The sequence below is a fragment of the Ceratotherium simum genome, chromosome 6 (genome assembly GCF_057802395.1).
Source record: "Ceratotherium simum simum isolate JZ-2026a chromosome 6, ASM5780239v1, whole genome shotgun sequence".
NCBI lineage: Eukaryota > Metazoa > Chordata > Mammalia > Perissodactyla > Rhinocerotidae > Ceratotherium > Ceratotherium simum.
This window is the reverse complement of record NC_141905.1, coordinates 58,344,703-58,582,105: the sequence shown is the minus strand read 5'-3', so window position 1 is coordinate 58,582,105 and position 237,403 is coordinate 58,344,703. Positions and strand designations below refer to the sequence as shown.

The 237,403-nt window shown below is 48.4% G+C and overlaps 11 protein-coding genes across 27 annotated transcripts in view; 5 read left to right on the top strand and 6 right to left on the bottom strand.

Annotated features, from left to right (window-relative positions):
* The first annotated feature begins 1,537 nt into the window (after positions 1-1,537).
* Positions 1,538-13,006, top strand: MORN4 (MORN repeat containing 4). Of its 4 annotated transcripts, XM_087432380.1 has the most exons (6): positions 1,538-1,678; positions 8,815-8,907; positions 10,532-10,597; positions 10,742-10,856; positions 11,284-11,393; positions 11,647-13,006. In XM_087432380.1, the coding sequence occupies exons 2-6, from the start codon at positions 8,841-8,843 to the stop codon at positions 11,793-11,795; spliced, it is 507 nt and encodes a 168-aa protein (XP_087288506.1). In that variant the 5' UTR covers positions 1,538-1,678; positions 8,815-8,840; the 3' UTR covers positions 11,796-13,006. The 4 variants fall into 4 exon arrangements, with proteins under 4 accessions (XP_087288506.1, XP_004427973.1, XP_087288508.1 ...); XM_004427916.3 differs by lacking the exon at positions 10,532-10,597; XM_087432382.1 differs by lacking the exons at positions 1,538-1,678; positions 10,532-10,597 and adding an exon at positions 9,921-9,969.
* A 2,225-nt stretch (positions 13,007-15,231) lies between these two features.
* On the bottom strand, positions 15,232-42,592 carry HOGA1 (4-hydroxy-2-oxoglutarate aldolase 1). Of its 2 annotated transcripts, XM_004427914.3 has the most exons (7): positions 42,280-42,592; positions 31,847-31,975; positions 31,525-31,652; positions 30,896-31,030; positions 30,557-30,653; positions 28,755-28,888; positions 15,232-15,388 (listed from the first exon to the last, which is right to left on the bottom strand). In XM_004427914.3, exons 1-7 carry the CDS (start codon positions 42,503-42,505, stop codon positions 15,239-15,241), a joined length of 999 nt encoding a protein of 332 aa, XP_004427971.1. In that variant the 5' UTR covers positions 42,506-42,592; the 3' UTR covers positions 15,232-15,238. The 2 variants fall into 2 exon arrangements, with proteins under 2 accessions (XP_004427971.1, XP_087289095.1); XM_087432969.1 differs by lacking the exons at positions 30,557-30,653; positions 30,896-31,030; positions 31,525-31,652; positions 31,847-31,975.
* C6H10orf62 (chromosome 6 C10orf62 homolog) lies at positions 37,960-38,673 on the bottom strand. The gene has a single exon (XM_014785628.2). The coding sequence runs from the start codon at positions 38,671-38,673 to the stop codon at positions 37,960-37,962; it is 714 nt and encodes a 237-aa protein (XP_014641114.1).
* Positions 42,593-43,300: 708 nt separating the features above from the next.
* Positions 43,301-53,082, bottom strand: ANKRD2 (ankyrin repeat domain 2). Of its 2 annotated transcripts, XM_004427913.3 has the most exons (9): positions 52,814-53,082; positions 49,545-49,649; positions 48,308-48,466; positions 48,100-48,207; positions 46,474-46,572; positions 46,003-46,101; positions 44,585-44,683; positions 44,380-44,478; positions 43,301-43,586 (listed from the first exon to the last, which is right to left on the bottom strand). In XM_004427913.3, exons 1-9 carry the CDS (start codon positions 52,886-52,888, stop codon positions 43,437-43,439), a joined length of 993 nt encoding a protein of 330 aa, XP_004427970.3. In that variant the 5' UTR covers positions 52,889-53,082; the 3' UTR covers positions 43,301-43,436. The 2 variants fall into 2 exon arrangements, with proteins under 2 accessions (XP_004427970.3, XP_087288505.1); XM_087432379.1 differs by lacking the exon at positions 44,585-44,683 and having other exon boundaries at positions 52,814-53,048.
* Positions 53,083-54,539: 1,457 nt separating this feature from the next.
* Positions 54,540-107,324, bottom strand: UBTD1 (ubiquitin domain containing 1). 4 transcript variants are annotated; one of them, XM_087432374.1, is made up of 4 exons: positions 105,988-106,643; positions 62,566-62,673; positions 57,034-57,261; positions 54,540-55,655 (listed from the first exon to the last, which is right to left on the bottom strand). In XM_087432374.1, exons 1-4 carry the CDS (start codon positions 106,055-106,057, stop codon positions 55,270-55,272), a joined length of 792 nt encoding a protein of 263 aa, XP_087288500.1. In that variant the 5' UTR covers positions 106,058-106,643; the 3' UTR covers positions 54,540-55,269. The 4 variants fall into 4 exon arrangements, with proteins under 4 accessions (XP_087288500.1, XP_087288501.1, XP_087288502.1 ...); XM_087432375.1 differs by lacking the exon at positions 62,566-62,673 and adding an exon at positions 101,484-101,522 and having other exon boundaries at positions 105,988-106,627; XM_087432376.1 differs by lacking the exons at positions 62,566-62,673; positions 105,988-106,643 and adding an exon at positions 107,253-107,324.
* Positions 106,848-139,800, top strand: MMS19 (MMS19 cytosolic iron-sulfur assembly component). Of its 3 annotated transcripts, none has more exons than XM_087432369.1 (31): positions 106,848-106,998; positions 118,533-118,581; positions 121,153-121,253; positions 122,068-122,153; positions 122,533-122,607; positions 123,030-123,099; positions 123,472-123,600; positions 123,690-123,751; positions 130,027-130,113; positions 130,561-130,635; positions 131,035-131,112; positions 131,658-131,796; positions 132,046-132,200; positions 132,457-132,535; positions 132,817-132,942; positions 133,138-133,219; positions 133,569-133,666; positions 133,770-133,919; positions 134,866-135,021; positions 135,846-135,942; positions 136,433-136,535; positions 136,677-136,745; positions 136,970-137,096; positions 137,574-137,674; positions 137,820-137,876; positions 138,025-138,211; positions 138,528-138,610; positions 138,739-138,903; positions 138,983-139,042; positions 139,212-139,312; positions 139,393-139,800. In XM_087432369.1, the coding sequence occupies exons 1-31, from the start codon at positions 106,887-106,889 to the stop codon at positions 139,418-139,420; spliced, it is 3,087 nt and encodes a 1,028-aa protein (XP_087288495.1). In that variant the 5' UTR covers positions 106,848-106,886; the 3' UTR covers positions 139,421-139,800. The 3 variants fall into 3 exon arrangements, with proteins under 3 accessions (XP_087288495.1, XP_087288494.1, XP_087288496.1); XM_087432368.1 differs by having other exon boundaries at positions 133,566-133,666; XM_087432370.1 differs by lacking the exon at positions 131,035-131,112 and having other exon boundaries at positions 133,566-133,666.
* A 226-nt stretch (positions 139,801-140,026) lies between these two features.
* Positions 140,027-149,533, bottom strand: ZDHHC16 (zDHHC palmitoyltransferase 16). 5 transcript variants are annotated; one of them, XM_087432372.1, is made up of 12 exons: positions 149,356-149,532; positions 145,641-145,888; positions 145,266-145,460; positions 145,022-145,110; positions 144,631-144,659; positions 143,858-143,991; positions 143,672-143,719; positions 142,741-142,826; positions 141,983-142,106; positions 141,700-141,770; positions 140,475-140,611; positions 140,027-140,204 (listed from the first exon to the last, which is right to left on the bottom strand). In XM_087432372.1, the coding sequence occupies exons 2-11, from the start codon at positions 145,881-145,883 to the stop codon at positions 140,497-140,499; spliced, it is 1,134 nt and encodes a 377-aa protein (XP_087288498.1). In that variant the 5' UTR covers positions 145,884-145,888; positions 149,356-149,532; the 3' UTR covers positions 140,027-140,204; positions 140,475-140,496. The 5 variants fall into 5 exon arrangements, with proteins under 5 accessions (XP_087288498.1, XP_014641104.1, XP_087288499.1 ...); XM_014785618.2 differs by adding an exon at positions 146,128-146,170 and having other exon boundaries at positions 140,027-140,611; positions 149,356-149,493; XM_087432373.1 differs by lacking the exon at positions 140,475-140,611 and having other exon boundaries at positions 149,356-149,533.
* Positions 149,534-149,655: 122 nt separating this feature from the next.
* Positions 149,656-156,780, top strand: EXOSC1 (exosome component 1). 2 transcript variants are annotated; one of them, XM_004427904.3, is made up of 8 exons: positions 149,656-149,781; positions 149,889-150,004; positions 152,136-152,210; positions 153,465-153,553; positions 154,329-154,362; positions 154,867-154,917; positions 155,048-155,132; positions 155,465-156,780. In XM_004427904.3, the coding sequence occupies exons 1-8, from the start codon at positions 149,751-149,753 to the stop codon at positions 155,569-155,571; spliced, it is 588 nt and encodes a 195-aa protein (XP_004427961.1). In that variant the 5' UTR covers positions 149,656-149,750; the 3' UTR covers positions 155,572-156,780. The 2 variants fall into 2 exon arrangements, with proteins under 2 accessions (XP_004427961.1, XP_087288503.1); XM_087432377.1 differs by lacking the exon at positions 149,656-149,781 and having other exon boundaries at positions 149,940-150,004; positions 154,329-154,369.
* Positions 156,781-159,914: 3,134 nt separating this feature from the next.
* On the bottom strand, positions 159,915-166,941 carry PGAM1 (phosphoglycerate mutase 1). Its single transcript, XM_004427903.3, has 4 exons — positions 166,708-166,941; positions 162,755-163,029; positions 161,773-161,953; positions 159,915-160,995 (listed from the first exon to the last, which is right to left on the bottom strand). Exons 1-4 carry the CDS (start codon positions 166,844-166,846, stop codon positions 160,826-160,828), a joined length of 765 nt encoding a protein of 254 aa, XP_004427960.1. The 5' UTR covers positions 166,847-166,941; the 3' UTR covers positions 159,915-160,825.
* Positions 166,942-184,795: 17,854 nt separating this feature from the next.
* Positions 184,796-215,005, top strand: RRP12 (ribosomal RNA processing 12 homolog). 2 transcript variants are annotated; one of them, XM_004427901.3, is made up of 34 exons: positions 184,796-185,000; positions 185,544-185,773; positions 187,703-187,786; positions 189,449-189,525; positions 190,093-190,198; positions 190,409-190,525; positions 191,675-191,813; positions 191,921-192,048; positions 192,927-193,025; positions 193,659-193,750; positions 195,474-195,585; positions 195,816-195,913; positions 197,207-197,321; positions 198,382-198,524; positions 198,785-198,906; positions 199,834-199,898; positions 199,989-200,151; positions 200,622-200,776; positions 201,065-201,132; positions 201,689-201,782; positions 202,818-202,976; positions 203,117-203,197; positions 203,419-203,524; positions 203,748-203,855; positions 204,373-204,530; positions 205,958-206,049; positions 206,241-206,402; positions 206,527-206,699; positions 206,920-207,048; positions 210,110-210,159; positions 212,222-212,294; positions 213,675-213,742; positions 214,078-214,160; positions 214,488-215,005. In XM_004427901.3, exons 1-34 carry the CDS (start codon positions 184,862-184,864, stop codon positions 214,588-214,590), a joined length of 3,891 nt encoding a protein of 1,296 aa, XP_004427958.1. In that variant the 5' UTR covers positions 184,796-184,861; the 3' UTR covers positions 214,591-215,005. The 2 variants fall into 2 exon arrangements, with proteins under 2 accessions (XP_004427958.1, XP_087288493.1); XM_087432367.1 differs by lacking the exon at positions 192,927-193,025.
* A 20,610-nt stretch (positions 215,006-235,615) lies between these two features.
* Positions 235,616-237,403, top strand: part of FRAT2 (FRAT regulator of Wnt signaling pathway 2) — a 2,506-nt gene continuing 718 nt past the window's right edge. Inside the window, exon 1 of the mRNA XM_087432366.1 lies at positions 235,616-237,403. This exon is cut by the window's right edge and continues 718 nt beyond it. Within this exon, the coding sequence (XP_087288492.1) occupies positions 236,009-236,713 (705 nt within the window). The 5' untranslated portion in view covers positions 235,616-236,008 and the 3' untranslated portion in view covers positions 236,714-237,403.

The following is a 237,403-nucleotide window of genomic DNA, read 5'->3' as shown; positions in this document are numbered from 1 at the left end:
TTGTGTCACTGCTCTGATCAAGAAACTACATTTTTTATTGTGGTAAAATATACATAATATTTATCATTTTAACCATTCATAAGTGTACAATTCAGTAACATTAAATACATTCACAATCTTGTGTAACCATCACCACTATCTATACCCAAAACTTTTTCATCATCCCAACAAAAACTCTGTACCCATTAAACAGTAACTCCCTCTTCCCCTAGCTCCTGGTAACCTGTATTCTACTTTCTGTCTATTAATTTGCCTATTCAAGAAATTAGATTTTGCAAACCATATCTTCTCCCTAATTTTTCAGGTTTTTCCATAATTTGACCACAATCTATGTAACATTACTTCTTCATATTTTTAAATACACATTCTCCAATCTTATAAGATCTGTTTTCTGGATATTCCATTCTCTCAACTACTGCAATTATATCTATAGTCAATACCACAGAGTTTAGCGTGTTTAACCTTTGAGTGTTAGAGCTAGATTGAATCTTACAGGTCTCCTAGTCCAATCTCATTTTACAAGCTAGAGTGCTTAATAACTTGCTTGAAGCCACACACAGTTGGTGGCAGACACGGGATTTGAACACCGAATCCAAGTCTTTTAAAACAATTTAAAACTACCATTTATTGATAGTTTCAGACACAGTACCGAGCATCTTACGTTGTATTCTCAGACAAGTCCTGAGGAGACTTTATCATCATCATTATTATTATCATCATCATTTCTATCCTACAGATGAGGAAATCCTAATTTAGAGAAGCAATTTGCTTACTCTCTTCACGCACTTGCCTTCTCTTACTAATGAAATATAGTCTTGGATTTTTCCATGTGCATGAATCTTTTCTTCTCCACATTTAGGCAGTAAGTCCCATGAGGGCAGTGATCATGTCTTTTCCAGCCTGGCAGAACCTAGCATCGTACTGCATTCACACTGTTCAGTAAATAAACATATGGATAAACGGATTGGTGTGCATGGTATTTGGGAGGATTTTCTCCAATCTTGGCACTGTATTGTAACTACAAAGGATCTGGGTAATGACAACTACAAGACAAATCCTTACAATGGATGCAAAAGTGTCCTCATATCACAGAGCTGGCACGGGGTGACACTCATTAAACTGCAGTTGCCCCGTCCAGTGTATTACAACGTACAAAGCTGCACCTCAAAAGCCAGGTTCCGGTTCCGTCCTTAAACTCCGCGGTGGTACCGTTTACAGCTGTGGAGACGGGGCAGGATCGGAGCCGCCCGAGGTGGTCACTGTTGCGTCTGACGCAGGTTTGGCTTGGTTTTGTTTGGGGTTGACATTTCGGCTAGCCTGTCTCTGGGTAGGCGACAGCTGAGTTCTCTCTGTCCGGGTGGCGGAGGTGGGGTTCAGCCCCACCCCTCTGTCGGACGTTTGGCCCGGTCTCTCAACACACTCCGCCCCGCACAAAGATGGCGCAGAGCCCGGGCTGGGCCAATGGGGAGTGGCGTTGCTCCCGGTTGCCTAGGTAACAGCCAATAGGCAGCGGGAATTGTGCCCAGTGCGGCTGCCCGGGATGGCGGCGTCAAGCGCAGCAGGCGCTGGTGGAGGTGGCCGAGAGGCAGGTGGCAGGGGCGAGACCGACGGAGCGGAGGTCTGGGCGGCTGGAGCCCCGCGTCGGGGCGTGACGGTCACCCTGAAAGGCCAAGCCCAGGTTGGCTGGCAGCGCGGATGGGAGTGGGCCGGGAGCGTGTGGTCGGATGAAGAAGGGACTGAGGAGCCCAGCCCGAGATGACGGGCTGGGGAGCGCGGCTCCATCCTGGACGCGCTGACCGGAGGGCGGCTGCCCCAGGGCTCGCAAACCCGGGCCTCTCGTCCCCACCGCGGGGGTTGAGGCCCGGGAGAGCCCACGGTACTTGGGTTAGCGAGCGGGGTGGGTGGGGCTGCGTCAGGAGGGGATGGCAGACCTGTGTGAGCAGAAGACCCGGCCCCAGCGAGAGAGAAGACCCGGTAGAGGGGAGGAGCGGTGCTGGAAGGCAAGAACCGGGTGGGAGAAGGAATGGGGAGTCGACAGGGAAGTGTTGCCTTGTTGCGTCTAGGGCTTTGTTTGCTCTGGGCCCGGCTCTCTCACACTGCGGTGGAGAGACGTCCCACACGCACATCGAGGCTTGGGGAATGGAATGCCTCAATTATTGGTGGTGGCATCCCTGCAGTCTAGCATCAGCAAACTGCTTGGGTACCAGCAGGAGTAAGTCAGCTATGTTAGAACCGGCCAAGGCATTTTCCTTTGCCGTGAAATAGAATAGCATCCTGGCAGTTCCCATCACCTCCAAGTCTTTTTTTCTCTTTCTTCCTTCCTTCTCTTTCTTCCTTCTCTTCCTTCCTTCCATCTTTCCTTCCTTCCTCCCTTCCTTCCTTCCTTCCTCCCTTCTTTTTTCTTTCTTCTTTTTTTACAATCTTTCTGGTGTCAGGATTTCCTTCCCACTTTCTTCAATCTAACCATCTCACAGTCTTCCTAAATAAGACGTTTATCTAGTAGCAATACGTTTGTTTACTTTTAGAGTGGAAGGAAGTAGTAAAAGAGACTTATAGACTTATAATACAGTTGTTTCAAGCTCATTTAAAACCCCTGAAAAAGAACATTTGACTTTTTGTTCTAGATTCCTTACAAGCCTAATCTTAGTTCATCAAAGCCTTCACTTTCTTCTCTTTAGGATTGAAAATCATAAGAACTGCTTTCTTTATAACTGAACAACTTTGACAAGACTGTCATACCCTAGGGAGGGTGGCTTTAGGGGGACAATGTGAAGATGTATATGGATAAAGGTGGCTGCCTCTAAACAATATTCTGTTGAAAACCTATTCTCCTTTATGTTAGTTTTTTTCAAAAACCCTCTGAATTTGGACACAGGTTACTGTGAATGCATGAATATTTCTTAACTAGTTTGATTTCTGAAATTAAAAAAAAAGACAAATGGAACAGAAATAAAAGTTCTCATTCCTGTCTCCGAGTTCTACTTGGAAATGTCTGGGGCAGGAAAAAATAAGAAGCAGGGATGTAGTCTATTGTGCAGACTAATAGTATATTGGTTTACAGGGACAAAATCGTCATTTTCTTTTAGATAAACATTTGGATTAATTCTTAGCAACCCGTCTATCAAGAGAGTTGGAAGGGTGGGTATCTGTTTAGAAGCGTGAATCATCTTGGTATTGTAACTAGATTCCATATGTATATCTGAAGCCTAAACTCCTAGGCTATCTCTTCTCTTTAAAACGATTTTTTGAATAACTGATACAAATACTGATTTGCATCCCTTATTAAAGTATTGGGTTTTTCAGTCTTCATCAGTTGTGGCGATACTTTATTGAATTAGATTTGTCTCAGTGACTGTGGTTACTGGTGAAGTTCCTTTTTGGGTCAGTGGCTGTGCAGCTGACTATTAATTAGCGTGGCTAACTACAGAAGTCGATTAGAAGTCATATGAAAATCCTGACACTGTCCCAGGCAGTGACAGTATCAGTTATTTGGACACATGTAGAAGTTTCTAGTCAAATGTGTTAAACCATGGCCTGAGACCCATGGAGTCTATGTATGTTCCCTTTAATTAGCACTTCTGATTGTATTCTTGGGAATGGACAGCATTTTGACAAGCAACTGTTGAATGAAGTTTGCTGCGTCTCCCTGGATCAAAAAGGAATGGAAATTTATAGCATGTACTTTTTAAAACAAATGGGAGAGGATGTTCCAGTTACTATTGCTGTGTGACAAACAGCCCCAAACTTAGTTGCTTAAAACAATCATATGATGCTCACAGATTCTGTGAGTCAGGAATTTGGACAGGGCATCATGGGAATGACCTCTCTCTGCTGTATGATACCGCAGATGGGATGCGGGCTCAATGCCTGGGGGCTGCAATCATCTGAAGGCTCCTTTGCCTGGGCTAGGATGATTCAGTGATGAGGAATGCCAACTGGAGCACCAACAAACATGGCTCAGCTTCCTCGCAGCATGGTAGCCTCAGGGTAGTCTGGTTTCTCATGTGGTGGCTCAGGTCTCCAAGCACAAGCCTACCAGGGAGCAAGAGGGAAGTTGCCTCACTTTTTATAATCCAACCTCACAACCTACCATTGCTTCCATTGTGTTCTATTGGTCAAAGCAATCACAAGCCTGTCCAGATTCAAAGGAGAGGTGTGAGACTCTACCTTTTGAAGGGGCAATTGCAATGTCAGATTCTTTGGAAAATCCTATTTGCCACATTTGGTAATAAGATAATCTTTCAAGTTTCATTGACTTCTTTGAAATATTTAGAGTATATTCCCCAAGAGCTAACATCATACCAAAAGAGTAGCTAGGTTCACAATTTGAGGGCTGGCTAGTACTTTGTCCATAGATAATCCTCAGACTGGACAAACACTCTTCCCTTCCTTCAGGGACCGTCTTTTGGTCCCTCTGAAACAAGGTGGGATGCCACTATTTGGAAGTTTCAAGTAGCCTTGAGAAAAAGTAAACAGATACAAGAGGCTGCTCCCCGTGAGCCTCTGTGTAGTCAGTCTGACTCCTCATATTGCAATAACTCCTTCCAAAGCTTTGAGTGAGGATGTTAGTTAACTGCTGTCACACATTTAAAGGAAATGCCCTTATCTTATCATCCTCCTGTATAAATAATAGTTTTGTGTTTATGTTTTGGAATGGTTGTTTAGTTATAAGATTTAATAGAAGATACAGCCTTTCAGATTCTGACTTGTTTTGGAGGAATGAAATATTTCAGATTTGTACCATAAGCTGACTTTTAGTACTCTGACTTATTTATTTTTTCTGGGAAGAACTGAAGATGGGCTCTAGCTATCAAAATGCCTAGCTGGACTAGAAAGAATTTTCCTCTGCAGTTTTGATGGAAAACTGCTTCTCTTCCTCTCATGAATGTTGTATTTGCAATGGAGTCGTGTTGACCTCTACCCGAGGCACACTCTGATGCTGGGCTGACGATAAGAGGCTTATGAGCCTGAAATTGGATGCCGACCTTGTGGAACATTAATGGGACAGAGGTGACATACAAGGTACCAGCATCACCTCTCTGAGAAAATAGCCCCCAGAGGTCTTGAGGGGCTTTTAGAAAGAAGAAAATGATCTTGGGATGTCTTCTACTATGTGAGAGGCCCTGAACATGGAGTTTCTGAGCAATTAGAAAAGTAAGGAAATTCCTGGTGGACTTATGGGAGTGACTGCAAACATATCCCGAAGAGCTTCCACAAAACTGGCCCAAACAAAATGAATGTTCCTCCATGTTTGAGTGAGAACACAGGGATTCTCAGAACTCATCTGTCCTCATAGCTGGGATGAATCCAGAGCTTGGAGACAGGGCCTGGAATATGTGGCTGAGCCCTGCTCTGTTCAGGCCAGGCTGTTTTCACATCAGACCATTTCTGGGTTTGTGGCATATGTATCAAAAATCATTATGACATAGGCCAAAATTAAAATATCCAGTGGGGTGTTGATAAAGAACAGATGAGTGGCAACTGTAGTTTGTTTTCCCTCTACTTGGTGTTTACCTCATTAGTCAAAATTGCTGAATTTTTTTTTCAACATATTATTTGAATTATGTTGGTAGCATTTTTATATTGAGTCTTTAAAGAAATTTCCATTACAGTAAATAAATGTGTGCGTTTAGGTGTCCCTTTTTGATGGAGGAAAAGAATAACATTTCATGGACAGGGCTAGGCAATGTTCTTGGTACTTTTATGTATGTTATTTAAGTCAATCCATGTGCCAATTCTGTGAAGTAGGTATATTATCTCCACTTTCTAGAGGAGGAGACTGAGGTCTAGAGACGCTTAAGTAACTTGCCCAAGGTTACACAGTGAACCAGGATCTGAACCCAGGTCTTTGTGCTACCAGGGTCCACGGTACCACTACAGTATACTGGGAGGCAGTATAGGATAGAATAAGATAGCGTTTAAGAGCATGGGCCCTAGAGCCAACTGCCGGTGTTCTGATTCTAACTTGCACATGTTAGCTGGGTGACCTTACTTGACTGACTTACCCTCTCTGCACCTCAGTTTCCTCATCTGTAAAGTGGAAATAATACCCACCTCATAAAGTTGTGAAATGAAATTAGATAATATGTTTAAAAAACACTTATGGCACACGATAAGTAGTCAATAAATGTTAGTTGCTGTTATAAAGATATTTCAAATAACTTCTCTAGGGTTAGCTCAGTTGATGATAGAGGGTTGTGTTGGCTGACCTGGAATATAAATAATCCAGCACTGTCCACCACCACAATTTGGAGAAAACAAACTTAATGTATGTCTTGTTTTAGCTGAACATTTAAGGCACTGTTTTTGTAGAGAATATGCCAGATCCGCCCTGTGGTGGAACCTAGTCTTTATATTCCTGTCTTGATTTTCCATAATGGAGACATCAGTACAACCCTTAAGAGTGTGTGTGATTTGGGCTTCTCTGGGACTTGAAGGAAAAGGAAGCTAGCTGTTGGCACCAGGCCCACAGGGATTCCACTCCTGTTTTGTCCTCCAGGGCCAGCCCCAGTACTTTAAAGAAGAGGTGCACTTATCCTGTTGGAACTCAGCAGGTGTCTGAGGGTCAGACTCTAGGTTAATTATTAAAAACAGGGGACCTTTCAATGATGATATATTGGTCAGAGAGCTTTTCACACACAGTATTTCCATTTATTTGAGCAGTAGTCCACAAGTTTTCAAATGTGTAAGAATCTAATGATGTGCTTGTTAAAACTGCAGATTCCTGGGCTCTAAACATACAGAATCTGATTCACTAGATCTGGGTGTGGGCCTGGGACCCTGCATTGTCATAATCACTTGAGAAAACATTGTATTGTTTAGATCTGGAAAAGATGAAGGGGTGAGTAGAAAGACCTAGGGAATTTTAAAAAAGAAATAAGGATTGCATTTTTTTAATATGTCAAATGATTCTATTTGTCTCTATTTATATATATATAATTTTTTTTTTTTTCCTGAGGAAGATTCGCCCTGAGCTAACATCTGTTGCCAATCTTCCTCTATTTTGTATGTGAGTCGCCATCACAGCATGGCCACTCATAGACAAGTGGTATAGGTCCGCACCCGGGACCTGGGCCACCAAAGCAGAGCATGCCAAACATAACAACTAGGCCACGGGGGCTGACCCTCTATTTATATTTAATGATATTTTGGGTAACTTAACTCCTTTCTTAAAGGATGTTCTTGCATATAAACATTCTTTTAGACTCATGTGAAGCCATGCCTAGCCAGTCTCCAAATGCTATCGGGTTGTGGTTTGCTTGTTTTTCTCTGTGATGTATCTGTCACAGTCATTCCTTCTGCTCACATTACCCTGTTAGGCCCCTTATGATCTCATACTTGGGTGTATCAGCTAGCTTTTACTAGGTAATAACACACTACCCCAAATCATAGTGGCTTGAAACAATAGCCATTTCTTTAAGTCTGTGATTCTGTGGGTCAGTAATTTGGGGCTGGGTTCCGAACGGCAGCTCTTCTGGTCTTGGCTGAGCTCACCCATGCATCTGTGGTCAGCTGGGACAGCTGCTCCACATGGTCTCTCATCATCCAGCAGACCAGCCGGGGCTCGTTCACATGGGAGCAGAACAGCTCCAAGTGCAGCAAGAGGGCAAGCCCAGCGTACAAGTGCTTTGCAAACTTCTGCTACCTTACCTTCGCTAATGTTCCGTGAGCCAAAGCATATCATCCACCCAGATCCAATGGGCGGCAGAATAGATAAACCACCCCTTAATGGAGGATCTGCCATGTCACATTGCAAGGGCGTGAACAGAGGGAGAATAATTTGTGCTCGTTTTCACAGTCTACTGAATTATCATGTCTCCTGCCTTGCAAGCTTTTCTGGCTGTAGGCTTTTGCTGCTCCAACCCATCCTGCTTCCTGCTGCCATATTCCTTTTCCTTAAACTCTGCTTTCATATTACATCCCTGTTCACAAACTCCCAGAGGCTTCCTCTTTTCCCCACCTTATCAGCTATTATAAACTCTTCGGCCTAGCTTTCAAAGGTCTCCTTAAGCTAGCCTGACATTACAAGCAGAGGGCATAGTACAGGGGAAGAACTAGCAGCAGTCAGGGGAGCCCTGGGCACTAGTCACAGCACGGTCACCAACTGGCTTTTAACCTCTCTGGGCTTCTGTTTCTCCGTCTATAGAATGAGGGAGTTTGGATTAAATCTGAGAGGTTCTTTTCAGATTTAAAATTTAGGCTGAGTGCACCTAGACAAATTTATTTCCTATTACTCCGTAAATCAACCTTCAGCTCTAGTAAGACCAGGCTGCTTTTCCATGAACATCCATGTTGTGTTGCTCTTTGTGCTTTCATTCCCCATGTTTTCTCCATCTGGAATTGCCCTCTGCTTTCTTCACTGTTTGTTTTAAATTCTGCCCATCCCTTGTCTCTGTTAATCTCTGCCGTCCAATTTGGCACTTAATTATATTCTCTCTCATATTACTCAGTGTTTCAACTGTTAGTCTTATCAATTAGATTATAAACTCACTGAGGGAAGAAACTATATTTTATACATCAACTAAGCACATAGTAGATATCAAGTAAATATTTGTAGATTAATCCTAAATTTCCATCCCAGGTCATAGAAACTTGGAACTTTTAAGAGAAGTAGGAGGATAAGACTACTTGGGCAGAGGTGGTGATGGTGGTGGTGGTGGTGGTGGTTGGAGAAGTAGGTGTTTTTGTTAAATGTACTCAAGGAAGTATATACTTAGCAGACTGGTAGCCTTTAGAATGTCTCTACAAAATTGCTTCACAGGCCTTCCTCCAGCCATGCTGTGACCCTGGTTCTCCTCTGCTTGTTTCCTGCAGTTTTCATCCTTCTGTAAGCTGTCGCCATGACCCTGACGAAAGGTTCCTTCACCTACTCCAGTGGGGAGGAATATCGTGGCGAGTGGAAGGAGGGTGAGAGGAGCCCTGGGGGGCATTCAGTGAGGAACCCTTCATTTGGCCGAAGGACACATATACATGAGGATATATAAGCCAACTTTCTGAGTCTTCATTTTTTTTTTTTTTTGTGAGGAAGATCAGCCCTGAGCTAACATCCATGCCAATCCTCCTCTTTTTTGCTGAGGAAGACCAGCTCTGAGCTAACATCTATTGCCAATCCCCCCCCCCTTTTTTTTTCCCCAAAGCCCCAGTAGATAGTTGTATGTTGTAGTTGCACATCCTTCTAGTTGCTGTATGTGGGACGCCGCCTCAGCATGGCCGCAGAAGCGGTGCCTCGGTGCGTGCCCGGGATCCGATCCCAGCCCTTCAGTAGGGGAGCGTGCGCACTTAACTGCTAAGCCACGGGGCCGGCCCTGAGTCTTCATTTCTAACTCCAAGATTTAATCTGTATAGTGCCTTTCCTTTATTCAATTTTAGGATTATAAATAAAGGAATTAGAAAATGTTATTATTAATCCAACCTCCAGAAATAAGTTAAGTATTTCCACTTCTAAATTTAAAGTGTTTTGACATCCTTTTATCCTTTAGTGGTATTATTTTGAATTGTTTTTATAAATGCTAATGTACTCAGCAGAGTAAAATGAATTATTTTTAGTGCCCATAAATTAGAAAGTACAGAATTCATTGCAGTGACTTGATTCCAGTGAATCTTAAAAAATTAAGGAAGGTCTGGAAATTAGGGCAGACACTCCAGAGCAAATGACATTCATTGCCTTGAATTTCCTGTGACAGCTCATTACGTTTGGAAGTATCTATTCATAGGAATGGTACAATTCTTCAGAGCTTGAGACTATACAGGAAGCAGTTTAATGATGTTCGGTTTGGAAACAGTCTGGCCACTTAAAAGTCTCGAGGGTCCAGTCCTAGCTAGCCAGGAACTGCCCTGTGGGGACTTGACTTTCTACAGTTGTGCCAGCAAAGAGCAGTTCACGCTTTTTTCAGACCTGTGCCTCATTCTTTTGACAGTAGATGCCTGCAGCTGATGAATTCTTGAGCCTTGAGAGGAGAAATTGTGCAGGTGGGATGTGACCTTGCCTCCATACATCCCCAGGCTTTTCTGCTGCCTCCCAAACACTTGCTGTCCCCTTTAAAATGACCCATTAGAGGAGAGACTTCCTGAGGCTCTGCTAGGCAGTCTCTATCCACCAAAAGAACTCCTCCATACTCTGTCTGAAGAGCATTGTTGCTCCTCCAGATCTGGCTCTGTTTTCTGGTCAGTTCAATGGGGATGCTCAGCCCTATTGATGTTCGCCCAATAGCTTCACGGTGCTAAGGGGTACTTTTATTTTTTTCTCCGAGTGGCAGTGTACTTAAGTGTCAGGCTGCCTGCTGTATTTGCATTCTTGCTCTGCCACTTAATGGCTCTGGGATCTTAAGTTATTTAGCTTCTCCTTGCCTTGGTTTCTGCATCTGTTAATGGGAATAATAATAGTACTGTGCCTTCCTCATAAGGTTGTCGTGAAGATTAAGTATGACAGTAAATACCAGGTGCTTAGAAGAGTGCCTGGCACATAGAAAGGTGCTATAAATGTTAGCTATTGTTATTTTTAAGTGATCTCTTATTTTGCATACCTGGAGAGACCTGCTTCAAATCCGATGGTGTGACTTAAGATGGGAAGGTCCCAGGAGCCAGGTTATTATTCTAGGTAATAGTTCTCTGCCTGCTGATGTCACTGCTTCTCTTCTTTCCTTTGTGGGTAGGGTGACAGAAGGCAAGGGAGGTTAGACAGTGAGAGGGGACCCTGAAGCTGCCCCATCCCAGCCTGACACCTGTCCTTCTCTTTGCTCAGGCCGCAGACATGGTTTTGGTCAACTGATGTTTGCAGATGGTGGCACCTACCTGGGTCATTTTGAGAATGGGCTCTTTAATGGCTCCGGGGTACTGACCTTCTCAGATGGCTCAAGGTGGGTACTGGGTCATTCTTTCTCAGCCTTAAACGAGGGAGGGTCTGATCTTAAAATGATTGTGATGAATATCTGACCAAACCTGAGCTTGTCCCAGGCCCTCTGAAAGCACGAAAGGAGTAAGCACTATTTCTTTTATTGGTTACTTTATAAATAGTTCTAAATTTTGAAGTGGCAAGGAGATGATTGACCTTCCACCCCACCGCTGTTCTCTTATGTTTTCTCCTTGAGATTAGGACCTCATGTCATACGGACTCTCTGACCCTTCTCTGCTGGTTGGGAGTGGGGTGGTGGGAGTGGGAGCCCTAAGACGAGTAGAATCAGCTTGACTCCTTGGCTTTAGTAAGTAACACATACTGGTAGCTGCTTGACTCAGTTCACCTGGAAGGCTCACTCTCCCTAAAGCTAACGTCTTGTGTTTCTGCAGGTATGAGGGTGAGTTTGCCCAGGGCAAGTTCAATGGTGTTGGAGTCTTCATTCGACACGACAACATGACCTTTGAGGGGGAATTTAAAAATGGCAGAGTCGATGGTTTTGGTAAGTTGCAGCCCAGCAGGACGAGTGACTTAGGCAAGCATAACATGGGTGGAAGGACACCTTTTTAGCTTTAATCCTTCTGTGTGTCCAGCAGTCCATAGTGATGATGTCCTGACACCTCACCATTGACCCCACGGATGGAGTTCTCCTGAGAAGAGGCCAGGTTCTCTCTTCCTGGGCCTCTACACAGCAAGCTGATCTCTGAGTCATTGATGCCATTGTCACTCCCATATTTCCTCTGTCCCCCTCAAAGGCCTGCTGACCTTCCCTGATGGTTCTCATGGAGTACCCCGCAACGAAGGTCTGTTTGAGAACAACAAGCTGCTGCGGCGTGAGAAGTGTTCAGCGGTCGTCCAGCGGGCCCAGAGTGCCTCCAAGTCAGCCAGAAACCTCACTGCCTGATGTGGCGGTGTGCACAGCTCACGGGTATTGGGTGGAGCAAATGCCCCGTTATTCACTGGTGGTGAGCAAACGCCCCAGACGTGAGAGGAGATGAGAAGGACCACGGAGCAGAAGCCCTGTGATGGGCCCATTGCCTGCCTATCAGGGGTTCAGTCATAGAGAAGTCCTGAGGGTTCTGGCCCAGGCCCTGCAACACTTGCTTCTAGTCTGTCTTCCCTTTCTCTCACTTGTTGGTACAGACTCTCTGTCCCTAACACCTTGGATACCCAGGGCAGACCTGCTGCCGCCTTCTACTTCATTTCCTGCCAAGTGATGCAGAAACTCTTCATTCTGCTTATATTTGGGGCAGATGATCCTAACCCCAAATTAGGGCGAGTGCTTTGTGCTACCCTGGAGAAATAAGGAAACAGATAAGGGTGGCTTACACAGTGTAGCAGTCCGTGAGAGTCAGGGCCAGAGCTTTTCTGTATGTGAGCCCCTCCTTCGCTGCTGGTTGGTATCATGGCTCCAGGCCTGCCACTTTGTCTGACCAGACTGGTATTTGTGTCTGCTTATTCCCCCTGTGAAGGGTTTGGTAAGAGTGCTGTTTCTCCTCTCCCTTGACTTTACAAGCTGTCTTCCTCACCTGAGTTTCAGCAGATAATTTATGCCCCATTTATGCCTCTCTCCGTCCTTAGACGTGGGACAGGATCCCTTTTTGGGATAGTCAAGAAAGAAACTGATGTAACCAGTTGTCTCATAACTTGTATTTATTCCTCACTCCAGGGCAAAATGCAGACATCTCTGGGCCATTTCAGACCCTGTCATGGAGTAAACTGACTCCTTGGGGATGGCTAGGGCTGACACAGCTCCTTCCCCGTGGACCAGTAGGTCAGACCCACCTCAACCCTTGGGGTTTAGATAGAATTGGACCCATCCTAGGACTGCAGTGAACTAAAAGAGCATTTGGGTCTTTGCATTTGGTTCACTGTAACTCTTCCATCAGGCTTAGGTCAGATCTTGACCGATAGGATCCCTGCACAGTTCATCACGGGGGCCTCCATTACCCTGTGACCCAAACACGCCACTCCCCCCAGCCCCTTGTCCTCACACTGAGTGTCTCCTCAACAGCAGATTGTGGTGGAAATCATAGCTGTGTGCCTCTGTTTATTCTCTGAATTGTACTGTAGAAACAAGTCTTTATGAGGAATAAACAAATCACCAGAACTGCCTATACTTCGTTTTCTTGACTTTCTTACTCTGAGTCCTCATGAATATCAACCCATTTCTAAAAGTTAGTCACAGGTAGGGGTTTGGAACTGACACTGCACATTTTACTACATAATATCTAATTCTCAAAACTTCTGCAGGGTAGGAGCTTTTTTTTTTTTTCCTGAGGAAGATTAGCCCTGAGCTAACATCTTTACTAATCTTCCCCTTTTTTTGCTTGAGGAACATTAGCCCTGAGCTAACATCTGTGCCAATCTGCCTCTATTTTGTATGTGGGTCGCCACCACAGCATGGCTGATGAGTGGTGTAGGTCCGCGCCCAGGATCTGAATCTGTGGACCCGGGCTGCCAAAGCGGAGTGCACGCCGTATTTAACCACTACACACAGGCATGGCCCCAGGAGCATTTTTTAAAAAATTCAGACGGGCTCAGGTTGCCCAAACTGGTAAGCAGCAGAACCAAGTGGGATTTGATCCCATCTCTCTGGTTCCAAAGCACTTCCCACTGTACTCCTCTCACCCTGAGCATCCAAGTGCCCAAGTCCTGAGACCAGTCGTCGTCACACCTGCTGGCTTACCTTAGGCATATCCACTCCTGCCAGGGATTCCTCTTCTCTGCACCGAGTAGAGTAACACGTCCTCAGCTGAGTTAATATGCAACCTTTACCTGCCATGCCAACCCCTTCACATGTGTGATCTTACACAGCCCAGAGAGGAAGTTACCGTTATTATCCCCGTATTACAGATGACTCAGGGTGGGTAAGGAGTTTCCAAAGGTCCCTAGACACTAAGAGGCAGATCCAAGAACTTAAAGCCAGGCCTGTCTAAGCCCAGAGGCTGAGCACTTCACCAGTACACTAGCCTGTTCCCGAGCCCTGACTTTCTGTTCTAGCCCTAAACCTGATTCTCCTCTGAGTCCAGATCCTCCAGAAGTTGCCTGTGAGAAGAACCCAGGTGCAAAGCCCCATGCTTCAGTGCCAGCCAGATGCCCAGTTTCAGTTGAAGATTGATATCTTTTGTATTCTCTCCTCTAGCCTTTGCCCTAAATAAGAATCTGTTTACCTTTCTTTTTAACCAGAGTAATTTTTTGAAAGTCCATCTCAGGTTTTCTGCCACTAATCAGATATCACTGAATAATGTGAAACATTTTGGAGAAAGCAACCTTTTGATTAATGCACTGTTCCTAAATATCTCAGTTGAACCTTTCTGCCTCTTACCTTCCCACTAGAAACTTCACTAAGCCTTTCCCTAAGCTGCTGATAATCTAATACCTGTGCTTGCTCAGTATTATTAGGGCCTCTGTCAGAGCTGGGAAAAAGCAGACCCTGAGAGCTAAATTGTCTCTCGGAAGGTTCTTGACATGTGGGCAGGAAACCTAAGATCTGCATAGCAGTGGAGTGTCATTCTGTACATAGCCACACTAGTTTTACTTATTAAACTTTATTGCAATAACAAAGTAGTTATTTTTAATAATAAAAGCAGAGTGCCTATAGGCAAGAAAGTAGTCCTGTCTCAGGCCAAGTCTGCTTCCCTAATGTTTCAGACCTGGGTTGGCTAGAATAGTCTTCTAGAATGTAACATTTATCCACCAGGTGTCGTTATTTACCAATTCTGGCAAGCTACTGGGCTGTCTCCATGCACTTGATGGTTGAGATCAGGTTAGAGACAAGAATATGAGATCAATCAAAATGGATTTAGGAAAGGGCACTGTGGCTGGAATACAGCTTGGGAGCCTTTCAAAGACCAGTGACACTTTTCTGATCAGGTTTCCTAACCTACCACTTCCCCTGAAAGGAGTGAGAACTTGAGTTCTCAGGAATAGCCCTGGCTTCTGCTGCATCACACTAGACTCAGGTTTGTATCCCCAAGTCTAAGCAGTCTTCCCTTCAGTAAAACACCCGGCCTTACTGCGCCCAGCTGCCCCCTGCCCTTCCGCTCTGGCTCACATGTCTTGGGGCAAAGGAAAGCATGGTAGAGAGACAAGCAATTGCTCCTTCCCAGACTAAAGGTCTCTAGAGACCCAGAGTTTAGTATACAAAAATGCGAGAAGTCATGGGACTGTGAGAACAGGAAATGGGTGTGCATGGCAGTGCCTGGTGAAAGGCTACCTGGAGACTGAAGGAGGAAAAGGAGCCTCAAACCCTCGTCCCCCATGTTCCTCTTCAGGCTGCAGGTGCAAGGCAGGAGCTGAGATGGGCTCAGCTCCAACAAGGGCAGGGCATGTCCCTCCTTGCCCTCAGAGCCAGCCATTGCTGGTGAAATCCATGCGCAGGGCCTCTTCCTCAGCAGGGCTCAGCTCCTGCAAGGGGGCACGGCAGGGGCCTCCGTAGTAGCCAAACCAGTCCATGGTTTTCTTCAGCCCCGGGATCCCGAAGCGCCGGGTCACCTGGGAAGCAGGGCCTGTTAGAAGAGACTGGAGACTCCCCTGCACATACATATCTGGGACCCAGACATGTGTCACTTTCGGAAAGTTAGGGATCCTCCACCCTCCTGGACCGTGAAAATAACTACCAAATCTCTGACATGCAGGGTAGATTGGGAATCCAGATTGAGAGACCAGAAGGCAGGTCAGCAGTAAAGAACACAATGCCAAAACCGCAGATTAAGGAAGGAAGGCACCTCCTTTGGTTTTAGGAGAAAAATCCAACCCCTTAGGGAGGAGAGTGGCATTCAGTCTTTAAGCTCGGATGGGAGAAGGAGCAATGCTGCGGGGCTGGGCGCTGGAGCATCACCAGTCTGCAGCCCAGTTCCCCAGAACCTGACCCCGGCACAGCAGGCCTGGGAATATAAGCACAGCTAGAACTCTACAGCCCCTGCAGTGCCCCACCCCCCACCTCGCTCTTCCCTGACCCCAACTCTAAATGCTCCCATGGGAAAAACAATGCCTCCTTGTCCAAAGAAGTTTCACTGTGTAAACTTGTATCATTAACTTATTATCTCTGAGCAAGTTTTCTGCCTGAAAAATGAGGGGCCTGGACAACATGATCTCTAAAGTCTTTTCCATTGTAATGGGGAACCTAGAGCTATTGTCATAATTTAAAATCACGCATGGAGTTTTACAGAAAATGAAACACCAAGTTTCTCTGCTGTTAGCATAGCAACTGGTTATTTCATGCTGATCAGAAGTGTTAGATGAATCTTTGACTACCTAAAAACTAGGAAATTAATTATTACTTAATAAAGTTTTATTTGGAGGGAAGGTAAAAGCTTAGAAGTATGGGCTTCATGAAGGTAAAAATAATAAAAAAGGTTGGGATAAAAATTTGGGAACCACTGATGAATGGTCGACTAATAACTATTCACCACGAGAGGCCTGTAGCCTTCAGCAAGCCTCCTCCCAGGCCTGGCCCAGCTGTGATGTTCTAATAACCTGGGCATTTCAACAAAAACCTGAGTAGGGTGGGAAAGACCTAGGGGTGAGGATGGAAATAAGAAGTAGCTAGAGAAAAGCTTCCTCCCACCACACGTCTCTGAAGATCTCTGATTTGCCCCCCTTCAGACCTGAGAAAGGGTTGAATATTTTGGTGGTAAAGACCATGGAAAGTGCTAAATATAGCCGGGGCAGGAATGGAGGAAGCACATTGTGTTCGCAGGGCAGGGCAATAGGGTGACATCAAGCTGCTCTTGGGGTGGCTGAGCCTGCAGCCCAGGCAGCAAGAGGTGTTCCAGGCATTCTTGAGTGTGTGCCCAGAGCGGGCACAGGAGAGGCACAGAGTGATGGGTAAGGTAGGATGGCATGCAGAGAGCTAGGATGGCAGCAAGAATCCTCTGTCCCCAAGGGGCAGCCTAAGCTGCTTAGTCTGTAAAATGAGGTGATAACACCTACCTCTGTCACAAGAATCAGATGAGAAAGATACCACTCTTAGAACAGTCCCCAAGAGCCCTGGAAGCTCCTGCTTTTCCTGTCCTGGTGGTATGCAGGTTCTGGAACCTTCTCTCTCACAGCTGGATGGGAGTGGGAGAGCAGAGGTCCCACCCCAATGGAATGTCCGCTATGTCCAGTACAGCCTGTGCCCTGGTGGGGCTCAGCTGAAGGACCCTCATTTCTGCAGTTCTTACATCCTATTTATAGAGCATCCTATCCCAGGAGAACCTTCATATCCAGGAAGACTCATGCTGCCTCTTTAGTTGTCCTTTCTCTAAATCTGAGTTAATCTGCCCCTTTGAGGTAAAGATATCCAGAGGCTGACCACCACTTTACTCAAACAAAACATTGCCTAGCTCAGTTGGGACTATCGCCTCGGATGCAAAACTTAAGCAGATGTCAATAATCTCAGTCATCAAGATAAATATTTAATGCAATATTTTTTTAAACATCAAAATCAATGCAAAAAAAAAAAATCCATGATAAAGTATCAAAGTTTTACATAAAGAGAGGCTCCAACAGAGCCATGCCCTACCATATTGTAGCCTGAGGCAAAGCACACGTGTTCCCCTCTATACACGTTTTGTGTATTGTTAATGGTTAATTTTTTTCTAGCAGTAGATTTGGAAAAAAAAATTATTTTGATGAGTTTGCTTCCATTCAAGCCTGGGAAGTAAAACTGCAATAAATTATGTTTTTGGCATAGATAAAATATTTAAGGGGCAATGGGCGTGGGGGGTGGGCACAAGGGGTGAAGGGAGACATATATATGGTGATGGACAAACAAGCATGTACAACCCAAAATTTCACAATGTTATAAACTATTAAAACATCAACAAAAAAAATGTAAGGTAAAAATTTACAACATAAATTCCTTACCATCTCAGTGCTTTCACAGGTTAGCATAGTTTGATCATAACCTGACAATTGTGGCTACAGTCAGAATGACATCACTGCCTTATAAAATCCCAAGTCACGTTACTTATCATTGACTATGTCACAAGTGGCCTTTGATGCATTTATTCCTATTTAGGGTTTACTTACTTACTAGAGGGAACATAATAGTAGCAACTATGTCATTTGAGTCTTTTTTTTTTTTTTTAAAAGGGTTTACCGACTACCTTTTATTTATTTATTTATTTTTGTGAGGAAGATTGGCCCTGAGCTAACATCTGCCAATCCTCCTCTTTTGGCCGAGGAAGACTGGCCCTGGGCTAACATCCGTGCCCATCTTCCTCCACTTTGTATGGGACGCCGCCACAACGTGGCCTGACAAGCAGTGCGTCAGTGCCCGCCCAGGATCTGAACCGGCAGACCCTGGGCCGCCGCAGCACAGCGTGCGCACTTAACTGCTTGCGCCGCTGGGCCGGCCCCACATTTGAGTCTTTTTACCACACCAAATACTAAGATTGCATGGTCTGGCATATAAGCACTTACTAAAAGTTTGATTGTTTTACCCCAAATTCTACTCTTAGGAATTTATATTAATTAAATATCTATAGAAATACAAAAAATGGATGTACAAGGATGTTGAACACATTATTTTTGATAACCACAAATTAGAAACATAAAAATTTAACAGTATATAACAGGTTAATTAATTTGGTTCTGCTCTATGGTGGCATGTATACCATTATTAATCAGGATGATACTGGTCCAGGCTTTAAATAAGTATACATAATGTAGGAATGGTATCCTGTTGAAATTTAAGACATAAAGTATGTTATCAGATATTCTAAACGTGAAACTGTGTTCATAGAGTTCATGACATGTTAGTGCCTTGGTTTTTCATCAATAAAATCAAGAGTATAAAGATCACCTAAAAAATATATATATATATATATATTTAAAACTAAAAGAACACTGTGAGTTTTAATATACCTATTTTTAAATTTTTCAATGTTTTTTCCAACTTTATGTTCTGGGAAAGAAAAATCACCATTTAGAAAACTACTTAGAGCTTCTACTTCCGGGAAGATGGACTAGATGTACTTTTCCCTGTTCCTCCCAAAAAGTACAACTAAAAATCCCTGGACATTATATAAAAACAAACATAAGAGTCTGAAAGGTAGAGAAGGAAGATGGACTAGGGACCTGGGGACCCAAAGGAACAACAAGTGGTGAGTTCCCTGGCCCAGGCCTGGCGCTGAGGGAGCTGGCAGCCCTGGAGTGCCAGTGGGCACGGACAACAAAAGCGTGTTCTCTCTAGCCAAGGACCGGGAGAGTGGCAGCTTAGTGAGATGGAAAACTTTTAGACAATAATCCCTCTACTCCAGCCAAACCACACAGAAAACACTGTGGCCCAGCCCCACCCAGGCCAGCAAAGGCTGAATTGGGAGCCAGAACTTCTACCCCACACTCAGCAGTAAAGAGTGCCCCTCCCCATCCACGAGGGCTGCTCTCAGAAGAGGCCTAGTGAGAAGAGTCAGAACTTTCACCACTGCCCACCCTTAAGGAGGCCATCCCCCCTCCCTGGCCACACACTGTGGTGATATCACTGGAGGCCACATGCGGAGCAGTAAGGAGGCACTTCCACCCCTTCCAGCCAGGCAGGTGTCAGGAGAGGCCGAGTGCAGAGCTGTAATTTTTGTTTAACTCCCAAAAAAGAAATCTCCAGGCCCAGATGGTTTCACTGGAGAAGTCTAAAAAATGTTTAAAAAAGATTTAACACCAATTCTACACAGTCTCATCCAGAAAACAGAAGAGGAGGGAAAATTTCCCAATCAATTTATAAAGCTGTTTTTACCCCGATACCAAAATCAGACAAAGGCAGTACAAAAAAAGAGAAAACTACATACCAATATCCTTCATGAATATAGACAGAAAAATCCTTTACAAAATACTAGCAAATGGAATTCAGCAATATATAAAAAGAATTATACACCACGACCAAGTGGGGTTTAGTCCAGGGAAGTAAGTCTGGCTCAATATTTGAAAAGTAATCAATGTAATCCACCATATTAACAGGCTAAAGAGGAAAAAAAATCACCTAATCATATCAATCGATGCAGAAAAGCGTTTGACAATATTCGACACCCATTCATGATTTTTAAAAAACTCTCTGAAAACTAGGAATAGAGGGGAACCTCCTCAACTTGATAACGAGTATCTGCAGAAACCTACAGCTGACAATATACTTCATGGTGAAAGACTGAATACTTTCCCTTAAGATCAAAAACAAGGCCACTCTTATTCAACATAGTGCAGGAAGTTCTAGGCAGTGCAATAAGGCAAGAAAAGGAAACAAAAGGCATACAGATCAGAAAAGAAGAAATGAAACTTTCCCTGTTTGTAGATTATATGATTGACTATGTAGAAAATTCTTGGGAATCTACAGAACAACTCTTAGAACTAATGAGTGAGTTCAAGAAAGTGATAAGGTACCAAATAAACATGCAAAAATCAATTATGTTTCTTTATACCAGCAATGAACACATGAATGGTGAAATAAAAAATATAATACCATTTATAATCACTCAAAAAATATGAGCCACTTAGGTGTAAACCTCTCAAAACTTTTACAGGACTTGTTTGCCATAAACTACAAAATGCTGCTGACATAAATCAAGGAAGGTCTACATAAATGGAGAGACATACCATATTCAAGGATTTGAAGACCACAGAGTAAAAATGTCAACTGTCTCCAAATTGGTATACAGGTGTAACACAATTCCTATTAAAATCTCAGCAAGAGTATTTATAGATATAGACAAGATTATTCTAAAATTTGTACGGAAAGGCAAAGGAATTAGACAAGCTAAAACAATTTTGAAAAATAAAAGAACCTAGTAGGAAGAATCAGTCTATCTGATTTTCAGATTTATTATATACCCACATTAATCAAGTCTATGTGGTATTGCAAAGGGATAGATCAATGGAAAGAATAGAGAACCCAGAAATAGACCCACACAAATACGCCCAACTGATTTTTGACAAAGGTGCAAAAGCAATTCAATGGAGGAAAGATCATCTTTTCAACAAATGGTGCTGAGGCAAGTGGATGTCTATAGGCAGGAAAAAAAAGAACCTTGATCTAAGTCTCACACTTTATACAAAAATTAACTCAAAATGGGTCACAGACTTGTAAAACACAAAACTATAAAACTTTTAGGAGAAAAATCTTCACAATCTAGTGCTTGGCAAAGAGTTCTTAGACTTGACATCAAAAGCATAAACATAATAGAAAGTATTGATAAATTGGACTTCATCAAAATTAAAAACTTTTGCTCTACAAAAGACAAGCGACAGGCTGGGAGAAAATATTTACAAACCACGTATCTGACAAAGGACAAGCATCTAGAAGATGTAACAAACGTCTAAAGCTCAACAGTAAAAAACCAAACAATCCAATTAGAAAATGGGCCAGAGACATAAACAGACACTTCATCTAAGAAGATATATAAGTGGCAAATAAATACATGATAAGGTGTTCAATAGCATTAGCCATCAGAGAAATGCAAATTAAAACGACAATGAGATGTCACTACACACCTATCAGAATGGCTAAAATAAAAAATAGTCACAACAGCAAATGCGGGTGAGGATGCAGAGAAACTGGATCACTCATACATTTACATGGATGTAAATGTAAAATGGTAGAGCCACTCTGGACAGAGTTTGTCAGTTTCTTAAAAAAACTAAACATGCAACCATCATACTACTCATCGATTGTATATTTATCCCAGAAAAATGAAAACTTATGGTCACACAAAAACCTGAATGTTCATAGCAGCTTTTTCTTTTTCCTTCCTTTGCTGAGGAAGACTGGCCCTGAGCTAACATCTGTTGCCAATCTTCCTCTTCTTTTGCTTGAGGTAGATTGTCCCTGAGCTAACATCGATGCCAATCCTCCTCTACTTTGTATGTGGGTCACTGCCACAGCATGGCTGATGAGTGGTGTAGGTCCTCGCCTGGGATCCAAACCTGAGAACCCAGGCCCCGGAAGAGGAGTGTGCTGAACTCCAATCACTATGCCTTGGGGCCGGCCCTCATAGCAGCTTTTAGTAGCCAAAACCTGGAAACAACCAGCTGTCCTTCAACAGGTAAACAGTTAAACAAGCTGCGGTATGGCCATACCATGAAATACTACTCATTAGACTTGTGCTTCTCAAAGACCCACATAGGGGGTTTGCCCCACCTTCCAAAGCCTGAAACAATTGGGTGCTCCTGTGCCTGAGGCCAGCCCCACCCAGCTGCAATCCTCAGAGAGCTGACAAGAGATCTAATAGGCTAGAAGCTTACAGCAATTGTAAGGCCCTGAGCCTAACAACCTGCCATGCTGGGAGCCTACTCACTTAAAAGAAATACTGCAACACAAATGTGGTATTAGAACTTGCAGCCAACAGTGCTGGGGCTCCCCACACCTGATAAAGAGACTGAAGGGCCCACAACAACTACAAGCAGCTGAGCATTACAACAGCTGGCCAGGAGCATAACTCAGCCTCCCTGGGTGCCTACAGGGAGAGCAAACAGGCCACAACAGAAGGACACACGTAGCCCACATAGGGGTCACCCCTGGAGCATTGAGAACTGAGGGAAGCACACTGGAAGCCTCCTAAGGCATCACTTACATAAGGTCACCTATCCAAGAGCAGGAGACGTAGCTGACCTACCTAATACGTAGACACAAGCACAGGGAAAGAGGCAAAATGAGGAGGCAAAAGAATACATTCCAAGTAAGGGAACAGGACAAAACCCCAGAAAAGGAACTAAGTGAAACAGAAATGAGCAACCTACTGGACAGAGAGTTCAAACTAAGAGTGTTAAGGATGCTCACTGATCTGGGGAGAAGAATAGATGAACTCAGTGAGAATGTCAACAAAGAAATGGAAGATATAAAAAAGAACCAATCAGAAATGAAGAATACAATACTGGAAATGAAAAATTCATTAGAGGGACTCAAAAGCAGAGTAGAGGATACAGAAGAACGGATCTGTGAGCTGGATGAAAGACTAGAAGAAATTACCCAAGCTGAACAGGTAAAAGAGAAAAGAATTAAAAAGAGTGAGGACAGTCTAAGGGACCTCTGGGACAACATCAAGCACACTAACATCCGTGTTATAGGTGTCCCGGAAGGAGAAGAGCGAGACAAGGGGGCAGAGAATCTATTTCAAGAAATAATAGATGAAAACTTCCCTAACCTAAGGAAGGAAACAGACATCCAGGTACAGGAATCACAGAGAGCCCCAAACAAGATAAACCCAAAGAGGCCCACACCAAGACACATCATAATCAAAATGTCCAGAATTAAAGATAAAGAGAGAATCCTAAAAGCCACAAGAGAATGTCAAGTTACATACAAAGGAAACCCCATAAGGCTATCAGCTGACTTCTCAGCAGAAACCTTACAGGCTAGTAGAGAATGGCACGATATATTTAAAGTGCTAAAAGGAAAAAACTTACAGCCAAGAATACTCTACCCAGCAAGGTTATCATTCAAAATGGAAGGAGAGATCAAAAATTTCCCAGACAAGCAAAAATTAAAGGAGTTTGTCACCAAGAAACCAGTGCTACAAGAAATGTTAAAGGGACTGATTTAAGGGGAAAAGAGAAGACCACAAATAGGAAAAATTATCTATTTCCATGATAAGGACGTAATGGATACGATTGCACAAAAAGAGGTTAGATATGATATCAAAAACATAAAAGGAGGGAGGAGGGGAGTTCAAGAGTACAGCTTTCAGACAGAGGTCAAACTAAAGAGACCATCAATTCTGTATAGAAGAAGAAAGGAACAGAGAAGGACTACTAAAACACTGAGGAAAAAAAAAAAGTTAAAAAATGGCAGTAAGTACACACTTATCAATAGCTACTTTAAACGTCAATGGACTAAATGCTCCAATTAAAAGGCATAGGGTGGCTGACTGGATAAAAAAACAGGACCCATATATATGCTGCATACAAGAGACACACTTCAGACCTAAAGACACTCACAAACTGAAAGTGAAGGGATGGAAAAAGATACTCCACGCAAATAGCAATGAAAAGAAAGCTGAGGTAGCAGTACTCATATCAGACAAAATAGACTGTAAAACAAAAACTGTAAAAAGAGACAAAGAAGGGCATTACATAATGATCAAGGGAACAATCCAACAAGAGGATATAACACTTGTAAATATCTACGCACCCAATGTAGGTGCACCTAAATATATAAAGCAATTATTAACAGACATAAAAACAGAAATAGACAGTAACACAGTAATAGTAGGGGACTTTAACACTCCACTTACACCAATGGATAGATCATCCAAACAGAAGATCAATAAGGAAACATTGGCCTTAAACAACACACTAGAACAGATGGACCTAGTAGATATATACAGAGCATTCCATCCAAAAACCGAAGAATACACATTCTTTTCAAATGCATGTGGAACATTCTCCAGGACTGATCACATATTAGGCCACAAAACAAGTCTCCATAAATTTAAGAAGATTGAAATAATACCAAGCATCTTTTCTGACCACAACAGTATGAAACTAGAAATCTTTCCATGATAGAAATCAAAAAATCAGAAAAGCCACAAATACGTGGAGATTAAACAAAATGCTACTGAACAATGACTGGGTTAATGAAGAAATCAAAAAAAAAATCAAAAAATACCTGGAGACAAATGAAAATGAAAATACGACATGCCAGAATTTATGGGATACAGCAAAAGCAGTTCTAAGAGGGAAGTTTATAGCGATACAGGCCTATCTCAACAAACAAGAAAAATCTCAAATAAACAATCTAACAATGCACCTAAAGGAACTGGAAAAAGAAGAACAAACAAAGCCAAGAATCAGTAGAAGAAGGGAAATAATAAAAATTAGAGCAGAAATAAATGAAATAGAGACCAAAAAAACAATAGAAAAAATGAATAAAACCAAGAGCTGGTTCTTTGAAAAGATCAACAAAATTGACAAACCTTTAGCTAGACTCACCAAGAAAAAAAGAGAGAAGGCACAAATAAGTAAAATCAGAAATGAAAGAGGAGAGGTTACAACAGACACCTCAGAAATACAAAAGATTATAAGAGAATACTATGAAAAGCTATATGCCAACCAATTCGACAATCTGGAAGAAATGGATAAATTCTTAGAATCATACAACCTTCCAAAACTGGATCAAGAAGAAGTAGAGAATTTGACTAGACCAATCACCAGTAAGGAGATCGAAACAGTAATCACAAACCTCCCCTAAAATAAAAGTCCAGGACCAGACGGCTTCCCTGGTGAATTCTACCAAACATTCAAAGAAGAATAAATACCTATCCTTCTCAAACTCTTCCAAAAAATTGAGGAGGGGGGGAAGCTCCCTAACTCATTCTACGAAGCTGACATTACCCTGATACCAAAACCAGACAAGGACAACACAAAAAAAGAAAATTACAGGCCAATATCGCTGATGAACATCGATGCAAAAATCCTCAACAAAATACTAGCAAATCGCATACAACAATACGTTAAAAAGATTATACACCATGATCAAGTGGGATTTATTCCACGTATGCAGGGATGGTTTAACATTTGCAAATCAATCAACGTAATACACCACATTAATAAAATGAAGAATAAAAATCACATGATCATCTCAATAGATGCAGAGAAAGCATTTGACAAGATACAGCATCCATTTATGATAAAAACTCTGAATAAAATGGGTATAGAAGGAAAGTACCTCAACATAATGAAGACCATATATGAGAAACCCACAGCTAATATCATCCTCAATGGTGAAAAACTGAAAGCTATCCCTCTAAGAACAGGAACCAGACAAGGATGCCCACTGTCACCACTCCTATTTAACATAGTACTGGAAGTCCTAGCCAGAGCAATCAGGCAAGAGAAAGAAATAAAAGGGATCCAAATTGGAAAGGAAGAAGTGAAACTGTCACTATTTGCAGATGACATGATTTTATATATAGAAAACCCTAAAGAATCCACCAGAAAACTTTTAGAAGTAATAAACGAATATGGTAAAGTTGCAGGATACAAAATCAACATACAAAAATCAGTTGCATTTCTGTACACTAACAACGAAGTAGCAGAAAGAGAAATTAAGAATACCATCCCATTTACAATTGCAACAAAAAGAATAAAATACCTAGGAATAAACTTAACCAAAGAGATGAAAGAGCTGTACACCGAAAACTATAAAACATTTCTGAAAGAAATTGAAGAAGACACAAAGAAATGGAAAGATATTCCATGCTCTTGGATTGGAAGAATTAACATAGTTAAGATGTCCATACTTCCTAAAGCCATCTATAGATTCAATGCAATCCCTATCAAAGTTTCAACAACATTTTTCACAGAAATAGAACAAAGAATCCTAAAATTTATATGGAACAACAAAAGACCCCGAATAGCTAAAGGAATCCTGAGAAAAAAGAACAAAGCTGGAGGTATCACACTCCCTGATTTCAAAATATACTACAAAGCTATAGTAACCAAAACAGCATGGTACTGGCACAAAAACAGACACACAGATCAGTGGAATAGAATCGAAAGCCCAGAAATAAACCCACACATCTATGGACAGCTAATCTTTGACAAAGGAGCCAAGAAAATACAATGGAGAAAAGAAAGTCTCTTCAACAAATGGTGTTGGGAAAACTGGATAGCCGCGTGCAAAAAAATGAAAGTAGACCCTTACCTTACACCATACACAAAAATTAACTCCAAATGGATTAAAGACTTGAATGTAAGACCTGAAACTGTGAAAATTCTAGAAGAAAACATAGGCAGTACACTCTTCGACATCGGTCTTAGCAACATCTTTTCAAACACCATGTCTGACCGGGCAAGAGAAACAATAGAAAAAATAAACAAATGGGACTATATCAAACTAAAAAGCTTCTGCACAGCAAAGGAAACCATCAACAAAACGAAAAGACAACCTAACAATTGGGAGAAGATATTTGCAAACCATACATCTGATAAGGGCTTAATCTCCAAAATATATAAAGATCTCATGCATCTCAACAACAAAAAAACTAACAACACAATTAAAAAATGGGCAAAAGACCTGAACAGACATTTCTCCAAAGAAGATATACAGATGGCCAACAGGCACATGAAAAGATGTTCAAAATCATTAACTATTAGGGAAATGCAAATTAAAACTACAGTGAGATATCACCTCACGCCGGTCAGAATGGCTATAATTAACAAGACAGGAAACAACATGTGTTGGAGAGGATGTAGAGAGAAGGGAACTCTCATACACTGCTGTTGGGAGTGCAAACTGGTGCAGCCACTATGGAAAACAGTATGGAGATTCCTCAAAAAATCAAGGCTAGAACTACCATATGATCCAGCTATTCCACTGTTGGGTATTTATCCAAAGAACTTGAAAACACCAATTTGTAAAGGTACATGCACCCCTGTGTTCATTGCAGCGTTATTCACAATAGCCAAGACTTGGAAGCAACCTAAGTGCCCATCAAGGGACGAATGGATAAAGAAGCTGTGGTATATATACACAATGGAATACTACTCAGCCATAAGAAACGATGAAATCCAGCCATTTGTGACAACGTGGATGGACATTGAGGGTATAATGCAAAGTGAAATAAGTCAGAAGGAGAAGGTCAAATACTGTATGATTTCCTTCATTAAGTAGTAGATAATAACAGCAATAAACAAACACATAGAGACAGAGATTGGATTGGTGGTTATCAGAGGGGAAGGGGGGAGGGAGGAGGGTGAAAGGGATAATTCGGTACATGTGTGTGGCGATGGGTTGTAATTAGTATTTTGGTGGTGAACATAATGTAATCTATGCAGAAATAGAAGTATAATGATAAAAAAAAAAAGAAATACTACTCATTAATGAAAAGGAACCGACTTTTGACACACGCAACAACGTGGATGAATCTCCAGAGAATTATGCTGTGTGAAAAAAGCCAATTTCAAAAGGTCATATACTATATGATTCCATTTATATAAAGTCTTGAACTGACAAAATTATAAATATGGTGAACATATTTGTGGTTACCAGGGGTTAAGGCAGGGGTGGAGGCAGGACGTGAGTAGGTATGGCTAAAAAGTGTACCAAGAGGAATCCTTGTGGTGATGGAAACATTCTGTATCTTGATTATATCAATGTAGAAATCCTGGTTGCATGTTGTACTATAGTTTTGTAAGATGTTATCATTGGGGGAAACTGGTTAATAGGTACATGGGATCTCTCTGTATTGTTTCTTACAATTTCATGTGAATCTACAATTATCTCAAAATAAAAAGTTTAATTTAAAATATAGATCAAAGCATGTCTATAGGGACACACATTTTCCTCTCTGCCTCAGACTCCAGCATGGCTCTGCACAGCACTGCCTGGCACTTGACAGACATTCCATCTTGGCTCTTCTCCTTGACTTGCCCCACACAGAATTGGGGTACATGGTCTGACTGCAGAATAGATCATTTGAAGACAGAAGTCTCCTGGGCAATCTGGGCTCTGACTACCTCCAGCCTTCCAACTCCTCCTTTACTACTCCCAATCATTCTGTTTTTTAGGATCTTGACCCCTATAAAGCTGATATAAAGGCCCATGTCTCCCTCTTTCTAGGTAGTGCGTCTCTAATGAAGGTCCCGGGATTACTCGTGTCACAGTCATCGCTTGTCTCAATGCACAGTCCTGGGCCTAAAGGATTAGAATTTTAACTAGCTCCCTAAATGAATTCTAATGCACACTTAAGTTTGAGAAGCAATGGGGCTCAACTTTGTCTGAAGTCAAGATTTTCTGGGGAGGCACAAGGAGTTCCCACCCTGGGATGTTCTCTAAGGGGACTTTCTGAAAGGGAAGAGCCTGAGTGGGGACCCCTGTGCTCTCCCTGGCTCCTGCTCCAATGAGGACACAGACCCCCCCACTCTTCGGGGCCAGCGGCTGGGAGCTCACCGCAGTGTTTGGCTCAATGAGGCGATGCTGCAGCTTCTGGGCATCTTCCCATTGCCCTGTGAGGCAGAGTCGCTCCAGCTGGCACACCTGAGCCCCCAGGACATTGGCCAGGGCACATATGCCCCCCACAGCTCCTGCCCCAGAGTAAAATGCAGAACATCAGCCAGAGCCTCTTCTCACAGAGAATTCCAGACCCTGGTCCCCAGCACCTCTTTATTCTGGAGAGATAGGATGTGGATTTCTATGCCACTGGTTGGCCACATCAGAGGCATGCTCTGTGAGTCCACAGAGTACAGCTTTCCGGAGAGAAAAGCTGCCAGCATATTTGAAGTAGAGTCCCACAGGCTGAGCGCTGCTTAGAGCTATTCTGTAAGGGGCAGGGAGCAGAGCCTGAAGGCTAACTCAAGGACAGTTCCTTCCCTGCACCCCTAGAGTAAAGTCCCACCTGCCAGTTGACACCTCCACACTCCTCCAATAGCCCCCTGACTCATCAGTCCTGGAAGGGGGTGGAGTGGATGGGAAGCCTCTGCTATTCTGAAATCTTATTCCCCCTAGTGAATTCAGCCTGGGACAGCAGCGGCGGGGTGGGGGTGGGGGGAGTGGAAAGAGTTCTGGACACATTCAGGAGGCTGGGCACCTCCTCCCGTTGGCTGCATGAACTTGGAGAAGCCATAGACTCTCTCTGGTCCTCTTTGTTCTCATCTAGGCAATGAACACGGGCTGGCTGTGATCTCAGAAGGCCCTGCCAGCCTATGAGTGTGATTCTAAGGCTTGTTAGGAGTGACTTTAAACAGAGTGGCCTCAAGACTGGAGAGAGAGTAGGCAACTGGAATGGGCTAATATAGCCGCCAATTATTGAATACCTACTGTGTGCCAAGCACTATGGCAGACGCAGGGCCAATGTTCTCTAATCCTCACAACACCTCCCTGCTTCATAGAGGTGAATAAATGGTACTCAGTACTCAGTGAATAAATGGCAGAGCTGAGATTCCAGCTCAAAACCCCCAGCCTCCGGAGCCTGGCTCTTTCCATCTGCCCCACCCCCAGGAACAAGGCATAAATGGGCCCCCTCTTCCTCCCCCGCACTTTAGAGACCGAGACGTGGCAGAGAGGAGTTGTGGGAAGACCTAGACAACAAGCCAAAGTCTGCAGAGACCAGAGAGAACAGGAGTCAGCATTGCCCCCTGCAGCTCTGGAACAGTAACTCCAATCTGTACTCGCTGAGGCTTCAGCTGAAGGGAGCAGACGTTTCCACCCCTCCCCAGCTCAAATCCAACCTGAACCCAGCGACCTTGATCCAAAACAGACAAGAGCAGATGATCTGAGGGTGACATTCCTAGGATCCTGGACTGGAACAGAATCTGATCAGGCTGCTGAAGATCCCTGGCCCAAGTCTACAGGTCTGACAATTCATTCTGGCCTGGGACCAGGAGAGAGGAAAATGGACTCCTGGACTAGACGGGAGGGCCCTAAGGCCTCTGCTCTCAGAATGATTTACAAGGTGAGATCAGAAGGAGCTATATTTGTCAGCTAGGCAGGGAGCTCGGGACTTAGAGCAAATTGCAAGCGTCCCTACTGCAGCCAGAGATCGTACCCATCTCTTCCACCCAACAAGGTCACTCTTAAGCACCCGGTATTCAGACAAGCAAGCAATGTGCCAGACTTCTGAGGTTTCCGAGCAGGCAGCCTGGCAAAGTTCCTCCGCAGCCCCAGCCCGGCCCTCACGGTCTCTCCCAGCAGACCCCAGCTGCCTGGACCTATCTTGGTCACTCATCACAGTGTGAGAGCAGCGGGAGGCCTACCCACGGCATAGCCAGCCAGCAGGAAGCCAGCCGATCCAGCCAACACATGGAAATCCTGCCTCCTGGTCTTGTGAACAATCAGCCCGATCCTGGTCACCTGCAACAGCAAACCTGATGTGAGAGCTGGGCTCAGAGGCTCTGCTGCCAGCCTGGATGGTGGGAGAATGAGAGCCCAGGTCCCAGAGAGATGCCCCAAAGTTCAGAAGCCCCAGAGAGCCCACACGACAGACAGAACCCAAACAGGAGCCCAGGACTAAAGCGGGTCGCAGAGCTGCCCTGAAGTTGGCAGCAAAAGAGAAGACGAGGCGGGAGCCCCAGGCAGGAGCTGCTGCCACTCACATCACCTCCACTGTCCTTGATGCCCACGATGTTCGGGTGCTGGGAGAGCGTGACCACTGCATCCACAGGCAGGTCCAGCCCTGTGTTGGCTGGGACACTGTACAGCACCACAGGAATTGGAGAGAGGTCAGCAACCTGAGGGGCGTAGAGAAGAGGGGAGAAGGCAGCCGCCCCCGCTGAGGAACCCGAGGCACTGCCCCCCATCAGGTCCGGGCCTGGGTCACTGCAGGGCCACCTGGACAGCCCACCTCCGGGACTAGAAGTCACGTGCTGCGTACCCTGATCGTTAGCAGTAATAATGGGTAATACTTAGTGAGTGCCAGGTGCAGTTCTAAGTCCTTCAAGTTTTGATAGAATTTAGTCCTCACAACAATGCTATGAGGAAGACGTCATTATTCCTCCCATTTGAGAGGAGAGGAAACAGCGATACAACATGGTTAGGTCAGTCATCCAACGTCACACAGCTAGTGCATAGTGGCATCTCTCCCCTTTCCCATTGTTGCCGTGGGAAGTAGGCCCACCGCTCTGCTCCCAGCTCATCTTGTCTCCCCTCCCCAGGCAGGGTCTCTACCTCGTCCAGCCTCCTCTGGGTCCCAGGCCTCAAACCCATGCCCACCCCTCACACCCACCTTGGTGTAGTGGTGAATGAGGGCAGCGCTGCTCATGCGGCCACGATAGTAGCAAGGGGTCACCACCAAGGCGGCGTCAGCCCCGACCTGGGCCATGCTCAAGGTCATCTCCACCGTGGCTTGAGTGGCTGCGAGAGGAAAGAGGGAGTCTTCCCTACAGGCCATAGGGGGCGAAAGCACGAGGAAGAAGGGCTGGGCTAGGACCCTGGAGCAAGCAAGGGTGCAGAAGAGACAGGACAAGCAGACTGGACCCAGCACCAGTGCCAAAGAGCCTGGCCCCCACACCCAGCCACGCCCGGGGCCCAGGGCATTGTGGCCTCACACTCGCAGCCAGAGCCGGCTAGCAGGAGCTTGTCCTTGGACGTGGCCTGGCGCACGCGGCTCACCACCTCCAGGCGCTCGCTGCTGGTCAGGAGGGGGAACTCGCCGTTGGAGCCCTGGACCACGAAGCCTGCAAGAGAGGCCCCATCACAGCCAGCTGACACCTTCCATCCTCTTCTGAACAACCGAGATGTTGGTGTTAAGCTCACCCACCTTCCTACCTCCCCAACACCATAGTTTGTCACACGTTTCCTTCCCATCTTTGTCCTGAGGCAGGCAGAATGTCTCACCCAGCTGTAATGGCAGCATTCACACTATTTTTCTGTGTTTTAACAAAATGTTTTAGCCATAGCAAAAAGAAGAGATAATAATATCATCCACATGGGTGTACCCAGCACACAGGACAACCTTCCTCACCCTCCTCTTCCATTTCTCTGGCCTGTCCCAGGGGTTTATTGTTCCCATTCATGTCTTTATACCCTTAAAACATACACATGGGCCCATAAACATGATATGATATGGTTTTTGCCATTTACAACTTTATAGAAACAGAATCAAACTAATACAACCTTCTGCTCTTGGCCGTTTTTGCTCAACATTGTGTTTTAAGCTTTGTCCATTGCAGGACGTGTAGCTCTGATTCATTCATTTTCATTGCTGTGTAATATTCTATTGTGAGGCTAGACCACAATTTACTTTTGATTCTCCCTTTGAGGACATTTAGAATATTTCCTTATTTTTGCTATTACAAACAATGCTGAAGCAAACCTAAGAGTTCTCGAGAGTTTAGATACACAGGTGTGTAATTACTGAGTCACGTGTATGAGCATCTTCACAGGCCAAGCTTCTCTCCAATTAGCCAGTTCTATTCCATCAGCACATAGAAGAGTCTGTTAGTCCATCCACGCCAACGCTGGGTATTTTCACAACTAATTTTTGCCAATTTTCTTGGTGAAAAGTGACACCTGATTATTTTATTTTGCGTCTTCCAGCTTTATCAATCATTCAAGGGGTTTCTAAGATTACCAGTTAAAGGTGTCAACCCTTTTATCTCCACAAGAGACCAGCAGAATTGATGCTCTTCAGCTGAATCTGAAGGGAATGTGACTAAACCATTTTCCTCTCAGCTTTTTTCGTTTAACTTTCTCTTTCCTCTTCTTTTCTTTCTCCTCTCTACTCCATTCCACTCCACAAAACTTTTTCTTAAATAGTTGACAAATACAGCGTACAATACAAGAAGACTGTTAATAAATAGAACACTGGGAAAAAGGAAAGAAAAGAAAGCCGGGGACAGTACTGGTATACAAAATTCTTGCCATGCAGTTGTGAGAGATGGGCCATAAATTTTATTTGGAGCTTCCCAACAGGCAAAGCTAAAAGGGAAACATGGTCAGCTGACAGATATGTAGAACTCAAGATAAAAGCAAAGCACCTGCCCTGGAGAAACACAGAGTTGCTTGGCTCTGGGACCAAGAGCAATTGTTCCATGAGTCATCCTTAATGGGACACAGTGTGATGTCGAGTCAACTTTATACCACAAACCTTTTTCCATGCTGTTCACTACACATTAGATTCCATTGAGTAGATTGCCAGAATAGCTCACTGGATACTTTGCATTTTTCCCCCAGTTTTTTTGCCTTGGTAACATCGCAGGGAACATATTGAGGCAAATAGCCTTTGGTTTCTGTTGGATTGCCTCCTCAGGATCAATTCCTCAGTGTCAGGCTGGAAGCCGATGGTGGGAGCCTCCTTCTGTCCTGCTGCATTAGGCCCCAGTGTTTTCCCAGTGGGTCATCCCATTCGCAGAGCTGCCAACCCCAGAGAAGGTCTAGGTCACGCTTAGACCAGCAGCCTCTAAGGATCTAGAGAAAAGTTTTGCTCCTCCCTTCCCCACACTGCCTGCCACCCCCACCAAAGGCGGCCGGGGCGGGTTCTTGCTTCACATACTTCTCCAGCCACAGTCACTCACTCCCAAGTCACCCTTCATTCTGGTGGTCAGTTCCAGAAGCCTCTGGGCCCCACGGTGGACCTGGCCTAAACAGCAGGACAGCTGGGTCTTGCATTCCAGGAGGAGAAGCAGGCCCCTGTGCTCAAGACTCCTAGTGGCACAGCCCTCTCCCTTGTCTCATTTAAGGGAGCATCTGACCCAGGCCTGACGCCCAAGAAGGAAGAAATGCCAGGTTGGGGAAGAGGGAGTGGGATAGAGTCGGGGAAGCACTGGACTCAAGTCACCTCTGGCTATTGAGCAAGTCACATCACGTTTCTGAGTCTCCATTTCCTTTTCTATGTGATGACAATAAAATTATTTCAACCTTACCTTATAGGGCTGTCTTAAAGGCTCAAACCAGAAAATGTATGAGAAAGCACTTTGAAATCTGTGAACTGATATGGCCAAGGGCCCCCTCTTTCTTTTTGGCTAGATTCCAGTTTCAGCCCCAATGTGCCTCCCGGTGTAGAGAGGGGCTAGAGGAGAGGAAGAGGCCGGGGTCCCGGTGGGTCGGGAGAGAGGGGAGTGAGTGATGGAGAAGCATGAGCAGTGCAATAGAGTGGTCAGATGTGTAGGCTCTGAAGTCAGGGGACCCGGACTTAACTCTCATGTGGCCCCTCACTAGCTATGAGATCTTGGGCAAGTGGCTTACCCAAACCGCAGCTTCCTCAACTGAAAATGGGGATAATGTTAGTACCCTCCTTAAAGAATTGTTGTGAAGCTTAAATGAGATACTGTTTGTAAAGTGCTTAGAATAGAGCCCAGCACTCAATAAGTGTTAGCTGTAACTGCTATGATGTTAGGAGAAAGTGCTCAGGCCTTAAATCAGGAGGGTGACAGCTTTCAATCTGAGGAGCAGGAGGCTGGCTGGTGTGGGAGGAGAGGCTGCATTCTGGGACTTATCAGGCCCCCCCAAGCTGTAAGAAGAAAGAGGCTCATTTCAGAAGCTTCTCTCTCTTGCCCATGGTTACTCTGGCTGCTCCGGGGAGCCAGAGTGGCCTGGGAAGGGGAGTGGGTGTTTGGGGCTGGCGATGGACAAACAACATGTGACTAACTGTGACCAAAAGGTGTCACAGTCTCTCTTACATAAAGAGTGTCCCCAGTCACTGTTATGCCCCTTGGCCGGTCATCTCTGCCACCTCCTCTGAGAAGTCTTCCTGGAATCCCTCCACTGGACATCTCTCCTCTGAACTTCCATTACCTGTTCCTTGTCCTTCCCTGCTGCCTACTCAAAAATGCACAGAAAAATCCTCAGAACCCTTCAATCTCCCCCACCCCTGCCTGTGGGACTCGGCAAAATTTCTCAAACTGGCCTCTGCTGTAAAACAAGGAAATTGGACTGGAGGGTCTCCTAAGTCCTCCTTGGCTGTAGCCTTCAGAGTCACCTTTCTGGCTTTTCCTCCTACCTTTTCCCCAGCTCTAAATGTTCCCCTTCAGCCAAAATGACTGTCGAGGTTCCCCAGACCACTGCCACCTTCCTGCCTGTATACCTCTGCTTGTGCTATTCCCCTCTGCCTGGAACACCTTCCTAGTTGCAGCCCCTCAAATGCTGCGAGGGCAACAGGGCCTTTCCTCAAGTCTCCACCCCCTTGCACCTTGTTCTCCTCGCATAGCACTTTGTCTTACCTTGCCTAGGCTCATCAAGGTCAGGGATGGTGTCCTCCATGACACCTTAGTACGCTGCCTGTTGAGGTGTCTGTTGGCAATTTGTTGTGTAAAAGAAAAATTGTCCTAATCTGGTCTGGGGCAGAACTTCCTTGCGTGATGTAATTCATAACCTCCCAGTGGGAAGAAATGAGCATTCCTGATAAAATACTTTGGCAATTTCCTGATGAGCTTTAATGGAATGAAGCCTCGATCTGGGAAACCAACCACCCTCCCAGCTGACTCTCAGACAAGAGTCTAGTAGTGTTAACTGCTCTTCTTTGTATCTAGTTGAACAATGATTTGACCATTCTCTTTTTTATAAAAATATCCTTACCAAGAGTATATGTTGGCGCTTAGAAACCATTTTCCCTGAAGCACAGCTGTAATAAAACTTTTACATGCACTCATAACTAAATTGAAGACTTTTTTGATTTTTAATTCTGAACTATTTTTAAATTTATAGAAAAGTTGCAAAAATAGTACAGGGGATTTCCATACGTCCCTCCTCCTGCCCCCACCAATGATAATTGCATATCTAACTACTGTACAATTATCAGAACTAGAGAATTAACATTGGTACAATAGTAACTACAGATCTTATTTGAATTTTGCCAGCTTGAAACTTTTTTAAAGATTCCAAAGTCATAATTAGCTAATCTGAAATTTCATGTAATAAGATTTTAATAAGGGATTTAAGGTCTTCCAGATAAATACATGTGTTTTATGCTTTTTAATAATCACTTTCAGAAGCCCAACCTCACCACGCTTGCTTTTTGTCTAATTTAGCAGCCTCCAACATTTTCCAGTGTGATTCACCCCATTTTTTTCTGAAATTAAGATTTTTATTATGAACTATTTTAAATAGACGTATATAAAGATCGGCGTTTATATAAAGTCACTTATTAGTAATGTCAAAATATTCTAATACTCCCACCTGTGCTCCATAAAATCAATTGACAACATTTAGGGTGTTTATACCTTTATCCATCCTCGGCAATGATTCTGAGCCCCTTTCCCTTGGAGTTTGAGGCCCACAGGTTGGGAACCTTGGTAAATCCATAATAGATGCAAATGGTTAGAAATCTCTCTGTAAAAGAGTCACTGGGGGCTAGACAGTGCCGTGTAGCCAACTTCTTCCAAGTTCCACGGGGGAGACAGCTGTCTCCCTTTTACTGCCTAACTGGGGATCACCCCTTGCCCCAGAAATGGTTGCTTGGGACCCAGGAAGAGGAGACAGGGAGAGTCTTAGGCTTGCAGGAGGCACAAAGTGTCAGGACATGTGGGAAGAGGACAGGGATAAGCATGAGAGAGGTAGACCCATCTGGGGACAGTGGGCATTGGACGGGGGTGCGGCACAGGGCAGGCATTAAGCTATGGGCTGTGGAGTAAGGCAGAGCTGGGCTCCAACTCCAGCAACGTCATTTACTGTCTATGTCATCTCAGGTGAATTGCTTCTCTGAGCCTCAGGCGCCTCATCTGTGAAATGGAGATAACGTACCACCTTCCTCGTGGGGCTGTGCCAGAACACCTAACACAGAGTGTGGCATATACTAAAAACTCAAAAAAAGAAACTCAAAAAGAGGGAGCTGCTGGTGGTCCTAGTGATACTACTAATTAGCGGTGCTAGCAGCAGCCCCAGCCCCAGCTCCGGCAATAGTAATGTAAACATGAAGACAGAGGATAAGGCACGAGAGCTCTGAAGGTAGGTAGTGGGAGGCACGAACACGGATCCCAGCGGCCCCCAGAAGCGGGTGGGGCAGGGAGAGAGAACTGCAGTGTGAGATGCCACATGACTAGAGAAGCAGTGGACGGGGCAAGGATGGGACCAAGAGGACGGGAGGCCTATATCCCACCTCGCTTACTGGCTTCTGAAAGCTTGTCTCCCCCATCCCCCAAATACCTGGCTGCTTCCTCCTTCCCTGGCAACAGCAGGTTGGTGGGTGTTGAGCCCCCTGGAGATATCCCATCCCCCAAACCTGACACCCGGGCTAGCTGTTTTATGGAGTCTCAAATCAGCCCAGCAAAAAGGCCCCAGGCTAAGGACCACATGAAGAGGACTGTGGGAGAAGAAACCTTCTTCCCCATCCCGCCCAGACCTGAGGCTGGCCACAGAGCCCCCAGACTCAGAGGGAGGGGATACAAGGCTTTATTGGCTCAGTTCCAGGCATTTGGCATCAGTGTGGGGCTCTCAGCTGCTCCTGGGATCTGCCTCGTCTGTCTTCTCTCAGTGGGTCTTCCGGGGCCCGTGAGTCTGTCTCAGCTGCTTCGCTTCCTCCCAGCTCTTCCTCCATCAGGAGCCATCCTCTGTGACAGACCCCACTCATGGAGTCAAAGAGGCCCAGGACCCCTGTGGGGGCCCAAAGAAGAAGGGATTTGGGTGGCAGCATCTCCCCCTGGGCCACATAGTTGCCCATAGGAGAGAAAACAGGCCTGTGATTGTATGCCAGCCCTGCTGGGGGAAGGGGTATCTCCATCCATGGTTAGGTGGCTTCAAAGGGGTGGTAGGTCTGGTGGCTGCGGTTGGGCAGGCTGTGACTCTGGTGGCTTGGGTGGCTTGGATGACTCTGGTGGCCATGTTGACCATGGCCATGGAAGGTGTGTGTGTGGTTCGCACCAGCTACAGAGGTTTCCCGCTGGGTGAGGAAATTCCCTTTCAGCTTCATCTCCACCTCCTCGAGGGCCTTCAGCTCCTCCTGGTTGATGTCCTTGGACTCCAGGTGGCCTGAGTTCTGGTAAGCCATGGCACGCTGCAACATGGAGTTAGCCAGTTGCTGCCCCTTGGTGTCAATCTCCTTGGTACAGGCAGCCACGGCAGCCCACGTGGCCTCATCCGTGGATGAGGATTTTCCAGATTCCTTGTGGGTCTCTTTGATCACTGAGGACCCAGACATCCTCTGCTTGCTGGTGAAGGACTCCCGGTGAAGAGCTGTGCCCCCATCTTGACTCGTGGTGAAAGTCTCCACGCGAATCGTGGTGCTGGCCTCTCCACTGCCACTCTTAGGCCGGAGGGCCGTGGCACTGCTGCTGGCAGCAGCAGAGTTGCTGCAGGTGGCTAGCTTCTCTTCAGAAAGGCGGCTAAAGTGAGATTTGATCCAGTCCTCATTCTTTGCTTTATGGCCTTCTGGTGGCTCGTGCTCATCTGGTGCTGACTCAGAGACTGTCTTCCTTCTCCTCTTTCTCTGAATCCACAGCATGAGGCCTCCACCTCCGAGTAAGAGGGCAGCGCCCAGCACCACCCTGCATGATGGTTGCTGGATGAGCTCCAAGAAGGTCTCCAGGACCCCACGCAGGCAGAGCTAAGAGCACACTGGGAGTGAGGGAGCCCAGATGGTATGGAGCATGCTTGAAAGGGCAGGCTCCCCGAGGGTGTCTGGCAGGCAGGCTCCCTGCTGCGCCCTCCCTAGGATGCCCCTCCCACCTCAGCAATGAACTCCATTGTGAGGAAGGTGATTGGGGGGTGGGGTGGGAAGAGGCCACAGCAACCCTCATGTCCACCCCAGCAGGCATTGCCTGAGGCCTAGGACTTGTCTCCCATCCTAATAGCTGTCCCCAAGGTCAGTGGAAGGACAGCTTCCCCAACTTTGTGTCCCTTCTGCCTTCCACTTGTGATCTATTCTGCAACTCAGTCCTTCTTATCTTCCAGTGTTCGGTTTCTCTCCCTCCCCATCTGGTGACCCCAGGGGGCAGAGGCTGCTAGGTCAGGCTGGCCATGGCTGAAGGACCCCCTTGGCTAGGCTGGCATCCATTCCTGGCCACCTGAAGCTGGTGTCTTCCTCCATCTGGGACCCACCCCTGCTGCCAGCTCAGTGCATTCCATCCCCACTTGCAGCCCACTTATGGAGCAGGTTCTAGAAGGAAAAAGGACCCAGGAAGGACTCATTCTAGAATAACATTATGTCACAATTAGGGGGAGACAAGCAGTGGGCTGAGAAGGCAGAGTGGGTGGGACAGGAGACTTCACCATGTCCCAGATGCTTGGGGCCATTCCAGAGTGGGGCTGCTGCCTTTTGCTTAGTGATGTACTTGCAAACCCAGAATTTGGCCCCCTACCCTGGGAAATGGGCACAGTTCAGGTTGTGAGCAGGCGGCCAGCTGGCCAGGCTCTCCATGGGCACTGACAACTCAGAGTCTGGCCCACAATCCCAAGTTATACCCAGGGCCTCTCGGGGTGGAAGGAGGCCTGGGTCACTCTATTTTTTCTCTCAGAGGCATCTGAAACACATTAAAAAAAAATAAAGAAATGCCAAAATAGGGTTGTAAAAATTGTGATATTATAAAATATTTTATTTAACAAAGTAGTGGATTTAGCATACCCCAAAATTATATCTTATGACAAGAAACCGTGGTCGACTCTACATACTAAGGGAATAAGAGACAAACTTCAAGTTTTATGGAGAACATCATCTCCCCAGTCCTGCTGGAGTAGCCTTGTGGTCATCCACTAACCTCATTTGAAAATAACAATTCAAAGTTCACCTTTGAGGTTGTTTGTGGGTGTGAGTTCAGGGCCGAATGGCCCTTCTGCAACAGCCCCACCCTTCAGTCTCTAGTTATCACTTTTATTTAAAAAGAATACTCTTTATTCAAATAATAGTACAAACTAACACCCGCTAAAAAAAATTTAAGAATAAAAAGAGCTACATACTTTCAGGCAATGCCTTCCAGAAGAATCTCTAACTGTTCACTGATTCATCAAGGGCAGGTCCCTGCCTCCTCTTTGGAGAACATTTAACTTGTTCCAAGAGGCCCCTGTGATGTGATACGTGAAGGCTGACTCCCTCTGTCCCTGAGTGTGGGCTGCAAAGGCTATCCCGGGGCCAGGATGGGGCAAGAGAAACATGGATTTTAGAGCTAAAGTTGCTCACTGCTCCCTTCCCAGGCATTCTGGCTGCGTCCTGGGAGCCGTGACAGGACCCCATGGCTCTACGTTCTCTGTGCCCAGTCCTCAGGTTAGAGCTCCTTGGGAGGGCTATGTTGAATACTGTGGCTCAGTTCACATTCTAAAATGAGGAATCCAGATTAGAGAGGGTCAGTGATTTATCCAAGGTCGCCATAACAGGCAGAACCAGGATTCTTACCCAAGTCTTCTAATGCGAGATGCTGGGCTCTTTCTATATGGCCACTGCCCCCCAAGTGTGTAAGAGAGAGATGAGGCGGGTGCAGGCGCCTGTGTGGGTTGCATGGGAGATGGACTAGCAGCTGCCAAGTCCACCACAGCCTGTGTACCCCGGCACCACCAGGCCCTCTGCAGGAATCAGGGCTGGGGGAAGAAGGGTCCAAAGAGAGCCCGAGGGTCTCTGTGGATTCTCTGGATGGCAGGCAGATACCAGATGCAAAGTCCACCCTCCCCACCCCCTGCACTACGGTGTCCTTGAACCTGGAAGGTGAAGCAGAGCTTTCTCTCCTCTTAGAGATTCAGTGAGCTTCTCACTTTGCTTCAAGAGAACCAGGTCTCAGCCCATACCTTCTGGCCTCAATGAGCTGAGCCCCAGCAGAAATTTCCTTAGGGTTTGTGTCATTGCTCCATGTGGGTGTCCCTAGGGCATTCCTTGTCCCCGAGGGAAGGGTCACATCACCTCAGCCCTGAGATATGAATGGGGTCTCAGTCAGGCCAGTGGTCACTGTCCCAAAGCAGCTTTGCCCACAATGCCAATTGTACTGTCATTCTAATAATTGTTATCTTTGGCTCAATACCTTCTAATGTATATCACTTTTTACAATTTACAGCATGCTTTCACTTGCATTGTCTCAGATTTTTCTCCCAACCATCCTATGAGATGGGCATTATTACTCCCATGTGTCAGATGGGGAGACTGAGGTTTAGAGAGATCATCTCACAGTAAGTCAGTGGCAGAGCTGCGATTTGACTCCAGCGCCCATGTTCTTAACTGCTCCACTGCACTGCCCCACTCAGAATCGCTCCGTTCCCAAAGCTGGTGCCGACCAGGCTTTGTTGAAATCATCTGGTTCAGCAACTCAGCAGTCAGTGCAGTGGAGCGAAACAGAGCATGGCCGTGCGGTCAGACCCGGTTCAAATCCCAGCTCAGCCATTTATGAGCTGAGTGACCTTGGGCAAGTGACCGTGTCACTCTGAGCCCCAGCTTCCCATCTGTGAAACGGGACTATTGAGAGTACTGCCTTGGGGAATCACTGTGGGTGATGGATGAGGGTGGGCAGGGCAGGATGGGAGGAATTTACCACTTCTTCTGCCTTCATTTATTGTGCCTGTGGCTGTGTTGTACGTTGAGAGTCACAAATATGATCTGGTTCCTGACCTCAGAGAGGAGAGGCCCACGTGTAAAGGGGGAAATGAGTCGGAGGGTCCACAATAGAAATTAATTCTGCCAAGGGGAATTTGCCCAGAGGAGAGAGTGCAAATACAGCTTTAAGGGAGATGAAACCACTGGCTGGGCTGCTGCCTGACACCCCCCGGCTGCCCTCACATCTGCACACTGCCTGGTTGCCAAGGGCTTTCACACCTGTTATCTAATCAGATCCCCATAATAATGCTCAGCTAAGAAGGGACTGCAGCAGTTAACAGCTGTGGAAACTGAGGCAGGAGAGAGTCAGCCCAAGATCACAGGCCAGCAGGTAGCTTCCCGCCTGTCTCCTGACTCCAGACCAGTGCCCCCTGTTCCTCTGCCATAATAAAATGACGCCTGGGGTACCCAACTGTCCCTGAGCACAGGGTCAACTTCCCTGTCGACACAGAGCGTGCATACCCTCCTCTGGTCTCTGGCTGAGGAAGCTGGGGTCCTTCACGTCTCCCCCGACTCCCACGGTGGACACGCCCCACTTACCTCGGAAGGGGAAGGTGCTCAGTTTGTGCAGATTCTCCTCCAGTTTCTCATAATCCACCTCTGCGGTGGCAGTGAAGGGGGTGGTCACAGGGGGGTAGATGCCTGCGATGTCCACCTTCCTCCCCTCCCCTGAGGCCCAGGCCCCCTTGTTCCTGCACAGGCCCCTGCTTAGCCCCTGCCTCACAGAGGACCAGACTCGGGGGCCCAGCATCTCCACAGGAGGCATGAGGCCCAGCTGGTCTCTGCCCCAGAGGGAGGCTGAGTTTGGACTCCTTCCTACCCTTGTTAATGATCAATGTGTCTAGTTAAATATTTGCTGCCCCCTGACTTGTTGGCGCTGGGGCAGGCCTGGGCTGTGTGGCCCCAGGGTCAGAGGCTAGGCCTACAGGCCCCAGGGCGGGGCCTCCTTCCCTCTGGCGGGTAGCTGAAGAAATGCCACAACCCAGTGTTCCTCTGGCCAGAGAGAGTGCTGGTTCCTGGGGTCTGGACAAAAAAAGGCACCTCCAATGAGGCCTGAGCCCTCCTCCCACAATTCCCAGCCCTAGAGCCAGGAGCTTGCCAGCTTCCACTTGGCAGTTCCGCAGTTGCCAGAGCCGATTGGCTGAGCTCGCCTTGCCCTGTGGGAGGTGCAGCGGGGCTGGATAAGAGGCTGCCTGTGATCACAGTCCCTTGGCTGCCCCACTTCACTGCCAGGCTCCTCCTGCCAAGGCTGCCGTGTGACAAGCCTGTGCTGCCCACACACAGCCCCACAGGACAGCAGTCACCAGGAGGGGGGCCCAGGACAAGTGCATCGCAAAGCTGATTCATGCTGGGACTTGGGAGGAGGTGTGGCAGGGAAGAAGCAAGGAGACGACGAGACCTCGAGACCTCGGGAGGAAAAGCCACAGGGCTGGCTCAGGGGGGCCAAAGCGCTCCAATGCCCCTCTTCCCTGAGCCCATCCTTGCTCCCAGTCTTCCTTCATTCCTAAATATTTCAGACACAAACAGAAACAAACACCACACATAGCAAAAATGACTTTTTTATTGCGGTAGCTTGTGGGTTCTCCCAGGTTGTGCACAGAGGAATGGCTGGGTCATCAGCTCTGGGGGCCATTCTTATGACCCTCCAGCTGCACGCACGGGCCAGGCGGGGTGCCCAGCTGGGCTGGGGCAGGTGTTTACTGGGCTGGCACAGGCTGGGGGGTCTCTCGCCCACTCTCAGCAGGCCCCTCCAGCCCGTTCTGTTCTGACACCGGCTCAGGGTGCTGCAGAGCATGCCGAGTGTCAGCTTGCCACAGCTGCACCAGGTCCGTGGGGGTCTTTCCTGCCTGGGGGAACCAAGAGGAGATCTGGTTTCTGTGCAGAAGTCTGTACCAGGAGGCGCCCTCATCTATGCCAGTTGTTCCCAACCAAGAGCAACTGGCGATGTCTGGAGGCATTTTTGGTTATAACAACTGAGAGGGGAGGAGTACTACTGGCATCTTGAGTAGAGGCCAGGGATGCTGCTTAAACATCCTACAATGCACAGGACAGTCCCCCCATAACAAAGAATTATCCAGCCCAAAATGTCAATAATGCCGCGGTTGAGAAGCCCTCATCTACACCCTAAATCTTCCTGACTTTCATATTATCCCCGTAGCCTTTCCTGAGTCAGGGGGACCCCCATTCTCCTACCCTTTGTGATTGCTCTGGACCCCAAAGAAGAGCTTGGACTAGGGGACACAGGATCCTGAGAACTCAGGGACCACCAGGAACCAACACAGTCTGCTAGGAATGGTCATGCCCACCAAGTGCTGAGCTTCCTTCCAGCTCTGTCCCTCCACGATTTTGGCCTCCCTGAACCTGGACAGTAGGGCCCCCTGTGGTCCATTTGGGGGCCTTGGAGAAGCCCTCTTACTGCCCCTCCTGGCTGCTTCTCTGCACTTGCACTCTGGCCATAGAGAAGCATGAAGAGAGTTGGGAAGCCGGGTGGGCCCCAAATCCCCAGGGGCCCAGAGAGATCCTCCACTGTGAGTGTTCCAGACGAATCCTGCTCAGTTCTGTATTTCCTCCGAGCGCCCAGCACAAGGCCTGGGCAAGCAGCGCACACTGATTACTGAGTCAGGGAAGGAATGAACTCACCAGGTTCTTGGTCATCATATCGGCCCCATGCAGGAGCAGCAGTTTGATGATTTTGTAGCGGTTCAGCCTCACGGCATCGTGCAGGGCGCTGTCCCCTTCCTAGAGCCAGTGTGACACTCAGCATGGCCCACACGGGCATGGGGGAGCCCTCAGGCTGCTTGTACCCCTACAGTGGGGCTGGGCAAGAGGGAACCCGGACACTCACTCTGTCTTTGGCATTGATGTCCAGGCCCAGGGACAGAAAGTGCTCCACGATCTCCACGTGCCCCGTCCGGACTGCCACATGCAGGGGGGTGCTCAGCAGCTGGGTGGGGAGTAGCAGGAACTGCTGGCTGAAGGGGCCTGGACTGTAGTGCCTCTGGGAGGGGGGCTGTCTGAGCTCCAGCCTAACCCCTCCCCCAGTCCTAGTGCCAAGGCCTGAGCCCTGGAGGGGCAGGGATGCTACAGTTCCCCACCATCCTATCCAATGGCCTAACTCTGAAGCATTACATGCCACCTCCCCCGGGATGCCTTCTGTGATTCCCCTCTCACCCAGCTTCGAGCAACTGCTCACTCTTCTGTCCTTCTTTTAATTTTAACAGATGCCATTTATTGAGAGAAGACTATGTGATGGGCATGGCAAAAGCTCACAAAACATTAGTCTTATGTTGAAAAAATAATTAATTTACATACATTTCCTCATCTAATCTATACTGTAAGACATTTTACAGATGAGCAACAGAGGCTCAGAGGCTGTCACTTGTTCAAGGTTACATACAAAGGAATGAATGAATAAAAATTGTGGGTGAATAAATAAATGAACGAATGAATAAATGAATGGATGGATAGATGGAGGGACAGATAAACAGATAGATAGAAGGATGATGGGGCCGGCCCCGTGGCTTAGTGGTTAAGTGCGCGCACTCCGCTGCTGGTGGCCTGGGTTCGGATCCCGGGTGCGCACCTACGCACTGCTTCTCTGGCCATGCTGAGGCCGCGTCCCACATACAGCAACTAGAAGGATGTGCAGCTATGACATACAACTATCTACTGGGGCTTTGGGGGAAAAAAAATAAATAAAATTAAAAAAAAGAAAAATATGGCCGGCCCCGTGGCTTAGCGGTTAAGTGTGTGCGCTCCGCTGCTGGCGGCCCAGGGTTCGGATCCCGGGTGCGCACCTACACACTGCTTCTCCGGCCATGCTGAGGCTGCGTCCCACATACAGCAACTAGAAGGATGTGCAGCTATGACATACAACTGTCTACTGGGGCTTTGGGGGAGAAAATAAATAAATAAAAATTAAAAAAAAGAGTACTATGTATTAAAAAAAAAGGAAAAAAAGAAAAAAGAAGGATGATGAAGGATTGCATGGATGAACAAATCCTGCATCTTTGGGGCAATCCCAAAGCCCCCAAGATAGTGGATGTCTTCTCCTCCCCTCTCCTCTGCTCTTCCTGCTCCCATCTCCAAATCTTGGTCTCCAAGGGCCTGCAGTTGATGGCAAGGATCCACTCCTAGGCTCTACAGCCACTCCAGAAGCCAGACTGGCTCACTATCTTCCTGCCTTCCTGGGCTTTTCTGCCCTCTGTCTCCCACCCCCCTGCCCCACAGGCACCCCAATATCTGTGAGCATTATTGCCTCACCTTATCCCTCACATTGGTGTCTGCCCCTCGGCTTTGCAGAAGTTTCACCACCTCCAAGTGGCCCCCACGGCAGGCCCAGTGCATGGCTGTGCAATCCAGCTAGAGGAGAAGGATGGGGCCTAATCGCAGAGCTTCAGGGAAGAAAGTGCCCTGGGGGAAAGGATTCCAGCCAAGAGGGCAGGGAGATATCCAGGGGAAGGGTCAGGGAAGGGACAGGGGTACTCCAGTGGCTGGGCAATGGATCAAGCAGAGCAGAAGAACCCTTGGGGCCCATCTAGGCCAAGCCAGATTTACAGAAGAGGCTCCAGGAGGAGAGGAGGCCTGCCCAAGGTCTACAACCCACTAAAGGTGGGGCCAGGCCCCCGAGGCAGCCTGTTTGTGTCCCATGTTGGCACAGGTTTGCAGGGAGAGGGAGTCTACTGGTGCTGGACCCACCTCCCACCTCCCACCAATACCTGCCCACTTGCTCACCCGATCTTGGAAGTCCACAGTGGCCCCACTCTCCAGAAGCTTCTCCAGGATCTCCATGTGGCCCTCCAGGGAAGCTCGGTGCAGTGCTGTGCGACGGAACTGTCCGCAGAGAGACTGTCAGGGCCTGACCTCTGGTCCCAGGCCTGAGCTCATCTCCCAGCCAAGCTGAGACCCAGGCCTTACCCCAGCTCGATTCTAACTCCTGTGATGGGTCCCCATATCTTCCACGTCTGCCAGCTCCTTCATGCTCTACCCAGCCCAGCCTTGGAGCTCTCCTCCGCCCTGGAGACTCCAACCTTCTCGCTGCCCCCCAAACACATCAAGCCAGGCCTTTGCACAGGCTGTTCTCTGTGCCAGAATGCCCACTTTGCCCTCACTCCCTGTGAGTGCTTGATGAATTCTTGCAACTCCATCAAGATGCAGCTCAAGTGCCATCATCTTCTTGAAAGCTCTAGGCCAGAGCTATCCCAAGGGCATAGGCAACACTCCACTGTGAGAGAGTGTTCAAGGGTGGGCCGAGTCTCACTTGACTCTATTTCCCCTGAGTGCCTAGGATGGGCAGGTGCACTGGATTACTGATTACTGATTCAAAGAAGGAATGAACTTCACCCCTTCCCAATGCAATCAGCTTTCTGCTTTGGTCTCTTGAAACACTCAGGCCAGGGCATATCTTTCCATATTCTAATGAGCTGGCTCTGCACCAGTCTCCCAGCTACTCTCAACCCTTGTCTTTTTCTTTTTTGTACCCCCAGCACCTAGCACAGTACTCAGAGGTAGGAGATGCTTAGATGGACCAACAGGATTAAGACTCTGGAGTCTAAAGAATGGAAAGGACATGCAGTCAAAGCCTACAATAACGCAGGCTGAAGGGGGTGACCATTAATTTGCTTAATCCCAGTGTGAGAGAGCGCCCTATGAAGTGTGAAAGAGGTAGTTTCAGGGAAAACAAAAAGAAGTTTGATGAGTGATGGGAATCATTTTGAAAACAGTGGTGATGGTCACACAACACTGCAAATGTAATTAATGCCACTGAATTGTACACTTAAAATGGTTAAAAAAGCATATTTCATGTTATATATATTTTACCACAATAAAATAAAAATAATTTTAAAAAGGAAGTATGACATGATACAACGTGACACAAAAATCATATCCTAGCATGTGCTTTATAGTTTTTTCATTCATTCAATAAGTACTTATCGAGGTGCTAATATTCCATTTGATCCTCGTAACATGTGCTAAAGGAAGTAGGCCATTTTACAGAGGACGAAACTGAGGCACGGAGAAGTGATGGGCCTAGCCGCAGGTCACAAAGCAAAGGAGTGGCAGAGATGGGACTCCAGCCCAAATCTCCTGGTCTTGGGCTCTTTTTATTTGATTCCACTCCTCTTTCTTCCCTAAAAAACCCCTTGACATTTGTTACTCTGGAAGTGGTTCAAGTTGAAAAGGATCTAAGGATTTAGATAAATTCCTGTGTGGGGAAGGGGGCATCCCAAATCTTCCCAGCGCCTCCTTCCCAAAGGACATCGGATGCCAGTTCTCAAACAGGCCCACAAGTGGGCGGGGTGGGCGTGGTAACTCTGAAAGGGAGGCAGGCACAGGCGCAGGGGCGGGTGGGAATATCACCTGATCGCAGGTGTCAGGGGAACCCCCATCGGCCAGGAACTTCTCAATGACCTTCATTTTCCCCTCCACCGCTGCTTTCAGGAATGTCTCGCCGTCCACAGGACCGGTCTGGAGGGCGTGAATGCAGCCATGGAGGGCCGCCCCGCAGCGATCCCAGGCCCTCCCGGGCTCCCCCTACCCACACAGGTGTCGTCCTCGGGACCCTTACAATCTCCTCGGGCTCTGGAGGCGGCTCCTGGGGGGCGGCCAGGGCTTCTCGCTTCTTCTGCTTCCGTTTTTTCCGCAGCTTGATGAGGTTCTGGATCCCGCCCACGTCGATGATCTCCCGCCGCAGGTCTAAGGATGTCTTCCGCACACGCTCTTGGCCCTGCGTGGGGATGGCCCATCAACCCCCGTGCTGGGACACAGAGTTCGGGGGCTTAGCTGCGCTCCTCACCCCGAGCTAAGCTTGAGAGGGAGGATGGGGAGACCGTCTCAAGAGAGAAAGAATCCAGGTCTAGCTCTCCTGCCCAGGACAAGGAAAAGCAGATGAGACCAGGACACGGATGTCTCAGATCGGGGGCCAAGGGAGGCTTGAGGCGGCTGCCTCAAAACTGCCCAGCTTCAAGGCCCCACATAGGGTGGGGAGTTGATGAAGGAATCTCAGAGGCAATTCTTAACCCAGGCCGTCACAACAGGATCCGGATCGGCTCTCCGTGCCATTCCATTTGTGTGTGTATGATCATGAAAGTAATACATAATTAACGTTAAAAATAAAAAATAAGTGGCCGGCCCGTGGCGTAGTGATTAAGCGCGTGCCCTCCACTGCGGCAGCCCGGATTCGTAGGTTCGGATCCCGGGAACACACTGACGCACTGCTTGTCAAGCCATGCTGTGGCGGAGTCCCCTATAAAGTGGAGGAAGATGGGGATGGATGTTAGCCCAGGGCCAGTCTTCCTTGGGAAAAAGAGGAGGACTGGCATCGGATGTAAGCTCAGGGCTGATCTTACTAAAGAAAACAAAAATTAAAAAAATTTTTAAAAAGTAATACACAAGCATAAAAGGTATGAAGAGAAAGCCTTCTCTCTCAGAGGTAAGTTCTGTCATGGTCCGCTTGATGCCCTTTCAGACATGCGTCCTATGGGATCATCTTCCACATGGAGGTCTGGAAACTGGCTTTCTCTTATCAGCATGGAGATCTCAGCACACACAGCCTCCCTCAGCCCCTTAACCCCTGCATCATGTCCTGCTGTATGGCTGCCTTATCACTGGGGCTTCCAAAATGAGTCCCCTGGGATCTTGTACTCGTGCAGGTTCCGATTCAGCAGGTGTAGGGTGGGGCCAGATGCTGCTGACATGCTCCCAGGGGCTGCCGAGCTGCTGGTTCATGGACCACACTAGGAAGAGGAAGGCCATGACTGCCCGGCCTGTCCTGAGCGCAGATACTGCATTCTGCTGGCGCTTACCTTAACCTTTTGTAAGGCCGGACTCTGAGCTCTGTGGTTCTTCTCATCCTCCAGCACCAGCATGTCCAGGGGCAGCTTCTTTCCATGGGTGGTTCCTCGGAGTTTCTGGTGAGCCAAGGAGAGGCCGTGCTCCAGGGCTTGCCTGCAGTGCCTGGGGAGGCAGGCAGCCTCTCCCCCAACCACTCCAAGGACACCCCCAAGGATCTCCTGCTGTGTGACCTCAGAGCCCTTCACCTGCCCCACTCCTGGGTGGTCCTGGAGGGCCCCAGGCCAGAGCAGGGCTGTCCACCGCAGCCTCAGCCCCAACCCCAGCTCAGTCACCTGTCCGCTGACTGCTCTGGGTTTCCAGCAAAACAAGATTAAGGACTACTAGAATGAGTTTTCATGGACTTAAATATACTCACGTGTTCAAGCACTGACATTATTACTATTTTTTGGCATTAAAAATTCACTTTGATGAAATAATTGTGATAAGAGATGGTAGTTATTTTTAAATGGGCTTACTTGGCAATACAAAAATTTGGCAACTTGATGTCAGATACCAACGTCTTTCCCTCAGATTTTACTGATCCATGAAATCCTAGAGCTTGGAAACTGTTGCTCTCAGAAAACCTAAGGGATGGGAGCCACAGCCCCCCAGCTTTCAGGCTGAAGTAAACTCTAAGTAATAACCTCACTCTCATTGTAATAATACGGGTGCAACTCCTTCCACGGCCCTCTCCGTTTGTAGCTCTGACTCGCGTGGGCACTCCTCCTGTCTCCTTCTCTCTTCTGAAGGAGAACACTGCTTGTGGAGTGCTGGCGCCCCTGTCTCTGAAGTCCCCGTGCACCGGGGACAGTGAGGTTGGAGGGTGCTGAGGTTGGAGGGTGCTGAGTAAGATGGCAGCTGGGGAGGAAAGGCCACCCTTACAGAGCTCTCAGCTGCCTTTCGCATTTTGCACCGGGCTCCAGTGTTATACTCTTCAAGGGTCGTTTTGAAGGCTGATTTCCCGGGTCTTTACTTCAAATGTCCTGTTGTCCACTGGCTTCTCTCTTCCATGTTGGGCTTACGTGGTTTGAGGTCTCCCCAGTGCTGGCCTTGCCTGAAACACTGCATCTTCTTCCAGGGACAAGGGACAACCTAGGGCTGCAGCTACCACCACATGTTGCACCCTGGCTGGGCTCCTCATGGAGCATCCAGAGGGTGGGCTTGGGTCTTAATCATCTTGGTATCCCCGTGACAGGGCCTAGCACATAGTAGGTGCTCAGCAAATGTTTGGAGAATAAAATGAGTTAATGGATGATGGCAGGAGGGCTTAGCATCTCTGCCCACCACTAAGTCCTCAGTGATGACCTGACCCAGTAAGCTCCCCAAAACAAAGCCCCAGCCCCTGGGCTGGTCTTGGGGCCCTCCTTCTTCTCCCACCCCAGGAAGGGGGTGCAGGCTGGACAGCGGCTCTCCTCTGAGAACCCTGCTGGGCTGGGGCCTGGTGGAAACAACTAGGGACTCTAATGCCCACCCATGCCTTACCCAGACTCTGTAGCCCCTCACTTCAGATTGTCTTTGTGGGCTGCATACAGTAGGTGTTCAATAAGCGTTTACTGAATTGGATGCTAGTTGGTGAAACACAACAAAACAAAACTCCCACCTTACTTCAGAGATGATCGTACAGATTCAATGCGAGGATGCCCGCCCAGTGCTCAGTACAGAGTCCTGCATGCGGGAGACCCTCGGTGGGAAGGCTGGCTCTGTGGGCATAGCTTTGCTGCTCTATTTGTTGGATGAATGAGTGGATGAGGACTGCTCTGTGTCCCCTTGCCGAAGGTCTCTGTGTCCAGTGGCTGCACTCCAGAGATGGCACAGCAGCATGACTCATCTGCCTGGCACTGGCCAGCACATGTGCATATGCCCTCCTGTGGATTCCTGGAGATCCAGGGAGGCCCAGCCAGGGCTCAGCGGGCTCAGGCCAAGCTCTTCCCCCACAAACTGCACTCCCTTCCCTGGTCCTCATTTCCTCTTCCCCTGGAGTCCTGATCCTTCCATCTTCCTCACCCCCATTCAGTCCCTCTGCCTTTTTTGAATGGAGTCTATCTCTAAACCGATTTATCTCCTCCCTTCCATTCCTGTCAGGGCCAGTCTTTCCCCCTCCAACAAGTCCTTCTCAGGGCTGTCAGAGTTGCCGTCCTAAAATAGGTCAGATGGCACCATTTTCCCTCACTCAACAACACTTAGTGGCTCCCCACTGCCCATGGAATAAATATCGCTCACATGGCCCTCTCTAGTTCATGCCCTACCTCCCTTCCTGGCCTTAGCCTCTACCACCAGACTCTCTCATAACAGTCACGCTTCACTCACCCTGTTGTCAGTGCCTGTCATTTCCTTAGCCTGGAATACCCTCCTCACTCCTGATTTTCACTCACCTTCCTTGAGGGTCCAGCTCAAATGCCATACTGTTCAGGGAGAAGTCCTCGAGGGCCCACAGTGGGAATGACTCCCCCACCCTCTGTGCTCCTTCACTTCTGATTTAACACCCCTATTTCACCATTTCTTCACTCTGCCTTGTTTCTTAGTTGACTGTGCACCCGACAAATGGTGGCTAAAATGAGTGAGGGGTTGTACCAGGAGGCCCGGTACTGATCCTCTCATTCCTCAGAGCACCGGGCGCTTGGCATAGCAGACTCTAGGTCAAGTATTAGTTTAAATAAAATGAAGAGTAGGACAAGCCCATACCCTCCACACACACACCCCCCCTCATTTCTTTATCTCAGAGAAAATGCACTTGCCTAGAGCCCCATGCTCCCAAGGCCTCCCCAAGCGTGGCTGGCAGTCCTGGGAAAGTCCATGCCTCCTTTTTCAGCGTCCCTCCCTCGCTCTGCTCCCAGTCTCTAGTCTTCTTCAGGGGCCAAACACTGGAGTTTCTCCTGTCCCAGCCTCCCACTCAGCAGCTAGGGGACCTCAGGGCTCCACATTCCCGCATTCCCAGGCAGTGCCCCAGCTGTCCTGGTCTGTGCAGCCTGGCCCATCTCCTTGAAGCCCAGGTGGGTGGGTAGGGTCTCGGGGAGCCTAGCTTGGCTCGTCCACTTCACAGTCTCTCATTTCTTGGGACTGAAGCCTTAGTCTCCCACTGTCAGCAAACCCCTCTGCCAGGAACACCTGGGGCAGGAATGGAACCAGTTGGAACACCTGTCCCCTCCCCACCCCAAGTGTGGCAGCCAGGCTCCCCTTTCCCTTAACAGCAGAGCTGGATCTCCCTCTAACCCCCTTGGGTCCCCACACCCCTGCCCCATACCTCATTCTCCTCCTCCTCCGCCAGCCGCTGCTCGATAAGCTCCGTGGCCCTCTGCACCGCCTCGGAGTCCGCCATGGTGCCGTCTGTAACCCGCCTCTGCAGGCCACAGGGCCTTGGGGGCTTTATAGGCCAGGGCGCCCCACCCCGCCCCACCAGGCGCCTTTGCCATGAGCTCACTGGCCCATTTCTCCACCTGCCTTCCCCACCTGTCACCTTCACCCCGGGCAGCCCCAAAGGGCAGGGGGAGGCAGGGACAGTTGCCTCTGCAACCCCTGGCCTATTGGATCCGGAGGACACAGCACCGCGAGAGCAGGGGCTGCAGGAAGGAGCCTGCCCAGCTGCTGTCATGAGTGCTTGGGCCCAGCTGGGCCTTAGCCAGGGCAGCTGGACTACACAAAGGACCCGCTGGCTGCCCCTATCCCTGATGGCAGTGCCACCTGCTGGACACCTGGAAACTGTGTCCAGCAAGTGCCAGTGAGGGGGCCTGAAAGCCAAATGTGGGGACCCAAGATGGGCCTGAGTCCCCAGGCAGTCCCGTGAACAGGCCCTGCTGGCTCTGGAAAGGGGCAGATCTGCCTTGTCCGGGCTGGAGTGCCAGGGCAGTGGGTGGGGGTCAGGGCAGCTGCCTCCCTCTTTGCCCACAGCTCACACAGGCCTTTGCCTCTCTGGGGTCCCACAGCGCCCCCTAGTGAAGCATTACTGCATTTGGCTGCATGTCCATTAGTCCCTGACAAACCTCACCCCATCAGGGTAAGTCCTCAGGGAGCCTCTGCTGGACTTACGGGGTCTTGCTTCAAGAGGGGTCTCAGGAAGCCACTGGAAGGGCCAGAGCGCAGTGCCAAGCCCAGCTGACGAGGACACCAGCTACAACTGATCATCCTTTCCTTGCCGGTTTCCCTGTTAGGCCACCCTGACAGGGGTCTGGCCATGCTCACTCAGAAAGAAAAACACTCCCAACTGGAGAAAAAGCAGCTCTGTACTTGCTCAGTTCCACACCTGGAACCGTGGGAGCGAGCCCTGGGTCACCATGACCCAGGTTCCACCTGCCAGTGAACCATAGATGCCACAGCTCTGCGGTTCTGTAATGCTCACGCAGCCTGTCCTGAGCTCCTGAGCTAAACCACCTTATCTGAGATCCCCCTCTCTGCTTATACGCACACTTTACCCGCAGGAAGTGCAGGAACCGGCTCCCGTTTCTCTCCAGTTCCCTTGCTGGTAAGCCAACACATGCTCATCATCTAAATTGGTCAGAGATTTTGCTTTCATATCACCAAAGGTGCAGTGTCCAGGATTTCTGCACACACCGCCATCCTGCGGGCTGGCTCACGGGGCTGGAGCTGGAAGCCCACACCCTCCTGCTGCAGGAGCAGACCAGCAGGTAACGAACACTGCCTTCCTGAGACGCAGCCTTTGTTTTCAAAGCACTTTCACATCTGTGATCCCATTTAATCTTCTGAGCAACTGAGGGAGGAGGCAGGAGAGGTGGCATCATCTCCACTTTAAAGATAAGCAAACTGGGTTCAGAGGTTAAGTGGCTGTTCCTGAGGACCCGTGAAAACACAGGGCCTAGAATGCAAGCAGTTCAAGGCTCGCTCCACCGTCCTCTCTGCTGCGCCCGGAGCAGCTGGGGAAGCCTTGCACCCACCTGCTCCCACACAAGAACTGGCTCCAGGGGGCTCCACAGAGCCACAGGAGAACCCCAAGGCAAAGCCAAGCAAGAGAGAAGGAAGGAGCAAAAGGCTTTATTGATAAATATGCAGATACGTCTGTACACAGGGACCTGCTGTGGGGCCTCCACCAGGCTGCAGATCCCCCACCACTTGGGTGACAGCCAGGAGATGGCCCTGTGCAGACCCCTGCCACAACAGCCCAGCCAGCCGGCCACCCGCCTCATCTCTGCCAATTGTGCTGGGGGCAGGGAGAGGCAGAGGCCGGCCTCAGGTTTCCCGCCCCTGGGGCTCATGGGCGGTCTGGTCCTCTCCCCTCCGGGGGACAGGCACTGTGCCCAGGGCAGAGTCAGGGGGTGGGGGCAGGGGAAGGAGACAGCAGCTGCTTCAGACCCTGAGCAGAAAACTGGAGTGAGCACAGCCGGCAGCACCAGATGACAGATCTGGGCTCCAGGGGCCTCTAAGCTGGCCCTCGTGGCTCGAACCTGCCACAGGAGAGAGGCAGGCTGGAGGGCCCCAGTTTGCCTTTTCTCTGACAAGGTTGGCAAGGCCTGTGTGTGGCAGCACACTGCCTCCTGTGTGCTGGGCACAGGTGGCCCACAGTGCCCCTGGGAGGCAGGGTCCCTTCACGGCTTGCCCAGCAGCCATATAGCAGGGAGGTGCCCCTGAAGAAAAAAAACAGCATTCGAAGGCAGCAGCAGGGTTGGGGGGCCTAGTGCTCCAGCCGGGAGGCCTCTCAGCCCCACAGAGGCCCTCCTTGGCCTCTCTGCCCAGGGGTCCGTGGGTTCATCAGTCCTGGGGTGGTGGGGGCTGGTTGATGATGACCTGGATGACAAAATCTTTCTGGATCTTAGTTTCCTGGAGGCGTGTGCGGTCTGTGAGCAGCTTCCCGGAGAAGAACCATCGCTGCCAGGATGGCTCAATGCCCTCCTGGGTATGCAGCTGCCTCTTGAGCTGCCCGACTGTGTCGGGCAGGCTGGCACTGAGCCTCACGTCCTTGCCCGTAGAGAGGCGCACCTTCAGCGGGAACTCGCGGCGCACGCTGGGTGTGGGCTCGGGGGGCTCCAGGCTCTCCTCCTCAGTGTGCTCCAGCAGCAGGTTCACGGGTGGCGACAAGCAGTAGATGGGCAGCTGGTAGCGATTGCCCAGCTCATCATAGCATTCACAGAGGGTGCCTGTGGGAAAGGCAGAGCGGGCAGAGTCTGCTGGGGGACCCACTGTTATAGACTAAATTGTGTCCCCCTCCAAAATTTGTATGTTGAAGCCCTAACCCCCAAGGTCACTATATTTGGAGACAGGGGCCTATATGGGAGTAATTAAGGTTAAATGAGGTCATAGGAATGAGGCCCTAATCTAACAGGATTAGTGTCCTTATAAGAGACACCAGAGAGCTGTCTCTCTCCACCATGTGAGGACATAGTGAGCAGGTGGCCGTCCATGAGCCAAGAAGAGAGTCGTCATCAAAAACCAAATCAGCCAAACCAAATTTGATCTTGGGCTTCTCAGCCTCCAGAACTGTGAGAAATAAATCTCTGTTGTTTAATAAACCGCCCAATCTGTGATATTTTGTTATGGTAGCCCGAGCAGACTAATATACCTGTCACGGCCACCCCACAGTCCCCAAAGCCACCCAACGGTCAGATCTCCCTGGGACAGCTGGCAGGAGCTCAAGGTAGAGTCAGGAAGACCTGGGCTGGCATTCTGGCTCCACCAGGTACTGGCTCCTTCAACCCTGGCAAATTACTTAACTTTCCATTTGTTCATTTAACAGCTCTTTCCTGAGTATATGTGTTGGGTGCTGGGGTTAGAAGGATGAATGAAACAGCAGAGGCCCTGCTCTTCATGGCTTATACCCTAGATGGCCTCAGTTTCCTTACACGTACAATGTATTGCATGGAGAAACATATTTACTGTGCCTTGAGCACCTACTAAGTGTGGGATTGGACTAAGTGATGTTATGCGTGTCTTGCTGAATCCTAACAACCCTATGAGGTAGGTATCCCCACTTTACAGCTCTAAGTCTCTGAGGCTTTAAATTTGAGAAGCTCCTTGCTCAAGGTCATAGCTAGGAAATAGAGACACTCGTGTTAAACCCAGGTCTATGACTCCAGAGTTCCACTGTTACCCTCTACTTTACACGGCCCCATAGGGCTGTTTTGGACTTAAATGAGATAATGCAGCAGAAGCTTCTAGTTCAGTGCCCAGCACACAATAAGCACCCAATAGAAGGTTAGTACCTCAGATGTTCTGGGATTCCAGAGTGCCCTGAGAAACCTTTACCTTGCTCTCATCACACTGCTTTGAGGTTTGTTGGTGCCTTTCTATCCCCTCATTAGGCAAGCAGAGACTGTGTCTCGTTTTTCTTTGTGTCCCACTCCTGGTCCACGCTCAGTAAGAGTCGCTTGAATGAACAAGTGAATAGCCGCACTTGCCACCCACCAGCCTGGACAGAAACTCCTGATGTGCGGCTGGCCACAGGCTCTCCTCCACCCTAAATGGCACTGACTGCCCCCTCGCTCCAGTGGGGATAAAGCCCCTGCCCTGCCCGCTCACCATGAGGCAGGGTGATGCTGGCTCCATCCAGGATGGCCTGAGCCAGCTCGTGGTCATTGGCCTCAGCCGCGTATGCTGCGGCCTTGAGGGCGTCCCAGATCTCCTTGCGGCCCTCGAAGGCAGGTGCCGTGTCCCAGAACTCGTCCCGTTTGCTCCGCAGCTGCCCATCGGTCATGGGGTAGTCGCTCTTCCACTTGAGCCGCTCCTTCTTCAGGGGCTCATTGCGTCCTGGGCAGGACAGAAGGGAGAGGCTCAGCATCTCCAAAGCCAATTCCACCCTCTCCCCAGCCTCTCCCTGCCCGGTACCCCAAGGCAGTGGCTCCTAAGTATTTAGGTCTATGGGCCCTTCCTTGGAGTCAGGGAAGAGTCTGGAAATTGCACACACCCAACCTGGGGATATAAAATACTTTTGTCAGCAAAGCATATACTGCCTTTGTTGTTGTTGCTGCTGTTAAGTTTCAATTTCACTCTTTCTTTGATTATAAGATAGTACATGTTCAATTTTTAAAAATATGGAAAGAATGTACATGTGTAAATATAATAACTGCCACCACTACGGAGCCAGCTTGGGCCAGATCGCAGGCTAGGCACTTTAGACCCATTATGCATTTGATGCTCAAAACAACCCCATGGGTGGGGAAACTAAGACCCAGAGAGCTTGTCCTTGGTCTCAGGCCATACAGGTACCAATTTAACCCAAGACTTTCTGACTCCCAAGGGCACCCTCTGGCCACTACCTGTACCACGCTGCCATGGGGGAAAAAAATGACTCAAGAATTCTACTACTCAGAAGTAACCACCGCTGATACTTTGAAATACTTCCTTTCAGCTTCCTTTTCCCCATTTTTCTCAATATAGTTGAGTTCACATTATCAAATTTATTTTTTTATATTCCTTGTTACAGAAAGGATTTAAAACATTTTCATGCCCAATCTACAACTTTCTGTTTATTTCAAACTTATATTACTGTCAATGTTTATTCTCAGGATCAAAAATTATGAACAAGTGTAATGTCTTGATATTAGTGTTCCACCATATAGTTACAAAGAATTTTTTTTAAAAAATCATAACCAACCAACCAAAAAATCCCTACAGCATCTGAAGAAGAAAACAATTCTGTGAACTGTCATTTTTCTTGGTACCTAGCCCCAAGGGACCTCTAAGACAACTCGAGACCACGGTCAAGAGTGAGGGCAGGAGCATCTCTCAAATGCTTTAGGAGGCTCAGTCACCTCAAAGTTGAAGGCAGAATGAGCCCCAGGGGTGAGGGCTAAAGCACTCGGCTCCCACTATAACTCGGATCCTACAGGCGAGGCGGGGCTAAGGCTGGGGCTGCCATCAGGCTGCCCCTACCGGCTGAGCAGGAGCGGGGGGCTCCTCAAGGGAGGAGAATGACATTTGCTGGCTACTCATTGTGTAGGGAACCCCATGCAAGCACCTTATACACATTATCCCATTCCATCCCTGCGATAGCCTTAGGTGGAGGTGTTATTATTGCTCTTTCACAGACACGATGGGACAGGCGCAAAGAGATTAAATGACTTTTGCCTGAGGTCATGTGACAAGAGTGAGGGTTTCGGGTCAGAATGGAATCCACAAACAGCCCTCCTGTGGGTTTGCCACTAATACCTGTGCAGGCAGAAAACTCTCAAGCCAGACATTTAATTTAAAGTATTCCTGGGTTAGCAGACGGAAATGCAAATCCTCTTTGTAGGAAAACAACTTCAAACAGAGGCCTCAGAGAATTCCCGAGATAAAGTTGCAAGGAAAATAAATAATAAGGTCATAGGTAGAAAAAAATCACAAAATATAAGGAAACAAGGCAATATGAGCCAGAGCCAGCAAAATCAGCAGAGTCAGACTCACAAAGACTTCAGATATGGGATTTATCAGACACAGATTATGAAATGCCGAGTTTAAGAAATAAGAGAGTCTTAAAAATACGAACAGAGAAAAAGAGATTATAAAGAAAGACCAACCAGAAATTAAAAGAACCACACAAAACTTGTAGAAATGAAAAATATAATAACTGAAGTTCAGATGGTCTAACTTTTGTTTTTTTTTTTTTTTTGGTGAGGAAGAGTGGCCCTGAGCTAACATCTGTTGCCAATCTTAGTCTTTTTGCTTGAAGAAGATTGGTCCTGAGCTACACCTGTGCCAATCTTCCTCTATTTTGTACGTTGGTCGCCGCCACAGCATGGCGTGATGAGTGGTACACGTCTGTGCCCGGGACCTGACCCTGCGAACCCAGACCGCCGAAGTGGAGTGCAACGAACTTAACCACTACGCCACCGGGCTGGCCCCTGGTCTAACATTTTTAATCAGACTTTCCAGAAGGATACAATAGGAAGAATGGGGATGAAGCAATGCTCAACAAGATCATTAAGATGTCCAGTTTCCTCTAACCTGATCTATAAATTTAATGCAATTCCAAAAAAATTCCTAAGTGGGAGGTTTTTTTCAAGGAAAATGGCAAGCTGATTCTAAAGTTTATACAGAAGAACAAAGATACTCCTAGAGAAGAATAAGGTGGGAGAACTTGCACTACCATTAACAACACTAATTATAAAGCTGTAGTCAATGTAGTACTAGAACAAGAGACAAATGGGCCAACGGAGTAGAACAGAGCCCAGAAATAGAACCAGGATGTACAGAAATGTGCTCAAAGTGAGAAGGAGCAACGCAGATGGGGGGTGTGTGGGTGTGTGTGTGCACACGTGTGCGCACACATGTGTAAGATGGTTATGAAGTAATAAGACATATATATATCGGTCTCTGCCCTCGATTCCCGCTCATATTTGGTCTTTGACCTGGTTCCTGACACAGAGCTCAGAAAACCCTGTCATTTCCTGAGTGATAGGAATGTCTGATACAGAATTTCCTGGGTGATACATACCTCTTTTGTTCTAATGAGGTGATCTTTGGTGGGCTCCTGGATGGGGGATGGTCACCGGAAAGACCAAGCCATGATAAGCTTGGAATTTTCAGCCCCACCCCCCATTCTCTGGAGAGGGGAGAGGGGAGAGGAGCTGGAGATTGAGTTAATAATTGATCACGCCTACGTGATGAAGCCTCCATAAAAATCCCAGAGGCATGGCGTTTGGAGAGCTTCCAGGTTGGTGCACACATCCATGTGCTGAGAGAGTGGTGTACCCCAAGCCCGAGGACAGAAGCTCCTGTGCTCAGGATCCTTCCAGACCTTGCCCTATGTATCTCTTCATCTGCCTGTTCATCTGTATCCTTTAAAATAACCTTTGTAATAAATTGGCAATAGTAAGTAAACTGTTTTCCTGGGTTCTGTGAGCTGCTCTAGCAAATTATCTAACCCAAGGAGGGGGTCATGGGAACCTCCGACTTGTAGCCAAGTTGGACAGAAGCTGTGGGTAACCTGGGGACCCACTACTTATGATTGGCATCGGAAGCGAGGGGCAGTCTTGTGGGACTGAGCCCTTAACCTGTGGGGTCTGTGCTAACTCTGGGTAGTGTCAGAATAGAATGGAATTGCAGGACACCAGTCGGTGTCCACAGAAGATTGGAGGATTGCTTGGGGTGGGAAAAACACCCACACAACTGGTGTCAGAAGTATTCTATGCAAGCAGTAGAGGAGAAACATGGGGGCTTCTTCTTTACAATGGACTACTGACAAATGGTGTTGGGACTACAGGTTATCCATATAAGAAAACAGGAAACAGAATCCCTACCTCACACGAGCCACAAAAATCAAAACCGGATCAATCAAAGGCTTAAGCATGAAAGACAGGAAGGAGGCACTGGCGAAACAGACCATGGTTTTGTCCACGTGTTTTTTGTGGACGTCTAGCCTGGACGTGTTTCTGCCTGGATCAAGGAAGTAGCTCTGCTTCATGATTTCTGACTCCTTTTCTCTTTGATCCTCTAACATTGATGGCTCCCTAACAAGAGCTTTGATCCATCGGGATTTACAGTCATTATGCAGTGATACCCTGTGGGGTGTGGGACTTCTGCCCCTCCACTCAATGGCCTGGACGTCATGGCTTTTTAAGTTCTTAAGCTGATTTCTACAGTTTTCCCATCTCCTTCCTCTTTGCCAGATGTCACTTCTTGCTGTTCTCCATCCATCTGCTGCTCCTCTGTAGAGGTCAGGTCCAGCTAATGGGCCACTCCTAATCTGCTGAGGGTTGAGAAAGCTTGTCGGCACGGTTGGAATTGAGAGCATCCGGTTCTAAGAAAGAGGTTTCCTAACGAAGAAAGAGACTAGGCTTCGGGACATCTGTTGTTCCTGCTCAGCTACCTCCCACCCATAAATGGCCAGGTTTTGGTTCTGTTCCTGAATTGAGGTTGCTGGACTGGTGACCCCAGGACACCTGATGTGTAACTGTGTATATATGTATCTCACTCTCTCTTTAAAATAAACATAGCCCAGTGGTGTCATCTTTCAAAGTCGTCATCTCAGGAGGCCACGCGTACCTTGCTGGTGTACCTCGCTTTCAGAGTCCCCTCCCCTCCATACAGACAGCAGCACGCTTTCCTAACTGTCACAGACACACTCTCACCCACAGTGGACACAATGTGAGTGAGCATCTCCCAGTATTAACAGCATCTGCAGTCACCCAGGATACAGGAGTTGAAAATTCCTCACCCTCCACGCTGGGCATTTTTTTTTTTTTTAAAGATTTTATTTATTCATTTTTTTCCCCCCAAAGCCCCAGTAGATAGTTGTATGTCATAGGTTCACATCCTTCTAGTTGCTGTACGTGGGACTCGGCCTCAGGTTGGACGGAGAAGTGGTGCCTTGGGGCGTGCCCGGGATCCGAACCTGGGCCGCCAGCATCAGAGCGCGCGCACTTAACCGCTAAGCCACGGAGCCGGCCCCACGCTGGGCATTTTGGAATGAAAATATTAGAATGGGGTGATGGTGGTGGGAAGGGAAGGGCTAAGGTAAGAAAAGGGCAGCAGGAACCCAGCCATCGCTTTCTCAGCCGTCTCTGCACCTCAGAGCCAGCAGGGGGCAGCCACAGCACCTCTGGGCTGGGTGCTGGCTCCCTTCATGAGTCAAGTAGAGCATAAAAATATCCAGAAAGTTCTCCAGGCCCAAGGCAAGCATGTATAAAAGACAAGCCAAAATGTCTGGATCCCTACCCACTGATGCTTACAATCTTAGGCACAGATAGAGACAAAAACAGAAAAGGAAGCTTTGAATTCAAACATAAAAGCAAACTGATGACGAATATTTTTAATTTCATTTACTTAAAAAAAAATGATATTTTATAGTTAGTTGAGTCAAAAACTACTATGCAGTAGAAAGGGTGTGAACATTCTTATATACTGCACAAATCGGTTCAAACTTTCCGGAAGGCATTTGGTATGGTACCAAAAAACTTAAAAATGTGCATCCCTGTGGCTCAGCCATTTGGTTTCTAAGAATGTATTCTAATAATCACAAGTGTGCGGCGAAGGTTTCTCTACAAAGCTGTTTAACTCAGCATGGTTTTAGACAGAGGAAAGCTAGAAACAAACTAAACACACACCACCAGGAGAAAGGCTAAATAGAACCTGTGCATCCGGGGCAGCCGTTCTGTGATGGGGTGGCAGGATGCTGAGTAACATGGGAAATGTCCAGGATACAGTGAAAACAGGTGCTCTGTGAGCCAGCTTTTGTTTCTAAAAAAGTATGTAAAATTATATAGATTAAAAAGAATGGAAGGATTTATACCAAAATATTAACAGTAGTTATATCTCATTGGCAGTTACCCATTATATACATAAATATATATTTTGCTTATATTTTCCAAGTTTTCTATAACAAGCATTTATTACTTTAGTAATAAGAATAATACAATGAAAGTTGTCAACAAGGGAAAAAAGTACACAAAGTTCCGGGGAGCAGCCACGGAAAAGTAACAGGCGTTTGGGGAGCTGAGTGAGGGGGTTTGAAGGTGGTGGGGAGCTCGAAAGCCCAAGGCCCACAGCCTCTAGGATTTCAGTTGCTGGCAGCTCTGGGTGACTCTGTCCAGGGCCAAGGCAGGCTCTGCTGGTTTCGGCAGCAGGAACATCTAGTGGTTTCTACTTACGTCTCCACCTGTTCTAGATAAGCTCCAGGTTAAAGACAGAGTAACAGAAACGGTCCTTATCCTTAATGAAGTTGACAAAAGAGAGACGTAAAAAACAACAAAAGATCGTTCTGTAGTGAAGGTACACACCTGCATAGGGAGGTACAAGATACCCACGAAAATCATGGGTTTCTGTGATTGTGGTGGGCAGGGCTGGACTAAGCAGAGAAGGTACGTTTCTGAGTACAGAAGCAAAAGCTGGGGTCTCAAAGGGTTTTCCGGAACACCACCTGCATTAGGATCTCCTGGCGTGCTGGTTAAAAGGGCAGATTCCCAGGGTCCACCTCAGCCCCACTGCATCAGAGTCGTAGGGGCTGAGCGGGGGTACAGACGTGATTCTGACTGAAGAACCCCACTTATAAACAGAGCAGAACAGAAGTGGAAATGGCTGCTCATCCACACCTTAAGTTAGTTCAACGGATAGCCTCCAAAGTTGCTGCTGAGAGCAGATTTGGAGAGTAAAGAAAGCAGAGAGCAAGAGGGCACCATGTCTGGGTCGGGGGAGGATAATGATGGTGGACGCTGTGGTTTGGCCACGGTAATGAATGGTGTCTGGTGATACCAGCCCCAAGGGAGGGCCCTGAGAGAACAGTGGGAGAGACAACACCAAAGGCCCTTTCCAACTTGCCTAGAGCTGGTGTGCCTCTATGAGCGTGTGTGCGTGCATGCGTGTGTGTGTACTCCCACCACCTGATTCACACTGCTTAATTCAGAATGACTACACAAAAGAGGGGATTCTCAAGAACCCAAGGAAGGACAACAGGCCCTGGCTCCTTCCCTCTGAGTATCCCAGGGCCTCACAGCATGCCTGGCCCAGTGCAGGTTCTCAGCCAGGGTCCGCCGAGTTGAAAATGAAACTGAGAAACGTAGAGTGAATGAGGGGGGAGGAGGGGGGAGGAATTAGAGCTGAGAGCAGCAGTGGGCAGGCAGTGGAAGCAAGACAAAAGTCTGCATGAGAAAGAAGTCAGTTCTTCACTTCTTGATCTCAGATCTCAAGAGATCCTTATTGTGGCTTCAGGGACTGGCATAACTGAGCCACTGGGATGTGACACCAAGTCTGAGACCAGCCAAGGGAACCAGAGATTTCCCAGGACAGTTGGTCCACCCAAGCCAGGAGACAGCCCTACTTATACCTGCACAATTCCCAGGCTCTATTTCCACACTCCGTTACCAAGCACTATCCCCAGGTCTCTGCTCCAGGGATGAGGCCAATAGTGTTCTCTCCAGAAGTACTGATTAAGTGACAAGTCTGGGCTTGCTCTGGCTGGTGTGAGAGATGAGGCTCCAGGCAGTAGGAGAAGGGACAAGGGCCTCCTTGTCCCAACAGCCTGGGATGCAAGGGCCCTTTGGCCAGGATGCAGACTCAGTCTCTCTCCCCCTCCAACCCCAGAAGTCATAGCTGGGATGCACTGGGCTGGAGAGATGTGGCTGAAGTATGGCACCAGGTGGAGGGGATAAGAGGTCGGAAAGAACAGCAGGCCCCAGAAGAAGGATCAGCCCAGCGGGGGAGGGTGCAGCCAGGGGAGGTGGAGCCCAGGTAATCCCTTCAGGAAGTGAGGTATTTATAGTCCGACTTAGCCCAGGATGACCCTCAGAGCCTGAGAAACCTTCGAAGGGCAAGTGCTGGGCCAGCTCTGCTGAGCTGGGGCCTCCCCATGTGGCCTCCTGACAGCGTGGGCCCTGCTTCCCCATTCATTCCCTCAGGCCCAGCTCCAGCGTGCAGGGGTGAAAAAGGGTGGAGCCAGTTGCTAAGTGACAAGCCAGGCTTCCTAAACTGTATCCCCTCCTGGGGCACCTTGGGTCCCTGGTGGTCCTTGGCAGAATTGAAGGAATTGAGGCTCCTCTGGGAGCCCTGTACTTGGCTCCGTGATGGTGCCCAGCCTGGGCTAACTGTAGTTCTCTGCAATGATCCTGTTTGTCCCCCTGAGGCTGAGGCCACCTCCAGTCCATCTCTGGAATCCGGGTGACAGGCCCAGGGTCTGGCATGCAGCAGGTCTCAATAACTGTTTGCCCAATGAGTGGTGAATGAAGTGAGCAGGCAGTTTAGGAAAAGTGGGAGGAGCTGGAGAAGGGAGAGGCAAGATCAGAGATGGGGGAGCAACGGGGAGCAGATGGAACTGCGCGGAAGAATTCTCTGCAAGGAAGAGAAGGAGGAAGGCAGAGATGGGAGTCCAGGAGGGACAAAACCAGTCCCTGAGGTATACAGTGAAGAAATCAGCTGGAGGATAAGGGGCTGGATGTCAGAAACCATGCCCCACAAGGGCCTGGAACCTTCATGGCCACTGGAGAGACAAAAGTGCAGCCAAGAAAAATAAACCTACACAGAGGCCCCCCTGCTTGGGCAGTCGTGAGTGTGGACAAGGGGGCACACATAACTGCGGAGACAGTGGGCACTTTCACTGCGCTTGCACACAATGGACAAATTTACTGGAGTGCACTCAGGGGGAGCAGGATCTTTATCTGCTCTCTGCCCTGTGCCTCCAGCCCAAGGGCCCCGGCCATGTGCAGCCAGGCAGGACGAACGGTGGCATCCCAGGGCTGGGCACTGACCAACTCTTCCCCTGACCCCGGGTGACTTCCCCCAGCCGGCCCCCTGTTCCATTTCCTGATGGGAAACTGGCCTGTCTGATCTCAACTACAAACAGAACCCCCAAATCCTCAGGGTCTACTCCGGATCCAACCTGCCATACAACCAAGAGCCGCTCTTCTGAGGCTGGCTGGGAGAGAATACTGTACTTCAACAAGCAGAGTTAAAACATCAGGTGCTGGGGAAATTACTGCACTTCTCCTTGTTTTAAGTTCATAAGAATTTTTTTTTTTTTTTTTTGGTGAGGAAGATGGGCCCTGAGCTAACATCTGCTGCCAATCCTCCTCTTTTTGCTGAGGAAGATTGGCTCTGAACTAACATCTGTGCCCATCTTCCGCTATTTTGTATGTGGGATGCTGCCACAGCATGGCTTGATGAGTGGTGTGTTGGTCCGAGCCCGGGATTTGAACCTGCGAACCCCGGGCCCCTGAAGCGGAGCGTGCAAACTTAACCACTACGCCATCGGGCCAGCCCCCATATGAGTTTTTAAAAAATACAGCCTGTTTCTTTCTTGTAGTGAATATATTCCCATCTTCACCATGCACTGATGTGTTTATTCCCAAGGGCAACAGAGTCCTGGCCTGTTCCAGTGCTGCCAGCTCTAGAGGGAACTTTGATTACACGTGTTTTCTGGTAACCAGGATTATGGATAATTAGGAGTAAAGAGACATGTTACTATAGCCTCTTTGTGCAATCTGGCTACTCACTTGCACATGGGCTTCAGAGATGGACAGTGGAGAGTTTGCCCTGGCTACTGACCACCAGTGTGAGTGCGGGCACACACAGGTGGACGACCTCGTTGTTCTAAGCCTTGGTGTTCCCATCTGTAAAGAGGACGTAACACCCACCTCACAGGATTGCTGCGAGGATTACAGAGACCACTCTGCCCAGTGCTTAAAAGATAGTAGCTATTGTAATTAGTAATCAAGCCAAGTTAATAATATTTAATTACACAATTAAAAGCATTAAGGGTTATCATCTTTTTTTTTTTCATAAAGTTGCTATGATTTTGAAAACTCCCGATGCAGAGGACTCTCGGTCTCTACTTCACAGCTCAGGAGGATGCAGGGGTTAAATGAGGTTAAGTTTGACAGGGACAAAGAGCGGGCTTGATGGATGCTTGCTTCCCTGTGCGGCTGCACAGCACAGGGTCAGCACTTTTCCTGGGGCAGAAGAGGGAGGATGGCGGCTAATAAATAAAACAGGAACTCCCCAGAGGTTGCTAGAAAGGTCTCTGGTATCTGGCCCGCTCCCCTGCTACCTCAGGACTCCAGGGAGGAGAGAGAGGACATCTCTGCCACATCTCTGTGCTTTCCACAGCCCTGCTGTCAAGGAGGGTCCCGCAGGGAGGAGCCAGGCCAGCACCGCCCGGCAGCCAGGTGCCTGTAAGCCAAATGGCACAGCCTGACTTCTGACACTCAAGACTCTGTCCCATTGGTTGTCAAATGCCTCAAGCACTTCACACAGACGTGCGCCACTCCATCAGGGCAGAATCCTGAAGGCGGGAGTGACCTTCAAGTCACTCAGCCTAGCCCCTTCACTTTACAGGTGAGAAACCGAGGCACTGAGAGGGGATGTGACCTGTCCCAAACCCCACAGCTCTTGCCCAAGTGCTTTGGGCACTTTGGGGGTGGGGAGGGTGCAAGGTAAATTCTTTCTATCAAACCACTCCATTGCCAGTGAAAGCTGAATTATAACTAGAACATTAAAACGCCAGGAGTTTGGCACAGAGAGGACAAGTATGCCAATGGGACACGCCTCAAGCAGAACATGCATCAGGAGCAAGAGTGGAGGCGTTATGAGGCCGCCTGACCTTCCAGTTCCCGCTAGGGAGGAACAGAATCCACGAGTTGGGTCCTCCCAGGACACCTGCACCTGACCGTGTGCCCAGGTCTCCCGCAGGCTTGACAGAAACACAGACTCGGGGCAGCCACCCCAGACTCTAATTCCGCATGGCCGGTTGGGTCTTAGTGATGAAGACCAACCTCCCACTCCGTACGACATTCCTGCTGGAAGCCATTCAGCTTCTGTGGGCCCTCCTCATTGGGTGGATCAAACGGTTAGAAAGTTAATAGTCTTACAGTCACCCTTCACCGAGCGCTAACTACGTAGTAGAACAGAGCAACATACAGGCTGAAGGCCCAGATTTTGGAGTCAGACAGACCTGGGTTTGAACATCAGCTCCATTATAAATTGGCTAAGTGACCTTGGGTAAAGCCTTAAGCCTTCTAGTCTCCTCTTCTGAGAAACGGGAAGTAGTAACAGCCCACTTCTTAGGGAGGTTGAGCGGACTGAAGCTATATACATACATTAAATTAACTAATAGAATCAAGAAGGCTATATATAATAAATCAACTCACCTAACACCCCAGGTGCAGTCTCCCTAGCATCAAGCCCCTCCAGGCTCTTGATTTCTCAGTCTGAAGAAACACACATACACACCAGCACCATACTTGCTACAGAGTAGGCACTTATTACTGCCATCGAAATTGTTTTTCCCATTGTTATTATTAACATTATTATTTTGACCTGGGATCCATTGGCTCTGCCCTCTGGAGTAACACAAAACAAGTCACAGCCTCTTTCACAGGGTTGACATTTTGCTCTTCTCCAGACTGAAGACCCCTATTCTCTTCTATTCTTTCTCCAGATTCCTTACCATCCCGTTGCCCCTCCTCCCAAGTAACCTAACAGCCCAGGTGAGGTCTGCCCAGCACCAAGCCCCACTGAGCTCTTGGTTCCTTGATCTGAGCACCGACCCCTCTGTCTCCACAGCAAACATGACAGCAAGTTTGCCCAGAACTGTTGGGGCTGGAGCTAGAAAAGACCCCGGGGGCGAGCCCCATGGCTTAGCAGTTAAGTGCGCACACTCTGTTACTGGCGGCCCAGGTTCGGATCCCGGGCCTGCACCAACGCACCACTTCTCCGGCCATGCTGAGGCCACATCCCACATACAGCAACTAGAAGGAAGTGCAACTATGACATATAACTATCTACTGGGGCTTTGGGGGGAAAAAAAGGAGGAGGATTGGCAATAGATGTTAGCTCAGAGCCAGTCTTCCTCAGCAAAAAGAGGAGGATTAGCATGGATGTTAGCTCAGGGCTGATCTTCCTCACACACACACACACACAAAAAAAAAAAAAAAGGAAAAGACCCCGGAATCCCTCCCCTGGTTGTGGCTCTACATTCTTTCAAGCCTACTCTTCATTTACAGTCCACACCCCAGCAACTGGCCCTAAGTTACTGTCTTTGTCTTTCAGGTCTGTGTCTTAACTGGGGTGAACTTGGAGTCAGAAGACCTCGGTCCATTTCTGTTGTGACCCATGCAGTGTGACCCAGTGCACGGCACTTAACCTCTCCAAGCACACCTGCCAAATGTGAAAGCCACTCTTCTTTGCACCTTACAGACACGCTGAAATGCTCCAGGGAGCTTCTGTGAGAAGAGCCTTGGTCAAGTGCGAAGTGCACACAGATGCCTGACATCTCTGAGATATGGAACCTCTTTTTTTTTGAGGAAGATTAGCCCTGAGCTAACATCATTACCAATTCTTTTTTTTGCTGAGGAAGATTGCCCTGGGCCAACATCCGTGCCCATCTTCCTCTACTTTATATGGGACGCCACCACAGCATGGCTTGATAAGCGGTGTGCAGGTCTGTGCCCGGGATCCGAACCTGTGAACCCCCGGCCGTTGAAGCGGAGCGTGCACACTTAACCACTACGCCACCAGGCTGGCCCTTAGAATCCCATCTTTTTTAAGGCTCACTCACTTCCTCACGTGGCACAGCTCAGGACCCACAACATTCGGTTTGTGGATCAACAGAGAATGCCTGGTTTGAGCAAGTTCATTCTCCTCCAAAGCCAGGCTCAGACCTTGCAGGCAGATGTGCCTGACTCATGCTTTCCCTTTCCTCCTCTACAGCCGTGAATCACCAGCCCTGTCAGGCCAGTGTCCTCCCTGGTTCCCTTCCCAAGCATTGTCTGGTCCTGACCTCCATCCATCAGGATGCAGGATGGAAGCCCTCTTCCCACAGGCACCTCTCCCCAGACCCTGCAGGGTGTGAGCATCCCACACCAGCCCTGAGTCACACGCTGCCTTGCGTGCGTGTTCCCTGTGTGTTGTGCTGTCCCTGTAACTTGACTGTCAATGCCTGGAGGGCAGGCTCTCGAGAGACAAGACAGCGAGGCGTATCAAAAACACTGTTGCCTGGGGTCCACTCCCAGGGACTCTGATTTAATTGCTCTGGGGTATGGCCTGAGCATCAGAGGGGTTTAAAAGCTCTCCAGGTGATTCTAGGATGTGGCCAGGGCTGAGCAGCACTGATCTGGAACTAGGCCGCCCAGCCTGGCTGGCTCCTTGGACTGTGTTTAATTAGGCTTCTGAGAGGGCCTGGCAGGGGGCTGCTCAGGGAGAACCCCAGGCCTGCCTGAGGCTGACCATCTGGACAGTTCTTTCAAGGCTCGAAGCCAGACTGGTCATAAGGCAAGAAGCAGATAGCCCAGGGGACCCTGTGCCTGGGGAAACCTGGCTGCACTGTCCAGAGGATAGCGAGCTGAGGCCCTCTGTGCAAAAAGGAGAGGGTCAGCCAAAACCAGAGGCCAAGAGCAGGGGCTCGGAGTCAGACAGCCCTGAACTAGCCTCCTCGCTCTCCTTACTGACAAGGAGGGCCCCTCCCCTCTTGGAGGCCTGATCTCTCCTGTGGCCAGCATCCAGATACCCTCTCTAAAGGGACACGAAGGACTCTTTCTCTAGGGCAGAGCCACAGACCTCTGCAGAGAAAATGCGCAGCTCCAAGGCAAGGGGGCCGGTGGGAAAGCAGAGGGAGGGAGGCCCTATTTCCTAAGAAAACCCCCACCCGCTCCCCAGCTGCTCTGGGCAAGAAGAAGGGAAAAACCTGACTCATCAGTGCTGTGTGACTCATAGGCCGACAAAACTTACTTGCCAGACGAGCAGGGAGAGGAGCCTGCTGCTCCCACTACAACCGGGGGCCGTGGGCAGGTAGAACCCATCCCTCCATCCCTGCCCAACACCAGCTGCCAGGCCTGGGTGGCTGGCCTGGCAGGAGTACCTTGCTCGCTTGGCCCCCGGACAGCCACACCCTCCTGTGGCTGGTTCGTTAACTTACTAGTCAGGGGTAGTGCTGGGACGGGGATAGAACTCAGGAGGTTTGGAGCATAGAGAGGTAGCTTTGGAATCAGAGAGGACCTGGGGCTGACGCTCAACCCCACCCGCTCACAGGTGTGACCCCAGGCAGCCAAGTCTCTGGACCTCCGTTTCCATATCCATCAAATGGGGGCAATAATACCCATCTTGCATGACCATTGTGAGAATTAAACAAGACACTGTACACAATCTCCTAGTACTGTGTGAGGCACAACGTAGGATCTCAAAAATGGTAGTGATTATTACTAGTCGTGTAAGTACTAGATTTAGGATTATAAAGAGATTTTTTTTTTTAAGGTCATTTCACTTAATCCTTACAACAACCCTGTATGGCAAGTATTACTCTCATGTTACAGATGAGGACATTGAGGTTCAGAGACCCTGGGGCAGTGGCAGAAATCCAGTTGAGTGGTTTCAGATCCTCTCACTCCAGCCCAGTGCTGGTCCCAGACCCTATCCTATATGCCACCTCCCCAGGACAGGGAGAAGAACCCCCTGGCTAGGGCTGGGGGGTAGGGGAGGAGGAGACTCCCTCCCCCCCACAAACATAGTTGACAAGCACAGAACCAGCTCTGCCTCCAGCCCAGGAGGTAAGGCCTGGCTGGTGACACTACCGTCCAGTCTCGCATGCAGTATGGCATTGCACTGCTGCCAGTCTTGCCCTGCCTCCACACAGCCTGGCTTGACTCTGACCCACATGGTGCCTCCGGAAATTCACTCGCTGATGCCTGTGTCTGTGTCGGCCTCCACACCAGGCTGTGAGGTCCTCAAGGCAGCACCTGGTCTCGTTAGTGTTGGCATCTGAATGCCCAGCCCCTAGCCTGGAGCCTGATAAGCAGTACAGTCAGGCTGCCAAAAGCCTCAGATTCCAGACCTGAGATGGAACCCTGGCTCTGCCACCTACTTGCATGACTTGGGCATGCTATTTAACCTCCGAGAACCTCAGTTTCCTTATCTGGAAAATGCGGATGATAACAGCCACTACCTTACAGGGTTACGATGAGAACTACGGTATTAATCATGACATTAACGACCATGACTAACGTTTATTAAGTTCGTATCATACGCCAGACACTGTTCTAAGCCCTTTATATGTATTAAATCACCTAATCCAAAGGTCACATGGCTAGGTGGCGCGCTGGTTCTGAAACCCCTGTAAGATACCGCCTCTCCTGAGTGTCAAGAGCCTGGTAGGTCATAAGGGCGAAGTATATGGAGGCTAGTCTAGCGGATGCTCAGGAAGCATTTCTAAGACGAATCGATGAACAAATCTCTTTCATTTCCATCCACAAGCATTTATTACTGAGTCCTATTCTATGTACAAGCCTAGCTGAGTTATTTGAAGTTTCTTTGAAATATAAAGTAAAAAAAAAAACAAATTAAAAAAAAAAAAAAAGCAAGGACTTTTCACTCCACTACAGAAAGGTAACAGGATCCAGACTGCTGGAGCGAGAGGCAGTGATCCCAACCCTGGAAGTTCCAAGTCCCTCCCCCTTCCTCAGAGAAGTTTCCAGATGGGAGGCACCAGCTCCTCAGGAGAAGAGGAGGCGGCGGAAATGGCCAAAGGTGCTGGCTGTGCGTGGCTCTCCAGGGTGCCGCTGGGGGTGGTTGTGTGGAAGGGCCTTGGGGCTGCCCAGGCACCTCATTCAGAGCTGTTTGTTTTGGCAACGCCTGAGGAGGAGCTGGCTCTGGAGGGCAGGGAGCTCACAGGGGCTCAGCAGCCTCTAGGAGTTGGCCCTGAGTCTGTATGGAAGGCAAGGAGAGGCCAGGTCCCCCAGTTCTCCCACACAGCAACATCCCCACCCTCCAGCCAGGCCACAGGGGCAGGCCCCCAAACCAAATAAGGAGAAGGTCTCCTCAGCCAGCTCCAGGCGAGCTCTTTTCTAAGCAGCAAAATCCTTGTTTCAAAGAAAATAGTGAATGGCTTTGCGAGAGGCCCGCTTACCATGTGAGGTAGGTGAAGTGGATCTGTTGTGGTCGGGGAAGGGGCAACACACACACACATGCCCACCCCTCCTGACACCTCCCTGAAACCCCAGGCTCTCACCCACACTGCCCACCTGGGCCTCTCAGGGACAGACGCCCTTCACCTCCAGGGCAGCTCCCAACTCAGCTATAAAGATTGTACACCTCAGCCCCAGGACTGCCTGGGTCCAGCCCCTGGGACCTGGGGCAGGTCATCTCCCTGTGGCCCCTCATCTGGGCCCCCATTTGTAAAATGAGGCAGTTGGACTAAGGAATTCCAGGGTCCCTTCTAACTCTAAGACTCTACTCAAATCCTTCCTGTGGAAAGACCTGCGTGGGGCTCGTGAGGGGCACAAAGACAGCTAATGCAAGATCCTTGCCTCCAAAAACTCATGACTCCTGCACAAAACCGCAAGGCAAACCACACGTGCAATAATGCGCACACACACAGAAGAGCTATGAAATTCTGTGCAAAAAAATGCTGCAAGACCCAGAGGAGAGAGACTCTCAAACACCCACAGAGACCCTGATCAAGTGGAAACTGCTCAGTCTCTCAGAGAGTCATCTACCAGAGCCAGGCACTGGGGACACCCGGATGAGCATGGACAAGTCCCTGACCAGACGAGCTCAGGTCATCGTCTGGGCCGGGGGCTGAATCACACAAATGATGCACCATGATCCTTCTGGGTTTGTGACACATTATGTTCACGCTCACTATTTTGAAAAGACTTGAATGCATAATATAGGAAACCCTTGTAATGTGCTACCCTGTGGCACATTAAAACAAATAAACAAATGCATAATAAATAAATGATACATGCAAATTTTATTCAAAGCAAATACCCCCACACACGCAGGCATACTGCCCCATCCCAAAGCAGAGATATGTGGAAAGTATATTGGTAGTCCACACTCTGAACAACCAGGCCTCGTGCATGCATCTGCCAAAGGGTTAGGCTGGAGCCGGGCTAGATCATCTCTATGCTGCTTCCAGCTTTGACCCTGCAGGACTCTGGAAATAAGCAGGCTCTAGCTGGCTGGGACACTAGGCAGGGGGCGAGCCACACCCTCATTCCTGCATTTCAGATTTCCCACTTCCCCTCCCTCCACACAGTGATCTGCCCCACTTTGGCCTCTGTTGCTGCTAAAGGAAGAGGCAGCTTCCAAGCTCTGGGCCTCAGTTTCCCTCTGGGATAATAGTGGTGACAGGAGAGGTGAAGCAGCCCAATGGAGGATCCAGATGCAAGAGGGCCAGTCACATGGTGAGTCTCCAGGCTGTCTGGAGGTCATCAGCCCCTGTTCTGTGTCTTTCTCTGTCCTGCCCCTGATGTTGATGGGCTTGGCCTGGGAGCAGCCCTGCTGGCCCACACCCAAGTTCACAGGACCCTGCCACCCCACCCCCAAGGTAACCCAATTCTTCACTGTCAAATGACAGCCGGAGGTGGGGCCAGGGAGCCCCAAGGTGGGAGAGAGCCATGAGTACTGGCTCCCAGGGGGCTGAGGCCCAGACAAAGGGGTCACAGCCCAGATTCATGTCACCACAGTTCCTGAGCACCCACTGTGTTCGAGATCCTCCAGACACTCAAGGGGCCTGAGAAAATAAGGATGAGGTTTTAATTACACTAAGTGTGTCTCAAGGTTTAAAGAGCATCTCCTCAGGCCTTCCTCACCGAGCTAACTAAAGTGGGCTCCCCCATTCCCCATCGCACCCCTTTTCTTCCAAGTAGTGTCTGTCCCAATTGTTCGTCTCAAACAAACCCCACGGTTTGTTCACTCATTTTTCTGCCTGTCTCCCCATTAGAATGTCAGCCACTCAAGGCAGGGCCCTGGTCTCTCCTTCACAATGGCATCTGGCACCTTACACACAATAGGTCCTCAGCAGTAGGTGAAGGAATGAATGAATCAATGAATCAATGAATCAATGACTACACCACCAGACAAGCAGGAAGTGGCATAAAAGAAATTCAGAAGGCTGTGGGCAAGCAAAGGCGGGAAGGAGCACATCTGTGAGGCTTCATGGAGGAGGTATAACACCGTGCGCTGGGCCTTGAAGGAGGGTGAGAGAGAAGGTGGTGTTCCAGGTGGAAGGTACAGAAGCAGCCAAGGCCTGGAGTGAGGCTGAGATAGACCGATGAGTCTGCTCAGACCCCGCAAGGCTTGCTGGGTGCCTTGCTCCCTGGCCCACTGGCCTCCTACTAAACAGTGGTCCTCACTCTTCGTTGACAAAGTCAGGACTGCATAAATATTTGAATGCAGTGTGGTGAGCAGGGTTCATTTCTAAATCAGATCTAACCGTGGCACCCACAGGACTGCCCCACTTTCTTCTTTTTTAGTTTCCTCCACCCCTGGCTGATAGGCTCTGGTTCTAAACATCTGTGCCACCATTGGAAGCCCGAAGGGCAACTCCTAACCCTGTCATGACAAAGACCTTTTATTACCTTCCCTCCAGGTATCAAAAGAATTTCTCTCCAAATGTGTTTAGATTATAATTTTTTGAATGGAAATGCTATGGCATATCTGTCAATTAAAGCTTCTGATCAGCATATGGAAACTAGTGGTTCACACTGAGCTAAGAGAATGCCAGCCCAGAAAAGATGTTGTGGTCAACCTGGGAGGTTATGTCTCTGTGACTCAGTTTCTCAAGGCCAGGAGATGGGGCAGGAACAGAGGAGGTGAGAGATATAGGCAGGAGGAGGAAGAACAGGTGAAAAATCCAGAGGTCCCCAATCTCTAAATCCAGGTGAGAATTCCCCACTGCCCAGACAGTCCTCCTCTTCAAGGGAAGAGGAGGCTGGGGCTCAAGGCTGGGGGTGAGGGCAGCCGAAATCCTGGCCAAAGGTTTTCAACACATGGCTTTAGATGCTGACTTGGGCAACTTAGGGGGTGGGGGGGGGCAAGGAAGAATGCGAGCTTGACACTATTTCTGTTCTGGGCAGAGGTCTAGGGCTGGGGTAACTGCCAGGGGTCAGATGGGGGCGCTTGGAGGCTGTGTGCTTCCCAAAAAAACAGGCAGCTCCAAATGAGCCCAAGTTTATAAAGACAGTGTTAGCATCTTCGAGGAAAAAAATCTGGGGGAATACACACCAGTCTTTCCACCAGGGGTGTGGTGACGGGCCTTTTACTTTCTAGGATATATATTTGTATACGTATTGACCTTTTACAAAAATAAGGACTGTGTGCGTGTGTGTGCGCATGTGTGTGTTCCTTAAGCTGTTGTTTAAATGTAGTTTGGGAGAAAACTTTATGAGCCTTAAGGAGAAAGGCAACAAAAGATCCTTGTCATGACAAGGCAGAAACAGCTCAGCCAGGCCTTTGGGTGTCTTCTACCCACAAGGCACCTCTGAGGAAAGACCTTCTAGTTGTCCTGGACCCAGTAGAGCTCCCACTTGAGCAACTCTGCATGAGTTACACTGCAAACAAGGTGTAAGAACAGGACTCAGCCTCACCCATCTCAGGAGCCCCAGGGCTCAGGCCAGTGCCTGGCACACAACAGGCACTCAGTAAAGACAGAGAAGGAAGCAGAGAGAGGATCATACGGGGTGGTGAGAGCTCATGTCTCCTGGGAAGAGGTGAGGGTGAGAATGGGAAAGAGGACAATGGAGAGGACCTGCCAAAAGGCAGAAAACAGCTGACCTCCCGTGGAGCCATCCTTAGGCCTTTGTCTCAGGGGAAGGCAGACAGCTGGGTGGCGAGGAAAGGCTGCAGCTGGCCCTGCCTGCAGGGTTTCCCAGAGCAGAAGGCTGCAGGGCCTGGTCCGCTGGGGGCCCAGCGGGGGCAGCTGGGCTGTGGCCACATTACCTGCCCTCCCTGAGACCAGTCTGATGATAGCTTAAGATCTGTGTCAAGCAAGAGCTGAGTCAGGGGGCAGCGCAGACAGGTCAGGCCTCCTTCTCTCAGGTGTGCTCCATCAGCCTGAGGCCAGGCAAGAGCAGCACCTCAGCCACCGTACCTGCCCCCCCCCCCCCGCCCAGTCCCCAGGGCACAAGAGAAAGGCAGGCTCCGCCCAGACCAAAGCAAGGCCCTGGGAAGGCTCCCTTGCAGACAGCATGCATCTGGTAGTTGTGCGCTAGGAGGAGACCACCTGTTTTGCCCCAAGCCTCCTCCCCACCATGGATCCACACAGACCGGCTCTGGCAGTGGGGTGGGGAGGCGGAGGCGGCAAACCCTGGGCAGCAGGAGGTATCTGTTTTCAGCACAGCCACCAAAGGGACAGGGAGGGAGCCCTGTGGGCTTGGCTGCCGGCTGCTGGAAAAGGCATCCTCTCGGTTTCAACTCAGTTGGAGGTCAAGAACTGCTGAGGCTGGCAGCCCTGCTTGGGGGATGCTATTTGCTTGCGAGAGAGCATCTCGTCACCGTGGCGACCCAAGGAAGCACCAGGCAGGAGCCAGCCACAAGGCTAGGAGCAGAACTCTCCCCGCTCCAGCACTGGCCTTGACCTTTCCTGCTAGGCAAGCGGATGTGAAGCACACTGCCACATTCCCTGGACGCGACCACGGCCCATGTGGACCACAAAGATGCATGAGACTCAGTCCTGCCTTTGGGAGGGCCCAAGACATGCCCAGAAACAAGAATACAAAATCACAAAGTGAGGAAGGCCAAAGAGGCTTGAACAAGGATCACTGGGGCTTTAAAGGAGAGAAAGAGCTCACCTTGACGGCAACGTAAAGGGAAAAAGACTCGTGAAGGCTTTTGGGAGGAAGATGGCATTAAACAACAAACAAGCAAACACATATCCTCCTGTGGACGACTCCCGCTGCTTGCTTCCTCCAGAGCCAAGAGATCACAAACCGAGAGACCTTGGTTCAGGGTGCTATTTTCCCCAACCCAGTCAGTCCCCTGCCACCTGCTCCCCAACTGTCTCACTTTTCTAACCCTCAGTGTCCCACTGGGTGCCCCTTCCCTCCTCATGCCTGCTAGTTGGCTGACTACCCAGCCCCCAGGATCACAAGGCCTCTGCTGGCCGTGGCCCTACCCCAGCTCAGGTTTTCTGTTTTGGACCCATTTGGAGTCTACCTATGGTGGCAAATTCTTACCAAAATCTCATCAACATTCCTCACCTGGGGACCTGGAAACCACAAGGCAGCCTACTCTGGGCCTAGGAATTGTCTACAGCAGTTTCCAAGGACCCCGGTCACCGGGCCATTTCTTGGAACACCAGGATGCTGGTGCTCAGAGAGGGTCAAAGGGTCAGCTTCTAGATCCAATGCTGGAATCAGCCCCAGGAGCGGGCTGAAGGCTGCAGCCCAGAGGCTGGCCTCAGGACCTGCAGTGCTGAGCACAGTCAGGACTCCCTTGGCCAACTGACCTTCTTTTCTTTTTTTTTAATGGTGTTTAAAAGGTGACATGCTAAAGGGAGAAAACGTACATAATAGAAACATAAAAAGAAAAAGACTTAAGTCACCCTAAGCCTATCACTCAGCAAGAACCAGCAACAACACGGTGAGGGATTTTCTTTCAGTTCTCAGTGCATATTGCTGGGATCACATGGCGTGTACAATCGAAACGCCGCCCTTCGTATGTCCTGGATCCTGTAGGTATGTTAATCTGAGGCCAGCTTCCAGACTAGTGATTCGTGACCCTTGCTGCTCATCAGATTCACCTGTGGAAGCTCCATAAAAATCCAGATGCCCAGATTCCACTCCTGGAGATCGACTCAGGAAATAAAGGAAATCCAGAATAAATAAGACACTTTAAAAAATCCCGTTGTTTTTGTTTCACATAGAATCACTCAATACATATTCACTGAGAACTATGTGCTGGATACTGTACAGGATGTATTTCTTCAAAACAGAAAGCTTGCATCACTCTCCATTCATCCATTCATTTATTCAAGAAACATGTATTGAGCTTCTCCTCTATACCAGGCCCCATGCTGGGAACAGGGACACAAGTCAATAAGACAGGCTCTCAAGGTCAGAGCTGGTAAGGGAGGCAGACACGTAAGGAGATAATAGAAACCGAGGTACAAATGCAAGGACTGCAATCTATACAGAGTCACGGGAACACGGAGATGGGGTCTCACGTGGCCAGTGGAAGGAAGGGCCTGAAGCTGGCTCTGAGTCTAAGGGATGAGCAGGGGTGGCCAGGCCCAGGAAACTATGTGAGCAAGGGCTCGGAGGGGAGAGGAGTTTGAGGAACCACAAGCAGTGCTGCCGAGTGTATCGTGCAGGGCAGGAGGAGGCCAGAAACGAAAAAACGAGGAGGCAGGGACAGGTCATAGAGGACCGTTAGGAAGGTGAAACAGTGTGGACACTACCCCTTAGGGATGAGAGAAACCCTGAAGAGATGAAGCAGAAGGACATGCATTTTCTTTTTTTTTTTTTTCTTTGCTGAGGAAGATTCACCCTGAGCTAACATCTGTGCCAATCTTCCTCTAGTTTGTATGTGGGTCGCCGCCACAGCATGGCTGCTGATGAATGGTGTAGGTCTGCGCCCAGGAACCAAACCCAGGCCGCCAAAGCGGAGCACACTAAACCTAACCACTAGGCCAACAGGCTGGCCTCAGGACATGCATTTTTGACAGCTCACTCTGGAATCTGTGTATAGGGTGGATTTAAGGGGCCTACACTGGAGGCAGGAAGACCAGTTAGGAGGCTGCTGCATTAGCACAGGAGAGAAAATAAGGGCCTGGACTCAGATTTTATTGAGCGTCTGTTACATGGCAGGCAGAGTTTTAGTGGGGCCGGATCTGAGAGGTACTTAGAGTCACACACGTAGATTATTTCTAACTTTTCATACTGGGATGAAAGTCTTCATACATAAAGCTTTGCACACGCTTTGGCTTATTTCCCTATGATAAAGCCCTGGTTGTGGAATTTCTAGGTCAAAGGTAGGGATATTTTTAAGGTTCTCAGCACCTTTTGCCAAATTGCTTTCCAGAGAAACTGTATCAATTTTCACTTCCACCAGCAGTGCACAAGAGTGCTTGTTAGCCCCTCTCTGGGCCCCATAAAGAAAGGCAGAGGTCAGCTCACATCCTCCCCATTCTAGGGATGAAGACCTGCCAGAAACTGAATCCTCTGCTCGGCCCCAACAAAATGACCGTGCCCAGGAATAGGTTTCCAGACTGCACAAAGGTATGAAGGGTGTGTTGCCACAGAGCTGGGCTGGGGCCGGGCAAGGGGCACTCTCTCCCTGTTCTAGCCCATCTTCCTGCTGCTGTAACATTCTTAACTGTGAATGTCCCTCCCCTGCCCAAAAACTTTCCACGGCTCCCTACTACCTACAAAATAAAAGCTAAACTCTTTGGCATAGAAATCGAAGTTTTCCAAAAATACGATCTTCAGTACACATTTCTATTCATTCAACAAATATCTGAGTGCCCGCTATTTGCCAGGTACTGTACAAAGCAAAGTCCTTGCTCTCATGGAGCTTACACTCCAGTGGGAGAGATAGACAATGCCCAAGTCAATAGAGCTGTGCCAGGTATTTGTATGCGTTATGCCAAAAATAAAGCAGTAAAATACAATGATGAGAGGGGGCATAATTTTAGAAAGAGAAGGGAAGGCAGGTACAAGGAGACAGGTGCAGAGGCCAGAATGGAGCGAGGAGTGAGCCACACAGACATCTCCCTCCCTCCTTCCCACTATGCTCAGATCACACCTGAGCCACCAACCCTCCATGGACTTCCAAGTCTCCGTGCCTTTGCTGTTGGTCATCTCTCCTGAACGTCCCCCTCCTCCACCTGTGGAAACTGAACCCTTCTGTGTCCAGCTCGAACATCGCCTCTTCTGTGAAGCCCTCCTAATTCCCCAAGCCAGACCTGCTCCCAGCACTTCACTGCCATCTCCAGTTCACATGACTGCAAGCACATCGAGACCTTGGTCGTCTTTTAGCTCTAGAGCTGCAGTGCCTTGGACATAAGAACAAGACAAGCTCTACGTTGGCACTTACAGACTATCTGGTCTCCACACTTGCCCTCTCCAGGCTACAATGAGCTGCTAAAAGGCAGGAATTGCCTTACTCAGCTTCTGGTTCTCTTAGTTTGCGGAGCATTCAGTCTGGTGCACAGATGTTTACCAAGGAGGGAGGTATGTGTGCAAGTTATCAAAGAGAGCGGGCAAATGACTGGCAGGGAAACAGTCTTCTCAGCGTGGCCACGTGATTACGTTCTTGCCAATGGAACGTGAGCCATAGAGGACCTGGGCCCAAGGACAGTGGGCATACCTCCTCCACCTTCTCTTCTCCCTTCCACCGGCCAGAGCCCAAGCCTGGAGGCAAACCCACTTCAACCACGTGGACAACGATGTCCTGTGATGGAGTAACAACTCCAAAGGACCTGGAGCCCAGAACAACCACGAGCAGCAGCGCTCCCCCCTCACGTGCTCTGTTCACCTCAGGGACATCAGGGCCATTAAGTAACAGAAAAATACACTTCTCATTCTTTAAGTAAGCCACGGTGTTGTTAAGCCCCTTTACACAGCAGTATAGCTTCACATGAATGAAGGCACTCGCCGTCACAGGGGAGCTGAGCACCAGCAGGACGTAAGTCTTCACGGTCCTCAAATAGCTTTTTCAGTACCTATGGGGAGGGGTGAGTCCTGACCCCCAGGCAACACACTAAGACCTAGGAGAGTCAAGAGAGGAAGCGAGATGAAGGGGTGGACAAGTCAGGGCAAAAACTCCGTGAGGGGGCCGGCCCTGTGGCTTAGTGGTTAAGTGCGTGCGCTCCGCTGCTGGCGGCCCAGGTTCGGATCCCGGGCGCACACCGACGCACCGCTTCTCCGGCCACGCTGAGGCCACGTCCCACATACAGCAACTAGAAGGATGTGCAGCTATGACATACAACTATCTACTGGGGCTTTGGGGGGAAAAATAAATAAATAAAATTATTAAAAAAAAAAAAAACTCCATGAGGAACTCGCAGGGAGGCACCAACAGGGGTGGATGAGCACTGTGGCGAGAGGGAAAGGCAGCATCCAAGGCAGTGACAGGGACCAGGAAGACAAACCTGGTCCCCGAAAGCTTAAACACCTGACTCCCACTGGTAAGAAAGGTTCAGGGGGGCCAGCCCCGTGGCGCAGCAGTTAAGTGTGCGCGCTCTGCTGCTGGCAGCCCAGATTCGGATCCCGGGCGCACACCGATGCACTGCTTGTCAAGCCATGGTGTGGTGGCGTCCCACATAAAGTGGAGGAAGATGGGCACAGATGTTAGCCCAGGACCAGTCTTCCTCAGCAAAAAGAGGAGGATTGGCATGGATGTTAGCTCAGGGCTGATCTTCCTCACAAAAAAAAAAAAAGAAAGGTTCAGGGATGCAAAACCAAAGGCACACAAACACTTATTCTAGCCCCTCTGTGGGTCCCTCACACTCAGCCTGCTGGCTGTCACGGGGCGGAACGGAAGAATAAGAGAAGCAGGGAGGCAGTGGCGTGGAAGGTGGGGGCAGAACCACTGACACCACCTCCCATGGCGGAACTGGTAACCAGGGAAGCTGTGTCTTTGTCGGCTTCAGGAGCTCACAGAGACCAACAGTCCTGCCAGGACTGTTTGCCACACCCAGTACCACCTCCCCGTCATTCCACTTCTGGATACTCTGAGCTTCGGTGCCCAAGTCACACCCAACTGGAAGTTACGAGGACAGAGGACAGCCACTGCCTTGCCCCAGCCCCAGGAGCCGTAATCATCTGCCCAACCATTCCAGCTCTACCCTGTACCCGCCTGACAGCTCTAACCCATCTTCTAGAACCATCGCCACAGTTCATGCCACGTGCTGGATCGGCGCTGGTGAGGAAACAATGAAGACGACGGAGGCCCTGTAGAGAGGCAGCGCAGACCAGGGCAAGGAGTGTGGGCTCTGGAGCCAAGCAGAAGAGGATTCACATTCTGACCCCACCCATCAACTGGCCTTGTGACCATCAGCTAGCTTGAGTTCTTAAATCTGTAAAACAGATGATGGTGCCACCTCACAGGGCCGCTGTAAGGAGAAACTACGGTATGTTCCTGGCACATGGAAGGTACTCAACGAATTTCTAATTTCCTTCTATTGCCCCCAAATGTCCTCCTTCTTGGCCTGCCATGATACATACAATTCCTACCACTGGACCTGTCCTTCAGGACTAAGGCGCTATCGTGAAAAGTCCCTCTGGAGTACGATGTCACCTGCAAGAACCAATTAAATGTTCTGGGCAGGCTAGCAGGCAGGCGTCCAGATTGCCTGGCTGAGGTTCTGATGTTCAAGCTCCTGGTGCAGACAGGAGTTGCTCTAAAGTGGCAGGTATGGCTGCAGAGCCCTGAAGGAAAAGATGTTATAAAGAAATATGATGTGTCAAGGATGCTAAATCTTAAGATCTGGGACTCTCCAGGTGGGCAGAGGAGAAGATGTTAAAGAGCTGGAAGGCAGAACAGTTCAGGGGTGCCTCACAAGAAGAGAAAAAGGAGAAAAGCAGAAAAAGAAAGACGCAAGGAGGTGAACGGCCTCTAAAGGAGAAACAGGAGGGAGTCACCAGGGTGGCCCCAGCCCCCTGCAGCGGTGGACCTTCTCCAAGGCACCCAGCGGTCACAACCTGGCCCCCCTCCAGATCCCTCCTCCCAGCTGCTATGTCCTGTTCCTGGCACCATATGGCTCCTACGTGTCCCTCCCCACCCTCGCCCCACCAACCAGGTACACTCTAAAGAGGAAGGAAGCCAAAAGTTTTGACCTTGCTGTTCGGAAAAGGCTTTCAGAATCTTGCCCATAAAACATGCCGGAGGTCAAGAAGGAGGGAGAATGTGCCTGAGCAGCCAAGGACAACATTGAGCATCTCCAGGGTTGTGCTTCTTGCCTGGACAAACATTTGGGATAGCCTGGGCAAGGCCCACGCTCTCTCTTTGACCCTCACCACACTGTAAGACAGGTCACCAACGCTCACCCTCAACTCCAATCCCAGGAACAGAAATAGGAAAACTTCACCAAAGGGAAGCAGGTCTGCTCATAAACAACCAGCGAGTGGGAGACACACAAGAGGCCCATCCAGGCTCACTCAAGCTCACTGAGTGCAGATCCCCTCTCACAAGGCCACGGTGAGGGGCAACAAGGCAGCACACAGGAATACGCTCTGCAAAGGGCCGGGCCAATGCGAGGAAGGCCCTTCTCCTCAGAGCCATCAAAAGCTAGCGTCGCTCAAGGAAAGCCAGGACAACTGCCTGGCAGGGGGGCTGAGTGTAGCAACTCCACACTGGGTGGGTAGCTGGGCAGCATCACCTTTAGGGCTTTTCCAACTCTGATTTCTGGCCATAATGCTCTGGAGTTGAAGAGACGACCTCATCTATGTCTTGCAGGGCTCAACTCCAATCAATTGTCACCTGCTCCCGCAGCCTTTCGCGGTTTACAAAAGGGCTCCCGCCTACATCAACTCACTTGACGTTGTGGCAAGGGCTCTAGAACCACACCACACCCCTCTGCACCCTGGAGCCAGCCACATGGCCACAGGAAGTCTGTGAGGCAAAGCAAAAGTCAAAGGGCAATCAATGCAACCGTGCAAACACCTGTAGCCCCAAGGAGCCCAGAAAAGGCGGGCCTACCCCAGTTTGCCTCCCCTGAAGCCCACCCGAGTGCCGCCCTCCACGCCAGGGTCCAGAGACCTGGCCAAGCGGTTGTGTGGCCTATTCCTAAGGGCCAGGCACATGCTACCTAGCTCCTGCTGGCGGAAACCTGGATGCAGCCCTGTAGCTGGGCTTCAGGGAGAACAAGAGAACAGAACAGAGAGACCCGGGCTGGGATGACCCGGGAAGTCTGGTACTGCTGCTCGTGCCTGGCTGAGCAGGATCCGCACAGCTCAATTCAGAAAAGGCCCCTACCAGGCTAGGGCAGGAGAGCTCCAACTTTTGCAGAACCAGATCCTGTTGGAGCCGGGAGGTCCTGGGAGGTCCCACAGTGGAAGCTGGCCTCTCAGAAGGCAGCCCATTCTAATTTCAGACTGCTCTCCTTTAGGAAGAGAAATCGCCCTATGGGGAACAGAAAACTACCTTCCTGGAACTTCTACCCATGAGTGCCAGTTCTACCTTCTGAAACCACATGACAACATCTTTAGGCAGCACTGGGTGGTGGTTAAAATCTCTCAGTAATTACGAGTCTGGGAGTAGGACAGACCCATTCCAAATCCCAGTGGATGATCTTGGGTGGATCGTTTAAGCCCCAGTTCCCTCCTTTACTAAATATAGATAATAATATCCTCCTGTTTGGATGATTGTGTAGATTACACGAGACCGTGGATGGGAAGCCCCTAGCACAGTGCCTGGCACATAGAAAGCGCTCAGTAAACGGTAATAACACCACGACAACAGTTCTTTGAGGATTCAAAGACCACCTTCCTGATCTCCCTGTGCCTTGTGTTTTGCTAAGCAGTCCCAGTTCCTCAAGACATGATTTCAAGTTCCCCAAACATCCCTTAGTTGCTCTGTCACTAGGCAGCTGTGGCGCAATGGCCTTGGTCAAGGGGACAGAAAACCTGGGTTAGAATTCAGACAGCCTTCCTGGAGAGATGCTGGAGGGGACTATTCAATCTCCAAATTGTACCGAGCACCTACGTTGAGCCAGGCATCATGCTGAGCCCTGCAGATTCACTGGTCAACAAGATCTGATCCCTCCCTCCAAGAGCCTAGAGTTTAGTCTACTCCATAAATTAGCGGTCCATGTGCATCTAAGCACCTAGAACCGAACTCAAATGCCACTTCCTCAAGCATGCCCTGCTACCTTTCCCAAGGCAAGCTGAGCTCTCCACCTAGAGCGCTCTCTTTACCAGCCATTATTTGCATTTGAGTCCATTATCCCTACCTGTGCAATGAAATGTTGTGTCCCCCAGGTGAGAAGACAAAGAAAAAGGTTAAAGGTCCGTGATATTCCAAATTAACAAGACTAGCACAGACCTTGACACAAAGTGGGCACTTGTCTTGGGCAGGCTGAACGGAAGCTGGCAGGCCCTGGGCCTCGGTTTCTGTCCCAGCTTCCCCAGAACACCTTCCTAATGGTCCTGCTCTCTTCCTAGGACATGGCGGAAGGGACATCTGCAATGGGAAGAAGGTCAGAGCAGACGTTCAACTACAGCCCCATGGAAGCCAGACTCCAAGTACCTGCTGGCCAGCCTAGTAGCTCCGGACAGTACTCCAGACATGGCCTCCCTCTCCCTTCTCAAAAGGGACAATACCTCCTCACCAGGGGGAGAAAAGCTCAGGTGGCCACTTGCTTCTTTCAACGGCTTCTTTCCCTTCTTGGAAGGCATCAAGCTCTTTGCTGTCCAGGGGTTTTCACTCATGCAGTTGAGGAAGGACTCTCCCCTTGGGTTGTGCCCAGCACATGCACCAGGACCAGCGGCCAGTGGAGGTTGAAACCTAGCTCCTGTTCACTCACCAGCAATGGTCCCTGGCAGGGCTGTCTCCGCCCAGAGCAGGCATCTTTTTCTAATTCACCTAAAGGTGTCACATGGGCCAGCAAGTAGCCCTGGCTAGGGGTGGGGCCACAGGAGACAAACATGGCTACCTCAGTCTCGGCCTTCAGGCGTGAGCTCAGGTATCTTTTTCAGGGAAGTCTTCTTGGTTCTCCACCCCAAAATAATTCATTCCCCCTACCCCATAATCCTCTCCCCAATAACCTCTTCTCTCTTTCATAGCATGTGTTACATTTTGATTATTTAAGCATAATCTGCTTCCCCCTACTCTGTGGGTTCCATGACGGCAGGGCCATATCTGTTTTGTTCAGCTGCATACCTAGGGCCAGGCATGGGGCCTGGCATGTGGAAACTCAATGCATGTCTGAGCTTTATGGAGGTATATGCTTCAGGTTAGCCTTGAACTCTCCAGGACTGGGCCTCTGCACTAGACGTGACCTCCATCTGGCATACCACAGGAAGTGAGTGGCAAAGCCATCGGGCAGGCCACCCCAAGCCCCAAAAGGGTTTGGTTCCGCTGAGCAAGGCAAGCAGGATGCCCCCACATAGAGCGCACCACCCCTAGAGATCTGCAGTAAATACCTGCATGGCCGCAGGACACAGGATGACAGGACACTAGTCTCCTGTCGGAAGACTGTGATTCCCAGCCTTTTTCAGCACACACACCCTTTTGATAAACACAGACTTCACATACAATCCCACCCAAAACTGTGCCATATCCCACTTGAGAATTACTGTAATATCAAGCAAAATTTTTGTCAAACTCTACCTTTAGTTTACATTTTAAAAACTATATATTTTTCCAAACCTAAAATGTAATTATGATACTGAATATGCTTTTCCAAATTTCCTATATGCCCCAATCCCTAGAGATTTTGATTCTTTCTCTCTTTCTCTCATTGACAATCACAACTCATAAACAAGGATAAAACGCAAAGGGTCTACGGCCAACAGTAGAACGGTTCTGTCAATACAGAATGTGTGCAAGAGGCAACCTTGGGGCATATTTCTAGTGCTCTCAGGATAGAATGGCAACATGATCTAAGCAGGAAGAGGATCAGATAGGAAGTCAAGAGATGAGGCTACTACTTCCAGTTCTGAAGCTCCTTTGCCAGGGGAATGTCAAATTAAGTTCTGAAGACTAGGAGGACATTTTCCCAGCTGTAAAATGTGACACTGGGACAGAGCAAAGAGAAACACTCTGACCTCTACCATCCCAAGGTCTTTTCGTTGTTTGGGGTACAAAGAAAAGACAAACAAAGCACAGCTCTGAGAACAACCCCTCAAGGGTTCCTTATCTGGGCTGGTTACCAGTTGCAACAGGCAACTGAGGGAAAGGAGAACTTAAAGTTTAAGCAGGCTGTGGGGATGCCTGGCCCGTGGCAACTCTCCTCCTCTAGTGGGGGGCAGGTACATGGCCACAGTTAGGAGATGGGCATGGGAGTCAGACCGTCATGAGTTCTAGTCTTGTTCTGCCACTTACTCGCCAATAAAGTCAGATAAATTACATAACCTCTCTGAGCCTCAGTTTCCCTGAACTGTGAGAGGATGATAATACAAATTGCTTCACCGGGTTATTACGAAGATTAAATAATACATGTAAAATATTTAGCACAGCATCTGGGAAACAAGTGAACACAGAAAGTATTTATAAGTGTTAGCTTTATTATTTTTATTACTATTGTTGTTTCCCAGTAGGAATGCAGGCAGCTGAAAGGGCCGCCCAGAGGCACCTGGCAACCCTCTCATTCTCATTTCCTATTTATTGTCACAAATGCCATGACCTCTGTGGCCGAGGACAAGAACAGCTGGGCAGGCCAGCAAAATGCACAGCTGCTGCGTTTTAGGAAAAGTAATACTCCAAGGGGCCTGAGTTTGGAAAGGAACTGGCAGTGGAACACAAAGTCTGGCCTGGGGTTGGGGGAGCAGTGACTCCAGCAGAGGCTCTGTGGGAGGGAAACGGATGGAAATAGCCAAAGGGGCTACAGGAGGAGGAAGAGAAAGCTCGGGGGAAAGACCCAAACCAAACACAGGTGGGAACAGGAAGCCGGCCTTCCTGGGAGAGGAAGCTGCAGGTAGGCCAGAAGGAAGCCAGGAAGAGCAGGATGTGGGCGGCAGGGGAAAACTGGGCCCCATCCTGAGGGAGGGGCAGCTGGGGAGAAAAAAACAGGCAACTGGGGGCTACTTGGTGGAGAAAAGTCGGGACAGAAGGGGAAGGAAGGCCACAGCTCTGCCCCTGGTTGACCTTGGGTCCCCTCCTCAAGCCCTCTCTGTTCCCCGACTCCGTAGGCCCCAGGATTTCACCAGTATTCCTGTCACTGCCACCATCTACTGTCCCCATCTGGGTCCTCTTCTAGGCCGGCGACAAGACAGGATGTAGGTTTTATCATTTCCCCTTTTCCTGGGATCTTTGAAACAAGTGTTCCATGGCTTTCTCTGTGGGGAACAGGCCAAGGAGGCCCAAGGGGGAACAAATCACCATCCATTTCCTCTTGGAAATGTACAGGGGGTAAGCCTGCCCACAGCTGCCCTCTCCCGGACTGCTTCTTTCTTTCTCTTGGAGGCACAGCTCAGCCATCTCCCTCCTGCCTCAGGCCTGCCCGCTGCGCTCTGCACACACACAGCACCCATCAGGAGAATGTTGGAAGTCGGTGGGGGATGAACTAATCCTAGACCTAACTAGTCATTCTGATAACCCCAGACTCCAGTTCCAGACAGGCGCTGTTCTCAACATTACCCCAGGAAATACGGAGTCAACAGCAATGTCACGGCCCAGGAGTCTGGGGTGGCTGTGGGGAGTGTCAGGTCACGTCATTGCAGGTCCAGGAAGGAAGGCTTCCTGACCCCACAGAGGGGTCACTGTGCAGGCCGTCACCCAAGCAGCAACAGTAACAAGGCTGCCTGCACCTGCTCGGGCCTTTCCTGTGTACAAAGCACTGTCATGCACCTAACCTTTGACCTGCCCCAGATCTCTACAAGGGGATGGGCAGATACTGTTCCCATTTTGAAGATGAGGAAGCTGAGGCAACTTGGGCAGGATCACAGTTCCTGAGAAGCAGGGCTGGTGGGCCCAGGACCCATTCTCCAGAAGTCTCCTCCTTTACCCTGACATTTCCTCTTCTGCTTTAAATACACTCAGTTCTCCCAGCCTAAAACAACAAGCACTCCAGCAGACCTACTGCTCTGTAAGGCTAACAATCTCTCTCCTTCAAAGAGCTCCCCTTCCCCAAGGCCCCCGAGTTGCCAGACCCTCCCCAACACACCTACCCCCTGCCTGCCACATGTCTGACCCTCCCTCTGCTACGGCCAACCTGTTACCCAATCCTGTAGACTCTTTCTTCAAAGGGACTTCTGCATCCCTTGCACTTCCACTCCTGACATGTCAACGCAGACCCTTTCCCCTCCCCCCTGAGCACCGCTGGCCTCCTACTTGGCCTCCCTGTCTTCTGTCCTGCTCCATCCCTTCCCTAGCCATCCTCTTCATCCTGAGTCCAGAAGTACCCTCCCAAGTCCCCAGCATCCCCCTGATCACACGTTCCCAGTGGCTTCCCATCACCTCCACACTTCTGCCCCATAACTCGGCATTCAAGGTGACTTTCAGGTCTTACCTCTTATTTCCCGCCCCAAGGCACACTCCTGCCCCTGGGCTCTCCCTGCACCCTTGCTTTAGCTCAGGCTGGGCCCCTTCCCAAGCCCCCTCCTCTATTCCATCCTTCGAGGCTCGCTCTCCTGTGTCCACAAGCATCCCCAGACTGCAAGAGACACGAGGAGACTGTTTCTTAATGCTTGCCCTGCCCCAAGCCCTGAAAGGGGGAGCCTGGTATCCTGCGCAATCAGGCCCCCCACCTGCTGCCTGCACCTGAATGGTCCTGTGACCCAGAGAAACCAATCCACTGGACGCCAGAACTCGGCACTGGTGTGCTCAGCCATGGAACAAGCTGATGAGTAAGAGGAAAAGGCTGGGTCTACACGGAGGGAAGCCAAGAGCAGATGCTCAGACGAAAGCAGTGAGGCCACCAGCCCCCAAAAGACAGAGCCGCCTCCATTCCTGACTGCTCTCCAGCCCCAGCTCCCACAAGGCCAGGCTGCCTCGCCGTAATCCTGCCAACAAACCCTCTTTCCCTGAGCTAACCTGGAGGGGCCTCTGCTCTCTTTGTGGAACACTGTCGACACCAGCTCGAGGAGCCCCGTCCCCTCTGTCTTGACAGCCTCAACTGGAGGAGCCGTGCACTCGACAACAAGCAGGTTCTGCCGAGGGTCACTTCTTTTCTTGTCTCCCTGCATGGCTAGTAAGTGTCCCACATACACCGGGTCTCCTCCTGGGGCTAGAGCTCCTCGTTAAAGGCTGGAGGAGCACACAGCTTTGGGGCTGTCCGTGCAGCTCACAAGCTCCCCTCTTCTGGAGCTGCCCCCAATCCACAAGGAGTCAGGAGTGACCCCTGTCAGGACTGTTTTGTTGTATGTGACCCCATTCCCAGGCTGGGGCTGTGTGGACCACAGGTAAAGACATGGGCCAAACGGACTCGCTCCCCTGGGAATCTGGATTTTGGACTGGGCGATCTGAGTCCCTCTGAGTGTGGCTGGAACTGTAGCAGGAACACTTGAGACTGTGTGGACTGAGGAGGGAGGAAGCCAAACTGCAGAGACAAGAGACAGGGATAATCTAACAAAGCTTTTCCAATCTCTGCTTAAAGCCTGGCAGCAATCCTGCCGCGGGGTCCTGAGCACCCCCTGAAACCCTAAAATAAATCACCTTTTTTGCTTAAGCTGATTCAGTTGGTTTCTGTTACTCGCAATCCAGGGGTCATAACGTGGCTGGGATTTCCCTTGCGCCTCTCCAGGCATACAAAGCAGGTGCTCGACAAACAAACTTGCTGAATGAAGGAAAACTGGCCCCAGATCCTGGCTTTCCGATTTCTGCCAAAGGCACCATTGTGCTCTACAAATACTCCACATATAAAATGTGTCACTCAGCCCCAGGCAACTTAAATTAAATGCACTTTCCTTGCCTGAAATGCATTATAATCCTCATTTTCATCTCTTCTTTGGGACAAACCAGCACTAAAAGGAAAGGCAGGTGGGAGCAGGCCAGAAAAAACAGCCCATGGCAGTACAGGACAGCAAGTCAAACTGGATCTGCAAACTCTGTGCTACCCTGTCTCTGCACCCACTACAAAAACTCTGCATCAAGATCTCTGTCCCTAGGCCACATCACCAGTCTACTCGACATGCCATCAAAGTCTCCAAGAGATCACAAAGCTTGAACCCCTGCTGATGGGTCACTTATGTCAGAGACCATCACAAGGCCAGACCCATGAATCCCAAGGCTGGAAGAAACCTCAGAGGGTCGTCTTGCCTAGTGGTTTTCAAACTGTGTGCTCTGCAGGACCACAAGATTTCAGTGGAACTTCCGGGGGCCCCAGTCTCCTTGGCATCAAGCAGTGCCATGGCCATTTGGTTGATACATCAAATGACCTTGTAAACCTGCATCTGAAAGGGTTCCAGTGGCTTAAAAAAATAGTACAAAACTCCCGTTCCAGACCAATTCCTTCTTTCAGATGAGGAACCAGAGATTCACGGGTATAAGGCCACACAGGCACCAAGTGGCAGAGCTGGAAGCGAACTCTCCCTGCTGCCTCTCTCCAGAGGCTGCTCCTCTAAAGGCTCACGGGGCCTAGGCAGGGCCAGAACCCCAGTCCTATGTGGTGAGCGTCTGTTGGGGGGCGCACAGAGTGCACTGAAGACACAACGTAGTGTCCACGGGGGTGGGGGTGGAGTCCGAGGTGACCGTGGCTGCATCAGTGGAAGGGCGATGCTAAATGGCCTGAACAATATGGAGCTGTCCTGATGCTAGTCCTCCGCTATATATAGTTTCTCCCCTGAAATAACCTCACGCAGAGGCAAAGCTTTGTGGTGCGGCAAAACTGGCTACGTGTCCTGAACTCCAGAGGGGGAGAATTCTGCTGAAGAAACCAGGAGGTAACTGGGAAAGAAAGGAGTCTGCGGGTTGGGGGAAGCAGGCTTTTGAGACAACTCAGGGGAAATTCTTTCCCTTGACCCCTGGGCAGCAGCAGAGAGGAGTAAACCTGAGACTCTCGCGCATGGGTGATGAAATCGGAGTCTCAAGTCTGGGGTTCCGGAGCTCCTGCTTGGTCACAGGCTCCAGTCCTGCCTGCTCACAGATGTTGCATGCCTCTTCCCAAACCACTTCATTCATCTGCACCCCATCTGCAAGAACCAGCCGGGACTCCCTTTGACCTAACCGCCCCTGTTTACTATTCGAGACCTTCCTTAACCTTGGTGTACACAGCCGATTTGATTTTATTACCTAAAAGGAAAAAAAAAAAGAAAGTCTAGAAGCATAAACACCAAATGGGAATGGGGACTCTCTGGGTGGTGGGAGTACGAAGGAGATTTTCTGCTTTGGGCTTTCTGGTATTGCTCACACTTTTTACACGAAAATATATTACTTTTACAATAAAGAAAATCGTATTAGTTGCTTCTTTCCAACCTTACCCTCTGACCTCGCCTCATTTATGCTTAATACCAGCCCTATCCCACTCCAACTCTTTCTCAAGTGTCTACATATTGCCTTTGTCTCTACTTGTCTACACTGCATGATTTAGTACTTGTCTACACACTCTCTTGCTTGAAATGGCATCACACTTTTATTTGTCTTTGCTTCCCAGATAGACGGTAAATCGTCATGGATGATGAGACATCCATGTACAATATGTGCACACGTGTTTGCAGGAATGAAGCAGGATGTAGTAGAAAGGGTACAGGAAATGAACTCAGATTTCCCGGGTCAGATACCAGCCCCACCTCTACCACACAGAGCAGACCACAGACCAGTGGTTTCACCTCTCTGAACCAGCTCCAGCTGAATTCCTTCTTAATGCCAATTCCCTTCCTCTAAAAGGTAAGGATGGGTTCTGAGCAAGCCTGCCAACCTCACAGCTTTTGGAAAAGGGATCATTCCACCTCTAAAACTGAGGCCCCAGACTCAGCCTACAATAGGAGTCCCATCCACACCCAAACTAGCACTGGGTGGTGGGCTGGACACATGAAGAATGGGGCCCATAGGCTGAAGTCTCTCCTTGGACGCTTCCTCTGGGCCAGGGCCCCTGGCACAAACAAATGCCCAAGGAATCCTGCTGTCAAAAGTAGCAGGCTGAGCATCTCTGCCCAGGGCTGCAGGAAAAGTCCTTGATGGTCAACAAGGGACCAGACACCTCGATCTTCCATGGGACACATGTCACAGCAGGACAGAGCTAGGCTCAGCCTCAAACAGGAGGGGTCGGCTGCAGGTTAAAGGGCCCAATGTAGCTTTCCTTCTGCCTGTTGACTCCAAAGTCTAGCCCATCCTGTTCCCCAGGGAGAGGGCCCAAATAACCATGCACAGAGCACGTGGAGATTTTTTAAAATTCATTTGGGGCCTTATAAAAAGCCACAGCAGCAGTAAGTTCCCAGCCAATAAGGCCCCCCTTCTCCTCAGCAGCCAGGCTGGACCAGGCCATGAACGGGAGTATTACACTGGGCCAGGCCCAGAAGAGCTCTGGGTTCTGTGAACCCGATGGGAGAGCACAGAGGGAAGAAGGGCAAAGGGCAAACAGAGAAGTTAGCCTGGGCATAAACACTGCGTGCAAAGCATGGCCAGCTCCTTGAGGACTGCCTTCTTAGCTCACCCTGGACCCTGGGCACTGTGTGTCGTGGATCTGCCCAGCAGGGTGTGTCCAGGGGGAAATGGGTTTGGAAGAAGTAAAAACGAACCACAGAAGCTCCAGTATTATTCAGTCCATCACACCGTGAGCTCCTTGAGGAGAGGAGCTGACTCTTTGTGAGGTGGTCTGTGCTTGACACAGTGCCCGGGACAAGGCAGAGGCAGTGATCATTTAGAGGCAGTTTCCCATAGTGGTTAAGTTACAGGCCCCCAGGATACAACCGCCAGGATTCAGACAGCAGTTCCTCCACTTTCATGGGCAAGCGTCTTAACCTCCCTGAGCCTCGGTTTCCTCATCTGTAAAAAGGAGGTAATCATGCCTACCCCACAGGGCTGATGTGAGAATTGAAGACAGTGATGTCAAATACCTAGTAGGGTGCCTAACACACACGTGGGAGAAGATTAATAATGGTACTGATTTCAGAGATGATGATGCCTGGAGCTGCTGTGAGGACTCGGGAAATGAAATGCTCGTGCCATGTGACAGTCTATTTTGGGGGAACTCGCTAAGTAAAAAATCAATGCCATGCGTGATATCCCACATTACAGAGGACAGTGTGGTCTGTTTCCCAGACACAGCATGGGGGGTGGGGAGAGGCGGAGGGAGGGACAAACCCATGAAGGTTGTCACAAAGTGCACTTGCTGGCACATTCAGGATGTGTAGTGCGAGAACTGGCAGAAGTAGACTATTTGCTAGTCATGGATGGCAATGACGTCAGTACACCAGCTATACCTGTTTAGGGCCCAGTGAGCCCTTAGTTGAAATTGACAGTGAGGCAGGTATTGCACGCAAGGAACCCAGTGCTGAGAATCCAAAACAGTGGTCTGGAATCCAAAATCTTCCATTTCTCACTGTGTGACCCTGCACCTGATGGTTAGTATCACTGCGCTTCTCCCCTAAAACGAGGACGATCTCACCCTCAGTGAATTACCAGGAGGATTAGATGAGATGTGTATAAAGTACCTACTGCAGGGCCTGCCACACAGTCAGTGCTCAATAATTAGCAGCACGTAATTATAAAATAACTGTTTTTAAATCCAGTTGCAGGGGGCTGTAGATCAAGTGTGGAAAAGTGGCTCTGCTATGGATGTTTATCATCAGTTTCCTGGACGTTCACAGAGGAGGTGTTTGCAGGTGACAAAGCGTATCAGAGAAATGTGCAAGGCTCCAGGAAGGAAGCCCCAGCGGACCCGGAGGTGTACTGCCACGCTGAAAACAGGCCACGAATACTGAGGGCACTCCCGAGCCTCGACCTACCAGGCAAGAAATGTCTGATCCGTACAGAGACAGCCCAGAAAAGCAGCCACTGGCTGTTGCTGAGATCAGCAAGAGCGTGGGGGTGTTGCAAGAGATTTGTTAGTAACAAGAGTTGAAGTTCTCAAGTTTTTGTGAATGATTCACATTTTTAAAAATGAAGCTGGATTCCAGGCTATCTCTATAATAATATCACTTTTACGCAACTTGCTTCCGATTTACTTTCCTAGATGAACGACTGGAATTACAAGAATGGTAGATAACCAGGGTACACAGAGGAAATTAGGTTTTTTATATAAACTTCATCAGCCATGCATCTCAACTTGGGGGTAGGAGGAAGGTTGGGGACAGCTGGCTTAAATACAGTAACAAGCATGGTGATAACAGTTAAAAATAATAACTACCATTTATTGAGTATTTTATTATGTCCCAAACACCATTCTAAAGACTTTACGTGCATTAACTCACTTAATTGTCATGACAACCCTATGGAGTAGGTTCTGTTACCTCCATCTTACAGATGAGGAAAGTGAGGCCCCTAAATGTAAAACAGCTTGCCCAAGGTTACATAGCTAATGAGCTGGAGGAGCTGGGATAACAAAATGCAAATGGATACTAAATGAATAAAATACTTGTCATAATTGTCACAATTCCTTGCTCCCAAAAGAAAACACAAGTAGAATGCAAACATCGTTGTTTCCTCTTTTTCCCAGAATGAACCTCCACTTTCCAACTCCCCGATGTCAGGGACTAGTGAGGTCTTTGAAAGACCTCAGATTTTGTGAATCAAACGAAATTCATGGCCAGCCCTTTCTACACACTCTGACTCCAGGGAAAGGGCCAGAGGGTGGTCAAAATCAGATTTCCCAGATGGGGGAGAGGACGCTGCACTCTGCTCCTCCCAACACACTGGGCTGAACAAGAGTCAGTGGAATACAAGGCCCCAAAGGAACAATGAACTTGGCCTTGGTTATTGTCATTAACAACCCATTGTCATCATTTGCCACGCATCTGCTGTGTGTAGGCACTGTGCTGATCACTTCACACACATCATCACAGTTAATCCTTTACTACCATAAGTGGAGCCAGCCCTGGTGGTCTAGTGGCTAAGATTCGGCACTCTCACTGCCATGGCCCTGATTCGTTTCCCGGTCAGGGAACCACACCAACCGTCTGCTGGCTGACCTACTCTGGCAGCTGTGTGTTGCTGGAGCGGAGCATTGTCTGATATGGCACTGGAAGGTGAGAGAATGGTGTGAAGAGACGGGCAGGGTTCTGCCCTGGTCACTAGGAGTTGGAATCGACTCAATGGTACTAACAACAAAAACTGTAAGTGGTTGTACTCTTATCCCCATTTTACAGATGTGTAAACTGAGGCTCTGGCCCAAGGCTTTCTCACCAGTGAGAAAGCACTGGAGCTACTGCCTCCCATGGCTTCCGCCTCTCTGCCACTTATTTGTCAATAATCTTGAGCAGCTTAACATCCTCACCAAATCTCAGTTTCTCATCCATAAAATGGGAAAAATGATTCCTACCCTGCCTACCTAACAGGATGGTTGTGGGGATCAAATGATATATAACACTTGAGAAAGCACTTTGAAAACTGCAAAATGCTGAGCAAAGCAAGGGATCGTTAGCCTTGTTAATTACAAAGAGCGACACCTGATCCTGCACGCACTTTGCTAATGTGACTCTCTGGTGCCTCTTTTCCCTTCAGAATTTGGGAATAATTCAAAGCCTGCAGAGCCAGGGCACTCTTTTCTTCAAGTCCCTGGCGTCTGGGAGTTGGAAAGCAGACATTCTTTCTGGGAGAAGAAGGAGGAAATAACAATGTTTGCATTCTACTTGTGTTTCTCTTGAGGAACACAATCTTGGCTGAGCTTCTACTGCTCCCAGCATGCTCAACCTCAAACAACATTCAGAGCCTATTCACTGAGCACCTACTATGGGCCAAGCACATGTGGCTCCTGGGTGTGGAGGTTACAGTCCTTGGAGCTCTGCAGACTTCACAGCTGACCTCCCAGATACTTTTCATGCGGGTTAAGGGAGGCAGCTCACAGCACAATGGAACGAGCTCTGAGCACTGGAATTCGAGTCAAAGTACTTAAGCTGAGCTCCAGCTGTGTCTCTTCTCAGCATCGTGACCACCAGCTATCACTTCACTTTCCCGACCATGGGCTTTCCCATATGTAAAATGGATATGTTCCCATAGGCAAAATAGGGAGAATCAAATGAGATGACTATCTGAAAAGACCTAGCACAGTGCCTGGAGGTACTCAATAATAAACTCTTATTTAAAAAACAAAAAATACATGTTCTCTTCCTCCCATTCCAGCGAAAATAAGCTGTACAGCAGCCAAAAGCTCAGGCTCCGAGACCAGACCACTTGGGTTCCAGTCCTGGCACTGCTGTTCACAAGCTGCGTGGCCTTAGGCAGGAGATGTTACCTTTCTAAGGCTCAATTTCTTTGTCTGTAAAAAGGTGATAATAGTATCCACCCATAGGGAGGTCGTGAGGATTAACCGAGATGGTGTGCATGGTGTGCGTGATGCTCCTGGCAATGGTAAACACCCAGCAAAGGTGAGCTGTTGCTACTGCATCTCTTTGAGCCCTGAAAAACAACAAAACTCTAAGTCCACTGGCTCGCCTCTAAGATGCAGGTTGCTCGGTGACTGGCTGGCTGGCTAGGCTTGGGCTCTGCTGCCAGTCTCCCAGAGGAAAAAGGTACAAATGAGAAGCCACGTCCATCCCCCCACTCCCCCAGCCCATACCCTGCAGAAGGTGCTCCAGTCCTTTTCCTGACAGCTTCCCCTCCCCAAGGGCAATAAGGGAGAGCAGTTGAGCTAAGGATGGTCAGAGGGATGGGTACACACTGAGTCAGCCCCCCTTCCTTGTAGGCTCAGAAAGCAGGGTGATCTTGTCCGCAACAGATCAGAGAGAAGCATACAGCCCTGAGCAGCAGACAAGTGCCGCACTGCCACATCACTGTAATGCTCCCTACCTTTTACTCATCCTTACGTTCTCCTATCTGAACTATAGTCCTGCATCTGTCACACGCAAAAAAAAAGGAGCTAGAAAAATTGGCACTCAACCTGAGTAAGATAACATTAACCTTCTTTGGGAGCCAGATGAATTATAACAATACAGAACTGCTTTGCTTAACTGGAAGCCACCAGTCATCCATCCATCCATCCCAACCACATAGGCAGAAACCCAGAACCAAGCCAAATTCTGACTGACCAGAAAAGACATCACAGAATCTACTCATTCAAAACTCCTGTACTTCTCTGGAGCGCCCTTCCGGCTTCACTTTGAGCTATCCACTCTTTCTCTAGGCACAACTTTAACAATCCCAGCCATCTGTTTCCCCAGGAAATTGGAGGGGCTGCTATTTGAGCCCAGTAGACGAGATCTCAAGAAGTGACCACCATGCCAAGATGCCACTTCACACCCATTAGGATAGCTATTATCAAAACCACAGAAAATAACAAGTATTGGTGAGGATACGGAGAAACTGGACTCCTTGTGCATTGCTGGTGGGAATGTAAAATGCTGTGGCTGCTGAGAAAAACAGTGTTGCGGTTCCTCAAAATATTAACATAGAATTAACATATGATCCAGCAATTCTACTTCTGGATATATACACAGAAAAACTGAAAGCAGGAACTCGAACAGATGTTTGTACATCCATGTTCACAGCAGTATTACTCACAATAGCCAAAAGGTGGAAGGAACCCAAACGTCCACTGACAGATGAAGGGATAAGCAAAATGTGGTACTGACATACAATGGAATATTATTCAGCCTTAAAAAGAAAACTCTGACACATGCTGCAACATGGATGAACCTTGAAGATATTATGCTAAGTAAAATAAGCCTGACACAAAAGGACAAATATTGCATGATTCCGCTTATATGAAGTACCTAGAGTATCAAACTCATGAAGACAGCTGTCAGGGGCTGAGGGGAGGGGAGAGTGGGGAGTTTGTGTTTAATGGACACAGAGTTTCAGTTGGGGAAGATGAAAAAGTTGTAGAAATGGATGGTGGTGATAGTTACACAACAATGTGAATGTACTTAATGCTACAGAACTGTACACTTAAAAAGTGATTAAAATGGTGAATTTTATGTTCTATATATTTAACCACAATTTTTTCAAATGGGGAGGAAAAAAAGAAGTGACCACTGACTACCAGGGAGAAGACAGAGCAACAATTATAGGTGGAAACACGAACCCCAACGGGAACCATTTGGTTTGCCGCCCACTGCTCTATAGTCTCAGAAGCCGAGAGGCCTCACACTGTCATAAGCACAATAACTGGTCAGGCGGGCTTCACTCAGAGCCCCAAATAGGATTCAAGAGCTTCCCCTTGCCAATGCTGCTGCTCAAGACCTTGAGACAGGCCATTTCAGAAAGGGCTCTCTCCTCCAGCAATTCCCATCTGCCCACCACCAGTCCACCCCCGTTCCCTGTTCCTCACTCTCGTCTTTCAGAGATAAAGGCTTTTGAGTGAGAGAAGCTTTTGTGGTGCTTTGTACATACAGGTACAAATTCAACACCCCTGAGTCGCAAAGAGAGATTATTCATGCTCAGTATACTTTGCTTGGAAGCATATCATCCGTTTCAGAAAGATTCCCATCCAAAAATAGTTTTGAAACATTTCTTTTATAGTTTTGCTCTTTAAAAAAGAGTAAGCTTCAATGATCTGGTGGGGAAAATCACTGGCTATGGTTTTGTGTGTAAAAATGCTGTAGCTTTGAATAATAGAAACTTTATAAGTTCACAAAGTCTCTTTTCATCCGGATCTCACTTGATTCTTACAACCTCTCTGGGAGATGGGCAGGGTAGCGTCATCCCATTGTACAAATGGGGAAACTGAGGCTCAGAGAGATCAAGAGGCTTGTCCAACGTCACATGCACACAACTAGAAAGGAACAGAGAACCAAGCCCTTATTTCTCATCAATGCCAGATGCGACTCTGGGTTGGGACCTCGTATTTGAGCAGACCGTGCAGCCATGAAAGTAATTTGAAAAAGAGTGTTAGCTTATTTTATCCTCATAACATCTCTCTGAAGTAAACTGGAAATATTATCATCTTTTTTTTTCATAGAATATCAACCGAGCACAAAACAAATGACCTGCCCAAGATCACCATTCAAGAAAGTGACAAAGAGACTAGACCCCCTCCCTTTTGAAAGCACTTGACCTTGACCACTTCCCTACCATGACTTGACCTCAGCACACTCAAAACTTAAAGGAGCCCACGCAGTTTTTATATAGGTTTCACCATATTTCTGTGAACTCGGCAGGGAATAGATATACCTTTATTCTCTTTTTAATAGCTGGAAAGGAAAAAAGAGGTTAAAGAAATCTTTAAGTTCCTTTTCAGCTCTAAAATTCTATGATTCTAAAAATTCTCCAGCAAGTCAATGGGTAGAGAGGCCTGGAATCCACATCACCTGCCTTCCTGCCTCACAGTCTGTTAGACCCCAACCCTGTGCTGGAGGTAATAACTACAAATATCGTGTGTGCCCGGGAGGGGTCTGCTCATTTATGTACACATAAAATGACAAGAAATGTTTGTGCCTGGTTAGGACCCTAACAGGGGGCTTCACTCTGCTCTCCTGCTTCAGCCTGGTATCTCCTAGCAAGAGGTTCCCAAACCACAGGGAATTATATCTCAGGTATTTGAGACCATGCCCAGGCCTGGGGCGAGAGAGAAGCCAGTCCCAGGAACAGAACATCACTCTGAGGTTGCAGCTTAAGTCACTTCATTAGGATACCCGCCCTAACACCCATCTAAGACGGGAAAGCAATCAGGCCTGCTCATTCCTGCTCTTCTACAGACCTCATTAATCCTGTTAGACATGCTAATTTCATCCAACAAGTACTAGGCACCTACCCTATGCCAGGCACTGCTCTAGGTTTCAGGGAGCAAACAATAAAAATCTCTGACCACATGCAGTAGGGGAGACAGCCAATATCAGATGATGGGAAGTGCCGTGGAGAAAAATAAAATAGGATAGGGTGGTGGATAATGCTGAGAGCAGGTAGTGGAGGGAATGGGATCGAGTTTAAAAAGGATGGCCTGGGAGGGCTTGACTGAGGAGGTGCATTTGAGGGGACCTAGGGGAGGAGAGGGAGGGACCCGTTCAGATATCAGGGGTGGAACAGGGGGTGAAGAACAAGTGACAGCTTCAGAAAGGTAAGCTGGTGAAATATCATCATATCATATCATGTCTTGTAGGCCAACACAAGGATTTTGAATGAGATGGGGAGCCAAGGAGTAACAAAATCTGACTTACAGTTTACAGCATCCCTCTGGCTGCTGTGATGACAACAGTCTGTCGGGAGACAAGGGAGGAAGCAGGAAGGTCAGTTAAGAGGCGGACGGTAATTTAGACCACGGTCAAAGTGGTGAAGATGGTGCGAGTCAGGTTCGGGATATATTTAAGGCAAAGCCAACAGGATCTATTAAGTAAGTAAATATGATATGGAGAGAAAGAGAGGAGTCAGGGATAAAACGCTAGAGTTTGGGGGGCCTGAGCAACTGGAAGGATTAAGTCACCATTAACTGAGATGGGAAAGATGGGGAGGAGCAGGGGTGTGGGTGGGGGCTCATTCTCTTTTGGACACATTAAACTGAGAAGGCTTCTAGACATCAGATCTTTTGAGCAGGCAGCAGAACACACAAGGCTGGAGGTGGGAGTCACCAGCATATATAATAATACATAATTGTATGTATAATCATACTGGATTTCCATGTATGATCATAAGTAATTTGATCTATATGTTTATTGTCTGCCCCTCCCAAACTGTAAGCTCCATGCGGCCAAGGACCATGTCCGCAAGGTGCCTGGCACTCAGTAAATATTTACTGAGCAAATGGAGAAGTTACCCAATTACTCCCTCAAGAATAGCCACAGCAACCCACACAACGAGAAGCAGACTCTCTTGCAACCACGGTGCCAAGCCCAACCAGCCCAACACAGGGCCTTGGGTCTGTCCACCCCAAGCTTGAGATTCCAGAATGTAAGTGGATACGCCTGGCACATAACAGAGTCAGATATTTGGGTTTCAGCCCTGCCACATTCTCAAAGGGTGGAGCTGAGCAAGAGACTTGCCTGTTCTACTACCTCTCTTTCTCCCTCGGGTGGCTGGGGGAGGGGCTACCTCAACCACTTCATGGGCAGAGATATTGATCCACCCAGGGTATATGTATGCGGTGGCGGGAGCGCCCCAAAGAAGTAAACCCCCAAGTATTCTCTGAAGCACGCAAGGACCAATCAGCACCTGAAGGGGAGAACACAGACCTACTGGGGATGCATTAAGAGTAACAGTAAAAAAAAATAAAAAAAGAGTGACAACCACAAAATTTGATGAGATGAGAGGACCACCTAATTCTTCTAGCTAATGCAAGACTCCCTGACCAAGTGGGCACTCTACCTCTGCTTCACCTGTCCAGTGACTAGGAAGACAGAACTAAGGCCAATGGGTGACATAACAAGGCATAAGATTTCAACTCAATAACTTTCCAGTTCTGAACAGCTGCCTTTGTGAAGATGATAAAAACAGCCCTGATTATCTTGTATAATCCCCTCCCTTTCTGAGACATTGAAAGTGTGATCCAGAGAGGTTTGATGACTTGCCCAGGGTCACGCAGCTATAGGCCCAGGACTAGAACTCAGGTTCTAGTTCTCTGTTGAGGGTTTCTTCCCATTACACCAGTGGCAAAGGAAAGGTAAGAGTTACAGTGGGAGCTAGGGGAGTTTTAGGCACTAATGTTACAACATAAAACTACGTCCTTGTCAAAGGGTAAGCTGCAGATGTTACAGGAATGCCAGGTGCACGCTGTGAAGTTAAGAAAGATTCCTTCCCTTAGAGCAACCTTGTCATCCTACAGGGTTCCCCTTGGCTTTGGACTTTATGAATAAAGCTATTCATAGTAGGACCCACAGAACTGAAAAAATGATACACTAGCAGGTAAAAACAAAAATGCAGATACATACCTTAGTAAAATGTTTACATGAAAAATTTGGATGGTAGGATGGAGTCGGATTAGCTTTCTAAAATCAATAAATATTGAGGGCCTCCTTTGTACAAGTCATTGTGCTAAGTGTTGAGTATGGGTGTACATGCATGTGTGTGTGCATGTGTACGGCTATATGAGTAAGTGAGACAGACACACACACACACAAGGATAAGACAGAATCCAGGTCTTCAAGCTTGTAATATAGCTGCTGATATAAGACTGTAAACAGGGGCGGGCACCATGGCGTAGCGGTTAAGTGCACGCGCTCCGCTGCTGGTGGCCTGGGTTCAGATCCCGGGTGCGCATCGAGGCACCACTTGTCAGGCCATGCTGTGGTGGTGTCCCATATAAAGTGGAGGAAGATGGGCACAGATGCTAGCCCAGGGCCAGTCTTCCTCAGCAAAAAGAGGAGGATTGGCACGGATGTTAGCTCAGGGCTGATCTTCCTCGCCAAAAAAAAAAAAAAAAAAAGACTGTAAACATCAAAGAAACGACCAACAATATGGAGTAGATAATTGTTAAGTAAGTGGCATAATGTATCTGCAGTAGTTCTCAGAAGGTGCAATCACCTATACTAGGCGGGGAGGGGGGTGGAATTGTCAGGCAAGGTGCTTCTAGAAAGATATGGGGATTTGAGGTGGACCTTGAAGGGAAGAAAGGCTCTTGGTAAGAAGAGCGAAAAGGCAGGAGCAAACACTGGTGGCCTTAATGTCAGGGAAGAGAAAGAAATCATGCCTTAAAAGGACAGACTGGACCAGACTTGAACAGCCTTGAAAGCTGAAGTCTTCTGGGGGGACCACCATGTGCAAGCACTGGATGAATGACTGAAGATGAACTTGCCTCTGGTGGGGAACTGACATCAACCTGGGAGATATTGAGCTTGAGGTGACAAGGGCATGAAGCAGAGTGGGAACGGGCAGGTTCACATGACCTGCTGAAGGAGGATCCAGCAGGTTCCAGTGACTGGCTGGGAGGCAGAGGACATGGAGGCAGAGAAAGTCAGCAGAGAGAGTTCTTCAAAGTACAAAGCTAGGCAGCTGCAAGAATGGAAGAGAAGAGGGAAGCTGGTTGAGGGGGAGAGATGCAGAGCTGGTTTTAGAAGTGCTGAATCTAAGGATATCTACATTAGGGCATCCAGTGGGCAGTTAGAGATATGAGTCTGGGGTTCAAGAGGCAATAGTTGAAGATACAGATTAGGGGTCTTCCCAACAGACAGAGTTGTGGGACTGAATAAGATTTCCCTGGGAGGGAGTATAATGAGAGAAAAAAATGGAATGTCATATTGAATCACGGGTGTGCCCACACCCAGGAGGTGATGGTGGGCAGGAGTGATCAGAGAAAAAAACCAAGATAGTCTAATGACAAGAAGGGAAGGAGGGATTATTTCAAGTAGGAGTGGGTTGTTAGTGAAAAATGCTACTAAGTCAATTATGTGGACTGAGCACATAAATAATAAATACTTGTTGAATAAATGAATGAATGAAAGGAAGAAAGCCCTTAGGTTTGAGAATCAACTTTCCTCAGTCAGAAGAAAGGTCAGGGTTGCCTTCAGACAAGAGGGTTTCAATGTTAAATTTTACCCTGTCCCCCCTATAAAAACATGTCTCTTCCACAAGTCATCCTGTCCACCACACAGACATCCTTCCCTGCTTCCCCCGTTTCCCCTCATCCTACTTCCCGGTTTCCACAACCCAAGCAACACACCTTCAGTGTCAAACGAGACAGGAAACTCCAACTAGAATTTCCACTTCATTAACAATCCTGCCTGTAGCTCTTCTGACACAAAGGGATATGTGGCAATTGGGTGGAAGAGGAGACTGCGTTCTACCTCTAGCTGTACTACCAACTAGCTGTGTGGCTTTGGGCAAGTTGATCAACCTCTCTGGATTTGGGCTTTGTACATAGACAGGAGGAGGTACGTCTATCTGGACTCTAGACAAGCTTCGAAGGTCCCTTACAGCTCTAAAGTCTACGATTTTATCATTCTCAGAAGGTCCTTGCAACATCCTCAGAGAAGGAAGTGAGTGCAAGACACGGGGAAGCGGCCGCCAGACCTCTCCCGGGGCAAAGCGCCAGGATAGGAGTGTACCAAGAAAGTGAGAAGGCGCTGCTCGGCCCTCGCAGATCAGCAGAGAGTAGATCCCATTCCCAAGGCTAGGAAGTATCCCAACGAACCCGAGGGCGATTCCCACCCCGCACCCCACCTTTCCTAGGCTCCCAGACGGCCAGGAGGCTCTAAAAAGCCTGCGGGAAAAATAAAGATTTCTTTCCCAGAGTCCTGCGCTGCTTTTGCAAGTCGGATTCCAGCAGACACGATCTGCAGCCGGATAATGACACAGTCTTTGGAAGGAGCGACTGTTCTCGCCTCGCTCGCTCAGAGTTCTGGGGACGCCTAGCCGCCCGCGCCGTGTCCCGACGGGCGGACGTCCGACCCCAGCCCTACTGCCAGGCCAGCGGCGCCCCCGCCCGGAGCCCTCCTCCCCTTCATCGGCCCCGCTGCGGTCTGCAAACATTTCCTGCCCCCGCCCCCGCCCCCACCCGGAGCTTCCCAGTTGGAGCAAGTTGGGCTCACAGCCGGGTCAGCGCTCGCAGTTGCCCCAACTCGGCTCCCCCGGTTACCAGGGCTGGGGAGGGGGCCCCAGTCTCGCTCGGGAGCACCCATCGGGGAAACCCAGGCTCCAGGAGCTTTGGGAGGTCACTCCGGGAGCCCAGGGCTCGGGCAAGGAGGGGGACAACTGGCGGGGCGCCCGTGGCCCTGCTCCCTTCCCGGTCGTTACCTGCTCGCTTGCGGGGGTGTCCCGGGGCGTCCGGCCTCTCCCGGCGCTGTCTCCCCACGCAGTTGCCCATGCTGGCTCCTCAGCCGGGCCCCATGCACCGGAGGCGGCGGGCTGGCCGGCTGCTCCGCACCCCTGCCCCGGACGGCGGCGTCCCGGGTCAACGGCTCCTGCCGCCGGGCATCAGGCGCTCCCCGATCTCCCCCCGGGGTCGCGCTCTGCCCAAGCGCCGGCTTCGCCACAAACTTTGCGGGCGAGGGGAGAGAGGGAGGTGGCCGACTCCGCAGCACAGTCCCAGGTGGCCGGGCCAGGGGGGCCCGCGACGGTGCCCGGGCGGAGAGAGGGGGCGGGCACCGCCGCAGCTACTCCCGGCTAGCTCGGGGCTCCCAGCTGGGGCCGGCCCCCTGGAGCCTGTCACTCACCTGCCTAACCCCGCCCCAGCCCGGCCCCGCTCCCTGCCCCTGGCTTGCAGTGCCAGCGCCGCCGCCGCCGCCCGCCCCAGGTGCGCATGTGACCGACGGCACCGCCCCCTCGGGCCGGGCCTGATTTTCTCATTGGCTTCCCTAGGGTGCGTACCGCCCCTAGGCCCCACCCAGCCAGGTGTCCGCCCCGCCGCCCGTCTCCCGGGGAGCCGGGCCCGGAATTATTCGCCCTCAACGGCCCCCGGTTGCGTGCCCAGCAGCCGCCTTCCCTCCCCGCGCCTCCGCCCCGACTCTAGGCCCCGCCCCTCGGGGAGGGACCGTCCCACGCCTCTCCGGAATTGCCTGGCCGGGAGCCTGCAGGCACGTGATCCAGGGAGCGCCCCGCCCCCTCAGCCTCCGCCAGCCCATTGGCTCGGGAGGCGCGTGCGCCGAGAGGCCTGCCCGTACCACCGCCCACTTCTCCCTCCCGCGGTTCGCATCATGGCCGCCGCCGCCGCTCTGGAGGCGGTGGCGCCTACAGGCAGCCTGTGGGGCCTCGTGCACGACTTCGTCATGGGTCAGCAGGAGGGCCCCGCTGACCAAGTGGCTGCAGGTACGGCAGACGGCGCCGCGCGGCTTCCGCGTGGGGGCCGGCAAGAGGGAGCGGCCTCAGCACAGACCCTGGGCGGGAAGGGAGTGAGGGACAGTGGTGACTTTGAGAGATTGGTCTGGGGCTGGTTGTGAGCAGCGCGTGCTTAAGAGCCATAACAAACTGAGAGTCGCTTGCATCTTCCCTAAAGCGCCTTTACGACCCTCGTCTCCGCGCATAGCCACCCTTTGCGCTGGCCGGGTTAGGAAAGTAATTACCATTTCACTTGAGGAAACTGAGGCCCAGCGAGTGCAAGAGACTCGCAAATCAGGCAAGTGGGGGAGCTGGGACTCGGACCCAGGTTCTTCAGTTCAGAATCAGGTGCTCACGCCGCCAGAGCTCTTGTTTCTGGGAGGTTGACGTGAGAAGAAGCATCTACAGCGGCATCAGCTCGAGTCACGTAGGATGTTGGGAGTGGCCGGGCGGCCGGGCCTCTGACTGGCTCTAATTGGAGAGAGGAGGAGGGATGCCAGTCTGGGGAGAGTTTGAGATGTTCTGCGCATCCTCCCTAAGCCTTTCCCTACATTTCTTGGTAAAGTTCTTGATTAATTTGTTCATGACATTTTTATGTGGTATTTGTTTTTATCTTTTCCCCAGATCTTTATAGTTTCCTGCTTTTGACCAGTTCAGGAATCTCTTAGTTCTGACAGCTTATCTAGATTTGAATAAAGCAAATTACAGATTTCCTTGGAGTTCTGAGACCTTACTCTTTTAGGAAAAAACCTAAAAAGTTATTGAATGTTAGGAGGGCTTCAGACCTCGTGTTTAAGTAATAGAATATAAAATAATCTCTTGAGTACAGATGAGTTTTGGCTTTATTTTTGGAATTTTTGCATGCTTGGAGAGAAGTAAAGGACACATTTCTCTTGAAAATTGAACATATTAACTTTTAGAATATCTGAGAAATGAATAAAGTGAATCTACTAGAAGTATATAATACTTTGGTCCTTAGCAGTATTCCACTTTCATACAATGTTTCCACCATTATTGAACACACATTATTCTGCAAACACAATGCAAAGCAATAGGAATATAAATACAAATCAGACTAGATCTGTGCCCGCTAGGAATTTATAGTGTGGTGGGAGAGACAACCATGCAAACAGATAGTACACTACACCATGAAAAGAGCTGTAAAAGATATGTGCAAGGTGGCATGGAAGCATCAAGGAGCAAATGCCTGATGCTGCCATTCCACTGAGCTTAACTTCTTACAGCTTTATGAAGTATAGTGTGTTGAGTGCTTACAATTAACAAGTGCAGTCTGTTATCAATGTCATTTTTCCCAGTGTTTTATTATGAAAATTATAGAGCAAAGTCTAAAGAATTTCATAAGAAACACATACACCCACCACCTAGATTCTACCATTAACATTTTAATATACCTTGCTTTATCGCATATCCATCCACCATTTAAATTGCAGATATCACTACATTTCCCCCTAAATACTTTGGTATGCATATCATTAACTAGAGTTTATTTACAGTTTATTTTGGTGTAAAATTTATATCCAATGAAGTGTACAAACCTTAAATGTACATTCATGGATTTTGACAAATACATACACCTGCACAGTCCAACCCCCTACCAAGATAAAGAACATTACTATATGTGTCGTTTGTAACCCTTCTTTCACATTTATACGTTATGAACACAATAATTTTGGATTTTTCAAATTCATAACACATTTGAGAAGACGCGTGAATAAGGATTGCCAAGTTCTTACTAATACTTTTGTAAAATTTGTATTTTTTATGCCTGAAAAAAATGGCCTAACCTGTTGTCTAGTTTAAATTTAATTCAGCTCAGCTAAGACTGTAACACTAGCCCTGCTGTAATTTAGCCCCTCCTGACTAGAAAAGCAGTTTGGTAGTAGCAGAAAAGTAACAGAGGGGTAGTGACAGATGAAGTTGAAAAGGTTTGTTGGGGTTGGATTATGTATAACCTTGGATTCCTGGCGGAGCGATTTGAATGACCTATTGTAGGTAATAGGAGTCATTGTAGATCCTTGAGCAAGGGAGTCAGTTGTATAATGAAAGCAAATTTGAGAAGGATTAAATTGGTATTCTTGATCTTAGGTCACAGCCCTGGTTAGGGTTGGTAAAGGCTGACAGAGTTTTGAAGCATCCCCACAATAAGATGTGCTTTCTAATCCTCTAGCCTAAATCAAGCTGTGTTAGTGCTAAAGGGACCAGCTTTCTATTCAGCCACTCACAGCAGAAGCCCCTTCTACAAATTGTAAATGAAGAAGAAACACCCTGTGATCCTAAAGGCAGCTACCACCAACTTTGTTTTGCACCTGGGTTCCTGGTGAAAATAGGTGTTAGATATAAAGGTGCAAATGATGGAAGAGAAATGACCCGGCAGCCTAAGGGTTAAAGGCTTCTGAGCCAGGCATTCAAAGGCTGCCAACACCTGGCCCTAGCTTGCTTTTACTCTCACCACTCCCCTCCTAGACCTTTAGTTCCAGGCAGCCACCTTGATTTTCTGTTCCCTGAGTGCTTTCCTTCCCAGTTCCCTCCACTAGCTCCATGTAATCAAAGTTAGACCTAGGATTCAGGGCCCAGCTTGAGTGTTTGCTGCCTGCCTCCAAGCGTTTCCTGATTACTCCAGCCAGACTCATCTCACACTTCAGAATCTTGGTGGTACTTATTTCTCTACCACTCATGTACTTATTAGCAGACTTGTTTAGTAGCTGTTTCTGTACGCATCTCCACATCCCACCCTCCCATTTCTACCACCATAGTCTCCTGGAGACTAGCATAAATAGGTATGCAGTAAAAACTACGGAAGTGAATGGAGCAAGATATGTTGAAGGAAGAATCTGTGGAATTTAAGGCCTAACTAATTATAGGGCTTCAAGGAAAAGGAGGACTTTAAGATGACCCCAAGCTTTTGAGCCTGAGGATGAGCAAAAGATAAATACTTTGTCCAAAAATGGAGGTTGGGAAAGGAGCTGATTTTGAAGAGTGTGATTTTTGGACATGTTGAATTTATAGATGATGGATATAAATTTTCTTCCTCTTAGTTATTTGGATTTTCCTTCATTTTAGTCTTTATTATATTGTATTTTCCCACATTCATGATTCCCTGAGGAGACCACTATTCCTGAAACAGAAAGATTGTTAAAGAACAGTAAGGTTTAGTTCTGAGAAATGTCTGTGGCATCCTCAGCAGAAAGGGCATGTTGAGACCTTGATTGGAACCGAGTCCTGATTGGGATTTTTCTCCTGCTCCTTTACATCCTCCTCACCTCCCCCCTTGGCTGTTACTCCAGATTCTCAAGAGGCTGCAAGTCCATCAAACAGAGGTCTGATTGTGCATTCTATGTCGTGCTCATATAAATACTCTTTTGACAACTCCTCAGTGTCCTACACGGACTGGTGCCCTGCTGAGGAAAGTGTGGGTAGTTAGGAGGTGCTAGTAGATCCATTTTTAGAGAGCAAATCTTGGACACCTTGGAAAAACTTAGACCTACCTGTATAGGGAAAGGAACTTACGCTTATTTTTCCTTGATGCCAGTGAGACTAACCTTAGGAAAATTAACTCTTTATTAGCTTCTTTCATCCCAGGAGTCCACGTGCATAATTAACAGTACTTCCAGATATTCAGGTATTTTTCATTTGGGAGAATTTAGAGTGTTAGGAGAATTAATCACTTGTAGTTAGTGATGGTCCATAAACCCAGGAATTTTACTCCTTTTTTATGTTAACCAAGTCTCTCTGTTTATATCACTATGGTAACACTGAACTTGTTACACTATGGTTGTTTTAAATGTCTTTCTGCCCCAGCAGACTATGGGCTCCTTAAAAACTTCCTATGTTTCTGGGCCAGCCCCGTGGCTTGGTGGTTAAGTGAGCGCGCTCCACTGCTGGCGACCCAGGTTCGGATCCCGGGCTCGCACCATCGCGCTGCTTCTCTGGCCATGCTGAGGCCGCGTCCCACATACAGCAACTAGAAGGATGTGCAGCTATGACATACAACTATCTACTGGGGCTTTGGGGGGAAAAAATAAATAAATAAAATCTTTAAAAAAAAAAAAAAAAAACTTCCTATGTTTCTATCTCCAGCCCTAACACAGTACCTAATTTATAATAGGTGTTCAATAAATTTTGAATGAATAAATGAAAACACACACGACAATTTTTTTAAAGAATTATGGAGGAAACACAAAAGAGGAAGTAATTCTGTTTTGGGAATCAAGAAAGGCTTCACAAAAAAGTTGACATTTGAGCTGCCTTGAAGAGTAGAGTTCCTCAGACTGACAAGGACAGGAAAGAGGCGTTCCAATCCAAGGGAATGTTTGAAGGATTAAGGATACGGAAGAGCTTGACATATTGGGATTTCATGTGACTGAATAATAGGAGTCATGATGAGGCTAGAGTGGATTTGGGGGTTAAATCGTGAAGGACATCAAGCCAAGGACTCAGGCCTTAGGCAATAAGAAACGGAGATTAGTGGGCAGGGAAGCAATTATGCATTTCAGGGAGGTGACTCTAGATAGAGTATGGTTGGATTGGAAGGTTTCTTGTTTTTTAGGAAGGTTAGCCCTGAACTAACATCCAATGCCAATCCTCCTCTTTTTTTTTTTTTTTTTGTGCTGAGGAAGATTGGCCCTGGGCTAACATCCATGCCCATCTTCCTCCACATTATATGGGCCACTGGCACAGCGTGGCTTCACAAGCGATGGGTCGGTGTGCACCCGGGATCCAAACCTGCGCACCCCCTGGCCGCCAAAGCGGAGCGTGTGCACTTAACCACTACGCCACTGGGCCAGCCTGTTTTTTTTTAATTAAGCTAAAATTCACCACTTTAACCATTTTAAGTGTGCAATTAATTAGCTTTTAGTATATTCACAATGTTCCACAACCATCACCACTATCTAAAAATTCCATTTTTATCCCTTTTCACCAAAAAGAGGAGGGCTATGTTGAAGGCTGCCAGTTATAGGGATAAAAAGGAAGAATTATATTTGAAAGACATTTCTGAGGTAGACTCAACAGAACTAGAATAAGGTGTTAGTCACCTTTGTGAAAACATCTTCAAAATACCAATTTTAGTTTTTTGCCACCTTACTCACCATATTCCTTACTCTTACTTACTATTGTGTGGTAGCTATGAAGCTAATATAAATAATATCTCTTGGTTTTTTCTTAATTTTGTATTGCTTTTGTACTTTTCTTTTATGTTTGTGCTGCGTTAATTCAAGATGGGATCCTTGTGAGAGGTATGAAGACTGAAGGGCTCCCCCAGAGGAGTTCACCCATATGCTGGGATTCAGGGAATCACATGCAAATGGATGTTTCTTTGTAATTATAAAGCAGCTAGTTTCATAATGATGTATACTGAATGCTGAAGAAGTCTTTTTCATTTATAAAATTTGAGGCAACCTATAGGAGTGGGAATTGACTGGTGGGGGCATGAGGGAACTTTCTCTGATGATGGAAATATTCTATATCTTGATTGGGATGTTGGTTACTCAGGGTATACTTTTGTTAAAACTTATCAAATTATACAGTTAACATCTGTGCATTTCACTCTATGTCAATTATACCTCAATTTTTATAAAAATGAAAAAATTAGAGGCAACTGAGTGGGGCCTATTGGTATTAGGCAGGTCTTTGTCTTACAGCACTTGAGGTATTTCCAAAGATAGACCCTAGCCCAGCATCCACAGTGGACTTGGTGGTGGTGCTGAATGATTCAGTTCAGTGATGTTCTTTGCTAGTAACAGTTATCAGTCCCCTATAGCTTCCTATGTACAATTACTAACTTCTTCTCTGGCTGCTACTGAAATTAGTTTTTAGATGGGTTTTTCAGCAGTTTCCTGGGCTCTAGCCAAGAGTTTCCAAAAAAGTACTCTTTTCCACCCTCCCAAATGGTGAAATACTCTTTTATGGTTTATAACCCAGAAATGGGTCTCTCTCCTCACTTAAGTGTTGCCATTAAGGAATTGGGTATAGAACCCAACTATCAGTTCCTTGGTTTGTTCTATTAGTCTGGCTGCTGCCCCCTCCCCCACCCCACAGCCTGTGTATTTTTTCCCTCAGGAGCAAGGGCAGCAGCAGCTGGGCCTTCCACTTCCTGGCACGAGTAGGGCTAGGAGTGCCTGATGTCTAAATTGGTGCCATTCACGAGCTATGAATCCTGCCTAGAGCACTATTTTCCTCAGTCGGGTGGATTGGGCTTCTTACTCATGTACCAGAGTGAGCCTCTGTCCAGCTCAGCTCACAGCTGTTGCTCTGAGACCACAGGGCAGTTAAGGGAAACTGAACATTTGGGATTTTTCTCAAGCCTCTTTTTCACTCTAGCCAAAGTCCAGTATTGGTGAGAGCTAACCAAGTAGATCCTGCATTCAGGAGTAGGTGGGTTGGGAACTCAGCAGGCTGCTGGAGGTGATTCCCTGATTGCCACACCTTATTGATCCAGAACTCCCCTTTGTTAGCCAAACCCTTAGGAAGATTGCTAAGCTTTTACTCTTTGTTTCTTTTTTTTTTTTTAAAGATTTTATTTATTTTATTTTTTCCCCCCCAAAGCCCCAGTGGATAGTTGTGTGTCGTAGCTGCACATCCTTCTAGTTGCTGCATGTGGGACTCGGCCTCAGGATGAACGGAGAAGTGGTGCCTCGATGCGCACCCGGGATCCGAACCCAGGCCACCAGCATCGCAGCGCGCGCACTTAACCACCAAGCCACAGGGCCGGCCCTACTCTTTGTTTCTCCCTTGAAAATATATCCTAAGATGCTTCTGTTAGATCTATGTGAATTACTGTTGTGCTGCTAAAATTGCATTTTTAAAAATAAGTAATATGTTCACATGGTACAACATTGAAAAGGTGCAAAAGAATACCCAGTGAGAAGTCTCCCTTCCATCTCAAGATGTAATGCAGACAGACAAACAAATCTAACTGTGTTACTAGTGTATGACATGTCTTCACTAGAAGGAGTAAGGGAAAAAGAGCTGATCTAAGTGACTCTGGAAAACAGTCTTTTGTCTGGAAACTGTAAGGCTAAAGACAAAACTGTACGTAAACACTGCACGCTTCATATAAATTTGTTTCTTACAGAGGTTGACAATTCTGAAAGTAATTTATAGCTATACTAGGGTTGAAAAAATAGTACATGGTAGATAATGGGAACCAGGTTTCTCACTGTCAGAGAAAAAAATTACAAATAAGCAAGAGGGAGAGCTAGAATGAACCCTGTGGTACTGGATTAGAGTTGGAGACTTTAATATGATGTTATGTTTAGTTTAATATATATGGATAGAAACAGAAATAATGATAAATATGTGTGTATACATGGGTTAGAATACCCGCGTGTATTTCCCAGCTCTCTCTACTAAGAAGGGCTAGAACCAGTGACACCCCAAGAGCAAACAGCATATCCACACCCAGATCTTGGTTTCTAATACCATTCTCCGATAAAAGAAACCAGGGCTTCTTGGAGAAAGAGCTTATTCTGGGGCTGGGGCAGGGAAATCACTTGATTAACCTGTAGTATTTTGTAGTGCTAGAAAATAAGAAAGTGCTTGAAAAATAAATGGATGGGGCGTGTCAAAGGGACGCAAGAGCCATCCTAAAAAAGCTTCCAGTGGTCAAAGATAGAACAATTTGAGCAACAAAATAAATAACCTAGTATTGGATTATAACTCAAAGTATAAAATGAATATACACGAGTCTATGCTGATATAAAATAAATGACTAAGGGGCTGGCCAGTGGCTTAGCAGTTAAGTTCCCACACTCCGCTTCCGCGGCCGGGGATCGCAGGTTTGGATCCCAGGCGTGGACCTACGTACTGCTTATCAAAGCCACGCTGTGGAGGCATCCCATATAAAGTAAAGGAAGATGGGCATGGATGTTAGCCCAGGGCCAGTCTTCCTCAGCACAAAGGAGGAGGATTGGCATTGGATGTTAGCTCAGGGCTAATCTTCCTCAAAAAAACCAAAAAAAAACCCCAAAAATAAAATAAATGACTGAATAAATAGGAGAATAGATGAATTTTCCTTACAGAATAATTCCAAATAATATAGGTAGATAGATACTCCTCTCTTTAGGAAATGGATTAATCTCCCCCACCCCCTTGAGTGTGGGCTGGACTTAGTGACTCCCTTCCAAAGATGGGAAAGGGAAAAATAGTAACTGTACAGTGCAGAGAGACCTAGCTGACACTACTGTAACCAAGTGATCAATGTTAAAATCACCAGTGATAGGTAAGTCATGTTGATATCTTGTACCCCTGGTATGATATGATGAGAAAGGCACTTCATCTCTGTGCTGTTCTTCCCAAAATCCGTAACCCCAGTCTAAACATGAGGAAAAGATCAAACCCAAACTGAGGGTCATTCTATAAAGTACTTCTTTAAAATATCAAGGTCATGAAGAACAAAGAAGACTGAGAAACTTTCACAAGTCAAAGGAGACTAAAGATTAATGATGGCTAATTGCAATGTGATATCCTTAATTGGATTCTGGAACAGAAAAATGACATTAGTGGAAAAACTGGTAAAGTCCGAATAAAGTCTAGAGTTTAATTAATGGTACTGTACCAATACTAATCTCCTAGTTTTGACGTATGTACCATGCAAGATGTTAACATTCAGGGAAACTGGGTGAGGGGTATACAGGAATTCTCTACACTATCTTTTTTTTGTGTGTGTGTGAGGAAGATCAGCCCTGAGCTAACATCCGTGTTAATCCTCCTCTTTTTGCTGAGAAAGACCAGCTCTGAGCTAACATCTATTGCCAATCCTCCTCCTTTTTTTCCCCAAAGCCCCAGTAGATAGTTGTATGTCATAGCTGCACATCCTTCTAGTTGCTGTATGTGGGACACGGCCTCAGCATGGCCGGAGAAGCGGTGCGTCCGTGCGCGCCCGGGATCCGAACCCGGGCCACCAGTAGCGGAGCGCGTGCACCTAACCGCTAAGCCACAGGGCCAACCCCTCTCTACACTATCTTTACAACTTTTCTTTAAATCTAAAATTATTCCAAAATAAAACATTAATTTTTTTAAAAAGTCTACCTGTCAACCCCCTAGCTATCCAGTGTCCCTCCCTAGAGTCAACCAATGTTACTAGTTCCTTTTATCTTCCAAGATATAAATCAATACAAATAGAAACAATCCCCCCTCCCTTTAAAAACAATGCTATGGGGGCCGGCCCCGTGGCCCAGTGGTTCAAGTTTCCTGGGCTCCGCTTAGGCGGCCTGGGTTCGCAGGTTCAGATCCCTGGCGCAGACCTACTGCACTCACCAGCCATGCTGTGGAGGCATCCTACATACACAATAGAGGGAGATTGCCACAGATGTTAGCTCAGGGCTGATCTTCCTCAATCAAAAAAAAAAGGAGGAGGGTTGCCAATGGATGTTAGCTCAGGGTGAATCTTCCCCACCAAAAAAAACAATAATAAAAAAATAAATAAAAACAATGCTGTGCACATACTATGTACTATTTATGAACACTGTTCTGCTTTTAGATCTTGTCCCATTATCAGTATATATATATAGCTTTGTCAGGCTTTTTTAATTTTTCTTTTTTTTCCTAAATAGCTACAGAGAATTCCATCATATGGATGTACTGTAATTTAGTTAACTGGTTTCTTATTGGTGGCCATTTGTTGTTTGCAGTCATTTGCTATTAGAAATAATTCTAATAAATAACCTTGTACATGCATTATTTTGCACTTTTACAAGTATATAGGATAAATTTCAAGAAGATCCCCTGGGTTAAAGCATATGTACACTAGTAGTTTGAAAAATAGTGTCAAATTGCCCTCTATAAAGGAATTATACCAATTGATATCCCCACCTACAGTGTGTAAGAGTGCCTGTTGCTGCACACCATCGCCAGATGTGTGGTACAACGTTTTTGATCTTTGCCAATCTAGTAGGTTAAAAAAAAAGTTTTTGTGTAGTTTAATTTGCATTTCTCTTATTGTGAATATGGTTGAGCATCTTCTGTGGAATGCCTGTTCATTTTTTTGTTTTTGCCCATTTTTAACTTGGTTGTTGGTCTTTTTCTCATTGATTTGTAGGAGCTCTTTATATATTGGCAAAATTGCCCTTCGTTATAAGAATTGCAAATATTTTTTCCCAGTTTGTCTAATGATTTTTTTTTTTGCCTCGCAGAAAATCCATTTTTTTTAATGTAGCTGATTTTAACCAATCCTTTCTTTTATGTCTTCTGGATTTTGTTATACTTAGAAATTTTCTCCATTTTTTTTTTTTTTTAAGATTTTATTTATTTATTTTCCCCCCAAAGCCCCAGTAGATTGTTGTATGTCATAGCTGCACATCCTTCTAGTTGCTGTATGTGGGACGCGGCCTCAGCATGGCCGGAGAAGCGGTGCGTCAGTGCACGCCCGGGATCCGAACCCGGGCCGCCAGCAGCGGAGCGTGCGCACTTAACCGCTAAGCCACGGGGCCGGCCCTCCATGTTTTGTTCTTTAATCCATTTGTAATTTACTTGGGTGAAAGATTCACAGCCAATATATATATTTTTTCTGATATTTACCCACTTATCCCAATACCATTTATTGAATAGTCTCTGTTTTTCCCATTAATTGAAATATGACTTTTAAAATCCTATTCTCATATGTATTTGTGTCTCTTTCTGGACTTTCTATTCTATTTCTATACCATTGATTTCTTTGTCTGAATATGAACTCATACTACACTGGTTTTTTGTTTTTTACTTTTATTATGGGAAATTTCAAGTATATTCAAAAGTATACACCATTTTAATTATTGTGACTTTATAATAATCTTTTTAATATCTGGAAGGTCTACCTTCCCTCCCCACTCCATTACTCTTTTTCAGAATTTGCCTGTCTAATTATGTGTTATTTATTGCACATTAACTTTAGAATAAGCTCATCTAGTTCCCCCAAAATTCTACTGGTGCTTTTATAGAGATAGCCTACAATTATAGATTAATTTGGGAAATTTATCATCTTGAGTCTTTCAAGAATATGGCATGCCTTTCTATTTGTGCAGGTTTTCTTTTGTGATCCTCACTGGTGCTTTAAAGTTTTCACCATTCAGATCTTCACATTTTTTGTTAAGTTTATATCCAGGTATTTTCTTTTTTTTTTTTTGTTTCCTATTATAAATAGGATCTTTTTTACCTTATATCATTTTTTACAGGCTTTTGTATGTATACATGTGAAGGCTCTTAATTTCATAATATTACTTTTGTACCCAGCCACTCTAATGAATTATTTTATTTGTAATATTTTTTCAGTTGTTTCTCTTGGATTTTCCATATATACAATCATGTTATCTACAGATGATATATTTACTTCCTTTTCAATTTTTATACTTGAAGCTGCATATTTGAAGTGTTACAGTAATGCCTCTTATGTAGGAGGGGCTCTTGGCAAGCATAGGGGGCCCCATGGTACAACCCTTGGGTTGGCAGGAAACATTGTAATTAGAGCCATTGAACCCTGGGATGGGGTTTTGGTTTTGTTTCTTCATAATTACTTCTTTTGTTTCCTCTAGAAGTGAAATCCGGGAGCTATACAGTGTTACAAGTGGTGGAAGCCCTTGGGTAAGATCCTCTGCTCTAGAATGCCCTTCTCCAGCCTGCCTGTGCACTCAAAAAGTTATTTTGTACACTGCTGCTTTCCTGGAGCTAATTGGTCCTGAATTTCTCCTACTGTAGCCCAACACTCCCCCACTTCCATATCAGTACCTTAGGCTAAGTCTATGTTTCTCCTGAAAAAAATTTCATGCCACCCGCCTGAGACTCCTAAGGAAGTGTTGGGAGCCCACAGCCTGTGGGCCCCATCAGCTCCTGGATCAGCCCACAGGTTTGGGTAGGTGGGTGATTGAAGGCCATCCACTGTTATTTAATTAGAGCTGGGATTCCTCCTGTGCATCTTTAGACCCACCGCCCCCATGGGATTCTAGTCTGCCTGGATCTGACTCAGACCTGCCACTGGGCCCTGCCTGGGGAGTTGCCAGGAGGCTGACCTTGTACCAGATCCCCAGTATAGGAAAAGGCTTAGGGAAATAGCTGAAAGATCAGTGTTATAACCAGATATTCCAAGCACCAGAGGAAGTACATGCTTATAGTCTAATGCCTGCTTTTCTCATATTTCATACTTGGTAGACTGTTTAAATTGACAAGTCTTATTAGCAAAGGTTCTTAACTGTCACTGCCAGCATGTCTTCTGAAACAGAAAAATAGAAAATTGGAGGGAAAAAAAACTAAGTCACTATCATGCATTTCTCCCGAATAGAGACCATTTGGCCTTTCTATTCAGGTTGTGGTGGCCTTGGTCCATTTTTTTAAATAACAGCTTTATTGAGATATAATTCACATATGATAAAGTTCACCATTTTAAAGTGCGTAATTCCATGGCTTCTAGTATATTCACAGATTTGTTTAACTCTTACCACAATCAATTTTAGGACATTTTCATTATCCCCCCTAAAAAACCCCATGCCTATTAGAAGTCACTCCCCATTCCCTCCTTTTCTCAGCTCCTGGCAACCACTAATCTACTTTCTTTTTTGTGTGTGTGTGAGGAAGATCAGCCCCGAGCTAACATCCATGCTAATCCTCCTCTTTTTGCTGAGGAAGACTGGCTCTGAGCTAACATCTATTGCCAATCCTCCTCCTTATTTTTCCCCAAAGCCCCAGTAGATAATTGTATGTCATAGTTGCACATCCTTCTAGTTGCTGTATGTGGGACGCCGCCTAAGCATGGCCGGAGAAGCGGCGTGTCGGTGCGCGCCTCGGATCCGAACCTGGGCCGCCAGTAGCGGAGCGCGTGCACTTAACTGCTATGCCACGGGGCCGGCCCCACTAATCTATTTTCTATCTCTGTGGAATTGCCTATTCTGGAAATTTCATATAAATGGAATCATCCAATATCTGACCTTTGTGACTGGTTTCTTTCACTTAGCATAATGTTTTCAAAGTTCATCCCTACTTTAGCATGTATCAGCAGTTCATTTCTTTTTTTTTTTTTTTAAGATTTTATTTATTTATTTTTTCCCCCCAAAGCCCCAGTAGATAGTTGTATGTCATAGCTGCACATCCTTCTAGTTGCTGTATGTGGGACTCGGCCTCAGGATGGACGGAGAAGTGGTGCCTCGGTGCGCGCCCGGGATCCGAGCCCGGGCCACCAGCATCGGAGCGTGCGCACTTGACCACCAAGCCACGGGGCCGGCCAGCACTTCATTTCTTGCTGACTAATAAACCATTGTATGGATATACCACATTTTGTTAACCATTCATCAGTTGATAGACATCTGGGTTGTTTCCACGTTTTGGCTATTCCAAATAATGCTGCTATGAGCATTTGTATGCCTTGGCCATTTGTAAATGCTCTGAATGCACAGTTTTCTACTTCTGAGTAGAAACCTTTCTACAAGTTCCTATCCTAGGGATTCTGTCAATGTGATCTTATTTTTGCCCCTTTACCCCTAGTTATATATATCCTTATCCTTAAGGTTTCACTCAAATGTCCTGGCCAGCTCTCCCTCAGAAATCTTCTGCTTCCTACTTTAAGTTGCTTAGATTCCTTTTAGTATGTTTAAATGTAATCTCTGTAGAGCTATTTTGAAGATAAATAACCTCCTTGTTGCTTCAGCTCTTCTCATATCAATAATCCTAAATAGTTAAAACCTTTATTCTAGCCATCTTACTTTGTGAACTTCCAGTTATAAAGGTTTTTTTCCCCCTAAGACCTCCGTGGTTCCTCAGCATTTTTTCTTTAGCTGTAAAATATTTATTATCCTCTTGTTTTGGTGGAAGCCACAGCTGCCAATCATCTCTCGGTCCCTGTGGGTACCTGCTAAGCTCTGTTTCAGAGGAATGTCACAGTCGTCCACTGGGGAGAAAGAATAAGCCCAATGCCCACTTGGTGCCTGGAGACAGACACTTCTGTTGGCTTGGTGTCACATGTGTCTCTAATGATGCCAGATCAATCTGGGGATTGGCTCTTTAGGCTCTGGCCTTACTACTATCTGTAATGCTAAATACCTCTGGAACACCTCCCTAGGCTGGCTTCCATGCCCAGGGGGTGAGTGTGACTAATTGCAAAATATTTATTTCTTCAAAAGTTTGAACTGGGTAATGTCAGGCTTTCTCTATCCTACTTTCCCCCAGGTCCTCCCTAGAGAATCCAGAACCCCGAACTCGGGCACGAGGAATCCAGCTTTTGTCACAGGTGCTACTCCAGTGTCACTCCTTGCTCCTGGAGAAGGAAGGTACTGGCATCACTAGTAGGCGTGTCTTCCTGGATTGCTGAGCCAAGGGCTTCCTTGTTGATTCAAGCTAACTTTACAGGGAGAGAGGGAGGAAGGGAGGGCATAAGGTATCTGTGAAATACTAATTCAAGGTCTTCCTTCCTCACTGGTATATGTGGCAGAGGTGATAAGAATTGAGACGCAAGACACATGGATTTCAAATGTAGCCTTAGACAGTTTTTTTTCAGTGTATCATTCCCTCTCTGTAAAATGGACAAAGCAGTGCTTCATAGATGGAGTGGGAGAATAAAGAAATTTTGAAGTGTTTTAAAGTCTAAGGAACAAAGCAAACCACTTATTTATCTTCTGTAGCAGGGTAGACAAAACTACAGCCTTTTTTTATAAATTGTTTTATTAGCATATAGGCACACCCATTTATTTACCTATTGTTTATGCTGCTTTTATGTTACAGCGGCCGAGTTGAGCAGAGTTGAGTAGTTGTGACAGATACTATGTCCTCTAAACCTAAAATATTTGCTATCTGGCCCTTTGAGAAAGTTTGCTAACCTCAGTTCTATAGGAAGGCCGTTCTGGGGTCAAATATCGGTTTGACTTTGGACCTCTATGAGAATGGGTAATAAAAGATGTTCACTTGTTTTCTTGACTGATCAAGGCACCCTCAAATGGGAGGGCATGGGACATATGTCTTGGTGAAGGAGAAAATTTGTAGCGAAGCCCAAGCAGGAACAACCCTTAGAAACTTTGGGAAGGAGCAAAGCTGGTGGGCCCTCGTCCAGCCTGTGTAAACTAATGGCTGAATTTCTGGTTTGTGCAGTTGTACACCTGATCCTATTCTATGAGAACCGGCTGAAGGACCATCATCTTGTGATCCCATCTGTCCTGCAGGGCTTGAGGGCACTAGTGAGTTCTTTTTTTCATTACATACTGTGTTTGCAGGAGCCCTTTTCCAATGAATTCTCTTCTTGCCCTTTGAGGGTGAGACTTCAAGTGCTGAGGATCAATGCTGAAGTGTGGGACTAACTAGTGTCAACCAGCTCCACTTTTGTTTTTAGTCTAGAGAGTAAAGGTGTCCTTTGGGGACTGGAATTCAGAACCAGACTGGAAGGCGCTGCAGAGAACTAATCAGCTTGAGAAAAGGGACCACACTTCTCACCGTTAGCCCTTCTTGAACCTGGATGTTGTCATTCCCACTGTAGCTAATTAGGCCTGTTTTAGCGTTGTGTCTTGAAGGCTATGCTAGAATTCCCTCGGTGCTCACTTATCTCCTCTTCTCCCCTAGAGCCTGTGTGTGTCCCTGCCCCCAGGGCTGGCTGTCTCTGTGCTTAAAGCCATCTTCCAGGAGGTCCACGTCCAGGTGAGTGATAACAGTTACAGAAACAGGTATTTTCCTCTGGCTCCCAGCCCTTGACATAACTAGAATTAGGTGGCAAAAAAATATTGGCTTCTAAGTTCTGAACTCTGTCAGGTCTTTGACCACGTTTACATGCTGTTTCTTGCTACTGTATAAGGAGAGAAAGGCATGCTATTATGTCTGACTTGTGTCCTCTTATACCTAAAGAAAGTAAGGCATACAGCAGACAGGTTTTGGTTATTGGCCCACTGCTGTACTCCTGGGCCAGGAGCCATATCCTTTCTCTGCATTTCCTCTTAGCTTCATCTTATACTGGTGTAAAGAGCACTGTCCACTTAGAGGTTGTGAAGCAGGAAGTAGTTTTGTCAGCTGAGGTATTCTTTGAGCACTTTCTTTACTTACTTCCTATCTCTCCGACCCCTAAGTCCCTGCCACAGGTGGACCGACACACAGTCTACAGTATCATCACCAACTTCATGCGAACGCGGGAAGAAGGTAAGAGGCAGGGCTCTCTGGGAAATCTGAGAAGTGAGCACATCTTTTTTTTCCCCTCTTACCAGGGCTCATCTTAGCCTGAAGGTGATATAGAAGAGCCAATACTCTGAGAGAGAATGATAAAGGGAAACGGAGGGTCCACTTACTCCCCAGTAAAGGAAGGGTCGAGTTTGAGCTGATGTTTTAAATTCTTACCTCTGTAACAATTATATATTGTTGCACATCTCTTCTTCACTGAGTACTCTCTTGGAACAGAAAAACAAAAATGGTCTTCTCTGGGAGACAGTGATAGCAGAGGGAGCACACAGGCCAGAAGAAAGCCCCAGCTTTGTATCTCGTGGGGCAGTAGTGACCTTGTTCTCTCCTCCCCAGAGCTGAAGAGCCTAGGAGCTGACTTCACCTTTGGCTTCATCCAGGTGATGGATGGGGAAAAGGATCCCCGTAATCTTCTGGTGGCCTTCCACATCGTCCATGACCTCATTTCCAGGGACTATAGCCTGGGTATGTCCTTGTAGCCTTGAATTAGCTGGTTGGACTTGTCAGATGAGTAAAGCTTTTAAGTTAACCTCATTCTTTCTTTGTTGCCTTAGGACCCTTTGTGGAGGAGTTGTTTGAAGTGACATCTTGTTACTTCCCTATTGATTTTACCCCTGTAAGTAACACCTTTCATTCATTCATTCGTTCATTCATTTATTCATTGCCTGCTATGTGGCAGGCCCAGTTCTAGGCACTGAGGGTACAGTAATGAACAAAAAAGAGACAATCCCTGCCCTCATGAACTTACATTTTAGTAAACTGGGAAGTAGAGAGAAGCATTTGCCATCAAAGGAAGGATTTAGTTCAGCAGGTATGTGGGGGGGCTTCTTAAGCTCCTTAACAATGTACTTAGTGCTGAGGGCTACAGGATTGTACAACACGGTTCCTGCCCTTGGAGGTTGAAACATTTAGGTAACAATACGAGATTATGGGACAAAACAAGTGGTGTCATAGTTGTCCAGAGAAGACAGAGGTTAGTGTGAGCTAGAGTAGGCAGGAACTGACTTCACAGATAAGATAGGATTTCAGTTGGTTTTTGAAGGATGCGTAGGATGTGATCCTGGATCCCGAGGGGCATCTCAGCCAATAGAAACAAATGGAAAAAACAAAGAAGACACAGTTGAGCACAGTATGTACAGGAGGTGTTTGCTCTGACTCCCTTGGACCTTCCTCCCACTTTCCATCTTGATTTCCCTTCTATTTTCAAATACTCAGGGTCTCATCACTGTATGGATATGCATGGGTATGTGTACTATGAGCATTAGTGGTTTGGAAGAAATGAAAGGAGTTTCATCACAGCACACCAAAGAACATCTGAGTATTGACTCTCACTGCCTTTTATGTTACACAGCTATCCTTTTTTTTGTTTTTTTTTGTGAGGAAGATCAGCCCTGAGCTAACATCCATGCTAATCCTCCTCTTTTTGCTGAGGAAGACCGGCTCTGAGCTAACATCTATTGCCAACCCTCCTCCTTTGTTTTTTTCCCCAAAGCCCCAGTAGATAGTGGTACGTCATAGTTGCACATCCTTGTAGTTGCTGTATGTGGGACGCGGCCTCAGCATGGCTGGACAAGCGGTGTGTCGGTGCGTGCCCAGGATCCGAACCCGGGCCGCCAGTAGCGGAGCGCGTGCACTTAACCGCTAAGCCATGGGGCCGGCCCAACACAGCCATCTTTGCCATATGGAATTTCTTACCAGCTTATTCCAAATGACATGTTGCTTGGGACCACCTCTCCCGAAGTTCTTTTGATCTCTTTTGTAATCAGTATTATCATTTCTAACTCAGAAGAACTTACGCCTTTGAAATCTTGAAAGCTCTTGGTTAGGCTACCAGGTTTCTCTGTTTTTGCTTTGTTTTATTTTGTTTGTTTTGAAAAGATAATACATGTACATGATTCAAAATCCAAAAGGTGCAAAAAGGTGAAAAATCTACCTACTACAAAATTTCTTTGTTTAATGTCAACCAGTTTTATCAATTATGTCTGTATCTTACAGAGCTTTTTCATGTGTAAGCAAATGCTTTACCCCCACCCCAATGGTAGCATTTATATACACCTTTCCTGTACTTTGCCTTTTTCATTTAACAGTATATCTTGGAGAATGTTCCATATCAGTATATAAATTAGTTCTTTATTCTTTATGGCTGTGTAATATTCCTTTGCATGAAAATATCTAATTCATTTCACTAGTCCTCTATGGGATAAAGCTTGTTGTTCAATCTTTTTCTGTTACAAGCAATGCTGCCACTTACATACCCTGTACAGGTATCATTTCACATGTATGTGGGTATAACAATAGGATAAATTCCTAAAAGTGGAATTGTGAGAATATATGCATTTATAATTTTGGGGTGAGGAAGAGTATGTCATTCATCTTTTTGAAAGATGAGTCAATGAGCATGAGTCAACAGTTAAAGGATAGAGAATTAAGCCTCTTTATACCCCTTTACTGCCACCACCCATTTTCCCTTTAAAGATAATCACTGCTCCCAACTGCTTATATATTTTCTCAGATTCTAGGCAAAACAAGGTTATATCTAATGATAGGAGAATTTCTCTTATTTGAGCAGATTTTTGTGTGTTCTTCTGCACTGCGGTCTGTGGAAAGCAGAAAGCTGTTGACGGTTAAGATAGAGACACCTGGCTCTAGTGTAATTATTTGTGTTAGAAATATTCTTATGGGGGCCAGCCCCGTGGCTTAGCAGTTAAGTGCACGCGCTGTGCTACTGGCGGCCCGGGTTCGGATCCCAGGCACGCACCGACGCACCGCTTCTCTGGCCATGCTGAGGCCGCGTCCCACATACAGCAACTAGAAGAATGTGCAACTATGAAATACAACTATCTACTGGGGCTTTGAGGGAAAAAAAGGAGGAGGATTGGCAATAGATGTTAGCTCAGAGCCGGTCTTCCTCAGCAAAAAGAGGAGGATTAGCACGGATGTTAGCTCAGGGCTGATCTTCCTCACCAAAAAAAAAAATATTCTTATGGTCTTATCAACCCACGTTGGCCATATGCCATCATCATAGTGAATCGCGTCAGTATAAGTGATGGTCCTTTGACTTTCACTATGCCTGTATGCTCACTCAAGCCGGGGTAGATGAACGTTTTCTGTAAAGGGCCAATTAGTGACTATTTTAGGCTTTGTGGGCCATATGGTCTGTGTTGCAGCTCCTCAACTCTGTTGTTCTAGTACAAAAATGGCCATAGACACTGGAACATGGTATGTGGCTGTATTGCAATAAAACTTTATTTATGGACACAGAAATTTCATATAATTTTCATGGTCACAAGATAATATTCCTCTTTTGTTTTTTTTCCCCCAACTATTTAAAAATGTAAAATCCATTTTTAACTTGGCCATACAGTGTCAACTGTTTGCTTCCTACTTCTAATGCCGAGTAGATAGTGAATCTTCCTTCACCATCATTCCTGGGAGTCCTTTATCCTTTCTCTTGGTTCAGATCGCCTATTTTCTTTGTTCACATATTCTTCATTTTGTGGTTTACTCTCACATTTTAGTGATGCAAATCCTTTATTAGCTTCCTAAGAGAGTGTGTAAAAAAGTGAAAATTTTTTAGATTTTGTAAACCTAAAATGTCTTCATTCTTTCCTCCCATTTATTGATAGTATGGGTATAAAATTCAAGAATGGAAATTCTTTTCCCCCAAGATTTTGAAGGCATTGTTACATTTACCTCTAGTTTTCAGTTGCTGTAGAGAAGTCTAAATTCCTTCTGATTTGTAAACCTTTGTCTTCACTTTTTTTCCTCCTTTTTGGAAGCTGTTAAGGTTGATTTTGCCCCCAATGTATTGAAATTTCACAGTGATGTGTTTTCATGCATTGTATTGGGTACTTGGTAGGCCCTGTCAGTCTGGAAACTCATGTCCTTCAGTCCTAGGAAATGTTCTTGCATTCTTTCATTGATGATTTCTTCCCCTGTTTTCTCGGTTCCTTCTTTGTGGAACTATTAATCTTTTGTTAGACCTCTGAATCTCTTACCTTTTCTTTCATATTTTCTACATCTATCTTTTTGTTACTTTATAAGAGAATTCCACAGTTTTATCTTTTCTATCCAAGTCCAGTCACGAAAACAGAAACCACTTTGGTATTTAAAACAAAACTTAATGCAGGAAATTGTTTATACAAGTGATGGGAGACCTGAGAAACCAAATAGGGATAGTGAGGCAACCCAGAGATTATCAATAGCAGGGAGCCATTACCACCCCTAGGCTGGAGTGACAAAGGAAGAGTTGATGTTATTGGACCCCAGGGGCTGAAAGTATCTGACAAAAACTGGAACCACAGTGGGCCTGTCAGTGGGAGCTGGAACCATGGAGGAAATGCTGCCAGTGGTGAAGATGCCATCTGAATCAGGAATGGGAAGAAATGCCCTGGGTTTTCCCTTCCTTCTGCCCTGCATTCTTCTAAAAGTGCCTCCCATTGGCTGATCCCAGGCCAGTATGGGAGCCTGGGAAATGCAGCCTGCAGTGGTCAGCCCAAGGAGTGGATCTGAGGGCAGAAATGCCCAGGACCAGCACATCTCCCCGTAACCCCTTCTTTGATTTTTGTTCATTTCTGCACTTATGCTTTGAATTACCAAGGGCCTTTTGTTGTTGTTGATAGTGATTTCTGAATGTTTTTTTTTTCAAATAGCATTCTGGTCTTATTTAATTCATGGATGAATTACTTTCTTAACTTTTTAAAAAACATTAATGATATATAATTTTTTAATATTTCTCCCCCCACATATGTGGTCTTTGTTTCCTCCAAGTTTTTTTCGGTCTCTATTTGCAGGTTAGAGGCTTTCCTCAGATATCTGGTAACCTTGGGAGTTTGCACATATTTCCAAGTGAGGATTATAAAGTTGAGTGGGAGCTCTGGCTACATACAATGGGCTTGTTGAATATGAGCTTCATTGTAGAGTGGCTTACATGGACAGTTTGGGGAACCCCCAATGTATTCTTCCTCTTGGGCTAGTCAGGTTCTTCTAGAAAAAGACCTTAGATCTGCCTAGAGGGAGAGGTCTGGCTACAAGCAGATGGGGCTAGAAGGGCTGGAAAATCTCAGCACTCAGTACCCTATCAGTTAGACTTCCTCTTTTGGTAGCTCCCAAGCCCTCAACTGCATCTGCATCTCCAAGACTAGAGACCTCTGTCTTACCTTCTCCAGAGAATTAAACCTCTAGATTCTGGTGCACTTAGGGAGGAGTTGGGAGGCAATCTACGAGGTCAGATTGCTTCTCTAACCCCACTCCCATTTCCAACTGGTATGCCAGTTGCAAAGCTTTTTGAGGACTATGCAGTGTATACGGGTAGTTATTCAGCTTTCCCCAAGCCTACTGAGGATTCTGTTGTTTTGGCTTTGCTAAGTCATTTTCTTCTTATCCATCTGCTTTTCAGCTTCTAAGATTTTGTTGCTAACATCTCTTATCCTGCTCTCTTCAACCTTTAGCTTTATGTCTTTAAAAAACAGAAAATCCTGGGCCCAGCCCGGTGGCATAATGGTATAGTTTGCACGCTCCGCTTTGGCAGCCTGGGGTTTACAGGTTCAGATCCCCGGCGCGGACCTACACACCGCTTATCAAGCTATGCTGTGGTAGGCATCCCATATATAAAGTAGAGGAAGATGGGCATGGGTGTTAGCCCAGGGCCAATCTTCCTCAGCAAAAAGAGGAGAATTGGCAACAGATGTTAGCTCAGGGCTAATCTTGCTCATCAGAAACAAAAAAAAACAAATGCTGAACACTAAAAATAGAAAATCCCTTTGTTTTTTGTTTGCTTGTCTGTTTTGGTGAGGAACACTGGCCCTGAGCTAACACCTGTTTCCAATCTTCCTCTTTTTGCATGATGAAGAGTGTCCCTGAGCTAAGATTCTGTGCCCATCTTCTTCTATTTTGTATGTGGGTCACCACCACAGCATGGCTTGATAAGTGGTGTAGGTCTGTGCCCAGGATCCAAACCTGCAAACCTGGGCCGCCAAAGCAGAGCGCACTGAACTTAACCACTGTGCCACCAGGCGGGCCCCACCTTTAAGTATATTTTTGATGGGGTTTCTAAAGAGAAGAAGGAGGGGCTGGCCCGTGGCTTAGCGGTTAAGTGCACACGCTCCGCTACTTGTGGCCCGGGTTCGGATCCCAGGCGCGCATTGATGCACTTCTTGTCCGGCCATGCTGAGGCCGCGTCCCACATACAGCAACTAGAAGGATGTGCAACTATGATATACCACTATCTACTGGGGCTTTGGGGAGAAAAAGGGGGAAAAAAAATAGTTAGAAGAAGGAAAATCTGATGCACGTTTTCAGTTTGCCTCCTTGATACAGAAACCATTAATGCTTTTTATATTGCCAGAATTACAACTTTTTATAAGGGTGAAAAAATAGAAATGTCCATCAAAGGGGGATTATTTAAATAAATTATGGCTCAACCACACAATGAAATAGCATCAGCCACTAAAACTAATGTCATGAAAGAATAATTTAATACCACAGAAAAATGTCCCTAATGTATTAAGTGAAAAAATAAATTACAAACCTTTGTACAAAACGATCACATTTTCTAAAAGTAGATATATTAAAGGGAAACAGTATCTACTAACACATAGTCATAATATATGTAGAGAGAAGAAAGTAATGCACCAGAAAGTTGATGGTGCTTATCTCTGAGTGGTGAGATGATAGATCAGAGAGAAACTGTTTGATCAGATAGAAAACAAATGCCCAAGAGACAAAAATTCCCAAGAAACATGTAAGAGCAAGCAAGTCTTCCTGCTGGAGCCTCATATCATACTGTTCTGCCAGATTGGGTGTAAATATGCCCCATTCTGCAGGGTTGTCAGTTTTAAGCCTGTGTCCAAGGGTGGTTATATAAACCCATGGTCTTTCTCCCTTTTCCAGCCACCTAATGATCCCCATGGTATCCAGAGAGAAGATCTCATCCTGAGTCTTCGAGCAGTGCTGGCTTCTACACCACGATTTGCTGAGGTGGGTCTAGCCAAGGTTAAGGTATGTAGCCTCAGCCTGTAGAAGGCTCTGAAGAAAGAACAAAAAAAACGTGGGGAAAAAGAAAGATCCACTATATGTTTTAAGGTATGACATCCTGCAAGTGTCTTCAGGCTTGTGTGGCAAGTATCTTCAAGCCTTCAAACTAGTAAACTTTACCATCTCTTCCTTTAAAATAGTAATCTAGCCCCTATCTGCTGCTATCTTTTGAGATCCTATAGCTTTGCCAACTAGCCCATTTTTCAGGTAACTGGGGATCTGGCCACATCTTGTCAGGAAGGTTGGCTTACAGTCAAAACTCCTAACTCAAGTCTAGCTTCTTGATGTAGCACCTACCCCTGGAGACTGATGGCAGTAAGGATGTGGTTGGCCTTGGTGTAGCTGCAACACTACCCATGTCGGGCTTCAGTTCTTCCTTCTCTCCTACAGTTCCTGCTGCCCCTGCTGATTGAGAAAGTGGATTCTGAGATTCTGAGTGCCAAGCTGGATTCTCTACAGACTCTGGTGAGTGATTTTTCTCCTTCTAGGGTCCAGCTGCCTTTAGACAAACTAGGGATGCTGAAGGATTATAGATTCTTGGAGAGCCAGGGAACAGTTCAGTGGGCCTAAGAGGCCCAGGATTTGGGCCTCTATGTAGATCTAAAGCCCCAGCTGCATACTATTTTATCCTGTAGTAACTGAGTGGTAGCTGAGGAAAGGCTGCCCAGGGCTCCCTCTTGATGCTTGTTTTTCATCAGTCAAGATGAGCTCCTATTTTTTGTGCCCTGGGTAAGGACTGTTATAAAATCCTGCTGGTTTTTCTGCTGAGAGCCAGGCTCCTTCAGGTGCCATTACACTAAGGTCCCCGCATATCCTAGAAAGTCTGAGTGTGTAGACAGCTGATAGCTGCGTTTTCCTTGGCAGAATGCTTGCTGTGCTGTGTATGGACAGAAGGAACTGAAGGACTTCCTCCCCAGCCTTTGGGCTTCTATTCGCAGGGAGGTGAGTGTTACTTAGATAAACTCACTACTGTTAACTCCCAGTTGTCAGGCATGAGGGGAAATAATACACCCTGTCCTTTTCCCTCGGTTGCTGTGCCTAGTTATTCAGCAGGCAAGCAGTGGGGCATACTTCTAGTTGAATGACGAGAGAGAGTCCCTACATGGGGGTCAGCTGCTTGGTGATGTAACTTGATCATCTTTGCACAGTGCCCACTTCCTGTCCTTACATGGTAAGGAGCATAGGTGATGGTGCCTATGGCACCATGCTGAATAGCGGGGTTGAGGAAGAGACTTAAGATAGGGGATCCCAATAGCTGCTGCTCAGAGTTGGCATTCTGTTTCTCAAACTTATGTGTATCAATCCTGGTGGGACTTGGCAAGAATACACCAGGTGAGAAGACACTCATTTGAGGGGTTAATTTCCACTGCTGTGCCCTAAAGTTTCTCCAACCATCCCTACCCCCCCCAAGGGAAATAGGCAGTAGGTGGGTGGGGTGTCTCCTGGTGCAGGCTCACCTCAGTAGCCATGGGATCCCTCCCTGACAGGTTTTCCAGACGGCAAGTGAGCGGGTGGAGGCTGAGGGCCTGGCAGCCCTCCACTCCTTGACTGCATGTTTGTCTCGCTCTGTGCTGAGAGCTGATGCTGAGGACCTCCTGGACTCCTTCCTTAGCAACATTCTACAGGGTAATGGGGCGATGGCAGCCAGAGACGGGAGTGAGCACAATAGAGAGAAATTCCTTAAGGGCTGGTGACCTTTCATGTGTAGCCCCCCATGTTCAGTGATTTGAGGGCTGGAGCCCTACTTTGAATTGAAAACAGTTTGAGTGCTAAGTGCCAGCAAACCACCCAGGTCTCAGGTCTCCCACTTACATAGACTACGGGGATCAGCAGCACTTGGCCTGCACGCAGGTCTGTGATATGCTGCCTCTCTAGACTGCAGGCACCATCTGTGTGAACCGGACATGAAACTGGTGTGGCCTAGTGCCAAACTGCTGCAGGCAGCTGCAGGTGCCTCTGCCCGGGCCTGTGACCACATCACCAGCAACGTGCTGCCTTTACTGCTGGAACAGTTCCACAAGCATAGTCAGGTAAGGGAGCGGAATCTTTTGAGGAAATGATGGTGCCCCTTGCTAGGATCCCTTTCTAACCGAGAGAGAGCCAAGCGTTGAGCGTGAGCCTAGATAGTAGATCTTAGGTTTTGCTCCCGCTAGCTGCTGCTGGTTCCCTTATTCTCTCTTTTCTTGACATATTTACCTAAAAGGATAGTTCTCCCCACTTCCAGAGTTGCAGAACTGAAATCCTTTAAAATATTCTTTGACTCCAGTACCCCTTAAAACATTACAGAGCAACCAGCGGCGGACAATCCTTGAAATGATCCTGGGTTTCTTGAAGCTGCAACAGAAATGGAGCTATGAAGACAAGGGTGAGGTTATTTTCCAGATGTGGTATCCTGGGGGCTGCTGAGCACTGTAACCAATAAAGGATGGCAGGCAAAGAGTGCCATGGAGTAGTAGTCTAGAACAGTGGTCCTGTCGTTCTGAGGTTGTAGCATAAGAAAACACTTAATGGATGAGACCTGTTTATTTTTTCCCAATGTACTTCCTGAACACCCAATGGATTAAGCTCTTTCAGTCTGCCCCAAGTTGTCTTTGCATCACTGCTGAGTCAGGGCTTCCCTCTAACCTGGACTCTGTCTCTCCCTAGATGAAAGGCCTCTGAGTGACTTCAAGGACCAGCTGTGCTCACTGGTATTCATGGCTTTGACAGACCCCAACACCCAGCTTCAGCTTGTTGGCATCCGTACACTCACAGTCTTGGGTGCCCAGCCAGGTACACTTAAGGGAAAGACAAAAGATAGGGGTATTGGTCCCTTCTGTGTGATTTTCTGTCTTAAGTGAAGAGCAGTCTTAATTCCCTACTTCTCACTACAACTCTGGTTGACTTTGGATTTCTAATAGGACTTTTGGAAAGGTTGTGGTGGCTGCAGGGGAAGAAAGATGAGGTTTGTGTTCCCTTTTAACACAGATCTCCTGTCTTCTGGGGACTTAGAGCTGGCAGTGGGTCATCTGTACAGACTGAGCTTCCTGGAGGAGGATTCCCAGAGTTGGTGAGAATCTGAAGCAGTGAGATAGAGCAAGCTGTTCCCTGCCTCTGTGTTGGCAGCAACAGAACCAGCAGGGTCCAGGGCTCTATGCTTCTGACCCTTGGCTCTCCCTAGGGGAGGTGGGCCCTGTGCTTGGCTCTGGGTGGAGCCTATTGGAGATGTGGGACTGATCTCTCTTTTCTTGGGCATTAAGAAGCCCTGTCCAACTTGGTGGTGTCGGAACTTGAGTCCTGCTTTTCAGCAAGGAGGCCTCAGGAGCACACATTTCTGAATCTGCCTAATGGCAGTCCCTAGGCAAGAGAACAGTGGGCCAAGGCTCAGCTAATGCTCATGTGCCCTGTGCCCCCAGCAGGGTGGCAGCACTGGAAGCATCGGGTACCCTGGCCACTCTCTACCCTGTGGCTTTCAGCAGGCACCTCGTGCCCAAGCTTGCTGAGGAGCTGTGCATAGGTATGTGTCTCTGATCTTCTGTGGCCCACCCCTTCCAGGGAGGCTTGGGGACCTTCATGCTTGCCATCACACAGTGAAACCTTGTCTCCTGGGTTGCTTTTAGGGGAGTCGGATTTGGCCAGAGGGGATGGGCCCACCAAATGCTCCCGGCACCTGTGCTGTCTCCAAGCCTTGTCAGCTGTATCAACACATCCCAGCATTGTCAAGGAGACTCTGCCTCTACTGCTGCAGCATCTCTGCCAGATGAACAAAGGTAACTACCAGGAATAATCATCAAGGAGCTGGGCTAAATGGGGAGCTGTAGTCAAGTTTGGAGTTGATGCCTCTAAGGCAATGGTTCCAATGGTGGCTATACATAAGAGTCACATGGGAACTTTTAAAATAAAATACTAATGCCTGGGCTTCACTGAGTCCAACTAAATCAATCTCTGAGGAGGGATGGGACTTGGGCAACAGTAAGAGTGCCCAGATGATTTTAATGTGGACCCAGACTTGAAAAGCACCACTCTAAGGCCATACTACTCAAAATGCCGTTCATCAATCAGCAGCATGGGCATCATCTGGGAGCTTGTTAGAAGTGCAGAATATCAGGCCCCACTGATCAGAATCTGCATTTTAACAGGAACTCCAGGTAACTCATACACACTCTCTAGTTTGAGAAGCACTGCTCCAAGGCTTAAGTGACAGCACCTGTTGCTACTACTAACCTATGCATGCTCACTCACCATGGCCCTCACTGATTTCCTAAGCTCCCTGCTTTGCACTGCCCAGCTCTTGTGGTAGAGCCAGTCGACACTGGGTGATCTACTGTTATGCAGTAGAAAGAACACTGAACTTGGAGTGTGGCCCGGGTTTGATTCCTGGACTTTGCACTTACTGTGACCCTGGAAAAACCACTGGTAGTTTCATTGAGCCCCCACATCCTCCTCTATACAGTGGGGGAAGTGATACTTTTAGGGTTATGAAAAATGAGATGCATGTAAATGCTTCTGTTGCAGAGCCCGGCACAGAGCAGGTCTCCGCTGCGAAGTCTGAATAGATGAAAAAACATCCAAGAGAAAAAAATGACTTGGCTCTTTATTAAGACACTCTTGGTCTCTTTAGTCACTCATCTTTGATTGTTCTTCCCATCTGCTCTAACTGAAATACCTGGAAGTGCTTTTGAGAAAACCTTACAGAGAAACTTTCTCACCACACAGGGAATATGGCTGCAGGACCAAGTGAAATTATTGCTATCTGTCAGAGCCTCCAGCAGGTGGCAGAAAAATGCCAGCTGGACCCTGAGAGCTGCTGGTATTTCCATCAGACAGCTATACCTTGCCTGCTTGCCTTGGCTGTGCAGGCTTCCATGCCAGGTAACTTTTTCCACCTCCCCTCCTACCCCTCCTCTGGATTCTGGCCTTCCATTAGTGTTGAACAGCACTGCCACCCTCAGGGTACCGCTGGTATTGCATTTGGTACCATCAGAGGCTTATTTTGAATCCTTTGTCCCCAAAGTGAGATTTCACTTTAAGCAAAGGGTACCAACCTGACCAGTGGCAGGAACCAAAATCCACTACTGTTAGCAACGCTTAAAAGGATGCACACCTTTTTTCCCTTTAATTTCTATGTAATTAATTTAGTTAGAATTAGGCTCTGGACTCAAGAGCCTAATTCTAGCTGGGTTTCATCTTCAACTCTACCACTTGCTAACTTAGGTGAAGATATTTAGCCTTTCTAAGCCTCTTTCCTCACTTGTAAAGGGGAGATAAAGACAAATATCTATATCACAGGGCTGTTGGTAAGGATTAAATAAGATAATTCATAGTGCGAGGCAACACAGTACGTAATAAGTAGCTCAACATATGGTAGCTGCTATAATAATAAGGACTCATGAAGATAAATCTATGTTATCTTCAGGTTTTTGAAAAGACTAACATAACTATTTCTGATGTTAAGAACATTCATCTTAGCTAGCCTTATTTTCCACTGTTGCCCAGTCTAAGGACTGTACAGAGTTCTCGAGAGCTCTCGGTGGCCCACGTTTGACCACTCCTGCTTCTGGTGCCTTGCTGGTTCTCAAGGCTACAGCACTACTAGGGGACAGGTTAGGAACTGCTACTGTTGTGTCAAGATGACAAGACCTAATCATCTGAACCATAGTGATGGCCTTGTGATTCTGTGTGTTTTGATTTTGCAGAGGAGCACTCAGTTCTAAGAAAAGTGCTGTTGGAGGATGAGGTCTTGGCTGCCATGGTGTCTGTCATTAGCACTGCCACCACCCAGTTGAGCCCTGAGTGAGTATAATCATGGATGTGGCCTGATCGCAGGGAAGATAGCAGTCTTGGGAAGAAGCAGCAGAGAGCTGCCTTCTGAGCTGTCCTTTTACCCAGAATGAAATGTGGAGGCAGTTATTCATTTTGTAAGTTCTGCTGGCAAAATAAGAAGGGAGGAAGGGGCTTTTAGCACCATGGACTGTGGGGGTGGGTGAACCATGGATTAATGTAGCTGCAGATGTGCATAAGAATCACCTGTGGAGCATTTTTAAACTATACATTGAGTTCTCTCTAGATTGTAAGCTCCAGAATAGGGATTTCTTCGGTCTGGTTCACAGCTGTATCACCAGGGCCTAGAATGGGAATGGTTCCTGGCATATAATATGTGCTGAATTAATATTTGTTGAACGTGTGATCATGCTCAGGCCCACTGACTCAGTGACTCTAATGGGAACCCCAGGGCTGCTTTAGAACCCTGGCTCCTTGGTGATACCTAGTGCTCTACCCTCAGCTTAGCTGCCCAGAGTGTCGCCCACATTGTGCCCCTCTTCTTGGATGGCAACATCTCCTTTCTGCCTGAAAACAGCTTCCCTTGCAGATTCCAGCCATTTCAGGTGAGGGTCTGATGGATCAGATGGGGAAGAATCCTGGGACTTCTGTCCTTCAAATTTTTAGGGCTAATCTGGGATGGGTATTGGGGCAGACAAGCCTACTGCTGGCAGGACAGGCTTGATAGGGTTCTTCTTCCTTTATAGGATGGCTCCTCAGGGCAGAGGCGGCTGGTTGCACTGCTTATGGCCTTTGTCTGCTCCCTGCCTCGAAATGTAAGTGGGCACATTTGGGGAGTACCCTAGTTTAACCCTGACAAAGGGAGGTGGATCCCAGGTGACTTCTGGGCTGAAATTTGTCACAGCCTAAGCTGTTCTTCTACTTTCCACACTGGAGAATTTAGTTCTCATCCATTCTGGCCCCTGCTGCCACTTTCTACTAGGTATCTCTCGGAGTTCAAGTGTTCTCTGGGTTCATTACATAGCCAGGTTTTCTGTAGGTGGAAATCCCTCAGCTGAACCAACTCATGCGGGAGCTTTTAGAGCTGAGCTGCTGCCACAGCTGCCCCTTCTCTTCCACCGCCGCTGCCAAGTGCTTTGCAGGACTCCTCAACAAGCACCCTGCAGGTACTGGAATGAGGCTGTGGGTCGGAGCCTCCCTGAATCAACTGCTGATGAAATCTTCAAGTTCAGTCCTCATTCTCTTTAAAAAGGAGCTTGCTGTTAATATAATAGGGCTTCCCAAGGGACAGCTCTTGGGACAAGAGTCAAGACCAGAGCTAGGCAAAGCATTACAGGACATAAGATAAGGGGGTGCAAGCAGAGTGCTCTATCTGGTTCTGTCATCCTACTCCCTACAGGGAGCTAATAGGGATAATTTTTATTAGAAGTAGACAACTCTTTTCGAATGCCAGCACGCCTACATTACCAGAATACCAGGCTCTCACACTGGTGTCTAGAGCTGAGTGGGCAGAGTCCACAGCCAAAATGATACTGTTCTTTTCTAACAGCTTCTCAGGGAGCTCTACATTTAAATGATTTACATCCTTCGTTGTTAAAGGAAAAACGTAGCCTTTGCATCAGCATTTCCTCCCTCCTTTTTAGGGGAACAGCTGGATGAATTCTTACAGTTGGCTTTGGACAAAGTGGAAGCTGGGCTGGGCTCTGGGCGCTGTCGTAGTCAGGCCTTTACACTGCTTCTCTGGGTAAGGAGTTGAAATGGATTCTGGTTAGACAGAGTTATGTCTGGTTAAATAAAATTTCTCCATTTGACCTTAAACTGTAAGCATACTTCTCTGGGCTCTGGAGTTTGACTGTCATGCCCTAACTGTTCTCTTTCTCTGATTACAGGTAACAAAGGCCCTACTGCTCAGATATCACCCTCTCAGCTCCTGCCTTACAGAGCAGGTAAGTCCCTTCTGGAGACAGGAGAACATAGGATCTGAACAGGAATGTCCCTGTTGATCCTATTCCTCCTAGAAACAACTGCCATCCTCTTCTTGGGTATTTAAGATTCTTCTCCTCTGATGTACCTCAAGGGCTCTCTTTTCTCCAGCTCATGGGCCTCCTGAGTGATCCAGAACTAGGCCCAGCAGCAGCTGATGGCTTCTCTCTGCTCATGTCTGACTGCACTGATGTGTTGACTCGTGCCGGCCATGCTGAAGTGAGGATCATGTTCCGCCAGCGGTTCTTCACGGATAATGTGCCTGCTTTGGTCCAGGGCTTCCATGCTGCTCCCCAAGGTAAGGAGAGTCTAAAAGGCCCCAAAACATAGACTTGTCCTTTGCTCAGACCACATTCTCTAAAATCATTCAGGACCTCAGTGCTTCTTTAGAGCTGTAGTGTGGGCTATACCTAAAGGGCTAAGTTTCCAGATTCTTGTCCCACTCTTTTCCTTTGATGGGCATATCTTGTTTATGCTGAGCTTAAGGGGCTTTTTTTTTTTTTTTTTTTTAAACTGCTTTGTAGGCTGATTACCCAGCTTCGTCAGAGATTGGAGTTGAATTCTCAAGCTGTATGTCTGAGCAGTTTCTCCTTGAGCTTTTCCATTTTTTACAGATGTGAAGCCAAATTACCTGAAGGCTCTGTCTCATGTACTTAACAGGCTGCCTAAGCCTGTGCTCTTGCCAGAGCTGCCCACGGTAAGCCTCACGGTCAGAGCCTCTAAGGGACCAAGCCATTGTCCCCAGCTGGGGCTAGAAAGGGGAGGGGGAGGAGGACCAGGCTCATCACCTATGTGGTCATCCCCACCTTTCCTGTGGCCCCTTAGCTGCTTTCCTTGCTGCTGGAGGCCCTGTCCTGCCCCGACTCTGTGGTACAGCTCTCCACCCTCAGCTGCCTTCAGCCTCTTCTACTGGAAGCACCCCAAGTCATGAGTCTTCACGTTGACACCCTCGTCACCAAGTTCCTGAACCTCAGCTCTAGCCCTTCCATGGTGCGTTGAGCCCCAGCAACTCTTTTGCACCTACGTCTCTCCTTCATGGGTCTCCCCTAATCTTATGGTTGTGTTCCAGGCTGTCCGGATTGCTGCCCTGCAGTGTATGCACGCTCTCACTCGCCTGCCCACCCCTGTGGTGAGTACCTCAGATGTTCTTCTCCAGCCTGGAAACTTCTTAGAAGAGCCAGAGAAGTACCTTTTTGCCTTAGTCAAGCGGGACTGGCCACCCTGCTGTGTGACTGAGGTATGAACTGCAAGGTTGCCTTGGTTGAGCAAGGCTAAGATTAACTCTTCTAACTCCACAGCTGCTGCCGTACAAACCACAGGTGATCCGGGCCTTAGCCAAACCCCTGGATGACAAGAAGAGACTGGTGCGCAAGGAAGCAGTGTCAGCCAGGGGAGAATGGTGAGTTTCTAGGTCACGGGGAGGGATGGGATTGAAATGAGCCTCACCACTAATGCTGCCAACATTCTTTTTGCCTACAGGTTTCTGCTGGGGAGCCCTGGCAGCTGAGCCCTCAGTCCTGGCCTAGACTGTTCTGACAGTCTAACCTGGAATTACTAACTATCAAGCCATCTTTGCCTAAGGCAGGGAGACCACTGACCTTTGACTGCTTTTCCCACGGACACGGCACAAGTGCTGGGCCTCTGTTGCATGGCTGTACAAGAAACATAGGAGTCCTATGAATGAACACTCTAATGAATTTGTGAAGTAACGGAGTGTGAGACCGCTTGTGTTTGAAGAAAGATCTTGGTCTTGGGGCTCTTCCATTTCTATATCAGAAAAAGGGAGATATGCTGCTGAGGGGTGAGTGCCAATAAGTGTGGCCCTGAGGACCAGGGATGGTGGATGTGTGTACCTGCTGGAGAATAAAGATTTCTTTTGGTAATGAACTTTTCAGACATTTTCCCCTCCCCACTTATGCCTCAGTAGCACATAACCAGAAGCGCCACTGCATACGCTAGAACGGTAATGCTAGAGATTGGCCAAGAATTCTTCAGGGCATCCAATCCCTTCAAGTAGGGCATAGGTGGCATAACCAGAACACCTACTCGCTGGGCCTTGACCCTGACTTTCCCCTTCCCTGCCCTAAAGGTGAAGAATGAGAAGGTACATATCTTTAAAAATCAAATACCTTTATTTTTGCTCCCTTCAGCAGCATGTGAGAAGTGGCAGTGACCTCAGCAGTAAGCCTGGTATCTTTGCCCTGTTGAGAAGCCAGGATCTCAGCTCTACCATTCAGGTGTTTTCTCAGACAGCAAGTGGAAGAGATGGTGGCCAACCCCAGTGCTGTAACCTGGAGGAGGGTGGGGGTCAGCACCTGGCAAGGTTGCTAGCTGCCTAATCTCCAGGCTGGGGCTGGAGCTTCTGTTTGCCTGAGTCAAGGGACATCAGTCCTAGGATTTTCCCACATGGTGCCTTGCTTCTGCAGTGGCCAGGAGACTGGTCCTTGAGTTGTCCCTGCATGGTACCCTAAGGCAGGCCCACTGGCTCTTTTTGCTCAAGGATTCCAAGAAGCTACCCTTGGAGGCCCTTGAGACAACACAGGAAGCAGGGTGATGCTCACGTTGTGGCTGACATAATCCAGCTCACACGGCCATCACAGAGGTTGAGTGAGCGGTCACCCAGGGAGGGGGGTCCCAGCTCATGCCATTCCCATGGGGCAGGTGACTGGAAGGTAACAGCACCCGAGTAAGCCAATGCCTACAAGAGAAGATAGAAACGTCTCTGAGTTCCAAGAGTTCTTGGTCTTCCTTCCTAACCCTCCTTCCTCAGCAAGGATACATCAAGATATCCTGAAGCTACCTTGGCATTAATCACAAGGGTGACAAAAGTTCTAATTATTTTGTCCAATAAATGTGCCCTCTGGGGCTGGCCCCGTGGCATAGTGGTTAAGTGCGCACGCTCTGCTGCTGGCAGCCCCGGTTCAGGTCCTGGGCGCGTACCGATGCACCGCTTGTCAAGCCATGCTGTGGCGGCATCCCACCTAAAGGGCCAGTCTTCCTCAGCAAAAAGAGGAGGATTGGCAAAAAGAGGAGGATTGGCAAAAAGAGGAGGATTGGCATGGATGTTAGCTCAGGGCTGATCTTATCTTACACACACACACTCACACTCACACTCACTCACTCACTCTGTGCCCTCTGGTGCTGGAAGGCCTGTAGAGGTTTCGAGCTAAATTTCTAAGGGGCCACTGCAAGCACAGTGACAGGCAAGAATGTAATGAGGGTGGGAAAGGGAGGCAGCAGGTACTTAAGGTCACCTACTTAGTACTGCCGCAGTAGTTGCAATTTGAAAAACGATTTACCCTTGTCTCTTGGGCTAAGGGAGCTAGCTTCATTTATTGTCTGAGGACCTCTGTCACAAATAGATTACTTCAATCCCACAAATTACTGGCTTGAACTCCAGACTGCCATACAAATGAGAGGTGACTGGTAGACACCATACCCTACCTGGAGGTCCCTTCTTAAGAACAGCTTTCCCAGGATTCTATTGTAGTCATCTGTAGGCCTCATCTGCTACTTAAACCTCACAGCTTTGGCCTTAAGCCCCTTTGGCTCAAATGAGCAATGATCTCTATTCCTAGAGTCTAGATCTGCGCTGTCCAATATAGTAGCCACTAGCCACATGTGCCCATTTAAATCAGGAAATTTAAATAATTGGTGCATTAGCCACATTTCAAGTGCTCAGTAGCCACATGTGGCTAGTGGCTAATGTCTTAGCATCGGTCTAGAACATTTTTCTCATCACAGAGAGTTCTATTGCACAGCACTGGTTTAGATGTTTTACTTTACCTTCCTGTGTCCACACCCAGGAATACTTTCCAGTTGTCCAAGCAGCCATAGTTGTAATGATTCCTAAAAACCTAGAGCCAAGAAAAACATGTTTCTACAAATGCCTTTTACATAATCCCCTTCTAATTTTCAAGCCTAAATTGGCTAAGCTAAAGCTCAGCTAGGCAAGTTCTGGCCTTTTATGATGCCTGCCCTAGTTGGCTCTGACCATGCCCTCTGCTCACAGGATGGCAGATTCAATTACCCTCCCACCCCTCCACCCCAAGCCCTCAGCCTTACTCACTCTGCCCTTGGCCTGCAGCCGACGTCTCTCCTTCTTGTTGATGTGCCTTTCGATACTAGTCTCACCTCGACTGATGAGAACAGCGTGCCATACAGTTAGGGCACCCAGGGCAAGTGCCACGGAACTAAGAAAAGAGGGGCAAAGATTGGTGGGTAGCTTAAAGGGGGCTGGAGGCTACGAGTGGGTCTGAAATTGAGCTGAGCAATGATGACTGGCTAGGGACCTCTCTGCCTAAATCTTCCTTACTCCTAGCCTACACATCCTAGATGAACTTTTACTTCGCTGTATCTATAAAAAGCATCAACATGGGCTAAAAATAAATTTTTTGGAAAGGAGGGTGCGGAAAGAAGCCTGTACTACTAATCACAGTGAGAGACAGCAGAGGGTAGTAACAGTACCAGGTGTTAGAAGGGATGGCAGGAAACTCAGATCCCAGCTCTACCACTCCTCGCCATGCATCATGCCACATCACTTCACCCTGCTACTGGTCGGTTTTCCTCATCTATAAAATGCAGTCACCTATCCTTTACGTAGGAAATTAACTTACCTTGGCACATAACACACACTCAATGCCTGTATCCTTAGCATTCCCTGCCCTAAAATGCTGAAGAAAATTAAGTGCTGACTCTTTGCCAATGTAAATCAGACTAAGAATAGCAGCAGTTGACACAGGGATGGGTTCCTGTCTGCATGTAGGCACCTAAAAAGGTTTCTCTGAAGCTGCCCCTCCCTTAAAGTCAAAAATGAAAGTTAGATACCTGCACAGGAACCAGAGGTAGACAAGACACTTGTGAGTCACCCTTTCTCGGAAGGAGAAGGTGGGTGGTGGGGTCTGGTGATAAGTCTAGAAAAAGAAAACAGCAAAGTCTAGCTCATTGGCTCTGCTGGTCTCCACCAGAGCCCCCAGCACCTTCAGGCAGGGAAGTGATCCAAGCCCAGGATGAGAAAATAGGGGGTTAAGCCACAGAGGAGTCAGGGCAGCAGCCAGATGGGTGGACCAAGCCTGGTTGCATCATCATGTGGACAAACACTGGGCAGAGTGGGTCTGGACAAGATGGCAAAGCACAGGAGCCGACCCTGGGCCTCTCAATCTGACAACACAAATGGGGCTCCAGGGGAAGCCACTCCACTCCCGAGCTAGAACTCTCTCACTGTGTGGCTGCAATCCCCAGCGAGGACCAGACCCACAACCGAATGGAATGACTAGAGGGGGGAGAACTGTGAGCTCCACTAAGGACCAAAAGGGCAGCAGAGGTATAATTATGAGCCCAAGATCTGCTCAGAATAAAGTTATAAAAGGCCAGAGGAGAAGGGACAATCCTGATGTGGATGAAGACAGACCAGGAGCGAAGGATGATAGACTGGCCCAGCCTGATCTCTGTCCCCTGGAACCCCATTACACAGACTAACATAGACTCCTTGCTGCTCAGGCCATCACCAAGGCAGAGTCCTTGCTCAGCCCAAAGCAGGTGATAATGGGATAGAGAGCCAAAAACCAGGGACTTCAGCTTGCCCCCAGGCCACTTAGTCTGCCCACAGCAGACAGACTCCCACAACACCCCTGGATCCAGTCTCTTGTGGCCCCTCAGCCAGACTCCACAACTCAACTAGCAGGTGGGCCCAGTTGCCTCAGCAATTCTATACCCCCTGGCCTGAGCAGCAGGAGGCAGTGGGGTGGGGACGGCCCACCTGGTTGGCAACCGCCTGTGGTTTGTTCTTGTCGAGCTGTTTCATTTTCTAAGGGGATGGAAAATAGTGCTGGTTACACTCTCAGGCCTCTAGGATGCGGGTGCTACCAGCCCCATTCCTCACGGACAGATGCCACGTCCCAAAGTTCTCTCTACTGAGCTGCCCTGCTCCTCACTATGGGCTCACCTCAATGGCAGCATAAGCCTCCCGGAAGAGGTCCCAACTTCCATAGCTGCAGTAGACACAGCCCAGAGTCATGAAAAAGCAGAAAGAGAAGAAGTACCGATGGTTATAGTGGCCCACGCAGTTGTTTAGCCAGGCTGGTGGAGGAAGGATTAAGGACAAGATCAAACACACAACTTCAGGGGGTGACAAGCCTCTCTGGTTCATCCTTGCTTCATGATGACATCATCCAAGCCCAGGGCTTCTAGTCACCAAGAACTATTTTCCAAAGGCAGGAAAATATGGGACTTTCCAGAGGCTGAGGTGAAAGTGTTAAAGCGTTTCAGAGCCCTCACAAGTCCCACCAGGAAATCATGAAAAACTGAAATCCTTCAGTAAAATGAACCTGCCAGTATTTCAGCCTAGCTGGACTTAACCAGACATCTGGATGGGACAGGAAAAGGGGACCAATGGTTTTATCTGGTACACCCAGCAGACAACCACTGAAGCCCAAATATCTCTTTCCATCCAACATGTGTCAGCATGACAGTCTACAAAAGAAAGAGCTGTTAGAATAGATGCCCTCCTCCAAGAAGATCCGTCCCAAAGAGCCTGTAAGCCTCCTGCTTCCCCCAGGAGATGGTCAGCCCCCACAACTCCTCTTCCACTAACTTCTCGTGAGCCCAGTATTTTCTGTAGGGTGATGCTAAAAGTCTTAGGTTGGTGGCCCTTAACCCTGTGCAGTGCTCTGGAGCTAAAGAAGGAGGCCTCAGGCAAAAGAAACAATAAAAGGATACGGCAGTGATGATCCATCTTCAGCACACACCTGTGAGGGAGGGACACACGCTCTGTTACGGTGGCCAAGGTTCTTGAGATGTCAGTGCCAATCCTTTCCTACAAGGACCAGCATCCTGCTGAGGTGGAAAAGGCACAGACTTTGAAGACAGCCAGGCCTTGCTTCAAACCCTGCTTCACTGGCTATATGATATTGAACAAGGTAACTCATCTCTCTGAACCTCAGTTTCCACAAGTGGTGATAATGCCTAACTCTCAGGACCAGGTGTCACATTGCTTGGCACAAGACAGGGGCTTCATGAATGTCTTATCAAATTCCAGGTCTAGGTTTTGCCTAGGACTACAGCAAAAAGGCCACAGCTGGCGTTCCCAGAGAGCAAAGCCAAGACCCACCTGTTACAGATGCTGCAGTGGTGTGTTCGGGCTGGCTTGGGGTAAATGCACTTTTTACAGATGGAGACTGTTGCGATATCATTCCTGCCCTGTGCAAAGGGAGAAAAGCATCATGACAAGTACCATCATGTGGCAGCACCAGTTCTGTACCTCAAAGGTTACCAAGGCACTCTCCCTCCCCACTCTTGGAACTGGCTCCCACAGCCTGCAGCTCTCTCCCTCCTCCATGCCCCAGGTGACCCACCTGGGGTGGGTATCCAGGTGGAGTAGTGATGGCCTGGTAGTAATGGAAGACGATGAGGATCAGATTCCAGTGACTATAGAAGAAATGCCAGCAGAGTCGGGGCACTGAGTAGGTTCGGAGGATGAGGGGCAAGACACATAGGTAGGCAATGGCCACGATGGAGCTGGTCAGCACGATCACCAGCACCACGAACACCTGCCAACACCAGTGAGGTCAGGTAGATGCAGAGAGAGAGCTTGCCAACACCCAGAGTAGACTCAGGAATTTCCCGGGGTGGGGGGAGGCTGGCCTCCAAAGCCTGGTGTGGGTCCATCACACACATGTTCCTCTGCTACCCCAAAATATCCCTTTTCCTGCTCCTTGGGCATCACTCACCACCCCACACCAGCGGATCACGTTGTCCACCAGCCAGTAGATGGGCTCAAAGGCAGCATCGACAGCAGTGTCAGTGCCCCCAAAGGAGTTGTAGAGCAGGGAGCGCAGGCAGACCTTGCCATAGCGCCAGCGCTGTACCAGGCCCCGGAGCAGAGGTGGGCAGCGGCGCCTGTAGCCCAGGAGCAGAAGCAGGCGCAGGCAGAGGCGGGCAGGGCCCAGCAGCAGGCTCCGCTGGCCCCGCATGGCTCCTAGGAGAGCACATTGTTGTGAGGGGCCAGCCTGGGTCCTGTCCCTCCCTACCCCACCAGTGGGGAGGCCCAGAACACCAGCTTAGAAACAAAGACCTAAGGCTGAGGCCTAGCTGGGCCAGTCACCAGCTGTGGGAAGTAGAAAAGTCACTTCTCTACAGAATGTGTGATGCCAGTGTCCCAATCACGTTACAGGGGGTAGGGTCTGGAGGTTCTGAGCCTGCAGAAATCCTACTTACATTCCACCACGTGGTTGCACAGGAAATCCAAGATGATGCACACCTAGAGTAAAGGGCCACAGTAAAGGGGTGAGGGAGGCAGGCGGCTCCAAGCCAAAGCACAAAGCAGGGTCAGACCATTGGGTGGAGCACAGCCAATGTGCACAAAGCTGCCCACTGCATCTCTATGGGCATGGCCACTGCAGCAGAAGTTTCCCAGGGTCTCTTGTCCGCCCTGCCCCATCAACCTACCTCCTAACAATTGCTCTTCACCATGGAACAGCCAGTAGGGGAGTGAGGGCACAGCATGTGGACTCTGCACCTAGATCTTCCTGGTGCTTTCTGACTCTTGGCAAAAGACACTCAGCCTTCCTACTCCCTCTGAGCTGACGTTACAGGCCACCAGACCCAACCTGGTAGCACGAGAGTCCCTGAATCCTGTCAGGACAGCTCAGCTACCCCTTGCATGATATAAGATGCTTTGCTTCCAATTCCAGGCCCAGCCCCAGCCCAAGGACACAGAAGCCAAGACAACTTCAGGTATTCAGAGCAGAAAAACACCACAGGCAGGCAACCACTGGCAGTGGGAGGGGCATCCATGCTGGTGGCTCCTAAGACCACAGGGCCTGTCCTCTCTGTGATGAGTCTCCCCTGCCTTGTTCTAGTTGGACACTCAAGAGCCTTCTCTGCGGTTGCTGCCCTTGGCCCCAAGCTTCCCAACCAGTCTTCTCGGCTCTTTAGCCCTCTGCACAGCTGCTCTGCAAGCGCCTTCATCTCCTCTATGTGGTCTCTATCTCATCCAACAGCCGTGCAAGGTCACCTGCCCACAAGACACAGATTCCTTCGATGATAGTCTCATCAATTCCGCAGATTAAAGTCCTTACAAGGAAAGAAATTAACCAGTTTTCCCCTAGGGCTACTTTGTCCTCAGCAACTCCCCTGACTTATTTAACAGGCAGCTTGAAACCCAGCAGAAACTGGAGGAGGCTGCTCCACTGTAGGGACAGTTTCAATTCAGTCACTGGAGCAAAGTATTCTCCTTGCACCTGGCTCATCCCCACAAGAGGCCTTTCAAAGAAAACATTTAATCACCTCCTTCCACAAGGTCTGTAACGACTTAACGCAAAATGAAATTCGGCAGACAAGGCCAGCACAGAAACAGAAGAAAGACAATTTAGTAGGGATCTACTCTCTGCACAAGGATAAAGAAACTGGCCATTCCCATCACCTCCTAAGAGCTAAGAGAATTAAGGGGCAGCGTAGAAAAGAGAAAAAGGAAAAGCTCAAACTTCCTACTTCCTTTGAGTTGGACTCCTATTCTTTGGAACCATGGTTTGGCTGGAACCTTGAATTTTCAAAATAGTATACAGCCACAATCAAATATAAGAGTGGGACAAAACATTTTACCCCACAACCATTCCAAGTGACCTGGATTGCCCACACCACTGTTTATTCCCTTACTATGGCTAATGGAGAGTTTCCTATTTGCAATAGCTTGCAAATAAGATGCATTCCTCATCTGTAATAAACATGAATTAAATACCATCTCTCCTTTCTACCAAAAAAATCTTTCTTCTCAGACTCTCCACTTTTCAGAATGTTCTCAACCACCTCCAGAATTCCTAAGCTCTACAGGAAATGCCTGCCTCAAGGACTTGACTTACTAACTCTCATCTGCCCCGTAACTTGACTGCTTAGGGTTCAGTTCTGCCTTTAAGTAGTTCTGTGACCTTGGGCAAATCTCCGAACTCTACTGAGACTCAATTTCTTTGTGTTCCCATTCAATGAAGGGGTAGGATTAAATGCTAAGGTCCCTTCCAGCTCCACCCCTTTACGATTCTAGACACACACTTGGTAAGGTATAAATGAAATGTTTATAAAGTGCTTAGCACAATACCTGGACCATGGAAGTACTCAATAAAGACTTGCTGAAGGAATAACCTGGAGGGATGCTGAAGTGGAAAAGAAAGGCTGGCCAGATGTCTATCTGTCCTACAAATAACAAGGGCATGCCTGCCAATGTGATTACAGTAAACAAGTGTCTGTTGCTATCATGTTTCATGATCAACAGAGAGACAGAGAAACCATTGCTAGAATCATAGACTTAAGGTTAGATAGCATTTTAGAAACAAGTCCAACCAGAAATCAACCCAAATATGTAAACAGAAAGCTTGTAGATGCAGAGCTACATATCAGATTTGAGCGAACAAAGTCTGAAGCCAAGCTCCCCATCATTTTAGCTAGTGGGATTTGGGGGGTATGGGATGCCAGGGAAGAGATATGTAGTCCATGGGGCCACAACCGAACGTAGGGAGTTTTCATCTCAGGAAACTGAGGTAAAGGAGAACTCAAAAAAATTATGTGTGGGAGGTGGTCTTGTCCCATCCGTCTCCCCGTCTCCCCATCTCCCCCGCCGCTGATCTCAGGGGGAAGGGAGGAAACAAAGCAAAGCACATCTTTACCCCAAGCACAAGTCTTGAGCACTATTGATCACAGGCCATAGTAACATCCCCACCAGATTAGAGGGGACTGCAGGCCACAGCACTCCCCTCTTCCCAAGGCTCTAAGTCACCAACTGTTTCCCAAGGGGAATCTGGATGAGGGGGAGCGGGTGTTGCACAGGGAGGGACAGATTCCAAAGCCACTAAAAGAGAAAACTGAGATGAAAGTCGTGGCCAATCGCATCTGGACAAAGAAGCTGCTCTCAGGATGTTCGCAGTCTCAAGCAGCAGAGGTCAATCATCAACAAGAGTAGCAATTTTATTCATGTGCAGACTTCCCTTCTGGACTAATGCTAGGAAGAGAAAAAGTTAAGGATGGGCCCACACTAGACCTCCGCTTGAGAGGATCCGACTGCAAGATCGGCAGCTGCAATTACAAAAACCGGGAAAAGGTTTTCTCAATGAGGGTGGCGTGGTCAAAGTGCGATGGATTGGACGTTAAAAAACTCGGATTCCAGTTGGGGCTCTACTTTGAACTATCTTCGAGACAGTGGACAAGTCAAATCCTAGCCCTGGATCTGAGTTTCCTAATCTGTGAAATGGGCGAGTTGGGTTGCTGACCTCCTCCCAGCTTCGCGCGTTACGGGTGCCCGGAAGGTACGCTCCACCCAGCTGAAACAGGGCACGGCCGTGCAGGGCGGGGCGAGGAGAGAGCAGGAACCCGGGCTCACGAGACGGCCCCGGAACAGGGCCCGACCCTAGAAAAAGGGACAGGACTGGGGAGCAAAAGCCGCGGCTTGGCTCTTACCTGCCGACTCCCCAGTCAGCCAAATCGAACCCCGCAGCCTCCGCCGCCGCTCACGGCCACCCCCTCCAGCTCTGCGCCCTGGCCCGGCTCGGCTCAAAGAGTCCAAGCATGGCCTGCCACCCACAGCGCCAGTCCGCAGACCCGGACCCGCCGCCAGCCCATTCTCGACAACAGGCGCAAGCGCAAGCGCAGGCGCTCCGGAGCTCCGCCCCCGGGCTCGTCCCGGGCCACGTGGGAAATGGAGTCTACCCCCTGAGGGGGGGAGGGCCCCCCCGTCCCGGAGAGCACGTGATGAATCGCACCAATTGGCACGCTTCTTACTGCGGAACTGCAACTGGATTTTGGCCAATGAGAAGCCGCCTTGGTTTGCCTCCGGTGTCGGGGTAGTGGCAATCATGGCGCCACCCGTGAGGTACTGCATCCCCGGTAAGTGAGCGGTGCCCACAGCGAATCCTGGATAGGCACAGAGGTGGGAAGGCTGGACGGCCAGCATCTCCTGGGGCCCCGTGGCTGATGCAGCGCTTTTTCTTCAGGCGAACGTCTGTGTAACTTGGAGGAGGGCAGTCCGGGCAGCGGCACTTACACCCGGCACGGCTACATCTTTTCGTCGCTTGCTGGCTGCCTGACGAAGAGCAGCGAGAACGGCGCGGTAAAGGGGGCGGCATCCCATCTCCGTCCCTGCCTTTCTTTTAGGCCGCCTTGGATTTCGCGGCCCTAGCCAGGGGCGCCGCGGGCGCGTCTTTAGTGCTCAGCGGCAGAACGAGCTGGTTTCTGAGTGTCTTCCGCTGTAGTCCCCGCTGCCGGGCGCCTAGCCACCTGACACTTGTGTTAGTCTCACTTGGTTGTGTCGCTGACACTCAGGGAAGGAAGTAGGGGAAGAGCAGAGGCGAGCTCAGCCCTGCAGTGAGCTGAATTCTGTCCGAATGTCGCCTACTCTCCGGCCTCATCTCGCTTCACTGTCCCCGCCTCGCTCTCTGCGATCTAGTCATAACGGGCTTCTGTCAGTGTCGCTAATGCGCCAGGCTTTCTCCTGCCACAGAGCCTCTGTACACACACCGTCTGTCTGGAACGTGCTCCTTTCCTCCTTAGCCTACTTAAGTCCTGCCTATCCTTCACGTAGCCCCTCTGGTATCACTTTCTTAGAGAAGCCTCCTAGACCCGCTAGTTGAGGAGAGGAGTTTTGTTTTTTGTTTGTTGCTTGTTTTGTTAAACACTCACGAAGAATTGTATTTCTTTCCTTTCAAGCATTTATAGTTAAACACTCAGTTAAATGTTGTCCGCTAGACTCTTTCCCTACTATAAGTTCTATGAAAGCAGGCCTCACCACCAAACCTTCAGCGCCTAGCACAAAATAAATGCTCAATAAATGTTTGTTGAATGCATGAGTAATACTATCTTCCCTAGTTCCAGAGACTGATCCAGGATTAACTCATGATCAGATAAGCAGTCTTCGAAGTGACAGGTAGCATAGTAGAAAGAGGAGTCAGAATTAGAAGCTTAGCCACTGGCTAACTAGACCTCGATTCTGCTTTAGGTAAGAAACTTAAACTCTCTGGCTTTAGATTCTTCCTCATCTGTAAAACGAGAGGCTTTTTATTCAGTCAATTTTGGGAATGTCCTTAACAATCGTGAGTTTATTTCACAGATATAGATATCGGTTGATGTGCCAAGCACAGTGCTGACCTCTAGGGATATGGTAATGAGCCAAATACACATGATCTCTGCTATGAAGGCTCACAAACACAAATGTTAACAAATAAATGCTCAAATGAATGTATGGTTACAAATGTGATGACTGCTTTGAAAGAATATTATAGGGTACCATGTTCTCATATACTAGGCACACTTACCTAGTCATCGAAAGTGACATTTAACCTGAATCTAAAAGGTAAATAAGAGTTGGGTGGGTGGGGAGAGCTCAGTCCTGGCAGAAATAACAGGTTGAACAGAGATCCTGAGATGGGAAGAAATTTAGTGAGTTGGTGAAACTGAAAGAAGGCGGGGAGGGCTGAAGCATAGTGAACAAGGGAAAGATTAATAAAAGAGGAGATTCCAAATATCTTGTCTTACACCAGCACACAATACCATGCTCAAAGAGAAAACTCCACAAGTATTCCTTTAAAATAGAAGTAAACAGGGCCTCCCCTGTGCCTTAGTAGTTAAGTGCGGGCGCTCCACTACTGGCGGCCCGGGTTCGGATCCTGGGCGTGCACCGACGCACTGCTTCTCCAGCCATGCTGAGGCCGCGTCCCACATACAGCAACTAGAAGGATGTGCAGCTATGACCTACAACTATCTACTGGGGCTTTGGGGGAAAAATAAATAAACAAATAAAAAAAAATTTAAAATAGAAATAAACAAGTATTATTGTTTATTATATAAACACTATTATATAACATTTATTTGGAAATTCCAGCCTGTACAATAAAATGCAAGGCAGAAAGAAGTGGTATAACTTTGGAGGAAAGAGTCAAATTATCCATGATTACAGACCCTATGGTTGTATACCAAGAAATTCTAAGAAAATCACCAAGATACTTATTAGAACTAATTGGAAATGGTTAGATTATGTCTTCTAGCAGCATTCTTCCTGTGGCTCCTTGGCCCTCCTATTTCCTAAATTTCTAAGGCTTTCTGTTCTGGGCTACAAATGCACCTGTAGTCCCCCTGCCCTTGTGACCTCAACTGTGAACCAAGGCATTCCTGTGTTACTCTCAAACCACAGATAGCTTTACCCAAGGCTTAGCCAGGATACTCATGTTTTATTGTTCTCTCTGTAGCTTCCTGTCGTGTCTGTGATGAGAGAAACAGAGTCCCAGTTACTGCCCGATGTGGGGGCTATTGTAACCTGTAAGGTAAGTTGGTCCTAACCTCCCTGCTTAGGACACCCGTCCAATGCTGAAATCATGATCATTATAGAACTGCACTGTCCAATATGGTAGCCACTAGCCACATATGGCCATTTGAATTTAAATAAATTAAAATTAAGAATTTATTTCCTCAGTTTCACTAGCCACATTTCAAATGCTCAATAGCCACAGGTGATTAGAGGCTGCCATATTGGTCAGCACAGAACATTTCTGTCATCACAGAAAGTTTTACTGGGCTGTGGTGGTCTAGAGATTTCTAGATAATGATTAATCCAGGCAAGTTCCGGCATGCATAGTTCTTTCACAGAGCTGGTTCTCTGAGTATATAGTTTTACCTGTGTCTGGGGAACAGGGGCACCAAAGAGTGATAAGGAGGCCTATTTTTAAACATCTAAAGTGAGACCTTTTTCTGCAGAGAAGCAAAAGACTTTAAACTCTAGCATTCTTGTTTAAAGTCTTTTAGGGAGGGTATTTCAGGGGAAGTACAAATTAATCAGTACTGTAATACATCAGTACTCCCTGCCCATCCCTACCCTCTGTCAGGTTAAATTAACGTGTAGCTGTTAGTTTCTCTGTATAAATTGTTCCAGTGAAAATCTATGTCTTGGGGCCGGCTCCGTGGCTTAGCGGTTAAGTGTGTGCGCTCTGATGCTGGCGGCCCGGGTTCGGATCCCGGGCACGCCCCAAGGCACCACTTCTCCGTCCAACGCGAGGCCGAGTCCCATGTACAGCAACTAGAAGGATGTGAACCTATGACATACAACTATCTACTGGGGCTTTGGGGGGAAAAAAATGAATAAATAAAATCTTTAAAAAAAAAAAGAAAATCTATGTCTTATTCTGAAAATAACTGGAGAGGCAGTGATCAAAATATTATGCAGCAGCTGAAATGTAGCCTTAAATTCCATCCACTATACAGGCCTCTTAGTAAGATCTATTATAAAGGTCTAGATTTGCTGTAATGCCCTATGTCTATTTATGTTTGACTTTTGTGTTTTTCAAAATCTATACCATATTCTTTCATTTGATTCTCACAGTAACTCTCTTAGGTGGCCAGAGTGGCTCTTATTCCACTTTACATATATCACTTATGCAGGGAGAAGTAGGAGTTAACTTGTCTTAAATTCTATATTTAGCAGGGTTGCTTGGACTAAAATCCTAGTAATTCCCAGTTTATTGCTGCCTCCTTGAGCTGACAACTGCTAATACTCTAATGCTGATCTTTTCTCTATTCCACAGGTCTCTAGCATCAATTCGCGCTTTGCCAAAGTACACATCCTATATGTGGGGTCCACACCACTTAAGAACTCTTTTCGAGGAACTATCCGGTAAGAAGTATTCTTGTCTTCATATTTGCCTCAGCACCTGGAATGAGATTAGGATAGGACAGGAGACTGGAACCTTTAGGAACAACTACAATTCCTACTTCTGCCTACTTCTCTTCTCTTTGTGCTTTGATTCTCCCCAGGTAGTACCCAAAGAAAATGTTATAGTATATGAGTTAGGATAAAAGGAAAATATTAATGAGATAGGGCTTTAAAATAAAACAAAAAGAACTGAGCTAAGCTGGAGATTATCAGAGCAGGGATGATTCATAGCAAACAAAGTAGAAGGCATGTTAGGAAGTACTTTCCTTTCTTGAATTTAATATATATTAAACCCAAGGATTGTAAAACCCAAGAATTATAGTGGGTGAAATGGTAGATTTTTTCCCCTGGGGGTTCTTTGAGAAGGGACAAACAGTTCTGGTGAGCTAGATAATTTAACTTCTGAGGTCTTTTCCACCCTCAGGATTCTATGCGGTTCTATAGTGCTTCTGATCAAGCTTTCCTAAAGCAGCAAAGTTCCTTATCCTTTCCTGCCAAATCGCTTTTCTCTGGTCAGAGGTTTTGATACTGCTGCTCTGTGTGATCCAAGAAGAGGAAATGTGGTTTTCTGTTCTGGGTGAGGACTGGAGATGCTTCTCCGCCCTGCTCCTCTGGGTAGCAGCTGGGTCCTGATTATGACTTGTTCTCTCCACTCGTATAGCTTTTGTCTACTAGGAGTCTGCAGGATAGTTCTTTCTCAGAGCTGATTAATCTTTCTGTTAATTCTTTTTTATAGCAAAGAAGATGTCCGAGCTACTGAAAAAGACAAGGTTGTTGGTTGGTTCTTTTTTCTTCATGGCTTTGGGAATCTCAATCCTTTTAAGTTATTCCAATGAATTTCAAAGTTCTGTGGGAATGTGGAGTCTAAGGAAGTTTAAGGTGTTCCTTACTGGAAAGTATGGAATTCACCTCACTGTCCCTTTCTTCTGCATAAAATTTGTCTTCACTCTGTTAACCAGAAGGGGGCTAGTCTACTCCTTGCCCTTGAAGCCAGGTATTTGTTCACTGCTGTTCCCTCTGACTCACTCTAGATCCTTTCAGAGCCACCTATAGTACCTTTTGTCCAAGTCAGATTCCTGATCAGGTTACTGAATTCAAAATCTTTCATTTATATGATGATGCTGTAGAAACAATAAAAGTTGTTGATTGACTAAAGTAATGTTGACTTCTACCCTCTGGGATTAGAAAGTAGACTGGCTCTACCAGAGGGGTTAATAGTTTCATGTAGACCTGACTGAGAGCTTTCACTTAACATTCCTGTTCTTTCCTTACAGGTTGAGATTTATAAGAGTTTCCGCCCAGGTGACATTGTCTTGGCCAAAGTGGTATCCTTTATTCCCGGTAGTCTTGTGGTCTTTTGTCAATTATAAATGAAAATATAGAAACAACTCAAGTGGCTGTGGGAGGGGAAGACTTAGAATCCTTCATTTTCCTTCACCAATGTTATGCGACTAGATCTCCCTAGGTGACGCACAGTCCAACTACCTCCTGACCACTGCCGAAAATGAGCTGGGGGTGGTGGTGGCCCACAGTGAATCAGGTGAGTTGGTCCATGCTTCCACATGCTTACCTTTCTCTAGGAGCTATGGTTTGGGATTAATCCTTTGTTTTTCCTCATTTCCCTTGTTTTTTTAATTATCTAGGAAACAATATGTATGTGGATACTGCTGAGATTAGAATGATTCTCCTTATATAAATCTAAGGAAAAGTGGGACTCACTCCATAAGTTAGTAGAATAAACAAGGTTTTTTCTGTATGAGGTGAGGTTCACTAGGTAGCTTTGTGACACTTCAGTTCATACCTAGCTGAAAAGAGAAAGGTCTTAGGCAAATATTTGGGGTCCCAGCTCCAACACCAACTTTTCCCTTTCAGGTGTCCAGATGGTTCCCATCAGCTGGTGTGAGATGCAGTGCCCTAAGACTCACACGAAAGAATTCCGGAAAGTGGCCCGAGTACAGCCCGAATTCCTGCAGACCTAAGAAGCCACATTTTACCCCAGGGAGGGGGGTAAGCTGTTTCCAAGAGTATATGTATGAAGGTAACGTCAAGATGCTATTATCTTTATTCAGACACCTGGAGTCGACCAACAACCACCTCTGGAAAAATCTGCCAGAAACTTACTCTGTAGGGGGAACATTTTTCTTGTGAACCTTGCAGTGGATTTCATTCTCTTGAGCGATAAATTTCTCTTTTGGAGGCACCAGCTAACGAAGTGTATAATGTTGGAAATAGCCTATTCCTTCTGACAGTCTTATAAATACATAATTTTTGCTGTTGACAAAATATTTTTACTAAAAGGATTTTATGGCTTCTGTTGTCCTGAGTAGGGAAAGGAATCTAAATGGTGTCATGACATTTAGAGCAGGGGTTTGCCTGGTGGCACCCGTTACCTGACATGTGTCAAGTGCTTGCTTGCTCTGGACAAAGCCTAATCTCCAGTCTTTTTTGTATCTCTCATGTTCTGTTTTAAGTACTTCTGCTTATTGAGTAACTTACTATGTGCCAGGCACTGCGTCAAGCACTTTATATACATTCCCTCATTTAGAGGGATTATGGTTTAGTGAAAATTATAGGACACAGGTGGTGATTCAGGTAGCTTGCTCTGAAAGTAATTTGGTAAACATAGTATTACTGATACAGTGGGTACTCCAGGAAATGTTTCTTGAATCTGAATTGCAAAGAGGGACAGAGCACTATCGTGTGAGGTGGCCAGGGAAGGATTTGTGACATGAGGTAAAAGGAATTAAAGAACTCAAATAAGTGAAGATATTCAAGGCAGACAGAAGCCTGAGCAAAGTGCAGAAGCAGGAATGAACACATAAGTTTGAGGATGAGGAAGGGATGAGGGTTAAGTATGGGGAGGTTGCAAAGGGAATGGAAGGAAAGATGAATTATGAGATGTCACTTCTTGAGATGTTATTCAAGGAGCCCACATCTTCTCTGTGTAGTGACGGTGGTTGAGGGTGAGCTTTGGAGTCAGCCCTCCTGGGTTTGTATCCTCTAGTTGCCAGCCTTGAGTAGGTTAGGTTTATTTTTTCAATTGAAAATTTTATTGAGATAATTGTAGGTCCACATGCAGTTTTAATAAATGATACAGAGAGATCCCTTGTACACTTTGCCCAGTTTCCCCCAATGGTGATATTTTGCAAAACTATAGTATATGATAAAAATCAGGATGTTGACATTGATACTTGAGCAAGTTATTTTTATTTAAGTCTATTTCCTCATCTGGACTGGTATGACCTCATAGGATTATTGTGAGGAAGAAATGCATAAAAGTGCTCAGTACATGCCAATATTATTGTTACTATTATATATCTGATTGCCTCCTATCAAATATCTACTGAATGCCAAGCCTTATGCTAGACACTTTGATGTAATTTGTTTAATCAGTCCCCTATTGATAACTATTTTAAAACTTCAGATTTTTCTTCTACAGACAATGCTGCAGAGAAGACCTCTATACCATAAATCTTTCATGCGTATGATTCTTTTGCCAAACAGATTTCTAGAAGGGGAATGCTGGGTCAAAGAATATGCACATTTTGAATTTTGGTTAGATTCTCCCTTATTGCCTTGCAGGAAGACGCCACCAACTGATTCTCTCAACAACAGTGTTAGCCATTTTACTATGTTATCTCTGCACTTCACAGTGACCCTGGAAAGTAGCAGTCCTTTCTACATTTTACAGAGAAGTGAACTCAGGCTTAGAAAAATTAACTTGCTCTAAGTCACACAGACATCAAGTGGCAGAGCAGTATTCAAACCCAGGTCTGTCTTACTATAAAGCCCAGGTTCTTTCTCCTATACTATGGTGCCTCTCTTGTCCAAGTATTGAACGGAACCTTGGTCATACAATTAGAAGCTCTCCAAATTGACATTGGTTCATTAATTATGAGTGCTTCATTCATCCAATAAATACATATTGAGCAACTGCTCTGCCCACCACTATTCCAGGAGCTAGGGGGTAAAGCAGTGAAAATGAGAGAATCCTTTCCTTGTGGAGTTCACAGGCTAGTAGAGGAAGAGAGATGATAAGTAAACAATAAATGTTATCATTTCAGACAGTACTAAAAAAAAGTTGTCATAAAGAGCAGCATTTGAAACAACTAGCTAATACCCCTCTGATCTGCTACAGACCAGGTTAGATCTTCTCACCCTTAACCATCCAATATTGTAGTAAGTTAGTTATGTGCCTGTCTCCCCTACGAGCCTGAGCTTTTAGGGCAGGATTCTGTCTTATCTATCTTTGAAGCTCCAGTACCTGGTACTGTGCCTAATACATAGCAAATGCTCAATAAAAAAAATTTTTTTAAGATTTTATTTATTTATTTTTCCCCCCAAAGCCCCAGTAGATAGTTGTATGTCATAGCTGCACATCCCTCTAGTTTCTGTATGTGGGACACAGCCTCAGCATGGCCGGAGAAGCGGTGCGTCCGTGCGCACCCGGGATCCGAACCCCAGGCCGCCAGCAGCAGAGCGCGCGCACTTACCCGCTAAGCCACGGGGCCGGCCCCTCAATAAAAGTTTTTTAAAGTCTGCAGATGGCTGACTGAACAGCTGTGCCCCAACAGTGATGTTAGTGATGGTGATATTTGCTAATCTGAAATTGGTTCTAGAGACAAGGATATTTTTTCTGTGCCTTGGAATAGTGGTTCTCAGCCTGGGTTAGGTGAACTTCAAAATTGCCTATAAAGCTTTAAAGAAAAACAAAAAAGCAGGTGCCCTAGCTCTGCTCCCAAATCTCATAAGGCGAACCCAGAGCAGATGCTTAGGATTTTTCAGCTCTGTGGGTGATTCTCATGAGCTACCCTGGCTAAGCAGCACTGTCTTGGAGGGATAGTAGTTGTTGACCTCCTGGTGGTAATGGTAAATGATGCTGGCTTTCTGTTATTTTCCTGCCCATAAGGCAGGCGTTCTAGTCAGAACTCTTAAGTTGCAAGGAATGGAGACTGCTGTAAACTCAAGTGATGTCAGGATATTGAGTAACATTAATCCAAGCTGATCCAGTCTGATTTGCCTGAAGAGCACTTGATCAAACAAAATTACCATCTTTTGGTCTAAGATTCAGTACAGGCTACGTAAACTAACATCCCACCAGGCTACTGGAGACTTAAATTACTAAAGGTCTTCCTAGGGTTACTGTGTAGATCAAATGAAAAACTAAACCTGAAAAGCAAGATGCTTAGAACTATTGAAATCTTAGAATAAAAACACTGATTTCCCTAACTAACATCCTTCATCTGGGTTCCAGTACTTAGTAGCATACCTTCTGACAAGTTTCCACATCTCTTTTGGCCTATTTCCTCTTCTTTATACTGGGGATACCAGCCCTGTCAGAGGTTGTCAAGATCAGAGATTATGTATGTAACGTGCCTCACGCAATGGCTGGCACAGAGGAGCTTCATAAGAGCTTAATAGATGGAGCATGTTATTTGGCTCCTACTAGGAGAGAAATGCATTATGGGGCTATCTCTTGCCCCAGTTATCTTTTCAAAAGCCTTAGAGAGAAGCTAAATGTGAGCATACCCATTTCCAATTATGTATATAATGTAAATATACTCCTTTTCTCCTGCATCAAGTCATTTTATGAGGTTATGTATAATTTTTGAGGATGTTAATTAGTTGGCTGACAGGGTTAAAACTTTAGGGGCCAAAAAGAAAGGTGGGAATCAAGTTTACGAGTTACTAATAGCAAAGGACTGGCTTAAAAAAAAATCTGGTAAACAAGCCTTTGCCAGGGGCCGGCACGGTGGCGCAAGCTGTTAAGTGCGCGCGCTCCACTGCGGCAGCCCAGGGTTCACCGGTTCAGATCCTGGGCACGCACCAACACACTGCTTGGCAAGCCATGCTGTGGTGGCGTCCCATATAAAGTGGAGGAAGATGGGCCTGGATGTTAGCCCAGGGCCATCTTCCTCAGCAAAAAAAGAGGAGGATTGGCAAATGTTAGCACAGGGCTGATCTCCTCACCAAAAAAAAATAAAAAGCTTTTACCTTACTCTAAAGACAGCATAATGGAGTTTCAGAATTTGACTTTCCCATTCAAGAGGTTTTCAGTAACCAGCACCACTGAGCAAGAGCTACACAGAGGCAACAGAAATGGAGAGCTCCACCAGGAAGACCTGCCCACCCCCACCTCAGTTCTCCAAGCTGAACTGGAATACCTAGTGAGATAGACGAAAATTTTGGACCTGTGTAGAGTTGACTGGTTGTCCTCAAGCTCTTAACCTGTCATACAAGGACTCGGATAATGAGAGACATTTCAAGTGGAATGTTCAAGCTGATTTCCTCAGACAAGAGATATTACACATCTCACAAAAAATATTGCACATCACTCCTTTATTTCACTGATCTGGAAAAAAGATTTAGTACAGTTATGCTCAAAATGAGTGGCAGGGCCCAGCAACTGAAACATGATTCAGAAATCAGACACAGTGAAAGACACACTTGGACACGATCAAGAGGCATTTCACTGCCATAAAACAAGGCAGGGGAGGGATTCTAAAACACACAGCAGAATGAACTCCTACACTTTAGAAGTCAAAGAGCTTATCCCACGTTAGCATGAGGAATGGTTTATTTTCTGATGGCTACATGTGGGAATATTTCAACCGCAACTAGAAACCCCAGAAGGGTTTTGTTTTGTATTTTTTTAATATATATATATTTTTTGTAAAAGTAAATGTAACACGTAAACATTGAGGATTGATCCCAATCTTCTGGAGCCAGCTCCTCTGGGGTCAGGGAGGAAGTGTTTGTTTTAATCACCGTGCAAGTTACATTCATCTTCCACTGGAATGGCTAGAGCCCCCCAAGTAGTCACCTGACTACAGAATAGTACAGGACTGGTTCCTGAGAACACAAATAGGCTCTCTTGCTTCTCCTCATTGGTCCGCCTTGGCATGGCTCCTCCCTATCCCTTACGCAAGCGGGTCCTTAAAGCACTAGCAAAAACCCCGGAGTTACTACCTCTCAACTCTCTTGGCTGAAAGTCTTCCCTCGGCTTGGACTGAGGACCCATGCCCCAGAAGTGCCATTCTGATTAGATTGTGTGAAGGGAGTGGATGCAAGAGACAAAATGGCTTAAATGAAATTGGGAGCCACCAGTCCCCATCTGCAGCTACAACTTAAGATGCCTACAGATGTGGTCAGTGTGACATGTGCAGGGGAGAGGTGCAGAGGAAGGGATGGGCAGGGAGGGTGTCCTTGGGAAAGTAGTTTGCCTGCTTGCCTTCACTTCTTGGCCTTGCCCTGGGCAGCAACAGCTTCCATAGCTTTACGCACGGTCTCTTCATCCCCCAGGAACTGCATGGGCTTGATGGGCTTCAAGTTCTTGTCCAATTCATAGACAATGGGAATACCAGTCGGCAGGTTCAGCTCCATGATAGCCTCTTCAGAGAGACCTGAAAATACCCAACATGATCAGCCAAGCAAGATATGAATCCACATCACCCCTCAAGGTTTACTATTTATCCTCCAGGTGACAAAGGACTTTGGTAGGAATTAAAACAAGACACCCTTTCTGATATTTGTATTAACAGTAATGATCTGTTATAGATCAGTCACCCAGGGAACACCCCCAATACTTATTTCTCAGCCACTGAAAAGCAAAAAAAAAGTATAAAAGGTGTGTACCGCAGATCTCTCTCCCAAATGTGGAAGCCCACAGTGAAGCAAGACTACACACATCTCAAATGCCCTACGTAGTCCACCCAGCTTGCCAAAAATCAGCACACCTAGGCCTCTACACCCGCAGGTGAAAGTAATTTAAGATGCAAATTGAGATTCCTGTGTGAAGTGGTACTAGGTTGTGGTTAAAGTAGGACTGAATCAGCAGTTTCAACTGGCAATCCTAGTCTGGAGGTGGGCATCTTATACTTTAAAGTGTATCTGAATCACCTGGGTGATAGATGCAGCTTCTGAATCACGTCTGAAGTGGGACCCTAGGTTCTACATGTATAACAAGCACCGAGGGGGTCTGGCCACCTCTGCTTCTGCAGCCCATGCTTTGAGAAAGAAAGGTGGAGGGTGTGTTTCCAGTAGGAGTCAGTCTAAACTGTCTCTAAGGCTATCAATATGTCCAGCCCTTTCTGAAGGTCTCTTTCATACTAAATAAGTCCCTGATTCACGGCAGGTCTGCTTTATCCCTGCTTAAGGGCCCTTCTGAAAAATATACATACCCTCCAGGTGCTTGACAATGCCCCGAAGGCTGTTGCCATGGGCTGCAATCAGTACCCGTTTCCCCTCCTTGATCTGGGGAACTATTTCTTCATTCCAAAAGGGCAGAGCTCTGGCAATAGTGTCCTTCAGACTCTCACAGGAGGGTAGCTGATCTTCAGTGAGGTCTGCATACCTGCGATCCTAAAAAACAAAAGCTCACCAGTCATTAGCAGCTGCATCTGTTCTGCCTATTCCTCATCCCCTGAGGGGTCAAAGTGATGGGTAAAGGCCTCTCACCAGGGCACAGGATGCAGCTGAGAGCTTGGGAAAGGGGACAATTAACACCCTGTCCCTCCCTCCCCCATTACCCACTATTGGGAAGATTAACAGTTCAAAAGGAACATAACTTAGAAAAGGAAGAGGGGGCCAGCCCAGTGGCGCAAGTGGTTAAGTGCATGCGCTGCGCTGCGGCGGCCGGGGGTTCGCTGGTTCGGATCCTGGGTGTGCAGCGATGCACCGCTTGTCAGGCCATGCTGTGGCAGGCATCCCATGTAAAGTGGAGGAAGATGGGCACTGATGTTAGCCCAGGGCCAGTCTTCCTCAGCAAGAGGAGGAGGATTGGCAGATGTTAGCTCAGGGCTGATCTTCCTCACAAAAAAAAATAGAAAGTTAGGCCACAAGGCTCTTCCCACTTCACTTTATCTTGCAATTGGCTTAGGAAGGCACACTCTGGCTACGGATGGGTTTTATAAAATATGGCAATGGAGATATAAAAAAGGAGATATAAATTCCTTTTAGATAAATAAAACAAACTATCAACAAAATCCCTTAACAAGTGAATGTCATTCCTTGGAGAAAGGGGATTACAATTAACTATTTTATCATAATTTATGAACTCAATGGGACTAGGCAGACACTAATAAAAGCTTAAAAAAAGAATGAGGCCCAGATTCTAATCCCCTGGTCCTGGGTGGAGTGAGCCAAACCTCGGTTTGTCCATACCTTACTGATGTTGCTGTAGAAGGGATGGTCAGGCTCCATCGGAGGTGGTGGGACATCATAGGAGCGCCTCCAGATCTTTACCTGGGCCTCGCCATGCTTGGCAGCAGTTTCGGCTTTATTGAGGCCAGTCAGACCCCCGTAGTGCCGCTCATTGAGGCGCCAGGTTCTCACTACTGGCAGCCACATTTGGTCAATGGCATCCAGCACTGTCCACAGGGTCCGAATTGCTCTCTTCTGCACTGAGGTGAAGCAGATGTCAAACTCATAGCCAGCATCTGGAAATTATAGGTTCAAAGTGATTAGCTAATCAAGTCTACGCTGGAGCCAGAATTTTGCTACATATAAATTTCCCATACAGGTAGTCCAAATGAAAATTATTTGGCTGAATATTTTATTTTGTATACCCTAGTAGGAAAAACAATATTTTGCCTTCAGAGAAGATAAAATTTGTTGACTTATGTTATAGTTGACAACATACCTCCCAGTGGTTCCCCAGTAATTCACCTAACCCAAGGCCTAAATGTACTATCAACCAGCCAACCGGCAATCTGCGCCGCTTCCCCTAATCCCCAGAATGCTGTGCTTAAACACATTTTAAGAATTTATTTCTGCTTCAGTTTGTTCAAGAAAAGGATTTTAAACACTTGGAATCTCTTAATAGATAACAATACCTAATATTATAGAGAGGGCTTACCATCTGTCAGGCACTGACTAAGTACTTTGTATGTGTTTTTATTTAGTCTTCATAACAATCCTGTGAGGTTACAATCCTTACAACCCATCTTACCAGACAAAGAAAATAAAGACTAGACGAGTTAAGCAAATTATCCAAGGTCACAGCTGTTACGTGGGGGAGATGAAAACCCAGGCTATGTGACTCCAAAATGCAATTCATAACCACCATCTCTAGCTACTTCCATATTTTCCTAACTCCTAAGGATCCTGATATGTTTGTATTTTAGTTGTCACTTCTGATTGATAATTACTTATGTATTTCAGTCCTCTTTAACCTCTGGTCTAGAGGAAATGGGATTTTTTTTTTTTGTAAGATAGATCAGCCCTGTGCTAACATCTGCCAATCCTCCTTTTTTTTTTTTGCTGAGAAAGAGTGGCCCTGGGCTAGCATCCGTGCCCATCTTCCGCCACTTTATATGGGACGCCGCCACAGCATGGCTTGCCAAGCGGTGCATCAGTGTGCGCCCGGGATCCGAACCGGCGAACCCCAGGCCGCGGCAGTGGAGCACGCGCACTAAACCGCTTGCACCACCGGGCCGCCCCCCCGAGGAAATGGGATTTTGACCCCCCATAATCGGGACACAGCAAGAGCTCTTAGAGAATGCTAATAAAACTTCAGTTTGCTGCATTTTTCACTATAGAGTGTGGAAATCACATCACAAACTCCTCATCCACTGTTCCTCTCTCCTATAGTCAAAGTGCCAGCCTATTCCTGAGTACCCTCAGAGGAATGTATCTACGTAGGTCAACTGTTGTACAAGTTCAGGAGAAGCCACTCACCGGACAAGGAGCAAATGCTGTGTGCTGATTCGCTGTGCACTGATTCATTTATAAATGAATCTCTCCTTCATACACGGTAGTTACTGAGGGGTGGTAGTCAAGAGTTATGTTGGCCCAACCACTAGGTTACAACGATTAATCCATCTTATTTCATGTTTCATGAAAGATTATTGTCCCTTCCACTTTAATGGGGAGATGGCCCTTTCCTTATGTAGGGGACAGGAAAACCTTCCTGTTTTTCTCCATAAGGCTGGCTACAAAGCCCTCTTTGAAACTCAGCACACACTTTCCTGGGTATTGCCTCATATCGAGGTTGCCAACAGTAATTAATAAAAAAAATGTGAAGTGAATTTTCCTGCCAGTCATTCAACTGAGAAGGAGGCCAATAAGAACCAGACTGATGGGGGAAGGAAAAATTAATCAATCACCAGGAAACCCACCATCACCCACAAGGGAAAAGACAGATCTTATCACCGTGCTTCAGGACAAGTCCTAGGAGACTTGGTTACCATCTCCTCCCTAACCATAATGGCTCCCCAATAAAAGGCTGAGTCACTGGGAAGTGAATATCCACAGTGCAAGCCTCAGCTCCCATGCTGAAAAGCTACTGGCTGTTTCACTGCAATTATTTCCACTTGCAGTGGACTACCTCACATTGGATACACAAACAGACCCCCAAGGAGAAAAGCAGTTCCCCTTAGGGCTCTTAACAGAGAACTCTAAAGCCTCTTCCTTTAATTTGCCCATTAAACAAAAGCATAGCCTACGATACTCCTAGGGATGTGGTAGACCTGGTCCTCCTCCAGGAGTAAGACTGCATGGGGCAATGCAGTTCTCACTAGCTTCCTCCTGATTCAAGATTTCATAAACCCTATTATCACTTACAGCTCTGGTGAATTTAATATATTGATTTTAGGTCTTTTATTTTATTAGATTATCATAATGGTCTTCATTCAGTTTTTGCGTTTAGTCTTTCATTTTATAATATAATCATCTGTGATGCCCATAATAGATATTAAAATTTTAAGTGGGATTTTAACTAATGCTACCAACATTTACTTAAAAACTGAAATAGGGTCTGTTATTTTAGAGAGATTCAAGTTTAACCATTTGATCAGTCTTAGAAGACAGATGCAATTTCCTTTGTCCTGGGTTAGTCATCAGCAAACCACCACAGACCCATCAGTTCTTCCTGCCAGACAGCAGAAAATGGCCTCCTTCACCGGGCACGTTCCCTTTCCTGGCCTCCCCTAAATGGTTCTGAGGTCACACCAGGCCAGGTATTCACACATACCCTCAGCAGGATTACATTTCCCAGGCTTTCCAAACTTTTGCTTCATTTCAAAAGGATCTATGATGAAGGCAAGGAGCTAGAGAGCAACCTGGGGCCAAATACCTGTTCCACATCAACCAGGTATCAATGACCCTTTAAAATGGCTGCTGCTTTGTCCAGAGGTTAGAAGGGTGCAGGGCAGATCTGCCCAAATCATCAGTGGAAGCAGCTCCTCAGTCCAGAGATGCTTTGAATTGCTGGCAGTGGGGAATGCTTCCTTATTAGCATTCCAAAATCACAGAGACCTGTCTGCCACGGGGAGCAAGCCTGGGTAGGCAAGCTTATCTCACTGCCACTGCCACTTCCACCTTTGCCCAGGCGTCCTGGGCCTGCAGCCTACCAGCTCCTCGAACTTAACTTGTTAACCCCAGAATTGGGGCTAGGGCGCTGGACTAGAAATAAGAAAATATGACCTCGGACAAGTCATCTTTCCAATCCTCACTTTTCTCATATAAAATAGGGCCAGGGAGGGATGGGAAGGAGGGGGATAAAATCTGTCTACTTTATGGGATCGTGGAGAGGATCAACTCAAATCCTTCGTTCATTCATTCATTCACTCAATTACATTTGAGGATGTATTATAGACACAGGATTTGTGGAATGGTGAACAGCAAAGGCCTACACACGCACGTGATTTCTTGTATCTTGAAGCCTGATGGGCCCCCCCAGCGCCGCATCACTCGCCCCACAGCGCGGGATAAGCGTGTGGCAAGCGCTTCACTAGGATTCGCCGCCTCCTCCTGAGAAGGCTTGGTTACAACTGCTGTAAGACACCGGGCATCCAATTTAATAACCTGTCCCCTAGTTACTAAATGCTCAGACTGGAAAGGGAGAATTTCGCAAGGCGGTGTCGTGGAGAGCGCAGTGGGCTGCAAGGCGACCGCCCCAGGTCCTCTCCCTGCCGGGACCCCTCACACTCCACTGGGTGACTTTGAGCGCGTCGATACCCCACCCTGGGCCCACTGCAAAATACACTGCTGGGAAGATGAAGCCCAAGTTCTCGCCCTCTCCGGGAGGCGTGGGGCGACTCAGGCAGCCCTGAGCGCGCGGCGCCCGCCCGAGCCTCGCAGCGCCCACCCACAGCACGCCCCGGCCCGCTCCGCACCTCGCAGCGCCTGCCCGCCGCGCTTCGCCTCTTCGTGCCCCGCCGGGCTCAGGTCGGCGTCGTACCAGCCGCTGAAGCGGTTCTCCAGGTTCCACAGACTCTCGCCGTGCCGGATCAACACCAGCTTGTACGCGGCCATGGCGGCGGCTCCGGGTGCGGCGCAGACTGGGGCTAGCTGAGATTCCGGAGTCGCAACCCGGCCGCGCCTGCGCGCTCGCGCCCCACCGCCCGGCTCCCGCTCACTTGCTCGCCCAAATCTTTCCACTCGCTCGGGGGCCTCCTCCGCCCGCCGAGTGTGCGCATGCGCCTCATACCAGCGCGGCAGCCGCCGGGGCGACAGGGCAAGCTCGAGGACGCCAGGGCGCATGCGTCCTCCGCCGCCGGCCGCGCGTTCGCCTCGGCGGTCACGGAGCGCACGTAAGCGCCGAAGGGCGGTGGGACCTGCGGGCGGCGCCTGGGCATGCGTGCCGGCTGGAGTGTTAGGGCTGGTATTGGCATTCATAAGCCATTCTTCGTAATAAAATGGCCTTTATCATTAACTCCTACCAGGTCACTTTCCCATCCCGACGCGAAATTTGATACACACACGTGTTCGAATCTTCACTTTCATTTTATTTGCTTTGTATCTGGGCAGGTCGTGTAACCTCGCCCTGCCTCATCTGTAAATGGACATCATAAATACCTAGCTGGTGCCTATCTACCTGGAAGGTGCTCAGTAAATAGCTGTTACTATTGCTATCTCGTTTTGTTGGACACTGATCTCCTATTTTACAGAAAGGGAAACTGGCTCTGACTGCTGGTTCAAAGGACGCTCTTTATCTAATGCAGAGCTATTTATCTACCTCTTCCAGTCTCTTACAGCGTCTAGTCTGTGTCTCCTGGGCCTCCAACAGTGAAGCAAACTATAGGCCCTTTCAAACATTCCAGAAAGAGGAGAGTCACTGCCTGTTCATCTCCTACACCCGATCAGCAGTTTAAATATGTGCTTGTCTGGACAGCACTCTGCTGCCCATGCCACTCTCTCCGGTTTCTTTCAATCTACCTACTTTATTAAGCACCAAACATGAGTCAGGCAGTGGGCTAGGGTCAAAGATGGGTTGAATGTGTTTTCTGCCTTTCACAGCAGGCAGTTTGAATAAGACCCACATGTAAACAGCTAACAATGAAATTGTGCTGTGTGCTATATTTTGACAGAGATTCTAGAAAAGTTTCTAACATGCACTCATAAAGCAACTACTGTGTGCCAGGCGGTGTTAAAAGTGCTTTACAAATGTTAACTATTTAATCTTCTTATCATCATAATGATCCTGTGAGGCAGGTACTATCATATTCCCATTTACTGATGAGGAAACTGAGAGATGAGGTAATTTGTCCAAGGTTACAGACACCAGGATTCAAGCCTAGGCTGGCTGGCTCCCAAGTCCATGTGTGCTCTTACCTACTACTCTCTATGGCCTCCACATTTTTGGTGCATTTTAGGCATTTGTTGACTTGGAAGAGTGGTAGCGATTTGAGAGGCAGAGAAAAGGCATTGTGGGAACAACATGAACCAAAACACTTAAGACTGGTTTAGACATAAATCATCATCATCATAGCTACTGTTTGCTTAGTATGTCAAATGTTTTAATGTATTATCTCAACTCTCCAGCAATTCATACAATGTAGAGCACTGTTACAGCTCCATTCCACCGATGAGGATACCGAGACCCAGAGAAATAATTTGTCCAAAGTTACAGCTCGGAAGTGGAAGAGAAACCAGGACTCAAACCCAGGTGGTCCCATGGCCTAGCATGCACTCTAACCACAGTGCTCACTGCCTCCCTCCTCTGCAGCTGGGAGAAGATGGAATTCAGTGACCAGAGAGGTGACTGAGATGAGGTCCAGCACTAAAAGCTGCACCAGAGCTCACAGAATCCCAGGGCTGCAAAGCAAGAACTGCCCTTGAAGGCCTCCTTGTTCAAGCTTCCAGTGCAGCCCACACAGGGGTCCTTGAAAGACTCTTTTAGGAAGTTCTCCCTCTGGTCATTCCTGCTGCTTGGTCATCCCAATCCTGATGCCCAGACCATGCCAGGGAGAGCTTTGCCGGCCTTAACCTTGGCTTTTCAGACTGCACTTTTTGTCCCTCTGCCCTGGCCCTAACCCGTGGTCCCAGTCTAACTCTTGCCATGTCCCTTTCTCCTCCCCATGCTCTCTGCTTCTCTTCAAGATTGCTGGGCTCTTGTCTAGTCAGGTTCTCACATTTCTGCTATGAGCAGGAAGTGTGAGTAGGAAGAAATCTGAGTTCAAACATGTCTCTGTTTCTGGTTAGCCATGGGACCTAAGATGGGTCACTCAACTTCTCATCCTCAGTTTCCTTGTCTGTAAACTGGGACAATAATCAAATTCATACACACCCAAAGCACTATTGTGAGGAATAAATGAAATGATGTGTGGGAAGCACTTAGCACTGTACCTAGCAAATAGTCATAAATAATAATAATAAATATATTATTAACATATCAATAATAAATATTATGAGCAGTGTGATCAAGAAGGCAAAAATGATTTAATGAGGGGCACCAATTTAGAGGGTATGAGTCTGGGGGGTCCATAGACAGACATCCCTTCCAGCAGGATGCCTGGTAGGGGATGGCTTGCCCACTGGGATTGGAACTGGGCAGATAACTAGGATACTTTGGGCAGGAGGCCAAGGGCATCTGTGCCGCCAGCCTTGGGAAGGAGCTCAGAAATCCTGCTTTATTCCCTTCGCCAACCCCCTCTGCCTCCAGAAGGAATCTCTCCTCTCCTTGGAATTCTGAGGAACTCTGGCAACTTTATGCACCTCACTTACAGGACCTACCTTGAAACATCAGAGTTTTTTTTATGTATACATCAGATCTACTCACTTAGAAACTCCTTGAGGATGGGCACCATATCTTAACTATTTTATACACCCACACACACACATGCACTTAGCATGATGCCTTTGCTCTTGGTAGACTTCCTGAGAATCCCTGAGTGTCCGAGCTGGGAGAGACCTTGAAAATCCTCCACTTCACATCCCCACCTCCAGCCACCCCCAATTCACATGTAACAGATGAGGAAAGTGAGGTGAACCATTCAAAAGAGCAGGAGATGAGCAGGGGACCATGTTCATCAGTGAGAAATCACAGATGATCCACGGAGAAGGGCCCCGAAGTTGGGGCTTGCTGTGTCAGGAAGAGAGAGACAGGAGCTTAGAGAGATCTAGAGAGGGAGGGGGATGGGGAGGACCATGCAAGCTTTACAGCCAGAAGCCAGAATTCCTGGGCAGAGATGGGGATTCATTCAGCATCTATCACAGCATCACAAATCTGAGAAAAAGCTTAGAGCCTATCAAACCAAGGAGATTTCTCGAATGTCAATAAGGGTAAGGATAAACCAGTGTGTTTTGCCCTTCACTACTATTTTTTTTTTTATCTTAATTGTTATCTCTGCTGAACACAAGACACACAGACACATTTGTCTGGGCTGATTCCTGGGCCTTTCTAAAGAACTGGGCAGATGCAGGAGAGCATTCACATATCCTAAGAATGAAACGGGTGTGAGGGGCAGTGATCACAGCTGGGGTCCAGCTCCTGGAGCAGCCTGAGGGACCCACTGCACAGCTCCTAACTGGGTCACTGCCCTCCCTCTCTGCCCTGCAGGGAGCAACTGTGGTCAAATAAGTCCCCCTTCCCGCATGGAGTGTGGGCATGGGGGTGGGGATCTGTGCTCCGGAGCCTTCTCAGCTGTCATCTCCTGGGCCAGGGGCTACTCGTCAATAATGAGCCCTCATCTCTACCTGGGGCCTTCAGCCAGCCTTGAAACTCTGAACTCTTAGGGCAGACAGCCTCCCTTCTAGCACAGTGCTTTAATTCCTCAGGCCTCAGGGAAATTCCCAGGACTGTAACAGCTTTCTAACAACCAGCTTGTTGGTTAATTTGTTACAAAAACTCAGATAAGGATAATCAGTGGTCACAGCCCTCCAACCCTCCACTGTCCCTTGAAGCCATAAAGGCCTCTTTCAGCCTTCCCTTCCCATTTATTTTTTCCGCAGAAGAATAACTCCCTTATCAAGTATGGAACATTCAGCGAAGGCCCGATTTAGAACCTCAGTGGGGCAAACCAAGTTTTCTGCTGGGTGGAAAGAGAGGCAGCTGCCGTTCAGCCCACAGGGCTCCCTACAGGACAGCTCATGTCTTTGCTTGTAGAACATCTTGCAAACTCATCACCTGATGTTCAGATCGTCCCAGCTCAGCAGGTCTCTGTGGAGGAGGGGATGTCTGTCTTGGAAAGAGACTGAGCCCAGGTGATCGTGGCTGATGCCTCAAAGCTCAGAGCTTCTAGGAAAGGAAGCAGTGCCTCAACGAGGGATAAAATGCACACTCCAGCCCTCTACAGTCGCCATCTGAAGATAAACAGAGCAGGAACTGGTGCTGCTCGAAAAGCAAGAGGAGAGTTCTGCTGCGGGCTTGTGGTTATTTGCAGGCTTGCGTCCTTATGACTCTTCTGACAACACCCTTTCTTCTCTGACCTCAAAACCCAGCTTCAGACTTGAGTGTGCAGCCCAGCTACAGTCCAGGCCCTTCTCTCTGGATGTATGGAACTCTCTCAGTCTCTGAAAAGAAGCCACGAGGTGTGTGCTGGCCCCTCTGCCTCCAGGCCCTGCATGTGATGACTATGATGATAAAAATGCTCACAAGGGGGCCGGGCTTGTGGCAAAGTTCAGCACGCTCCGCTTTGGCAACCCAGCTTTGGTTCCTGGGCACAGACCTACACCACTCATCAGCAGCCATGCTGTGGCAGTGACCCACATACAAAATAGAGGAAGAATGGCACAGATGTTAGCTCAGGGCGAATCTTCCTCAAGCAAAAAGAGGAAGATTGGCAACAGATGTTAGCTCAGGGCAATCATCTTCACCAAAAAAAAAAAAAAAAAAAAAAATGCTCCTAACGGGGCAGTAAGTTAACCTTTTTGCCTCTCTACTTTCTTTCACACAGAACTGTTTTCCTAGTCTATATTTTCTTTGGCTTAAATTCTAAGTACAAAGCAGGCAGACACTTTGTTATTTGAGATGAAGTTTAGGGAAGGCTGTGTGAGTAGTAGTGTGTTAGTCCAGGACCTCTGAGAAGCAGTTGCCACAACAGGATTTGCAGGAAATGTCTTAGGGGAAATGCCTGAGACAGGCAATGGGGAGGGCATGTGACGAAGCTCGGGGGGGTAGGTGTGACCCAAGTGAAGGAAAGAGGGGGGAGGTTAGGTGGGTAGAAGGGACTTAGACTGCGGTGTATTTCTGAGGGGCATTCAGCAAGGCTTTCAGGGAATCCTTGAACCAAAATCACCCCTCTGAGGAGTCCCTGGTCTCCCAGGATCAAGCTGGCCTTTGTATCCTTGGTGCGGGGATAGCACATCATATCTGGACAGCCCGTGGGCGCCGCTGTCTGGATGCCATGAGGGATTTCATAGGGATGCAGCTGAGGTCCTTGGTCAGTCAGCTATATGAGATCTGAGGGGTCTATTCTCATGGCCGCCAGGAGTACATTCTAGAAATTTGTCAGAAATGTTTTTAAGTCAGTACCTAGTGACTACTCACTGACTGACTGAGGAAAGCTACTAAAGCTACCTGTCAGCTAACAGCAAGTTGAGCAGGTTTCCAATATACTGTGAAGGATTTTGCCGGGGGTTGGGCAGGGAGCTGGCAGCTGTTGTATTTCTGACCACAGTGGAGGAAAATGCCTGTCTCCCAGAGGGGACAATGGGAGCCAGCTCAGGGTTACCCAGCTAGGAAACAGGGACAAGAGAGAACAACCATAAGAAAGCCGCATGAGTTCCTCCAATGGTTAAACAGACTTACCATATGATCCAGCAAGTCCACTCCTACGTGTGTACTCAAGAGGAATGAAAGCACATGTCCACACAAACTCTCAAACAAAATGTTTATAGCAGCATTATTCACAACAGCCAAAAGGTGGAAACAACCCCAACTGTCCATCAACTGATGAATGGATAAGCAAAATGTGCCGTGTGCACACAATGGGTTATTATCTGGCCTTAAGAAGGACAAAGTACTGACACCTGCTGCAACAGGGATGAACCTTGAAAATATTATGCCAAGCGAAAGAAGTCAGACACACAAGGTGATGTATTGTATGATTTCATTTATATGACATGTCCAGGATAGGTAGGTCTATAGTGACTGAAAGTAGATTAGTGGTTGCCTAGTGCTGGGAGGGTTGGGAGGTGATATATAAGGGGTATGGGGTTTCTTTCTGAGGTGATGATATGTTCCAAAATTCACTGTGGTGATGGTTGCACATATCTGTGAATATACTAAAAACCATTAATTTGTACACTGTAAATGGGTGAAGTGGATGGTATGTGAATTATGTCTCAGTAAAGCTGTTTTTCAAAAAATTTTGAAAATTATTTAAAAAAAACAAAACCAGAAAACCGCATGAGCCTTGCCCAAGAGCCCTTGCTCAATGGCAGGGAGATGGACAAGGGCGGGGGGGTCCGGGGAATCTGAAACAGCCGCTGTGCTGTGGCAAACAGCAGTCTTCTTTCAGTCCTAGTCTTGATGTGGCTCCACATCCCCCAGGGCAGCTCCAGGGGTGATCCTCAGGGATGTGGCTGGACAAGCACACTGGTTCTTGCTGAGCCAAAGGTGAGACACGAAGGAGAGGCCTCGGGGGAGGCAGGGACAAAAAGTGACTGTGAGGCCTGGCCACAGGCCCCAAACTCTGTCCACTGGCACCTCACATTTCCTTCCCAGACAAGTTACAGGGAGTCCAGGCTCCTGGGTCCCATTTCGGATTTGATATGTGACCCTGGGCCAGGGCCTTCCTCTGCTATGCAACTAATTTCCTTGATCCCTGTATTGGGAACACCCCAGCCCCAGGATCTTGGAGGAGATGGCAGGCTGGGCCTTATTGCCACAGCCGGGATGGGGCAGGTGCCTCACCCCAGGCAGCCTCTAAATCCCCCTGGAGATTTATCCCCTTGAGCACATATGGTCCACTGTTAAAGTAAAACACCCCTGGGTTAGAGCTAGCAGTCACTTGAGAAAAAAAAGTTCTCACACCCCAAGGAAAGACTGTCCTGTTGCCATGGCAATGGTTTTAAACCATTTAATTAATGACATCTCATCTCCATTTAACTAAACAATGACAGTTTGCCTCAGTGGCCATGCTTCTGTAAGACAGCCAATCAGCAACAGCCACACTGTTCACCAACCAATCCCTAAACTCTCCCTCCACTATGCACGCCCATCGCTGCCCTTCACACCTCCCAGCGCCTTACAGATCAGTTCCCTGCTCCGTTCAGAGACATTGCACCCAACAGGCTTTGCTCCACTTTCCTTAAGTAAGTCATAAATTCAGCTTTTAGGTTCAGATATTGAGAGGTGTTCTTTCCTTAGATACACTCATATTCTGGAATATTGCCTTCCTGGGAGTAATTTATCCTCACTTCTAGGGCTATTGCTAGCCTCTACGGTATCATTGGTGGATTAGAAAAAGGCCAACCCTTCTTCCAGACAAGGCCCCAATGAGGACTGGATTTCAGATCTCTCAGCTGGGAAATCAAGCAGTCCACAGGCTGCACAACAGCATACAGCAACCCTGTGCTTCCCTCATAACTGGTCAGCCAGCGAGTGCTGCCCATTCTACCTCCTAAATACATTCTCCAATCTGCCCCCTCCTCTTTGCCCCCACTGCCACAGCCTTAGTGTCAAACCTCATCATTTCTTGCCTGGACTGGTGCAGTAGCCTCTAACTGGCATCCGTGACTCCAGTCTTGCTCACTTCTAGAGCAAACAAGTCATGCTCCTACTGGCCCCTGTGCCTTAGCAGCTGCTGTTCTCTTGGCCTGGCCTGCACCTGCACCCTCACCTTCCTGGTCAACTCCAATTTATCCTGCAGGATTCAACTCCAATGCCACTGCAGTGGACTGAATGATTATGTCCCCCCCAAAATCATATGCTGAAATCCTAATGGGGCCAGCCCCGTGGCTTAGAGGTTAAGTGCGTGTGCTCCGCTACTGGCAACCTGGGTTTGGATCCCAGGTGTGCACCGATGCACCGCTTCTCCGGCCATGCTGAGGCCGTGTCCCACATACAGCAACTAGGAGGATGTGCAACTATGACATACAACTATCTATTGATATAGTTGACATACAACTATTCCCCAACTGGGGCTTTGGGGAAAAAAAAAAAAAAAAAAAAAGGAGGATTGGCAATAGATGTTAGCTCAGAGCCGGTCTTCCTCAGCAAAAAGAGGAGGATTAGCATGGATGTTAGCTCAGGGCTGATCTTCCTCACAAAAAAATAAATAAATAAAAAAGAAATAAAAAAACATTACCTTTAAAAAAAAAAAAAAGTAATCCTAATGCCCAATGTGACAGTATCAGGAGGTGGGGCCTATGAGAGGTGATTAGGTCATGAGGGTAGAACCCTCGTGAATGGAATTAGTGCTCTTGTAAAGGAGATCCCACAGAACTCCCTTACCTCTTCTGCCGTGTGTAGACAAAGCGTGAAGATGGGTAGGAACCAGGAAGCGGGCCCTCACCCGACACTGAATCTGCTGGCAACTTGATCTTGGGCTTTCTAGCCTCCAGAACTGTGAGAAACAAATTCTGTTGTTTATTAACCACCCAGTCTATGGTATTCTGTCATAGCAGCCTGAACAGACTAAGACAGTCACCTTCCCTGAAAGTGGTCCCTGACTCTCCTCCTCGGCCTGACCACACCCTGCCGGGATCAGGGCTTCCATAGCTCCCGGGCATGCCTGGATGACTGCTCTGATCGTCACCACCAGGTTCCTCTGCTGCCACCCCAACCAGCCAGTGAGCGCCGGACGTTAGAACTAGGCTGCTTTCACCTCTTTGTAACCAGGCCGTTGCGAAGAACAGAACTTGGGAGAAAAGTAAGTTACAATTCCAACCCCACCTCTTAATGCTGTGGGGAACGTGAGCAAGTTGCTTGACTTTTCCCAGCTTTGGTTTCCCCATCTGTGAATATGGATGATAACAGCACCTACTGCACAGCATGGTTGTGAGGACTCAGAAGGATCATGCGTGTAAAGTGCTTGGCCTGGTGCCCGGCTCTGTGAGGGCTAATAAATGGTGGTTATTATTATTACCATGAAGAATCCCTGACACACAGACATTCATTAAATGTTATTTTCTTCTCCTCTTCTCTGCCACAATGCCCAATGTACTCAGCAGCAATCTATGTTGAATAATTGGAGGACCAATACTCCTTTTTTTTTTTTTTTTTTGCTAAGGAAGATTAGCCCTGAGCTAACATCTGTTGCCAATCCTCCTCTTTTTGCTGAGGAAGGTTGGCCCTGGGCTAACATCTGTGTCCATCTTCCTTTACTTTATATGTGGGACACCCGCCACAGCATAGGTTGATAAGCGGTGTGTAGGTCTGTCCCTGGGATCTGAACCTGTGAACCCTGGGCCGCCGAAGCGGAGCACACAAACCCAACCACTACACCACCTGGCCGGCCCACCAATACGCCTGAAATACAAGTGCAGGGCCTGCCCAGTGGCGCAAGCGGTTAAGTGTGTGCACTCCACTGTGGCGGCCCGGGGTTCACTAGTTCGGATCCCAGGTGCACACCGACGCACTGCTTGGCAAGCCATGCTGTGGCGGAGTCCCATATAAAGTGGAGGAAGATAGGCATGGATGTTAGCCCAGGGCCAGTCTTCCTCAGCAAAAAAAAAAAAAAAAAAAGAGAGGCGGATTGGTAGATGTTAGCTCAGGGCTGATCTTCCTCACACACACACAAAAAAATACAAGTCCGTTAAGTTCTTTTCCTAGATTGCAACCTTCAAAAACTCCCTATTAAAATCCAGATTCCTGGGGCCAGCCCAGTGGCACAAGCGATTAAGTGTGCGAGCTCTGCTGTGGTGGCCCAGGGTTTGCTGGTTCAGATCCTGGGCGCGCACTGACGCGCTGCTTGGCAGGCCATGCTGTGGTGGTCTCATATAAAAAAAAGTGGAGGAAGATGGGCATGGATGTTAGCCCAGGGCCAGTCTTCCTCAGCAAAAAAAGAGGAGTATTGGCAGATGTTAGCACAGGGCTGATCTCCTCACACACACACAAAAAAATCCAGATTCCTTAGCATGGCCCTCAAGGCCCTTCAGGGTCTGCTCTCAATCTATTTTGCCAGTTTCACTTTCAAAAAGTCACCTCATCAAAGATAGCCCTCTAACAGCCCCCCTACGCGGGGGCGTCTTCTTGGACCCCCAAAGCTTTACCTGAACCTCTCTTGCGCCTCTTGCTGAGCTCTGCCTGTGTCATGTATTCATTTGGCAAATAGATGTATTGCATACCTACTATGTGCCAGACACCGTGGTAGGCTCTGATGGCACAAGAGTAGACCAGACATGGTCCCTGTCCTCAGGGGGTTCACAGTCAAGGGGCAGGCAGAGAAGCAAAACGCAATTCTATGAATCGAGCATCAGTGAGCACTGAAGTTACTAGGTGCCCTAGAGCGCATTAGCTACAACACCTTCCATTTACAAATAAGACTGGAGGGATTTGTGCTTATCTTAGCACCAATAACCTGCAGTTTTCATAAGAGCAGGGCGAGAGTCTTTAAGCATCTTTACATATCTTCATGTGCTGCCTTAGCACAATGCCTGGCACATAAGAGGTGCTCAAGAAAAAACTTTTGGGGGGCCGGCCCGGTGGCGCAAGTGGTTGAGTGCGCGCGCTCCACTGCGGTGGCCCGGGGTTCGCTGGTTCGGATCCCGGGCGCCCACCGACGCACTGCTTGGCAAGCCATGCTGTGGCGGCATCCCATATGAAAAAAAAGTGGAGGAAGATGGGCACGGCACGGATGATAGCCCAAGGCCAGTCTTCCTCAGCAAAAAAAGAGGAGGATTGGCAGATATTAGCACAGGGCGGATCTCCTCACAAAAAAAAAAAAAAAAAAGGAAAGAACTTTTGGGTATGTAACTGAGTTACATTGAGGAGAACCAGTCCTCCTAACACCTAGTTGAAATCCAGAGGCTGCTCATCGCCTACCCAATAGCAATTCTTCCCTTCTACTTTAGCAATAGGGCTCCCATTTTGGGGGAGAGGGTGGGGCTGCATGTTCCCAACTAAAAGACTACATTTCTCAGCCCCCTCTGCAGCTAAGTTTGGCCAAATTACCAAGTTCTGGCCAACCAGATGTAAGTGGAACTGGCTTAAAGAGAGCTGCCTTGGCTGTGGGGTGCGCCTTTTGGCTCTTCCTCCCTTCCTTCTTACTGAGTCTGGGCCTCGGCCTGGATTTTGAATGTGATGGTTGGAGGTCCCGCAGCCCAACTTTGGAGCATGAGGTGACACTGAGGATGGAAGTCACATACCATGGAGGGTGGAGCAGAAAAGGAGAGGGAGGCCAGGACCCTGAAGACTCTGTGGAGCCAGTACACCAGCCTGGACTGCCGCCTACCTCCTGATTTCCTGATTGTGAAAGAATTAACCTCATGTGTTTAAGCCCCTGTAGCAAGGTCTCTGTTATAGCAGCCAAACATGATTCCTTACTGATACAGAGGCCCTGACAAGAATGGGGAATTCGAAGTAGTAAGTGGGGAAAGGTTTAATTTTGGAGTAAGAATGAATTTTGGGGGATCAGGATGCCAGGTTAGAGTGGCAATCATGCTGTCTCTCCTCACCCAGACTCCCTTCTGCCAGTCATGGACACCTATTGTCAGGTGGGAGAAAAGGGTGGACTCCACCTTGGGGACAGTCCCCCATTTGAGCAAGAGCACATCTGCCACGCCCAGATTCCAGTCCCCTCTGTACTGAGAGGGGAACACGCATCCTCTTTAGTACACCAGGCCACCCGCTTGTTCCTCCAGACTGTCTCTAGGAGGCAAGCTCTTCTTCCTAAAAGCTCTTCTTTGGCCAAACTGAATGTTAAAGCCCCAGAAGCGAAGGGACACTCGGCCTTCTGCAGCGGTGATGTGCCAGGCAAGGTGCTAAGCATTCTGCATGCTTTATGTCATTTTAGCCTCGGAAGAGCAGCCTCATTTTCAGATGAGGAAACTGTGGCTCAAAAAGTTCAGCCGCCTGCCCCTGGTCACACCTAGGATGTGGCTCCAAACGCAGGCTTGCCTAAGTCCAAAGTCCGGGCTTTAACACAGCTCCAGCTGTTAGGAAAACCCTCTGGAGTAGCTGCAACGCCACCGCCTGGGTCATGATGGGCTGCCTGGGGCGACAAAGCCCTTCTCCCTCCCCCAGAGCTTGAGCCCTAAGTTAAACACCCAAACCATCCTCTTCCTCTTTGAGGCAAGAGGCTAAGCCTCAACTTCCCTTTCTTCCTGCCCAGTGTCATAACCGATTACGGCCCTGCTGACCTAAAAATGGCCTTCCTGCTCCCCTTGGGCTCAGTGCTTTGGATTGTTGACACAAATAATCCATAATCAATTTATAAATCAAAATTGGGATGAGTTTATTATGAGCCAGGTTTGAGGACTACGGCCCAGGGCCTTCCTTCCCCAAGGAAGGAAGGGCACCAAAGAAGTGGTGTGTACAGAGTGGTTATATACTGTCTTGGAACAAAGAGCATAGATCACATATGACACGAATATCTCTTTTACTACTGTCATGACATGCTGAGCCGGCACGGCACGTTGATGGTCAGCAGGTCAGCGGTCACGAGGTGAGCACAGCAGGTCGGTAATTAATCCTTAGTTTCCGGGAAGAGATGCTTATCCTTAAAGAAAGGCCGATATGGAGGAAGATACATCTCTGTCTTTAAGGGCATCATTCTTGTCTTTGGGACATTGTAAATGTTTAAAGCACATGTACAATGCACGCTCAACAGGCCACCTCAGGCCCTTTGAGAAAAACAAGGTCAGGCTGAATTAGTTTTAAACCAAATGGCTTCCTCATATACTCCAATATATCCTATTGCCTTTCATTTATTTATCAGGGTGCAGTAGTCTTGTTCCCTCCACATAAGCCTCACAGATGGTTTTAAGAGCAGTGGCTACAAAGGGGGCTCCTGGGCTAAGAGTTGTATTTCCTGGCTTCTGCCCATCCACTGACTGTGTGACCTTGGGGGTGTCATTGAACCTCTTTGAACCATGTTTTCCCATCTGTGAAATGAAGACAGCTGCTCTGTCCTCCTCACTTAGAAAATAGGTGAAAAAGTGTTTTGGAATTGAAGAAGAGTTTTTTGGATAATAATTTGCTCACATTTATTGCCTTCTTACTATGCGCCAGGCAGTGTTCTAAGCACTTTACATGTATTGTCTTATTTAGTTCTTATACACCCTATGGGTAGACATTCTTATCTCCGTTTTACCGATGAGGAAAACTGAGGCTCAGAGCGTAAGGTGACTTGCTCAAGGTCAGACAGGTAGTGGTAGTACTTGGATTCTAACCCAGAGGGTCTAACTACATGACCCATCCTACAAATGTGAATGGTCCTGATTAGCCATATGTAGCAGGGCTAACCATGGAGGTGGCTAATTCCTCTGGGTGGAAGATGTTGCTGGAATTCAGATGCAGGAAGGTTGGTCCTTCATCAAAAAGATGAACCTTGGGATGCAGGGTGGGAAAGAGTATGCTCAGGCCATCTGGATGCCTCTTGCCCCCTCTCCCGGCACCACATGTCTTCTGGAGGAGGTTCTGAGCAGATGCCTCAGGATGGGGGGCCAGCAGGTGGCCTGTGGCCTCTCCAACGCCAATTCCAGACTGATGTTTCATCCAAGGGGTGTATCCAGTTATGATGCAGACTCAATTTGGAGGCCAGCAGTTGTTTGTTGCCTAGAAAGAGGATGGGAAGGCTGCCACTACCCTGGGCCTCTTCATCTCGCCATCTGATTTGCAAAATCCCAGCCTGCTCAGCAGGTATTGCCGCCTCTCTGCAGGGTTTTAGCTTTCACTGGTTGCTTGCAGAGCCCCCTCTGGTGGCAAAGGTGCACCACTGCACCCTATGCGAGGTACCACTAACAACATTTTTGGAGTTGTACATATTTTGACGTACACACACTTTCATACTGAATCCTCAGAGCAGCCCAGTGGGTTCAGTATTATTATCACCACTTTACAGAATATGAAATGGAGACTCAGAGAATTTAAATCCTTGCTCAGTGTCATGCTGTAAAGTAACTTCAGACTCCAGCCCAACACTTTCTCTGTCCTCTCTCGGTAACTGTCGCCACATCTAGACCACCGGTCATGAGCACCAGCTTGCTTACAACGGTTTCCAAACTCGGTTTCCTCTTCCTTCCCAGGCCACCAGTTCCCTTATCTCAGCCTCACCACCCAGGTCTCTGCCTGTGTCCCAGGAGGGGGGCTGACCGGAGGGTGGTGGTGTTGACTCCTGCGGCTGGAGGCGCAGGGCAGAGTCAGCACTGAGCTGCAATGACGCTTTCTCATGTTAACAGTCTTTATGCTCTCTCTCTCTCTCTCTGTGCAAGAACCACTTTTTATTTTTAGTAAACCAGCGAAGTGTAATATATATATACAGAAAATGCACAAATTATAAGCTCAATAAGTTATCACACAGTGAATACATCCATGTAACTTCCCCTTTGGTAAAAAATTAGAATATTACCACACTGCTTGTGCCCACTCTCAGCTATTACCACCACGGTAACTGCTATTCTGACTTCTAATATTGTAGGTTAGTTATGCCTGGTTTTGAACTTCCTCTAAGTGGAATCATGCAATATGTACTTTTTTGTGTGTCTGGAGTCCTTCACTCAACTTACATCATACATGCTGTTGCATATAGCAGTAGTTTGCTTGTTCTCATTGCTGTATACAGCCGAATACTATCTTATTCCATTATATCAATATACCACAATTTATTTATCCATTCTACTGTTGATGGACATTTGGGTCATTTCCAGTATTTGGCTATTACAACATTATCATATGTGTCTTTTTTTTTTTTCTGGTGAGGAGGATTAGCCCTGAGCTAACATCTGTTGCCAATCCTCCTCTTTTTGCTGAGGAAGATTGGCCCTGGGCTAATAACCACGCCCATCTTCCTCTACTTTATATGTGAGATGCCACCACAGCATGGCTTGATAATTGTGTGTGCAGATCCACTGCAGGTGCAGATCCCGTGTTTAGATCCACGCCCGGGATCTGAACCTGCGAACCTGGGCCGCCAAAGCGGAGCGTGCAAACTTAACCACTACGCCACTGGGTTGGCCCCTATCATATCTGTCTTTTATGCATTAAGTATACATCTCTGTTGAATAGATACCCAAGAGTGAATTGCTGGATTATGGACTATAATCAGTATATTCAGTTTTAGTACATACTACCACACAGTTTTCCAAAGTGGTTGTATCAGTTTATACTCCCACAGCAGCATATGTGGCCACTTGCTCTACATCCTCACCAACTAGTATGGCTAGTCTTTCTAATTTTAGCCATTCTGGTGGGTGTGTAGTGGCATTTCATTGTGGTTTTTTTTTTTTTTTTTAGATTTTATTTATTCATTTTTTTCCCCCCAAAGCCCCAGTAGATAGTTGTATGTCACAGGTTCACATCCTTCTAGTTGCTGTATGTGGGACTCGGCCTCGTGTTGGACGGAGAAGTGGTGCCTTGGGGCGTGCCCGGGATCCGAACCCGGGCCGCCAGCATCAGAGCGTGCGCACTTAACCGCTAAGCCACGGAGCCGGCCCTCATTGTGGTTTTAATTTGCATTTCCCTGTTGGTTAATGAGATTGAGCATCTTTTCATATGTTTATTGGCCATTTGGATATCCACTTTTGTGAAGCGCCTGTTCATGTCTCTTGGCCGTTCTTTTTATTCGATTGTCTGCCTTGTTCTTATTGATTTGCAGAGGTTCTTTATATATTCTGATGTACTTAGTTATATATATTACAAATACCTTCTCCCACTCCTTGGCTTGCCTCTTAGTGCTCTTTATGGTGTCTTTTCATGAGCAGAATTTCTTACATTTAATGTATTCTAGTTTATTGATCTTGTCCTTTGTGCTTAGTGCTTTCTGTGTCTCATCAAATAAACTACCAGGCTGTGGGAACTTGTGCAAATCACTTCATTTTTCTGGACTTGGTGAAATGATGAGCTGGTTCAGATAGTCAATTCAACTCAGTGAAGAGTTGGTTTACAGATATTTTGAATTTCACAGATTAGTAAACTTGTTTTAAAAAGGAATAAGCCTGACAAAAGGTTGACTATTCTTTATTTTGGCAAATAACAGTCTTTGGGAAAAAAAAAAACCTTCCATTTATTCTCACTATTGCTTTATGGAAGGAAGGGCATTTGAACACCAGCATCACTAACTGTACTTATTTTACTGTGGAACAGTGAAAGCATGGTCACTGACTAGCATGTGACCTGTAACCTAGATGACCCTTCAGGTGCCTGCTTCCAGCACCAACATTGCAGATCCACGAGTTTCACTGCTGCCTTTCCTTTCCTCTCCATTCCCAGCTCTTTGGTTCTTGGACCAAAACTCATTTTTTGGCACCTCTTAACTCCCTCAGAGATGTACATTTTGAGCTTTGCATTTCTAACTGTGGAGTGAAAGACCATCTCAGTTTGGCTAAGTAGAGACTAACTACCATTATTTGTCATTTACTTTTATGCTTGAGTTATTATAATTTGTGCCCTTACTTTAGACCCTTTTCTTCCCTCCACAACACGCATCTAGTCATTCATTCATTGATTCATTCAACAATAATTTGTTGAGTGCCTACTATGTGCCAGGCACTGTCCTAGGTGCTAGGAATGGAAGTGGCAGGGATAAAATTCCTGTCGTCATGGCATTTATATTGTGGAGAGGACACCAGGAGTCTACATTCTTCACAAGCACCCCAGAGATCAGCCGCAACTAATATTTTCAAGATATTTAAGAACTCGGCTATTTAAGAACATATTTAAGAACACGGGATGTCTTAGTTTGTTTGGGCTGCTATAACAAAGTACCACAGACTGGGTAGCTTATAAACAACAGAAATTCATGTCTCACAGTTCCGGAGCCTGGAAGTCCAAGACCAGGGTGCCAGCATGATTGGGTGAGGGCCACTTCCTGGTTCACAGCTGGCTCCTTTTCCCTATGTCTTCACATGGCGGAAGGGGCTAGGGAGCTCTCTGGACCCTCTTTTGTAAGGCACTAATTCCATTCATGAGGATTCCGCCTTCACGACTTAAGCAGCTGCCAAAGGCCCCACCTCCTAATAGCATTATCTTAGGGAGTTAGGATTTTAACATGCGAATTTTGGGGTACACATTCAGGTCACAGCAAGGGGGAAAATTTAGACAGTATAAGTGAAAGAAGCAGGATACAAAAACTTTGTCAACTTCTGGTTCATTTAGAATATTGACTTATTGAAGTGTCTTATTCAGTAGGAGCTAAGAAATGTAAAACAAATGTGTTCAAACTTAATCAGCCAAAACCCACCAGGAGCAAGCCTTAGTCTGACAGAATCAGACTTAGCGATTTGAAGTGAGGGAGGGAACTCCAGAGGAATCTTGGAATGTTGCTTCGAAAGAAGGGGAGGGAAGCATCTTTTGTAAGGTTTGGGTGCCAGCTGAAGGATTTGGGGGAGGGTCGCAGGGGAGTGGGAATCAGCGCTGGATCAGTCGCTGGTTCTGCAGTGGAATTAGGAGAAGAGGAGGTTAACCAGAGGAGATTGAGCGCTGTCACGAGGCAAGGATGGCTTAGCAATTGGGTATCCCCAGAAATAAATGAAAGCAGTTAAACGGGTTTAGAGCATCACTGGTTGCTTTTTTCTCTTTTCAGGTCAAACTGATTTTTACACTTTCAGGTCTGGACAGGTTTTGACTCTCGAATAAATTTGCGTCGTTAACTTTTGAAATTAGATTTTCAAAAATAATATAGATGTACGTTTGCTTTTTAACTTACAAAGGAATTCCAGTTTTATAAGGCTCATTCCTGTCGCCAAGAACCGTGGCCCGGGAGTCGGACCCCCTGGGACTCCCTAGTAACAGAATTCCCTCCCCAGCAACGGACGTCCTGGAAGCCCCTCTGGGATCCTGAGCCTGGAGGACACCTAAAACCGGATGTTGACTGTTTTGCCATGGTAACGGACGCGAATCCGGAAGTTACGCCAGAGGAAGAGGAAGTGAAGCGGGCTGCGGGCACACGTGGGTTCTGCGCGTGTCTCTGCGTCCAAGGAACTGGTCTTTCAAGCTTAGCCGACATGGGTCGCTCGGGGAAGTTGCCGTCTGGTGTCTCGGCTAAGTTGAAGCGCTGGAAGAAAGGCCATAGCAGCGACAGCAACCCCGCCGTCTGCCGCCACCGCCAGGCCGCCCGCAGCCGCTTCTTCAGCCGGCCCTCAGGTAGCAGAGTCGAGACCCGGGCGCAGCCGGCGGCGGGGTTCTGGGCCGGCTTGGGTCTTGAAGGTTCTGGGACTCTGATGGCCCCGGGGCTCAGGCATTGGACCTTTCATTTCTTAGAATGTCGCATCTGGAGCCTGCTGTAAAGGCCCACCCTCCCCATTTAATAGATGCAGAAGCTGAGGCCGCAGTAGGGAATGACTTGTCTAGGGTAGCACGAGTTTCAGTGTTAACCTTGGGTGGCTCTTTACAAAGCGCTTTCATCGTTTATTTCCCAAGCCCCCTGACTGCAGCCCCCAGCCGACTCCCACCGGCGCTTACTGCCATCGGGACAGGAAAGCAGAAACTTTGACCTGGAGGGTTCCGTTTCTGGGTTAAGGTCTAGGGGACAGTGGGCTGATGAGACGGGCCGCGATCGGAATTCGGCCTCTCGGGATGTGGGCTTGGGCTCCGCTGGTTTGTTTCGTAGGAGTGGTTCTTGTTCTCTTGGTCAGAAGGAGGTTCGGGTAGAAGCGGGGGGCCTTACCTTGTGCCTGCGGTTTTCAGGAAAGAGCGACCTGACAGTTGATGCGGTGAGGTTGCATAATGAGCTGCAGTCAGGGTCCCTGCGCCTGGGTAAAAGCGAAGCCCCTGAGGCGGCTATGGAAGAAGAGGTGGCTCCGGCTTTCACCGAGAGGTCCTCGGGCACTTTCCTGAGCGGCCTCTCCGACTGCACCAACGTCACGTTCAGCAAAGTGCAGCGCTTCTGGGAGTCCAACTCGGCTGCCCACAAGGAGGTAGGTTGTGGAGGCTTTCCACAGGAGGGCGGCGGGATAGTGAGGACTGCATTCCATGAGGGCCAGACTCGTGCTTTTTACTTTCTTCCAGCGCCGGCTGACTGCTGTCCAGTGACAGCAGCTGGTATTTCGGGGTGATGTGTCATCCCTTCTCTGCTTCGGGTTTCCTACTTATTACCTCTCCCAGGCCAGGTTCCACTTTCTGCTTTTTCTAACAACATCTCCCCTGCTCAAGTGGAAAGTCTTTCAGGGTAGAAATATTTTCCAAACATTTATCTCTTCACTGTACCAACATAGGGCTTTTTACATGGAATATTTTCAAGAAACATTTGTTGAATAAATTAATGCTGAATAATAGTGGTTAGAAAATGTTTTATCTAACAAGAACTAAATTTTGTTTAATTTTTTGGTTAATATTTTGAAGTTGTATATGTTTATATTTTTTTCATTGTTTCATTGAAAGATGTCAAAATTATAAATGGTCCCAAAGTGATGTGAGTAGAATAAAATGTGAAAGTTGTTCTCCCAACTCTGTACCTACCTAGACCAGCTCTGTCCAACAGAAATGTAATGTGAGCCATATATGTAATTTTAAATTTGCTTGTAGCCACGTTAGGGGGAAAAAAAGGCAGATGAAATTAATCTTAATAATATTTTTTTTAACCCAGTATATCCAAAATATTAAGCCAGCCCTCGTGGTCTAGTGATTAAGATTCGGAGCTCTCACCACTTTGGCCTGAGTCAGGGAACCATGCCACCGGCTGTCGGCTGTCATGCTGTGGCAGCTATGTGTTGCTGTGATGCTGAAAGTTCTGCCGCTGGTATTTCACACAGCAGCAGGGTCACCCATGGACAGGTTTCAACAGAGCTTCCAGACTAAGACAGACTAGTAAGAAGGACCTGGTCACGCACTTTGAAAAAATTGGCCATAAAAACCGTATGCATAGCAGCAGAGCATTTTCTGATATAACACTGGAAGGTGAGAGGATGGTGCGAAAAGACCAGGCAGGGTTCCACTCTGCTGTACACAGGGTCGCTAGGAGTCAGAATCAACCTGACAGCACTAACAACAACAAATCCAAAATATTATCATTTCAATGTGTAATGAATATAAAAAATAATGAGATGTTTTACATTATTTTTATTATACTAAGTCTTCAAAATCTAGTGTATATTTTACCCTTACTTCTCCATTTCTATGCTACATCTTCATTGGAAAGACTTGATTTGTATTTAAAGTTCATAAAACCTATAATTGCAAAAGTAGATTCATATACCCAAGTTATTCTGAACCTTTTTTCCAATAACTGGATCAAGTATTCGTTTTTAAATTTAATCAATTAAAATTTAACAAAGTTTCAGTTCCTCAGCCACACTAGTCACATTTCAAGTGCTCAGTAGCCTCTTGTCAACATTACTGTTCTAGATTTCTTGTATATTTTTTACCCATGCTTTGTTTAGGTTTACTGAAACATGATTATATTTTATGTACACTGTTCTGCAACTTTTTTCCCCATTAAACAGTATTTCTAAGTTAATATATAGTTCCTCATTCTTTTCAATAGTTACATAGGATTTGCATCTATCATTATTTATTATATGATAATAGTAGATTATTAATCCCCTGTTGATGGCTGCTTGGTTCCGATTTGTTGCTGCAGTGAACACACTTGGACAGAAATGCTGCACCTGTGTGCAGGTATTTCTGTAAGACATTAGAGTCCTACAGGGGGGCTTTTGGCAAACATGTTCTGAGCTTCCTATTTGCTAGGCCTGTGGTGTGCACCCCTGGATCTGAATGCTGCTCACCTTGTCTATCTCCGGGCTTTGTCAGGAGATGAATTTGTGAAGGAGCAAGGAAAACAGGCTACCCTGGGGTGGGGTTGGATCTAAAAGAGATGTCATAGGTGCCTTCTCCCTCACGTGCAGATCTGTGCTGTTCTGGCTGCTGTCACTGAGGTGATTCGCTCCCAGGGAGGGAAGGAGACGGAGACTGAGTACTTTGCTGCACTGGTGAGTGGGTGGCACTTGGGGGTGGGTATTGAGAGCAGCAGGTTATTCAAGCTGTACAGAGAAGATAGGTGCCCCTGGCATATGGGGATCGAGAAGGACGATGCTGAACAGGTGAAAGTGCTCCAGTCCTTCTCAGGTGACTTGGTAAGGCTGGTGGTATTTGCTACATTATTCTTGGGAAACAAAAATCCACTACTCTGACTTTTTTTCCCTTGATCTATGAGGCTGGGTTAGGCCCAGGGGATCCTCTAGAAAAGTTGTTTTCAAAGTGTGACGTGGGGGTCCCCAAACCCCTTTTGGGGGGTTGGCTAGGTCAAAATTATTTCCATAATAATAGTAGAACATCATTTGCCTTTTTGACTTTCACTCTCTCAAGAGTATACTATGATGTTTTCCAGAAGTTACATGATGCCTGATGACATTATTTTGACAGCTAATGGAATTATGCTTGCATATTCTTTTTTTTTTTTTTTTAAAGATTTTATTTATTCAGTCTTTTTCCCCCCAAAGCCCTAGTAGATAGTTGTACGTCATAGGTTCACATCCTTCTAGTTGCGGTACGTGGGACTCGGCCTCGCGTTGGACGGAGAAGTGGTGCCTCAGGGCACTCCCGGGATCCGAATCCAGGCCGCCAGCATCAGAGCACGCGCACTTAACCGCTAAGCCACGGGGCCGGCCCGCATATTCTTGTGTTTTAAAAATTTCTTGGTTTTTGGGCCGGCCCCGTGGCTTAGCGGTTAAGTGCGCGCGCTCCGCTACTGGCAGCCCGGGTTAGGATCCCGGGCATGAACTGACGTACCGCTTCTCCGGCCATGCTGAGGTGGCATCCCACATACAGCAACTAGAAGGATGTGCAACTATGACATACAACTATCTACTGGGGCTTTGGGGGAAAAAAAAAAGGAGGAGGATTGGCAATAGATGTTAGCTCAGAGCCGGTCTTCCTCAGCAAAAAGAGGAGGATTAGCACGGATGTTAGCTCAGGGCTGATTTTCCTCACAAAAAAAATAATAAAATAAAATGACCCTTTAAAAAAAAAATTTTTTTTAATTTCTTGGTTTTAATTTTAATACGGTAGATATCAATAGTTATCACCTATGTAAACAAAACCCTTTTGGAAGATCTTCAGTAATTTATAAGGGTGTAAAAGTTTGAGAACTGCTTCTCTAGAACTCCGACCCATGGGCATAATCTGACCCATGGCCTGTTTTTGTACAGCTTGAGAGCCAAGAATGGTTTTTACATTTTTAAAGGATTGTGAAAACACACACGAAGAATATGCAACAGAGATCATATGTGGCCTGCAAAGCCTAAAATATTCATTATCTGGCCCTTTACAGGAAAAGTTTTCCAACCTCTGCTCTAGACTAATGAAATAAATTAGGCGGCAATATGTGGTTTTTATCATGTGCCAGGCAGTATTCTAAGTGTTTCACATACATTAATTCATAACCTCTATTATCCCTATTATACAAGTGAGGAAACTGAGTCACAGAAAGGTTAGGTTGCTAGCTCAAAGTCACACAGTGGCAGAGCTGGGATTTGAACCTCTGGCACCAGGGTTCTTGGTCATAACTGTTCTGTTGGGCACACGGTGCCCCGAGCCCCCCCTTTGCCCCTCATGACACATTTCCTGTTCACGCCCCGTGGTCTGGCCCTCAGATGACAACAGTGGAAGCGGTGGAGTCCCCGGAGTCTCTGGCCGCCGTTGCTTACCTGCTGAACCTTGTCCTGAAGCGGTGAGTCCTGGCTCCTGCCCGAACCCCAAGTCTCATGTAGAGGGGAGAAGGGAGTGTGGATGGACCTGAGGAACAGGGTCAGGGAATTGTCAAAAGGAACAAAAAGATACTTAAGCATCAGGTGGCATTCTATAGCTGCAGGCTCGAGGGTGGTTTGGGATACTGTACGCAGAGTGTGAATGCTGGTGCCTGGGGAGGGGCAGTCCCCAGGGGCAGTGAGTGGGGCAGAAGCGTTGGGGTGGAATGTTGGCTTTAGGATACCTGGAGACGTGCAGCCATGGGGGAGGTGGGGAAAGGATTGGGGTGCGTTTATTAGGGCCCGTCTTCTGGGTAGTACAGAGAATGGGTAGTGAAGAAGGTGAGGGAGACGGGAGCTCAGTTGCCATGGAGAGCTCACTGAACCGGGTATCAGGAAGGGTGCGCTCCTGTCCTGCCTGTTGCTCACTCGCCGACTGACTGGGCCAGTGCCGCCTCCCTCTGTCCAGCTTCCTCCAGACCGGGGCTGGGGCTGCCCCAGCTGCTCTCAGAGGCCCCTCTCGGGTTCTGACCTCTATTCTCCTCCCACAGTGTGCCCAGCCCTGTGCTCATTAAGAAGTTCTCTGACACCTCCAAAGCCTTCATGGATATCATGTCAGCCCAGGCCAGCAGTGGCTCCAACTCCGCCCTTAGATGGGTTAGTGTTTGGGTCTCAGTTTTCCCTCTGCCGTCTTCCAGAGCCCATCTGATTTGGCTGAATCTTGGACGCTCCCTGGGAGGGGTGTAGGCCCTCTGTGGACCCTCACATGGTTCCCTTTGGGATTTTCTGGAGCTGGTGAGAACCTGGGCTTTTTTCCCTCCTGGCTGCAGAGGGTGGGGCTGACAGACTCTGACTCTGCTCTTCAAGGTCCTGTCCTGCCTGGCCACCCTTCTGCGGAGGCAGGGCCTGGAGGCCTGGAGCTACCCCGTGACCCTGCAGGTGTACCATGGGCTGCTGAGCTTCACTGTGCACACCAAGCCCAAGGTGAGGCTGCTCGGCCCCCAGCATCTGGGAGGGGGCCAGCCCACTCCAGGAAGTGGGGCTGGGGCTGGCGCTGGCCGGTCTGAGTAGGATGGCGGAGGTTGCCCGGAGTCCTGGGCTCTTGCCCTGAGGTTCTCCTTCCTTCCTCTGAGGCCCGATCTGCTTAGCTCCAGAAGGTGAGGGGCAGCTACTCCTCCAGGAGGGATGTTCGCTGTCAGGCCCTGGTGAGTCTGCAGCCTCGTTGGTCAGTGACGTGTTTAGTTACAGTGGCAGGTGGGTGGAGGTGGTGCTTTGGAGTCACACAGGTCTGAGCTGGATTCTGGGTTCACTGCTTGTGCTGTGACTTTGGGCAAGATACGTCTCTCTGAGCCTCAGTTTCCTAGCTGTGAAATAGGGGTAATAATACAAGCTTGCTGCAAGGTTGTGGCGAGACTCAGGTGTTCCTCCCAGGCCTGGGGCAGATCCTGGCTTATCACAGGTGCTCCGTACATGGAGGTTGGCCACTCTGCTGCCCCCTGAAAATCAGGGCAGGGGGCATATAATAGTAGTAACAATCATAATAATCAGTCACTGTGCTAAACGTTCTTATCCCCGGTGGGCCTGTGCCTCTTTCCCTGTGTATTCATGTGGTCTGTCCCTCACTTTCTTCAGGTCTCTGCTGAAATGTCACTTCACTGGAGTGACATTTTCCTGACCACCGTATAAAAAGTAACAACGCTGCTTTATGGTCTGCAAAGTCCTTTCACCTTCTGGTGTGCATTTGTTTGTTTTCTGCCTCCCAAGTAGAATATGAATTGTTTGCTCTGTTCACGGCCAAACTGGCCAGCTCTGAGAACAGTACCCGGCTTGGTGGACACGTGGTATTGCTGGACGGTTGAATGAATGAATAAGTCACTGTTGTAAAGACGAGGACACTGAAGCTCAGAGATTATGTGGTTTGGCTTGCTTAGGGCCATTTGGTGAGTTAGTAGGAGATGGGGGTTTGGAACCGAGCTTTGTCTCGCCCCACAGCTCTCTACCTGTGCAGCTCTAGGCATAGCATGGGTTGTGTAGTAGATGTGCCATCAGCCTCGTTGGTTGGTGGTTGTGCCAGCCACCCAGGCTGCTGGTTGAATGCTGACCCGGCCCCGTGCCCCTTTCCTTCTCCCTCAGATCCGGAAGGCTGCCCAGCATGGAGTGTGCTCAGTCCTCAAGGGCAGTGAATTCATGTTTGGTGAAAAGGCCCCTGCCCATCATCCTGCTGCCATTTCCACCGCCAAGTTCTGCATCCAGGAGATTGAGAAGTCTGGAGGTGGGGAGCCAGGTTGAGGGCAGGGGGTTGGGGCTGGGGGCCAGCAGAGGAGGACAGGGTCCACTGCAGAGAGTGGGTTGGAGTCTCAGCTCCCCGTTGTCCGCCAGGCTCCAAGGAGGCCACCACCACCCTGCACATGCTGACACTGATGAAGGACCTGCTGCCCTGCTTCCCGGAAGGCCTAGTGAAGAGCTGCAGCGAGACTCTCCTCAGGGTCATGACCTTGAGCCATGTGGTGAGCTCCGGCTGAGAGCCAGTGGACGGGGGCGCACCCAAGGTGCTGGGGTGGTGGGGGGATAGCTTCAGAGCCCAGGCCCACAGTGCTGGCGCTCGGGGAACTCACTGGTCAGGCCAGAAGCAGGGCCTGGGGTCTCCCTGCACTGACCCTGCTGTTCACTACAACCAAGGCCGCTGTCTCATCCCCGGTGTGGGATAGACGGGGCCGTCTGTAGAGTCCTGGTCCAGTTGGGAGCTGGCTCAGAGGTCAGGGCAGAGCGAGGGTGGAACGGTGGCAGGGCTGGTCAGGCGTCAGTCCTGTCCTGCTTTGAACTCTGCTCCAGCCACCGTCACCGTCATTTCTTCTTTTGCTTACTAATAAATCCAAATAGTGGCTTAAAGACACATAAAAACGATTCCCTGCCTTTCTCTCATCCTAGCACAATTCTGTTAATCTTTTTATATTCTCCAGTAGTGTTTGTTCACATATGTATATTGAAGTGTTTATTATATAAAGAACATGATCATTGTTTAAAAGGAAAGAACCATTCAGAACAACTCGCTTTGTATCCTTTCAGACATTTTCTCTTTGGATAAGCAAACATACTTAAAAACGTGAAAATACAGGTATAACTATAACATACAAACCATTTATATAGTCTGCTTTTTTAGCCTGTTTTGTTAAAATCATTTTGTTCGTGTTTCTCCATTGTCTTTGTTTAAATCATTTAAAACTTTCTCAGTGGTTGCCAAGACTTACTAAAGTGACAGTCCAGGTGTAGCGGCATGTTTGAGGTTGAGGGGGCTGGGTCTCCCCGCTAGCCCACTGGCTGAAGTGGGAGATTGAGGAGCCCAGGGGTTTTGCGGCTCCCCACTAAGCCTGTGTGTCCTCTCCAGCTGGTGACAGCCTGTGCCATGCAGGCCTTTCACAGCCTCTTCCATGCCAAGCCCAGCCTGGGTACCCTGCCGGCAGAGCTCAATGCCCAGATCATCACGGTGAGGCCTGGCGGAGCAGGGAGTGGCATGGCTGGGCTGGGGGTGGGGGGCAGCGGGGGCCCCATTACTTGCCTGCAGAGTGAGGTTAGTGGGGCTGGGCTGCCCCAGTGCAGGAGGCCAGTAGACAGCGAGCCAGGACACAGGCCACCAAAGCCACATCAGTGTCCACAGGAGCTGGGCGCCCTGACTCTTGATGTAGTGAGTTAACTTAATAAGCTATTTCAGCATGGTCTCATGATATTAACAAATACTGTCAACCTTAGGAATCTGTGGATGGATTTGGGGAAGGAGGCGGAAACCGCCAAAATTGTTTGCAAAACGTGTATGTGTTCACATGCATTTTTCCAGAGAAAGGTCCTGTGACTTTTGTCAGGTTCACAAAGGGTTGTGTGCCCCAAGTTATACTTGACTACTCCTGGAGACTTTTCTGCCATAGAAGCAGAACTGGAAGGGCTTCATGGAGCAGGGAGAGGCAGGAGCTAGGAAGGCCAAGGGGGCTGTGAGTTCCAGGGCCGCACACACAGGGCTTCACTGGGACATGCTGGGGCCTAGGGATGAGAAGGGGTCATTGTCATTGGGCTGCTGCTGAATGCACTTGCTCAGACACCTGCTTGTTTCCTGTCCCACCTCTAGGCCTTGTATGACTACGTTCCCAGCGAAAATGACTTACAACCCCTGCTGGCCTGGCTTAAGGTCATGGAGAAAGCCCACATCAACCTGGTCAGGTAGGGCAAGGTGGAGGGACGTCCCAGGGCCTCCGGCCAGGCTCCCTGCCCTGCAGTGCAGATGGGAGGGACATGAGCCAGAAGCTGGAGAGGGGTTCAGCTTCCCAGGGATGGTGGCGTTTCCACGCTGGCTGTGCTGCAGACCAGTTCCTGTTGTGAGGAGGCACAGGGCACTGTCGAGCACAGCCTGAGGTCGCCAGGGCTGATGCCTTCCCTGCCAGAGCGGTTACCAGCCAGCTTAGAGGGGCCGCAGGGCGGGCTGAGAGCACCGCCCTCAGGGTGGGGCCAGAGTTCCATCCTGATCTTGTAGGTCCCTGGCTGTCATCCCTGCAGTTGGTTTCCTTCTCAGAGGATATCGTTGGCTTTCTGTGGCTCCACCCCACTCCCCACCTGGGTTAAAGTCCTCTCCTCTGGGATTCATAGTCCTGCCAACCCAGTTTCTGCCTCGTGTGGTCATAACACAGTTGAGCTTGGCCACTTAATAGTAGCCCCTCAGTAATTCCACTTTCCCTGAATGAGGCTGAGAAGAAAATACATATATCGATTGGTGACTTGTATTTTGCCTGGGGCCAGGGTCTCTAAGCCCCTGAGGCTCTGGCGTGCTGTGTCTGTCCTCCCCTCCCCTCCGCTGAAGGGTTCACGGTGGCCTGCCTCCCACGGGCACTGTGCTGGGCCTCTGCATTGTTTCATCTCGCTGACCACAACCACCCCCTGGGGAAGGTCTTAACCCATTTCATAAGCCAGAAACCAAAACACCCTGAGGTAGCTCGTCATGCAGCCCCTAAGGAGCAAAGCCAGGTCTGCAGCCCACATCCATCAGGGCCACTTCCTTTTTCCTGCACCAGACCGCTTTCCACCTGGAGGTGCTGGAAAATGGCAAAATAGCCTTGTTCTCCGCTTCTCAGAATTTATCCTACAGGAGGACTCCCACAGTTGTGCTAGGGTGTGTGTCCCAGGATGTTTGTTGGAACACTAGAAGACCTAGAAACAACCTAAATGTGCCCCAGGAGGGGACTGGTTAAATACAGTGAAATACTCTGCAGCCGTTAGAAATAATTGAAGTAGATGGCGCATGCTGATGTGGAAAGATCTCCGAGATATATTGAGAAAAAGCAGGTGCAGAACAGCCTGGATGGTGTGATTATCTGTGTATTTTGGAGCCAAACTACCAGGGTGTGAATCCTGACACCCCCCTGCCCCCGACTAGCTGAGTGGCCTTGGCAAGTTACTTGACTTTTCTGTCTTAGTTTCCTCATCTGTAAAATGGGAATTGTAATAGGAGTTAATCTCAGTTGTGGCAAGGTTTTGTTTTTTGTTTTTTTGCAAGGTTTAAATGAGTTAGTGTATGTTGTTACATCAGTACTCAGCATGTGATAAGTGTTACGTAAATGTTAGCAATTATTATTTTGTATGTGTATATGTACATCAAAACTTCTGCGAGTGTGTTTGAGAAACTTAACCCTGATTTTCCGCTGGGACGTACATCAAAGGGTCAGCCTGGGAGGAGGGCAGAGTAAGGAAGTCACGCTCTTCATTTTACGCCCTGAAGACCTCTTTGAATGTTTTGCCACATGTAACTATTATAGGAATCACAGCACTTTGTAAAATCGCCCACCAGAAGGGCCCAGTAGAGCCCTACAGATGAGTGACTGTCATCAGACTTGGGCCATCTGGGTCCCTGAGGCCCAGGGCCAGGCCCCACAGAAGGCTTTTGTCTTGACAGGCTGCAGCGGGACCTGGGGCTGGGCCACCTCCCTCGCTTTTTTGGAACTGCGATGACCTGCCTCCTCTCCCCCCACTTGCAGGTGGTGACAGCTGCCACCCAGAGCCTCCAGGTACCGCAGCGCCCCCGCCCCAGCTTTAGTGGAGAAAGCAGAGAGCGCAAGAGGTTCTGCCTGCGCCCTGTCTGTCCCAGAGCTCGCCCCAAACCTCCAGCTGCATCCTGGGGAGGAGGTTCTGGGGGTGGGGCTAGGCTTGCTAGAAGTTTCAGGGAGCAGTCACGTGGGAGGGCTGGGTGGCACTGGGGGCTGCCTTGGGCCCAGACAGCTGCGGCCTCTTTTTGCAGGAGATCCTGAAGGAATGTGTCGCTCCCCACATGGCCGACATCGGCTCCGTGACCTCCTCGGCCTCAGGCCCTGCCCAGTACATCGCCAAGATGTTCAGGTGAGAACGTAGCGTCTGCGTTAGGAGGGAATAAGGTGTACTTGTAGAAAGTTCCTTATAAGACAGGTGCTCCACTGGTCACTTACTGTGGGCCATGTGCACCATACCAGAGCAGCTGCTGTCGATTTGAGCGCTGGCCACATTCCAGGTGCCGTAGTGTGGTGCTCATGAGTGTCAACTCTGGGGCCAGTCATTTGGGGCAAGTTCCTCCACCTCTTGATAGCTCAGGGTCCTTGTCAGTCAAAGGTGATGAATGCAGGTGAGGATTAAATGAGGTAATAGTGTAAAGCTCTCAGAACAGTACCTGGCATGTAGCTAAGCAGTGAATAAATACAAACTACTAGTAGTCCTTATGGTTACAGGAGATGAGTACTGACCCCCTTTTATGGATGGGAAAGCTGAGGTCACCCAACTAGTAAGTGGCGGCCTGACCGCAGAGTCCACGCTTATGCATGTGCTGAGCTGCCCTGCACGCCTCCAGGAGGAGCCGTTCACAGACGTGGCCACCGACCACCCTCCCCCTCCCAGCGGGCAGTGAGGAGCCTCAGAACACCAAGTGCACTGGAGTTATCTCAGGAGAGGGACTGAGATCCTTGGTGTCTCCTCTGGGTCTGTTTTCTCAGCTCCAAGGTGTGGTGCTTTGGGTACTGTTCCTCCTGAGGAAATAGCCTGTTTCCTGTGGATACATCTGGGATGAAGTTTCAGGAAAACTCAGGAACAGAGCTGCCCCCACCCCTAGCTCACCTCTTTCCCATGCTGACCTCTTGACCATTCTATGACCATTCTGGCCTAAAATCTCCAGGGGACCAGATTTTGGGACATGGGGCTGACCAGGGTGTGCACAGGCTGGAAGGGGCTAGCAGCTGGGCCGGCCCCTCCCTGCTGCAACTTCACCCCTCTGCCCAGACCGCCTGCTCCAACCCTATCCTCCCACCTCCACTCAGACTGAAAGAGCATGGAACAGTGACAAAGCACAGGAGGCCCATTTGGAGGCCTATTTCGGCCACTAGCAGAGCGACCCTGGCAGGTTATTTAATCTCTCTGAGCCTCAGTTTCCCCATCTGAAGATGGAACGGATAACCTACCTCACAGGTTTTTCTTTAAGCACTAGGATTACATAACTTAAACTCTTAGCTGAGGGGGCACTTTATAAATGCTAGTTCTCCCCCAGCCTCTCTGGGGCCCCCCTCACTGGCCAGCTGGTAGCCTGTAGCTCATGGTGCCAGCCACTGACTTCCTGGTTTGGGCCCAGGTGAGCATGACTAGGGCCCTGACTGCCTGCTCCCTTGGCAGGGCAGTGGAGGAGGGCCTGACGTACAAATTCCATGCGGCCTGGAGCTCCGTGTTGCAGCTGCTGTGTGTCTTCTTCGAGGCGTGTGGGAGGCAGGCGCATCCTGTGATGAAGAAGGTGCGTTGGGAGCTGCTGGGGCCAGGGCAGGAGGTGGTGCTCTGGTGGTTGGACTGTGGCTCCTGGAGGGGCACGTGTCTCTGTTACCTCTGCACTTTATATCCCCCACCACCACCACCATCAGAACCACAGCAGGTGCCCAGTGCTGTGTCCCCAGGGTGGTTACTGGGCCAACATGGGAGGAATAAGAAGATGGGCAGGAGCCGCACCCCCCCTCCCCCCACCGCCATACCCACTCACTGGTATTGGCCGGAGTTGATGGTTTTGAAGTTCTCAGGGAACCGGTGTGATTCTCCCCCACCCCTACCTGTTATCTTTTAATTTTTAATTCTCTGAGTGTTCTATAATGAGTGAGTATGGTATTCTAAGCAGTCTCAGGTCTCAGGGAGGTTACAACAGCCCAGAGTAAACCATTTAAGGCTCAGGGCTCACCCAGGGATCCTCCTCAGCTCCGGGAGAGGGTGGGGGCCTGTCCTCAGCAGCAGGTGGAGCATCTCCCGGCCCCGTGGGCCCTTCCTCACTGACTCCTCCCAGTGCTGGTGGAAGAAAGGAGCCACCCTGGGAGGGCAGGGGCTTCCTTGAGAGGCCTGGCCTGGGCCCTAATAGATTAGGTTGGTAGACGTGGCTTCCTTTGTGGGGTCAGATAGGTCCATGAGAAGTGAGGCTCATGGGAGGGCCCTGGGGAGCCCTGGTGAACTAGAGAGTACAGCTCTGTCTCGAGAGGCAGCCGTTCCTCAGTGCCTGCTAGTTTGCTCATTGCTGCACGCGGGTCTGCCTTTGCCAACCTTCACATTTTTCAAGATAAACTGGAAATCTACATCTGTATGTAAAATCTACTGATTTTTATGTGAATAGAGAATTTTTTTAAATCCTGGGGCTTTGGGAGGGGTCAAACACATCAGTGGCTTAAATTTGGTTATTGGTTTGTGACCTCTCACCTAGAGCTTAACCTGGGCCCTCGCTCCTCACCTCATCCTTGGAGACTTTGGCCCCGACTCAGCCACAGGTGCCTGCTCTGCGAGCACGTCTTGATGTATAATCTCTCATCTCTTTGCTCCAGTGCCTCCAGTCCCTGGGTGACCTGCGCCTCTCCCCCCACTTCCCCCACACGGCAGTTCTGGACCAGGCAGTGGGGGCCGCGGTGACCAGCATGGGACCCGAGGTGGTTTTAGAGGCTGTGCCTTTGGAAATTGATGGCTCTGAGTAAGTGTGACCCTGTTTGGCTTCCATGTGAGCCCCGGGAGAGTCAGAAGGCCCGCTCTCCCCCAGAGCCTGGGTGTCAGATGACACACAGGAGGGTGTCCACTCCTTCGGGTGACGTCTCTATGCCGTGCGGGGCTCGGCGGGAGAGTCCAGAGCAGGGCTTTCGCTGCTCCTCGGCTCAGCAGGGGATGTGCTGCTGGGATATGCCGCCCTCCAAGCTGTCACCTCTTCCTCACTGGGCCTTCCCTGCCTCCTCCCAGAGAGACTCTGGATTTCCCACGGAGCTGGCTGCTGCCTGTCGTCCGAGACCACGTGCGGGAAACACGACTTGGTTTCTTCACCACCTACTTCTTGCCCCTGGCTACCACGCTGAAGAGCAGAGGTACGGGGCCCACCACAGTCCTGGAGCCTCAGCCCGAAGGGATCAGTAAGGGCTCCTCGTCCTGCACCCCCAGCCTTAGGACATTCAGCAGCCTCCCTCTGCCAAGCCGGTGGCCAGCCAGTGCTTGGGTGCCTTCCTCCATGGGGCTGTTCCTCCCCTCTGCTCTGAGGCGTGGCCAGCTTCCCCCTGTCACTGTGCAGGTAGACACGGGCCTCCTCTCCCGCTAAGGAAATAGTTAGACAAGTACACAGCAATTTATATATGCAAAGATTTTCCTAGCAAAAAGCCTAACACAACCTGCACATCCCTCAGCAGGGTTCTGGAGGAGTTAATTATGGTAAAGCCCCACGGTGGGACACCATGTGCTGTTTATAAAGAAGGAAAAGCCTTACGTGGGAATGGACTTGTTTAGTAGAGGGTGAGTTGAACAGATTAGATTCAAATCTCAGCTCAGCCACTCCGCAGTTTGGTGACTTTGGGCAAGTTTATTCAACTTCTCTGTGTCTGCTCCTCATCTGTAAAATGTCGTGAGGATTAAATGAAATAACCACATAAGTGCACGTTACGTCGCCTGCCACATAGAGATTGCTCAATAAACGTTACCAACTTTATTGTCAAGTCAAACAAGGTTTCAGAACAATATAGTACAGTCCCGTTGATGTTTTTAAAAGTTTGTGTGTATTTAAAGAAATATGAGAAAGTCAGAAGAGACAGTGACCATCCCTGGGGGAGTAAGATTATGGAGAGACACCTGCTTCCTGTTTTATGTAGGTCTTTTTAGTTTTTTAGAATGAATTAGTCTTTTCAGTCTATGGGGCATCACCCATATTCCTGTCCTCATCATTGGGCTTTTGGTTTTGGTAAAAATGAGGCCTGCTGGCCAGGAGCGTGCCTGGGGTCACACTGTGTCCTTGTGTCACACTTCAGCAATGGACCTGACCCAGGCAGGCAGCTCAGTGGAGTCCAAGATTTACGACACGCTCCAGTGGCAGGTAAGGGGTCAGCTGGGGGGCCGTGGGTTGGACAGTGCAGGGGCATAAGTTGCTGGGCATCACCCTCCTTTACTATCCCCTCCCTCCCAGATCTGGACCCTCCTGCCTGGGTTCTGCACGAGGCCCACAGACGTGGCCACTGCCTTCAAAGGGTTGGCACGGACGCTGGGCACGGCCATCAGTGAGCGCCCAGACCTGAGGGTCACTGTGTGCCAGGGCCTGCGCACCCTCATCACCAAGGGCTGTGAGGCAGGTATGTGCGGCTGTGAGGTTGGGGGCGCTGGTGGGAGGATGGCTGTGATGGCACGGGCCCGCAACCCCCACCTGGCCTGCTGTGGCTCATTGTCTGAGCCGTACCTCCTCCTTTGCAAGGACCTGGGGCTTCTGCTGCAGACCGGAGGAGCTGGGAGGACACTGAAAACTGCCCCTTTCCTCTCTTACCCTCAGTGTGCTGACAGCTGCTGGGAGTTGTCCAGTCAGTGTTGAAGGCTTACTTGTGGGGCTAGCACTGGCTGGCCCCGGGACAGGAGCCATGGAGGAGCAGAGACCATGGCGGCACCTAATTCTCTGGGCTCTGGCCTCAGCCTCTCCTGTCCCAGAGAAGTCCCAAACCCATGGTCCTATCTGGGTCCCTCAAAAGATGCCTCTGGGCTGGAGCCCCAGTGGCCATTGAGGCAGGGTCAACTCCTGCCTCTTTTATGCAAACTTTGGTCCTCCTGCCAGAGGCCGACCGTGCTGAAGTGAGCCGCTTTGCCAAGAACTTTCTGCCAATCCTCTTCAACCTGTACGGGCAGCCTGTTGCAGCTGGGGACGCTCCAGCCCCTCGCCGGGCTGTGCTGGAAACCATCAAAACTTACCTCACCATTACTGAGCCTCAGGTGAGCTGGTGGAGGGGGGTGAGGAATGCTCTGCAGTGGGCGAGTGTTGGATTGGGCATGTTGGAAAGGCCGAGACCCACCCTACCCACCAGGGTAGGGCTCACATGGGCCTCTGCCACCTGGAGAACAGGGGACCAGATACCACTGGTGGTGGCTTGGGCTGGGCTCAAGGCTTCTAAATGGGAGGTGGGGAAGGGGAAGAGAAGATGGTGCAATTCTGTGACCTGCTGCTGCTCTGTATTTCTGTCTTCAATGACTCCCTCCTTCTCATTCCTTTGGGGTTGCTAGTTGGTGAACAGTTTCCTGGAAAAAGCCAGTGAGAAGGTGTTGGATCCTGCTAGCTCTGACTTCACCAGGTAAAAGGCCCCAGTTGAGCTGGGGAGCCCAGGGAGCTAGAGAGTGTGTCTAGCAGAAGCCCTGTGCATTCTCTCTGGAATTGTGTAGGAAAGTCTTGAGATATTAAATGTCCCAGCTCTACTGCAAGGCCTCACTGACTCCTTCTTCCCAGAGAGGCATTATAGCCTGCTAGGGAGGAATGAGGACCCTGGAGACACACTGCCTGGGTTCAAATCCCCGCTCCACCACTATGGGCTGTGTGACCTTGGACAAGTTACCCGCTCTGTGCCTCTGTGTCGTCTTCTGTAAAATGGACGTGACAGTAGTACCTACAGCAGGGTTGCTGTGAGGATTGAAGGGGTTAACACCTGTACAGCACCTGGAACAGTGCCTGGCACCTAATAAGTGCCAAATTAGGCGCAAGCTATGATTATTGTTCACAGGCTCCTTTGGGGCCCACTGTCCTCACTGTGACTTCTCCCACCTCCCCCATACCCAGTAGACGTAAGAACACTAGTAGTCGGTGCCCTTCTTCAGCCCCCCTAAGCCCCTCCTTGGTCTCCTGCCCCTGAGCAGATTGTCTGTCCTGGACCTGGTCGTGGCCTTGGCTCCTCACGCGGATGAAGCCGCCATCAGCAAGCTGTACTCCACCATCCGGCCCTACCTAGAGGTGAGCCGTGGAGGCCGGGCACCCCACACAGCCACACTTAGGGAACAGGGGGCTCCTCGGAAAGGTGGGCTTGTCTTCTTGTCTTCATTCCTTGGTGCTGTCTGAGATTAGGTCTTCATCTGCTTTCTCGTGGCGTGGCTGCCGTTTGTGCCCTGTCTAGCCCATCTGTCATGTGGGTACCAAAGTAACTAAAATGCATAGCTGTGCTCAGGCCTCACCTGCTAAGATGCCTCTTATAGATCCGAGGCCATGCTCCTTTGCCTGGCTCACTCACTGGGCCCATCCCAGCCTGTGCTGGTCTTCATCCCAACCAGTCTCCTCTGCCCTCATCCCCCTGCCACCACTGCAGCCTTATTAGGCTGTTTTAAGCGTTCCAGGTATGGTGGCCCCTTCTGTGCCTTTACACGTGCTAGGTCTTCTGCCTGACGTACTCGTCCCTGCTCGCTGTGGCTACCCACCAGGCAGAACTCAAGCCAGCAGTGACCTGAAAGCTGTCACCACCTCAATAGTGTAATAAACAGTTAGCCAACAGTGTGAGAAGTGCTCTGGGGTTGAACATGCAGGTGGACACAAGTCCTGGGCAGGCATCTACCTCAGGAGAAGTGTCCCGGGGGAGTGACAGAGAGCTCCTTTGGAATAGCAAGGAGTTAGGCGAAGAAGGAGAGAGACCAGTGCTCCAGCTAGAAAGATGAGCGGGTGCACAGGCCTTGGTGCATTCCAGGCCCTGTGGGTTCCTGCTGCTGGAGGGAGCATGCCTTAGAGGTGGGTCAGTGGAATGGATTGGCGGGCTGGGTTGGCTTCACTCCCCGAAGCATCCCCTGCCTGGCAGAGTTAGCCTCTCACTGTCCATCTTCTGCCGGCCTTCTTGTCAGATCCCATGAGCCCCAGAGGGCGGCGTCAGCTTCTCTGAATCCCCTCCAGTGCTGTTAATCCCTACCACAGTTAAGGATGACTACTCTCTGAATGTCGTCAGATGGGTGGAGGACCCCCTGTTCCCCCTCCTCATCCATCCCTGTCCACCATGTGCCCTCCCAGAGCAAGGCCCATGGGGTACAGAAAAAGGCCTACCGCGTGCTGGAGGAGGTGTGTGCCAGCCCCCAGGGCCCTGGGGCCCGCTTCGTCCAGAGCCACCTGGACGACCTGAAGAAGACCCTACTGGATTCGCTGCGGAGCACCTCCTCACCGGCCAAGAGGGTGAGGACTCCAGGGGCAGCCCTGCTTGGCCTGAGGGAGGATGGGCGACACCAGGAGAGGACCACCATGGAGACAATTAGGGGGCTTCAGGGGCGGAGGAGGCATTGAGGGGACCTGACCATTGTTCCCCTGTCCTGCAGCCCCGTTTGAAGTGCCTCATACATATCGTGAAGAAGCTCTCAGCTGAGCACGAGGAGTTCATTGCTGCCCTCGTCCCTGAGGTGAGGGGTGCAGGAGCGGGGGTGTTTTTATGCTTTGAGCTGTTCCTTGGAATGTGGCTCCTGAGGGCCTGTCAGGATCAGGGGAGGGCAGTATCGGGGGTGAGGGTGGGCCCAATTCTCTGCTGGGAGTGTGGGTGCCCTTACCTGCCCCCTTCTGCCTCAGGCCGCTAACCCCAGGGTGGCCGGCTCAGGAGCACATGCTGACTGGGCTGTCTGGGCAGGTGATCCTGTGTACCAAGGAGGTGTCAGTGGGCGCTCGGAAGAACGCTTTTGCCCTGCTGGTGGAGATGGGCCATGCTTTTCTTCGGTTTGGCCCGAACCAGGAAGGTGAGGCCCGTGTGATATAGAGCTGGGGTGAACTCTGTACTCACCTGGGGGAGACACCCCTCAAAACCACTAGCCAAAGAGAAGTGGTAGGGAGAGCTGTCTGACTGTGGACCTGGGCAGGCTGCTGCTCTCTGGCCGCAGTCCCCCTCCCTGGGGGGCCCGAGATGTGGCGTGCAGAGTGGGCTCTGCCTAGTGTGACTCATCCTGGTCTCTGCCCTCCCAGACGCCCTGCAGCGCTTCCTCGTGCTCATCTACCCTGGCCTCGTGGGCCCTGTGACCATGGTCAGCTGCAGCATCCTGGCCCTGACACACCTCCTTTTCGAGTTTAAAGGTAAGTGCTACTTGTGTGAAGGCCTGGGAAGCCCTCAGGGTAGGAAAATGCCCAGAAGGTCAGGACAGGATGGCTATCAGAATGGGGAAAGGTCCCAGGGTGGAGGAAGAAGAGCCGGAACCAAGCCTGGCTGCCTCCCGTCTCCTCTGCTGCCAGCTCGGCCTTCCTCCCTCCAGACAGCTGCCCCACATCCCACTATCAGAGTGGACCAGAGGAGGCTAGATTTCACGCCCAGGTTTTAGTCCTGGTTCTGCCTCTTACCAGCAGCGTGAGACCTTGAGCAACTCTATGAACCTCTTGGAACCTCTCTTTCTTATCTCTAAAATGGGAGAGAAAACAGCACCTCCTCGTAGGGTAGCTGAAGGATGAGAGCAGATACTCCATGGAAAGTGACTAGAACCATGCCGGGCACATGGAGGTCCCCCAAATGTTAGCTCCTGTTCTTGTGATCTGGCGGGGGTCTCGGGTCTGGGTGGGGTCCTGGGTGTCTCTGACAGTAGCCCTCTGGCCACCACAGGTCTGATGGGGACCAACACAGTGGAGCAGCTGCTGGAGAACGTGTGCCTGCTCCTGGCCTCCCGCACCCGCGACGTGGTCAAATCGGCACTGGGCTTCATCAAGGTGGCCGTGGTTGTTGTGGACGTGGCACACCTGGCCAAGCACGTGCAGCTGGTGGTGAGTGCCCCCCTTCCCCTCGGTGGATGGGAGCATGGCCTCTGAGCTGCCCGCATGGACCCAGTGAGCCTCGAGGCCAGCAAGTTTCAAAAACATTTTGGTTACACACTAGCTTGTCCAACAGAAGGTCATGCAGGAGCTGTGGAAGGGACCAGTAGGGGAATGCCAGCCTGGTGGAGGTGAAGAAGGGACACAGTGCCCAGGCTACCTCTTGTCACCCCCCACAACCCCTCCACAGAAGCAAGGGCTCTGCAGGGCAAAGGCCAGTGGGCAGGCCCACCCCTCACTTTACAGATGGGGCAGCTGAGGCCAGAGATTTCGCCAGGTCTCAGTGCTAGTGAGAACAGCCCTGGGAACAAGGCTCAGGACTGAGACTGGGCCTTGCCCTGGCAGGGCCCCTCAGCTCGCTCTTTTCTCCCCGCTTGCATTTTGACCTTCTGGGTTTGAGGAGGCTTCTCTGGATGCCCCTGCTGGGCTGCAGAAAGGCCTGAAGAGCCCTCTGATATTGGGCCCCTGGCCCCCTCCAGCCGGACAGGAGTGCAGCAAGCTGGAACTGTCCGGACCCTCTGTCCGCTGTACCCACTCCCTCAGTTTCCCCTTTCCAGCTGGGTTGAGGTGCATCAGATCTCCAGGCCCCTCTTGCCTGTCGTCCTTGTATCTGGCCTTGAGTCAAGGCGACAAGGGGCAGATGGGGCAGATGGGAGTCAGTTTAGCCTGCCCCTGCCCTCCACAGCTTGCAGCCTCACTGGGGACGGAAGGTGGGAAGAACTGCTAGAGCAGTGATCTGTCGTGGAGTTTCCAGGATTGATAAAGACCCTTCAAAGGTTCAGTGGGGCCTGTCTCCCCAGCCCCACTGAAAGACACTGCAGACAATATCTGCCACCCACACGTTCCCAAACCAGGTTGTATGAAGACTTGAGAGCAGTCCAGCCGGAGATTAATTCAGGGCGATAGAGGGACATATGGAACCAAGAGAAATCTGATAGTGTCAGGGGCAAAGTGTGGGCTGTGGAATTAGATAGACCTGGGCTAACTCCTGCCTCTGTGGCCACTTAGCAGCCACTTAACTCTCTGTGCCTCAGTTTTCTCATCTATAAACTGGGGATGACAATAGTATCTGCCTCACTGGGTTGCTCTAAGGATTCAGTGAGATAAACATGTAAGGTGCCAAACACTGTTCAAAGGCTGAAGCTGTAATCTTGGTAGGGTGGTTGAGGATTGTCGTGAAGGCGGCTTTAGGGGAGAGATGGGGGCTGCCCAGACTGTGGAGCCTGATTGGACCAAGGGGTGGGCCAGGAGCAGGGCAGCTCTGACCCTCACCTTGTGGCCGGGCCTGATCGTCCTGTATCCCTGGTCTGGACCGTAATGAAAGCGGGCAGGGTGGAAGGCGCCTCCTCCCCCTGAAACCCTGGTGCTCTGCCCCGCAGATGGAAGCCATCGGGAAGCTCTCAGACGATATGCGGCGGCACTTCCGCATGAAGCTCCGCAACCTATTCACCAAGTTCATCCGCAAGTTTGGGTCTGTACACTGAATCTGGGGGAGCAGGGGAGCAGTTGGGGGTTTCCAGTCCCACCAGGGACCCTACAGAGAAGGGGCCAGGCCTGGAGACTAAGTCCCTCCCCTGTGCTGGAAGGGCTCTGGCTGAACGCCTACCTCTGGATGGTGCTCTCTGGCCAGTGCCCCTCACCAGCCCTTCTTGGCCCCCTCAGGTTTGAGCTGGTGAAGGGGCTGCTGCCCGAGGAGCACCACAAAGTCCTGGTGAACATTCGGAAAGCTGAGGCCCGGGCCAAGAGGCACCGTGCTCTGAACCAGGCTGCCGTGGAGGAGGAGGACGAGGAGGAGGAGGAGGCTGTCCAGGGCAAAGGCGACAGGTGAGACCCATGGTGGGGTCCTGGGGACCTGGTCTCCCCAACCCAAGCCTTCTCAGGCAATGCCCAGGGGCCCCTGCCTCTCCTCTCTTGGGAGCACCCTAACTTGGGGCTTCTCTGTCCTTAGCATCGAGGAGATTTTGGCTGACTCAGAGGACGATGACGGTGAGGAGGAGGAAAGGAGCCGGGGCAAGGAGCAGCGGAAGCTGGCCCGACAGAGGAGCCGGGCGTGGCTGAAGGAGGGTGGCGGGGACGAGCCTCTCAATTTCCTGGACCCCAAGGTGGCCCAGCGAGTCCTAGGTAAGCAAGAAGCGGCTGGCCTACGAGCGTAGAAAACAGGCTTGCCCTGGTGCCAGGTTTGGGGGTTGGGGAGTAGAGGCCAGTGGGCACCTTCACCTGTCACATGCACATTGTTGTGCTGTGGGCACCCGTCTGGGGCAAGACCTGGGCTTGTTGGTTACGATGAGGGTGTGAGTGGGTTAGCCTTCCACCTCCTCACTGCCCAACTCTACCATGCCAGCCACACAGCCTGGGCCAAGCCGGGGCAAGAAGAAGGACCATGGCTTCAAGGTGAGCGCTGATGGCCGGCTGATCATCCGGGAGAAGGAGGATGACAACGCCAAGACGGAGGAAGAGGAAGGCACTAAAGGTGGGGCCGCCTGCCCGTTCTGGCAAGGCAGCTGCTGCTGGCCGGGGGCAGGGCTGCACTCAGCTGTTCATTCACTCCTTCATTCAGTGACCATTTCTTGGGGAAACAGTTAAAAACAGGTGTAAGGAGCTTGTATCTAAGGCAACTTTCTCAAACTTTGTGAGTTTCTCCAACATTTTTGACCACATTAAGAAATCCTTTTATGTTGTAACCCAGCCGTTTATACAGTACTTCTATGATTCAAACAAAACTTTCAGAACTTCCTCTTACCATGTATGATGTGCTCTGTTGGTCTCTGTTCTGTTCTGTTTCTTTCCTTCTCCTCCTTTTTTTTCAAAAGTGTAAACTTGACTGAGACCCGGAACTCATTTAGAGGTGGAAAGAGCCAGACAGACTCCCAGCTTCCTGATTCCATTGTCTCCTGTTGTCCAGGAACCACTCAGGTGTAACTTCTCTGAGTTCTGTTTTGTCTTCCCTGCAGCCTCTTTGCACATATCATTCGTTAGATCACAAAAGCCTGCATCTTCTAAAATTTATCTGTCTTCCCCTTTTTTGGGTTCCCGCTGCCATGATCCCTGGGTGCTTGACTCATTGCCGCCCGTGCACCTAACTTACCTGCTGTGTGACTGTAGACAATTACTTAATCTGTGCCTCAGTTTCCTCACTCCAAAATGGATATAATACCAATGCCTACTTCAGAGGGTGTTGAGAAGATGAAACAGGTAACCTGTACAGCAAGTGTACGTGCTAGGGGACGCTGTTTCCTGATCTGGTCTCGTCACTGCTCCCTTCTCGCCCTTGATAATTCCCATCTACTTGCTCCCTTCTCACGGGTGTATTCCTGATGCTGAAAATGCGCCCCCCTCTCTTTCTGCCTTCCCAGACCCTCCTGGCTCTTTTAGATCCCAGCCCACGTCCTTCTTTGTGGCCTTTCCACGATCCCTCAGCCTTCGGGCCTTGTTGCCTCAGAACTCCCAGCAAGCCCAGGGACTGTCCAGGCTTCAGCACTTGGTCACATGCTGTCTTGTGACATCGTTTGGTAGTTGATTGACTTCACTTGATTTTGTCTTCCCTCCAACTCGTCATTTTCATACTTTTTTTTTTTTTTTAATACAGTCATGTGTCACTTAATGGCAGGGATGCATTCTGAGAAATGTGTCTTTGGGCAATTTCATCATTGTGCGATCACAGAGTGTACTTACACAAACCTAGATGGTATAGCCTCCTACACACCTAGGTTTTCTGGTACTGATCTTATGGGACCACCATGGTGTATGTGGTCCGTTGTTGGCTAAAATGTCGTTATGTGGTACATGACTGTATACTGATAGTTTTTTTTTTTTGGTGAGGAAGATTAGCCCTGAGCTAACATCTGTTGCCAATCCTCCTCTTTTTGCTGAGGAAGATTGGCCCTGAGCTAACATCTGTCCCCATCTTCCTCTGCTTTATATGGGACGCCGGCACAGCATGGCTTGGCAAGCAGTGCGTCGGCGCGCGCCTGGGATCCGAACCCACAAACGCCAGGCCGCCGCAGCGTAGCGTGCACACTTAACCAGTGCACCACCGGGCCAGCCCCAACTGATAGCTTTTTTAAAAAATCATGGTAAAATATACATAACATAAAATTTACCATCTTAACCATTTTTAAGTGTTCAGTTCTCTAGTATTAAGTTCATTCACATTGTTATATAACCAATCTCTTTTCATCTTGCAAAACTGAAACTCTATACACATTAAACAGTAACTGTGCATTTCCCCCTCCCCCCAACCCCTGACAACCGCCATTCTACTTTCTGTCTCTATGAATTTGAATTTGAATTTGAATATGAATCTAGGTACCTCATATAAGTGGAATCATTCAGTATTTGTCTTTTTGTGACTGGCTTATTTTCACTTAGCATAATATCCTTACAGTTCATCCACATTGTAGCTTGTGTCAGAATTTCCTTCCTTTTTAAGGCTGGCATTATTCTATTGTGTGTCTGTACCAAATTTTGTTTATCCGTTCATCCATCGGTGGACACTTGGGTTGCTTCCACTTTTGGGCTGTTGTGAATAAGGCTGCTATGAACATGAATGTACAAATATCTCTTCAAGATCCTGCTTTCAGTTCTTTTGGGTATATACCAAGAAGTGGAATGCTGGATCATATGGTAATTCTGTGTTTAATTTTTTGAAAAATGCCATACTTTTTTTCATAGTGGCTACACCAGTTTATATTCCCACCAACAGGACACAAGGGTTTCGGTTTCTCCACATCCTCACCAACACTTGTTATTTTCTGTTTTTTTTGATAGTAGCCCTCCTAATGGGGGTGACATGGTATCTCATGGTGGTTTCAGTTTGCATTTCCTTAATGATTAGTGAGGTTCTGCATCTTTTCATATGTTTGTTGTCTATTTGTATGTCATTTTGGAGAAATGTTTACTCAAGTCTTTTGCCCATTTTTTTGAGTTGTTTGTTTTTCGTTGTTGAGTTGTAGGAGTTCCTTATATATTCTGGATGTTAACCCTTTATCAGATGTATGATTTGAAAATATTTTATCCCATTCTGTAAGTTGCCTTTTCAGTCTGTTGATGTATCCTTTGACACAGAAGTTTCTAAATTTTAATGTTAACTACTTTATCTATTTTTACTTTTGCTGCTTGTGCTTTTTGTTGGTTCATACTTCTTTATATCTGCACACAGTGCCCAGCACATATAGGGCAAAAAAAAAGGATTCTCAAGTAGGAAAACAAAGCTGCCCTCCCGGCAAAGCGGAGTATATGTGGGGCTGCAGGAAACCTGGGGCTCTCTGAGAGTCAGAAAAAGCTGTATTACCGCAGAAGTGGGGTCACCTCTTCCTTGAGGGGCTATTGTCCAGGGGGCCTAGGATGGGAAGGAGAAAGGGGCAGTGTTCAGGGGTCTCATCTCCCCCAGAAGGACACAGGTTTTCTGGGGCTGGAGTTGGCAGCTCCCTCAGCCTGGTAAGCCCGGAGGAGGCAGGATGAAATTTGTGTGGGTTTTGGGAAAACGGAGGGCTTCCTGAGTACTTACAGGCCTCTCTTCCTTTTGGCTCCAGGGGAGGATGAAGAGATGGCTGACCTGACGGAAGAGACGGGCGTCCGGAGTGTGAGTAACTCCCCTGCCCTGCTTCCTCACTGCTTAGTAGAGCCCCGGCAGGCAGTCTAGAGGGTGTGGTGTGCATGTGCAGGGGCGGTGTCCTGGTTGACCACTCTGTGGGGCGTGGGAGGGGGCTTGGCTCCCTCTGAAGCACCGGTGCTTCCTTTAGTTGGCTGGGTTGTCCAGCTGGAGGAAGAAAGAGACGAAGCCCCTTGTCTCTCCACGGAGGGCACGTGCTGTGCAGGCCACAAGGGCAGCAGCTAGCCTGCGTGCTCCAGCGGGCGAGCTCCCGCATGGGTGGGGGCATCCACCTCTGCTGAGTGCTAGGGGCCCCCACACATTCCCTCACCTAATTCTCACGAGACATGGGGACTCTATCGTCCCTGTTTCCAGAGGGGCCTACAGATGGTAGGTAGCCTGCCCAAGGTCACAGAGGTCGTTAAATGTGTATGTCTCCAGGCCCCGGCTGCCCAAACTCCTGGCTTACATGTAAAGTGCAGGGCACTTAGTCACACTAAGTGGTGGCAGCTATTCTGTATCATCATTATCATCATTATTATTATTATTACTATTACTGTTGTATTGTATTTTTCCTGGAAATCTTTTTCTGGCTGAAGCCTCCCCAGTTCCTTCAGCATGTCTTCACAGGTGGCTTTGCAGTCCCTCTGCCGCCTACTCTTGTTCCTGGCCAGGGGACACTGACCACGGCCTCGAAGGATGGCCCCACAGGTCAACAGAGCAGGACTGGGGCACCTTGACTCAAGGCACCGAGAGGGACCTGGGGTGGCCACACTGCACGTTGGCTCATGGCAAGTCATCACCTGCCATCGAGGTCCCCAGGGGCTTTTTCACATGGCTGTTACTGAGTCGCACTCCTCTGCCGGCAGTTATGGGAGCATAAAATGCTGGGGTGCAGGTGACAACTGCAGTTGCCAGTGGGCAGAGCTGCTGCCACGTGCCATCTGAACCAAGAACAAGCCGAGCCATCACCCTCCATGATGTGACCAAAATCACATTTCCATCCAGTTTCTGTTTCTCTACTAGGAGCCCACTCTGCTGGACCTCGCCTACGGAACTGGGTGCCCCCGTTTCCTGGACACACCTTGTGTGGGCTCCAGCCTTCTTCCCTTTACCTGCCATACCTTCCCCTCTACCTGGCCCCTGCGTCAGTGAATGCTCCTCAGAGTGGGGTCTGAAACCCGCCCTGCCTCAGGATCTCCGGGGAGCTTAAGCCCCAGAAATCTGTAGTCTGAAGAGGCTTCCTGGGCAGTGTGGCAGCCAGCCCTGTGAGCTGAGGTCTCCCTGAACGAGGTCGCTCTGCCTTGCCTGGTCGTCAGTTTCTAGGTTCAGATCTCCTGGTGGGCTGGGCTGCTGTCAGGCCCGCCTCTCCCCCTCGGAGCACCTAACATGGTACCTGGCAGGTAGTAAGTGCCGATCGCTGCCTGTCGAGTGTAATTGGACCAGTTGACCTGTTCCATTGCCCCATGCTCACAGCTCCAGGGACAGTAGCGTTGTTGAGGGACTGTGATGACTGACTTGAGCGGGGGTCTCCCACCTGCCTGAGAGCCCTGGGAGCACAGGAAGTGGGTCTTGTTCCCTGTATCCCCAGGGCCTGGCACTTAGTCGGGGATCAGTGAGTGTTTGACTGACGGAGAGGATGGAGTGGAGTTTGTTTGAGGCCAAGAACTGGTAAAGCTGTTCTCTCCAAAGAGGCCGAGGGCCTCATTTTCCCTGTTAGGAAGTCTGGGGCTAAGCTGAGGTCAAGGTGCCCTGATAGGCATTTGTGACCATGTGGGGGAAGCTTAGTCTGGAGAGGCAGAGCAGGGGAGCAGCCGAGACGAGCTCTGCAGTGAGGGCCTAGGCTGGAACTTCACTCCTGTGCTGCCTAGCTATGTGATCTTGGTCAGTTACTTGCTCTCTTCTGAGCCTTAGTGTCCTCATCTGTAATTGGGGGATCGAGTGCTTGGCAGAGAGCCTTTCCTGCTAATGCAGGTTACGACTACTTTTACTGTTACCGTTCATGAGGATCGTCATGTCCCCTTGTTCACAAACTTTTATTTCCTCTTTGTAGAAAAAACACCAGAAGCTCAAGCATCAGAAAGAGGCTGACGATGAGGAGCTGGAGATGCCCCCTCAGTACCAAGGTGAGGCTTCCACTCTTCTCTTCTGGGACACTCTTTCCCGTTAGGCAGGGTCTGTTGCAGGCAGAGCCACAAGGTTGCACAGCCTGATTGCACTCAGTTGGCACTAGCAGAGATTGGTGTTACCTGAGACCGGGCTGGGGGCCGAGAGGGGTGAGGGAGAGCCTAGGGGTTAGGAGATCTGTGTACAGAACCCCCAGCCCTCTGGGGAGCCCTGGGCCCCATCTCTTCCCCACCCACCCAGGTCCTCCATGAGGCGTACAGCCCTCCACTTCTCCTGGGTGGGGTCTGCCTCTTGTCTGGCCCTGAGTCAGGCCGAGTGTGGCCTGTGTTGAGGCTGGTGGTTGGGAGTGTTAGTATTGGGCCTGCCCAGGGGGTTCCCCTGTACGTTTGTCTCTGGGCCCCCAGGCTGTTCCTCTCCCGCCTAGAGCCAGGGTAGGCCTCTGCCACCTCTCTTCTTCCTCCTTCCCCCCAGGGCAGCCTCTGCAGAGCCCCTGCCCCAAGCCCTGGCAGCAGAGCCCTTGCGTGCATCTGGAGGTCCAGGGACTCCTGTGGGAAGTGTCCTCAGAGCCCCATGGCATCCTAACCCAGCTGGAGAACCTCATGGCTCCTTGTCCTTGTGTGGCCCCCCAGGCCAGGGCCCAGCTCCCCTCCTCTGCTCTGAGATGGCCTGGTGCAGAAGCAGTAGTACCAGACGATGCAGCAAGAGGCCTAGGTTCAGGACTGCTTGCCCAGGTGCTTTTAGCTGTGTGACCTTGGCCCAGTCACACTGCCCCTCTGAGTTTCTAGTTTCTCACCTGTAAGAGGGCTTCATCAGAGAGTCCTTCTGAGCTGGCGTTGTAGGATTCCACCCACGACTGTGTTGAAGTCCAGGCTGGAAGTGATGCTGGCCCTGGAAGCACGTTGATCTCGCTCTGAGCCACAGTTTTCACGTCTGTACCAGGGGATCAGAGCTGCCTTTCTATCGCTCAGTGTTGGTGTCAAGCCTGAGTGAGATAAAGCCTGTAGTGCCTCATTTCACAGATGAGGTTAAGAGGCTCCAGAAAGTTAAGAGACTTGCCTGAAGTTAGAGCTGGGAGTTGAACCCAGGTCTGTCTGACTTCAAAGGCCCTGTTCTTTCTAGAACAAACGGAGCAGATGTAGCTTTGGAGAGGGTAGGGTATTTCATGTTAGTAGAAAATACGTATGTTCCCAGAGGTCACTGGTAGGTCTCTGGATTCTTCTCCAGGAAGGTCTTTGTCCTTGGTTGGTCAGGGATAGAGCCAGCCTCCTGGCCATGACTCATCTCCCCAGCAGCTCTCCCAAAAGAAGGTGACACTGCCTTCTCCCAGGAGGGGCTGCCCTGGCTTTGCCCGACTCATGGCCTCTGTGTTTCCCTTCTAGCTGGAGGCTCTGGCATCCATCGCCCTGTGCCCAAGAAGGCTACACCTGGCGCGGAATATAAGGCCAAGGTGGGAGCTGTGGGTGGGGCAGGGGGTCTCCTGGCAGAGACTCTGGGGAAGGGCGGGGCAGCCGTGCCCATCACCATCCTGGAGAGGCATCTCTGTGGAGCCAGACTGAGGTCACGCCAACGGGCACACTGAGGTCTGGTTAGCATCTAAAGTCCAGGCCTTTGTCGGATGGCCTTCCAGGCCTACGGGAAAGCCTACGGCTCTTTGATGCCGCCTAAGGCAGAGAATGAAGGGAAGGGAGGATATGGGGCCTGTCGTGGGGCCTGTCAAGTCAGGGGCAGAGGTGGAAGGGGAGCCCCACACTCCTAGCTGACTCTGTTTCTCTGGCTGAGCAGAAAGCAAAGGGTGACGTGAAGAAGAAAGGTCGGCTCGACCCCTATGCCTACATCCCCCTCAATAGAACCAAGCTCAACCGCAGGTACAGTGTGCAGGGTGGGGCACGGTGCTCTGAAGGGCCTTGTTCTTGTTAAACTCTCGACTCAATTGCTCAAGCATCTTCTGGTTTTTCAGTTTTACTTTTTAACATGCACCTTCATGTAGTTGGTACCTACATGTGTTGTTGCCTCGACTGCTCTTCTAAACGTGACAGCACATGGTCTGCCCAGATCACGTGCTGCCCACTGCCTGGCTGCACCCCTTCTCGCCCATTCCTGCTGATGCTGGGGGGAGCCATCTTTTGACATTGTGGGAAGGGAGGCCACCTGTCCTCAGCACGACGTGACCCTTCTGTTCCTTGTCTCTGCAGGAAGAAGGTGAAGCTGCAGGGACAGTTCAAAGGCCTGGTGAAAGCTGCCCAGCGGGGGTCCCAGGTGGGACACAAGCTCCGCAAAAAGGATCGCCGGCCCTGAGCCCCAGGGCCCCCAGGGCTGCTCTGTGGTCCAGCCTGAGGCCCTTTTCAGCCCCCCGGCTGCCTTGACACCAGCTCCAGATACTCCAGAGCCTGATCTGACCTGAACTCAGAATGACTTGGAACCAGGGCTTGGCTCCCAGAGGTACCCAGGATTTTGGAAGCTCCAAATGGGCCTCGTCCTTTAAAGGTGTCCCTGCGGCCTGGAGATGGGAATGCAGCCTCAGTGCCTCTGAGTAGGCCAGCGAGGCAGCTGTGCCTTCTGCCTCGAGTGGCCACGTGCAACAGAGTGGACAGTCTTCCATTTCCTCCAGCTGCTTGTAGCCACGTGGCCCTCTCAGCCTGGCTGTGGTCTGAGTGTGAGATTTGCTGTGAGCAGATGTAGAATAAACATGCACCACCATGCATTGTCCCTAGGAACAGTGTGTTTCATCACCTGCCCCTTCAGAGACAAGAACGGTGTGGTCATTGGCACCAGTGGCTTGACCCTTTCCCCTCCGATCCCAGCGTCTGGTCTAGGGCATAGCATGATAGCCCTAGGTCAGCCTTAGGATCTTGCCCAGGGATACCCACCTGTATCAGGAAATCTTCCCAACTTCACTTTACAGTCCCAGGCAGAAGGTGACATTGGGGGATCAGGAGGGCCAGCAAATGCTCTGGGGCTGTTCTGTGAAGCTGTGGTTGAGCACCAGGGACTCCGACTAGAAAGGGGAGGCAGCTGGCTGAGAGCTTAGAGCTGCAGCACTGGCTGCCCCAGGCTGCCCCTTGGCCCACGTTTCTCCCAGCAGCTTTGTTCATTGATTCAACAAAGTGTTTACTGAGCCCCTCTGTGTGCCACGCGCTGCCGAATCACCCACCTCCCTGATCCTCTCATTCTCTTTTTCCCAGACAAGTGGATCAAGGTGTGGTGCAAAGAGGACTATGATTCCTGCTGGCCAGCTTTGTTGGTCTGGAGCAGAGAAGGGAGTGGTGCAGACCTCCGGTTGCTCCTGGGATAACTTGTCCCATCAGCCCAGGGTACCCCTGTGTGTGCTTTCCCAGCAGGCATCAAGAAGCAATGAACCCAGGACTATTCCCCACCCCCAGATGTGAGGAATTGTGCTTTGTCCAATCGATAGGTATCCTCATCTCAAAATCTCCCCATTTGAGATGAGACCACACACACACACACACACACACACACACACTCTCTCTCTCTCTCTCTCTCTCTCTCTCTCTCTCTCTCTCTCTCTCTCTCTCCTTAATCATTTCCATTCCAGTTTAATGCCTTTGGCTCTGATAATGCTCCCAGGAGGCCCTGGGGACTGTTCCATTCATCCTCTAAGGGGACTCAAGTCTTGACTTGATCGATCCATTGCGTCCAGATTAGGGCATTTCCTCGTATTGATTTTGGGCCAGGAAGCTGAGAGGGCATTTCCTCGTATTGATTTTGGGCCAGGAAGCTGAGAGGAACCACACTTCGCCCAGAGGTGGCACTGTTTACGTGCCATGTTCACAGAAAGTCTAGAATTGGAGAGCAAGCAAGCAAGGTGGTCAAAAGAGATTAGAGATTTGCAAAGATGGCCTAACCATGTCCCCCCTTGTGACCCCTAGGACACAAGGGGGCTCAAATTAACCCTGTCCAGGCTCTTTCTTATTTCCTTTCTCAGGAACTGTAACCACACACAGTAGGAAGCTTCATGTAAAATAGGCATGGGTGTGAGCCAATTTGCCCAGCATCGATGTCTTAAAACAAATGTTTGAAGCCACGTTGCTTATCATTGCATATTTTCCGAGGATCTCTGTTTTCTGTCAAAGGCAGGAGGGGCGGGTAGCCTAGAAAGGTTGGTGTTAGTGATGTGCTCAACTCCATATCCTTTTGGAAGTAGACTTCAAAGCAAATTTTCTTGATGCAGAGGTGAGAATTAATCAGTCCCAGAAACTTCAGGTGCTTGAAACATCCGTTTGGAAAGTCAGTGCTGCTTTTGTTTCAACAGTGGGCGTGAAGGGGAATCGGGAGTATTCATCAATGCAGGGCTCGTTCAATTTCAGGGCAGCTGGAATGGTGGAGGGCCTCCACCAAGATCCAGATTCATGACTTTCATGATGCTTTTGGTAATGGCGGAAACTGCGACTTCTCCAGGCTTTGTTTTCTGGGGTCCATCCTCTAGTCATTCTCAGAAATGGAAGACAGAACAAACTGTACCTGACTGTACCAAAACTACCCTTGTCTTGGCCGAGCATGTGGGCGACGTTGGGGATTTGCAAAGGCAGTCTGCTCATGTCCCCCATCATGACACTTCTGGACACAGATGGGTCGGGTTAAACCAACCCTACCCTTCTCAGGAAACGTAGCTTCTCGTGATTGTGGCAGGAGGCCTGGTGGTGACTGTCCTCGCAGTTCATTCCTGGCAGTAGCTGTCTCATTTGCAAGCCTGCCTCAGTCCACGTGCTTGATCATGTCTTTTCTGTATTGTTTGCAACAAGTGAGAAAATTACTTAGGACGTTCAAGTAGTCTGTTTTCATTCTTCTTGGTTGCCTATGTTTCTTCAAAGGGTAACTTAGAAAATTAGAATGTATCCTATATTTCACTATAAAAGTAATAAAGATTCACAGAACATCTGGAAAAAACAGAAAAGTAAAAGCAAGGGCTAGAATCCTTCCACCAAATTCTCACTGTTGACCCTAGGATATTTCATCCCTGTTTTCTTTTGCTATACACAGGGCTTTTTGTGTGTGTGTGAGGAAGATCAGCCCTGAGCTAACATTCATGCTAATCCTCCTCTTTTTGCTGAGGAAGACCAGCTCTGAGCTAACATCTATTGCCAATCCTCCTCCTGATTTTTCCCCAAAGCCCCAGTAGACAGTTGTATGACATAGTTGCACATCCTTCTAGTTGCTGTATGTGGGACACGGCCTCAGCATGGCCGGACAAGTGGTGCATCGGTGCGCGCCCGGGATCCGAACCTGGGTCTCCAATAAGAGAGCGCGCGCACTTAACCGCTAAGCCACGGGGCCGGCCCATACACATGGCTTTTTTGATACAAAAATAGAGTTTTAGAATATAAGTTTAGGGCCGGCCCCGTGGTTTAGCGGTTAGGTGCACGTGCTCCACTGCTGGCGGCCCTGGTTCGGATCCCGGTGGCGCACCGACGCACCGCTTCTCCAGCCGTGCTGAGGCCGCATCCCACATACAGCAACTAGAAGGATGTGGAGCTATGACATACAACTGTCTACTGGGGCTTTGGGGGAAAAAATAAATAAAATTAAAAAAAAAAGAATACAAGTTTATATTCTAAATGTGCACCTGGCTATCACAAAGTTTTTCCCCTACTGATGTAAACACTTCATAAACCTTGTTTTCAATGGCCTGGCTTAAACATCTGCCTTGTGGACGTAGCTCAGTTTATTTACAAAGGATCTTCGAGTCCATAAATGTGTTGCTGTTTGACGTACGCAGGAGTTGAATGCCATCGCTCGATGCTGGATCACGTGCAAAGCAATATTTAGAAAATGACATGATGACTGCTCTTCTATTTTTGATATACATTATTATGAATAGATAGATGACTGTACTCCAGAAAAAAACCCTGATTTGGAGCAGTGCAAGCTGGCTCGCCATTTTCTGAAATCACGCTTAATGTAGCTACTGCCATTAGAAACATTTACCAAGCTATTAGCGGCTGGCCGAGTCATCCAGGGCCAGGGCTGCAGTGCAGAAGGTTTTCTCCCATGCAAAGTCCTACTGATTGGTCATGGAAGTGCCTAGAACAGGATTTTGAGGCTGTGGTCAATAATCAGTAAATATTGATTAAGAACGTGGGTGGAGTGTGTGGTGGCCTGCCGCTACCTCAGGCTGCATACTCATTCCTGGGCTGAGGTCTGGATATCAGCTTTGCAGGTCTAAAATCAGAGTTGATCAGGTTCAGAGAGGAAAAAACAGACTCACAAGAGACCTGGTCAAAATTGTAATTTATTAATTTGTAGTGTGAAAAATACTGCCAAGAGACCTGAGACTTGCTGTCATGGTGACTGCTCACTACACACTCTCCCCTGCATAGGAAGTCAGAATAGGTGGCTTTAGGGCCGGCCCTGTGGCATAGCAGTTAGGTGCGCGCGCTCCACTGCTGGTGGCCCGGGTTTGGATCCCAGGCGCACACCGATGCACTGCTTGTCAGGCCATGCTGTGGTGGTGTCCCATATAAAGTGGAGGAAGATGGGCACGGATGTTAGCCCAGGGCTAGTCTTCCTCAGCAAAAAGAGGAAGATTGGCATGGATGTTAGCTCAGGGCTGATCTTCCTCACAAAAAACAAAACAAAACAAAACTATATTAATAGGTGGCTTTAGTGAGCATGGAACAGGGCAAAAGGAATCATGTGAGGGATATATTAGTGACGTCATTGAGGTAGGACAGTTTTCCAGGTGTGTGGGATATACCTGCCCACTGGGTCCCCCTCTATTCTGGTTAGTGCTGCAGAACTGGCCAGATCCTTCCTCTCTGGTGTCTTCTAGACCAAATGGAGCCACTTACCTGCTGTTGAGAAGCTCTTCTGAGATTTAATGTGGCTCCTGCTTCCACAGGCAGGGATGCCTGGATTGAATTTCCAGAATTCAAAGCCCAACTCTTCTGGCTTTCAGCAGGGAGACGTCCTGTTCCCTCTGGGGCCTTGTACAGATAACTAATCCTATCCATGATGTGTGGACTGAAGGGTTTAACTTCTAGAGGGCAGCTTGATTTCCCGATTCCAGGGATGTCACGCTGTAGACCCATGGGTACCAATGCCAGAGCTGATACGATTTTAGGTCAGAATTTCAGAGAGGACCTGAGGCACCAATGACCGACAGATGGATTTGTGAATGGTGCCAGGAACTGCCTGTACAGTCCTTAGGGCTCCTCTGCAGGTTTTGCAGGCTCTGGAAAAATCTTCCTTTGAACCAGAATGGTTACTCCACCATAGATCTTAGACTTGAGGCCACTGAGCCTGAAGTACACACGCTGATAACCTGCGACCAGCCCTCAGTTGTAAATATGCTCATAAAAATGACAAGGCACAGTACATATTACCCAAGCAGATTTTACACGGCTACGTGTATTGATTTAATCGTTGTGTGATAGATAATGCTTATCTAAAAATGCCTTCCTTAATCATTCCAGCAGCTAGTTCAACTTGTTGCAAGTAGGTGGAGTACACCTCCAAAACAAATACTAATCAGCCAGCAAAGCTGACATCTAGTATTTATTCTGAAGAAAATCCTTCTCTGCCCGCATGAGGACTATCACAGGGGTCACGTGGATCCCCTCCCTCAGGACTTCACACAGGGGCACGGTCAAACCTGATCCACACCTGCCAGATTCGAATCTCCTGCACAGACACAGAGGCAATTACAACTCGAACTGTACAGAGCCCTCCAGTTCAAACACGATCGCACGCACCATCTCTTTCGATCCCTGCTATGGTCGCATGATGATTGTGGTTATTGTTATCATGATTCCAACTTTACAGCTGAGAACCCAAAGGCAAAGTGAAACAGGTGGCATAAGGTAGCGCCCAGGCCTCCAGGTTCAAGCCCAGGCTCTTGCAACCTGTGTAACTAAGCCCTGGGGGAGAACACGGTGTTGCAAAGAGGCTTGGCTGTGAATTTCAAAACTTAGGCTTGGCTGTGAATTTCAAAACTCAGCGAGCAGTTGGGACACCAGCGTCTGTTCTCCTCAGATCATCCCCCTGCAGGCTCTTCACCCCCAAAGTCCTGCGACTCCGACTAAAACCAATTACAGTGCAGGTCTCTTTGTACTTGGTGACAGGAGCGCGGAGTTGTACCAGGACTGACTTTCTCCAGGACTGAGGGCTGGGCGGGGGCAGGGCAGGGCTGCTTGCTGGGTATTCCTTCCTCTTCTGTTTTCAAGGAAGGGGATGGAGTTGGCCTGCAAGTCTTTCCTTTCTTCCTTTTCATCATTTTCTTCTTCTGCATTCCTTATTTTCTCTCTCTCTCTCACGTGCGCGCGCACACACACACACACCTGCATTGTGCATTTATTCCAAGCAAAAGACTTTTGTCCAAATAAAGCATTTTCTGAGGCATAGGAGGTACAGTAGTAAGAAAAACAGGCTGTTTGCCTTCATGAAGTTCATGAGGACAGGACAGATACAGTAAATAAATAAATCGGGTTGATTGGATAGTGCTGTGAAGTCTAGGTGTGGATGCTGTGGAGGGACCTGATTTGGATGAGGGGGCGGAGGGGAAAGGGCCTCTGGGAGTGGATGGTGTCTGAGACCTGAAGGGCGAGCAGGCCTAAACAACCCAGGCTCCAAAATTTCCAGAGCCTGGGGCCTAAGGGCAGCGATTTGGTGGGAAGGTGGGCTTGGGCGGGGACCTGTCTCGAAGCTCCATTGCACACCCGGCTCACATTTTTGCTTAGATTGTGTGCTTATATGCGTGTGTGTGGTCGGGGTTGAGGGACTCCTCTCACCCAGTTTTGGGCCATGCTCCAGACTAAGGAATAGCGCGTGCAGAGGCTCTGGAGCTGAAGAGTGTGGCCTCTTCAAAGAGCTGGCGGGAGGCCAGGGTTGCTGGCCCAGGGGAGCCAGGTGCAGAGAGGGGCAGCTGAAGACAGGGGAAGCTGCAGGTGGTGGTGTTTCACAGGGCCTTGAATTAACCTAAACAAAATGGGGGGGGGGGGGCGGGGCAGCTATGCAGGCGACGGACTTGAGCTTTTTTTTTTTTAAAGATCACTGGCTGTTGTGCAAGTCATAGACTGGAACAGGGCCAGAGAAAACGAGGAGACCCGCCAGGAAGCTGCTGTTACAATCCAGACAAGACGAGGTGAGGCGTTAGGCTAGGGTGGTAGGTGGCGGTGGGTGGTGGTGCCAGTGGTGGCGATGATGAGAAGTGGCTGTAAGTGGTATGAAAACTGCAACCTGAAGTTCAGTGCTGTTGGTGGTGGGATCTTCAGCTTCAGTAGGGGGACAGCAGGCCCCTTGTTTGCTGGACCATAAGGCTGGACAAAGTTCATTCATTCAATCATTCAGCCCTTTTTTATTGTTGCCTCCTGTAAGGCTGGCTCTTCCCTAGGCACTGGGGCTACATCAGAGAACAAAACAACTCCCAGCCTTCACAGTGGATCAAACAAAAGAAATACAGAGTTTTAGCATGTTAGGTAGTGATAAGCGTTATGGAGATTTATAAAGCAGAAAAGAAGATGAGGAGTACTGGATGGGATGGAGGGGTAGTTTCAACTTTGAGCAATCAGAGAAGGTGGTTAAAGGCTTGAGGAACTGAGCCTTTAGGTAACGCCTGTAGATGGAGGAAGCAGCAAGTGCAAAGGCCCTGAGGTAGACATTTGCTTGGGGTGTTCAAAGAAAAGCATCTGGAGCTGAAAGAGTGAGAGGGAGATGAGATCAGGATGTGAATTGGGGCACATGGCATGGGGTCTTGTAGAACACTGTAAAGACTTTGACTTTTCCTCCCAGTGGAAAGGGGAGCCATTGGAAGATTGTGAATGTAGGGGTCACATGATCTGGAGTGGCCATCATCTAACTGAGATGGGAAAGACTGCAGATGGAGCATTTTGGGGCAGAAAAGTCAGAAGTTCAGTTTTAGATGTATTGAGTTTGAGATGCTGTTAGCTGTTAGACATCCAAATGGAGGTGTATCTAGCAGCTAGAGCAGCTAGATACATGAATCTGGAACTCAGAGGAGAGCTCCAGCATGGGTGCGTACATTTGGGAGGGGTGTGTGTGTGTGTTTCAAGCATATAGACTGGGATATCAACAAGTGGGCAGTGTAGATAGAGAAAAGAATACCTCTAAGGCCTGAGCTTGTGACACTCCAACATGAAGAGCAGATAAGGAAGAACAGCCAGTGAGATAGAAAAAACAAACAAAACAAAACAAAAGACCAGGAGAACGCGGTATCCTGGAAGCTCAGTGAAGATGATGTTTTAAGGAAAAGGAGGCTATCAACTGCATCAAATCTGCTGAGAGGTCAAGTAAGATGAGGATTATTAGATTTAGTGTTACGAAGGTCCTTGCTGGTTCTGTGAACTAGGCAATGCAGTCCAAACTTCTCTCTGAAATTCAACTAAAGAAAGTAGGATGAAAGATTAAAAAAGACAAACAAGACTTCTTAAAAACAGCAAAGAGCTAACAGGGTAGTGAGGAATTACCTGACCAAGTCGCAGGAGCAGATAGGGACCAGAGAGGAGAGCCTAGCAAAAGGGGAACTTTTGCTGGGTGGGTGGATGGTGGGTGGTGGTGGTGTAAATTAGGAAGAGTCAATTGTGAGGCTGAAATGTAATTTTGGTGGCCTCACGGGGTTAAGGGGACAAAAGTTGGAGTTTGGAAACCACCAAGAGTAGAGACCCAAATAAATTACACATGCACACCTTAGGCTGGGACCCTAATGGACTACAACCTAGGAGTAAGGGTAAATCTAAGGTGTGTCACATACACTTGCAAACTACCATCATGTCGTCTGGGTGGCCCGGGAAATCTTGAGGCTAGAACTTGGATTAAGGGGTTCCAGACTGCTAGTGTCCACAGGAATTTGGCAGAAACAAACAGAAATCCTACGTGGAGGATGGCAACATAATCCTAGGTCCCAAATTATTTCTACAAATAATTTTTCAAATACAATGTCCAGTATTCAATCAAAGATAACAATCAAAGCATACTAGGAGACAGTAAAGTATGAGTAACAAACAGCAAGAACATACCACAGGCAATCTGTTCACACCTCTATGACTTCACTCATCACACTGTGCTGTTATTATTTATGTCTCTTTCCCAGTGGGAAGCATTTCTTGGTTGCTTCTCCAGCATCCATTCCATCCTTTTCCCTTCCCATCACTCTTGATTTCAGTTCTGTTAATAATGTGGTACTGGAGAGGCTGGCTCTATTACCAGCTCTAGGAGTAGGGCATGCGAGCTATCCACAGAGTCTATCCTCCTGTCCACAGGATTAGTTCAGGGGAGAACATGTGAACTAAGCCAGTCCAATGGGTGAATCTCAGCCCTCTTGGAAAAGATGCTGATACACAGACTCTCTGCTCTTGGATAAGAAAGCACATCCCTCTAACAGCTGCTGGCTGCTACGTTGATGGTAGCTAGCTACAGGATGAAACCAACACCATGGAAGACCAAATGGAGAACTGGAAAGAAATCAGGGTTTTGGTGACAATGTTAAGCTGCTAGAACAAGGTTTATCTGAAGCTCGACCTGCTTCTAGAGCAGCCTTGTCCAATAGAAATATAATGCAAGCCGTCTATGTAAATTCTCTAGTAGCCACATTAAAAAGTAAGAAAAAAAGGTGAAATTAATTTTAATAATATATTTTATTTAACCTAATATAGCCAAAATATCATTTTCACATATAATAATGTAAAACATTATTAATGAAATATCTTACGTTCTGTTATTCACATTAAGTCTACGAAGCCCAGTGTGCATTTTACACTAAACAGCACATCTCACTTCAGACCAGCTACATTTCCAGTTCTCAATAGCCCTGTGGGGCTGGGGACTACCAAACTGACACCGCAGCTCTAGAGTTTCCCTTTACTGAACCAATAAATTCCCTTAAAACAATTTTTAACAGCTTTATTGATGTATAAATTATATACCATAGGATTCACCTGTTGTAAGTTCTATGAACTTACAGTTCTATGAACTTTAGTATAATTTTTTTTTTTTTTTTTAAAGATTTTATTTATTCATTTTTTTTTCCCCCCAAAGCCCCAGTAGATAGTTGTATGTCATAGGTTCACATCCTTCTAGTTGCTGTACGTGGGTCTCGGCCTCACGTTGGACGGAGAAGTGGTGCCTCGGGGCGTGCCCGGGATCCGAACCCAGGCCGCCAGCATCAGAGCGCACGCACTTAACCGCTAAGCCACGGAGCCGGCCCGAACTTTAGTATAATTTATAGGTTGTGCAACCATCACCAACCTCCAGCTTTAGAACATTTCCATCACCCCAAAAAGTCCCCTCGTGCCCCTGTGTTGTTACTCTCTGCTTCCATTCCACAGCCCCGGGAAAGCACTGGTCTGCTTTCTGTCTCTCTAAATTTGCCTTTTCTGGATTTTTCATATAAATGGAGTCATATAATACGTAGTCTTTTGCATCTGGCTTCTTTGATTTAGCATAGGTAGTGTTTTTGAGGTTCATCCATGCTTTAGCATGTATCAGTAGTTCATTTCTTGGTATTGCTGAGTAATATTCCAGGGTATGGATATACACACATTTTGTTTATCCATTCACCAGTTGATAGACATTCAGATTGTTTCCAATTTTGAGTTATTATGACTAATGCTGCTAGAAACATTCACAATCAAGTCTTTTCGTGGACATATGTTTTCATTTCTCTTGAGCAGAGTCTTCGGAGTGAAATTCCTGGGTCATACACTAAGTTTATGTTTAACCTTTTAAGAAGCTGCCAAATTGTTTTCCAAATAGCTGACTATTTCACATTCCCATCAGTGATGGATGAGGATTCCCATCTTTCCACATCCTTGTCTACAGTTGGTATTGTCTGTCTTTTTTAATAGCCTCCTAGTGGGTTGGCACTGGAATCTCATTGTGGTTTTCAGTTGCATTTTCCTAATGATTAATGATATTTGAGCATCTTTTTCTGTACTTATTAGCCATTTGTATATCTTCTTTTTTTTTTTTTTGTGAGGAAGATCAGCCCTGAGCTAACATCTGATGCCAATCCTCCTCTTTTTTCTGAGGAAGACTGGCCCTGAGCTAACATCCATGCCCATCTTTCTCCACTTTATATGGGACACTGCCACAGCATGGCTCGACAAGCAGTGTGTCGGTGCATGCCCAGGATCCTAACCGGCGAACCCTGGGCCGCAGCAGCAGAGTGCACGCACTTAACCGCTTGCGCCACCGGGCCAGCCCTGTGTATCTTCTTTAGTGAAATATCTATTAAAATCTTTTGTCTGATTTTTTAATTAATTAATTTTTATGGTATTTTATTTTCTTATTGATATCTTTTTTATAACAGTTTTATTGAAATATAATTCACATACCATAAAACTCACCCTTTTAAAGTGTACAACTCAGTGTTTTTTGGTTTATTCACAATGTCGTACAACCATCACCACTATCTAATTCCAGAACATTTCCTTCATCCCAAAAAGAAAACCCATATCCATTAAGCAATCATTCCCTATGCCTTACTCCCCTTCCCCTTATCCCCTAGAAATCTACTTTCTGTCTCCATGAATTTGCCTATTCTGGATATTTCATGTAAGTGGAATCATACAATATGTGACCTTTTGTGTCTGGCTTCTTTCACGAGCATAATGTTTTCAAGTTTCATCCATGTTGTAGCATGTGTCAGTACTTCATTCTTTTTTATGGCCAAATAACATTCCATGTATGGGTGTACCGCGTTTATTCATTCATGAATTGATGGACATTTGGGTTGTTTCCACTTTTTGACTATTGTGAATAATGCTGCTATGAACATTTGTGTGCAAGTTTTTACATGGACATATGCTTTCAGTTCTCTCAGGTATGTACCCAGGAGTGGAATTGCTGGGTCATATGCTAACTCCACATTTAACTTTTTGAGGAACTGCCAAACTGTTTTCCAAAACAATTGCACTATTTTACATTCCCACCAGCAATATATGAGGGATCCAATTTCTCCACATCCTTGCCAATACTTACTGCCTGCCTTTTTCTTTCTTTTTCCAGGCAACTAGCACTCTTTTTCTTTTCATTGTGGTAAAATATAGATAACACAAAATTTATCATTTTAACCATTTGAAGTTAATTGAAAATTTATCATTTTAACCGTTTAAAGTATGGTTTGGTGGCATTAAGTACATTCACATTGTTTTGCAACCATCACCATCATCCATCTCCAGAACTTTTTCATCTTCCCAAAGTGAAACTCTGTACTCATTAAACAATAACTCTCCGTTCCCCTCTCCCTTCGGCCCCAGAAGCCACCATTCTACTTTCTGTCTCTATGAATTTGACTACTCTGCGTACCTCATATTAGTGGAATCATGGCAATATTTGTCCTTTTGTGATTGGCTTATTTCACTTAGCATAATGTCCTCAAGGTTCATCCATGTTGTAACATGTCAGAATTTCCTTCCTTTTTAAGGCTGAATAATATTCCATTGTGTGTATACACATGTTTTTTTCCATTCATCTGTCGATGGACATTTGGCTTGCTTCCATCTTTGGGCTATTGAGAATAATGCTTCTATGAACATGGGTGTACAAATACCTATTTGGGTCCCTGCTTTCAGTTCTTTCAACTTGGGGTGTATACCCAGAAGTAGAATAGCTGGATCAATGTTAATTCTGTTTAATTTTTTGAGGCTTGGAGCCACTTCTACAGGGCAGGGGCCACTACTTAAAGACACTTGGCCCCAAAGTTCCTACCTTACGCTTGTGTTAGTCTGTTTACCTTTTAGAGGATTTTCCTTTGTGTGGAAACCACTAATCAACCATGTTTTAAACGGTTTTATTTGCAGTAGACTTTCATTGTTCGGAAAAGAGAAAAGGAAAGTCGCTTTAAGGAGCCAGGTGTAGAGGAGAGCACCAAACACTCCGCAGCAGCTCAGGGGAGTTACTCATTGATGTATTCTCTGCCTTCACTCTTTCTATGCAGCCGGCGTTGTCTTGGCTGAAGGCTGCATGGGATGTGGCAGGCTTGGAGCGCTCATTCAAGCACTGGCCTAGCCAGAAGAGTGGGTTCTGGTCAAAAGTAAAAAAAATGTCAAAAAGTAAAAGTAGGCGCCCTTCACCCTGGGTACTCCCAAACCAACTCCTTTCCTCCTTCTGCAAGCGTGGGAAGTGGTTTGGCAGAGCTAATAATAGTTTTGTTGGGATATCATGGTGGTAAGGAGAGGGAGGGTGAGAGGTTAAAAAATTACATGTGGTAGTAATAGTAATACATATCATCATAACGACCATTGTTATAACAACCACCATTGCAGAATGTCCCGAGGAGCAACGTTACCCCAGGTGAGGACCGCTGAGTTAGGGTGACCAACTGTCGTGGTTTGCCTGGGACGAGGGGGGTTTGCCAGGACACTGGACTTTCAGTGCTAAAGCCATGGGAGTCCCAGGCAAATTGAGACAGTTGGTCACCCTAAGTCCAGTCCCCCACTTGCTAGCTGTGTGACCTTGGGCTGGTTTCTTTACTCTCTGTGCCCCAGTTTCCCCAAAGATAATATCCTCAGAGATAATCATCTAACTCGTACATTTGTTTTGAGAATAAAATAAAACATATGTACAGCATGAAGCTCAGTACATGGTATGTAATAACTACAAATAAATGTTAGGTATTATCACCTAAATTCTTATGAATTTAACCTTGCAAAGTTTGTTCTTTTGGGGAGACAGCAGTTTTTATTTATTTAAATATATGGTCCATCCACATCCACAAATTTATATAATAAAAGCCAAATATACAGCAAGACTGCTAAAAAGAAAATATTAAAACCACCTAGTAGAAGAGAGAAAAGAATGAGCCCCACGTCAAGGCGAATAGGTTTCTAGAAGTGTGCATGCAGTGGTCCTGGATTAAGAGGGAGGGGCCGTGGTTCACTTGGGGCTGGGAAGCGGATCACCAGGTACCAGCTGGCTCTTCCTTCTGCTTTGAGCAGCTCCTCAGTTAGATGTTTTTATTATGTCCATTTTGTGGAGTTAGAGTGAAAAGCACAGAGAAGCTCCCAGTCTGTGAGCTGTCTCCCAGTCCTCTTGTCAACTTTTTCTGGACTAACTGTTGCCCATCCTAATTTTGTGAGAGGAACATGAGGAAAGGCTAGAAATTACAGGCCTGGATATCACAGCCGAGCTACTCACACAGCATCCTGGAGCCAGAGGAACTTTCAGAATTGAGTCCAATTCCCTTGCTTTGCAAATGAGAACACTGAGAGGCCCAGAGTTGGAACTGCTGTTCCCAGCATTTGGTACTGGAGGAACCAGGACTAGAACCCAGGTGGCCCAGCTCCCAACCCGGTGCCCCCTCTAAAGTTGGTCAGGACTACACAGAGAGGCTATGGGCCTGGGACAGCTCACTAAGCCTGAAGACATAGACCTGCAGCAGGTAAGAACGAAGTTAGACCATGTCCTCAAGTCTGCATTCCCAAATGGGCAGTGAGTGGGCAGGGTTTATGTTTTCCCAAATGAGGTGTGTGGTTCTTCTGTGGATGAGCCCAGCACTGTCTCCAAGGAGACCCCCGTGTCTGCCTGCAGGAATCTGAAATGGGAAAGAGGGGGCCTCAAGTGTACTTGCCTGTTGGGGTAGATTCACCTGTCCCTTCCCTCCCCTAAGAAACCAACACTGGGGTCTGGCCCAGTGACATAGTGGTTAAGTTCAACACGTTTTGCTTTGGCAGCCCAGGTTCACAGGTTTGGATCCCGGGCACAGACCTATACCACTCAACAAGCCATGCTATGGTGGCAACCCACATATAAGAAAAAATAGAGGAAGATGGGCACAGGTATTAGCTCAGGGCCACTCTTCCTCAAAGAAAAAGAGGAAGGTTGGCAACAGATGTTAGTTCAGGGCCAATCTTCCTCACCAAAAAAAAAAAAAAAACACACAAAGCAAAGCTACTTGGGGAGGAAGACTCAGAATGGCCAAACTGAAGCAACCTGTCCTGTCTAGGACAAACTCACTGAGATTCTGGGGAACAGAGGGCTTGTGAGACTTGGGAAACAGACGTGGACTGCCTGGAAGGCAGGGCAGCTGTAACTCAGCCTGGCGGTGGCTTGTCAGAAAGAGGGCAGGGCGTTGGGCTGCACCCTATCAGACCATCAGACCGCAGAGCCTTCCTTATGCAAGGAGGTTTCTATCTTGCCATCAGTCTGAGCTGGTGTCTGGCCTCTATGTTCACTTCTTTGGGGTTTGTCTCCTCAGGGCCCTGGCACCTCGGGGGGTACAGCTCTTCAAAATGCAAATCGGTTCTCCTGGCCCACCTGACCAGTATTGACCAGTGCAGCTCGCCGTCACCCCTTCACATACACCTGCTTTCCCTCCCCTAGACACTATGTTCCAGCCATTCTGAGCTTTTCCAAGTTGCTTAGGTGTGCTCCTCTCTCCGCTTCCCTTTTCCCTATTAACCTTTCCCCTCTGTCTTAGTTAGTGTTATGATAGATACTGTAACAGGTTGCAAATTTTCAGCGCTTGACACAAAAAAATTGTTTTCAAATTCTCCCAAGGATCTATACCGGTGTTCCTAGATGTTGTGATGGTGGTGGGGGCCGAGGTTGCCCCCTTCCACATGGCTTCCAAGATCGCCTGGGGCATCCACACCCCACTGGCACAACAAAAAAGAGCATTGGATGAACACATGAGGAGGTTTGTCGTTTCTGCTCACGTTTCACTGGCTAGAACTCAGCCGCTTGGCCACACTTAACTGCAAGAGAGTCTGGGAAACATATTCTAGCTGTGTTGCCAGGGAAGAGTGAACGGGTTTTTTGAATACTTTGCCACACCATCCTTGAAGTGCTGGCCTGGGTCACCTGTGCAGAAAGTATTTCCTAACTCATGACTGGGTTGAGTTGCTCCTTCTTGGTACCACCACACTTGGTATCCAATCCTTTTATAACCCATATTTAAGGTAGGGTACAATAATGGCTAATTTACACATTTTTCTGTGTTAGACCATGTATTAGTTTCCTCATGCTGCTGTCATAAATATTGCAAACTTATAGCTTAAAACAACACAAATTTATCATCTTACAGTTCAGGTGGCCAGAAGCCTGAAATGGGTCTCACTGGGTTAAAATCAAGGTGTCAGCAGGGTTGTGCTCTTTTCTGGAAGCTCTAGGGGAGAATCTGTTTCCCTACATCTTGCAGCTTCTAAGGGCTGCCTGCATTGCTTGGTTCATGGCCCCTTCCATCTTCAAAGCCAGAAGTCGCAGCCCTCCAACCTCTGCTTCCATCATCACGTCTCATTCTCTGATTCTGACCCCCTGCCTCCCTCTTGTAAGGACGTTCATGTTTATGTTGGGCCCATCTGGATAATGCAGGATAAACGCCCCATCTCAGGATCTGTAACTTAATCACATCTGCAAAACCCCGTTTGCCATGGAAGGTAATACATTCAAGGGCTCCAGGGATGAGACACCTGTGGGGGGCTGTCATTTTGCCTACCACAGTCTGTGAAGCTTTGTGAGGACTGCCTCCGTTGTTTGTTGCTGTGGCCTTAGAAGCGGGCACAACCCCTGGGACAGTGCAGGTGCTCTTCAGTGCCCCGAGTGATGGAATGGGTGGGGTTACAGCCTCCCGAGACCCTGCCAGGACTTCTCTCTCTCCATGAGGCCTGGTCTGGCCCACACCCAGCGGCCCCTTTGTCATCTCTCCTACTTCCCAATAGGAGGTGATTCATAGAGAATTTGCAGGGCATATGTCCTTCACATTCCAAGCCAAATTTTAAAAAATCAACTTTATTGAGGTATAATTTACATATAATTAATTCACCCCTTTTAAGTGTTCATCGAGTTTTGACAAATGTTTACACCCACACAACCACCAATATGATCAATACGTGGTATGTGTGTTTATAGTTTGTTTTCTTGTTTGGTGTACAGTTCTGAGTGTTAAGACCTGTATAGATGTGCGTAACCATCACCACAATCAGGATACTGAAGATTTCCATCACCTCCCAAAATTCTCCTGTGCTCCCCTTGTAGTCACAGTCTCCTCCTCCCCTCCCTTAACCTTTGGCCACCACTGATCTCTTATCTGAACCTATAGTTCTGTCCAAGGCAAAGTGTAATCATGATTACCTAGGTAGTCATTTTATTAAAAATAACCCCTTTCCTTTTATTGTATCGTATCCACTTTCCCATCCTACATCCTTAGCACAAAGGAGAGAGGCAGGTGACCAGATGACAACTTTGGGATGGGAAGGATTACTGAAGATCTTCGTCAGGCCCATCGTAGGTCCCTGGCTGCCTCTGGAACAGCCTTTGCTTCCATGCCAAGGGAGAACAACGAGCCAGTTCACCCTGGAGAGAAAACCGTGTAACAGGAGTGAGGGAATCAGATGATTTGGCATTTTCAATGTGACCTCAAAGTTGAAAAAGATCAGCCACCTGCATTGGAAGCATGGTGAAGACATGATCACTTCACATCAGCAAATAGGTTGCAGTTACAATAATAAAGAAAGAAAGAACTAGATCATCAAATACCAGATACAGCATAGAACTTTTCTTACTGAGGTGAAATTCACATAGCATAAAATTAGCCATTGTAAAGTGTACAATTCAGTGGCATTTCATACACCCACAATGTTGTGCAACCACCACTTCTATCAAGCTCCAAAACATTTCAACTCTCCAACAGAAAATCTCATACCTATTAGCAGCCATCTCCCCACCATGCACCATTCTTGACCCCCGGACCTGAGCAAACACCAATCTGCTTTCTGTCTCCATGGATTTACCATTCTGGATATTTCATATAAATGGAATCATAATACATGACCTTTTGTGTCCGGCTTCTTTCACTTAGCATAATGTTTTGAGCGTAATGTTGTAGCCCTTCAGCACTTCATTCCTTTTCTTGGCTGAGTAATACTCCATTGTATGGGTACACCACAGTTTGCTTATCTATTCATCCACTGATGGACCACAGCATAGAATTTGCCTGCTTTGGGGCTTGAACGTCACTAAGACTTTTTCTGCTCCCCAGAGCCTAACTCCAATATCACCCCCAGGGTCTGTGCAATAAGCCTTCCCATACAATGTAATATAACATTTCTGTAAAGAAGGGAGCACTGCTCATTTTACAAATTTGGAATCTGAGACACAGAAGATTGAAGTGACTGGATCCAGGTGGGATTCCAAGCCTAGCATCCAGCCCTCTTCACCCCAGCTGGTGTCTCTGAGTGCAGGTAACTGAAAACAAAGTCCACTCCTTTGTGGAATGCAAAGTCCTTGGGATGGATTTCAGCACAGTCTAAACTAATGCAGAATATCCTTGGGGCCAGCCCGGTGGTGTAGGGGTTAAGTTCTCGTGCTCTGCTTTGGTGGCCCAGGGTTCGAGGGTTCGGATCCTGGGCACGGACCTACACACCACTCTTCAAGCCATGCTGTGATGGCGTCTCACATACAAAATAGAGGAAGATGGGCACAGATGTTAGCTCAGGCACAATCTTGCTCCAGCAAAAAGAGGAAGATTGGCAACAGATGTTAGCTCACGGCCAATCTTCTCCACCAAAACAAACAAACAAACAAACAAACAAAAAAAAACCTTGAATTCTGTGTCCTTCCACAGGTGATTCTGAATACCCTCCATGTCTCTTTCCAGGCAGCCAGACAGGGTGCCAGGCACACAGCTCTCATCCCTTCTCTTTTTGATACCCTCTCATTACTTTTAATTGCATCTGAGCCTCTCTAGCATCTTTATTTTGATTTCTAATCCAGGACATTTCTCTTCCTCCCACTGGTCCAGCACAGCACTTTCCTCTCCCAGAGCTCTCCAGAGAAATGCCCCCAGAAAATGGAGTTGGTCTTCTGTAATGAATTCATCTCTATGATGAAGAGTATAATATCCAAGTCCCGGCATATTTACATAGCAATCTCCACACAAAAGCAACATCACAAAGGGAAGATTTTTAAAAGAATGCCATCTCAAAGCTCCATTTCCTACGGTACTAAGAACACTATGGGAATTACCCTGACAAGAAGACAAAAAACGACTTCCAGGGATGCTGGGTTAGAGACAATAGCTACACCAGTCCCATTAATGTTTAAAGTCAATGGAGCATAAAACTGCTTTTCTCTACTTACAGGCAGGCATCATCTTACAGAGAGTAGAAAAAAAAATTGCCATTTAACTCCACTGAAATGCATAAGCCCTCCTCTAATTTTCATTCCCCTTGAAATTCTCCAGTAAGTACCATCGGAATGAAAATGAGAATCACTCTCTCTGGGGGGAATGGCTTCCAATCCTCAACAGTAAAGGGTGTGAAGAGCCCTCCACGGAGATGCAGGAGGAAGGCTGCCTGTTGGGAAAGGACCCGTCACCAAAACCTGCAGAACTAGTCGTGGTGGCACACTGTGGGGTGTGGGAGCCTCTGGGCTGACTTCACGAAGGCCTTAAACAATCCTGGGTCAGGGTAGACACAGACAGAATTCAAGGCAAGTGCAAGAAAGCAAGGCCTTCAGGGTACTTGTACTTAGTGGGCTGCAAGGGGGAAACTTTATCATTAATATATTAGCTGTTTCCCCCAGGGGAATCGCTGGAAGTGAGCCAGGCCTCTGTTAGTAAACCATTGGACCTAATCCCACATTACATTTGTGTAATGCCTGACAAAGCCTGTTCCCATTATCTCATTTGATCCTGAAAACAGTCCTCAGAGGGAGGCAGGGCAGGGATTATTTTTTCCATTTTACAAGTGAAAACACTTGTAAACTGATTTGCCGGGAGCCACACACCCAGACGTGGCAGGAATGAGGCCTGAATCTAGGTCTTTGTACAATGTGTTCGGGGTTCCTTTGACTCCACACAACAGACTGATCAAAGTATTCCCAGCCCCATCCAGTCCTCACAAGCATCAGCTCAACCAGCAGCTGGAGCTCACCAGGACAGAGCCTGTGTTGACACGGCCCACACACCTCTGTCCTGTGAAGAAATACAGCCCTGACCGGCAAGCTCTCTGGGGGGAAAAATTATTTCCTATTGTCTCCCTGCACCAAAGACCAAAATTAATCTAGATGGATTTGAAAAAAATCAAGGCATTAGAAAAGTCTAAGGAAAATAGAACTGAATATTTAATAACTTTCTGGAGGCAAGAAGACTCTAAATTTAGCATTGTGTTCGAAGTCTCAAAGGAAGGGATTTTATAGATTTGACTACATTAAAGTTTGTTAAGTTTTAGTGAAAAAAAAAAGGACTGTACAGGGCCCAAAAAAACCCTGAAGAAATATTCGCAGCAAAATATGAAAGAAAAGAGTTAACTTCTGGTATGTAAAGGAGTCATGCAAATACCTAAGAAAAACTCAGCAGGAAAAACTAACTAGGGAACAATTCACAAAGAAGAAGTACTGTTGTTTAACAAACATTTAGAAAACTGCTTCATCTAACTAAAATCAAAGAAATAAAAACTGAAAGGAGTTATCAATTTCACCTATGAAATCAGGAAAAAAATTAACTATAATAAATAGTACTAGTGAAAGTGTAATGAATGTATGCTCACACATTAATGATGGGGGACTAAATTTACCCAACTGCTGGAAAGCAATTTGGCACATTTATCAGAAACCTTAAAATATCCATATCCTTTGACCTAAAATTCCATTCCTGGAAATATGTTCTTAGGAAAGAATCATCAACATGGAAAAAGTTTTACACACAAAAATGTTAGTCACACATTTACTTACAACAGTGAAATCAGGTAAACTGCAAACGTTAAAGGAATTGTTTAATAATTTACGGTACAGCCACTTGATGGAAATTTATGTCATCATTATATGTTCTCAAAGTGCTTGCAATAACACGATCACCATTTACAGTGTAACGCGAAGTGGAAAAGTGTCTAACATTGTATGCGTGGCTTTGTATGACACTTTTATGGAAAGAAAAAGCTTTCTAAAATGTGAACCATGTTTAAGTCCTATGATTATGAGAGATTTTTTTTCATCGCCCTATATCTGTATTTGAATCTTCTTTTTTAATGAACAAAGTCAATTCTTCTTTAGCCATGCGGTGGCGCGTCTTTCTCTTTAGATGTGCCTCGGCGCTTCAGGACTCTGCGGAGGCGGAAGGTTCAGAGACCCTACCACAATTGGATCCCGCCCTCTGCACCCCCAATTCCCTTGTCCTTCCTCTGCCCCCCACCTCTCCGCAGCCGGACCCGCGGCGGGCCCCTCCCCCCCACGCCCGGGTCCCGGTGACTGCAGTGCGCGGAGGAGGAGCAGCGCCGGCCCAAGCGCTGCTGACACGTGGGGAGGGAGGAAGCGGCGGAGGAGGAGGGGTTGGGTGTGTGGGTGGGTGTGTCCGCGAGTGGGAGAAACCAACCCAGGCCACCTCGGAGCCTCCATTTTCTTGTGCCGCTCATCGGGCCGGGGAAGTAGGAAGCTCTCCCCACGCCTGGGATCCCCTCATAGGGGGAAACCGAGCGCAGACACGGGAAAGCTCGGGCCACGGCCCTGCGCCGCCTGTTACTGCCCCGCGCCGCGGCGCCTCCTCCCGCGTCCCCCCACCCCGGCGCGGTGGTCGGGCCCGGCGGCGACGTCACCCATTGTTTACAAATCAACCCGAGCCGGTAGGAGTCCGGCTCCCGCGGCTGCAGGCGCGCGGCGCGAGTGCCCGGCGAGTGGCGGCTTCCGCGTCCGCCCCGGTCCCGGCTTCGGCTTCAGCACCGCGCCCGGCTCCGCCGCGGCCCACCGAGCCCCGCAGGCAGCCGAGCCGCCAGCGACGCCCGCAGAGCTCCGGGTGCCCGGGCGGGGGGCCATGCCGTGCCGGAGGGAGGAGGAAGAGGAAGCCGGCGAGGAAGCGGAGGGGGAGGAAGAGGAGGAGGACGACGACAGCTTCCTCCTGCTGGAGCAGTCGGTGACGCTGGGCGGCTCGGGCGAGGTTGACCGGCTGGTGGCCCAGATCGGCGAGACGCTGCAGCTGGACGCGGCGCAGGACAGCCCGGCCTCCCCGTGCGCGCCCCCGGGGCCGCCGCTGCAGCCCCCGCGGCCCCCGGCGGCGGTGCGGGCGGACAAGGCTCGGTCCCCGAGGCTGCCGCCGCTTCTGCCGCCCGCGCCGGCCGAGGCGGTGGGCCCGGCGCCCCCGGGGGCCCTGCGCTGCGCCTTCGGGGACCGCGGCCGCGTGCGGGGCCGGGCTGCGCCCTACTTTGTGGCCGAGCTCGCCGCAGGCCCGAGCGCACTCCCCGGGCCGTGCCGGCGAGGATGGCTGCGGGGCGCCGTCGCCTCCCGCCGCCTGCAACAGCGACGATGGCCCCCAGCTGGGGCGCGCGCCCGAGACGACGACCCGCACCGGCTCCTGCAGCAGCTCGTGCTCTCGGGGAACCTCATCAAGGAAGCCGTGCGGAGGCTCCAGCGAGCCGTCGCCGCAGTTGCAGCCACCGGCCCCGCGGGTGCCCCTGGGGCCGGGGGCGGCCGCAGCGGACCGGACCCCGTCGCCCTGCAGCCCTCCGGCACCTTGCACTGACCCAGGGCGCCTGGAGGAGGAAGAGGAGGCCCGTGCGTGGACCCAACAGCGTCCTGCCCTCACCATCCCTGAGCTGAAGCCGCCGTCGCCGTCCTGGGAGCGACCGCCTAGGCTGCGGGGGTGCGCGTGGGGAGACACCACAAATCGAGAAGTTGCTGGCCCCGGTGAGGCTGTCAGAGAAAAGTTGAGCGTGGAGAAAAGCACCGGCCAGTGTTCGTCCGTGCCGCGTGAGAATTTCCTGGGCCACCTCGGGGCCAAGGACCTGGAATAAACTGGGAGAACTGTGGCAGCTACTTGCACCCACTTTTACCTGACTTAACCCTTAGGGGCATCGTGTACTTGGATTGTTTAAAGATAGGGCTCCAAGGGTCGGGAATCGCGAGGGCTTTATAACAATACTTGAAAACTAATGACACGAATACATTTTCTTTATTTTCCGGTGGAGGAGCTTAGTGAAAATGGTGCTACAATTGCTGTGCAAAGAAATTCCGGAGGGAAGAAGAATGTAAAACCTTGGGTGGTGGGTGGGTTGGCATCGCCCCTTTTCCCCAACCTAATTGGTGGCTGGTGGAGGTGGGAGATGTGGACTCCAGTGAGGGGGTGGGAGGGAGGTGGAGAATTTTCAAAGTAGGTAGAGTTGGAGTTGAATGTGGACTTTTAAACGACTTGACCTTGCCACCTGGGGTTCAA

What these genes read in the sequence shown, in the direction of transcription:
- MORN4 (XM_087432380.1), top strand. Translation starts at nt 8,841, where the DNA reads ATGACCCTGACGAAAGGTTCCTTCACCTACTCCAGTGGGGAGGAATAT. An exon ending in TCGTGGCGAGTGGAAGGAGG is followed by an intron (nt 8,908 to 10,531) that starts GTGAGAGGAGCC and finishes ATACCTGGAGAG; the next exon opens with ACCTGCTTCAAATCCGATGG. An exon ending in GAGCCAGGTTATTATTCTAG is followed by an intron (nt 10,598 to 10,741) that starts GTAATAGTTCTC and finishes CTCTTTGCTCAG; the next exon opens with GCCGCAGACATGGTTTTGGT.
- EXOSC1 (XM_004427904.3), top strand. Translation starts at nt 149,751, where the DNA reads ATGGCGCCACCCGTGAGGTACTGCATCCCCG. An exon ending in CGTGAGGTACTGCATCCCCG is followed by an intron (nt 149,782 to 149,888) that starts GTAAGTGAGCGG and finishes CTTTTTCTTCAG; the next exon opens with GCGAACGTCTGTGTAACTTG. An exon ending in AGAGCAGCGAGAACGGCGCG is followed by an intron (nt 150,005 to 152,135) that starts GTAAAGGGGGCG and finishes TTCTCTCTGTAG; the next exon opens with CTTCCTGTCGTGTCTGTGAT.
- HOGA1 (XM_004427914.3), bottom strand. Translation starts at nt 42,505, where the DNA reads ATGCCTCCTGTGGAGATGCTGGGCCCCCGAGTCTGGTCCTCTGTGAGG. An exon ending in GAGCACCTTCCCCTTCCGAG is followed by an intron (nt 31,976 to 42,279) that starts GTAAGTGGGGCG and finishes CCTCTCTTGCAG; the next exon opens with GCTTCGTGGTCCAGGGCTCC. An exon ending in TCATTGAGCCAAACACTGCG is followed by an intron (nt 15,389 to 28,754) that starts GTGAGCTCCCAG and finishes CCTGCTTCCCAG; the next exon opens with GTGACCCGGCGCTTCGGGAT.
- ZDHHC16 (XM_014785619.2), bottom strand. Translation starts at nt 145,883, where the DNA reads ATGCGGGGCCAGCGGAGCCTGCTGCTGGGCCCTGCCCGCCTCTGCCTG. An exon ending in CACCTGGATACCCACCCCAG is followed by an intron (nt 145,111 to 145,265) that starts GTGGGTCACCTG and finishes CCCTTTGCACAG; the next exon opens with GGCAGGAATGATATCGCAAC. An exon ending in GGCTGCAGGCCAAGGGCAGA is followed by an intron (nt 141,771 to 141,982) that starts GTGAGTAAGGCT and finishes TCTTGGCTCTAG; the next exon opens with GTTTTTAGGAATCATTACAA.
- UBTD1 (XM_087432374.1), bottom strand. Translation starts at nt 106,057, where the DNA reads ATGGGCAACTGCGTGGGGAGACAGCGCCGGGAGAGGCCGGACGCCCCG. An exon ending in ACACCCCCGCAAGCGAGCAG is followed by an intron (nt 62,674 to 105,987) that starts GTAACGACCGGG and finishes ATACTTTTTTAG; the next exon opens with AAACAAAAGCTGGCTCACAG. An exon ending in CAGCATCACCCTGCCTCATG is followed by an intron (nt 55,656 to 57,033) that starts GTGAGCGGGCAG and finishes CCTTTCCCACAG; the next exon opens with GCACCCTCTGTGAATGCTAT.
- ANKRD2 (XM_004427913.3), bottom strand. Translation starts at nt 52,888, where the DNA reads ATGGCGGACTCCGAGGCGGTGCAGAGGGCCACGGAGCTTATCGAGCAG. An exon ending in CTGTGGACTTCCAAGATCGG is followed by an intron (nt 46,102 to 46,473) that starts GTGAGCAAGTGG and finishes CTTCTCCTCTAG; the next exon opens with CTGGATTGCACAGCCATGCA. An exon ending in ACACCAATGTGAGGGATAAG is followed by an intron (nt 44,684 to 46,002) that starts GTGAGGCAATAA and finishes CTCCCCACCCAG; the next exon opens with CTGCTGAGCACCCCCCTGCA.
- PGAM1 (XM_004427903.3), bottom strand. Translation starts at nt 166,846, where the DNA reads ATGGCCGCGTACAAGCTGGTGTTGATCCGGCACGGCGAGAGTCTGTGG. An exon ending in CGGCGGGCAGGCGCTGCGAG is followed by an intron (nt 163,030 to 166,707) that starts GTGCGGAGCGGG and finishes TATAATTTCCAG; the next exon opens with ATGCTGGCTATGAGTTTGAC. An exon ending in TCTACAGCAACATCAGTAAG is followed by an intron (nt 161,954 to 162,754) that starts GTATGGACAAAC and finishes TTTGTTTTTTAG; the next exon opens with GATCGCAGGTATGCAGACCT.
- RRP12 (XM_004427901.3), top strand. Translation starts at nt 184,862, where the DNA reads ATGGGTCGCTCGGGGAAGTTGCCGTCTGGTGTCTCGGCTAAGTTGAAG. An exon ending in CGCATCCTGTGATGAAGAAG is followed by an intron (nt 197,322 to 198,381) that starts GTGCGTTGGGAG and finishes TCTTTGCTCCAG; the next exon opens with TGCCTCCAGTCCCTGGGTGA. An exon ending in GGAAGAGGAAGGCACTAAAG is followed by an intron (nt 207,049 to 210,109) that starts GTGGGGCCGCCT and finishes TTTTGGCTCCAG; the next exon opens with GGGAGGATGAAGAGATGGCT.
- MMS19 (XM_087432368.1), top strand. Translation starts at nt 106,887, where the DNA reads ATGGCCGCCGCCGCCGCTCTGGAGGCGGTGGCGCCTACAGGCAGCCTG. An exon ending in CTTGCTCCTGGAGAAGGAAG is followed by an intron (nt 121,254 to 122,067) that starts GTACTGGCATCA and finishes TGGTTTGTGCAG; the next exon opens with TTGTACACCTGATCCTATTC. An exon ending in CCTTAGCAACATTCTACAGG is followed by an intron (nt 131,797 to 132,045) that starts GTAATGGGGCGA and finishes CTGCCTCTCTAG; the next exon opens with ACTGCAGGCACCATCTGTGT.
- C6H10orf62 (XM_014785628.2), bottom strand. Translation starts at nt 38,673, where the DNA reads ATGCTGTGGATTCAGAGAAAGAGGAGAAGGAAGACAGTCTCTGAGTCA.